At 41.3% G+C, this 218,058-nt stretch overlaps 16 protein-coding genes and 1 non-coding gene across 35 annotated transcripts; 9 read left to right on the top strand and 8 right to left on the bottom strand.

The window, feature by feature from the left end:
* Positions 1-13,652: 13,652 nt before the first annotated feature.
* On the top strand, positions 13,653-24,531 carry l3mbtl2 (L3MBTL histone methyl-lysine binding protein 2). Of its 3 annotated transcripts, XM_085283843.1 has the most exons (18): positions 13,653-13,776; positions 14,696-15,119; positions 15,202-15,307; positions 15,389-15,522; positions 17,544-17,619; positions 17,848-17,927; positions 18,240-18,357; positions 19,443-19,577; positions 20,673-20,761; positions 20,898-21,144; positions 21,542-21,609; positions 21,901-22,005; positions 22,558-22,705; positions 22,804-22,886; positions 23,011-23,245; positions 23,773-23,838; positions 23,931-24,065; positions 24,157-24,531. In XM_085283843.1, exons 2-18 carry the CDS (start codon positions 14,766-14,768, stop codon positions 24,450-24,452), a joined length of 2,475 nt encoding a protein of 824 aa, XP_085139969.1. In that variant the 5' UTR covers positions 13,653-13,776; positions 14,696-14,765; the 3' UTR covers positions 24,453-24,531. The 3 variants fall into 3 exon arrangements, with proteins under 3 accessions (XP_085139969.1, XP_085139971.1, XP_085139972.1); XM_085283845.1 differs by lacking the exon at positions 23,773-23,838; XM_085283846.1 differs by lacking the exons at positions 13,653-13,776; positions 14,696-15,119; positions 15,202-15,307; positions 15,389-15,522 and adding an exon at positions 16,394-16,837.
* Positions 24,498-35,289, bottom strand: LOC146568086 (chondroadherin-like protein). The gene is made up of 11 exons (XM_085283847.1): positions 34,614-35,289; positions 32,914-33,081; positions 32,314-32,508; positions 32,033-32,188; positions 31,771-31,916; positions 29,934-30,215; positions 29,621-29,831; positions 27,235-27,508; positions 26,747-27,159; positions 26,497-26,663; positions 24,498-26,264 (listed from the first exon to the last, which is right to left on the bottom strand). The coding sequence occupies exons 2-11, from the start codon at positions 33,079-33,081 to the stop codon at positions 25,955-25,957; spliced, it is 2,322 nt and encodes a 773-aa protein (XP_085139973.1). The 5' UTR covers positions 34,614-35,289; the 3' UTR covers positions 24,498-25,954.
* Positions 35,290-35,493: 204 nt separating this feature from the next.
* LOC146568085 (uncharacterized) lies at positions 35,494-43,705 on the bottom strand. Of its 3 annotated transcripts, XM_085283863.1 has the most exons (12): positions 43,569-43,683; positions 42,776-42,799; positions 41,786-41,885; positions 41,546-41,608; positions 39,998-40,159; positions 39,724-39,869; positions 39,429-39,624; positions 38,269-38,414; positions 37,974-38,169; positions 36,822-36,967; positions 36,533-36,728; positions 35,494-35,812 (listed from the first exon to the last, which is right to left on the bottom strand). In XM_085283863.1, exons 3-12 carry the CDS (start codon positions 41,846-41,848, stop codon positions 35,795-35,797), a joined length of 1,332 nt encoding a protein of 443 aa, XP_085139989.1. In that variant the 5' UTR covers positions 41,849-41,885; positions 42,776-42,799; positions 43,569-43,683; the 3' UTR covers positions 35,494-35,794. The 3 variants fall into 3 exon arrangements, with proteins under 3 accessions (XP_085139989.1, XP_085139987.1, XP_085139988.1); XM_085283861.1 differs by lacking the exon at positions 42,776-42,799 and having other exon boundaries at positions 43,565-43,705; XM_085283862.1 differs by lacking the exon at positions 42,776-42,799.
* Positions 43,706-51,418: 7,713 nt separating this feature from the next.
* rangap1b (Ran GTPase activating protein 1b) lies at positions 51,419-59,764 on the bottom strand. Its single transcript, XM_085283839.1, has 17 exons — positions 59,682-59,764; positions 59,211-59,329; positions 58,962-59,089; positions 58,627-58,686; positions 57,955-58,134; positions 57,569-57,703; positions 57,265-57,423; positions 57,051-57,164; positions 56,865-56,964; positions 56,647-56,731; positions 56,392-56,557; positions 56,189-56,272; positions 55,982-56,084; positions 55,251-55,339; positions 52,614-52,735; positions 52,339-52,491; positions 51,419-52,303 (listed from the first exon to the last, which is right to left on the bottom strand). The coding sequence occupies exons 2-16, from the start codon at positions 59,320-59,322 to the stop codon at positions 52,413-52,415; spliced, it is 1,716 nt and encodes a 571-aa protein (XP_085139965.1). The 5' UTR covers positions 59,323-59,329; positions 59,682-59,764; the 3' UTR covers positions 51,419-52,303; positions 52,339-52,412.
* Positions 59,765-62,817: 3,053 nt separating this feature from the next.
* zc3h7bb (zinc finger CCCH-type containing 7Bb) lies at positions 62,818-78,014 on the top strand. Of its 3 annotated transcripts, none has more exons than XM_085283837.1 (21): positions 62,818-62,919; positions 64,039-64,100; positions 64,199-64,235; positions 64,544-64,741; positions 64,963-65,121; positions 65,269-65,409; positions 65,492-65,534; positions 65,623-65,861; positions 65,978-66,263; positions 68,100-68,155; positions 68,263-68,362; positions 68,575-68,736; positions 68,848-69,053; positions 69,156-69,256; positions 69,434-69,615; positions 69,845-69,924; positions 71,335-71,588; positions 71,709-71,814; positions 71,978-72,086; positions 73,249-73,382; positions 73,858-78,014. In XM_085283837.1, exons 2-21 carry the CDS (start codon positions 64,042-64,044, stop codon positions 73,891-73,893), a joined length of 2,688 nt encoding a protein of 895 aa, XP_085139963.1. In that variant the 5' UTR covers positions 62,818-62,919; positions 64,039-64,041; the 3' UTR covers positions 73,894-78,014. The 3 variants fall into 3 exon arrangements, with proteins under 3 accessions (XP_085139963.1, XP_085139964.1, XP_085139962.1); XM_085283838.1 differs by lacking the exon at positions 62,818-62,919 and adding an exon at positions 63,013-63,237 and having other exon boundaries at positions 65,626-65,861; XM_085283836.1 differs by lacking the exon at positions 62,818-62,919 and adding an exon at positions 63,013-63,237.
* A 1,280-nt stretch (positions 78,015-79,294) lies between these two features.
* Positions 79,295-88,341, top strand: tefa (TEF transcription factor, PAR bZIP family member a). 3 transcript variants are annotated; one of them, XM_085283834.1, is made up of 5 exons: positions 79,295-79,498; positions 84,232-84,621; positions 85,056-85,276; positions 86,004-86,215; positions 86,754-88,341. In XM_085283834.1, the coding sequence occupies exons 1-5, from the start codon at positions 79,423-79,425 to the stop codon at positions 86,773-86,775; spliced, it is 921 nt and encodes a 306-aa protein (XP_085139960.1). In that variant the 5' UTR covers positions 79,295-79,422; the 3' UTR covers positions 86,776-88,341. The 3 variants fall into 3 exon arrangements, with proteins under 3 accessions (XP_085139960.1, XP_085139961.1, XP_085139959.1); XM_085283833.1 differs by lacking the exon at positions 79,295-79,498 and adding an exon at positions 82,989-83,432; XM_085283835.1 differs by having other exon boundaries at positions 79,296-79,498; positions 86,004-88,341.
* A 1,850-nt stretch (positions 88,342-90,191) lies between these two features.
* Positions 90,192-92,897, bottom strand: phf5a (PHD finger protein 5A). Its single transcript, XM_085283832.1, has 4 exons — positions 92,740-92,897; positions 92,448-92,471; positions 90,495-90,661; positions 90,192-90,387 (listed from the first exon to the last, which is right to left on the bottom strand). The coding sequence occupies exons 1-4, from the start codon at positions 92,789-92,791 to the stop codon at positions 90,298-90,300; spliced, it is 333 nt and encodes a 110-aa protein (XP_085139958.1). The 5' UTR covers positions 92,792-92,897; the 3' UTR covers positions 90,192-90,297.
* A 2,971-nt stretch (positions 92,898-95,868) lies between these two features.
* Positions 95,869-103,967, top strand: aco2 (aconitase 2, mitochondrial). The gene is made up of 17 exons (XM_085283830.1): positions 95,869-95,997; positions 97,022-97,164; positions 97,481-97,739; positions 97,828-97,920; positions 98,012-98,170; positions 98,253-98,403; positions 98,945-99,049; positions 99,189-99,280; positions 99,805-99,910; positions 100,143-100,300; positions 100,412-100,485; positions 100,954-101,065; positions 101,149-101,427; positions 101,525-101,716; positions 101,797-101,929; positions 102,018-102,139; positions 102,241-103,967. The coding sequence occupies exons 1-17, from the start codon at positions 95,962-95,964 to the stop codon at positions 102,373-102,375; spliced, it is 2,349 nt and encodes a 782-aa protein (XP_085139956.1). The 5' UTR covers positions 95,869-95,961; the 3' UTR covers positions 102,376-103,967.
* A 1,318-nt stretch (positions 103,968-105,285) lies between these two features.
* On the top strand, positions 105,286-113,601 carry csdc2a (cold shock domain containing C2, RNA binding a). Its single transcript, XM_085283829.1, has 4 exons — positions 105,286-105,448; positions 108,058-108,416; positions 108,558-108,680; positions 109,985-113,601. Exons 2-4 carry the CDS (start codon positions 108,229-108,231, stop codon positions 110,145-110,147), a joined length of 474 nt encoding a protein of 157 aa, XP_085139955.1. The 5' UTR covers positions 105,286-105,448; positions 108,058-108,228; the 3' UTR covers positions 110,148-113,601.
* A 5,143-nt stretch (positions 113,602-118,744) lies between these two features.
* gucy2cb (guanylate cyclase 2Cb) lies at positions 118,745-137,794 on the top strand. Of its 3 annotated transcripts, none has more exons than XM_085283842.1 (27): positions 118,745-119,182; positions 121,942-122,060; positions 124,412-124,479; positions 124,646-124,861; positions 125,013-125,128; positions 125,619-125,721; positions 126,611-126,725; positions 127,085-127,226; positions 127,635-127,717; positions 127,873-127,981; positions 128,574-128,655; positions 130,281-130,383; positions 130,468-130,524; positions 130,642-130,713; positions 130,813-130,917; positions 131,041-131,127; positions 132,663-132,795; positions 132,886-133,023; positions 133,171-133,247; positions 133,339-133,430; positions 133,580-133,738; positions 135,467-135,659; positions 135,740-135,914; positions 136,026-136,124; positions 136,314-136,408; positions 136,533-136,609; positions 136,693-137,794. In XM_085283842.1, the coding sequence occupies exons 1-27, from the start codon at positions 118,981-118,983 to the stop codon at positions 136,904-136,906; spliced, it is 3,231 nt and encodes a 1,076-aa protein (XP_085139968.1). In that variant the 5' UTR covers positions 118,745-118,980; the 3' UTR covers positions 136,907-137,794. The 3 variants fall into 3 exon arrangements, with proteins under 3 accessions (XP_085139968.1, XP_085139967.1, XP_085139966.1); XM_085283841.1 differs by having other exon boundaries at positions 136,314-136,414; XM_085283840.1 differs by having other exon boundaries at positions 132,663-133,023.
* A 1,597-nt stretch (positions 137,795-139,391) lies between these two features.
* Positions 139,392-159,930, bottom strand: kctd17 (potassium channel tetramerization domain containing 17). 5 transcript variants are annotated; one of them, XM_085283868.1, is made up of 7 exons: positions 159,101-159,930; positions 150,299-150,407; positions 149,697-149,788; positions 148,901-149,047; positions 147,200-147,325; positions 146,583-146,715; positions 139,392-143,405 (listed from the first exon to the last, which is right to left on the bottom strand). In XM_085283868.1, exons 1-6 carry the CDS (start codon positions 159,455-159,457, stop codon positions 146,623-146,625), a joined length of 924 nt encoding a protein of 307 aa, XP_085139994.1. In that variant the 5' UTR covers positions 159,458-159,930; the 3' UTR covers positions 139,392-143,405; positions 146,583-146,622. The 5 variants fall into 5 exon arrangements, with proteins under 5 accessions (XP_085139994.1, XP_085139996.1, XP_085139995.1 ...); XM_085283870.1 differs by having other exon boundaries at positions 148,949-149,044; positions 159,101-159,865; XM_085283869.1 differs by having other exon boundaries at positions 148,949-149,047; positions 159,101-159,856.
* A 151-nt stretch (positions 159,931-160,081) lies between these two features.
* plbd1b (phospholipase B domain containing 1b) lies at positions 160,082-182,589 on the bottom strand. Of its 4 annotated transcripts, none has more exons than XM_085283850.1 (12): positions 182,569-182,587; positions 168,963-169,105; positions 168,227-168,449; positions 167,897-167,980; positions 167,086-167,227; positions 166,852-166,998; positions 166,378-166,522; positions 163,292-163,492; positions 162,404-162,544; positions 162,135-162,320; positions 161,878-161,984; positions 160,082-160,828 (listed from the first exon to the last, which is right to left on the bottom strand). In XM_085283850.1, the coding sequence occupies exons 1-12, from the start codon at positions 182,577-182,579 to the stop codon at positions 160,652-160,654; spliced, it is 1,707 nt and encodes a 568-aa protein (XP_085139976.1). In that variant the 5' UTR covers positions 182,580-182,587; the 3' UTR covers positions 160,082-160,651. The 4 variants fall into 4 exon arrangements, with proteins under 4 accessions (XP_085139976.1, XP_085139978.1, XP_085139977.1 ...); XM_085283852.1 differs by having other exon boundaries at positions 168,227-168,329; XM_085283851.1 differs by lacking the exon at positions 182,569-182,587 and adding an exon at positions 169,490-169,599.
* trnar-ccu (transfer RNA arginine (anticodon CCU)) lies at positions 169,225-169,297 on the bottom strand. The gene has a single exon. It is a non-coding gene; the product is annotated as a tRNA-Arg (tRNA).
* On the top strand, positions 169,687-171,440 carry cby1 (chibby 1, beta catenin antagonist). Its single transcript, XM_085283828.1, has 5 exons — positions 169,687-169,835; positions 170,062-170,160; positions 170,314-170,419; positions 170,544-170,656; positions 171,034-171,440. The coding sequence occupies exons 1-5, from the start codon at positions 169,830-169,832 to the stop codon at positions 171,112-171,114; spliced, it is 405 nt and encodes a 134-aa protein (XP_085139954.1). The 5' UTR covers positions 169,687-169,829; the 3' UTR covers positions 171,115-171,440.
* pdap1a (pdgfa associated protein 1a) lies at positions 172,157-178,085 on the top strand. The gene is made up of 6 exons (XM_085283827.1): positions 172,157-172,331; positions 174,729-174,811; positions 174,944-175,018; positions 175,528-175,652; positions 175,740-175,891; positions 176,525-178,085. The coding sequence occupies exons 1-6, from the start codon at positions 172,319-172,321 to the stop codon at positions 176,557-176,559; spliced, it is 483 nt and encodes a 160-aa protein (XP_085139953.1). The 5' UTR covers positions 172,157-172,318; the 3' UTR covers positions 176,560-178,085.
* Positions 180,573-195,828, top strand: sh3bp1 (SH3-domain binding protein 1). 2 transcript variants are annotated; one of them, XM_085283848.1, is made up of 18 exons: positions 180,573-180,895; positions 186,410-186,452; positions 186,755-186,859; positions 186,944-187,020; positions 187,442-187,553; positions 188,041-188,117; positions 188,215-188,302; positions 188,376-188,444; positions 188,545-188,635; positions 188,729-188,865; positions 189,616-189,727; positions 190,037-190,118; positions 190,195-190,275; positions 191,614-191,727; positions 191,836-191,933; positions 192,542-192,698; positions 192,830-193,200; positions 194,512-195,828. In XM_085283848.1, exons 1-18 carry the CDS (start codon positions 180,846-180,848, stop codon positions 194,796-194,798), a joined length of 2,151 nt encoding a protein of 716 aa, XP_085139974.1. In that variant the 5' UTR covers positions 180,573-180,845; the 3' UTR covers positions 194,799-195,828. The 2 variants fall into 2 exon arrangements, with proteins under 2 accessions (XP_085139974.1, XP_085139975.1); XM_085283849.1 differs by lacking the exon at positions 180,573-180,895 and adding an exon at positions 185,095-185,634.
* On the bottom strand, positions 195,300-208,366 carry cdc42ep1a (CDC42 effector protein (Rho GTPase binding) 1a). The gene is made up of 4 exons (XM_085283865.1): positions 208,174-208,366; positions 203,299-203,402; positions 199,265-200,244; positions 195,300-197,035 (listed from the first exon to the last, which is right to left on the bottom strand). Exons 3-4 carry the CDS (start codon positions 199,734-199,736, stop codon positions 196,314-196,316), a joined length of 1,194 nt encoding a protein of 397 aa, XP_085139991.1. The 5' UTR covers positions 199,737-200,244; positions 203,299-203,402; positions 208,174-208,366; the 3' UTR covers positions 195,300-196,313.
* Positions 208,367-218,058: the final 9,692 nt, after the last annotated feature.

The following is a 218,058-nucleotide window of genomic DNA, read 5'->3' as shown; positions in this document are numbered from 1 at the left end:
TTTTGGTCTCATCTGACCAGAGCACCTTCTTCCACATGTTTGCTGTGTCCCCCACATGGCTTGTGGCAAACTGCAAACGGGACTTCTTATGTCTCCAAAAGTTGATTCTGTTCATCTGGACGTAGCGTTTTGTGGGAGAAACGTTTCGTCACTCATCCAAGTGACTTCTTCAGTCTCAGCTGACTGCAGGTTTCCCCAAACATCTCTCTTCACTTGCATCCCAGTCACGGAAGCGTTGGAGGTAGTCCGTAAGAGATTACAGGATGACACCAACCTCAGCAACAGGACCACTCTCAGCATCGACCAAGTGTGTTTGCTTTTGGAACTGTGTCTTCATTCCACCTACTTCACATACAAGGGTCAGTTCTACAGGCAGAAACATGGGTGTGCCACGGGCTTCCCAGTTTCACCCATCGTGGCAAATTTGTACATGGAAGAAGTGGAAAAGAGGGCTTTGCTATCCTACCCTGGAAGACCACCAAGCCATTGGTTCAGATTTGTTTACGACACCTGGGTGAAAATCAAATCTCAGGACGTACCACATTTCACGGATCAAATTAACTCAGTGGACCGACACATCAAATTCACCAGGGAGGATATGAAAAGTGGCAGGTTAGCCTTCTTAGACTGTGAGATTTCCATCAGTAATGGGGGACATCTAAAAGCTGACGTGTACCGTAAACCTACACATACGGATCAGTATCTAAGGTTTGACTCTCATCATCCACTGGAGCACAAACTGGGTGTCATCAGGACGCTACAACACCGAGCGAACACCATCCCCACTGACACAGCGGCCAGGGAGGCAGAAGAACAGCACATCAAGAAGATCAAGAACATATTTCGCCATCTTACAATGGTGTGATTGCAGCCATTCCCCAACTCTCTGTGAATGGGACTCATGACCATTGATCAGTGGTCTTTGATCAGTGGGTTTTGGTCAGTGGTTGTTGATCAATGGTCATGAGAATTTGCATAATTATGATGAAGGAACTGACCTCCTAGCCCATTGTTCCTTCAGTGAGCTGGTTTCAGTCATTATGCAAATGTACTGTTTATAAGATTTGGGGAAACCTGCAGTCAGCTAAGACTGAAGAAGTCACTTGGATGAGTGACGAAATGTTTCTCCCACAAAACGCTACATCCAGATGAACAGAATCGACTTTTGGAGATTTCCTTTCCTGGATGATTGAGAATGCATCAAGACAGGATTTCTTCTGGTTTTCTGTTAACAATGGCTTTCTTCTTGCCACTCTTCCATAAAGGCCTACTTTGTGCAATGCACGACTAATAGTTGTCCTATGGACAGATTCCCCCACCTGAGCTGTAGATCTCTGCAGCTCGTCCAGAGTCACCATGGGCCTCTTGGCTGCATTTCTGATCAGCACTCTCCTTGTTCGGCCTGTGAGTTTAGGTGGACGGCCTTGTCTTTGTAGGTTTACAGTTGTGCCATACTCCTTCCATTTCTGAATGATGGCTTGAACAGTGCTCCGTGGGATGTTCAAGGCTTGCGAAATCTTTTTGTAGCCTAAGCCTGCTTTAAATTTCTCAATAACTTTATCCCTGACCTGTCTGGTGTGTTCTTTGGACTTCATGGTGTTGTTGCTCCCAATATTCTCTTAAACAACCTCTGAAGCCGTCACAGAGCAGCTGTATTTGTACTGACATTAGATTACACACAGATGCACTCTATTTAGTCATTAGCACTCATCAGGCAATGTCTATGGGCAACTGACTGCACTCAGACCAAAGGGGGCTGAATAATTACGCACACCCCACTTTGCAGTTATTTATTTGTAAAAAATGTTTGGAATCATGTATGATTTTCGTTCCACTTCTCACGTGTACACCACTTTGTGTTGGTCTTTCACATGGAATTCCAATAAAACTGATTCGTGTTTGTGGCTGTAATGTGACAAAATGTGGGAAAGTTCAAGGGGGCCGAAAACTTTTGCAAGCCACTGTAAAATATCATAATGTAACTTTAGGGTACAACAACTTGTCTCTTGTGAGGAAGCCTCTAACGCAGTCGTGTCAAATTCATTTTAGCCCTCGTGCCACGTGCTGCCAAATTTGAGGTCAAGCTTGGCTGGGCAGTAGCAGTATTCTGTAATAAAATGTACTTTTCCACATTCACTTATCCAGGGATTCAGTGGGCAAGAAACCTAGCCAGGGATATCTATACCCCCCTCTGTAGTTGGCTAATAGGGAAAATAGGGATAACGAGGCAAAGTAATTAAAATTAAAGCTGCAAGCAGCGTTATGAGGGCCCTCGCACCCCGGCATGTCGAGCCACGCCCAACACATAAAACCAGCACGTCCGATCTGATGTCACATTGATGGAATTCATGCATTTAATCACCAGCTAACATTTCACCTTATTCAACCATGATTATAGTCGTCCCACTAGGTGGCGCTCTAAACATTACTGACAAATGGCATAACAAACATTTCCGAGCTCGAGTCTCATCAAGCCTGTGAAGTTTGGGAGAGATTGGACAAATTTTGTTTTCGAGTGACAGCAGATTACTGCTTTTTGGCAAGTGATTGAAACCAGGTGCCGCCATGACCACCCCGTTTCCCTGAACGTAAAAAGCTTCGCAATTTAACATCACAAAGGTCTTTAGATTCCACACAGAGGAAATCGCATCAATCTGATGAAATCCCTTGGAGGAGTTCGTCAAAGAACGGTGCCTGAAAAGAGGGGAAAATGTCGCCGAAATTACACATTCATTTTAAAATGGCTGACTTCCTGTTGGATTTGGGATATTGCTCTAAGAGACTTTTTTGTACAACTTGATCTCTCCTATAAGCTTCCCAGATTTCAGACTCATACACAAAACACAGAGCAGGGGCTGATGATTTGAAAGTTTGTAGGGGGCGCTGTGGAGCCATTTTGCGCTATTCAAGGAAGGTGATCACATAACAACAAAGCCTTCGTCCCATTGGAGGTGTGCACCAAATTTCAAGGCTTTTTAAACTTTCCAAGCCCCTCAAAAGCCACTTCATTGTTCATGGTGAACAGCGTTGCCACCAGGGTGCGCCGTTCAGTTTAAAGTCACAATTTTCGCACTGAAGCATCACGAGGGACTGATGGTGATATTCACCGCTTTTGAGGTGGCCACGATGAACCTGTGAAAATCAGTAAAACAAAGTGTAAGACATGACATTTCCTGTTCCCACTAGGTGGCGCTCTTTATATTCCTGACAATGGGCACATCAATTTGTTCAGGGTGGGTCTGACATCATGCCTGTAAAGTCTGGTACTGTTCAGACTGGATTTCATTGAGTTACACTAATTTGTTTCTTCATGGCGAGACATCAAAGTTCGCCATGCTGCTGGGGTCACACCCTTTTGCTAAAAGTCACAGTTTTCACTGTAACCCAAGACCAACTCCTTAAGGCTTTCCTGGAGAAATTTGAGGCTCTAAATGTCACCCATCACAATACTGTACCCCAAAGTGTAAAACATGACATTTCCTGTTCCCACTAGGTGGCGCTGTCCTTGATGTCAAATATGGCAGTAGAAATATGTTCAGGGGTGGAGCCTTATCATATGTGTTCACTTTGGTCAAGGTCAGGAAATGTATGACAAAATGAGAGGCAATAAGATTTTCATGGCGAGTCATCGAAATTCGCCATGGCGCCACGGCCTCACCGTATTGGGAAAACTCAAAAGCTCCGCAATTTAACATGGCACAAGGGTGTAGTTGACACTGTCCAAAGATGAAGCTTATACGACCAAATCCCAAGGAGGAGTTCGAAAAAGTTCGAGGCATGGAAACGGTAAAATTAGAGCCAAAATGTCACCTTCACTTCTAAATTGCGGACTTCCTGTTGGGTTTGCATCAATGGGCCCCCAGACTTTTTTGTTCGACTCGGCATGATACACATGTGTGCCAGATTTCATACATGTAGCTCAAACTATGTGGTCGTAGGGCTGCATTTAACAAGGCATAGGTGGCGCTGTAGAGCCATTTCCCAGTGCTCATATGTAAAACCATTAAAATACAAAATTTTTCACCAGACCTGGCATGTGTGCAAAATTTCATGAGTTTTTGAGCATGTTTAGGCCCTCAAAAAGGCCCTTGTTTTGCCTGAATAATAGTAATAAGAAACGGAGCAGATACAATAGGGCCTTCGCACTCTCGGTGCTCGGGCCCTAACTAAGGCTAAAGTACAATTATGTGGGGACACTGAAGCACTACCAAGCTAGCATCCCCAGGTTAGGATTCCCAAGCCGGTCAGTAGATGTAATGTCTCCACCGTGTCCTGAGTTCTCCTTGTGGGCCTCCTCTGAGGACTCCTCCCTGTTGGGCACCTCACCTGGGAGGTATCCAGACAGTATCTTAGTTTGATGCACAAACCACATCAACTTGCTCCTTTTGATTAGGAGGAGTATAGTGTTTATACGCTGAGTCCCTCTTGAATGACTCATCTACCCTATTTCTAAGAAAGAGCACAAACACCATTCAGAGAAAGTTTATTTCTATCTGCAATCTTATTCTTTTGGTCATTACCCAAAAGATAGAAATATAGATTTGCCAGTAAATAAACAGCTTCACTTTCACACTCAGCTCTCTCTTTACTACAACAGACACATGCAACATCTGCAACGCTGCAGATGCTGCACCAATCCATCTGTCAGTGTTCTGCCCCTTTCTTCACTCACTCATGAACAACACTAGTTGGGTCAGCAACTCATTCCCAATCCAAAGTGGGCTTTCCCCCGTTTTCTGGCTGAGAAACATAGCCTAATACTTGGAGGTGATGAGTCTTATCCCAGCCACTTCACACTCTGCTGCAAACTGCCCTTCAGTGTAAGCTGGAGATCATTATTTAATGAAGACAGCAAAACCATATCATCTGAAAAAACCAGAGACCAGATCCCGAGACCAGCAAAAGCAACACCCTCTGCCTATTGTCTACATCTAGAAATTCTGACCATAAAAGTTATGAACAGAATTGGGGACAAAAGGCAGACAAAGTGCAAAGCAAAGCAAACTTTCACAGCTATTGTGCAGGGACTGGAGCAATGGGACTAATATACCACACTCCTGAAGCACCCTTCATAGGAGCTTCCAAGGGACACAATGGAATTTTTTCTGTAAGTCCACAACAGAGATGTAGACTGGTTGGGCAAAATGTTATGCATCCGGTAATATCCTTTAGGGAATAAAGAGTTGGTCCATACTTACATGAACAGGACAAAAACCACATTGTCTCCTAAATCTAACATTTGACTAATGGGCAGACTCTCCTCTGCAGGGTAGTCTGTGGAGAACCTTCCTCCATGCGAAAGAATAGGCCTTCCCATGGAGGATGAGCTTCTGGCTCCATTTCTTGGAAAAAGGGACCACGACCCCAATTTGCCAATCCAAGGGAAATTTCTATAACTTCTGCATGATTTTCCCTCCGGAGCCCGTAGGGACTCAGGGTGAATTTCACCCACCCGAGTTAAAAAACTCTCTGTTGTGTGGTTAACTACCACAAAGATGGCCGAGTCATCCCCCTCATCCACAGACTCTGCTTCCTCTACAGTAGGTGTGTCAGTGGGATTGAAGAGATCCTCAAAGTTTTCCGTCCAGCACCTAACAAAATCCTTTGTCCTAATCTTTCAGATTGTCACGGCCTGGAGGTTCAGCTGGTCGCTGATCATCTCTCTCTCTCTCTCTCGCCAGGGCGGAACTCATTATGGGTTCACGCCCTTGGCCCACGCCCTCGGAGGAGGAAACACCTGTGCCTCATCAGTGTGGATGGCATTTAAGCCAGGAAGCAACGGCTGTTCTTTGCTGGATCGTTGTGAGAATCGCGTCAGTGAAAGTCGAGCGTCTAGCAAGTGTTTTTCCATGTAGTTGTGTGTTTGGAATCTAATGAGCGTTTCTTTGTGTGCAGACCCTCTGGACTCTTTTCCCTGGTGTTCCCTGAGTGTTTGAGTGGATTCGTGTTTGGATTGTTTGGAGAGAGACGAGAGTGTTCACCTGGATTTCCCCCGGAGCCCTGCCCCTCTCACCTTTTGTAGATAGCACTGCCCCGCACCTTTGTAGATAGCACCGCCCCGCACCTTTGTAGGTAGCACTGCCCCGCACCTTTTGTATATACACTCATTGGACATTGTTTATTAATAAATTCTCTTGTGTGCATCAATCCCCGGAGTCCAGCACGTGAGTCCACCTTGTACACCGCGACACAGATTGAGGACTCAAATGCATATTCCAATTGCAGACAGAAATATACAAAGCAAACATTCAATTGCAAGGCTGTTATAAAAGTCCAAAGAATCCAAAGTCCATTTGTGAAGGGAAACTAAACATAATGACAGTATATGAGCACACAGGGAAACATACAGGAACATATACATATGTCACAACAAAGAGTCAAATGAAGCTATACTGTATTACCAAAAGTATTCACTCACCCATGGAAATCATTGAAATAAGGTGTTCCAGTCAATTCCACGTGTAAAAAATGAATAAATAAATAAAATAAAATAAAATAAAATATCTAGCACCTAGGCACACAGACTGCTTCTATAAATACTTGTGAAAGAATGGGTTGCTCTCAGAAAAGCTCAGTGAATTCCAGTGTGGTACCATGATAGGATGAAACCTTTGCAACAAGTCCATTCATAAAATTTCCTCACTACTCACTATTCCACAGTTGACTGTTAGTGGTATTATAACAAAGAGTAAGTGATTGGGAATGACAGCAAGTCAGTGGCAAAGTAGCAGGGTTCGTAAAATCACAGAGTGATCACAGGTGGATGCTGAAAAGCCAAGAGCACAGAGGTCCCCAACTTTTTGCAGAGTCAGTCACTACACACCTCCAAATTTCATGTGGCCTTCAGATTAGCACAAGAACAGCCCTTAGAGAGCTTCATGGAATGGGTCTCCATTTCCAAGCAGCTGCATCCAAACCTTACATCACAAAGCACAATGCAAAGCGTTTAATCTGATGGTGTAAAGCATGCTGCCATAGAACTTTAGAGCAGTGGAGACGTGTTAAATGGAGCGACAAATCAAGCTTCTCTGTCTGGCAATCAGATGGACGAGTCTGGGTTTGGTGAATGTCAGGAGAAAGGTACTTGTGGGACTGTACAGTGCCACATCCAAAGCTTGGTGGAGGGGGATTATGGTGTGGGGTTGTTTTTCAGAAACCGGCCTCAGCCCCTTAGTCCCCCTGAAAATTATTGTTAATGCTTCAACACACCAAGTTATTTTGGACAACCATATGGGAGCATATTTGGGATGGCTCCTTCCTGTCCCAACATCACTGCACACCAGTGCACCAAGAAAGGCCAATAAAGACATGGATGAGCTAGTCTGGTGTGGAATCCTGACTACAACTCAATAGAACAACGTTGGGATGAATTAGAGCATAGACTGCGAGCCAGGCCTTTTGTCGAACATCAGTGTCTGACTTCACAAATGTATGTGCTTTCTGCAAGAATGTTCACAAATTCCCATAAACACACTCTTGTAGAATGTCTTCCCAGAAGAGTTGAAGTTATTATAGCTGCAAAGGTTGTGCCAATATCACATTAAATGCCACGGATTAGGAATGGGATGTCACTCAAGTTCATATGCATGTGAAGGCAGACAAGCAAATTCTTTTGGCAATGTAGTGTGTGTATTCAAGCTGGCCAGGCAGGATGACTCTGGTTGCACAGAGTGGTGGCGACTAGGTTGATAAGTGATAAGGAGAAAGGGAATTAGCAAGGACCATGCTTCCCTTTTGAAGAGCTAGAGGAAGTGGGCTCTGGAAAACATGTGGCAGCCATTGTAGCAAGTGGGTGATCACCTGGTTGCGCAGCAAGCCTACAACCAGCTAGCAGGAAGGACCAAAGTTAAGGAGGAACTAGGAAGGTGTGGTACAACTTTACTGGTGACACTTTTTGTTTTTATGGTTTACATGTGTAACGGAGCGGAAAGGCTGATTTTATTTCCAAGTTGTTTTGTGTTTTTAAAAGGAAGGAGACCTTCCTAAAAACGGGCAGAGCAGTGGAGCCGCCAAGGGAAACACAGGATTTAAACTGTAAGATTAAAAATATAATTTATTATATTTAAATAGTTAAAAATGTAAGATCAATTAAAACAACCTTGGCCAAGGGATAACACAATAAAAATCAATAAAACACAACATTAAAAGTCCAGTGGAATCCACCACAGCATAAAAGTCCCAGGGAGTTAAGAAATCCAGCGAAGTAAAAGGGAAACCCAGCGGAGTCCTCTCCTTCCTTTCCGCATTCGCGTCTTGATATGCCCGGGTGGGCAGAGCTCTCAACTCCGCCCGCCGCTTCTTAAAAACTGCAAAGCCACACAGCCGTCCCGTGCCTTCCGCTGGTACTGTCACTCTCTGCACTGGTGCCCTGTGCGCTGGTACTGTCCGTTCTTCACTGGTGCCCTCTGCGCTGGTGCCCTCTGCGCTGGTGCTGTCCGTTCTCCCAACGCCCAGCTCCACCAGCCCCTTCGGCTTGCAGGCGCCGCCGCCGCCTGGCACCACTTACTCCTGGCCGTCATTCTAGCCTCTCGGTCGAACTCACTTCCTTTGGTCTGCCAGGCCCTCTTATTGGCCTCTCCGGGATCTCTCGCAGGTGTGAACAGTTTATTATCAGGTAGGGGCGGAGTCTTTCCAGGACAGGTGTTCAATTTAAATAAGATAAAAACATGCAATAAAACTCATACAAACAAACCCAATATTAAAATATTAAAACAGATAAAACATTGCAAAACATGCACAATAAAACTCTAAATAACTTGTCCCGTTTCCACCCCGTGACACATGTCCAGAGGAGTTTCCCTAAAGACCAGCCCATACTCAGGAGTGAGCTATGGCTTAAGATCAATAGTCACCTTTAAGAAGGAAAGAGCCACTTGCTGCTGTCCAAAGGCTTCATTTTGTTGGTTGTGGTATTCAATTATAATCTAAATTGAAGACTCAAATGCAGGCAGAAATAATTACAAAAATTAAAAGTAACAACAACCAACTATGGCAACCAAACAGAACATCAAATAACAAGATTAAAGACTAACAGATAAGTGTTAACAAGGTCCCCTGCCTATCCAGGCCTGCTTAGAATGGTTTGTCAATGAGCTAAGGATGAACAATACACATGAACCAGTCTTTAATATCAGTTGATGAGATTTTTTTTTGTTTATAATATGTTTAGAAACAGTAGTTAACATAGGATGGATCTTTAAATCTCTTTGATGAAAACAAAACAAAAAAACAGCAGCCTCAGGGAGCAGAAAACTCCAGGAAGGTTTGGCTTTGAAACCAAAACCTTCTTCCTGTGAGGCAACTCCTCTAACCACTGCACCATCATGCTGATGCAATAGACTGTCCAATGAAACTTATCATAATGCATTGAAGGCTTTCCAAACAGCTTAAGATAGGCCAGTCCTTAAAATCTAAGAGTAAAATTACAACTTTTCCCAATTTCTTTTTCAATCGTACTAAGCATAGATAGTTTCATAATGTTATGCCTTGAAGAAATGGTGTAAAGATGTACTTTGTAAACCTGGAGACTTTATATGGTTTATGCTTTATATATTGCTCAGCTGGTCATCTACTAATTGGAAGGTTGGTGAGTCGATCCCTGGCTGCTCCAGTCTCCAGCCTGCATACTTAGGTACTCTCGGGCAAGATACTGAACCCAAAGGTGCTCTGTGATTCGTTCATCACAGCATGAATGTGTGTGAATGTTTGCTAGAAAGCACTTAGGTGCAAAAAAAGTGCTGCAGTGAATGAGGTATGTATAAAGCACTTGGAGTGCTATATAAGGACCAAGCCACTTACCATCTTTTTGTACCTCAAAAAGGTTCACGTAATTATGAAAAAGAATAATATGAAAAAGGGTAAAAATTAGTGCATTTATTCCATATTCAGGAAGTAGTTTTAACTTACCTTTAGGGTCCAGTAATGACTAGTGTTTGGTAATTGCACACACTAAGAAAGAAATGCACTTTTACTACACCTGCGATTTCTCAGAGTGTGGGTAACAGTAAGCCAGATGTTCTGATAGCTGAAATGTTCTTCTGCAATTCCAGAATGTGCCATTTTAAGTTTGTTCGATCAGAATCAGTCATCTTTGTTTCTTTGCTATGTGGCCATGCAAAGAAAAGAAAAGTTCTTTCAAAATATGCAGTATACATATATGATAGGTAAAAAGTAAGAAAAAGCAAGTTATAGAATGTAGTCAGTATGTTCAGCTATTAAAAAATAGTTTAGTTTGAGATCTGTGGTTTGCCTGTTTGCTAAAAAGCCCCCAAAGCAAAACGACAACAACAAAAATCTGATGAATATTCTCCAAGTGTGGTCATTCTATCATTTTTCATATAACTGCAAAACTAGTGGCATCACCATCTGTTAATGTTAGCTATCTTACACATTTAATTACCTAAATTTTGTTTGGGATTAAAAGATTATAATATTGCACATCAAAAATGAAGCAAAACAACAGGCACTACAGTACGGTAAAGTACCAAGTCTGAGCAGCAATTTGAGTACACTTACATTAGTGCACCAAAACGTGATTAGATCTTGTTTAATATTCTGTGGAAAAGTCAATAAAGTCCAAAATTTTCCTCCAATTACATTCAGTTGGTATCAAGTATAAACAAATTGTTCATTAGCCCGATCAGGTCACAGGGTCACCAAATTCACTGGTCTTTTTTTAGATGTAGCTTCCAAACCATCCTGTTCCAAAATAAAACTGTCAACACACTGCACGACTTGCATTGTGTCCTTTAAGAAGAATTCCCCAGTGACATGCCGCTCAGCAGATGATACCAACTATAGAAAATATAGTAGCTGTTAAGAAAATTACAGAATGTTGCACTTTTTAATGATTTCGTCGTTCTTTAACAATAATTAGACAACAAATTTGATTTCCTTACATACCGATCACAAAGCTCAAGAAAGCTCTCTCAACCTTTTCAGATATTGCTCATACCTCCTTGTGTTTGTTCTTTCTACTAGAAGGTGTGGCATCATTTGTCTAATCCAGAGTGTAACATTTGGTCTTTGTGCATTTAGTCATTTTATTGTGGTTAGACTCTGCAAGACTTACATAGATGTTTGCATTTACCAGTTACAGTGTGTTAATCTGAGGTGTGAATTCACTGTTTGAGTTGCAACACAATTTTCAGTCCTCTGCTGCAATATCCGTTTCTAAATCTTTGCTCCAAATATTTAATTTTATTCTTTTCTCAAACAGTCCTTTGTGAAATAGAACATTTTCCCAGCACTCTGTGAAAAATTAAGTGCATCTCATGATTCAGCAGTTTGTAAAGCCACCTTTAGCAGCAATAACATGAAATGCTCGCTTTCTGTATGACTTTGTCAGTTTCTCACATCGTTACAGAATCATTTTTGGCTCACTCTTCTCTCACTTGCTCTGCAACAGTCAGGCTGAAGTCTGGCCTTTGACTCGGTCACTCCAATACTTTGATTCTTGTTGTAGATTTGCTGGAGTGCTTGGGATCGTTGTGATGTTACATGACCCGATTTGAGCCAAGCCAAGCTGGCCGTCGCACAGATGGCCTCACGTTTGACTCTAGAATACTTTGGTACACTGAGGAGTTCATGGTTGACTCAGTGATTGTGAGGTGCCCAGGTCCTGGTGGCTGCAAAATAAGCCTAAATCATCACCCCATGTTTGACAGCTGGTGTGAGGTGTTTGTGCTGATATGCTGAGATTAGTTTTGGTCAAACATGGTTCTGTGCATTATGACCAAATATCTCTATTTTGGTCTTGTCTGTTCCAAAGACATTGTCCCAGGAGTTGTGTGGTTTGGTCAGATGCAACTTTGCAAACCTAACCCTTGCTGCCATGTGTTTTTAGAGAGCAGGCAATCCTTCCAAATAAGGGTTTTTCTAATTGTACTGTAACAAACTTTATAATTTAGCATGCTATAGAGGCCTGTTGAGGCTCTTGGGATTTTTTGCTGTTTCTCTGTTTTTTTGCTGCAACATCCACTTCTGAGAAGTTGATTAGCAAAACCTAACTGCTACTTATCCTGTTAATTTCTGTATTAGCAGTATCGGTATACTTAGTTTTTCACAGGACTGCATACAATCCTAAGCAAACTTTATTTTTTAACACGACTTTGCTTTAATGTGGTTTAACAAAACTTCTCAGCTGTCAAAATTATAAGTAAATACAAGGAAATTAATTTAAATAATTTTAATTTGAAATTTGAAATATTTCCAAGCCTCACAAAACTTAAATCTAGCATCAGTGTCAGAGCAGCTGTACCTGTAACTGCTGTCAAGACATCCCTAACTGAATACATTTGATGAAGACAGTTTCAAGATTAGGAAACAAAACATTATATATTTGATTTTGTTTGTGTGTTTATTATGATTGAAGTAAATGTGTGTCACTCTTTAATAGTAATATTTGTATTTTAATATATATAAATACAAATATTATTATATAATATATTTTAATATATATTCAAACTGACTTTAATAGAAACTACACATTCTTGGCATTGTCTCAGTTTGCTTCACACTAGTTTCCCTTAATTAAAAGGTGTCACCAGTAAAGGTGCACCGCACGATCCCGCTTCTTCCTCCGTACTTCTTTTTGGGAACCACACATGTGAATACCATCACTTCATCTACTCTTCTTCTCATGAAGACACAGCAGCTACTGCCAAATCACATTCAAATGGTCTAACATCCATTCCTCTGAGTTTTATTTTTCTTATTGATTTAGTTTAGCAGTGGTTGCTTTTGGAGCAGTCACCGCGGGGAATGATTCTGAGGGTGCTTCTCCAAAAAGCTGATGATGAGATGTTTCAGCTCTGAGAAACACAGATGGATCTTCCATTCTAAGGTGCTGACCAGCATTTCTCTTTAGTTAGTTAAGCAGTTCTTGCAAAAATATGGCTAAGTACAGTAGACAAAAAATACTTTTTGCTGTCTATCAGCACTACTTAGGAGCAACACAACTCGAAGTCAAGGAATTTCACCAATCAACTTTTAAGCTGTTATGTCCCAGCAATACTAACTCAACACAAAATCAAGACTGACACCAGAGTTTTTTGTTTGTTTGTTTTTCAGAAACACAGGGATATTTTTTAATCATTACACATTCAAAGCTGAAACTTGCAAGCAGGAGAGCATTACAGCATCCTTCGTGAAGTCTGCCTTTATCCACACCTTGTCAGTAACTTTTTTCATAACTAGCAATTAAGCCCGGGCAACGCCCAAAGTCTACACTGCCACTGCAAAGCCATTAGGAGTTGCAGGGGAGCATAACAAATCTCGCATGTTAAGAGACAACAAAAATGACTGCCTCATAGAGATACTGCCATTTGTTGTCAGTGCTGACCCCAGCAGCGGTTGCTTTAAGTAATCTAAATTACAAAACATATTTTACTTAATATTTGTTTGTATATTTTGCCTCATTATTGGTTATGTTTATTTATTTTTCTACACTGTGCAAAGGCCTAAGATTAATAATAATTGAATAGCAAGGTGTCCGCAAACTTCTTTTTCATAGACCGACAGAAGGCTATTTTTTTCCAGCAAACACCTGAATGCCTGTAAAATGACTTATTTGTGACTAGGAGAGCGACTTTTTTCCAATTGTCGTAAAAACATCAACTCCCAGAATTCCTTGCACACGCGTAAGTAGATGACGCTAAATGTGAGCGACCACATTACAGTACTGGGCAGCTATGAAGATACATTAACATTTGATACCAAAATCAGTTTGTACACCTAAGAGACATTTTACTGAGTGCCAGCAGTCACTAACCTCCTGTAAGTACACGTTTGAAGTCATGACGAGCAAAGTGCAGCTTCATAACTGCACACAAGTACTTTTAGCATTGTTATCACTTAGCTTTGGTGTACAGTAGTTACATTGTTTACGTTTTGACTGAACTTATGAAGCAGTCAGCTGTAACTGTGCTTTAACGGCGATATTAGAAATAATAATAACGATGACGAAAGGGCCGCCTTTTCAAGACAAACTTCTGTTTGTCATGTTTCACTGTCTTGTGTTTGTTAAACATTATGTCGACATTACAGATAAAATAAAGTGCGAAGCTTCCTGTCATTTTAATGTAGGTTTTTCAATGTAGAGAATATTATAATGAGGCAAATAGAGCCAATACACACTCTCCGGCCACTTTGTTAGGTACACCTTGCTAGTAGTGGGTTGGACCCTTTTTTGCCTTCAGAAGTGCCTTTATTCTTCATAATGCTGGAAACATTTATCAGAGATTTTGGTCCATATTGACATGATGGCGCCACAGTTACTGCAGGTTTGTGATTACGGAGGCCATTTGAGTACAGTGAACCCATTGTCATGTTCAAGAAACCAGTTTAAGGTGATTTGAGTTTTGTGACATGGTTTGTAATCCTGCTGGAAGCAGTGACCAAAGGATGTGTAAACTTTGTTCAGTGGGGTGGAAATGGTCAGCAGCAATATTTAGGTAGGTTGTGCCATCTTAGCGATGATCAGCATACCTTGGTTGCAAAATTTCCAGGTTATAGCACTCTGGGAATTTTTCTTTGACCCCTGGGGTCAGAGAAGAATTTTTACCTAGAGAACTGCTGCTCACTGGATATTTCGTCTTGTTTGGACCATTCTCGTAAACCCTAGAGATGGTTGTGTGTGAAAATTAGAAAGCCAACTGCCGGTTGGAAGATACAATTATTTCTTTTCTTTGCACAGCTCAGAGAACAAAACAGCACAACTGAGAAGAAGAAAGGATCCATGAAAGGCGCTCATGGTGTAAGCTCCGATGATGCCTTACCACTGCGTGGCTTATGGATGTGGAAAAACTACCGAAGATGGCGTAACCCTGTTTAAATTCCCCAAGGACCCTGAAGAGTTTCGGAAATGGGAGAAGCAGGTCCAGCGCACCCGCATGCAGTGGGTTGCCACACCCAATTCTTACCTTTGCAATGAGCATTTTGGCAAGGAGTACTTTGAACCCAGACTGGCAGCGGGGCCTCTGAAGCTGAGGCCGGGAGCTGCTCCTACAGTGTTTGTCCGTCCGCACTGTCCTTCCTGCAATGGCGCAGGCTGCGGTAGCTGCCTGCCTTCTATCCAACACAGGACCATTTCAGCTGAACCAAGAGAGCAAACCATTAGTGTGAGTAGCAATTATTTTGGACTGTTGGGGGGGCTTACACCTACTGTTTACAGGTGGGATGTTTGTTTTTTTTCCTTCATAGGCTGGATACAATGAAATGGCACCCAAAGAGCGTGAGGATGCTAATGAAAGAGGTAAAGAACGACATCTGACAGGAGGAGGGTTAAAGGTGCTAAACGAGCGACCAGGTGAGGTGCACCTGCACTATTAACAATGTTCATAATGTTTTACATTAAACAAAAACTTTTTTGATTGCTTTTTTTTCACAGTGGTTTGTGAGATGTGTGGAACAACCGGGAATATCAACAACTTCTATTCAAAGACTAAGCGCTTCTGCAGTACATCCTGCTCTCGTTCTTATTCATCAAACTCTAAGAAGTCATCCATTCTAGCACGTCTGCAGGTCAGAAAGAGTTTGACTTTTTCTAATGTATTTATTTATGTATTTTTGAACACTGGGGACCACCAGAAGGGCAGTTTGAATTAGCTGCCTTGCCTTATTCAATAATCCATTTTGGGAGTTTGACACAGTCAGTGTCACCGGATTGGGCAAAGAGATGTACTAGTTTTTCCATTCGTGAGTGTGTTGCTCAGCAGCTCAGACAGGTGTGGGATTATCTGAAATCCTGTAGTGAATCCATGAACGGCTTCAGCACGCTACTTTCAATGTCACAAATCTATGAATTATTGAAAATTACTGAAATCAATTGCAAAAAATTCACTCATTTTAAAAGCTGAAAGTATGAAATGTTTATTTTTTTATTTGGGATTTTGGCGCTATAGTTATCTAGATAGATTATCTGATCCCCTGCTGCATTTCCAAAGAAATGAATGGTCACACCATCCCCGCAGTCAAGCACTGAAGTGGATTTGTTGTGCTTTGGGCCTGGTTTTCTGCAAGGAATACAGGGCGACTTCACTGCATTGAGTCAGCAATGGATGGGGGCATGTACCGTAAGGTCTTGGATGTGAACCTCCTTCTCTCAGACAGAACACTGAAGATGGGTTTGCCAGCATGACAGTGACCCAAAAGACCCAGTGCTGACCGCGGTAGCACTCTGGAAGCTAATTGAAACTAAAGTGAAAAACAAAAACTCAAAGCGAAATAAAAACCATTCAGAAATATCTTGTACATCTTTACAGACCTGAGTAGATGCCTGCAAAGTATTAAATGTAATTTTAAGGCATTTTTCAGCAAATTTATTTCACCATAGTTAGTAATATTGAACACAAGGTGGCAGTATTTGCAAAAAAGGCTGTTTACCTGTGAGCGCTGCAGAAAAATAACAAGTAGAAGAAGAAGAAGACCGCGCTGGACTTAAATACCTCTGCGGGGACGTGTGAGCCTGTGTCCGTCTTTCCTAACTCGGTACAGACCTCTCTGTTTCCTAAAAACTGAAATGGTTCACAAGTGTTGCGTCGAGACCTGCTTATCCATAAAAAGGCCAAACATCGTCTTTCATCGGTTTCCACTTAGCGACCAGGAGAAGCTGAGACAATGGCTCTTTACCCTGAACATGGACCCAAGGACCCCCCGTTACGTCCTCGGCAAACTCTTCGTGTGCCAGAAGCATTTTCAGCCGGACGACTACTACGACGTGCAGAACCTACCGAGCCGCCGGGGCCGGCTTCTCAAGCCCACCGCCGTCCCCGCGCAGTTCACACATGCCCACTATTCAGAGGAAGACCACCCTACGAATATATGGCTGCAGAGACAGGTGAGGCAGGACATTTGTACTGAAACCCCACATGCCAGGGCTCTCAGCCCAGGCTTAAGGCCCTCGTTTCCGGACGTTGTTTTTCTTCTCTTGGCTCTGCAGAAGAAGATGCCACACCCACATATCGTTCAAACCTTCTGTTTGTAAAGGGCAACCAATCAGAGAAAAGTGGCTTTAAAGCAGTTGTTGTTAAGAAGAGAGGTTGTTTTGTTTTTTTTAGACAATGAATGTGCAAAGGCCCTAGAATAAGATAAATAAGGAATTCTTTAATTACCACTCTAGTGATGCCAAAGAATAAAAAATACAGAACTGGAAATGACCATTATGTCCCATTCAATGTGGTTTGACCTACCAAAAGCTGCTACATAGCCTTGTCTTCACTTTCATACTGACGAAGAGAAGGGTACCTGGAGAGCAGATCCTCTGTAAAGGCCTGTACGAAGTTTTGAGTTACAAAGGGTGATCTCAATATTCATTGGAATTCATGATCCATCCTTGTCCAAACCTCATGAAATTAATCTTTGCATAGTTTTGCTGACAGACAGCACCTCTGCGTGCCATTAGAGGCATAGTGTAGGCAGAGTGGTTTTTTTGGGTTTTTTTTATCTGATTGTGACTTATACCATGCTCTCTCACGGTTTATGCCAACTTTATGGATATAAGAGGCTCTGAGAAATATTTCTTTTCCCCCTCTTTGCTTCTTTAGGGAAAGCCCCCAACGAAAAAAGCTACTGTGCTGAATAAAGTGAACAAAGCTCCTCCAGCAGCCACCGGAGTTGATGGTAAAGTCACCGAGCACGCTTGTTTGCATGAAATAATTTTTTATTTTATTTTTTTTAACACAACCTGTTTAACCTGCTGCAATCGGCACATTTCATGTGATTTCCAATTTGGTGCCAATGAACCGACACAAGATGCAATATTGGCGACCACCTTCTGTTTACGAGGGGCAGCCAGTCAGAAAAAGGTGGCTTAAAGAGAATTATTTTCTGTCTCCTTCCATTGCGTAGCTGCTGTTGCTTCTTTCGACTGGACCGCATACTTGGAGAGAGAAACGTCTCTGGCTGCATCTGTCTCCTGCTTCAGACACGTGAGTCTGTTCTGCAGTTCTTACAAAGACTTACAGCTAAGAAATTATCGTCATAGCGACATATTGTTCTTAACCTTTGTGGAAACCTCGTTCTACCATCGATGTTAACAGTTAAGGGAACTGACTTAATAATCAAATAAAGGGAAACTCAAATGGCTTATTAGGATTATATTGCTGTTTTCATGCCGTCATCAGCAGAAGAAAACAATAGAAAATTGAGTTTCTCTTGAAAATGCTGGAAAATAAGATGGTAGTATATAAAAGCTTCACACAGATGATCCATAAGGAATTTTCTGGCTTCACCCCCTACAGGCTCCCCTTTGTGCCCAGTGGGATGACATCACCATGGGGATGAAAGTGGAGGTGCTGAACACGAATGCCATCCTCCCCAGTAAAGTCTACTGGATTGCTACAGTTATCCAGATTGCAGGTGTGTGCATCTTTCTGCCAACAGTTAACAGCCCAATGAACCACAAATCATTTTTATATATTAATGTTACATTTAGTTTCTTATTTTTCATTAGTGAATTTTATTTGTCTCTTGGCTAGACCCAAATCTTAATGCCTCTTGCAAAGCTTAAAACTTGGTTTGCTGTACTTCTCATGGTGCTGAATATAAAGTGCAGCATATTCATAACCAGAAGAAATTGTGCTATGAGACTGGAGACGATATCTGGAGCACTTAAAAATCTTAAAAAGAAATCTTTTGGTAGATTTTTGTAATACCAAATGTTGCACTGACCCGAGAGATCATCATCTTCTTTACAGCAGTAAATGTGTGAACCGCTTATGTTGTTGCACTCATATAGCGCACATTTCAGGTTTAACGCTGTGATAGCAGCTTACCTTTTTGCTCAGATGACTGAATCTATAATTTAAATCACTGTAGCATTTGTTCGGAGCTCTGCTCCAATGAGAATTGATCGTAAATGAACCCTTAATGTTATGAAATTTTGTGCAAGCTAAGAGAACACGTGATGAACCAGGCTTTGTTGAGGCATGTTGGGGTAAAGCTGCCAAACAGATCAGACTAGTGAATCTATTCATGCAGATTTTAAGTCTCAGTGACCATTGAAGTTTAGTTTTGTCTACAGATTTGTACCAAAGACCGGGAATAAATTGGTATCAATATGGTTTGTACCAGAGTGAAAAGTGCCTCAACAAATGGTGTTTGTATCTGTATTTGTCTAACATAGCTGTTCTCCTCTGATGAAACAGCCGGTGTCTGCAGAAAACATCTGACACTGGTGCGTCAGATGCATCCAAATGTGATATGCTATTTGTAAAAGTTGCATTAACGGGCTAAGTTGGGTCAGTTATTACTGCCAATTAGTTTGATCTTGGCGTGAGCTCGATTCTGTTTGGTTGTTCACTCATCTGTCTCATGAACTCATCCAGGTTAGCAGTTAGAATTTTTTGCCTGGAACAGTTCAGGATGTTAACTTCCACACAGTGAAATATATTTTGGTAAAGTAGCAACATTGGCAGGTAACTCTCGTCCTTTCTTGTCTGCAGGATACAAAGCCCTGTTGAGATACGAGGGCTTTGAGCATGACAGCAGCCATGATTTCTGGTGCAGCCTCGTTTCAGGAGAGCTAAACCCAATCGGATGGTGCGCAATGACCAGCAAGCTGCTGGTACCCCCACAAGGTTAGGATTCACATTCAGTTTGCTTTTAAAAATGGCGCCTATGCTCTGTTTGGTCCTAAATCAACTGCTTCATCCAGTATTGGTTGACCTTGGTGAAGGTGTTTTTGTTTATTCTTTAAATCCTCAAAAGAATAAGAGCAGGTGAGCGAGTTATCTGAAGTGATAATGTGAACTAGTGGTCGTTGACCAGACAAATGAATGCTGATCATCAGCTCTGTGATTAGAGAATATATGAATGACTCTAACAGACAAGAGCTTCTGTCTGAGTATTTTCACTGGTTCGATTTGCAGTTAAGGTGATATCGCAAAATCAAGACAACAAATAACTGATGCAGCAAATGGGCAGGAAATTAAATACAAAGGCAATTTTCTCAGTAAGAAGAAGAGAAGTCTTTGTAATGCACTTTTCTACTAGCAGATCAAAAGATAAATAAAATATAAAGTACAGATAAAATGGAAGAAAGACATGTTGCCTGTAGCTTAACAGATGTTAAAAGACAGAGAAATGTAAATGGAGGATGATATAAAACTTAGTAGAGGTAAAAGAGCAGCAGAAAACATCCTAAAAATCTAAAGTAATAAAAAGTGACAAATGTGTCATTTTCTGTTGTTAACAACTAGAAATTGATCTTATCTTTTATACGGTTTCAGGTTAAATGTGTTGTTTGTATGTCATACTTTTATATTTTTTATTTATACAGGTAGTCCCAATGTCACATTTACAAAAAGGACCTGTTTCTAACAAACATATTAAAATTACAACAATAAAAAACAGTAAAATAGCAATAAAATAACAAAAATAAAGATTCTTTAATGTGTACACAGTCATAGGAAAAAGTTCCCAGTGATGACTTCACAAGGTCATTTGTACTCTTTTAAAGTCTGCAAGTGAAATTAATTGAGAGAGCTATAAGTCCTGTGAGATGGAGCAGAAAAGGAGAATGCCTCTCCAAGTTTCATCACTGAAACTTTGTGTAATGAAGCCCTGAGACCACACACTATGACTAAAATGTTTATGTAACATGTAATATGAAAAATAAGAGGGGAATAAACCACAAAGAGACTTTTCTTGTTTGATGATTTGCGTGTCTGTAGATCTGAAGCAGGACATCCCAGACTGGAAGGAGTATCTGATGAAGAGGTTGGTGGGGGCCCAAACTCTGCCTGTTGATTTCTACCTGAAGGTACTGCCTGATGTTATGAATTGCCCTGTATGTCATAAAGAGTGTAATGGATTAAATGAAATAGAAGTCACTGAATTAAGCACATAATCAGCAACTTTCTGTCACTCTGCCGCCCTCCCGCTTTTCTTTGTTCCAGCTTGCAGAAAGCATGAAGAACTCTTTCAGGACGGGCATGCGCGTGGAGGTGGTGGACTCCAAATACGTGAGCCGGACACGCGTGGCCATCGTGGACTCCAACATCGGTGGCCGTGTACGCCTGGTGTACGCGGACCAAAGTGACACCCCTGAGAACATCATCTCAGACTTCTGGTGTCACATATGGAGTCCCCTCCTGCATCCGATAGGCTGGTCCAAAAAAGTGGGTCATGACATCAAAGCGCCTGGTAAGTATGAAAACGGGTTCTCCACTGGAGCTGAAGATGTGTGGTACAGAACAAAAACTTGCAAAAGGAAATTAACTTTGATGTAGGAAACCAAGCAGTCAGCAGTAAAAACAGGATTAATCAACTTTAAGGGGAAAGAAATATTTGGAGACACACTCGGACTTTAGAAAAGGATACTGGACCTCAGCGTAACACTAGCAGTGTGGATCATTTTATTTGTAATCACAGTGAAAGTTTTTATGACATGAAACTGCACAGATGTTGAACTAAATACATGATTTTAAAGATTTCTGTTTTCTGAAATGTAACATGTACTGTGCTGGTGATAGAAGATTACTTTGCTTTTTCCTCTTAGATTTGTTGTAGATTAAAATATGAAACCTTCTTATTTTTATAGCAAACAATCTGGAGTCTTCCAGTGGTCTGAGGGGCAATTCTGACAGTACGTTCATGCTCTTTAAAAAGGTAAGGAAGTATATGAACACTGACGTAAGTCATAGTCGAGTGTACTATAAGGTTAGCAGTAAATCTGCACTTGATTGTGGTGTAGTTTAGAAAATCATAGGATTCATTAAATGTATTTATTTTTTATTTCTCCATGTTTTACCCCCAAAGTCCAAAAGCTGCGGATTGTTTGAGTCAGAACTCAAAAATAGCTGAAGTAATCATCGTCGTTACTAAGCTTATGCTCATTTCAGTTCAAGTTTAAGCTTTACCTCTTCACTGTTTCACATGAATGTAATGTATTGTCCTCAGCTGAGGTTCACCTACATGGAGGGAACTTTCTTTGAAGAAGGAATGAAGCTGGAGGCCATTGACCCGCTCAACTTGGGAAGTATCTGTGTGGCCACAGTACACAAGGTGAGGTAGCTGTTGTTGACTTTGTTTATGTGTGTTTGTGATTCATCATCTGTCACCTAGGTTTGGTGTTTCCCAGAGATTTAGATGCCCTTGTAACTGTAACAGCTCATAAATGAGCTGATGGCAGGGGTATCTTCTGTAAACTCAGCAGTATAATCAGCTGCTTCTTTAGTGGGTCTCTCATCATGTGGATTAACTCCTTCATACGTGCACTGTGTTTATACAGCGCTTTGCATTTAATTATTAATCTTGCTTTCTTCCACAGCGTGTCTTCTTTCCTGATAGTTGGGGTTTTCTCTGTATTATTTTAGGGTCTTTACCATAAAATAGAAAGCGCCTTGATAGAGGACTGTTTGAATTGATTTCATCTTGGTCTGCAGCTGGTACTTCTTGCTGAAGCCTTGTTGTGCTCAGCATAGCATTACAAAAGCCAGTTCTCCACCCGCTGCAGGTTCTTGTTGGTGTGTTCCTCCACCTAACAGCTGGATTGTAGAGATCGTATCTCTACTGCTGGTTTTCCTCTCTCTGACTCTACTCCTCTTTTTTTCCCAGGTGCTGTTTGATGGGTACCTGATGGTGGGCATTGATGGCACCATATCAAACAATGGCTCAGACTGGTTTTGTTACCATGCTTCCTCTCACGCCATTCTTCCAATTAACTTCTGTAAAAAGAACAATATCCCTCTCACTGTACCCCCAGGTATGTTTTTTCTGTTTCTTAGTTTGCAGGTTAACTTGTCTGCTGGTGCTGAAATGCTTCACCATATATTTCCTGTCGCTTTATGCATTTCCTGGCAGGTTACGATGCTCAGACCTTCACCTGGGAAAAGTACCTAGAGGAGACCAAAGCAAAAGCTGCGCCCGTGAGACTGTTCAATGCTGTAAGATGTTGTAGGATGACCTTGCCATCACATGTTTTATAAGTTGAATTAATAGGACAGGATGGCTTCTTTTCAAATGTATCTATTGATGTAAAAACACTAATAAATATGACACTTCTTTCAGGACTACCCAGGTCACGGCTTCTCCCCCAACATGAAGCTGGAGGCCGTGGACCTGATGGAGCCACGGCTCCTGTGCGTCGCCACCGTGAAGCGCTGTGTCGGCCGCCTTCTCCTCATCCACTTTGACGGCTGGGAGGATGAGTTTGACCAGTGGGTTGACCACCAGTCTCCAGACATCTACCCAGTTGGCTGGTGTGAGCTCATGGGCTACCAGCTCCAGTCACCTCCTGGAGTCGGTAAATACAGCGGACTGTAACACTGTGTTTTGAATCAACATGTAGAGCACTGAAGTGATGTGGGTTAATGCAGGAGTACCGAGGCGTTCTGATTAAAGGGGATTAATGGCCAAGGTTTCAATAGATAAGGTCAGAGTATGATGAGGTAATCCCCATGAGCCAAAAGCTTGGCTTGAGACGCCTCTAAATGCTGCATTTCAGTTTTTTTCTCATCTTGGATCTGTGTGATGTCACACAGAAAGCACATATCCTCGACACATCTGCGCCAAAGCTATTTTGGGCTATGAATAACGCTAACTCCTCTAGTGGTGTACCACAACAATAGTCTGAAAATCTGGAAATTAGCGTAAAAGGCGCTCTTTAAGCGCATTTACACTTCAATTTTGATTATAAATACAGCAACAGTTCACTACACTCACTAAGCTCCAGCCTTAAACTGTCACAGACAGAAGTGACTGGTTGATGAGTGATGCATAGATGTTTCTGAGTGTGAAACAAAGTGACTGGTGTTTCATTCTGTTTTCTAGCTGACTTAATTGAAAAGCAGCTGGTGCGGAACAAGAAATGCCGGCGCTTTTCTTTCGGGAGAAAGAGTAGGTTTTATTCAGAAAAGTATATGTAGTCTTGTATCGGTAATGTCTTACTTGACACATGAGAATGATCTCCTTTTCTTTGCTTTTTGTAGAAAAGAAGCACACAAAAAAGAGGCTTTCACAGGACCAAGCTCAAGACGGTGCTGATCAACACACCGAAAGTCCTCAAAGCACTCCTCCAAAAGTGCCACTCATCCAGCCCAAGACTGAGCCAGAGGAGCAGGAGAGTAAGAGACAATTCTCAAATGAGTCACTTTTTCCTCATTTGCATGCTAGTTGCCCATTTTGGTAAATTTGCTGACTTACTTGTCTTAATAGTCGTTGCAGTGAAGGTGAAAGTGGAGGAAATGGAAACGGAGACCCCCATTAGGCCACCGGACAACTTTCAGCAAGACTCTGTGTGCATAATCAAACAAGAAGAGGGAGGGCAAAGCAGCTTGGATAATGTAGAACAGGAGAAGACGGAGCAAAGTAAAACTAAAGACGTGGCCGAAGACGATGCATCACTTGAAGACCGGTGTACCGGTGATAGCAACACTGATCAGAGTGAAAATGAAAGAATGGACAAAGAGGAGTTGAGCCAAGAAGACGACAGTACCATGGATGAATCATAGAGAATAAAAGAACCAATATAGCTGAATCACTCCAATGAAAAAAGAATTAAACAAATAAATAAAAAGACTTTATCAAAAAGATTTTGACTCTGAAAGTTTTCCTGGGTTGTAATGAAGTTTTTTTTTTAATGTTTTATATCCAGATAGATCCTTTTGTAAATATACAGTCAATTGCAGTATTTTTAAATATATATTATCTAAATGTGATTTGATTTTCAACTTTGAGTATGTTGTGAGCCTACAGTGGAGGTTAACTACCCTCAACTGCAGGCTCGGTAAAGCAATGCTTTATTCTTTTTTTTTTTCTTATTTTCCATCATACATGTACTATTAAATATAAAAGGCCAAAACAACAATCGGGTACATTCCTAAAAACAATGTCTTTACTGGCCACCTCAGCAACACCGAAAGATACCTGAAGGAGAATTGGAGAATTCTTTCACTGGTTAGGAAAAACTACTTCATAACATCTAACCTAGCCAAGAATCCTTCTACCATCAACAGATATCCTCACGAATAAAAATACAAAATGCTGTCCAAATAATTTGTCAAAAGCAAGAACAGATTAGACCAGGGGTGGGGAACTCGAGGGCCGATGTCCTGCAGGTTTTAGACCTCACCCTGGGTCAACACACCTGAATCAAATAATTAGTTCATGACCAGGCCTCTGGAGAACTTCAAGACACATTGAGGAGGTAATTTAGCCATTTGAATCAGCTGTCTTGGATCAAGGATACATCTAAAACCTGCAGGACACCGGCTTTCAAGGCCTGGAGTTTGACACCCCTGGATTAGACTGCTGGAGAAGAGTGCATATGCATAATATGACAGATTAACTTGTACCAGAATGATAGGAAGGGAAGAGTATGGAGAATTAGAGAAATAGCTCATGATCTGAAGAATACATCCTGTGTCAAACATGATGGAGGCAGTGTGATGGTATGGGCATGAACGTGGCTGCCAGTGGAAACCAGGCAGCGGTCGCTTGTGTTTATTGATGACGTGACCACTGACAGAAGTAGGAGAATGATATGTGGAGTATACAGGCCCATACTCTGTTCAGAATCAGCCAAATGCTACATATATTCATCCAAGTACTAAAAACAATCCTTATATTAAAAATGATGTTAGTTTGTCCAGTTAATTTTTACAATTTTAACATAAACTCCTTAAATCAAAGTTTAAATCTTAATTGCTTGATTGAAAATGTACTGTGGCAAAACTACTAGTACTGTGCAAATACCTGACTGTAGCACTTTTAAGGTGATAAAAGTTAAAGCCCAACATGATATAGCTTACTAATCCAACCGTACAAAGAATTTATACTGTTGTTCAACATTGTGCTAAGACAGCAAGAATGATTAGTGCAGCTGGGACCGTTCAGTTCAGTGTTTAACCTCAAAACTTTGGTTCTGCGCTGTGCTGATGTTTGCATTGAAGCCCTGACTTTAAAACATCAGCACAGAACGCCAGAATGGATGCAACGCCGAAAGGCGGGAGTTTCAGGGCATGCTGCGTCTCTTTGTGCTTTCAGCAGCTTTCTTTGCTGCACCCTGTTTTGTGTTTGGACTCCCTCGAATTTTGGATTTGACCTTGAGCATCTTGACCTGCCGATGGCCGCTGAGGTGCATCGGTTTGGGTTTGGTTGCCTTGGGGGCCTTTGCTGGCTTTGAGGTGACAGCAGGGGCAGAGGGAAGACTCTCTCCACCAGGACAGGCTTTGAACCCGTGGACATCCTTGACCCTCCGACCCCGCAATTCAGGTGGATTGGCACAGGTGGCTCGCACCTTCAGGTTAACTTTCTCAATCCACCTAGATAAAAAGAAAAGATCCAAATTAGTTACTATTGTTAGTTATTTAATGTTATTGAGCCAAACGGTATAATATGTGAACCTTAAAGCTAATCTTAACAGACAAAGATGCGTCTTTGGAAATGGTTTTGTTCCCATAATGACCAACATTCACACATTTTCGCATACTAGAATCTCTCACCGTCCAAACCCCAGTCCTATTTAACTACATTATTGACTTGCAGCTGTCTTACATGCGCAGTGGCAGTAGGGGGCAGTCACACATTAGAGGATTGTCAGCGAGATTGATGACCTCCAAAGCGGTGAGTGGGTGGAAGTCAGGGACCTCCTCCAGCTGGTTGCCCTCCAAGAAAAGACTCCTCAACCCAGGACCCAGTCCTGCCAGGGCGCTCTGCGACATCTGCAGCAAAAGCAATCACATCGGTTTGAAAAAAATCTACATTACATATGAAAACGTTTGTAGAGTGCACAAAGCCCGCTCACCTTCTCCAGTCCCATGTTATTGAGGTACAGCTCTTTAAGTGACCTCCCCAGAGGTTTGAAAGCATTCGATCCGATCCAACGAATTGAATTTCTGGACAGCCTGAGGTCTCGGAGATTCCCAGCCTTGCTCAGTGCCTCAGTGGGCACCTCCTTGAGCTTATTCCCTCCCAGGTGAAGCATGTCCAAGTCATTTGCCTGGTAAAGAGCCCTGGGCGACACATGCACAATGGCATTCCCGGTGAGATAGAGAGCTCTCAAACCCTCAGCCCCCGTCATGATACCTGGCTCCAGCTTAGTGATGGAGTTGTTCTCCAGATGAAGTGCAAGCAGACTGGGCACCAGTTTGAAGACACCTTTGGGGAAACTGGTAAAGCGGTTCTTTTCCAAATGGAGGTAAGTCAGCTTAGGGAGACCTTAAAGAAAAAAAGCAAGTGAGTTTGGATCTTGTCTGACCATCTACTCTAAATGTAGCGTTGCCAGTGAAAGACCTTTGAAGGCATCTGGGCTCAGGGAGGTAAGCTCATTCTCAGACAGGTACAGGTATATCAGTCCCTTCATCCCATTGAAAGCCCCTCCCTCTACATCCACAATTTTGCAGCGCTGCAGGTGCAAGGACACAACCTGGGTGACACCGGGGAAGCTGTTGCTGGGAATGTAGTGGAAGTTGTTGCCACGCAGGTCCAGGAGACGTGTGCTGGCAGAGAAACCGCGAGGCACTTTAGTGTGACCACGGTTCTCACATGAAGAGTGGTGTGTCTCTGCCTGTAGACAGGTAGGTAAAGGAAATTTAGAGCTCACCAGCACTTCAACCTTGCACGTCCCTCTCCTGACGCTATGAAAGTGTGTTTGTATGAAACTGTCCAGCTTCTTAAATTAATATAAAAAGATTAACTACAATCAGAACAGTAACTTGGATTTTAAAAGTGTTGTTTCTTTACTCCTGATCAAATACGAAACTCTTAAGAGTTAGAAGGACCGATTCATTCTGATGTGTGTTAAATTTGAAGCTTCAGCCAGCAAAGAACCATCTTAGCTTAAATTAATAGCCAAAGTAAAATTTTATTTTATTTTCACTTGCTACACACGAAGCAAACATGATTGGGGGAAAGAAAAGGGAGAAAGAAAGAGAGGTAGGGGAAGAGGAACGGTGATAAAGGGCAAAAAACAAAAACCAACAAAACAAACAGACAAAAAAATACATATTTCAATCACCTGGATCACCTGTTGAGAAAGAAAAAAGAGAAAACAAGCAAAAAAAAAAAGAGAGCAATATAATAAACAACATCATCGCGATAAACTAACAGTAAATAACAGTAAATACTAAATATTGAATATTATTGTGCAGCACATAAGATCGACCGTGCACAGTGTGATTTGAGGTAGGAGCCAAAAAGGGTGTAGTTTGTGTGTGTGAGCACCCGTGAAGGACAAAGAACACACCAGACAGGTCAGGGATAAAGTTAGTGAGAAATTTAAAGCAGGCTTAGGCTACAAAAAGATTTCCCAAGCCTTGAACATCCCACGGAGCACTGTTCAAGCGATCATTCAGAAATGGAAGGAGTATGGCACAACTGTAAACCTACAAGGCCGTCCACCTAAACTCACAGGCCGAACAAGGAGAGCGCTGATCAGAAATGCAGCCAAGAGGCCCATGGTGACTCTGGACGAGCTGCAGAGATCTACAGCTCAGGTGGGGGAATCTGTCCATAGGACAACTATTAGTGGTGCACTGCACAAAGTTGGTCTTTATGGAAGAGTGGCAAGAAGAAAGGCATTGTTAACAGAAAACCAGAAGAAGTCCCGTTTGCAGTTTGCCACAAGCCATGTGGGGGACACAGCAAACATGTGGAAGAAGGTGCTCTGGTCAGATGAGACCAAAATGAAACTTTTTGGCCAAAATGCAAAACACTATGTGTGGCAGAAAACTAACACTGCACATCACTCTGAACACACCATCCGCCCTGTCAAATATGGTGGTGGCAGCATCATGCTCTGGGGCTGCTTCTCTTCAGCAGGGACAGGGAAGCTGGTCAGAGTTGATGGGAAGATGGATGGAGCCAAATACAGGGCGATCTTGGAAGAAAACCTCTTGGATTCTGCAAAAGACTTGAGACTGGGGCGGAGGTTCACCTTCCAGCAGGACAACAACCCTAAACATAAAAAGATCTGAAAACTGCTGTTCACAAACGCTGTCCATCTAATCTGACTGAGCTGGAGCTGTTTTGCAAAGAATGGGCAAGAATTTCAGTCTCTAGATGTGCAAAGCTGGTAGAGACAGACCCTAAAAGACTGGCAGCTGTAATTGCAGCAAAAGGTGGTTCTACAAAGTATTGACTCAGGGGGCTGAATAATTATGCACACCCCACTTTTCAGTTATTTATTTGTAAAAAATGTTTGGAATCATGTATGATTTTCGTTCCACTTCTCACGTGTGCACCACTTTGTGTTGGTCTTTCACGTGGAATTCCAATAAAACTGATTCATGTTTGTGGCTGTAATGTGACAAAATGTGGAAAAGTTCGAGGAGGCCGAATACTTTTGCAAGCCACTGTATATCTCCCCCACCTGCAGAGTGAGTTCATGGAGAGAGGAGACCTCCTTCAAAAAGCCCTTTTTCAATCAATGAACTTGAGGGCTGTTAACTGGTAGACTAAAAACACAAACATGGGGGAAAAAGGCAAATCAAACGCTAGTTTTACAGACTTAAAGGTGGCATTGATTTTCTAACCTAAGCAAGAATCCAGCATATTTCTCAATGTGTTCAACTACATCCTACTATCATTGGCAAATGCAGGTAAAGAGGTTAAAGTCAGCTTGGAAAATATGGTAGGCATTAAATGAAATATAAATATACAAAAAAGTAGTGACACTCACCTCACAGACACAGTTGGCAGGACACTTGACCTTGTTCGGTTCTTCAGTGGGTCGTGGCATGATCCTGGCTGCTTCTTCCTCTTTTATGATGTCTTCCTGACTCTGGCATCTCAGCTCAGAAGGGTGGACAGCATCCAGGCTGTCACCTGAAAGATGGGATGGCCCTCCACAAGTTCCCATCAGCTTCACTTTGTTATAGATAGCCCACTCTCTGCAGAATAGGGGGGAAAAAAGAAAAGAAGAACAAAGTGCTGATCACTTCCCTGAGGTTTCCTGAAGCTGTCAGGACAAGAGCAACAAAAACCCGCCGTACCTGAGTGGACGCAGGTAACAGTTGCAGAGGATTGGATTTCCGGCCAGGTTTAGACGGGACAGCTTTGGCGAGCCTTCGGCGAAGGGCTGGATGACACGCAGCTGGTTATTGCTGATGTCCAGGTGGATGAGGTTGGGGGATTTTGAAACAGCTGTGTTCACCAGGTCCTGCAGGGACATGTGGTCCAGGAAGAGGTGGGTCAGCTTGGGCATGGACACAGCCTCCTCCCCCAGGTACGTCATGGGGTTGTAGCTGAGATCGAGACGAGTCACCTCAGGCAGCCTGGATGCAGAAAAGAACAAGGCAGGAATAAGAACAATGATTATTACTCTTATTACTCTTTGTCAACACAGACATCAGGTGTCTGAGTTTAACAAATTACTTTCTGTCCATTGTGTTGAAGTTTGGTCAGACAAGGGACTATACTGTCTGTGAGAGAGGGATTTGACAAAACATGGAATCCCTTTTGTTCTTTCTACTGATTAATATCACACAACTCATCACTTTATTTAAAACCTAGGGATTTTCTATTTTCTTCTCTATCTAGAAATAGGAGAGCCTAATTAAAAAAAAACTTAAATTGCAATATCAACCAGCTTAACTTATAAATGTTAATAGATAGCACATAAATGATGGATAGACGCTGTTATACTGAAGAGTGAACCCACTAGGCTTCACCTTTGAGGCCTAACAACCTTAAATCTGCATCCTTTGTAATGGCCAGCAGGGGGAGACTCTACATATCTCTCCCTAAAAACGCTTTCCTAATGAGTCAACGGTCTGCACTGCAGAAGATAATATTAATTTATACATAATGGTCAAACAGTTAAAGAAACAAAACAAAACAAACAAATTAAAATAACTTAGTAAAAGTAACTGATAAATTAATGGCTACTGGTATGGATAAGCAGCTTAACGTTCTGTAAACATGATGTCATTAACAGAACAGCAAAAACATAACAGGTAATCAGTTGAACTTGTTATCTAAAGCAAAGGAATTGACTACTTTATTGATCCAAAGCTTAAACCTAACAAACAGTAACCTTCAGGGAACGTTTCCCAAAAAGGCCCTAAAAGTTACAATTTGGAGGCGGGTCCAAGAATGTCTGCTCAAGGCGGTGCATAACTATTAGCTTACCATTTTAAAAGAAGTAAGTTAATTGTTATGTACAACTGAAACAGTTAGCTAACACAAATCAAGGAATGGGAGTTCATTAGAACTCACGAACACAGAATCTGTTGAAGAGTGAAGGAAAGCGCTTTTTTGACTCTGACAAGACTATCGGGGAACATTGGATAAAGAATGGGATCCATTGCTTTAGGGTGTGGCCACCTTGTGACTGACAACTCATGCGGTGTCCTAAGTTTTTCAGTCAGTTCAACCTATTGATCATCACATCCAGTAGAAACAAACCTACGTTGCAATGCCTAAAATATCAAATGTTGAAGCCCACTGTGATTCACAGTGGCTATGTCCATCTTTAATGTACAGTCTTTGACAGTGGTTTTCAAAGTGTGGGGTGGAGTCTTTGGAGACCTTGCCAATTCTATTCTCTATTTTTTTAAGTGATACAAATTGGACTCTTTTAATTATTCGTAATCAATGATTAAAAAAGAAAGAGATGTGACATTTTTTCAGCTTCAGAAGTCGAGAATGCCAGAAGAAGCTTTCTTAAGCTTTTTCTCTAGTACGTGTAAAGCAACCAGCGGGCCTGTACTTTGCTGTTAATTATGATGTCATAATTGTCACATTGGATTTTAGTTTTTCTCTAGATTTACACCCAGTGTGAGATTCCTGTTTAGCTCCAATGCTGAGCGATGGTGCCTCTCACTTCACCTGGTCATGGTCTCAGTGGGGAAAAACTGTAACTCGTTGTGATCCAGGCTGAGACGAGTTAGTGTGAACAGTCCGGCAAAGGCTTCAGTATCCAGGTAGTTTAGAAAGTTGTAACTAAGACGAAGCCACTTGATATTCTGCAGGCCCTGAAAGCAAAGGAAGCTGGCATTTTATTTAAGGCTCCAACAAGACGTGCATCTCTGTAAAATATTTGAAATTTTCCATTTCGAAGTATTTTGTACACACGGTTTAGTGTGAGTACCTGGAATGCCATATTAGGGATGTAAACCAGCTGATTGTGTGAGAGGGAGAGCAGGTTGAGGGAGCCCAGCTGAGAGAACGCTCCAGGCTGGATCTCTTCCACACGATTACGGTCAATAATAAGCTGCTTTAGTGAGGACAGACCGTCAAATGACTCCTAGAATCATAAAAAAACAAAGGACTGCACTGAGAATGGTTGGGTAGACTTCTTGAAGTTAATTTTAGTTTTTAAAAACCACTGAAAATGATCATGGGATATATGTGGTTTAAGTCTAAGAATACCTGGTAGAGGATGTCAATGTTGTTGTTGGCAAGGTTGAGGAAGACCAGGCGACCGAGGCCACGGAACGCCCCCTCCTTCACCTTGTGGATGTTACAGCGCTGCAGCGACAGGTGAGTCAGGTAGGGGGTGTGCCTGAAAGCCCCAGTGGGGAGTTCCTGTATGTCATTACCTCGAAGGTCCAGTTTCACTGTTATCTATGAGGAAAACAGATTATATATTAGAGGATAATAATAAGTATTTAAAAGGTACCACAGCTTTGGAAGTTTAGCCGAAGCCTTATCATTCTTTAACAGGGGTATTAAAATTTGTATTTCCCTGGAAATAAACACCTCTTCAACAGAGAATTGTTTAAACAGCCCCATTTTTGTGGATTGTTTAAACACCACAGCTTACCTGAGTATTGTTGCTAATCATTTCCATCTAGACTTCTTAGATGTGCAGCAGACAAATGTGCAGCAGCTGTGTGATGCTATCATCCTAATATGAACCAAAATCTGTGAGGAATGTTTTAGGACCTTGTTGAATCTGAGCGGATACGACCTGGTGCTAGCAAGGTGTACCTAACAAACTGACCAGTAAGTGTATATGTTTATAGATACCTCATCAACAGCAGGAGGAACCTGGGTCAGGTTCTTGTTGACACAGGTCACAGTGAGTTGGATTTGGTCGCAGAAACACTCCTGTGGGCATTTTGCTGCTTGGACTGCAGGGACGCAGAGGACCAGCGAGCTGATCAGCAGAATCCAAAAGGTAACGGGAAGGTCCATCTGTAGGGAAAACCCTGATTCACTCTTTTAGTTTGGCCACATAACATGTCAAACTGCAATGCTAAATGTTTAAGGTGCACGTACGCCAACAAATTACCGCTGATTCGTTTTTTTTATTTTTAGCGGCGATGTACCGTAATAGAAAATTTATTCATGCATACAGCTTTCCAGTTTTCTGTTCATGTTGGCAGCTTCAACATTAATTTATATGCATTTGGATAAAAAAATGTATTAATGTAGTAATATATCAGTTACAGGGGCAACTTCTTTTAGAGGTATTTTGTTTTGTTTTTTACACTTGCTACTTTAAACACATTTTTATTGACAGATTTGCATCAACGTGTTATTGATGCAAGAGATGTCATTGTAATAGATTCTCATTAAACCAAGAATAAGTCTTTTAACCTGCAAAAAGGTTGGAAACTGTCCTTGGTTAGAATCATAAGGAATGTCGTTCTCAGAGGAAGTTTTAAAAAAATGTTATTATCACTGAATTCGGACACCGTAAGAAAAAGCTGTGTGTCATTCAGTTATTTTTCCCTTTCCAAAGCTGAAGGTAGTTTAAAAAAATCCTTCTGCACTTTTGGGGATTAATGCCATTTGGTCAGATTGGTCTGCCGTAGTCTTCACTGGAATGCCTTAAAACCACATTCCCATGTTGGATCAACAGTGCTGATCCACAGGAACGGACATGAAAAGCTTCAGAGCTCCACACTCTACAGTTTGGACTCTGGAAATGTGGACACGTGCAGTATGCTATGGCTAATTTTTTCTGTTAAAACTGTGACCTCAAAGAAACCATTGACCGCACAACACAAACGGCAAATACATGAACTTATTTGCTATGTGCACTTGAAGTCAATGATAAGATTGGTATAAAAGGTTGAAAATACTTGGTGTCATCTCAAGCAGCAGGGAAACGAAGCTGTACCACACGTTTAAAAAGAATTAAACTGCTAGTTTCATAGTTATTCACGCCATATTATTTTCGAGTGCCCACCTGAACAGAAAGAGGCCCAGAAACTAGAGAGGAAGGAATTTCCTCAGTTCAGGCTGTTTGTCTTCGTTCCCCCGGGATCAACAGGTCCAAACCGCGGAGGAGCAGCCGCACCGGCCGTGCACAAAGGCGCAGTGTCTTTCTCTGCCGCGGCTGTGCCAAAATGCGTTTCCCCTGAAAATACACGCCTGTCCACCGGGCAGTGCGACATAGCAGGCACTGTACAGCCCCGAGACACTGATTTAGCCTAAACTACGATCATTACAAAAAATCTGAATATGATTTGTGTAGATATCAGGTTACATTTGTTCAAGTTAAGTGCTTATTACAAAAAAATACTAAAGTTCGTTATTAAAAGACGATGCTTTCCTTTTTGACGCAAAACAAAATGCAGGACTAAATACCTGAGCATCGGGTATCAACCGTTCCGGCCTGTTTAAGTGTTGCCCGGACACCATTACAATCGTTTGAATGTGTGTAATACTTTTAAATCCGGACATTCAATGATAAGAAACCCCTTTACGCACAAACTCACCGTGGCGGTTCCGTCCAGCTGCAGAGCGCTACTGGTCCCTCAGTCACGAACTCCGCCGCTCTTCCCCTGCTTGTCGCCCCATCCAAAACAAACTCCGTCTATCCCCTTCTTTCACGTCTGCTCCTTGGCTACCTCCACCTCCAACCCCACTGCTGCAGTCTGCTCACTGCGCCTCAGAGTTTATTAAAGGACTAGTTCAACATAAAGTCATATAAGAAACTGCAAATAAAAGTGATTCTGGTCCCTGATCATGATGATCCTGCAGTATGGGTTGGTCCCTATGAGCAGCACAATCACAGCTGTGAGTAAACAAACTCTCCCTAACGTTGCTCTTATTTCCCTTTAAAGAATTTATTCAAATACATTTAAAAAAACACAACACCATTTTATTTATTTTACTTATAGATTATAATAATGTTTGCATCACAACTTCTGTCTCAGCACTCCTGAACCAGGTTTTCACAAAAAATCAGTAGTTGTATCAACGTCTGCCACACCGGTGGGATCTCTTCTACAAATTTCCCAGTTTATTTCAGAAACACTAATGATAATTAAACCGAGATTAAAAGCATGTTTCTGAAATAAATTCAGTTTTTTGTCTTTTTTTTTTTTTAGTAAATTTAAACTCAATTACTTACTAAATGTAGGATGTTCACTTCACTTCAAGTTACAGTCATTAATCATTTTAAACACATTTGTGCTTTTTAGCAGCTTTCTTTGCTGCACCCTGCTTTGTGTTTGGACTCCCACAAATTTTGGATTTGGCCTTGATGACCGTTGAGGTCAATCGGTTTGGGTTTGGTTGCTTTGGGGGCCTTTGCTGGCTGTGAGGTAGTGTAAAGGGAGTGGTAAGGAAGGTGATATGTAGACAGCATCAGCAGACTGGTCAAATTTCTTACAAATGTACTTTATTTTCTGGCACCATCTGGTAATATTTTAAAACAGCCTCGGTTGTCAAAATCTTACTTGTTTTGTCTCTACCATTAAGAAATAGGTTAACGATACAATCTAAACAAAGAAACAGGAATAACATTATTTACAAACTCATTTACACAAATAAATGGTTTGAAAAGTAAAATGCTGCATACAATACAAGTCAAAAGATTACTTAAAAATAAAATAAACGACACTATATAGAAGGAAATACCCTTCATTTGGCACAGGTGGCTCGCACCTTCAGATTAACTTTCTCCATCCATCTAGATAAAGAGAAAAGATCCAAATTAGTTACTAGTGTTAGTTATGGTATAATATGATGACCTTAAAGCTAATCTTAACAGATAAAGATGCATCTTTAGAAAATGGTTTTGTTCCTGTAATAAACATTCACACATGCAAAACATTTTTTCCACATATTAGAATCTCTCAGCGTCCAAACTTCAGTCCTATTTAACTACATTATTGACTTGCAGCTGTCTTACATGCATAGTGGCAGTAGGGGGCAGTCACACATTAGAGGAGCTAAAGTCAGACCACTAACTTGGATTTTAAAAGTGTTGTTTCTTTACTTCTGATCAAATATGAACCTCTTAAGAGTTAGTTAGGACAACTGATTCATTCTGATGTGTGTTAAATTTGAAACCATCGTAGCTTACATTAATATCCAAAGTAGAGGAAAACATCAAACCTGGCTCAATTTAAAACCTTTTTCAATCAATGAACTTGAGGGCTGTTAACTGGTAGATTAAAAACACAAGTCATGGAAAAACGGCAAATCAGCCGTAGTTTTTACAGACTTAAACTTGGCATTGATTTTCTAACCTAATCAAGAATCCAGCGTATTCCTCAATGTGTTCAACTATATCCTATATATATATGTAACTATATTGGCAAACGCAGGTAAAGAGGTTAAAGTCAGTTTGGAATATATGGTAGGCATTAAACAAAATATAAATATACAAAAAACTAGTGGCACTCACCTCACAGACACAGTTGGCAGGACACTTGACCTTGTTCAGTTCTTCAGTGGGTCGTGGTATGATCCCTGCTGCTTCCTCTTCCTCACTCTGGCATCTCAGCTTAGGAGGGTGGACAGCGTTCAGTCTCTCACCTGAAAGATGGGATGGCCCTCCACAAGTCCCCACCAGCTTCACTTTGTTAAAGAAAGCCCACTCTCTGCAGAATGGGGGGGGGGGAGAAAATCGTGCTGATCACTTTCCTGAGGTTTCCTGAAGCTGTCAGTACATGACCAACAACAGCCCATCGTACCTTAGTGGACGCAGGCAACGGTTGCAGAGGATTGGATTCCTGGACAGGTTCAGACGTCTTAGGTTAACCAGTTCGACAAAGGCTTCAGTGTCCAGGTAGATTAGACAGTTGTTACTAAGACGAAGCTTCTTGATATTCTGCAGGCCCTGAAAGCAAAGGAAGCTGGCATTTTATTTAAGGCTCCAGCAACAGGTGCATCTCTGTAAAAGTATTTTGTACACACGGTTTAGTGTGAGTACCTGGAATGCCATATTAGGGATGTAAACAAGCTGATTGTGTGAGAGGGAGAGCAGGTTGAGGGAGCCCAGCTGAGAGAACGCTCCAGGCTGGATCTCTTTCACATGATTGTGGTCAATAATAAGCGCCTGCCACACTGGTTGGATCTATTCTACAAATTTCCCAATTTATTTCAGAAACACTGATGACATGTAAACCGAGATTTCCACAGATATAAAAGCATGTTTCTGAAATAAATTCCTGTTTTGTGTCTTCTTTTTTTTTTTAATTTGTAAATTTTAACTCAGTTAATTACTAAATGTAGGATGTTCGCTTCACCTCAGGTTACAGTCATTAATCATTTTAAACACATTAAACTCAAGTCTGATTGATGTGAAGTTTTTTTTTCTTTTTTAAAGCATCTGTATCTATTTTCTATAAAATATAAGTCACAAGCACAAGTAGAAAATAAAAATTGAGACATTCTTGGACAGTCTCTGTGAAGCCTTCATAGAAAATGAAAGTCAGGAGCAGAAATCAGTGGTTGGACTTGGCCTTTGACTAGAAACACCCCCCCCCCCCCCCCCCCCAAAAAAAAAAACAAAAACATCCCTGCTAGTTTTTCAAAGTTGAAAAATTGAATGTGAGTGCAGAGTGTGCCCCTGTGTCAGCTGAGTCAGTGTTAATCCTGGCACCTCCTCTCCAAAGCAGAGCTCAGCCTCTCTCTGGCACTGCCGCACAGATGTAACCTTAGGCCGCCTAAGGTTACATCTTTTGGCATCTTACAATGCTGTGATTGCAGCCATTACCCAACTCTCTGTGAATGGTACTCATGGCCATTGATCAGTGGTTATGAGAATTTGCATAATTATGATGAAGGAACTGACTGAAGGCATTAAATGAAATATAAATATACAAAAAACTAGTGACACTCACCTCACAGACACAGTTGGCAGGACACTTGACCTTGTTCAGTTCTTCAGTGGGTCGTGGTATGATCCCTGCTGCTTCCTCTTCCTCACTCTGGCATCTCAGCTTAGGAGGGTGGACAGCGTTCAGTCTCTCACCTGAAAGATGGGATGGCCCTCCACAAGTCCCCACCAGCTTCACTTTGTTATAGAAAGCCCACTCTCTGCAGAATAGGGGGGGGGGGGGGGGAGAAAATCATGCTGATCGCTTTCCTGAGGTTTCCTGAAGCTGTCAGTACATGACCAACAACAGCCCATCGTACCTTAGTGGACGCAGGCAACGGTTGCAGAGGATTGGATTCCTGGACAGGTTCAGACGTCTTAGGTTAACCAGTTCGACAAAGGCTTCAGTGTCCAGGTAGTTTAGACAGTTGTTACTAAGACGAAGCTTCTTGATATTCTGCAGGCCCTGAAAGCAAAGGAAGCTGGCATTTTATTTAAGGCTCCAGCAACAGGTGCATATCTGTAAAATCTTTGAAATTTCCATTTTGAAGTATTTTGTACACACGGTTTAGTGTGAGTACCTGGAATGCCATATTAGGGATGTAAACCAGCTGATTGTGTGAGAGGGAGAGCAGGTTGAGGGAGCCCAGCTGAGAGAACGCTCCAGGCTGGATCTCTTTCACATGATTGTGGTCAATAATAAGCGCCTGCCACACTGGTTGGATCTATTCTACAAATTTCCCAATTTATTTCAGAAACACTGATGACATGTAAACCGAGATTTCCACAGATATAAAAGCATGTTTCTGAAATAAATTCCTGTTTTGTGTCTTCTTTTTTTTTTAATTTGTAAATTTTAACTCAGTTAATTACTAAATGTAGGATGTTCGCTTCACCTCAGGTTACAGTCATTAATCATTTTAAACACATTAAACTCAAGTCTGATTGATGTGAAGTTCTTTTTTCTTTTTTAAAGTATCTGTATCTATTTTCTATAAAATATAAGTCACAAGCACAAGTAGAAAATAAAAATTGAGACATTCTTGGACAGTCTCTGTGAAGCCTTCATAGAAAATGAAAGTCAGGAGCAGAAATCAGTGGTTGGACTTGGCCTTTGACTAGAAACACCCCCCCCCCCCAAAAAACAAAAACATCCCTGCTAGTTTTTCAAAGTTGAAAAATTGAATGTGAGTGCAGAGTGTGCCCCTGTGTCAGCTGAGTCAGTGTTAATCCTGGCACCTCCTCTCCAAAGCAGAGCTCAGCCTCTCTCTGGCACTGCCGCACAGATGTAACCTTAGGCCGCCTAAGGTTACATCTTTTGGCATCTTACAATGCTGTGATTGCAGCCATTACCCAACTCTCTGTGAATGGTACTCATGGCCATTGATCAGTGGTTATGAGAATTTGCATAATTATGATGAAGGAACTGACTGAAGGCATTAAATGAAATATAAATATACAAAAAACTAGTGGCACTCACCTCACAGACACAGTTGGCAGGACACTTGACCTTGTTCAGTTCTTCAGTGGGTCGTGGTATGATCCCTGCTGCTTCCTCTTCCTCACTCTGGCATCTCAGCTTAGGAGGGTCGACAGCGTTCAGTCTCTCACCTGAAAGATGGGATGGCCCTCCACAAGTCCCCACCAGCTTCACTTTGTTATAGAAAGCCCACTCTCTGCAGAATGGGGGGGGGGGGGGGGGGGGGAATCGTGCTGATCACTTTCCTGAGGTTTCCTGAAGCTGTCAGTACATGACCAACAACAGCCCATCGTACCTTAGTGGACGCAGGCAACGGTTGCAGAGGATTGGATTCCTGGACAGGTTCAGACGTCTTAGGTTAACCAGTTCGACAAAGGCTTCAGTATCCAGGTAGTTTAGACAGTTGTTACTAAGACGAAGCTTCTTGATATTCTGCAGGCCCTGAAAGCAAAGGAAGCTGGCATTTTATTTAAGGCTCCAGCAACAGGTGCATATCTGTAAAATCTTATCCGGTTGCTAGCAAGGTGTATGTAACAAACTGATGAGTAAGTGTATATGTTTATAGATACCTCATCAACATTAGGAGGAACCTGGGTCAGGTTCTTGTTGACACAGGTCACATTGAGCTGGACACAGCAACACTCCTGTGGGCATTTTGCTGCTTGGACTGCAGAGACCCAGAAGACCAGCAGGTTGATCAGCAGAATCCTACGAGTAAGGCGAAGGTGCTTCTGCATGGAAAACACTCATTCAGTCTTTTAGTTTTGCTACATACTTCAAACAGTAACATTAATTGTTTAAAGTGCAAACACACCAACAAATTACTGCTGATTAGAGTTTAGTAATTCTTTAGGTTGGACACTGTGCTTGGTTACTGTCACACAGTGGAAATTTGTATTTGTTTTATAGTCTGTTTTATGCTGATTTTAATGTTTATTTGTATGTGTGGTTCTGATTTTATTTGCATGATTTTACTTTGATATTTGTGATGCATGTTTTTAGTGTTTATGTATGACATTGTTTTAATCCACTATGGACTGACTGGACAGTGGACAAATTAGTCAATAGCAGGCACCTGTTGAGGTGTTGGGTGTGCCCTGATGTGGCCTATCAGCTGCTGAAAGGATCTGTTAGAAAAGCTGGGTCAGCACCTCAATGAGGGAGAGGCCCAGATTCCAGGAGCATGTAGACGCTAGATGAAACGGCTTGCGTGAAGACGGGCTGATCGGTGCGACTTGGTGTCCAATTCCGGCCACAGAAAAGGCGACCGGTGGGAACCAACGTGTGTCATCAACAGACACACGTTGTCTGTGAACCTCTGCCTGCATTTGTGAGTACTGTTGTTCACTGGTTGCAGCTTCACAAACAATGTTTCTGGTTAGTATCTGTTTGTTTATGTAGTAGGTTGGAAGACGCTACATGTTTAATTTTGTATGAAAATCACCCCCCCCCCCCCCCCCCCCCGCTTTTTTTTGGTTTTATTGTGACTTATTCTAACACTGTTATGCGTTGCCATCCCGAGGTTATACCTCATTATGTCAGTAGATGGTGTTCTTGCACTGCTGTGGAACTACCAGAGGGACTCTGCACAGCTCAGAAATAAATGAGCTCCGGCCTGAGCAAGACTCTAATTTACGAGAGCTACGCAGGGCTCTCTAGCCTGTGTGCTGCTGGTCCAGAGTCTCCTGGGTCCTGCGCTGGTAACATTTTCAAGGCGAGGAGGAGGCCGCTGTTGCAGCGAGATAAGTTTCCATGTTGTCACTGGGTTTATGTTGGTGTGGGGCCAGCTTCAAAAGAGGAATTTTTTTTTTTTTTCTTTGATCCTTATGTGTAACATTTAGGCTCATAGTTCAAGTGTCTACATTCTCTCAGTGGAATCATAAGGAATGTCATTCTCAAAGGTTTAAAAAAAAAAAAAAAAAAATCTAATTTAGACACTGTGGGGCAAACAACTGTCATTTAGTTATATGGGTGAGGGTGATTTTAAAAATAATTTTTGAATCAACACAAAGGGCATTTTTAAATTTCAACACAGGTGGCTGATTTGTTGCACTCTGAAAATGGGGACATTGAATGGAGTGTTTTTAACCGTCTGGTGTCCACGGCTGGTGACTCACTCTTTGCCTCTCTTCCTTCTTCCATCTCCACATCTGAGCTTTCACACTCCACTTGCTGTCCATCTGAGAACGAGGCAAAATTTGGTATAGCATTAATCTATTGCTTAATTATCCACACCTAATCCATAACGAAGTAATGACAGAAAAATGTTATAAAACCAAAACATTGCAGGTATGTTTATTATTGTTTTTATACTTGAATACTTTTGCAATGCAAAAACTAGTATGTGTTATTGTTACCTGTGCCGTTTTTAATCCAGCTGGTGAGGGATCTACTGCCTTTAGCAGCCTCACAGAGCTCATTTTGTAACGGTTTCCTCCTCTTCTCCTGAGGTATGTTCTGTACAGTGTTATATCATGAGTAATAATTTCCAAAAAGATTATACCCAAGTCACACACATGCACATACAGTGACATTTTATACCTTCTCCAGAATACTGTATATACTATAGCCACAAGTTTGCATCATGGTGCTGAGCCAGACTACTTCCTTTGTTATTCCTAGTTCTATAATAATAACGTAATAGGAATAAAAATAAATATAAAATGGATTTATGATGATTCAATTTGACTATCCACACTGTGCAAGTAGAAAGTTTATTAAATGTTTAAACTGTGGAGATACAATAATTTTGCTGCTGTAAAATCTGGATTTTGAAATATAAATCTAATATCTGTTTCTTAATGTATTTTTATTTAAAACAGTTAGGTTTTAAAATAAATATCGTAATTATAATCTGTAGCGGTTTTTCACACGGGGGGTTGCGCGGGGCGGCATCGTCTTGGGGGGGCGGCATCACGGGCACCGAAAAAAAAAAAAAAAAAAAATTGCTCGTACTCGTGCTGCCCCGACGTTATGCCAGTCTGTGGCGGTCCTAGCCTGTTTGGCGCCCTGGGCGAACACTCCCTCTTCACAACAGGACAAATTGACACTGATTAATTAATATTAAAATCTGTAACATAATGTACAATTTCTTCTTGGAGCCCAACCAAACACCTCAAAATGTTCAAAACTTTTTTTACACTTATCCACCAATTCCTGAACGTGTGCACCCCAAGTTAACCTCTCATCAAACCACAACCCCAGAAACTTAAATTTTCTCACTCTTTCTAATCCTGTGCCATATAGCTTCAGCTTAATGTCCTCATTAACCCTCTTCCTTGTTTAAAAAAAAAAAAACAAAAAAAAAAACTGTCTTAGTTTTATCAACTGAAAACTTGAATCCCCACCTACGACCAGTCTTCCACTTTTTTCTTCGATGCCCGTAGATTCATTGAGAGAGAGAGAGAGAACGCACGCACGCAGAGACAAAGTAGATTAGTTGAGAGATCAAGTAGAAACCATGAACTAAAAGTAAGAAAACTAAACAGTGGATTAGTGTTAAGGTAATGATAAATAAATTGATAAAATTAACAGTGACATTTAAAGCTGATCAAGTATTCAAGGATGAATGGAGGATTCGATGGCAGACTGCATGAGAGCTGTTGGGGAGAAAGGAAAATGAGGCTGGAAGTGAGTTAACAGGTTGACAATGGGGGGGAAAAAAGACCCATGACAGTGCAGGAAACAGTGCAGTGGTATGCATTTTAATTGTGCAAAATCATGCTGTTTTGTTTTTCTTCATTTCTAAGTAAAGTTTTTAACCCTTACTGGTTAAAACCAGTAAGGGTCCTTTTATTAACTACTTGTGTAGTTAATAAAAGGACTGGTAACATTTTGTCACGCTGTTGCGCACACATTTGCTTCAACTGGTCAGTTGCCTGTGTGCTATAGACTATATTGTACGCTTTATACCCTATACTTACTAGTTTTTGTTGCATCACTCGAGTGATGCAACAAAAACTGCGTCTGCTCGTTATTAAAAATATAATTTCCTTTGATGCAAAACCAAAATAAAGCACTGAACACCTGGGCATCGGTTATTAACCGTGCATTTCCCCGGACACATTAGTCGTTTAAATATGTGTATTACTTTTATATCCCAACATTAAATGATAGAATCCTTTTTACAAACTTACTCACGAAATATGGCACTTCTTCCACTGAAGAAGCTTCTTGGATGAGATGTAAAACGTCTTCAAGCAACTTAAAGAAGTCCAGACGCTTTTCTTTGCAAGCTCCTTTCACTACGATGACCTGGATGACTGAGAACCTTCACAGACGTCTTCAAACTGGGGGATTGTTGCTTGTCCCATATTCTTGGCAGGGGTGGCACCCTAAAATGATCGCTTGCTACCCCTTGTGCCACCTTGGTTGTACATATGAGAGTATTGTTTATTTATATTAGATGGTAACTTTGAACCTATAGCTACAGTTAACACTGAATATAAATTCTAAAACCGAATATATTACATAGTGTTACCCCCCCCCCCCTTCCTCAAACAACAAATGGTTCAGCCCAAAACTTTCCAGCCAAAAACTGGACCGTCTGACACTGCTGTCCTCAGGTCCTCGCAGCATTCCTCGAGGAACTGAGGACTCTCAACATTCCTGCCATTCCTGCTGTCACAGGGTAATTCCAGCACAAAGCTAAGTAGGTATAATGGTTTGCCACTGAACTTTGCCCATCAGAGTATGCTTGTAGCTCATATACATAAAGCCTGGACGGTTTGCCACTTCAGTTCATGAAGTCCGAGGAGTTTTTCCGCCCCAGAGATTTGTGTCCATATTCTTGGCTTGACTCATGTGAGTACAAGATAACAATTATTACAATGTGATGTGTGCTTGTACCTTTAATAAACGCTCATCGTTATAACTTAGAAGTAGGTTTGCAGGAGACTCTACATGCTTATCTGTAAATATAAGACAACAAGAGGCCAATGGCCCAGTGGATGCAGAGTGGGTGTCTCAGTGCTTGTAATTTGTTAACTCTGTTTTGTATGTTTTCTAAAAGAATTTGGTGTAGTTTGGGTGAGATCTTATGACCGACAGGAAGTCACAGACACACACAGTGCTTTAACTGTTACACTCACAAACCCACACGCACTCACTCACGTGCACTCACACATGTACCCAGTCACTCACGTGCACTCACATAGACACACGGGTACACGCACACACAGGCACTCGCGTGCTTGCGCATACATACACAAACACAGTTTGCAAAATACCATGGGGGTTTTATGATGGGGTCGCTTCTATAAAACTGGTTGTAACAAACAAAGAAGTGAAGATCTTGTCACACAGTGGAAAATTGTGAGACATTCGGCGATCGGCCAGCATAACCCGACGTCTGTTGTTTCAGGGCGGAGCTACGAGGGAGGGCGTGCGCGGAGGTGGAGAGTGGCTGGACTGCATGATTGCGCACAGTCAGGTGGAGATAGGAGCCTCCTCCCTGGTCTTCTGCTGGCGCGAGAGTCCCCATCCCGGAAGAGGAGTTCCTCTCCTGTCTCTTTCAGCTCAGGAGAATTTGCCCGTGTGTTGCTGGACTGGGAGAATTAGGACCCTGGGGGGGAGTTTTTAGTATCGGGAAAAACATTCATTTAGCTTTGTGTTTTTAGCATTTAATCATTCCTGCCGGCAGGGTTTTTAGCGGGTTGTAAACACTATTTTTATTGTATACGGGGATTTTAGCTTGTATTTGGGGTTCTGACTGTGTTTTATCCTGAAAATAAATGGTGTGTTTGAAGCCAGCTAAATTTCTGTGCTCTGAGCGCTGACCCACTCACTCCCCTTTCTGCTTGTATAGACGTGGTGGTGAAGATTTAGTTCCACCAGTTTGGCGGCTACAATCTGCAGAGGAACACCGGCCTTGCACATCCCCCTTCTAGAAGATACATGCCTAACTGAAGATGAATAAAGGTTTTTTGTGAAAATGACTGAGTCCATTGCCGTCTCTGGATGCCCGAGGAATAAAAAAGAACCGGGGTGAAACTGCTTTACGCAACACTCATAAAGAAACACTACTTCAAGGAGAGGGCGTCGACGTGCCTGCCCGTCCGCAGTCAACCTGGGTTGTTGTGTGAGAAGCCCGGGATTTTTTAGACTGTAATTCAGGGGTGTCAAACTCCAGGCCTCGAGGGCCGGTGTCCTGCAGGTTTTAGATATCACCCTGGGTCAACACACCTGAATCAAGTGATCAGTTCATTACCAGGCCTCTGGAGAACTTCAAGACATGTTGAGGAGGTAATTTAGCCATTTAAATCACCTGTGTTGGATCAAGGACACATCTAAAACCTGCAGGACACCGGCCCTCGAGGCCTGGAGTTCGACACCTGTGCTGTAATTTGTTTCATAGTTAGATGCCTGGCTGACAACTCTATAAAAACGAAAACTACACACAATATTCGAAGCACATAGCACACAGAAGTGCAGACATAGGAAAGCTTAAGTATGACTGGGTACCAAAAGCAATCATTCGTGCTCGTAAACTTTTTTTTTTTTTTAAGTGTGTAACATTCACAATGAAATTGTTGATGGTAACGTGTATGATTCCAGGATACTTGGCAGTGTTGAGCTCGAAGAGTTTTCTTCTTCTTCGGCCATGTTCTCTTAATAATGCACACACTTGGTTGGTTGGTTACTTTTCCGTTTCTTTTATTGTTAGCAACACAGGAGGGAAAAGCATACATTACTTCAGCAGTTCGCGCTTCGGAACATAAGGAACAGGAAGTGAAGTAATCATAATCACCAAAATAAAATCCTTTCCAAAATAAAATGACAATCACAAAACGTCTTTCACAACATAAGATAAATTAATATATTTACTCATGAGAACACAAATCTAACTGGCAGGCTTTTGACTTTTTGCACACAATTGGTTCCACTGATCGAGTATCCTGCAGTGCTGTGTTCGTGTATACCCGTTTCATCCACTTTATTAAAGTGTACAGTATTACAGTAACAGTTAGTTGTGGAATCACTTAATGAATGCCTACGTGGAGCTTTAATCTGCCTTAGACTTACTGACCTTTGAATCAGCATCCCAATAGTCCTAAGGGCACTGACAAAACATACAAGTATAAATAAATAAAAATTAATAGAAAGAGAAACATGTTTGTTAACGTTTTTTATCAAATTATGCACAAATTACATTCTCTGCCAACAGGCCCACAAGACATGACTATGTAGAGGGGAAAAAACTGGCCAGAAGCCATGTGTACCATATCAAGCGCATTTTACATTCTGTTCAGTGAACTTTACTTGTGGCTTATCAAAAGCTTATCTATTATGTACCACCTGTAGAGTTTTGATACCTGTACATGAATTGTTAATCACACAAATCATAAAAAAAATATTGAAAAATCGCCAAATAGTTTTAGAGTAAACCTGGAATCCCTCCTTAAGAGGTATGGTCCTTCCCATGTGTCAATTCACCATAATTAGGAGAATGAGGAAAAGAGAAAGGTTAGGTACATGACTTCTTAGTCAATATCAGTGCTTCTCCACTGGAGGAGCTTTGCTCTGGGCCTGTAAACCTTTGTAAGGAAATCAAATTAGTGTAGTTTTCATGTTAAGTCTGTTTAACTTCCGGTTCCTTTTCCTAAATTGTTTTTTCTTTCCCCTCCCAGACTTGTTTTCGACACTCGACATGACCCCAACGCTCACCTACAACAGGGACTCCCTCATCCAGCTGTGGCCGCAGCTGCAGCCCAGGCCTCCGGCTTTTCCGCTTCCACAGACTACTTTCCCGAGGAAATACTCCGTGGACACGGAAATCGAAAAACTCACAATAACAAGGTAACCAGGAGGAGATTAAAGAAGAGTGGGGTGAGAGCCAGACTCAAGAGGGAGACACACAAACAACGAGCGCTCCCGTCCATTATCCTGGCTAATGTGCGGTCTGGACGCTGGACGAGCTGCAAGCCTGTGTCAACCACCTGCATGAGTACAGAACTGCCTCTGTTCTGGCATTCACGGAATCGTGGTTAAACAACAGCGACGACGACAGCACGCTGCACATGAATGGCTTTTCACCACCTCTTCATATGGACAGAGACCGTGAACGCACTGGGAAGCAACATGGCAGCAGCGTGTGTCTGTATGTAAACAGCAGCAGTTGCTCTACAGTCCCGGTAAGGGAGAAGCTGTGCACTACAGACATCGAGCTCCTAGGCTGTTTCCCTGCGTCCCTACTACCTCCCCAGAGAATTCCCACAGCTTTTCATCAACTTGGTTTACGTCCACCCCAGAGCTGATGCAACTAAAGCCACAGAGTACATCACCAAAACTCTGTTCAACCTGGAGCAATTATCACCAGACTCTGCCAAATTCATCCTGGGTGATTTCAACCTCTGTTCCCCTGACAAGTTGCTTAAAGGATACCAACAGTATGTTTCATGCAGCACACGTCAGGGGAAGACTCTGGATAAATGCTATGGCTCTGTACCAGATGCATTTAAAGCCCTACCCCTCTCCTCTCTCGGCTCAGCAGACCACCACACCATCCTGCTGGCCCCTGTCATCAAGAGGACTAACAAGGTCACCAAAAACATCAAGCATCATCCTGCCTGATCGGATGAATGGCACTGTGTTTCCAACAAGCTGCAAATTCACTGTGCATGTGAAAAGAACGTTTGAGGAGAACTGAGGAGACTGTTGGAGTTTGACATTTGCCACCTTTGGAGAAAATGGCAAGAAGAGACAGTGGAACACAGGACAAAGCTCAAGGAGAACTGCCTGCTATAGAGATTGACAGACCACGTGACTTTTGCGCATTGCATGCCGGGAACTCGTGGCAAAACAATCCAAGTACCTGCATCAAATGCAAGCATTTGCAGCACCGCAAAACGTTCATTCTTCGGTTCCAATAAATTCTTGCTTTTTCTTTGCCCCCCAAAAAGGTATGTACAAAACGAAGGAGAACAATGCCGGTCCGTACAAAGACAGACTTGATGAAAAATCAAAGAAAAGATACGAGGAAAAAAATCAAACCAGTGAAAGGGTCAGACCCTTACGAGCACACAGAGGGACAAAATCCTTTAGCGTGCTGTCCAACTTTCACCACGCTCATATTTATAATTATACGGTTCTTGGAGTGAGTGCATACACTCCTGAAGTCTAGTAACTTCAGGTCACTGCAACAAGCCCAGGTACAGTTTACCGACGGATGGGTACAGGACCTTGAAATGCACCGTGTAGAAAGTAAAGACCATCGTACGTATCATAAGTTTACCAGTCTCACAAATCGTCGTCATAAATACACATTCGTTAACCGTTTATTAATAGGACCTTTGAGCTCAACGGTAATTAATTAGTAGTGGAAATAATTTCTGGTACAGAAATGTAGCAGTGACAATAATATTATATGCTGTAATCGCATTGGGCAATTAGTGATACAAAACAACTGTTTTATCCTGTGAATAAAAGTATGTTTTTGTCAATGTACCATAATAACAGAAGCGAAACACAATATTGTGTCAGGACAATTCACTATTTATGCACAATAAATAAAGGAGCATAGCGTGACAGTTTCTGTTCAGCGCCACACTTGCTTGTAACCTATATCACCAATTATGTTAAGAAAAATGACGCATTAACTACTACAAAACTCTGACCTTTGTGGAAATGCTTGGAGCAGACTAACCTGTGAGCTGGAGTGTTCTGGGACGTTATATTTGGTCTTTGAATGGCTGCAATCCAGTCGCCTCTTTGTTACTTCGGAAACATGGCTGAACAATTTCTCTTCAACGACGTAATCCGATAACAACCGATCTCTTTACCTGTCGGCTTTCCGTGGCTGTCATGTGACCGGCTATTGCAGTTAATAATACAACAGCTTCTTGCCATTTTTTGTGTTTCTTTTTATCGCTGTGTGACTGATTTTAATTGAAAGCCTGCGTGTGCTAGTACCTCTTGCCACGAGTTCCCAGAATTCTTTGCGGTTTTACCCATTTTACTGTTGAAGTGAGAGAGGACAACAGAGTGAGAGTAAGTAGAACACAGAGGAGTGCTGTTATTTAATGTGGGAAATCAAAATTTGGGTTAGCAAATCAGGGGAAAAGAAAACTGACTGCTTAAGTTGGAAAATTAAGGAGTCTGAAACACTGCAAAAAAGAAACTTATACAAAATCACACACACAAGCAGAACATGCATTAACCCTACTAACACAAACACAAGAGAGCTCATGAAGATTAGACAACATCTTAAGCATGTGAGTCTGTTTATCATCTTGTCCAAGTCACCTCGTGTGATGCAAAGACCAGTGGACTCATAGCACATTAGTTAAGAAATGATCAAATAATAGCAGAGAAGTGTGTAGGAAAGGCAACTTTAAGAACATGCCCTGCTGGAGATGCAGCTCCACAGACATGCATTAAACCTGCCTAATAACACAAACACTCATGCAATGAAGATCAGCTTGTTATCTCTCATTAGTGTTAAAATAGTGTGAATTTAACAGACACTTGTTATCAAATACTGAATTTATCCAATGCTGACAATTGACTCTCTAGGTTGCAGGACAACAGTTTAATTTTTGTGGAAAAAAAAAAAAAGATTCTGGTTTGACCAACCAGTGATCAGACAATAAATTTAGTCGTTGATATAGTAAATTAGGAGATGGCGTTTGTCGTCGTTGTTTGTTGTTGAATAAATTCTTTACAAATCCTACCATGTGAATTCATGGATTTTTTTTCACATTCTGTCTCTCACAGTTGAAGTGTACCTCTGGTGCAAATTACTGACCTCTGTCATCATTTTAGGTGGGGGAACTTGCACAATTGGTGGCTGACTAAATACTTTTTTGCCCCACTGTAGGACGTGTGTTCTGGACTCTATTTCAACACTCAATTGACAGTCACGCTGTCCCCCCCAGCTGTGGAAACACTCCAGTCACTGCATCAGTGTGCTCTAAAGTCACTGGACTGCCCGTCAGATCTCTTGCACAGGTTTTCAGCCAAAGACAGGCAGCCAAAGACTGCCTTAGATAGGCAGCCAAAATCATCAACGACTCCGCTCACATTCTTCACTCCACATTTCAAAGGCTCCCCTCTGGGCCACGCCTCCACTGCATTTCCTGCAGGACTGACTCTTTTTATACTGCCGACTCTTTACTCAGTTATTTATTCACCTTTCAGTCACTTTAATTTCAAAACTGTGTAATTTGTGTATATACTGTATATTCTGTGTATTTATTATCTCTTATTGCCTGTTTATGTCCTTCTCTTCAACGTCATGCTGCTCTGTTGTATGTTAACTGCCCCTTGGGGATAAAGTCATTCTGATTCAGGTTTCGCCACTGCATCTGCTCTGTAATTGCCTAGAAAAACAGAATCTTTGAGTTAATATAGACTTCACATTTACAAACAACAAGGTCAGAGGAGTAATAAGGCATCCAGCACTGCAGCCACCATTTTGTCATCTGCAGCCACCATTTTGTCACTCCTCATACACTTGAGCAGCCACTGGTCCTGCTGCTAGGTTGATGCTATTCTACAGCCCTATCCACGGCTCCTCACATCTCCTCCACACTTTAGTCTGTGCCTTCTTGTGATAGCACCTATGGATATGTCATCCTGGAGTTGGACTTTCTGTGAAGCCTCAGTGCGATGCAGGGACAGTCTCATGCAGTAGTGGCAAGAATCAGTCAGGAGGGATAAGATCAATGATCTGTGAGAGGGGGGTTTATTCTGTTGCCTCTCATGCACCTGTTGTCACTTTTATTTACACCAAAGCAGGTGAACTACACTCATCACAGTTTCTGCTTCCTAACTGGACAGATTATATTCCTTAAGTTTAACTCATCGTGTTTTGATGTGATGCTCCATTATTCATCTCACCTGTTTTATTCAACATGGATGCTTTCTGAGGACCGATACTAATAAACGTCACCACTCAAAAAAACCCCAAAACATTAACTTTTCTTAGAATGAGTTCAAAGGCGGCTGTTGCAGACACGACTGTGAAAACACTCAGACAAACACAGAGGGTGTCAGGTTTGTTAGATGAACTATATTTAAGACAGAACATATGGTACAAATTACTAATCAGGTAAACCAAAGTAATCCTCAAGGAATAGATGCACAATCAAACAGGTGATCTAAATGCTACGTTCCATTCTCATACCACCAACACACAGAGCTATATGAGGTAATACACAGGACGTTGTGCAACATAAAGTCATATAAGAAACTGCAAATAAAAGTGATTCTGGTCCCTGATCATGATGATCCTGCAGTATGGGTTGGTCCCTATGAGCAGCACAATCACAGCTGTGAGTAAACAAACTCTCCCTAACGTTGCTCTTATTTCCCTTTAAAGAATTTATTCAAATACATTAAAAAACACAACACCTTTTTATTTATTTTACTTATGGATCATAATAATGTTGGCATCACAATTTCTGTCTTAGTACTCCTGAACCAGGTTTTCACAAAAATCAGTAGTTGTATCAGCGTCTGCCACACCGGTGGGATCTCTTCTACAAATTTCTCAATTGATTTCGGAAACACTAATGATATGTTAACCCAGAGATTTCCACAGATATAAAAGCATGTTTCTGAAATAAATTCCTTTTTGTGTCTTTTTTTTTTTAATTTGTAAATTTTAACTCGATTAATTACTAAATGTAGGATGTTCGCTTCACTTCAGGTTACAGTCATTAATCATTTTAAACACATTAAGCTCAAGTCTGATTGATGTGAACTTTTTTTTTAAAGCATTTGTATCTATTTTCTATAAAAATATAAGTCACAAGCACAAGTAGAAAAATAAAAATTAAGACATTCTTGGACAGTCTCTGTGAAGCCTTCATAAAATATGAATGTCAGGAGCAGAAATCAGTGGTTGGACTTGGCCTTTGACTAGAAACCCCCCCCCCCCCAAAAAAAAAAACAAAAAAAAAACCACCCCATCCCTGCTTGTTTTTCAAAGGTGAAAAACTGAATGTGAGTGCAGAGTGTGCCCCTGTGTTGGTTAGCTCAGTGTTAATCCTGGCACCTCCTCTCCAAAGCAGAGCTCAGCCTCTCTCTGGCACTGCCACATGACTTGAGAACCCCACCGTTCCTAAAGAGTCAAACAAAAAAGTGAACGTGTGAGGCTGCGGTCTCACTCGTGCAACAGGCTAACACACATTTAAATAGATATACGAAGTTCAACTAAGTCGAGGTGATGAAAGACTGTTCTACCTGGACAGGAAGATGTGAAGCAGTGAGGCATCGTGCTTAGGGAAGTATTCCTGCTGAACAGCATGTTCCAAACATAGCAGCTGACCCGGGACCAGCAAAGCCTTTTTTGTCTTCCCCTCTCCCTGGAAGTAAAAACAATAAAGAAAGGGCTCACCACATTTAAAAACAACTTACAACCTGGCCATTACAGATTTGCCTGAAAATTTTCCAGGGCAAAGATCAGCTTTTTAATAGGAATTATGTGAATATGTTAAAATAATAAATACAAATCTTTTGGGAATGAACGGTGGATGGACTGACCCATAGGGCTGCTCAATTAATCGAATTTTAATCACGATTACGATCTGGGCTTTCAACGATCATGAAAAATGACTGAGCCGATTATTAGCCCCTCCCTCGTGCTTTACTCTCGCGCTGCTCCGTGTGGCAAATTGAGCGCACCTCTCTGCATTTCGAACACGTGTCACAACAATTAAGAGCAGCGGTCCCCAACCTTTTTTGCGCCACGGACCGGTTTATGCCCGACAATATTTTCGTGGACCGGCCTTTAAGGTGTCGCGGATAAATACAACAAAATAAAACTAGTACCGGTACTGAAAAAAAGAAGATTTATTCATAACACACGTGAAAAGACCCAGGAAAACTGAGTAAACGATAAAAATGATGACAAAATAACGCTGAAAACTGATAAAAACCCTGAAAACTATACATTTCACACCTGAGCCTCAACTCTCGCGGCCCGGGACCGCTGATTAAGAGGACCCGAGGGAAGCTCGGAAAGCTAAGCAGTAGTGATGTTAAATTTGATTCTTTTTACTGAATCGAGTTTTAATGAGTCACTCACCAAAGTGAATCGGATTTTTTGAGTCATTTGATTCACTGAGTCAGTTGATCAGAGAGTGCAAAAAATTTACATTTTCACTCAAACTTAATTTGTTTCTCTTTTCATGTAAAGCCCACTGCTAAGATGAATGATTCTAAAAAAACAAACAAAAAAAACCCCAACTATTTTATAGAGCAAAAAACAGCAAAAACATTTCTAAAATGAAGCAATTTCCAATCAAAATTGCTTAATAAACATTTATTTTGTTTATTTTTATTTTATTAGCATTTTCCTTAAATGTGTTAAATATATATTTTCTCATCTAAATGTCCACTGAGCTGTGAGCCAGGGGGCGGTAATGCGCCTTAAAGAACAAGAAGAAGCTGTGAGCCAGGAGGGAGGGGGTGATTTGTTTGCTCGCTCTATGATTCAGCACAGGAGGGGGTTCAGAGCAGAAATGCTTTTGTTAGGAAACTGGCTGTTTCCCCCCCCCAATTTTAATTATAAGCTAGATATATTTCTACTAAGCGAATTAGTTTGCTAACAGAAACAGGGATGAGTCAGTTGGGCTTGTGAATCATGATTCACGAGTCAGTAAAGTGATTCTCGAGTATTGAACGATTCGTTCACGAATCCAACATCACTACTAAGCAGAAGTTATTTGGAGAGGAGAGTGACTGCCGTTGGTTGAAAAGAGAGGTAAAAAAAAACCTTCAGTGGTGTGGAAACATTAGGGGTTCGCGGAGTCAGACGTGGATCAAGTAGACATAGTGTGTAAACTTTGCTACAGTGCCGTAGCTGCACCACAGAGCAACACTGCAAAGTTCACTATACATAGATGTTTACATTTTTCATTTATTTTTTATATTGCAAACATTTGCACTGTTATCAGTATTTGCACACTATTTTATACTATTTTTTGACAATCTTTAAAGTCATTATTCAATACATTGTTATTGTTAAATAAATATCGTCAAATAATCGAGATCTCAATTTCAGTGAAAATAATCGTGATTATCGTTTTTGCCATAATCGAGCAGCCCTACTGACCCATATATAGATAGTAGCAATACCAATGCTGGTATTGGATCAATACTAGCATGACAGGATCAATACTTTGTTTTTAACCACCAGGTTCAGTATAAAACCCTCTTCATGTTATTATTACTTTTTTCGAGTAATAATAAAATATAAAAAAATATTCCTCAAACATGCACAATGAAAAATGTCTGAACCTTTTTGTGTTGACTGTCACATCTGTTTGATTTATAACCTATATAACATTTAAACAACACAAGACGACCAAAAACTGCTTTAGAGACAGACACATTTAAAGTCCAGGTCTCCAAAAATCCCAGTTTTAAAATACATAAACAGCTGAAAGGTGTGTTTTGTTGTATTAACTAATTATTTTGAAAAGTAAAACTCACAGTGATTTAGTGGTCATTAAATGTGTTCAGAATTTGCAAATTGATGATTATTGATCTCAGAACTCATGAGACACTGCTCTCCCCACACAAGCTGCCTTTACAAGTTAAAAGTATCAGCATCATCAATACTTACCTTGTATTTACTCGGTATTGGATCAATCACACAGTACTAGTAAATATCAAGTATTATGGCTCTCTTAAGATAAATTCTGAGATATAACAGAATTATGGATCGCTGAAGTTCCTTAAATATTTGGATGTCTAATCTCTGCCAGCAGATTTGGAGCCCTGCTGAACCTATTCTGTGCATATAAATGACTGATATTGTGTTTATAGTTTCTCGTGAAGTGTTACATAATAGGAAGCACTGCAGCGAAGCTTTACCTTGAGTAGTCCCATCATGACCAGCAGTGTGGAGAGGAAGCAGTATGACTGGAGGGTGGAGCCAGAGAGGAGCTTCTTCAACATTGCATCTGTGGAGCGCAGTGACACACTGCATGTCAGAATCTCAGAGAATAGAAGCTATCCACATGAAAAAGAGGACAGCACAAGAGAGAAACTGCACCTTGACGTCCTCACTAATAAGCAGCCCACTCAGTGCAATTATATTTGAGTAATCTCTGCATGCCAAAGCTTTGAAAAGGGTGTGCTGTGTTGCATTTCAATGTTTGACTATAAAGTGACAGAGGACCTAATTTGGTTGTTCTCATTAATTAGTCATATATAAACTGTTCCAATGATGCCTGCTCATATTAAAAGTTTCAAACAATGACAGCAGTGTCTGTGCTGATGATCCTTGTATGTTAAAAGCTCAGACTTCAGTTTTCCTACTTTTGGCTCTTTATGCAGTCATCTCAATCAATCATGGTCATCTCAGACACACAGCTGTAGCTGTGAGCAGAAAAGCTCCACCTGCTGTTTAATCCTTTTGTTTGTGAGGGGCAGCCAATCAGAAGAAAGTTGGCTTAAATTAAGAGGAGCTTGTTTTTGATGAACTGAGAGGTGGCACCAAGGTCCAATATAAGACAAATAAGGATTATTTTGAACTTTGAATCCTGCAAATGTGGGACTAATGAGGAGCAGAATCAGTCTAATGTAAGTGTGACTTTATTCACCGATAGTATCCAGAACAGCGGCCTTGGTCTCCGGATCTTCACTATATAGGGAACCGATTTTCAGAATGACATCAGCAGCTTTCTGTGGCTCAGATGCATCGACCTGGTGAGAAGACAGCAACAGGTTAAACCCATTCCAGCAAAGTAAAACACGCCAACACCAACATGCTACAAACACTTACTACTGACTACTTAAAAACATGTAACCTCTTGCTGAAGGTGTGTCCTCAACTGTCCCAGCTGGAGAAGCTGTTCTGCAGAGGGGCAGCTGAGGAACGACGTGATCTCCGCCTGTGGACGAACATCGAGACATCACTGAGAACTCTTTTCATTTCCCAGTTTATGTGAAGTAACTAACTGATCAACAATCACATGAAAGCAACTGTTCGTCTAATAAAGCTTCAACTTACAGGACTGTTAGGCGAAACAGGACTATTTCCATTTGTTGTTATGCCGTTTTCACTGCCCTCTTCATTCTCTTCATTGCAGTCATCACTGACATCATCATCATCATTGTCGTCATCATCATCATCGTTTCCACTGTCATCTTCATCACCCTCATCTCCCTCATCATCACTGTAGCAGTGAAAGTTTTAAATCTATTGTTTGCATGTTTGTGCAGTTAAACACTAAAAATGATTATGGATTTTTAAAGCCTGCGTTACCTGAGTGACTCGAGCACGTCTCCTTTGTTCATGTTCTCCATAGCCTCTCTCAAAGCCTCACAGCCCTCCTCTCCAAGACAGTTACCTATCAGCCACAAACAAAACCAGTTTCAAACTAAAAATGTCTTTTTATTTTACATTTCTGCAGCATTGTTCAATCAACCTGGACCTTCTTTCTCCAAACACATAAAGACCCATTTCATGGTCAATGTGCATACCGTTCAGATCCAATTTCTCCATATCAGCTTTGTCTGCAACAGCCTGAGCCACCACTAGTGCTGCTGCTTCAGTGATCTCACCAAATGACAGATTAAGCTCCTGGAAAAAAAGTTGCATGAGAGAGCACTGTGAGATGGAAGAGACACAAAGGGAAACCAAGTCCTGAGCTGCGATCGTACACTGACCTTGAGGATTGGCAGTCCTTCTCTCAGGACTGCAGCGAGGGCGACAGCTCCCTCAGAACGGACCAGACAGTCACCAAAATTGATCACTTGGATGTTCCTGAGATGCCTCAGAGCCTATAAGGCCAAGTGAATTCGGGGACACAGTCAAACACCGGATAAAGGTCCTCTCTGCTTACAGAAAGTTGCTGAAAAAAAAAAAAAAAAAGGATCTCACCTGTGCCATGGGCAGCGAGCCCTTCTTGGTGAAAGTGTTGTCATTGAGGTTGAGGACTCGAAGCTCTGGGTTATGTCGAATGGCTGAAGCTAACGCCATCACACCTGAGTAGTTTATTCCATTCTGGGGCATGTGAATCTCTTCAAGGCTGCCCATCAGCTGTTGTGAAAGCGAGGAAGAAACTGCATCATAAAACAGAAATGGTCTTTGTTCCTCCCAAATCAAAAGTCCATAATATCATTACATTTACTACACGTCACATTTACGGTAATGTAAAACTGAACAAGGTGGGAGTATTTTGTACCTGAAAGGCCTTAGCCAAGGCGCTAGCTCCTTCATTTTCCAGGCGGTTCCTCCCTGCTATAAACACTCTTAGTCTAAGTGGAGCTCCAAGAGACGATGACTGTCTGTGGCACTCAATCAGGGCTTCAGCCAAGATCTATATTAAACATACAAACATGGATGCTGTTAGAACTATAATGCAAATACACAATAAAGTGTTACATTTTTAAAAATCTGTTAACTACATTAAAAAGCCAACATTTACGTACATAATTTGAGCCTGTGCCTCTGTACACAACCATAGCAAATTTAAAACAAGACAATCAGGGTGTGATTGATGGGCAACTAACATAAATAAATGTGTGTCTTTGTCTATATATTATTTGACAAAGCTGTTTGAGAGCTCACCTTTCCTCCACCAATCCCCATACCACAATTGTTGAGCTTTAGCTCCCTCATGGTGTGGCAGGAGGGGCTCTTAAGCAGCTGCTCGATTCCTTTGACACCATCTGGCCCAAAAGCATTATCACTCAGGTCCAGCTCAGTCAGCCTGGCCCCTGCACTCAATATTGCACTCCCCATGGACCTCTGAAGCACAAGAATAGACAAAAATACAGAACAGTATAAAGCACATTAGATTGTGCATGTATGAACACAAGAAAATTTCAGGAAGCGTAAAAGAACATCAACATTCATACACAGAAAACTGATGTGATATCCCTTTCACGCATAGTGGTCACTACAGTGGACAGCTATTCAAAGGCTGTTTTCTTGTATTTGTGTCAGTGCTGATTGCACATAAACCACCACTACGTTGGACACTGATGTGTCACTTCATACCCTTCCACCAGTGACACATTGCAGTGACATGCAAAAAAAAAAAAAACTCTTTGAAAAGTACATGTTTAAAAAAATTAAGTTCAAAAACCTTTTTTTCATGCCTAAAGATGAATAAAAATACTAAAAAACCCTGATTGAGGTTTTCATAATTCATGCATGAAAGGAATATTTAACAGTTCAAGAGTATGAAAGAGGATGGATTCTTCCTTTTATTGGGGGTGTAACTCAGTGGCTTCTCACCAGGGCTGGTGGGATTTCAGAGCGTAGTCTTCCAGTGAACATGTCACTCCAGTAGCATCTCTGAAAGACACCAAAAATGGGAACAGTTAACAGAATGTATCACACTGCAGGAGAGTGTAAAGTATAAATGCTGTTGGAATGTAACAGTATTGTATATTCAAGATGGAAGAATTTTGATGAAATATTTCAACTAAACAAAACTGGTTGTAGTTTGAAACGCACTTGAAATATTAGATTACTAAGACAAATAATCTGAAAAGGTTTTTTACTAACAATCAAATCCTAATGATAAATGATCCTTTACTATGATGGGAAATGGTGAACTATGAAAGCACCTGAAGCATGTCTTTGTTCTCCAGCGCCTTTGCAATGGCTTGGGCAGCTTCAACTCCCAGAGTGTTTCCTTCTAGGCGTAGAGCTCTCAAACCCTGGTACTGCTTGATGTCTCGGGCCAGCTGCTCCGCTGAAAGCACAGGGATCAATTTGTCAGATTTAAGCAGTCAACAAGGATCACCTTCATGTCTACAGCACACACAAGGGAATAACAGCAAAAAAAATAAAAAAATAGAGCTACATATTCTCACCTGATTCTGCATTGTCAAGCTTCAGTCCAAGGCCTTTGTAGCTCAACTCTCCATCACCAACATGGGTCTTAGAGAGAGCATCAGCCAGCTGAGCAATGTCATCTGAAGCCATAGTGACTCTAGAAACATCCACAAATTACGGAGAAGGGGAAAGCGACACATTTTATAAGCTTATCCAGCAACATAAATAAGAATAAATGCAAGCGCAGACACAAAAAAGCCAAATGCTGTTCAGTAAGAGTTAAGAACATTCAGCGTTACAGAAACGTCAAAAAAGTACTGTCAACAACCAAGTTAGCTATTTAGCTGTTCTGTGCTAACTAGTAGTAGTGCGCAACAAGATAAACGCTGACTAAACTAAACTACACTAAACTGAGTGTTTTTTCTGTCTGTTTGAGGAAAATCATCTTGTCTATGAGACACACGACTGTCTTCAAAACGCAGACGACTTTTCAAACTAGAGAAGCTTACCAAATGGTAAATAAAGCGACAACACGCCGCTTCTTCCGCGCGCCGGTTGCTAAATGCCGTGACGTCACGCTGCCTGGATTTTTTTTTCTTCGTGGATTTTGTCAGCGTCTGAGTATTATCGCCATCTGCTGTTTTCCTCTTGTCTCTGCCGTTTGAGGCCTCGGTTTGAGTTTGAGCGTTGTCTTTTCTTCTCTATGCTTAAACCAGTAAATGAAGATTGTTTTTACCAATGAAAAAAAGCCTTCCACGAGTCAAACGTTCAGGTTATTATATCAAAATTCCAATATTGGCACAAAAATTGAGTTGGTGAGGCAATTTTTATTTTCCAAGTGGTGGAAACACGCTTGTTAAAGATTAAATGTAATTCAATATTTGAAAGAGTAAACAATAGCTGAAAATGTTCTTTGTTTCTACAAAGAAGTTCAAAAACTCACAGGACAGGCTTTGGAATTGGCTGGTGTCCTGACTCATTCACGTTATAACTAATAGGGTTGCTTTGTGAGTCAATGTGGAGAAGCTTTCGGTAGGCCCGGGAGCTCCTCACAGGATAAAGAAGGTGACCCACGTAGGCAGACCTCTGTCCCCTTCATGCCAAAATGTAAAGGCCCGCACAGACAGAGACAGCTAAGAACAAAAATAATGACTCCAAATGTCTAGGTGAACCCTTTAATGAGCTGTGATGACATCACGAGCATGACCTCATGCTGGACAAAATAGTCCATGAGACCAAAATGTATTGAAATTAAAAAAATATATATATATATGTATTTTATGTATGACGATATGTGTTTATTAATTTGACGCATATAGTTCTTTATATTTGGTCCAACCCAATCAGGTCACCCATATCAGAGGAAAACCCGTGTATTCCTTCTGTGTTTCTTGATTTGTAGCATTTTACTTAATTTGTAAGATGCACAACTTATTATTATTTTTTTGTTTTTCTGTTTTTCAATAGATTCGACACCACAGTGTCTGCTCCCACCCCCACAACCTCACCTGTAGTCAGCCTGGAATCCAGAGCCACACCACTGTGCCAGCCTCTCTCTTCACATGGCGCTGTTGCCTCCTGTGAGATTCCTGACACCCCTCCCCCACCCATCACCTTCACTCAATACCAGGTTGAGATGCAAATGAGGAGACTTCACTCAGGCAAGTCTGCTGGACCAGACGGAGTGAGTCCCCTTGTCCTCAAGACCTGTGCCCCCCAGCTGTGTGGAGTCTTTCATAAACTGTTTATGCTGAGTCTGAGTCTGCAGAGGGTCCCGGTGATGTGGAAGACATCATGCCTCGTCCCTGTACCAAAGACGCCACGTCCCAGTGGCCCCCAGGATTACAGGCCCGTGGCATTGACCTCCCACATCATGAAGACCCTGGAAAGGCTCATCCTGGACCAGCTGCGACCCATAGTAAGACCACACCTGGATCCCCTTCAGTTCGCTTATCAGCCTCGTCTCGGAACAGAGGACGCCATCATCTACCTGCTCAATCGTGTCTACACCCATCTGGACCAGCCGGCGAGCACTGTGAGGGTCATGTTTTTTGACTTTTCCAGTGCTTTCAACACCATCAGGCCGACCCTCCTGGGTGATAAGTTAGCAGCGATGCAGGTGGATGCTTCTCTGGTGTCCTGGATTGTTGATTACCTGACAGGAAGACCACAATATGTACGTCTCCCACAGTGTGTGTCTGACAAGGTGATTAGCAACACAGGGGCACCACAGGGGACTGTCCTCTCCCCCTTCCTCTTCACCCTCTACACCACAGACTTCAGCCACTGCACAGAGACCTGCCATCTTCAGAAGTTTTCTGATGACTCTGCGGTGGTTGGATGCATCAGCAGGGATGATGAGACAGAGTACCGGGCTGTGGTCGACTCCTTTGTCACGTGGTGTGAGCAGAATCATCTGCAGCTCAACGTGGCAAAGACCAAGGAACTGATCGTGGACTTCAGGAAGACCAGGAAACACTTGACCCCTGTTTCAATCCAGGGGGTCAGTGTTGACATTGTGGAGGACTATAAATACCTTGGAGTACACATTGACAATAAACTGGACTGGGCTAAAAACACCACAGCACTTTACAGGAAGGGCCAGAGTCGTCTCTATTTTTTGAGGCGACTGAGGTCCTTCAACATCTGCCAGAAAATGCTGAGGATTTTCTATGAGTCTGTTGTGGCCAGTGCGATCCTCTATGCTGTTGCATGCTGGGGGAGCAGGCTGAGGGTCGCAGATGCCAACAGACTTAATAAACTGATCCGTAAGGCCAGCAATGTTGTGGGGATGGAGCTGGACTCCCTCAAGGTGGTGTCGGAGAGGCGGATGCTGTCCAAGATAAAGACAATGTTGGATAACACCTCCCACCCACTCCATGACATGCTGGTCAGTCACAGGAGCACGTTCAGTGAGAGACTGAGATTACCGAAAAGCACCACTGAACGACACAGGAAATCATTCCTGCCTGTGGCCATCTCCCTGTACAACGCATCCACTTAACACACTGTTTGCTGCTACAGCTACACATGTTTCTTTTCCAACTATTTATTTATGAGTGACTTATGTATGTATGTATGTATATATATGTATATATTGTACTATTCTTAGTTAGTGTATTGTCTGTCTTGTCTTAATGTTGGTTTAAAATGGAGCACTGTAACAAAAAATAATTTCCCCCAGGGATCAATAAAGTATTCTGATTCTGATTCTGATTCTGATTATTAATGAATTGTGCATAAAGACTAAAGTTTTTTTCTTCTTCACGTAATTAATAAATTAAAATATTAATGATGAAGAAGTCCGGGTACATGAACTATATACGGTAGTATGCAAAAGTCCTGACCTACTCTTATCTCTTTAAAGAGTAAATAAGAAGAAATTCTCTAAAGAAATGAGAACAAGTTATATGTCGTATTCAGCTAGCAACAAAGTAACTAAAGGTACAATTTAAAATAGGTTCTTTGCTACATTGTCTGTTATGTGTTGACAAATCTAACTCTTCTCTTGAGTTTGTTGCCTTTAGTACGCTTGAATGATTCACAGGTCAGTGTTAAATGGGTTAACAAACAAATATAGTGTTCCTCTGAAAATGGTCAGCTGCAAGTACTGAACTGGAAATGAGTGATAAAGCAGTGAATGAAGGATCACTGATTACTCGTTACAAGAAGATCTAGTTCCTGGAAGGAAATGCAAAGATATAAGGGGTGGCTCAAGACTTCTGCACATAACATCGTAGGGGAACGGTAGTAATTTACCAACACACACAGTTTGACACAGTTTTTGCTGCCCTCCTGCGGTCATAGGTCTCTTGTGTCTGGATACTTGTTGCCATACTGCACTGGCCATAACAGCTAGCAGCGGTAGCCAGTAGTTGAGTTGTATCTACCAGCAGCCGTAGCAATAGCTGGAAAAGTCGCTCCGTCCACACACCAATGACAGGAACACTAAACGTAAAAATATGCGCAAGGTTATGTATTGATAATTGGCTGGTTTTTCTCATCGTTATCGCCAACGCTGCATGAAGGTATCTGTGATTTTGAAAAGCGCAGCAACTGAACTCGGTGAGTTGCCGTGCTCTGTCTGGACAGGGTTTAGCTGTTAGCTTTAGCTCCACTAGTAAATGAAGTCAGCTTACTTACCCGGTAGCTAGGTAACTCTGCTTTCGTCCAATGCCCCTTTATGTGTGTCACCTTAACTAGCTAAACGAGACTGTACGATGCGAGTGACTTCTATAGGAATTAAACAGTTTTCAAAGCTCCCTTTGCTTTTCTCCTCTTTACTACGGCTAAGTTACAGTGATTAGCATGTAGCCGAATTAGCTAGTTTCGTCCACTGGCTAATCCCAAATATCGGTAGAAACACTCATGTAGTGGTTTTCAGCGTTAACTGCATTAGTAGCTGACCCGACTAAAGCTGCATGTCTTATATATATTCTTATCTGATGGTGCAACATTCAGTACGAGCTGAGAAACACGTTCACATGACACGCTAACGTTAGCTATCCTCATCATAGTCCCAACATTGTTTTGGTTGTCGTTGAAAACATCTACGGGGCGTTTAAATGCCCCCCTTTAAAGAATGTCCGCAGTTTTTACGTCGATTAATGTTATTTCTTGCGTAGAGTCTCATTCCCCGGTTACGCTAAATGTTCACCCCACTAACATCAATTATGGCAGGCTTCACCGTGAGCTGACCCCGCTGTTTGTCTAGCATGTTGTAGTGCCAGGCCTTGGCGTAGGACGGGACACAGATGTGTAGCAAAGAGCGATGCTTAGGCTGCCGCTGTCAAAGCTGTAAACATTGTTGTTCAGAAAAAAAACAAAACAAAAATAGGTGCAAGTCAATCTTGTCTTCACATTTAGGATATGGATCCTGAACGGCAGAAACGAAGAGAGGAGATTCAGAAGGCCATGAGCTTTATCCAGTAAGAGAGAAATATCTGGAGACCACCAGTGATTTCATACCAAAGTATATAAATTTTGCACGTGTAGATGTTTGACACCCCTCCTTTCCTATCCATAGGTCTTCATTGCCTTTCCCAGAGCCAGAGAGTTATGAGGTATGTGTTGATCTGGTTTATGCTTTTTTTGGAGCTTCATTATCACCATTTTGTTTATGTAATATTTACACGCAGACTGCCACATGACAGTACCCACATTTTGTTCTAATTTTACCCAGGCCAAGGTGTAAACTTGAGTTCAGACATTTTTTAATTTTGTCCTCAGTCTGTTACGCATTCCTCTTCTTATTCCACATTCGTTTACTTTTCTTTCTGTCTAATATTGCCTGTCTTTTTTGTTTTGTTTATGTCTCCTCATTTCAATGCTCATTCAATCATTTTACCCACTTCTTACACATCCCTTTCAGGCATTTCTCACTCAGTTGGTGTGTAACTTGCTGGATGAAGGGAATTCTTGTTTTCGGGATGGAGACTGGCATCAAGCGACCCAGCAGTATGGAGAGGGGATCAGTGTTGCTCGCTACGCCCAGGCTGAGGCTCTCGTCATCCCCCATGAGCTGCTCGAGAGCCTGTACGTCAACAGGGCTGCTGCCTACTACCAGATGGTGAGAAAGAATGGGAGTGGGATGGATGTGTTACCTCCCAAAGTACTTAAAGATGTGTTCATGTGGAAGACTCGAAATCTGTAGAGAGTGAAGTCTCAAGTAAACCTGTAGATACAAGTTTCAAGATTGGTGTAGAATTATCATTACATGTAATTGTACCTTATTAAATCACCTTTGGTGGAGGTATAGGTTATAACTTTTCCTGTGTTTTTCTGACTCAGAGGGAGTACGATCGCGGCGTTCAGGACTGTGACAGCGCACTGTGTGTGTCAGAAGGAAGTCGCAGGGCTCTGTACCGCAAAGCGCTCTGTCTGAGGGAGATGGGACAACTCAGAGAGGCTTACACATGTGGAACCAAATGTCTCCTCACAGCACCAAATGTATGCCACCACTTAAAACAAAGACTTATCATTTAATTTTGAAGCGGAATGGAATACTGTGTGAATATTGTGCTACTGATATGATAACTTCATGGCTTTTACCTATTCTGAGCATCTTTTTTTTTTTTTTAATAATTAATCTTCCAGGACAGACAGGTGAGTGATCTGGCTCAGGATCTAGCCAACAAACTGGGACTAAAGGGTCGTAAGGCCTACGTCAGCCCACAAACGGAGTCTACGGCCACTGAAGGTGACAGTCATGGAGAGACTTCCACACCCACTGGAGAGGTACGTGCTGCTGTCACTGTGTAAAGTTTGTAATATAATGAAGTGGCTGAGTGAGAGCCTGATGGGTTCCTCTTTTCTTTAGATGTCCTCCAATGGAATTGAATCTCTGGGTGACATTGCACCAGGTATGTCAGGCTGCCACATGTTGAACTTACCTGCTCATCCCCAGCCCCACTTGTTTCTGACAGTTATGTTCTTATTTCTCCTCCCCAGCAGACATCTCCAGCGCACAGTGCATCCCCGCTCCTTTGGCTACTCCTATTCCAGTCAGCGATGACCCAACGACCACTGTGGTAACCTCGTGCACTGACCTCTCAGAGAGCCCCAGCAGCCAGGTGCCTCCCATGCAGTACTCGGTCCCGGTGTCAGAGCACATGGATGAATGCAGCAGTAGTGTTATTAAGGATGAGCTAGACAGCTTGTTAGAATCCATCCCCAAGAAAGTCAGTGAGGTGAGTGCAGGAAAAAACGATATGACTTGGCACTGTCACTAAACTGGACAGTATTTCTAACCCTTTTATTTCACCAGGAATGATCTAAACTCAGCATATTCCTGTGTCTCCTCCAGACTCCAGTGGGTGCTATTCCCACAAACCTGCCCAACACAGCAGTTGGTCTCCGGCCTCCTTACTCACCTAGCCTTCCAGCCCCTTCATCCCAGCTTTCCCAAGCCTTTTTTAGCTCTTCAATCAGCGACATTCCTCCTCTGGAAGCTTACTCGTCGCTGCGGGACCAGGGCTCCACCCAGGCGCAGGACGCACTGGGAGGCTTTTCCACGACGTCTATGGAAGGAGAAGGGAAGGCAGGAGTCGCCGCTGGGGGACTCGACTCATTGTCAGAGTACACTCTCCCTGGTGAGCGGAAAGGGAAAGGTTTCATGAATGGTTTGCTGCTTGACAACACATGTTGATCTAAGTAAAAAACTTTTGTGAAGAAAAAGCATTTAAGGGTTTAAAATAAATTGCACATGGAATGCTTATGTGCATAAGGATGCTTATGCAGTTTAGGATCTGATGGTTTGCACTTAAAATGACTTAGTGCAGCTGCAGGAATGAAAGTGTGTCGATAAGCATGCCAACTGTGATTTAAGTACAGTATAGACGATATTACCCCATACCAATAGGATGCACATTAATTAAATTTGACCCAGTACAATGATTTTAAGTAGAGATGGACCGATCCGATATTACGTATCGGTATCGGTCCGATACTGACCTAAATTACTGGATCGGATATCGGAGAAAAATAAAAAATGTAATCCAATCCATTAAATGTCACGAAAGCACCTCACAAAACTTGCAACACGCCGTAACCCACCTCAGAACGTTAGCACGTCGGAGCAGTATGCATCACGTGATAGAGCGGCTGTGGCATGCGGGACCTGTCGGTGGTCTGGATAGCATTTGGAGCTTCGCTAGCAACCTGGCATTTCATCTCCGACAAAGTTATCCCCGAGAGAAGTAAAGCAAGTGTGTAAGTCCATCTCTGAATGTTTGTAAAGCATTCCTGTGTTAATCTTAACGAGCGACTGCCTCTCGCTCTCCGGCTGCTACTTCAATCGTGAAACTGCTTAAATGATCAGCTGATCGGCTTTTCTGTCGTGAGTCCGTCTCTCTTGTTTGTTTTTGGCCCACTTTGCACCAGAAAGAGGAAACCAGCGGCTGAACAACAGCAGCACGTTTAAGCTTGATCAGCTGTTGTTAGAATGTATTTAATATTACTTTCTACTCGAGGATCTTTTTCTACGTAGCTGACGCTGGTAACTGTGCAGGGGCGGATCTAGCAAAGTTTAGCCAGGGGGGCCGATAGGGCATTAACTGGGAAAAGGGGGCACAAAGACATACTTTTCTTTCTTATTCTCATTTAAAATGTCTAGCTTTTAATAAATAATTATCTGACACCCAAAGTTTTAATTTGATGTAAAATGAATAGAAGTCAATTACTGTATATAGTGACTATTAAGTCTAATATATATACCCTAGTAAGCTATAGTACTTTTTCCTTTGGGAAGGTACCATCTGTGCAGTCTGCAATTTTGTTGAAGAAAGATGTTGAATCTATTTAATATTTCTTGAAAAATAATTGATTTCTGTGCATTTTCTTTCACACTGCATCAAATTAAGGTTGATTACGTCGATTAAGCATCATGAGGTGGCGCGTGAGGGGTGGTTCCTTATTTTTTATTTATTTATTTTTGTTGTTGCTGGGAGTTGGAACCCTATTAGTTAGGTTGCTTAATATTTACGCTAAGTACTCTTTAAAATACCAGAATAGGGAGGATGGTGTAGGTCTAAGTTTATTAGATTGATCAGTATTGCTGAACTATGAAATATTTTTTTTGTATACAGGTATAACAGAATAGCTTTAGTGTAGTTGTTGTTTTAAACTTGAGTATGAACTTGCAGACTTGCAAAATGCAGCAAGATATTTAAAAAACAGTTTTGTTGATTAAAAAACACTATATCGGATTCATATCGGTATCGGCAGATATCCAAATTTATGATATCGGTATCGGTATCGGACATAAAAAAGTGGTATCGTGCCATCTCTAATTTTAAGTTGCTTATCTGCCAGAGCACAGTTTCTAGGGAGCTGGCTTTAACCTGAGATATGCATCATCAGCAGACGGTGTGAGTCAGCAACAATACAATGTGAAGTCTGACATCAGTGTCCTTGTCTGTGTTCTTCAGGGGGACGAGTGTGTCACAGCTTCATTCCTGGAATGCGCAACCACAGTGCACATGCAGTAAGCAAAACACACATATCTGTTACAAGAAATCCATTTTATTTTTTAGTTGTTTATTTACATTGTCTTTCTTTTATATCACATCTCTTTCTACTCTTCTTTTTCAGAATGGTCCAGCAGGGACCAACCTGTCTCTGCTCTCCAGGAATCCTCTGGCTGCCACACACGAGTTTCGGCAGGCCTGTCATGCCTGTTACAGCAGAATAGGTTTGTATTACCAGCCTTTGACATGCTGTCCTTTGTCCTGAATTTTCTGAATGTTCACAGTAGGGTGTTGCAGCATCACTGTGTCTAATGTATGAATTGCCGTACATTTCTTGGGGAATTTTTAACTTAGTTGCTGACAAGATGTTAACAGAAGACCACTTATTGCTCTTTTTGAAATAATCAGTATCTAACTATTTCTTCCTCCTACTCAGGTCCACGAGTGATGGACTATAAGTATCAGCCAGAGGCAGCACATCGCTGTAAAAGAGATGTGCTGCTGTGTCGTCTCAAAAATTCAGACGACCCCACCTGGAAGAGGATTCGGCCCCGGCCTGCACGGAACAATTTCCTGGGGGCTTTTGTACTCTGTAAGGGTATGTTTCCCGTGGGGAGTTAACGCTGGAATATGTAATCTATCAGATACACATTTGATCACCATTACATTTATATTCTGTTGAGTATTCTCTCTCTGCCTGGTCCCACAGAGGTACAGGAGCGTCAGGAGTGCCAGTATGGGGAGAACTGCACGTTTGCGTACTGCCAGGAGGAGATCGATGTGTGGACTCAGGAGAGGAAAGGCGCTCTGAGTCGAGAGCTGCTGTTTGATCCTCTGGGCAGCACAGAGAGGCGGGCACTGAGTGTCACCAGACTTCTGCAGCTCCACATGGGCATGTTCATGTTCCTCTGTGAGGTCAGACCACAGTCTGCTATACATTTCCTCTTTAGATTCTTTGGCGTTTGTAAAAGTGGAAATGGATCTTCACTCGTCTGCCTTAACTTTCTTTCTTAACAGGAATGCTTTGACAGTAAACCTCGCATCATCAGCAAACGCAGCAAAGAAAACTTGGCGGTCTGTTCAAATCTCACAGCTCGACACCCGTTTGACGATAACAAGTGAGTGTAACAGGTTTACCGTGTCTTCACTTTGCTGAAGTAACTGGTTTTCTAATCAGTTTAGCTTTTTCTAATAAAATTCTGATTGATTTTTTTCTTTAAGTGGTAAAAGCTGGTCACTGTACAGAAAAGAGACAAGTGTGTCATCGTGTGCTTTAATCTTACTTTCTCCTGCAGGTGCCTGGTGCATGTGGTAAGGTCAGCCAATGTGCGATACAGTAAGGTGCGTCCTCTTCACCCTCTCTGCCAGTTTGATATTTGTCGGCATGAGGTTCGCTATGGGTGCCAGCGTGAGGACAGTTGCTCCTTTGCGCACTCTGTCATAGAGCTCAAATGCTGGGTTCTGCAGCAGGACACAGGTAGGTAGAAACCAGACTCAGCTGCAATTTTAATTTGTTCAAGATATTAAATGTAATCCAGTAAACAGTCATTAATAATAGCGCCCACTCTTGACAAATGTCTGACATATTTGAATGTTATGGAAAAGCAGCTGTTGTAAACACAATGACAATCAGCACTAACCAGCAGTTATTAACTGAGCATCAAATAAAGATGCTTTCACTGAGCTGTGACAAACATTTCCTGTAGGTATCACCCATGAAGAGATGGTGCAAGAGTCCAAGAGGCACTGGCAACGACTGGAGCAGAATGCACAGAAGCAGCAGAAGGTGAGGCTGTAAAAGCCCCTGAGACATTTGGATACATTTTGGGTGATCACAGTCCTTAAAAAGTTTTAAATGTCTTTAAATACATGGTAAAAAAAATTAGAGGAACACTTTGAAACCATGTTAGATCTTAATGGGGGAAAAAAATCCTGTTGGATATCTACGCTGATATGCACTGGGTAATGTGTTAGGAATTAAACAATGCCACATCATTTGATACATGCAGCCCGACACTGTAGGGGCATGCTCCTAATGAGAAGATGGATGATGGGCGAGGGCATCTGTGAGCTCCTCTGCAGAGTCTAAAGTTCAGGCTGGCAGTGTGAGATGGACCGAAACATAATATCCCAGACGTGTCTGCTTGGATTTAGTTCAGACGAAGAAACTGCACCAGGGTAGGGTCTGAAAGTGAATCCAAGGAATTCATCCTCATACCTGAATTCTGTTGAGTTCTGTGTGTTTCTTCATGGATATGTCTCCTTAGACCATCACTAACCCACCAACAGACCTTTAATTCTAAACGATGATACAGGGAGGATAATCTTCTCCACTGCTTCTCCAGACCCTTTCATGTTTGGGACATGTGCTGATTGTTTGGTGAAAGATATTTACACCAGAGTCCTCCTGTAGGTCATTTTGTAGCTCTGGCAGTTTTCGTCCTGTTCCTTCTTGCACAAAAGAGCAGATGCCGGTCCTAGTGATGGGTCAAGGAGCTTCTATGGCCCTGTCCAGCTCTCCCACTGTAACTGCCTGCTTCTTGGAAACTCCTCTATGCTCTCGAGACTGTGCTGGGAGAAACGGCAAACTTTCTGGCAATGATGATGTGCTATCCTGAAGGAGTTGGACCACCTGTGCAATTTCTGTAGGATCCAGATATCGCCTCATGCTACCAGTAGTGATTTTATTTAATATTTATTTAATTTAATTTATCTAAAACTGGGCACAAGAAACTGTTGTATTTGGTGGTTAGAACTGGTGCTTTAATTCGTCGCTCATACGCTCTAGAAGTGATTTTTCCGTTGCACATTGCTTTGAAGTTGACAGCTGGTCTATTGCAGATACTCCAGGGTCTGGTTGCCTAGGTGACCCTGTAATGTATTTACTACTACGTTATGCAATGGTATTCTTCCCTCTCATTGGTAATCACTTCAGTTGCTTGCCTGGAAGTTGAGAAAAGTTTTTCTTGGGTTTCGCCCAGTTTTTGTCACCAATGGTTATTTTGTCCGAAGTCACTTAACGACGTTGAATATCATTCACTTTCTCTTCCAATGTGTACAATGTCTAAGACTCCTGGTTAGACCCAAAATTGGATAAATGTCTTTAAGTTTGTGCATTTTGTAGCTTTCTAGGGGTAATGCAGGAATTCATTCCTCTGTTTTCTCATATTTAATGAATGAATTTGTTTTGTTTCAGCCCATCCATATACCCCATCCAAGCAGCAGTGTTCCTGTAGGAGGGCTTGGGGGAATGGGTGGCGGTGGTGGAGTAGGAGTAGGAGGAGATTGCATAGGTGGCAGTGGTGTGAGCCCAGTGGGTGGGTTAGGAGCAGGAAGAGGTCGCCCCCTCAACCTGAAAATGAAGTTTGTGTGTGGTCAGTGCTGGAGAGAAGGTCAGGTCAACGAGCCGGACAAGAACCTCAAGTACTGTACTGCCAAGGCACGGCACAGGTGAGGCCCCATTCACACATGCACACGTGCTGACTGTGTTTTCTCAGGTGGTCTAGCAAGTTTGATGACTTTATGTCACGGTATCTTTAAGGCTCCCATGTTTGCTCTCTGTTTCTTCAGCTGGACGAAAGAACGCCGGGTGTTGCTGGTAAAGTCATTTGAGAAGAAGAAGTGGGTTGTTGTTCGGCCTCTTCCCTTCTCCCGCACCTATCCACAGCAATATGACGTGAGTTCCTCTGTTTTTCTTTCCTCTTCAGTTCATGTTTACTCCACCCTCTTTCTGCCCCTCCACCTCTCACATGTAGAATCCAGCTGACTGGTTTTGCCTCGGGGCACAGCCGTTTTTGTAACTCACAAACTTGAATCTTTGCTTTACATATTTCACCCAGATGTGCGTGCACGTGATGAAGCAGAAGAAGTGCCACTATATTGGGAACTGCTCTTTTGCCCACAGTCTTGAGGAGAGGGACGTCTGGACGTACATGAAAAACAACAGCTGTAAGCTTCTGGTTCAGCCTAGGACAACTGTACTGAGATCAGGCCATTAAGAGCTTGTAAATATACAAAGGCAGCAGTGTGCGAGCTCCACCTTACACTTTCATATGTGGATTAAGTGATTCAGGTTGGAGTTTGTCATGTGAAAAAGTCAAATGGAGACGGGGACAAATAAACATTTAATCCCTTTAAGGATTAGGTTCTTTATCCAATAAAAACACTATTGTTGTGTTGGGAAAAGTGCACCCTTCACTCTAAAAAGAAGTATTGCAGCCTTTAGCTGCACATAACAATGACAATACTACTAAGACTATATTATGCAAAATGACTTCATTTGCATGGGATTTGAATTTGGGCTTATTCCCTTATCCACCAGCGTCCCTTATTGAGCCATGGTGGGTTAGTTAGTGTAGTAATGAGAGATCCAACATTCAGACCTCACATTAACTTCAAGAGCTCTTTGATGTGATGTAGAATTTGTTGTTTATTCAATAACTGCAGCCCTGCGGCTGCTGACAAACCTCAAACCATAACATTTCCACCCCCATGCTGCTTCTGAGAACTAGACTTCTGCAGGTCCTTGAATTTTGTTTTATTAGATCGTCTGAATGTAAGACCCTAAATGTGCAGTACAATGCAGTTAGGTTTCCAAAATTGTTTGGATTATGGAATTAGGTTACTTATCTAAAGGAGGTATAACTCCATTAACTTCTATTTGTTTGTTGTTTTGAGTTCATCCCACTGTAACAAAACTGAGCCGGGGCAGACTGTCCAGACCCTAAATGGCTGGATCTTCTCATTCTTTTCCTTTTTTAAATAAATTTAATGGATATTTATATGCAAGATGCACTTTTCATGAAAACAAAACAAAGAGGTTTATCTGTAGTCACTATTATAAAGATAATGCTAAAAAAAACAGACACTATTTTCCACTTAGTTTGGGAAAAATACTACATTAGTGAAAACGGGCTTTGTTTAGCTGGATCTGTTTTTAATTTTCTTATCATGCTCTCATATCCACCGTCCCTTTGTCCTCAACTGCAGCCACTATAAAAGCCTCTAATTCTTTTCTTTTTTGTATTCCATTTGCACTGACTGTTTCTGATTATCATCTTCAAGGTTACTGATATTATCATAATTTTCCGTCTTCCCTCGATCCTTTTAGTGAGAGACATGCAGCAGATGTATGAACTGTGGCTGCAGCTCACCAATCAGAGCAGACGCTCAGATAACTCTGCTGTGACCCCGCCCCCAGAAGACAAGCAGGTCACCATAACAGCAGATTACACAGAAGCCATGGTGAGTGTTTAAAAAGACGTCAATATCCGAGGTCAAACCTTGCTTATTTTCCTATTCTTAATCTCCACTGAGCAAAATATGATGATGAGCAGATTGCAACAACAGACTGTATATGAAAGGCAAAAACATTTGGCTTCTGGTCTCCACATTTTGACGGTATAGTTTTAGATTTTAGGATTTTCCATTAGGTGGCAGTGCCTGGTACCGTGTACTTTTCCATGTACTTTGTTTAGTACCTATTCAGCTGGCCCTGTTGCTATAACAAGCCACACACATTATGTCGTACTTGTAGTGAAAAAGGGCTATTATATTATTATTAGTCATCAGCTAATGCTCATGGCACATTTCTACAACTTAGTGCTTACTGTTGGTTTTTAATGTTAAAGTCTGTCGGGACTGTTTGGAGCCAGCATCAAGCGCCACATCTGTGCAGCTTGTTGGCATGTGACACAACAGATGGTTTGCGTCATTTCAGGGAGGCCGGCAGTTATCGGACGGGGACGACCTTTAGGCAAAGCTGTGTTGAATAGAAGCAGCCAATCGCCGCCGAACTGCATCAGAGAGATGGGCATGCCACACCAGCTACAACCGAACAGTCTGTCATCTTACCAGTCTGACCTTCTCTAACATCTCAACAGCAGCGAGAAAGCAAATTGACATGAAAAACAATTGAACCCACCCTCACACAAACATTTTACACACAAATCACAGGAGCCAATTCAAGCTTTGTAAATACAGTGCGGGACATGAGCCTTTTGTTTTCCCATCGTGCTGCAGTCAGAATATGACTCCTTTAGGTTCCCAGAAATTCCAGAGACAGCTTTTTTTGTTTTGACTAAAGTAAGTGTTCCCAAGTGTTTTCATACAGCAGCTCTGTCCACCAGAATCCATTGTTTTGGTTGTTTCTTTGTTTTTCCAAATCCTTGTTGCACTGGAGCAGTTCTTGGGTGAGCGCGCTGGTCGCAGCTCTAACATTTTTCTCGCTGATAGTTCAGAAACCCAGTAAATGCTCGCCATTCCAGCGGGCAAATGCTCTCAGTGCTGTAATGGCTATCAAAAGTGAAGAAACTGTAACGCATTGGAGAAAGAGGCTCCTGGTGGACATGCCTCGCTAAGCTCTGCAACAACCAAATCCTGCTCTTCTTCCTTTGTGGGAATATAGTGAGAGGATCAGAATAAATTCAATTGATTTCTGAGCAACATTTTTGTTTTCCAAGGAGAGTTACACGGTTCCTTGTTCTATTGTCTGCCATATTGGTAGAAGCTATGAATGTAATGCCTGCATGGGCCTTCATAAAGAGAAGATTAGTCATGTAACATGTTGCTGTGCCGGAATGTATGCAAGTTTATTTCCCAAAAACGGTTTAATTGCAGTTCTCGCCCCTCTTTTATAGAAAAAAAGGCCCCTTAGTAGCTGGTTGTGTTATCATACCAACGCTTCCTGAGTGGGATGAGCACAGACACATTCTTACTTGGTAACCTTATACCTGCTGCCCACAGAGAGTCAACTTGAATGTCATTTTCTCTCAGGCTGACAAAAGAGGGAGGTAAAATTATGCTTTCACAACATAGTTGATCAAACCCCTTGATTAAAGTACACAAGGCTGATGGCTAAGTTTCCTCGAGGCTATATTCTTCATAAAATACTGTACTGGCATGCAGCTGACAGACGGGTGAAGCTGGTGTTGGAGAGCTACCGAAAAGTGACTGCAGCATTTCACAATCCCATCTGGAGTTGCCCTTCTGTAATGGATCAGACTGAGGGTGGCTGTTTAAAAGTAATGATCTCACTTGGACTGAAGCAAAGTGAAAATGTTGCCTGTGCAGAATATTTGAGTTGTAAGAGGGGAAAAAATAGCTTTGTAGTTGTTCAAGATGAAAGAATGACATCCAGATGAATAATAACTTAAACATAAAGATATAATAAGGATGATTGAAACTATATTTTTCTAGTTTAAAGTTGTATTGTTTGAGAAGATTTGAATGCAAAGGCAAGTGGGCATTCCTTCAGTCCAGCTGAGTTCATCACAAACCAGTTGCACTCCCACATCCTTCAGATGGAGACCGGTGTTCCTCATATGAGCCCAAATGTATCTGTTCCCGATAGCTAACGATAGCCCGCCTGGGGGAAACGTGCTAGCTTGAGATGGGGAAAGAATTCACACCACATATTGTGCCTATAAACAGCACCACATGTGACTGACACACACACACACACACACACACACACACACACACACACACACACACACACACACACACAGGATATCTGTTGCCATCTTATTCTAGCCTTTAATGTGGATAGACACGATGAAGGTATGTCTATATTCAGATACATACATATTATACATATTTACAAATAATGCTATACTACTAATAATAATTGATAACTTAGCAGTTAAGCTTAATAAATATATAACCTGAAAACCTGTATTGATTACATAGAACTTCTTGTTATTGAGGTATTGCTATATGACATGTATCGCTGAACTAGATGACTATAGTGAATTTTTTTTTTTTTAAAGATTCTTTTTATTTTGAAAAGTTTTCCTTCAGTGTGGGTTGTTCCAGACAGGGTTAGATACAAGTGGCTGAATGTGGAGAGATGGATCACCGAGAGGGTCAAATATTTGCACTTGGAGCAGAGGGCTAGAAGTCAAACAAGTCAGTCAAGTTGAAGTTGTTTTTTTTTTTTTCCGCAATCAGAACAGCGTAAACTGGATTTGCAGGATGCTGTAATTTTCCAGTTGTACACTCTGCTAGTACAGGAGAACGCTGTGGTTAAGAGGAGCAAAGGAGAGACCTAAAGAAACAAGAGCATCAAACCACAGGATACTTACTTTACATGAGTTTTCTGATGTTGCTGACCACTGAACGAGCTGACCAAAAACGCAGCTCGCACGTCAGTCTGGCAGGTCGCGTGGCAGCAGATCAGGCCTTGTCTGGAACAGCCCTCTTATTAGCTTCTTCGAGGGATCGTATTTCTACTGCTCCTAGTATTATGATGAATATGATGACTATAATGATTGCTATTTCGATTTCTCTTCTATATGCTATTGATATATGTATGTTAATTGCAATGTATAACTCTCTCTTTATATATGTATCCATGTATGAATATAATATGCATCTGTGTATGCTGCTAGTGCACAGCTCTGTTTGGGGGTGAAGGCAGTGAGCAGAAAACACAGATTCTGGTAGATTTCATTTATCAGCTGCCAACAGCTGTAGACTTGTAAATGAGCGCTATATCTGAGATCTTCTGGTAGGACCAAAGGGTAAAACTAGATAGTTGATGATTAAAGTATATATACTGTAACGTCTTTCCTTCTTGCAGTGTCTCAGTTTGATCCTACCAGCAGAACTCACTGCTCACTGCCTTTGCTTTGCCTCTTTGGTTGAGCTGATTCACCGGGCAAGGACAGATCTGGAAACGACCGCATACACAGAGGCTTATATACTCCCGTATAGCGCCTTATTCAATATACTTCACCTATAAGATGATAACATACCCCTATTGTATAACCCTCCTTACTATATACAGTATATGATACTTGATACCTATTATAATACTTAGACACCCTTATAAGGTAATCTGAATAAGAGATGATGGGCTGTCTTTTTTTCCGTGGCTGTTGAAAAGTGTGCTGTGGTCAGAAATGTGTTCTCATCTTGCTTTTGAGAGTTAAATGGGACAGGCTATAAAGGAGAGTGGCGCTCACCCAAAGAAAATATAATTTGAGTTTTTTTAAAAATCCCATTTGGCCAACATAGACTAAAATTTGTCGATCTGGATTTAGGTTTTTGCTGTTTAAATAAGAGAGCAAATCATTTGAGGTGAGGCTCCTCTCCCTAGTGTTTGTGAGAGAGGTTGGGGAAACAAAGAAGCAAATGTCTGGGCTGCTTGTTGTGTGCGTGCCGTTTAAAAGCCGACGAATCATGACACAACCTTATCGAGCGTGTGACGGATTCTGGTGCCAAAGCATCTGATAAAACAGCCAGATTTGCTCGCGTATATGTGGAAGAAATTACTTTTCTCTACCCCCCCTCTTAAAATAAAGGGGGTCAAATAATGAATTTTGTTGCTCACACAGGCATGCTTCTTCTGAATGTCACCTGACTTCAAAGTTGTGTGTTCTGATAAAGTGTCCTGATCCAGTCACTTCACTTTAATGCATCTTGCCGCAGTGAAATGACGTTACACGCTGCCCAGTTGCTGCTCCAAAAAGAAATATTCAAGTGACCTACCATCCCGTTGCCTCTTTGCCACTCCGGCTCCCCCACCCTCCGATGAAGTTTGTGTCATGTGTTTGGCAGCACCAACACACACCTACACAGCTACAAAAGACTGAACGAATCAGTTTTCAAAAGGTTCGAATTTTTTTTTATTTTTTGGGTTATTGTTTTCGGCAACTTCGAATGAGGAAACCAGGGATGCAAGAAGTGGAAAAAACAAGGCCTCTGTTTATTTGTTTGTTTTGTATGTTTTTCTTTTTTAAAAACAACATTTTGTTGTTATTTTTTTCCCCTTCTTGACTTTTTCTCTTTTCTCCTCCCTGGTTGGAAGTTGATGATCACACATGTGGACCAAATCTCTTGAAAGCATTTAATAAACTTTTAGAAAAAACAAAACCCAGTGGATTCTATTCCTTAAAATTAAGCACCCTGACATTAATCCATGAGTATGATTGGTGGCAGTCAAAATATGAAACGCTGAAACTTAATGGTGACAGGATTTATTACAAACCGGTCTGACTGCCACGCTCAGAGTTTAACGAGTCCTACACGTGACTTACAGAGATCTTACAAAACACCCTTTGCAGAGCCTGCTCTTCAGTCTGAGGAAAGTTAAATGGAGACTCTCCTCTGCCCTTTAATTTAGACATTTCTCTCAGCAAACATAAACTGCATGAATAGACTCCATAAAAGTTCATAATTAGTATAATACAGGGGTGTCAAACTCATTTTACACTGAGCCGCATGCAGCTCATTTTGATCTTAAGTGGGTCGGACCAGTGAAAGTAAAGAAGATAGAAAACTACACAATTAATTCCTGAGATTACGTTTCAACAGCATCTCTCTTTTTCTGCATAATAAAGAGATCCCGCTCTAGTAAATGAAAGATATGTCCACAGCACTCTTTAGACTTGATCTAAGTAATAGATGTGTAAATTATAGAAAAAGTAACAATAATAAAGTTAGAGTAGATGCTGGAAAAAAACGGGAAAAGACTTTTCTGTCATTTTTAAAAAAATCTATTACTCGTTTTCTCTGGTGTATTATAAACCATGGGACCGTGGGAAGCTACAGCTTTCGCAGAATACAGTTAAAAATCCAATACTTAACCCCTCCACTCACATTTACCAAAGCTGCAGCGGGCCACACTGGGGTCTGAGGCGTGCCCCTGGAGCTTTATTTGACACCCATTGGACTGTTTCTGTCTTAGTTGGTGTAAAACGTGTGTATAGACGAGCATTACAAGGCCTATACTTTACATAATTGCTATTCCAGACATATAACTGGAACGTAAATGCGGGCTAGCTTAAATTTAGCCTCATGCTTGCTCCTAAGTCCCCCACACGGTGACCCTAAGCGAGTTACTCTATGATAATATACGCCATGTTTAAAAAAAACAAAAAAAAACACCGAACTCAAATCGTACTAAAGTCTCTTCACTCGTGGGGAGCATGTAGGGGTTAAAACCAGTTGTACCCGACTTATAACGTAACGGGTCGCTATGGATCACGTTTTTTTTTTTTTAAACTTTCGCTAACACAGGTGCGGCCCAGGATTGGCTGGCAGCGCTGTGATTAGCATAAGGTATGGCCAATGGGCGTTCTTTCCGTCGATTGCGTGGGAATGCTCGCTGCCGATTGGCTGCGCGGAGCTGGAGTGGGCGGGCCGCGTTAAGTAATTTCGGCCGAGTTCAGAGTGTGAGACCTGCCTAAGTTCTAATATTTCCCGACGTTTTTCGGGAGCGCTCACACCCGTTCAAGCACTGCCCGGGCCTCCAGGATTGTGCACTTTCACAGGAGAAAACATGACCACTGAAATCCCAGAGATTTTCAGGGCTCTTCTTGAGCATCCGTTCGCTCTTCCAAACTTTGACGACAATGGTAAGTGACAGCCAAACGTAGCTCTGGTTAAGTTAAAATTCCGAAAATTAAGAGACAGATTTACCACGTAGATCGTTTATCTGAAGCGACAAACTGATTTTGAGGAAATTCGGGAACTTTTGCGCAAACTGTGTGTTTGTTGCGTAATCCTCGTCAGCTGAGCCGCATGAGACAGCAAGGAGCTTCTCCTTGGCTGGATTTAGAAGCTAAAAGTTGGAGGAATTTAACAGAAAACGTGGACTAAATTACTAAATAGACACTTATAATTTAAAAAACGATACTCTAACACATACAAAGCAGGTACTGATCCTTTCATTGCGGTGGTAAAGACCGCTTAGTGTGAAAGAGGAGATATGTTGATAAAGCTAAACACCCTAAAATAAGATCACCTGCTGTTTTTAATGATCATCGCGTTGCAGGCTAATAAAAATGCTGTCATTCGTGGTTGTAACGGATTAGTAACACCGCCTCTTTTGGCTGAAAGCTCCAGTAAGCAGACTCAGATCGACCTGCAAATCAGATCAGTATCTAACACCCACTGATCCTCTGTGACCTGTGGTGGTTTTGTTGCTGCACAATTGCACTTTGACAACGTCTCAGTCAGGAAAGCATGTTTGGTATGTGACTGCTGAAACATGCAGGTGTGTGAGACCACTGTGGCCCCTTTAAGTGAGCCTGCTTGGGAGATGATGCCTCATATAATTTAGGCTGACCGTTTTGGTTTTGTGTTTAACACAAACACAACAATCTCAGCGTGGGTGGCGTTTGAGGTCGACGCAATGACTCTGTTTTCATTCCGTGTAAGTGATCACAGAGATATAATATCTTCAAATTGAGACTAAATCTGCCCCATTTAACAGGACTGCACAGTAGTCACTCAGGCTGAGTTTTTAAATGGGGCCATCACAGTACTAACATGACTCGTGAAGCAAAAGCAGTCCTTTTGTTGTTGTTGTTGTTGCTTTGCTGCACAGTATGTTTGACTTGTTGTTGTAGGAGAGAAGTTAGATTAGGTTCAGGCTCCAAGTGCTTTAAAATGTAATTTTTGGGTGAACTGCCCCTTTATGCAGCATGATGAATCAATAGTTAGTTGACAGTTGACTCTAACTTGTCCATAGGTAATGAATGTGGCGTGAATGGTTGTCAAGGAGTCTGCCTGTTGTCCTGTGACAACTGAGATGGTCTGCAGCCCCACCTCAAGCTCCCTGAACTGTATAAGTAGAAGAAAATGGTGTTCGGTCTTTGCAGACCATGAGAGAGCAAGTGGTAAATTTACAGCAGGCGAGAGTACTCTGCTGCTCTGTGTCCAATTAAGTAGTTTAATGCAGCTCAAGTCAGAGCACCTTTCATTAGAGAGATTCAGGAGCTCCATATTTTCCACCTTTAGTTTTGATCAGAGACTAAATCCTCCCCACCATCGAGGTCAGGGAATGAGCCACTCACCAGCTGTTCCTTGCTAGAGGGGCTGTGTTCCTTCTTTAAAATACCTTTGATGGTGATTTACTGCTTTCATGTCAGGCAGCATGCTCGGTCAGCTCACGTTTTTTCTTTTTCTTCTTTGTAAACTCACGTGTGACTTACCAGTAAAATTTTGATGTCTTTCATGCTCGAAAATTCTTCCGCCAAGTGTTGAAAGACCGAAAGAGAGCGTTTTGGTTTATGCACAGGCATTATTGATGCTGTGTGTAAATTAATTGAGCCTTGGTTTATTGCTATATTTTTGAAATCCTCAAACTTTTAGCTGGGCCTTTTATTCTTGTCAAACTTTCTGTCCTATATACACTGTTACAATAGTGTATTCTAATATTTAACATGACCAGAGGGGCAGAGCGAGGATGATGAAGGACTGCACTAAGGGTCAGTATAAAACAGATCCTTATATGGACGTAGAAATTTTATGATGACATATATAATAACGTTCAGGCGTGCACTGCCTGTCGTACATACTGATCATAAATAGAACCCGTGTGTACCATGAGACAGACGCAAATGACCAGGATGGATCAGATGTCACATTCGTCTTGGTGTGTGTTGCTCCAAAGCCAAAGATTTTGACACGAGGACTGTAAAGATGCTTTTATTCTCTCCCACTCTTAGCTGGGGTATGTTTTAGATTAGGAAGTTGTAGGAGTTGTCTACATGTGAGGACATGACATGAAGGTCAAATAAACTAGTTTCTTATAGGGTCTTGTCCAGCACCTCCAATGCAAACTCTCTACACACACTTATTATTTTGGACCGTAGTCTAAAATCACATGGAGCTGTACAGACCACAAACAGATACTTTCTTAATTTGTTTCCCTAATTTTGCACAGACAAGATTTTAGTTCTACTTGTTAATGCAGCTAATAGTTTATCATTGTGGTTAAGTGGCATATATAATAAGTGGGACAAAGTTCAGTGTGACCACCTATAGCAGATGACCTTGGGGGATTGTATTTGTTTTTATCGCTGTGACACAAACACGGAGAAAAACTCCCTCCCCCACTAAAGACAATAAAACTGTGCCTTGTGTGAGGAAAGCATGCATGTAGCTGCCTTTCATAGGTTGCCTTACTGAATGCTTCATGTTAGTGCACACTTTGGAGGGCAATAACATGTGTCTATTTAAATGCCTTTTTGCATAAGAAAACAGGATGTAGATTTTAAAAATCCTCTTTCTTTCTCCGCAGGATATGATTTGCTTCAATTTCCACATCATTCAGATTATTGTTTATTTATTTATTTTTTACCACCACTTTTTTCACCAGGAGTAAAAAAAAAAGTTTACTGTATGCTTAAAGGCGATGTGGGACAATTATCAGCGACCACGATCGTGATTAAGCTTTCTGCGGTACAGCACAGACATGCACATCTTTGCCCCTTGGTCTTCTGCTTAGCTGCAGCAGCATAGCCCACACCAACTAAACCTCAAGGTGCTGCTCCTCAGCCCAATAATACTTTGGCACTGCAGCGCCGCCCTTCTTGCTCACGCCTGCGTGTGAGCCACAGAGACACATCGCGGCGTCATTGGACAAAACCGGGCGATATGTAAGAGCGGCACCTGCACGTGTGTTTGCATGTGAGCTGGGCAGGCTTTGCTAGTCAGGACATGATCCGAGCTTTTTGTCCCACTTTTTGTGCAGTTTTTTCTTCTTTTTGGTTTTTCTGTCAGAGTATATCAATTAATATAATCTTCAAGTATTTCTGATTAATATCTTATTTGGGTTAGATGGTTATAGTTATTGCCTGTTCGTAAATTTAGAAAAGGTGCTATAAACCCTCGCTGTCTGTGTTTATGTGATCGTATAACATTAAAAGAACTGGAAAGAAAGCTAAATAACCGAATAAGGGTGGGAAAAAACTCGGTTAAAATACGTGTTGCAATAGTTTTTTTTATATCTTATTTAGGTGAACATGTATATAACTCGGTCAACCAATGAGAGCGCAGATAGTTTTCAGGAACACGCCCCCTCGCGCTGTAATATTAATATTCATGAGGTCAGACTCAGCCGGCCAATCAACACAAAGCCAACAGGAGGTTTTTTTCACAAGGAGGCGCGGTTTGTTCTAAAAAACTAAAAAACAAACCTTTCGACTGTCACGGTTACCGAGGAAGTGGGTTAGAGAAGCTCTAGTGGATGCTATCGCGGATAAAATTCGTTTGAGTGGATTCAGTGGATTTTGAAGCAGTCTGTGACGGCGGTTCAGCGGGCTGAGGAGCTGGCGTTATCAAGCTAACGAGCTAACCCGCCGTGTTTGCATCTTTTTTTTTGCACTTGCTCCGCGGTGAACTTTGAATAATAAAGAGACAATAAAAAAAGAATTATAAAAATGTCTGGAGAGCCACTTCTCGTCACGGTGGAGACTGCCGCTGGGGCCCCGAGTTCATTCCCGCTGGTTTTGAAGAAAATAATGGAAATGCCTCCGCCGAATATACTGGACGGAGACGACGGTAAGCGCAGAGCTGACGAAGAGGAAGAGGCGGATGTCGGCTCTAAAACGAGTTCACCCGAATAAAGAGGCTGGCGAATAATAAAAATAATAATTAAAACAGTCTTCTTATCATAACAGTGTAGCAGCCTGTATACGGTTGGCGCTGCGTGTGCTAACACCTCTGAGGGCATATTAATTTTGCAGCGCTAGCTGCAGTCGCTATGTACCCTAGAAAGGCCTCCTCTTTTCTCCTGGGTCCGATTCTGCTCAGCATCCAGACTTTTCTAGACACGCCCCTGAGTTTAAATGCAATTATTTTGCTGTTGTTGACAGGAGGCACTCTTTCTCCGGTTAAAACAAAGTAATATTTTGATGATAAAACCTGGTTTTAAGTGAATAAGAACTTAAATAAGCGTGATAACATTCTCGGCCTGGTTGTTTTTCCCCCTCACTGTGTGTTTACTGTGGATATGAGTCCTTCAGTTTAAAAACCGCATAACTGAATCATAGTCATCTTAAATGGCGTTCACTGTTGCTGCTGTTGTACTGTATACTGGATGTAGTGGTGTCAGGGTACTTAAAATAGTTTTCTACAGAACAGTGACAGATGATAGTGGGAGGGGGAGGAGATTTCACTGTAACACACTGGATAGTTTGGGGTAGAAACAGAGAGAAGAAAAAAATCTTCTTTCTCAGCACTGAATACATTATAAAGCCATGTTTTCTATGTCAAAGCAAAATATATATAATATAATATTTGTGAAAACTCCATATGTGTGTGTCTCTGTGTATATTCATGTGTATCTTTCCTGTTTCAGACACCGACAAGGAAAAGCTGTGTCTTGGAGACACCGGTGACCTGGGTGGAGGAGGGAGTGACATGGGTCCTTCGGCCGCTCTGACCCCAGCTATCTGGGAGAAAACCATCCCCTATGATGGTGAGAGCTTCCACCTGGAGTACATGGACCTGGAGGAGTTCCTCATGGAGAATGGCATTCCCACGTCACCAGAGGAGAACTTAAAGGGCACGCCAGAAGGAGACGCCATGAAGACGGAGAACCAAAAGGCTACGTCCTCTGCACAGACAAAGATCACCAAGCTAGTGTCTCCATTGACTCTGCTGCCCATTCAGGAGCTGGACAAGAGTCAGGAGGAAGTGGTGATCATCACAAAGAGTGATTCTGACATCACCTGTGATGTTGTTACAGGTGAGGCTCCTCTTGGCCCTGTATGATGTCAGAGAGAGCAGAGTGTTTATGGGGGCCAGAAGGAAGTTGCTTACAGAAGATAAGGCTTAGTTTGAACTGTGATTCATGCAAAGCTACTCTGACAAAATCTAAGGATAAAAATACAGAGTTTGTAGATAAGTATAATTGTATAAGAAGTATAAAATCCCTGCTGGAATTGTCCTAAATAGAGGTAATAATGCATGCTTATATTTCATATTTGGTTGTGTCACTATGTTAGCGAAACAGGATATGGTGTGATCTAACAATGTCACCTAATCCTGAAACAAGCTGTGGGTGGTAACTATTCTGGCGGGACAGCAGAAATAGAAGCTGGTGCAGCCGCATACTGGAGATGGCAGACTTTACAGTTGGTGTCTCATATTTCTGTTTTTGTTTCTTATCTGTGTGCTCAGAGGTGACCACTGACGAGGACAGGGTGACTCCTGAGCCCATCATCCCTGAAGAAATTGAGGTTGAGGTCAACTACGAGCCAGATCCTACAGATTTGGTCCTGTCGAGCGTGCCCGGGGGCGAACTGTTTGACCCGCGCAAACACAAGTTCTCTGAAGATGATCTCAAGCCACAGCCTATGATTAAGAAGGCCAAGAAGGTGTTTGTACCCGACGAACAGAAGGTATGCTGGCAACTGGATGAGGAGGACCACAAAAAAATGCGCTTTCAGTCTAGCAGGCTGCTTCATTGTGTTTATGTGCCTCGTGGCAAATCGGTAAAACAGGAAGACAGTTGGAGCTCAAACATGTAGGGTTGTATAATCACACTAGAAACATTGCTGATGCCAATAGACTGGCAATTATATGTCAACTTTCTAATCATTCACTCATCGCTTTATTCAATGCTGTGTCTAATATACACGCTCTAAACTTGCATGTATCGGGGTAATTTGGGATTACTGTTAATAACTGATAAAAATGAAAGTGGGAGGCATGTGAGCTTGTTTTTAAAAATGTCATTTATTTTTGAAGGCGGGAACGCTAGAAAACATTTACAGTCACTGCCTGAAATAAACAGGAAATGTTTTTAAAAAAAACAAACAAACAAACTTTCTATTTATCTTTGTGCGGTTTGGAATTTCATCAGTGTTGGAGGTTTGAAAAAGGATCTGCTGTTGAGTTCTGCGACTCACCATGACTCAGCGATGTTATAATCTTGAAATCAGTTTTTTTCCCTGCTTCCTGCTCCTTGAGAAGAACGCTGGTTTTGTTTACAGGGACAAAGGAGCTTGGCTGTCAGCCATATTTGCAGGATTAGGCAAACATGGGTGAGATTCAGGCTGAAGTGCGTTGATTAGAATAAAGAACACACAGTAAGCAAGCGGTTTCTTTTCTGTTTTGCTCCCCCAGGATGAGAAATACTGGCAGAGGAGGAAGAAGAACAATGTGGCGGCTAAACGTTCCCGCGACGCCCGCAGGCTGAAGGAGAACCAGATCACTGTCCGAGCTGCGTTCCTGGAGCGTGAGAACACGGCGCTGCGGACGGAGGTGGCCGAGCTGCGGAAGGAATGCGGCCGCTACAAGAACGTTGTGGGGCGATATGAAAACAAATACGGACCACTGTAAGGGACGAGGAAAACACACATGCGAAATACACAAAAGGACATGCAAACCGAACAGTGTCAATATTTAGAAAGATAGATATTTTTAAGACCTGATCTTTTGCCATGTGACCGGATACAAACCTACCGTACCGCTGAAGAGAGGGATGGCCTTAGCTGTAAGAGAGGGGGAGGAAGAGGGGAGAATGAGACCCCTGTATAGCCTACACTGTGATGAAAGTCCATCAGGGGGTTTGATTTGAATAATTGTGAGTGTATTTGGTGAACAAACCTGCTTTCATTTGAGTCACAATAACGTGAGAATGAGTAAAACAGCAGAGGCTTTCCTTCCATGTGGTACCTAAGAAGGTAAAGGGAGAGGAGCCTAAAGCCTCACTCAGCCTTCATGTTGGATATTCTACTTTACAATAACTTCTTGGTAGTCCCACACACCAGCCTTCAGAGCTGCTAGTTGCTGATGGAAACATTGCTTAATACTGGCCTCTCTTCTCCCCCCTTCCTTCCATTGTCATTCATCCTTGTTCTCTTCTCTTTTAAGAGCGGTGCCAGATGACGAATAGACAACAGTTGATTTATTCATTTATTTTTCCTAATGAATAAATAAATCCTTTGGTTGTTACATGGAAGAAGAGGATGAAGAACAGACGAGCATGTGTGAGGGCCGATGCTGCCAGCGAGATGTTATAGCATGTTAAGATATCAAATTTTTTAAAATCATTATTATTATATTTAGCATCTGTGCAAGTGAGAGGGGTGTGTGAGGATATTCAAGTGCTTCTTTGGTGCACCTCGCTTCTGAGGTGTCATTTTTTTATCATGTTTTGTACGACTGATGCTGAGATGAGATTGTTTGTGATGTTCGGGCTTTGATTTCTACATACAGTAGGTTTGGTTTTGTTTTTTAGGTGGCACATGTAATGGTTTAGGCTACATGGCTTCCCTATTGGGGTTTGCAGGTTGCTTCCAGCAGTTTTCATAGTAGTTTTATATCATAATATAAGAGATTGTGCAAAGAGTTGGGCTTTTCTTTACCCACAAAGACTTCTTTTTTTGACTGTGACATGTCCAATAACCTAAAAGCTTCTTCAGGGGATTTCTGTGACTTGGCAGGAAAAAACAAACAAAAAAAAAAGCACCCATGTTCACTTTTCTTCATGTATGAGCTTTCTACTAGCGGCGGCTCAGAGCTGTACATAAACGCTTAGTCCTCCCTGTTTCTGTGCTTGTCGCCCTCGTGCTGTGTCCCTCACAGAGTTGTTGCCTCTCTGCGGGTTGTCGATGTGGACTCGTCCATTTTCTGTCAGCAACACTTCAGAAGTGTCTGTGTAGAGTCTACTGATGCATGCACTGTAAATAACTCAGGCTAATGTAATACATTAAAATGTATTTAGCATCATAGACCATACATACAGTGCTATTTGAGTTTTTTGAAGAATCTTTATTTACCATTTACACCTGCTTCCGTATTACAGGTTTTCTGTCGAAACGCACAGTGTCTCTTCAGTCTCGGTAACACAGACTGTTGTGGGACGCCTCTTTAAACCCTTTGAGTGTTTTCTACGTCTAAAGCCATTTCAATGCAGCGAGCAGTCTGCCAGTGTACAGTTAACTTTGCATCCAAACTACAGCTGTGACTTACCCGCCGGTTACTTTGCTGTCCACTTTTGACAAAAAAGGGAAAGCGGTTTATTTCTCTTTCGCTGCAGGGCTTCCACATCTATAACTGTTCTCACTTTGTAACCTAAATAAAAGTGAACATTGTGTTCTTTACAATTTTTTTTTTTTTTTCCATTTTTTAAAAAACAGCTTCCTCTTAATGAGTGGGCGTGTGCATTTTTGTGAAGTACAACTACAAGTAGGATTTTTGTGTAAATATTCCAGACCTCTTTAACAGAAAATTGTTTCACTCCAAGCTTTTTTTTTTTTTTTTTTTTTTTTTTTGTTGCAATGGTTGTTGCAGCTTCTCAGGAACAGGTCATTTAGCTAACTTTGTTGTGTGGGTTTTTTTTTTTTTTTTTGGTTTTTTTAAACCTTTCTGGTTACATCTTTGTAAAGAAACATCTTTGAGTGTGGCAAGCTTTTGTCTTGTATTTACATTATGTAAGATTAAAGCCTTGTAGACCGAACTCCTTGAGTCTCTTGTTTCTTTTTATGCCATCTTATTGTCATGACTGCAGGATCTGAGGAAAACCTGGAAGGACAACTTTCAACTTTGGTACAAACGTTTGCTTGAACCCGAGAATCATCTGGACCTCATAAACCACAACTTTGTATAAATTATAAGGGTTCACACAATTTTCTTAAGATCAAATAATTAAAATCAAGTTTTCTTGATGTTATTTAAGGCCATACCTCAGGAACAGGGGGCACATTAGTTCACTGGACTTTTTTGGTCATCAATGGATTTGAGTGAATGAAAATGACTATTCTGATTCTTGACAGATTTAAAGCTATTGTTGAAATTGTGACGCACTGAGCCTCTAACTAATCTGCTTATCTCAGAGTAGTTTGAGGAGGTGGATGTTCTAAAACAGGGGTCGGGAACTCCAGGCCTCAAGGGTTGGTGTCCTGCAGGTTTTAGATATTACCCTGGGTTAACACATTTAAATCCAATGATTAGTTCATTACCAGGCCTCTGGAGAACTTCGAGGACATGCTGAGGAGGTAGTTTAGCCATTAAAATCAGCTGTGTTGGATCAAGGACACATCTAAAACCTGCAGGACACCGGCCCTCGAGGCCTGGATTTCCCACCCCGTCCTAAAGCAACCCAGGTGGTGCTGCTGAGAGAAACTACAGGAAATGTCAGTAAACATGTTCAGTATCTCACATATTACTGCAATATGTCAGATTGATTCCTTTGTCTTTTTTCCTTCCCTCACCCACAGCTGAAACTGGAGGTTTTCTGTTAAAAGGGAGTTTTTTCTTCCCACTGTTGCTAAGTGCTAGCTCATATGGGGTCATCTGATGGCTGGGGCTATTGTACAGAGTTTACCTTACACTATAGGGCAACTGTTGTTGTGATTTGGCGCTGTATGAATAAAATTTAATTCTACCGAAGAGCTGATCACCATTGTTAAAAAATAGATATATGTTCTTATTTGGTTTTTAACAGGCTTGACATCTTGTATTAGTTTCAGCGACTCTTTATGGGGCGATCGTGGCTCAAGAGTTGGGAGTTCGCCTTGTAATCGGAAGGTTGCTGGTTCGAGCCCCGGCTCGGACAGTCTCAGTCGTTGTGTCCTTGGGCAGGACACTTCACCCGTTGCCTACTGGTGGTGGTTAGAGGGCTCGGTGGCGCCAGTGTCCGGCAGCCTCGCCTCTGTCAGTGCGCCCCAGGGTGGCTGTGGCTACAATGTAGCTTGCCATCACCAGTGTGTGAATGGGTGGATGACTGGATATGTAAAGCGCTTTGGGGTCCTTAGGGACTAGAAAAGCGCTATATAAATACAGGCCATTTACCATTTATTTACCATTTAAATTTTGTGGCGTTTCCTATAAAGTTTTTTTTTTTTTTAACCAGATGTGTTTAGTGGAGTTTCATGTATGCACGCATAATCAGAGTATAAGAAACAGGAAATCATCGCAATCATTGCTTTCGTGTAAGGTAACTAATACTCCTCAGCTGTACATGGACCCAAACCACAATATAAGAGAGACTGAAGCCCCTCACTGAAAGGGGTCAAGGGTCAAAGGGGGTTTCTTTTATTCGCCACCCATCTGTACCTTTTTAAATGATTACTAAAAACAGATTTACGTTTAAAAAAAAAACAAAAAAGAAAAACGATATTTTTTTACAATGAAAATGTTATTTCATTTTGGCTCTTGCCCCCTGTGTTCAGCGGTCCACAGAAAGTGGGAGTATTTATACCATTAATGGTAACAGCTCAGGTCTTTCCAGCTCTTTAATTGCCCATCTTTGTGACGTGTTCACTGATTATTTAAAAACCTTGAACGCTAACAAAGCAGTCATAGAAAAAAAGTACAAAATTGAGTTTTATTGACAAATCAAACAAAAGTTTTTTTGTGAGTTTTAAAGAAAATCTGAAAGACTAAACGTTGCACTGGGTCGTCGTGGTCGCGTTCACCTCTTCTTGAAGCCGTACTTCTTTCGTTCATAGAACAGATCTGTTTTGGAGCTGCCCAGGTTTACAATCTTAGGACATCCATCTCGCTGGAGAGAGAAGAGAAAGACATTTTTTATCTTAAAGAACAAGTCTCTTGGATATTTTGCTGCTTCAGTATCCGGTGTCAAAGTGAAGAGAGGAGCGGGAAACTCACATCTTTCTCCTGGATGGTGCATTCTTTGCAGTAGTAGGCGTCGGACACACCAGGCCCCCCACATATGACGCAGCGCCCCTGATAGGAGCCGTAGTTACACTCATCGCAAATACGCACCAGTGTGCAGGGTCTGACGTAGGAATCACAGATGACACACTTTCCATCACCTGGACAGAGAAGAGAGGAAGAAGAAAGGTTTAAACTTACACCGGAGGAATTTGAGTTTAGACTTGTTTGTGCATTTTGGGGTTTTTTGGACTAAATAGCTGAGACAATAGGAATTTACAGATATAGTGACTATGTTGACTGTAGAGTTTACAAATAAAACAACAGCAATAAAATCAATGATTAAAACTAGAGATTAACATCTATACTCTGACTTATTTTCAAAAGCAAAAAGGTCATGTCTGCCGATACACCCCCTGGGTGGTCATAGAGAGTGGTGGGGTTGAGAATAGTTCCCTCCCTGCTCTTCTTTCTTCGTCCTCTAATCAGCGAACCAAGGTCAATCATTTTATAGTTTCGAGCTGCGTTAAAATCTTTAGTCAGATCAAAAAAGGTTGTGCTCTACCAGACACTTCGATCCATACACCGATATATTGTAATCATGCATTTCCACCCTCATGTTTAGTCGCCTCTTTTGAGGTCTGGACACAGAAAGGTATTATTACTCTCAAAGACTTATATATTGACAGGCAATTTGCATCATTTACTCAGTTGCAGAACAAGTTCTCTCGCCCTGCGTCACATTTTTTTCATTATTTACAGATAAGAATACTCTGACGAACATAGTTTCTTAATTTTCCATCTCTTCCGGGAGAGGGGTCAATTTTTACACTCCTTCTGAGCTCCCCGGATTCTAAAAAGTTGGTTTCTGGTTTTGTGAAAGCTTTTTCAGAGTATTTAAATTTTAAATATGACTTTTTGAAGATGGCATGGGAGGAGGAGCTTGGTTTGCAAATTGGAGATGAGGTGTGGGAGAGGAGTCTGAGTAAGATTCATTCTTGCTCTATAAATGCAAGGCATCAGTTAATTCAATTCAAAGTAATTCTCAGACTTCATTACTCAAAAACTAAACTGCATAGGATTTTTCCTTCTATCAGTCCGATATGTGATCGTTGTAAACTTGGAGAAGGCTCTCACTCATTTATTTTGGACTTGCCCCAAACTGCATAACTATTGGTTGGACATTTTTAAATGTTTTTCTGATATCTACAATTGCACATTAGATCCGGACTCAATAACGGCATTGTTTGGATCTTCCTCTTCCCTTTTACACCTCAGCTCTGCTGCACAAACTACAGTTTTGTTCGGAATAGTAATTGCTAAGAAAATTATCTTGACTCTCTGGAAGTCGGATATTGTACCTCAATTCAAAATGTGGCTAATAGAACTGACTGCTCTACTGCACATGGAGAGGATTAGGAACACATTAGCGGACAATCTTAGTAATTTCTTTGTTGTGTGGCAGCCATTTTTAGATCATGTATTAAAACAAAGCTCTCTTTGATCAATCGCAAATAATTCAGTCTACCACCATAGCGTTTTATTTCTGTTTATTGTCAGTGTTGAAGTAGTATTTTTGTTGTTGCAGTGTAATCTTTTGCATTATATGTGTGTTTTTGCCCTTGTTGTTGTGTTGTCTGTTTTGTTTTATTGGTTTTTTTGTTTTGGGGGGGGGATTGTTTTTGTGTCTGTTTTGTCTTTTCTTTTATATCAAAAAAAATAATTAACATACATTAAAAAAGTAAATATTACTGGTGTAATAAATAAAAAAAAACCCCACACAGATTAAATACTGATTGTTATGAACGTGGTTATAAAAATACAATTAGGTGATTAAACTTGAAGTTAAATAAATTAAACAAAAATATGACATAAACAGACTTTAACACTAGTTTAAAATACATGCCGTTAGTTGTTCCCGATATTCCTCACAGATAAAACACTTACATTTCTCGCAGAGTCTCCCGATTGCTGCGGGATAGAAACGAAACAAAGTCAGTCAATGTGACAGGAATTCACACAAAAAACAAACCCCACTTTCTTCTAGTTACGATACCCTTCTAGCCACCAGAGCCCACAGACCTGCAGACACTTCCAGGCTAACACATTTTCAATGAAATCCACGCCATGTTAGCATGGATGCTAACGCTACGACCTACAAAACAACAACAAGGGACTTCCAGACTGCAGCAAAATCCACTGTGCCGAATACTGAAACGTAAAATGAGTCCAAACTTACCAACACCAGCTTGTTTTCGACAGAAGATCAAATCTGGATGATGTTTAGCCATCTTCGATTTACGTAGGTAAAACGCTTCTCTTTCTTTTTCTTCTTCTTCTTCTGCTGCTGCAGCTGGTTCTTCTTCTTCTTTGTCGTTTTTTGGCAGTTGGCAAACAACGATGTGGTGCATTACCGCCACCAACTGGCTTGGAGTGTGGGCCGGAATTCGCTCATATCAAATAATCGGAAAATAAATAAAATAAATAAATACTACAGGATATATATATCCATTCATACAAATGAGTTTCTTTTAGAAACTGAAACAAAGCCATAAAACGTTCATATCTAGAATTCCTTTGCAATAAATCCTTTATATCTAGCTTAATCCCCACCAGATTTTGAATCAGTTGTGCTCTTTCTTCCTGATAATTTTGATTTTGGTTTAATTTATTCCACTGCGATTACATTTCCCTGTTTGACGTTGCCCTATAATGAACAGTGTACTGTTTAATCCAGTGTGGCCAAATCTGAATCAAGATATTATTGTCTCCTCTCTCCTGGTCCTCCCTGTGCTTCTCATGTTTCTTGTTTTCCTTTGAATGGAATAAAACCATCTCCCTGTCCTCTCCTCCTCCCACAGCTTTTTGCCCTATTTCCCACATTATCTCTTTTATCGTACTCTTCATTTCAGCTTTGCTAATACTGACAGTTAAACTTGATCTCCTTTAGCAGCCTAATATTAATTTGATCTATTTGGATTTCTATTGTTTTCCGGGTTGCTGTCCATCCAAAACTCTTTGACTCCTTCACCTCCTTCTGCCAACAAGGTTTAATTGTTTCCATTGTGGGGTGATCTTTTCATGGGAAAATATGTTAAATGGTAAATGGCCTGTATTTGTATAGTACTTTACTTGGTCCCTAAGGACCCCAAAGCGCTTTACACTACATTCAGTCATCCACCCATTCACACACACACACATCCACACACTGGTGATGGCAAGCTACATTGTAGCAACAGGTGCCCTGGGGCGCACTGACAGAGGCGAGGCTGCCAGACACTGGCGTCACCGGACCCTCTGACCACCACCAGTAGGCAACAGGTGAAGTAGGACACAACAACCGAGACTGTCCAAGCCAGGGCTCAAACCAGCAACCTTCCGATTACAAGACGAACTGCCAACTCTTGAGCCACGATCGAAAAAATTTAAGATATGACACATTGATGCCATGTAAAGTAGTCAGTGGACAGCTCTAATAACAGTGTAAATTTGCTGTCGCCTCAAAATAACTCAACATACAACATACTCAACATCTAGACCGCTGGCAACAAAAGTGAGTACACACCTAGGTGAAAATGTCCAAACTGTCCCCCAAAATAGCAATATTTCGTGTGGCAACCATTATTTTCCAACACTGCCTTAAAGCGTTATGGCTTGCTAATCACCTGCATGTGCTCCAGAGCAGCGCATCTTGAGATGCTTGACGATTGCTCTCCAGATTCCTTCATCAACTCCTTACGTGCATTCATAGCCATCAGAGGTACAGTTCTCCAGATAAGATGCAATCGAGGCACAAACTATGTCAGCACGAGCAATGATTTACTGAAGAATTTAAAGAAAGACATCAAGCAGAACTTTGAAAACTGGACAGCGAGTTTCTCATCAACACCCCAGCACCTAGTCATATGAGTTGTGTCTGGGAAAGACAAATTATCATTCGCAAAGTGTACTCACATCAGCCCTTGAACAATGAGCCAAACAACTTGACAGCTCCTCTCTAAAGACATTCCAGTATGAAGTCATGGCAGTGATTAATAGCATTATTATTTTTTCCCTCCTCCCTCTTACCTGCTATTAACAAGTTCCTGTCTCTTAGGATTCTTGCTTGTTGGACATCCCCTTGGACATCTTCTTTTTCAGTTCCCTCGATACTGCACTTGGACTTAACTGCATGTTCTCATCCTCCTTCCTAAACTTCAGTATTATTTTGAATTCCTCTCTTACTATCTTCTTCCAAACTACAGCACTCCCTTCATCTGAACTTCTGCTATCGCCCGTTTCTAATTTGGCATTCCAACCAAATTTTCATCCTCTCCCCACTTACTACCTCGTCCTCGTCCTTTCCTAACTCCGTTCAGTCCTCTATACCCATATCATCCTCATCCTCTACCTGAGTCGACATTTCAGTCCAGTCACGACCCAGCTTATGCCATCCGCCGTTCACCTTCTTGCCCAGCTGCTGAGATCGGCAGCACCACCCGAGTCCATAACATAGAAAATTGGGGGCAATTTGACCAGTTCAATTCAGTTATTCAAATAATCTCCAGCTGCAACAGTGAAGTGGTTTACATGTGAATGAAAACCACCACAGCTATGAGTCCATGATCTAATACGAAGTCAGGTGAAAAAAAAGTTCACCCTTACTGAAGCAGTCATGTGAATTCAGAAGGATGCTCTCTGTTTCGTTATCATCAAGTTGTTTCTTAGTCGTTGTGTTTTTCCTGCTTCGTGCTTTTGTTTCAGTTACTGTTACTTCAGTTTACCACGGGCCCCGCTGTTCCCTGTGTGTTGTCAAGCCTCTGTCGGTGATGTTACCCGATTTTAGTTATTTCCTGTTTCATTTTGGCAACCTTTGTCCAGTGCATTTGGTATTTTGTTTTACCTTCCCTGTCTTCTTTTCCTCATTAGATGCACTTGTGTTTCCCGTTACCTGATGTGTTTTTATTGTGTCAGTCTCCCGTTTGTCCTTTGTCATGCCCTCCCTGGATGGTTGTGTGTTTCCTTATTTCACGGTTCCTTGAGATTTCTATTTTTTTAATTTATTTTTTGCTTCTGATCAGCCACTCCTTGTATTTTTGTCTTTCTGAAAGTTGAGCGTTAAAGCTGTCCTTTGAGCTGATGTTCTGTCTCAAGTCGTGCATTTGTGTCCACATCCTGCCTGGCACACACGAATTTTGACACTCAGACTAGCTTCAGCTAGTGTTAAAGTTCACGACAGTACAAGTAGACTTAACAAAGATGGCTTGTTTGTAAGCGTTACCAGGAAAAAGCCTCTTCTCTCTATAAAGCAGCACAGCTTAGCCCTCTACTGCATGACTTGTTTAATTTTTTTCTCCACTAAGCGGCAGCACGCTTCGTGTCACAGCTGGACGTTAAACTCCAAAGAAGAAGAAGAAGAAGAAGGCCGCCTTACAATTGTGTTACGTCATCACCGACCCTCACATCTTTGTCAGTGAACAAAATGGCAACTTACTGTCTCACGGTCGCTCGGCTCCAGGTAAGAGACAAATTGACTAATTTCATCGCATTTGTCCAGCCGAGGCGGATGCCACCTTCTTTATGAGATTTAATAAATCTGACTGAATGCTGTGCTGACCCAGTTCAAGCACCGAGAGGCTGAAGTGGAGAGATAATCTGAGACACTAGCACTGCTTAGTTGTCCAGGTCATCGTGTCCCGGCTGCTCTGAACGCATCTAGCTAGTTTGACTCAGGCTTAATAAATCACGACTATAGTGACTCCGTTTACCGGGCGTTACAGTGGCTGTTCGGAGCTGTCTAATGACCGTGGATGGCTCGGCTGTAATTGACAAGTTTTGGTTTTAACAGCAAGGTTAACCGCAAGGTTAGAGCTCCCCGCATACGCACAGAGAAGCAGCCTGCAAGACAGGGAAGTAGATATGAAATAACAGAACATATTCTAGGCCCAAAGCAAACATATTTATTCAGCTAGCTTTAAAGCCGAGTGATGTGTGTAATACATGCAGTAACCGCAGGTTTTCTTGTTGGCCAAAGAGACCAACAGGTGTCAAAACTCCCATTATATGAACCCGCATTGAACTGTCACTGACGTTTATTAGAAGTCACATGCGGCTTAAAGCGAGAGAGAAGCAATAATAAACACTCAACCTTGTAAATCAAGTCTCTCACACACATTTTATGGTTTTATTGAATTACTGTACTCACATTAAAGAGCTTCAAATTTTTGAGGGGACGTTTGACACTCTTTCCAAAGGTTGACAAAGTATTTTTGGCAAGTCTTCTGGGGAGGGGCGGTGACTCTCACATGTGACGCTTGAGAACTGGGAGCAAAATAGCATTCCTAAGTTAACTTCCCATTCTGGATGGTTTTGAGCTTAGCTGTTACTAATCCTGCTCTTCCAGCTGTGCCTCACAATGATTTTCAAAAGACGACCAAAGTGCTAAAAATATTTACACTCAAGTAAATCCAGATTTGTGTCGAGGAATGGTCATTCTCTGCTTTGTTGTTCTGCTAACACTGTGTTTGTTTTTATGTCTCCAGCTGGCTCTGGGCCATGGTGCACGGCGCCTGCACATCTCCACAGCGTACAGAGCGAAGGCCAAAGTGTCCATGAGCCGCTTTGAGCCCACTTCCTTCATCAGCTACGAGAAGCTCCAGTCCAACATTGACATTGTGCGAAAAAGGTCAGCACTACCCTGATCTGCTCTATATTTGCTCTGGCACACATCAATGTTTCCTGCAACACTCGGCTTATCTGTTTGAATGCTTGGACTGTAGTGTTTGTTTTCCCTTTAACAGTTTCTCGTCATAGTTGTAGTGCCATTTGTTATCATCAACTACACAATCCTCCCTCCAGGTCCCTTTTTTTAATGTGTTATCTGTGATTTGGGAGATTGTAGTTCTGTCACGCATCTACTCATTACATTTTCCTCACTGAATCTTCTTCTGTTGGATCTTACAATCTCCCGAATATTTTTATTTATTTATTTTTTCCTCCAGGCTCAACCGTCCCCTCACCCTGTCAGAGAAGATTGTGTACGGTCACCTCGATGACCCCCACAACCAGGAGATCGATCGCGGCCGCACCTACCTGCGCCTGCGTCCTGACCGCGTGGCCATGCAGGATGCTACTGCTCAGATGGCGATGCTCCAGTTCATCAGCAGCGGGCTGCCAAAAGTGGCTGTGCCTTCCACCATCCACTGCGATCACTTGATTGAGGCTCAGGTTGGAGGACCCGAGGATTTAGCCAGAGCAAAGGTAAGCCATGTCCATTTCCACACTGTGGCGACTTCTTCTCATTAAAATATAACCTGAAACTGAGCTGTAGACGCGACTCTCTTCATAGGACGTGAATCACGAGGTTTACAACTTCCTGTCCAGTGCTGGGGCAAAATATGGCGTTGGCTTCTGGAAACCTGGCTCTGGAATTATCCATCAGGTATTTTTTACTAAACGTGCAAACAGAGCTTCAGTCAGACTATGACAGCTGTGATTATTGGGCTATAACAATGCTTTTTGTGTATTAACAGATCATCCTAGAGAACTATGCCTATCCAGGAGTAATGCTTATTGGCACAGATTCCCACACGCCAAACGGTGGTGGGCTTGGTAGCATCTGCATTGGAGTGGGTGGAGCTGACGCCGTAGATGTCATGGCGGGAATCCCCTGGGAGCTCAAGTGTCCCAAGGTTAGCGGATTGCAAAGTTCATCTTGCTCTTTTTTTTTTCCTCTTTTTTTGTCATTTCATTAACGTTCTGTCTTCCTCTAAGGTGATTGGCGTGAAGCTGACAGGCACCCTGTCCGGCTGGACGTCTCCTAAGGATGTCATCTTGAAGGTGGCCGGCATCCTGACTGTAAAGGGAGGCACTGGAGCCATCATAGAGTACCATGGACCAGGAGTCGACTCCATTTCCTGCACGGGTTAGTAATCAAAAGCTTATGAGCTTGAAAGTGTTCATACAGTACAACTTCCTGTACCGAACACCAAGAAACAGCAGGATCGGAATGACTTGCTTAACCCTTGTGAGCACTTCAAAAATCCATCCTTTCATGATCCGCCCCAAAAAGTGCTCTAAAATATTATATATCAATATTTTTTTCCACTTTAAATGAGTCAGTCTTTTAAAACTACTTCTTCTTAAAATATCCATATCAAGTTTTAATTATATTTTCATTGTTTTAACCCTTTAAATCCCAGTTTGGGTACATGAGCGCCCTGTTTTTTAACAGAAAAAAACTAAAAACTTAAATATTTTCCATAAAAAACATTTGAAGTAATATTTGATAGTTATTATAATTAGGCCTTTAGATGGTCCAAAGATTGGCACCAACATTCATTTTGATCCATTATTATTTTTTGTGCAGGAGCACATTTTTAAAAATCCATCCTTTCGTGACCCTCGGGACCAAAAATGGTCCCAAGTGACCCCAAGGGTTAACTACAGCCTGTCTGTGTGTGCAGGAATGGCCACTATTTGCAACATGGGAGCAGAAATCGGGGCAACAACCTCCGTGTTTCCTTACAATCACCGCATGAGGACCTACCTGAAGAAGACTGGACGTGCAGGTGTGTGCTGAGGTCACAGCTGATGTGTTGGCGTCCTTTTTAAATACATTCATAATCACCTAGAGTGTGATGGAGACCTGCAGAGTTGTGTCATTTTAAACTCTACTCATTGATTCCATCTCCACGTGTCTGTTCTCAGAGATCGCCGCTGTGGCTGATGAATACTCGGATTTGTTGGTACCGGATCAAGGCTGCGAGTATGACCAGATCATCGAGCTCAATCTGGACGAGGTGCGTCCCGTTTTAAGTTGAAACAGAATGCATGTAAAAGATGGCTATAGCCACTGTGACTTCACCAAGTAAATTGTATGTATTTAAAGAAGTTTGACCATCATGATGTTGGACACTAAACACACTGTTGACTTGTATTAGCTGATTTGAGGCCTAGTAGACAACTGCTCACCTAGTTGGTGCCTACCCATCACTCGAAGAGGCCACAGGCTTAATAATTGACCCTCTTAGGCTTAATACAGTTTTCAGACATGTTTTTTGTTGTTGTTTTTCTGTATTACTGTCAAGTTACATTATCACAGAATGGTCTGCTTTGTTGTCATTTTTCTGCCCCAGAGGTACTATCAGACTGTAATATCCCAGAGTGCTGTCACAGCTTTTCAGTATATCTCTAATTACCTTCTGCACCAACACAACTGATCATGACTGTAACAAATCAGAAGAGTGCAAGTGAGAGATGCATACACGCCCGTAATGATGAAGTTTGTGTGGTCCATTCAGCATTGTGCTGTTTGTTCGTGTAGCTGAAGCCCCACATTAATGGACCTTTCACTCCTGACCTGGCTCACCCAGTGTCTGAAGTCGGTGCTGCGGCTCAAAAGAACGGCTGGCCGCTTGAGGTGAAAGTTGGTACGTAACTCTCCACTGATGAATAAGCTTCAGGGCTTTGTTTGTACTTCATGTGATTATGGACTTCTAATTACAGAGCTCAGATTACAATTACAGAGCTCCTTTAGCAGTTACATAAAGCTACATTTAGGTGCCTGCTTATTTAGAAGGAGATGCGCATGTTTTGAATTGGGGGATTTTTACAGTAGATGAAGTTATAAAGTTGCTTTTTTTTTTTTTTTTTGTTTAAAAGGTCTGATCGGCAGCTGCACTAACTCCAGCTACGAGGACATGGGTCGTGCCGCCTCTGTGGCCAAACAGGCTTTGGATAAAGGCCTGAAGTGTAAAGCACAGTTCACAGTCACCCCCGGCTCAGAGCAGATTCGTGCCACCATTGAGAGAGATGGATATGTGAGTGTCTGCACACGGAAGCAGCGGAGAGTTGCACTTTCATTACAGTAACAACAGTCTAAAGCAGTCTAAATTTAACCCTTTTTTTTGTTTGTTTTTGTTTTCCTGCAGTCAAAGATCCTTGGAGATGTTGGAGGTGTGGTCCTTGCAAATGCATGCGGACCCTGCATTGGACAGTGGGACAGGTAGATGGTGTCTCAAAGTGTTTGACTGCTTTGACTGCATACCGAAAAAAATGTGTCTTAACTAGTGCCGTCAGCGTTAATCTCGTTAAAAGGACGTTAATGCCATAACCGCATTAACGCAGCAAATCTCAGTTAGCGAGTTAGCGTGGATTGCCCCGTGTGTGGGGCTGCACGGCGTCAACGCGTTAGCGCGGTTAGCTCGTTAATGTGTTAGTGCCGTCCAGCTCCACGCACGGGGCGATCCACGCTAACTTGCTAAATGAGATTTGCTGTGTTAATGCAGTTATGGCATTAACGTCATTTTAACGAGATTAACGCTGACAGCACTAATCTTAACATATTAAAACACTGCTTCTATTAGCTAGCTAAAGACATTCTGTCTTCCCGTTCGGTGGGCTTTGGTTTTAGAGTGGCTGTTGCTCTGTGGAGCCTTGACTTGGAAAAGTGCAATCTTTTTGTTTGTTTCAGGCGCGATGTGAAAAAGGGAGAGAAGAACACCATCGTCACCTCCTACAACAGAAACTTCACTGCCAGGAACGACGCTAACCCCGCAACGCACGCGTTTGTTACCTCCCCCGAGGTAAACCCACAGCAAATCAGCCCACACTACACACAAGCCTCCTTTTCACAGCTTAAAGCTTCCCCTCTCCTCTCGTCCATCAGATCGTTACTGCTCTTGCAATCGCTGGCACATTAAACTTCAACCCTGAGACAGATTACCTTACAACCCCAAGCGGGGAGAAGTTCAAACTGGAGCCCCCAAATGGAGATGAACTCCCATCCAGGGACTTTGACCCTGGCCAGGACACCTACCAGCACCCTCCTGCTGATGGCAGCAGCCTCAAGGTGGACGTCAACCCTCAGAGCAACCGCCTGCAGCTGTTGGAGCCCTTTGACAAGTGGCACAGAAACGATCTGGAGAACATGCAGGTCCTCATCAAGGTGAGGGTCCTGAAAGGGCATTGGTCTGTCAGATTTGGCCCTCAAATTCTGATCAGAGTCAAAATGTTTATACACTGGGGTCTGTCTATCTGTGCAGGTGAAGGGAAAATGCACCACAGACCACATCAGCGCCGCAGGACCTTGGCTGAAGTTCCGCGGTCACCTCGATAACATTTCCAACAACATGCTGATCGGTGCGGTCAACAGCGAGAACGATGCTGTCAACAAGATCAAGAATCACCTGACAGGAGAGTATGGAGGAGTCCCTGACGTGGCTCGTCACTACAAGGTAAAGACCAGAAGGAATCACTGAGTCTCATTTAAAACCAGAAATCTCTTCTGACATGCTTTCTGTCATGTTGCGTGAAGGCCAACGGCATTTCCTGGGTTGTGGTTGGTGACGACAACTACGGTGAGGGCTCGAGCCGAGAGCATGCTGCACTGGAGCCCAGGCATCTGGGAGGGAGAGCTATAATTGTCAAGAGCTTCGCTAGAATCCACGGTACTGCACAAACACGAGATGAGCAGAGGAATCGTAGATAGTAGCGTCACTTAATTCGCACCTCAACCTGATTTTGTCATATCCTCAGAAACAAATCTCAAGAAGCAGGGCCTGCTCCCCCTGACCTTCAGCAACCCATCAGACTATGACAAGATCCGCCCCGACGACAAGATCTCCATCAGAGGACTTAAAAGCTTCGCTCCAGGAAAGGTGAGCGGGTGAAGAAATACTGGAAAAGCAGTCATAAACGCGACTGATATTCTTGCTAACAATCATGTCTTCTCCTTTTTTCTTTTTCCCATCCTTGGCAGCCTCTGACCGCAGTCTTAAAACACAGCGACGGCACTGAGGAGACCTTGCAGCTCAACCACAGCTTCAACGAGACACAGATCCAATGGTTCCAGGCGGGCTCCGCCCTCAACAGGATGAAGGAGATGCAGCACTGAGAATGAGGAAGATGATTGTCAGAGGGGGGGAACCGTGGTGAAGATTGTGAAGAATAAGGAGGATAAAGTATAATGATTATTTCATCGTCAGCATTATCTTACAGTTCTGGCTGATTTAATGTGTCTGTATGCCTGTAAGAGTTAAACGTAGAGCCAAGTGTGACGCTAATGTTCACCGTGGAACAGTTTGCTCCAATGTTAAAATTTAATTCATCAGTACAGAGTTATTATAAGCAGCCATGTTTCAGTGAATCATTGATAACCGGTTAGAGATTCTGTTATAACAAAAAAACGAGGGACACACTCGCACACTTTGACACACTAATCGGTGACATAATACGCTGCAAGCTGATGCTCTGCTAGTGCGTTTGCAGTGTAGAGGGCAATCACCTTATTGCTTTAGGATTGTGTTGACCTCTGCATGGCAATGTTTGGCTTCATCCAAATTGTCCCAGTGTTATTCCAAAGTTCACCCTAAACAGCTAAAAGCTGCCGTGCATTGCATGTCTAAGCCCATTTAGTCCATTTAGTGACGGTCAAAATCCAAATGTTGTTAAGCCATATGCACGTATTTATTCCCCCTGAAGTTTAGCTCGTCTGCCCCCTGGTGGCCACGAGGATGTGGTTTGCTGCGTAGCAGGTCTAGCATCTTCATATAAATGCCCACTTTAACACCAAGTTTGACATCTTTTCCTTTATCTAGGAATTTGATCTAGGGCATTCTGGGAAACTTAGCTTAGCTGCAACATGTGGGACGCACTGAACATCAGATTACTGTGTATCTAACTGTGAGAGGGGGTCCTCTGTCTGGTTGTACTTCATTACAGTACATATTCATTTTAAGACCCAAAAGACGGTGTTACATTTCATGCTGTATTTAAAAAAAACAAAACAAACAAAAACAACAAACCACATGCTTTAATGCTGCTCGTGGATACAGTGACTGGCACTCTTTTTTTTTTCTTTCCTTGCTAATATCACAACCACTATCCCTAAACTGTTCCCAGTCAGTCCTTGTGTCTTTACAAGATCAAGCACTTCAGCCGACCCACTCCCAGTTATTTATGTGTTACTTATTTATTTTTTTTCTGCAGACTTACCTGCACCTCCATAAAAGCACAGGGTTAACTTGGACCTCTTCAAACCTATATCGTCAGGTTTTTGGTTTAATTTTTTGTTTTTTTGGAGGGCTTTGGTTTGCTGCTTCTTTTGTTTATTTTTTACTCCACCAATAAATACGATGGCATTGTTGGGGAAATGCTTAAAATAATTGTGACCAATCAGAGTTTTAAAAAACATGTTAATGAGGACACTCATAAGAAACCCAGACCAGTGATCTGTGAGGGTGTCAGTTTAATTAAAGGTCCCTCTGAAACCTTCACATGACAGAGTCTAATGCTTTTCCAAACTTCCTGGTACCCGATGAAGCTCACATCAGGTGAAGGATTTAACCCCCTCCCGATTCTAAACCAGTGTATGTCAAATGTCCGCTTTAGTGTGCTTTCTGTGTTCTCTTCCTCACAAATGATCTTTTCTGTATAATAGAAATGCAGTGGGTTGTACAAACAATAAAAATTCACAGATCTCACTTATTTGCCTGTGTTCTAGTGATGTGACTTCATATGAGCTGATTTCTTCTTTTCTCCCTCTTAATAAATGTTTTAAAAAAAACATCCTCACAATATATTTCACACATTTGGAAATAAACAGTAGACTACAGAAAGCGAGGTTGGTCTTTGATTTCTGATATTCTGGATTGATTGAAGACCTTTAGATTCCTAAAGTTAAAAAATCTGTAAATAGTGGTGTAGTCAGATGGGTGTGGATCTGGGGGAATGTGACATATTTTTACACACGACTAACACTATGGTAACCTCATTTTTTTATTTTCTTTTTTTTTAAATAAATCCTCTGGTCCTTTTCCTCTAAGCCAATCAGTTGAAAAACATGTTTGCAGCTATTTTAAACAAAGTGTCAGTTCTGAAATGTCACAGAAACACGGGATGGCTATAAAGGCCCGGAAACGATTTTCAGGGAGGAAATTTTTAGTTACAAGACAGTGAAGATGTGTAACTGCAAAAATACAAGCTGCAGCTGTAAAGAAATTTAAATACATATTTAATTCCTGAGATACTGTAATATAAGAAAAAGAAGTGAACACTGTCAATTTGTCTCTATGTAATAAAGAACAGCTGCTGTAGTAAATGATTTGGAGTGAAGGGAGCTTTAATAATGACCAAATTTCATCCATAATTTAATATTAAAGTGCAAACTCCAATGCTTTAATGAATTTGGGTTGTACAGTTAACAAAAAGAATCGTTTGCAGGTGCAGCTGCGCAATATAAGAGAGAACCCCAGCAAGCCTTTTTTTAAAGCAAGTGACTGGCGACCGTGGGGAAGAAGAACCCCCTTTTCTTAAGAGGAAGAGACCTCTGGAAGGTTGAGGAGTGAGAGGGGAAAAGAAGAGCACAGGAGAGTAAACAGGACACAAATTATTGCAAAGAATGAATGAGAGGAAGGTCTAAACTCATGTCTTGTTATCAGACACAGGATAGCTTTCAGTCATCTGAGACATGCGAGCCAAGCGGTCCAGTTAAATTAGCTTTTGATGGAAAGCTGTCAAAGAGGTGCCCATGACCACTAATGAAATTGTGTCTTATTATTAAATCAAAGCTGACATGACTTTTAATTTTCAAGGACACTCAAGCACAGGCCTGTGACTCATATAAAACCATCTGTCTCACACTATTAAAGCACCAGAGACTGCTAAAACATTAAAAAACACGCTTCCCTCCGCGCAGAGAACAAAGAGTGGGGTGTAGGATAGGGAAGCCGTTGTTTTCACCACCAACCCCCCCACCTCCTGCACCCCCGCCCCATCTCTGCTGCCTCCTTTTCATTTGCTGCTGCTTTTTTTCTCTCCTCCTCCCATCCCACCCGTGTGCGCCGCGTCCATACCAAGATCCACTGACTTATCCGCCACATGTCCCCGCAGATTCAACTTCATAATTGTCTTACGCCACATTAAAGGACGGGGACGTGTTGACCTGACAGCTGATCGGCGCTTTTACAGTAAGTAATCGTTGGATCGATCTGGCTGATGGAGGGATTTACGCATCCAGCGCTCCTCTTCTCTGCGTCCGGCCGACGGCGGCGGTTTCTGGCAGTGTTGTGTTTAAATCTCTGCTTTCTAACCCAGAGCTAACATTTACTATAGTCTTCTTCTTCTTCTTTTTTCTTCCTCTGCGTGTTAGTGTATGTTAGGTGTGGGGGTTTTCTCGCCGTTAGTGGAGCATCCTCTCGCCTTCTTGTCTCAGGCTGCCACTGTGTGAGAATGTTCTGGAAACAAGCCGCCTGAAGGGCGCTTATTTGCTGCTGAATTATTCAGACTCCTCAGACACACAAATGATACTATAAAATCATTTGGGCGGTTTGTCTGTTTGAAAGGATGATGTAAAGTTTAAAGACAGGCTCTGTGTATGTGTGTGTGTGTGTGTGTGGGGGGGGGGGGGGGGGGGGGGGAGCTGACGTGTGTCCCATACTGATGCAGAGGACCACAGACGGCCACAGTTTCACAGGCAGGGAGGTGCTTTCTTTTTGGCCTTTTGTCTGTCTCCTCGGAGCTTTTGTAGCCCCCTTCCTTCCTCTAGATCAGCCTTCACCCCTCCTGGTTAAAATGTTTGCTCTGACGGTGCAGACTCATTAGACAAATCCATTTTAGTGGCCTACTCTCAGCCTAATATATGGGCCAATGACAGAGGAAGCTGTGCCTGTCAAGTTTCTGAATTATTCAGGCTACATTTTTGTGCTTTGTCATCCATCAGTCATGCCATCAGTCCTGTCCTCTGTGCCGCCGTGATGATAGATGCGTGTGTTCGTCACCATCACTGCATCAGCTCTGTCTATCCAACAGGATCCCCAGCAGAGCCCTCGCTCAGCAGCCATTTGCAGTGTTTTTCTTTAGAAAGTCAGAGATCAGAAGCACTGCTTTGAGGATGCTGTGGACTTGAAATCCTTTAATATTCACAGAAACCAGCACGAACCTTTAGAGCTACTCTGAGGCACAATTTGGCTTTTTCAAATCATCTTTAAAGCTCGTTTGGTGATTAAATTTCTAATATAACCATTTCATATTTCACTACATATATTGTCTATTTCACAATTACTTGGTCGGGGCTTACCAACCAGTGACACGGTGTCATGTCATCAGCATCTAAGAGGATGGAAGCCTTGCTGAGGTTTCAGCGAACCATATATTAAACAGAGGTAATTAGTTGCCTCAGGTGTGGGAGTACTGTCACTCTTCTTTTGTCCTCCACTTGTTCAATTTTCTCCCTTTTTACATAGATGTTGATATATGCCAAGACTTTCACCTCAGTACTGCAAAAGTACTATTTTATGCTTGTGAGCAATAGTTCTCGAGGATTTCTGAAGGTCTTTCAAAAGTTTTCTTTGGACTTTGAACCAGTGTCGTATCTACATATAACAGGCAACTTAGGAAATACCATTTTAAATGAAATAAGAGCTTTGACTGTCTTTCAGGAAACCTGTAGAACTATTCCTGAAGCTGCCTAGGAGAGTTCAGAGTGTGAAGAATAAAGATGGTCTCAAAAATCCCAGCAACATAAGCTCCTCCTGTAGCTTCTATTGATATTTCTGAAACTTGTATTCATTGTAATACAGCAGCCCAGACCACAGGATCCTGCCTCAGGATCCTGTGGTCTAGTTCAAAGATGGCGTCAATCCCACTACACATGACTATATTTAGACTGAGAGTAAGAAACAGAAAGGGTGATATTGGATGGAGCCTGTGATATTCAGTCTGGCACACATGCGTCTCATCAGTCTTTGTCAAACATTCAGCCTGCAAGCCTCAGTGATTCACTGGGAGGTGCTTGCTGATGGTCCCAGTAACACACCCGCCCGCATCTGCGTTTGTTTGATAAACCAGGTTTTAGCGTTAGCCGTTTAACCTCTGTTGAGCGATGCCCCAAAGCCGTTTGTTTCATGAGCTTGCTAATATGGCATTCATCATCTAGTGGCTCTGAAACGAAGCAGCTCGTTGTTTGAATGCAGACCAATCCTGTAATGGATGTCAGTCCGGTAGAGTGCGGCACTTTAATCTAATAATATGTGATGAGGTGGCCTTCCAGGAGAGCTTTGATATTTACATCATAATGGGACCTTTAGGCTTTATTGGTTTAAGAGGTGATGTTTGTTTTCCATAGCCTGAAGGAATACTAAGCCTTTTCAGTTTATCAAACAATTTTAGAGTCACTGAGTTTGGAGATGCTATACAACAATACATGTATGCTAATGTTTATGCATTTTCTAAATTCTTATTGGGGTCATGATGTTTATAGTGCAACAATGTGAGTAAAGGAAAGCTTTAAAGAACACATTGCAGTTTCATTAAAGTTAAGAAAAACAAACTCCAGGCACATAATGACACTATATAAATTAAACTGAGCTGTATTTGTAGCAACACTAGCCAAAACAACTGAAAATGTGTCCATTTATCAGTATTTTTTACAAAATTTTTATTACAAAGAAAGCATTGTGCGTATTTGGACATACTGGGTTTCTCTGTTGGTTGTGACTTTTATTCCTCACCTTTGTGCCGATGACAAAGCCGTATTCTCTTTCTGGCATTAACCCTTTGTCTTGTTCCTTCACTTTAGGGTTTGCTCAACTCCTTCACCTGTAAGAGCTCTCCTCTGAAAAGCCTCCTCTCCCTCACCAACGCTTGTGCCATGCAGGAGGTGTGAACCCTCCTCCTTCTCTTTCTTTGCAAACCGCTGGAGGAAACCCAAAAAGAGAGCAAAAGAAAACCCAGACTCTAACAAGTCACGATGTCAGACCCTGACCCCTCTTTGCCGACAGTCCCCCCACTGCCCCTCACTTCTCCGCGCACTCCCTTGCAGCTCTCCTTTCCCTTCCTGAGGGAGGGCAGCCGGGTTTGGGAGAAGGAGAGGAAACCACCACAGCCCGGAGAGCTGCCTAGCCCACTGCCTACTAAACGTACTCGCACATACTCAGCGTGAGTACAAATAGCGCTATTGGTGCTCTCTCTCTGTTTTTTTTGTTTTTTTTGACTAATGCTTTTGTAAAATAATTATGCTGTTTATTTAAAATGCACTGTCTCTTTTTCCTCTTTGCTTCTATCTCTCTTCCTCTACAGGACAGTGCGAGCTAAATCAGGTCCTGTATTTAAAGGGGTGTGTAAAAACTTCTCCAGGTCTCAGGGTCATGGATTCATACGGCCTTCCCACGGAGGAGAGGACATCTTTGTCCACATCTCTGAGTGAGTGGCCGCACTGAAATGTCCTGGTATCAAAGTTGTCTTTGGACTCACAGTGCAGTCTATTTAACATGCACAGATCAGCAGCAAGTAAATGTGGGTTACACAGAAACTACTAAGACTTTACAGTATTTATTTTTTGACTGTGTAATTTCTCTCTTTTTTTATTTATGTTTTTTTTAAATGATTGGAGTCAGCTGTGAAGTAGATGGCAATTGTACACTGTATATAAAAGATAGCCTCTGGGATTGAAAATGGTTTAAGCCTGCATTCTTTCTAACGGCCAGCAGAGGGAGACTTCTCCGGCTGTAAAAGCACATCTGACTGTAAATAAGATGTTAACCTAACTCATTTAATTTATGACCTAATAAACACTTTTCTCATAAGTTTATGTTCATAATTGCCACCTTCAGGACTTATTTGGTAAAGCCATACATTCCTTTTTTAAATAAATTATGTTCCCTATTAGCGTAAACAAGATAATAAAGTAGACGTAGCTATGTGCACCAGAAGTAGAGCCCCAGAAATGTACGATTTTTAAGACAGACATTTGGTGAATTAAATAATCTGATATTCCGATATAGTTTTTTTTTCCGTTCAGACTCACAAAACAGAAACAGAATTCGCTAACATTTGTTATATGTTGTTATTTACTTATTTACACTCTGCCCATCTCTACTCAGATCAGGAAATTGTAGAGTGGCCTCTAGTGGACAAACTATACAACATCACATTAGCACTCACTTAAGGGTTTATCTTTTGTCTCTTTTTCACTTTTTATTCTTCATAACAAAAGGTGTAATAAATTATTTTTCTTCATAATAAATTAATTTTTCTTTGTAAACACTGATACAAGTAGATCAAGACTGGCCAGCATCAACTTATAATATCTAACTGCCATTAAATCAATCAGGCTCTAACCTTAAATACTTGGTTCAAGGGTCAATAATGACAAGTAAGTTAGTCTGAATTTGAACATTTAACATCTCAAATTCACGTTTATATTAACAGCAGTTGGAATCCCATGATCATCTTTTATATACAGTCTATATAGCACAGGTAGAGTCCTCCAGGTTTGGTGGAGATCAGTGGTGGAGAAATTTGAATGAAATCTTAATCTACCAGAAGTATTTCTAAAACTCAATTCTCATTGGCTGTTGTGCATGAACGTAGCAGCTTGGTCGGCGTGAAAACAAGTCCACAGACCTTGATTTTAGTTGCTTGATTTAAAGAAAGCACTCTGCAAGAATGTGAAAAAATGCTTTGTTTTTACTTTTTCTTTTATATTGTCTCTGTTTCCTGAACAGCATTGAGGGAGAGTACGTGCCTATGGAAGGAGACGAGGTTACGTACAAAGTGTGCCCCATCCCTCCCAAGAACCAGAAGATTCAGGCTGTCGACGTGGTGATCACCCACCTGAATCCAGGCACAAAGCATGAGACCTGGTCAGGTCAGATCATCAGCTCCTAGACCAGGGATTTAAGTCTCAGATCTGCAAAGGCGAAGAGGGGTTTAGACTTAATTTCAGATTTTATGTTTTGGTTAGGGAAACGGTAGGATCAGGTCTGGGGCAGAGGGATCCGAGCTCGGTGTGCGGTGGGCAAACGCTGGCCTGAGGTGATAGTGGTACAGAAAGTAAACTTCTAGATATAAAAGTTAGGGTTGGGAGTTAAGCTTTGAATGTATGTGTTTGAATGTTTTTATTTGGAGGCCATGATTTGATCATTTGTGTTTGAATATTTCTGTTGGGGGGGGGGTTAAAGGGGTTCAGGGTTTGGTGCTAGCAATTTTACTTTGGGGTAGGGAACATATTTAAGTTGGGAAATAAGTGGTTGTAAAGGAAGTGTCTTTAAAGATAAAGATGTACTAGGGGCCGAAATGCATTTTGAGCTAATGAAACAGTTCAACCATACAGACTCGCACTCTGAGTTTTTGGGAGCAGCTCAGAGGACGTATGTGTGTACTTCCAATTTTACATATTCACACTGTGTGCCACCACTGCCAAGGTTCATTAAAAAAGTCACACTGAAACATTCATTTTAGCCATAATGTCTATGTTTACAACCGCAGAGGAGGACGAAGAAGAAAGATTCAAAGGAAAAAACACTTAAAAAATGCCAAGATTTTCCAGGTTGTTTACTTTTCCCAAATGGGAGCTATGAGTATACTTTCACTAGTAACTTTTCCATATTTGCAATTCACTCTTAATGCATTTCGGCCTCAAGTGCTGTGAGAAGTTTCACGTGTTAGGAAGATGTTTCCTTCTAAACATTGTAGCGCTACAGTATTTTTTCTATTTGCAAGTGTAGAAATCCAGTATTATTGTAGCCAGCTCCTATGACGGTCTAAAGTTTTTGTGGTAGACAGTGGGCATGTGGGCCTGCTGCTGAAAAAACAGGCCAGAGGGTTTGGGGTTGGTGGAGGAAATGGTCAGAGGGTGAAGGAACGGGCAGAGGATGGAGTGATCATCTGTAGTTGTGCTCGAGCACAGATGCAGCTAGCTTCGATGTGGGTGTTATAAAGCACGTGTAAGGAGGATGATTGAGATTAATGTCAGCAGTTCTCACTTTGTGGGTCATCAGGTGACGTCAATGATCTTAAAGAAATAGTTTAACACTTTGGGAAACAGTTATTTGCCTTACAGATTATAGGACTGATTTCTCCTTCAGGTCAGGGTTTCCTACTCTCACGTTTCTGGCGTGTGACAAATGCTTTAACCTTCAGTCTCATGCTGCTGGAATGAGTCTTATTTGAAATATAGAAAACACAAAAAAGCAAGCTTCTGAGTTTCTCTTTTATAGAAAAAAAAGTTTAAACTAAGCTTTCCGCACACAATACAAACTCTAAACATCAGGCTTTTTCCACTGTTTAGAACCAACACTGATCCAGAAACAGTGGAGAGTGCAAAAGATTGTTAATGTGCTTATGTTTACAAAGGCTTGCCAGCAAATGTAGCCTAATCTGTGCACAGGAATCTTTTTAGGACTCTTTGTCGAACTATATCAAATACTTGCATCCTTATCGGGCACAGGATCACCTGCAGCTGTGTTCCACAAAGTGAGAGAGTGGTTTCAGCTTCATTACAGCTAATAATAGCTTCAGACACTGCGGTACTGAAAATGGACCATTAGAGCCTAACAGTGAATCACCAGTTAAACCATTTGTTACATAGCTATTCTCAGACTGAGTCCTATGCTTTATTAAAAGTCTGGATTTCTGCTCAAATTCAGTGACCATTGTTAGCAGTAATAAGTGAAGTGATGTTTACTTTACCATGACCTCTAATCATTAAACTAAAAGAACGTGATAGCAGTTAGCCTAGCAGCAATGAAAATATATTTTCCACATTATATTTTCTACTTTAGCTGATAATTTATGTGTGATAAATATGAAAATATAGCAAGCAGCCACAGCATAGCCTAGCATAGCATTAAGACCAGAAAAAGGGACAAGTAGTAGCCTGGCATTTATTTCAATTATCCTAAAACTTTAGGCTAAGCTAACCAGCTGCTACCTGATTATATAAACTTAGCACAAAACGTAAAAACATTTCTGTTTGATTATTGTTTCTTTATTGTAACAATGCTTCTTGACAATAAATCTCATACCAGCGGAAAGTCTGCTTATTTCCCCTTATATGGTACCACATTTATAAGGACAATGCTTTTGTGGGTTGAGCAGCAGAGTGAGTATGTGGCTTGCGCCCATGTAACATTTGCCAAATCTTCTCTGCCAATACCAAACAGTTTATTCTGCTATTGACTTTTGCTTGGTGTTGTATGTTGGATTGGATGATTGAAGTCTGAAGAAAAAAGACATATTAACAATTTAGTAGCATGTGGATGAACCGAACACAGGAAACTCAACTCTGCTGCTCAACCCATAAATGTACAAATGTAGTGTCATTAAAAGGGAAATAAATAAGGACTTCTAAGTGTTTAAGATTTTTTGCATTGTTACAACAAAGAAATAATCAACCAAACACAAATTTCCTTACATTTTGTGCTGAGTTTATGTATATGTATGTATGTACGGAGCCGTGCTGATCTTTTTATGGAGCTCTCAGCATGTGAGTAGAAAAGCAAATTTCAGTAAATGTTGAACTATTTCTTGAAATCATTCTCTCAAGGCCTCCTGGAGGGTCAAGCTGAGGAGAATGTGTTGATTTTTTTGTTAAATTTAGATGGCAGGTTGAGCATTTGAGAATTTACTGTAGAAAATCTCATATGTCATATGTCATATGGCAAATGACTGTAGAAAAAAACAAAACAAAACAAAAGAGCAGCAAATTTATTTATTGACCTATTTATTTTCATTTGTAACTAGGAGAACATCAGGCATTTGGTAATTAAAAGCTGCATTTTCAAGTACTTGTGCAAAACTAAGCTTGTTTGAAAAACACTGCACACCTCACTCTTATGATACTACCCTGTCAAGATCCCTTTGCTACGGTCTATGTCGTTAACGAGAGGGGAAAAAACCCCTTTTCTTAACACAAGTTTCTAATTTCTATGTAATCTTTGTCTAATTTTTAATATAACTGTGTGGCGTTCGAAATGACAAGCAAGTTTTGTTTGTTTTGGAAGTCAGCATGTTCTCTACGGTTTGTCGTAATCTTCATGTAGAATGTGTTAATTCATCATGCAGTAACACAGTCGGAGCCTTCACAGAGGTATCGTCAGATATCCTATGCATCTTTGATTCTTCTTTGTTTAATTATTATTTATTTATTGGGGGGGGGGGGGGGTTTGGGCCGCAAGTGTGACTTAACATCATTGTAGCACACTATATCTGTGTAGTTTCTTTCCTGTGGGAGAAAAGAGTTTGTGTTGGCGAGCACTTTTATTTTTGTCAAATCACTGTGACACCTGTCTTTTGTTGTTAAGAAAAAATTTCAATAAAACTTACAATGGTATTCACAAAAGTTGTTGTTATTGTGAGTTCCTCCATCCCTTACTGGTGCTGCTTCATAGAGAAGTAAGTTGGTAGGTATTCTGAGAGCCGTCTTACTTTGACAGGGTTTTTGTTTTTTTTTCTTTTGCTGTGAATCTTGGGAAATATTTTAATGCATTTGTGTTGTGCTTGTTTTATGTCCATATCCTGCCCATTAGAGGGCGTCCCAGCAGAAATAATCTTCTGGTTCATTACATAGCTGTGTGTGGTAGATGTAAGTAAGTAAGTAAGTAAGTATAAATTATTTATACATCACATTTCACAGATAAAAATCACAAAGTGCTTCACAATAAAACCAGAAATACAAATAAAATAACATAAAACAGTGGAAAAAAAAGTTAAAAGCTTGTTTGTATAAAAATGTCTTCAGCTGCTTTTTAAAGGAGTCAATGGAGTCTAGACAGTGTAAAGACAACGGCAGAGAGTTCCACAGCCTAGGTGCCAGTGCCTGAAAAGCCCGATCCCCACGTGTTTTGAACCTAGTACGTGGGACCAACAGTAGCCTCTGACCTGACGACCTAAGTGCTTAGGATGAAGCATGAGGTTTCAACAGGTCAGAGATATACTGGGGAGCTTCACCGTGCAGAGCTCTAAAAGTTACAACTAAAATTTTAAAATGAACCCTAAAATTTACTGGCAACCAATGAAGAGAAGCCAAAACTCTTGTTTGTTCCGGTTATAAGTCTTGCCGCGGCATTCTGTACAGTCTGAAGGCGATTCAGAGCTGATTTGTTGAGACAAGTAAAACGACCATTACAATAATCCAAACGAGAAGAGATAAAAGCATGAATAATCATCTCAAGTTCTGCCTTTGACACCAGTAGTCTGAGTTTAGAAATGTTTCTTAGATGATAAAAACAGTTCCGGAAAAGTTGTTTAGACTGTTTCTCAAGAGACAGTGGACTGTCAAATATAACACCTAAGTTTCTGAGGCTCGACTGAAGCTCGCACACAAGAATTTCACTCACATGTGCTGTACCAATGTACCTGCACATGTGATGTGACAATAAAAGTGATTTGATTTGATTTGATTTGAAATGAAGGGTCTAAAGGACTGAGAGCAGGAGCTATAATCAAAGTTTCTGTTTTTATCTGCATTTAACTGGAGAAAATTATCATTTAGATCATGGGGGCGATCGTGGCTTACGAGTTGGCAGTTCGTCTTGTAATCGGAAGGTTGCCGGTTCGAGCCCCAGCTCGTTCGTTGTGTCCTTGGGCAAGACACTTCACCTACTGCCTACTGGTGATGGCCAAAGGGGCCTATGGTGCGATATGGCAGCTTCGCTCCTGTCAGTCTGCCCCAGGGCAGCTGTGGCTACACCTGTAGCCTCCACCAGTGTGTGAATGTGAGCGTGAATGAATAGTGGAATTGTAAAGCGCTTTGAGGTTCTCGAAAAGCACTATATAAATGCAATCCAAACTGGTTTGATTTCTGACACAATTATTTATAAAACTGAGATGTTTTGAAAGAACAGTATAACTGAATGTCATCAGCATAGAGATGATAAGAAATATTATTGTAACGTCTGATAATTTGGCCTAGAGGGAGTATATGCAGCAAAAAGAGAATCAGACCTAAAACAGATCCTTGAGGTACCCCAGAAGGCAGAACTGATGTTTCAGACAACACATGATTCATACAGACAGTAAAAGATCTCTCAGATAGATACGACATAAACCATTTTAAAACAACACCAGTAATCCTGAACAAATCCTTCAGCCTATTTATCATGATGCTGTGATCAACAGTATCAAAAGCAGAGGTGAGATCCAAAATAACCAGAACGGTGTCTGCTGCCATCAGAATGTCACTAGACACTTTAAGTAAAGCGGTTTCAGTGGAGTGCAATTTGCAGAAACCAGACTGGAAAATGTCCAGAACGTGAAAGTCACGGAGCAAAAAAGAAAGTAAGTGGGTTGAAACGTCACACAAACCCCAAAAATGGGAAAAACAGGAGATATTGGATCTCAAACAGACAGCAGACTTCTATTTACCACGATCGGTCACTTTCAACTGCTCGTTACTGCAAATATGTAATTGGGCAATCACGTGGGAGCAGTGATTAGTGCCTTTGAGCATGTAGATATGGTCAATATAAGCTGCTGACCCAGCAAAATGAGGAAGAAGGTGATTTCAGTGACTCTGAATGTGGCTTGTTCTTTGTCCCAGACGTGCTGGACAGACGACCAGCATTTGCAGCATTTATAGAGTAGAGTCTGAAAAAGAGAAAACATGAGCAGCAGTTCTCTGGCTGAAAATACCTTGTTGATGTGGCTAGAGGAGAATAGCCAGAGTGCTACAGATGGGCTACAGCTGCTGAAGAACGCTCCTGTCACCTAAGGATAGGAAACTGAGTCTACAATTTCACTGACACTGGACAACAGAAGAGAGACAAAATCTTCTCTGGACATTTTCAAAATTTAGTATAAACAACATGACAACATAGATCCACCCTGTCTTGTATCAGTGGTTCATGCTGGTGGTATTTTCTTGGCAAAGCTTGGGGCCCTTAGTACCAGCTGAACATCATTTTACTGTTATATCATTGCATTAAAAGCTAATCTGAAGTTTTCATAGTTCCACATTACTGAGGTGGCTGTTATTTAATTAGTGGGTTTCATCAGTATCACAAATGCTTCCATAAAATATAATAAAATCATAAAATAGAAATGCGCAAGGACAAGAACACAACACAAGTGCAATACTTGACTACATGCACCAAGTCAGAGTTGATTACTGATCAAGCAACACCACAGAGATAACCTGTAATTAGTTATCGATGCTTTTGGGCTTCCATCTTAATCAACAATGACAAGAAAGTTCATCTGTTAGACAACAACAGGGAGGGAGAAACGATGAGAAACAAAGTTGTGAGACATCTAAAACACATACTACACTGGGTAAGTTAGCAGCTCTTTCATATTCAGCATTAGCGCAGTGTAGAACATGTGAAAAGCATCTGTGAATACGCCCAGTAAATATACAGTAGTACTTTGGGATGAAGCTGAAAGTGAGTGAAGCAGAAGATGCTCCAGTTATGAAGAAAAATCAGTAAAATTGATTTTTAAAAAATGTAGGCAGGAAATGAGCAGCAGAAAGAAGAGGACTGATTCATAAGTACTATGTTTGTTTAGTTCAAATGTGATGTTTACACTGAACTGTCTTTAAATCCTGAACACTGCAGCCACATGTCATCCAGCAGAGAGCGGTTTTATGGGAATTCAGCAGCGCCACATGTGATTACTGTGATTAGGGCCAAACAGCAGATCAGAACATGAATCATGAGCTGTGAAATCAACAACCAAACAAAATCAGTGAAGATGCCTGGATATAAAACAGGAACAGGAACTCAATGAAATTAAAAATAAAATTAACTTTGTCAATGATCCCAGAATTTTCCTCTGCTGCTTACAGCTTGTAGTTGTGGAGAAAACCTAAGTGTAAAAGAATAACATAGTTATTGCATAGCTAATAATTAGTTTATTAGTATATTATTACCATTATCAAACGTTACTGCCAAGGTCAGGTTGGCACTAATCTTTGTGTTTATGTTGAAAGGAAGTAAAAAGGTGGGTTTTTTGTTCACATGCTGATCGTTTTGACTGTGCGTGTTACTGTGGAGCTGCTCAGACCATTAAACATGAGAGTTAACTGACTGTGTGTGCATTCATGTTAATTAAGGTGAAGAGGTAGTGCTAACTACAAATTTCCCAGAGGAACCCACCCGAGGGATTAATAAAGTTCTATCTTATCTTATCTTAACTGAGAAAGGGGACTCTCAGTTTAAAGTTGTCACCGGTGAACTGAATCATCAGCGTATGTGTGGTTTCACAGCCAAGCCATCTTATCTGGTATTGGTTTTATGGCCTGAACAACCTTTGATCTTCTCTTTTTTTCCCCCTTTCTTTGCCGTCCTTTCCAGACAGGAGTGAATCAGACGTCTATAAGCTGTGCGTTTGGCTCTGTCTGTGGCACGTAGACACGGATGCCTGTTGTTGTGTAAGAACTAAATGAGGTTTTTTTCTCAGCTGTGACTTTGATTTTTCCATCATTATATCCTCTTTATTTCTTACTGACATTTTTGGCAATTTGTCTTTATTTGTCTATCTCCATGCTGGTGGTTTCTCTTAATTTAAATGATGAATTTTGCCAGTCAACATATGAGTTTTCATGTACAGGTAAACCCAAATCTGCATCATGATATTCCAGAGAACAGGATTTGCTTTCTGCCACTTTATTTTACCCAAAAGGAGGATTTTAAATAGTCAAGCTGTGAGTGAAGTACAGACCTCCAGCTGTAATTCAAGGGGTTTTTAAAAAATTAAAAAATTTGACATTAACTGAAGGGATATAGATTGTCCTAAATTTTCAGAGGCTAAAAATTCATCGGACAATTCATTGACCTGGAGTTACAAAGCCAGGCGAGGTCGGTTCTCTTATTATTTCATGACAAGTTAATAAGATAAAAGGGGCATCATTATTCTGGAAAACCTCAACAAACCTGTCAGCGAAATAGCAAAAACTGTAGTAGAGGACAAATCAACACAAAAGAAGGAATGCACTGGCCAGTACAGCTATGCCAAAAGAGTTAAAAGACCACAGAAGACTGCTAAAGTGGACGATTACAGAAATATTACCTCGATTAAGAAAAAACCCTTCAAAACAAGTCTGTCAAATATAAAGCCAAGGGCAGAACTGGGCTGGCAAAGACTCCAATCTGGCTCAACTGGAGAGCTTTAGAAGATGAAGGAAGAATAAATATTGGACTACATTTTTATAAGTTTTATAGCTTTAACTTTACTGATAAAAGTGTCCCATGTGGCCATTGACGCCTTATTCTTTGCTTAAATTAAGATATCTCAAGGATTAATCTTTTTTTTTCTGGGCCGTTTTCCTTTTTGCCAATTGAACTGTATTTCTGCACAAAACAATTTCATGGTACGATTCTCCATTAAATTAAATTTGTGAGTGTAAGACTATCAACAAACTTACAACCAAGCCATGCTCTGCGTGTTTGCTTTAAGCTTTAATTTATGCAGGCCATGACACAGCGCTGACAAGGTTATATGGCCTGCGTCTGTGTCTTTAAAGGTTGTATATTAACATAGTGACATAGAAAGAACAGGTGAGTAGCGCTTAGAGGAAAGTTGAAAGAGGAGCAGACTTTCGCACAGGATTTATTTTTTCTTCAAAGCCTTGGTGGATCAGGCAAAGCTTTAATCAAGGCGATCATAAGTTAAGAGTTTTCCGAGTGTTTTGGTGACTTTACTGAACTGGATTCAGGATCGGTGGATACCATGGACTCTCTTTAACGGCTAAAAAACAGAAGCACTCACCTCGGAGCTGAGAATGGGCTCGGGAAGCTGGTTACTGTGTTTGTTCATCTTTGGAATTCTTGTGGCATCGTGTCCTGGTGTTGGACAATGTGGGAGTGGGATTACAATCAACGTTATACTGTTGGATGATGAGGACTCTCCCTGGAGCCTCCAGTATGTGGAAGGAGAAATACTGAAGGCCATAGAGAAAGATTCAGCCATTAATGCTGCCCAGGGTAATGAAATTAAAAACTAAAACAGAAAACAAACAAACAAACCACATGACAAATCCGCACAAAATCAGACCTTTTGATCTCTCACAACAGCACTCTCTATATACAGTATGTATATTGGTACACTCATGTTTATAGATATTGATAATTTAACACATATGTCACTGACTATTATTGTTCATTTATATTTACTGCTTTGCATACTGTTCCTATTTTCAGATTTTCATGTTGCTTTTCCCAAAAGTAACACTTTTAAAGCTGTTTTAGGAATTATTCAGGGATTTCACTATTAAAGACTAAAAAAGTATACAAGAAAAGTAAAGCTGCTACTGTTAACAGATATTCTGTAGTTAGTTTCATAAACTAGCAGATTAAAGATCGTTATCCTATTAATTACTAGTGATGTGCGGATCGATCCTGAAATATCGATTCCTCCGATACCAGTCATTTATGTTCTAGAATCGATTCTCACATTAAAATATCGATATTTTAATAATTTTGGGTAAAATTGTAGTTTATCATTAACAGGAACACAGTGGAAAGAAACTATAACATTCGGATTGTCTACATTGGTAGGAACTACTTCCTCTTCCGCCTTCCATAGTCATGTGCGAAATACAGCTGTATAACTGTGTCGCAGCCCCTTTGCGTGTGCACTCACAACAATAGCTGAGCGTAATTGGAGTCATGTGCTGACGTATTTTGCATCCACAAACAGCCGAGACGTGGTTTGCGATACATGTGGCAAGAAAGTGAGGTGTTGTGGCAACACCACTGACCTTGTCAAACACCTCAGAGTAAATCATATCACAGAATATAACGAGCGTATGTAGAGGCGAACTGAAGAGGAGTAGTGGACAGGGACAGGTGCTGCTAGGGCGAGACAGACGTCTTCCACGGAGTCCTTTAGTGCTGCAGGCAGGCAACATGCTCAAATAGCGCACAACTTCAGTTTTTTTTATTTCTATATGATGAACTCTGCATTATTAAGTGATAAGAACAAGTAATCTGATGTCCCGTAATCATTATGATGCTATAATTTGAGATTAGGGATGGGTATCGTTTAGGTTTTATCTGATACCGGTGCCAAATCGGTACTTTTGAAACGGTGCCGGTGCTCAAACGGTGCCCAAACCGGTGCTTAAAGAATGGAGAACACAAAATTGGTCCAAAAACCTCTCATATTCAGCTGGTTTTTTGTAAAAAGATAACAATGTTAGCCTTTTCTGCAGCTATGGGGCATATATGGTATCACTCTTGGCTGGAAGCAGTGCTTAAACAATGGAAAAAACACAAACTTTGTCCAAAAACCTCTCATGTTTAGCTGTTTCCCTCTTTTTCTTTGGTCATTTTAGCCTTTTTGTCCAGGGTGAAGGGAGTATCTGCCATCAAACAAGAAGACAGCCGCATGTAGCTATGATGATGTTTGCTAGTTCACCTTACATGCATTAATGTAATAACGTGGTTAGCCTACTCAATGTAAATTACACACGAACAACATTAAGCTACTCACGCAGAGAAGAACGGCTGCTGCTGCCATCAAATACGGCGCATTTCTCGGCTTTTAAAAAAAAAAACGCTATGCGTCGCCAGGTGTTTCATCGGATTCGAGGTGTTACCTCCTTTGACAGTATCACAGTATCAGCTTAAAGCACTTGTTGCTGCTGAGTTTGCATATTTTGCTGTGAAGTACAGCCAGACTTTTGACCGCTTTGCCTTGGGCATTTTTAATCTGTAGCTCTGCATAAAAGAACGTACGTACCTGGCCCCGCCTACTATCCTCGGAAACGTAAAATGATTGGCTAGAAGTGTATCACAGCTCAGGAAAAAAAAGCACCGAAATGTGCACTGCTTTTCGGTCTGGTTACTACCGTTTGTGTCAGAACCGGTGCCATCATGGCACTGGACACCGGTACCCATCCCTATTTGAGATACAATAAAAGATTAGAGTTTTTGTACAAAGTATCGGTATCGGATCAGTATCGTCGATACCACCCTGAATTTTACTTGGTATTGGATCGGAAAGGAAATCAGTGGTATCGCACATCATTATTAATTACAAGGAAGCTACCTGCAATGCTTATTAGCTTACTAGCATAAAACGCTTGTTCTACTAAGCTAGGAGCTATCTTATACTAGTTTAGCCTGACTTTTGGTCAACATGACAACATACAGTTTGGTGTTATTTTTGACTCACCCACAGTCTGCAATGATGCCATTATGCAAAAAGTATTGACACCTATTATTTAAGATAATTAAACATAAAAGGTTTTTTTTGGCTAGCAGGAATTTTTTATCTAGCCAAGTTTTTATTAAGTGGCTGTTAGGAAAGCCCTGTAGGGTTTATTTCTAAGCATTATCAATAAAACTTAAACAGAATGTCCCAGTTTATGACACAGGTAATCAAAAGTAGTTGTCTTGTTTGCCAGCTGAAATTTGTTGGTGTTTTATTTTTATTAGCAACTATGATTTTTCAGCTGTAGCTAGCTATTTAAGCTTATATGGTTCTGTGTCTTTTACTGTTGTGGAGTGTAAACTTCCCCAAATTAATAGATTTTACATATATGGTAGAATTCAGGGCCTACTTCCTCCACACACACACACACACACACACACACACACACACACACACACACACACACACACACACACATTTTATTTCTCTTTAAAACAAATCTAATATCCACATACACACTGCAGTTCAAAATGGAGAGAAAGTCAAAACTAACATCTGGAACTTTCTTTCTTTCCACACACCCAAGATCCAGCTGTGACTTTTAACCTAACTGCGAATTTCAGTGGGTTTGACACAACCTTATACTGGTACCGAGGCTGCCGGAGCAGTTCATGTGAAGCAGTTGCAGAGCTAAACAACCTGACGGTAAGTAGCTACAGTTTTATATTAAAAAATAGAAAGAATATTAGCATGTTGGATGCACATATACATGAGCTTGTGTAACCCTGAGATCTTGCTTCCACAGGACATTCATTTATGGGTTTATGCACCTTTTAGTTCGCAGACCTGCTCTCCTCATTAATGCCATAGACACCTTTTTTGTGCAAGACCACAAATCAAAATAAGACTATGCCAGTCTCAGTAAATCTCTGTAAAAACTTAACAGAATCACTGCTAAGCCAACGAAAACTATTATTTCACTTCCTTTCTGAACACCCCAGTTTTCCTTCAACTACTGTCAAAGACATGCCTTGCTTGGCCTGCTGGTATTTGCTGTCTACTGCCGAAGTCCCACACGACAGCCAAGCTTGAGTCGACTCCTGCTCCAGTTTGCCCCCATGGCAGGCACGGGACACCTTAAGGCCACAGCCCCTTGCAACTGCCTCAGCTAAGGAGGTTCAGAATATGTGTCACCCCTCACCCTAAAAATCTTTTCTAAGCTTTTCCAGAGGTTGAGCTGAAGATCTCCTGGACTAGGGGCCTCTGCCCGATGCTCCCAGCGTACCTTTACTGTACCACTTGGTAGTTACTTGACAGCTCAACTCTCTACCTAGCCAAGACATCTGGTCCAGATGTGATGATGGGATTACAAAATCAAATATCAGTACCGAGTGCACTTATGAATACCCTTTGCAGGCCATTTCCCAGCCTTCAGCCCTCCAAGTTTAATTGTTATTAGCATGCAACATAAGAATGTGAACAATGAAAACTCCCAGCTGGAGTCCGCAGCTGGGCCATCTTCTTCCCCCCGCTTATGCGTTCGGTGCATAAGCGCAAATGACGGTCAGGACCCATCCCCCGACTTGAGAGCAATCCTCTTGTCCACTGGGTGAAACCCAAACATACAGGCACATTGAGAGCATCTGACATGGACCCCTCTTGAATGCCTCCTAGGTGAGGTTTTTAATGTCCAACTAGGAGGAGATTTGACATATGGAAGAAATTCTCTCAACTGGCTTTGAGAAGAGCAGGTTGCAGAGTAGCAGTTGGATAGCTAATAGAAGAAGGTCTGGGTGTTTCCACCTCGTGCTTAGGAAAAAAGCATGTATTTTACTTTAGAAATATTTGCAAATTATAGAATTTAATGAGATAAATCTCTGAAAAACACTCCACAGCCATGAACAAGACACAAGTAGAAAAGAGGATGATGTTTGATTCAAATTCACTTGATTAACTTATCATCAGTAAGTGCGAACACCTCTATAAAAGCAGAGGTTTTAACAGTTTGCTGGTCTGGAGCATTCAGGTAATGCCAGGATTAAGACAATGCCAGGAGTAGATGTTCCAGCAAATTCACCCAAAGCCCAGACCGTGCAATGCTCAGAGAAACTGCAAAAAACCCAAGAGCTACAACCAAACACACCTTATTAGCACAATGCCCTCATACTAACTGTCAAACACCGTGGTGGAGGGGTTCTGTTTGGGGCTTGTTTTGCATCCACAGGATCTGGGATCGTTGCAGTCACTGAGTTGACCATGAATTCCTTTTAAGATGTGAGGCCATCTATCCAACAGGTTAAAAATGGTTCATGCAACAATAATCAAAGCACAGCGGCAAATCTACAACATAATTGCTGTGAAATGAAAGGATCAAAGTGCTGCAAAGGCCCAAAGTTCAGCCTGCCTGAAATTCTGTGTGAGCAACGTTCTAAAGAAGATGGGGGCAAAATTGCATAAGAATGATTTTAGAGATAAAATGATGACAAAATCATACAGAAAACTTCAAGGTATTCCTGCTGAAGGCACTTGTACAAGCAGGGCTGGGGTCTCAGTTTAACACAAAGTCTTTCACATGATTCTATAAGGTCCTATATAAATTCCAAGTAATGTCTTATTATGCACCACACCTGAGATTTTGCACAGTTCTATGGCGTATTGAGTTTGTCTGAGTAGTGTAGTAAACAGATGTTTGCTTGTTTGGTTGTTTTTTGCCTTGGTGCATGCTTCAAGTTTGGAGTATGGAGCATGTAAAATGTTCAAGTTACAAGGCTTTTGGATATGTTGCATCATTTGCGATTTTATCTGAGCAGGTGTTGTAATAAAAATATTTTAGACTTTGTTACACCCTAATGACTTTATTATGTTATATAGTAAAATAAACCTGCTGTCCCACAGTGAGAACATTTTTCCACAAACCACTTCTAGTGCAAGGAAAACAGGTCGATTTCCAAGAACCTGGAAGAAAACAAGAGTTTGGGTCTCAGGAGTTTAAAGATCAGGCAAAATTTACATAAAAATCTGTGAATTATTCGCTGTATATGTTTTTATTTTTGCAGGAATCAGGAAATCTGGGATGTGCTGTGCTTGGACCCACGTGCACCTATGCTACTTTCCCAATAGTTGAGTAAGTTCTGAATTTTTCAAGGACATGATTCTGCCAATAAGCTTGAAAAGGACACTTCAGATTTTCAAACAGGTTTTGCCTGTGTTGCACTATGCTTATCGTTCACCCGTTTATCATAATTAGTCGATACCATTGTCTCCCACTCTTTTTTATTCTCTTCTTCCAGTAAGGAAGCCGGCATGAGTCTCAGTAGACCCATTCTCTCAGCGGGAAGCTTTGGTCGCTCATGCGACTACACCTTCAACTTGCAGCGACTCCTGCCACCTGCACGCAAGATCGTTGACTTTGTCAACCAGTTCTGGAAAGAAAACAATGAGCTCAAACCTTCATGGAAGGCAGCGTATACTTATAAAACAACGAACCCCACAGAGGAATGCGTTTGGTGAGTAACCCATCTTTAAGGAGAGACTCATCTGTTGTGAGCTATTACAAAATCTAATAAATTATATTTTTAATTATATTCTAGTTACATTTTTAAATGTAATAAAATGTTTTTAATTTAAATTATGCATTATATTCATTTTCATCTTCAGGTATGTAAGTGCAATTGAAGCGACGGGCGATCTTGCCTTAAATATTTCAATAACGTCTCTACGCAGTCCCACAGAACTGCACAGCGTGCTTACATTACGCAACAGGACATCCAACTGTAAGAATTTGATGTATTTTTCTCAAACAAGATTGAAAACCTCTCTGTTTTCACAGCGAGACATAACAATGGCTTCAGTTTGCTGGGACAACACACACAGACAGTTTGGATTCTATTTTCCTAAGAGAGCCCAGGGCCTACAAAGCACATTTAATTCAACTATTGAGTTTGTTAACGCTGTCATCACGAGGGAGACTCGGAATTTTCTGTTTCAGAAGGAGAGCTAGCTCGAGGGCCATAATAGCTTTTCTTTGAACTTCCTGCTGCATATTTTTACTCCACATTATGAAGGGTGAATTAAAAAAACATCAACAGTATCAGGCTATGCTTGATGGCTTTAGGTTTTGGTATTAACTTTGGTTTCAAGGTTGAAGAAGTAATTTAAATGGAAATCAAGTTTGTATTTGAGTCCCAAGGCCAACTAGGCAAAAAAACAGAAGAAAAAAAATAACTGAAAGACTGTTCTGTTACAAATACTTCTCCGCTGCAGTGTTCATCATGTGTGGATCACCAATGGACCTAGTGGAAATTAAAAACGGCTTTAAGGCTGCGGACAGCAGTGATATCGCCTTCATCCTCATTGATCTTTACAGGTTAGTGCTGTTGAATCATTTCACTTCTGTTCCTATTTATTCCACTTGTTTTCTTTTTCTCTAACCCCACAGCAGTGATTCACAATCAGTACTTTCCTAACTGGTGAATGGGTACCTGGAGATTGTAAAGTAGTGACTGACTGATTGAGTGATTTCATGGAGTCAGTTACTGTGTGTCATCATAAGATGAGACTAAGTGTGGGAAGAAGTGAAGAAGCAGACATAGATGAAATAAAAAATTCAATCAGGTCAGCTCGAGCCAACGTAATATTATTTCCATCATCTATGACTGCTCAACCATCCAATGGACACAGTTAAAAAGCCTCAGGAGGGGAGAGGAGCAGCAAAGCAGGGAGGGCATCAGTGGCAGCGGCAACAAACATGACATTAAGTCACCATGAAAACTGAAAGTTGGGATGGAGCTGGGTTGCAAAATGGCTTGCAGAGGTAGCGGTTATGGTCAGGCTAAAGCTCCTTTGGGATCCAATGTACTATTACTTGATGCCCTGACTAAACACTTGATGTTTTTTGTCAAAAGCCGCACACAGCAGAAGTAGTAAGCCTAATTCAATTTCTGGAAGAAAGATTTTGGACAAAACTTGCTAAGCTAAGTGGCTAACTTAGCACAAACTAGGCTAAATCTATTGAGTTTTCAACAGTATTATTATTGAATGATAATATCCATCTTTATACCAATTAAAGTCGGTAAAGCATGGTAAGCAAAGATCTAAGTAAACTGTGTGTATAGAGTAGAAATGAGTAACTAAGCAATCAAATGCAGCTAAATTACTGAATATAATAGAATAATATATAATAACTGAATGAAACTGAAGGAAATTTTTGCACATGTAGAATTTTTCATCAGACCTCTGCTGATTCCTCTACACAGTGATGTATACTACACCAACACATCGTCGCTGCCAGAAATGAAGAACGTGTTGGTGCTCACCATGCCGAACACCCGAAGCTACAGAATCAACCCAGACCTTAAAGACAACAACACGGTGAGCAAACCAGAAATACACAACTTCTCTCTTTGCAGTGCTTCTGTAGCAATACAAAAAAGGTTAGCTCTGATTGGCTGTTTTTGTTCCGCTCACTCTGAATAATCAACTTGTAGGGTTTTAAGGGAAAATAAGGGATTAACAACACAGGACCATGCCAACCAGAAATGGACCTCGGAAGAGTTAATAATAAATGTTCAATGAAATATCATTAAATAACGTCTTCACTGAGTAAAAAATATATAAAATAATTCATCACCTGTGTAGTGAAGGATGCATCTTAGAGCTCCTTCACTCAAATCTAAGGGCTGTACTGAGAAAGTAGTTCCAACCATCTGTCTCTGTCTGTTCCTCTGCAGATGAACGACTACATGGCCGCGTACCATGACGCAGTGCTCTTTATTGGCCAAGTGATGAGAACAATTTCTAAACAAAATCAGTCTCAGCTTCACAGGACGGAATATGTGAATGTAAATTACTTCAGAAACACCAAATTTACTGGTAAGGCAGGTGGAAGATAACAGCGAGGAGGGGGAAGTGCTTGCATACAAGCTGCAAGTATGTGTATTAGCAAATACACAAGAATTTACACAAGTTAGCATTTAATACTTTTTTGGCAGCTGCAGATAGTTGCAGTTAAGCATACTGAAACACCATCCACCAAAACACTAATGAGCTGATCTCAGAGCAGACATGGCTACTGTGAGGTCGAACAGATGGAGGCTGTCAACTGCTATCACTTCTTTGTGTTTTCATTGACACAAAGAGTGTTGGTATAACAGCCCGCAGCTGTAAGCAGCCGGTTGTGAGTGCAAGTTTGACTGAGAGACGCATTAAAGGTTTACAGCTGACACACACGGTGAAATGAAGCGAACAGAAGTTTAAAAACGTTTGTGTGATTCTGCTCAGGGATTGCTGGGAATTATACGCTGGACGAGTACGGGGACAGAGACGTGGCTTTCTCAATCATCTACACCACTACTGACAACAAGGTATCTTTTTCTCCTGTTTTCTTTTTTGGCATTTAGCAGTGAATACACGAAGAAAAGATTCAAAATAAAACCTTACTGTGCTGCATCTCTTGCTTCTGGTTTGATGCTAAAATGTGTCTTTTTGTTTTTTTCCTCCCCTCTTGTGTCACACCCAGTACGATATTTTATTCACATTTGACACGGAGTGCAATAAAACCACAGTGGTGGAGGAGGCTCCTAAGTTCATCTGGGGGAAAAGACTTCCCAACAACATGCCAGACAGCGGTACATCGAAAGACACACACACACACACACACATACACATGTTTAGCTATATCATTGAGTTCAGTGGGCACAACCTCAAAATATGTCTTAACCTTAATATTTTAAAGATTTATGTTAAGAGAACTTCCTTTTTTGTCCTCTAGAAAGAAGGCATGTCCACCATAATGATTTAGATCTCCACAACAAGGCCTGATCAGTTTGCATCCACTCAGTCAGGTCGTTTTCAAAGACTTGCACTAATCCAGGTTCCGGTGAATTATATGTAAGGCTTCAGCTGTGGTTTAAGCACCTCTCTGTTTGTGTCCCTGTTTTCATTTAATAAGCATTAATGGTGGGTATGAACAGGAGGAAAAGTTATAGCAACCACAAACTGCTCCACGTACATCAACTTTTGCATGTTTTATATGAAGTGGTTTTATGGCTCAGTTCTTCTTTTGTTTCCTGTAGATGACCTCCTCACAGCCCTATCTGAGATAAGCTTAAATATTATGGCACTTGAACGCTCGGCCCATGTTTATCTTTTGTCCTCTGTGTGTCAGAAGCATCGGCTTGGAACTGAAATGGTGCCTCTTTTTTGTCTTTATTACTGCAGGCCCTGCGATTCACAACATCATTGTGATTGTGTTGGCTGTTACTGTGGTCGTAGTGGCCACGATCGCCTTTATTTTCTACAGGTATGCCGTAGCACATGGAACATGAGAATAACGGAGTTATTAAGTGTGTGGCAGATTTTAATTAAATGTTTGGATTCTCTGCAAAAGGTCATGAATTTACATAAATGATTTTGGCCCCATCATATAATGGCATATATAGTAGTACGGTAGATACACTGCTCCAAAAATTGCAGGAAAACTTTGAAAACACGACAGCTTTTAATGAGAAAAAAAACACAGTGGATATTCACATTGATGGGGACTTGGTAATGTGTTAGGAGTGATAAAGTGCCCCAAAATGTAATGGAAATGTAATGATCAACCTACAAAGGGCTGAATTCAAAGACACCCCCAAAAATCAAATTGAAGAAAAGAAGCAGCAGGCTAGGCCACTTTACAACATGCTCCTGATGAGATAATGGATGGTGTCCTGGGGGATCTACTCCCAGATCTGGACCTGGGTGTCACTGAGCTCCTGGACAGTCTGAGGTGCAACCTGACAGCTTCAGATGGGCTGAAACTGAAACCAAAGGTGTCAGGCAAGTGTGGAGGCCAGACATCGGTATCATCGTCCAGAAACTTCCTGCATACTCTCAGCATATAAGGATGGGCATTGCTGTGTATTCAGAGGAAGATTTCATCCTGATACCCGATGCCAGTCAGGGTCTGTAGACATCTCTGCGTCCCTCTATGTATATGCCTCCCCAGTGCATCACTGACCCACCACCAAACCAGTCATGCTGAAGGATGTTACAGACAGCATTGCATTCTCCACGGGTTCTCCAAACCCTTTCACTTCTGTCACATGTGCTCAAATGAACCTGCTCTCATCTGTGCAATGCACAGGGCTCCAGTGGTGGACCTGCCTGTTTTGGTATTCTGTGGAAATGTGAATTAGGCTCCACAGTGCTGGGCAGTGAGCACAGGGCCCACTGGAACACGCTGGGCCCTCAAACCAGCTTCATGAAGTCTGTTCTGATTGTCTGGTCAGAGACATTAACACTAGTGTCCTGCTGGAGCTTTGACAGTTCTCATCTTGCACAAAAAAGTGGGTTAAAGATCTTCTCCAGGCCTGTCCAGAGTAACTGTCTGTGTCCTGAAATCTCCTCTGTGCTCTTGAGACTGTCTCGGGAGACACAGCAAACCTTTTGTAAATGGCACGTATTAATGTGCCAACATGGAGGAGTTGGACTACCTGTGGAGCCTCTGTAGGGTCAAGGTATCACCTCATGCCACCAGGAGTGACACTGACCCCAGAAAAATGCAAAAGTAGTGAAAAAACCATCAGAAAAGATGAAGAGGGAAGAAAATGTCAGCGACCTCCACCTGAAACTGAACTAACCTCCTCTAAACTGACCAGATTAGTGTCCCAGACGTGTAACTGGCTTGATGCTACACTCTGATTAAAAGGTGCTACAATTATCTTTTAGAGCTGTGTATATACGGACTTTCAGGTTACATGAAAAATAATCTGAAAGTCTGTATGTACTATACAGGTTATAGCTCTATTACACTCTCTAAAACATGGACTCATGACATGAAATTTAAATTGAAAGCTGCCTTTTATAAACATAGGAGTCAGATGCTTTTCGTGCAACCAACCTTTACCAATAATCTCCTGATGCAGTTTTTTCTTTCCCGCATAGACAGAACAGAAGAGATCGACTGCTCAGGAAGCGCTGGTCCCACGTGAACTCTGATCTCATCACGCTGATGGAAAATGATGACATCAACGTCATCTCCCTTAATGTAAGTGAAAACACCTCAGTAAACACCTCAGTCAAGTCAGCTTTAAGAATGCTGTGACAGCGACCTTCCTCTAACCCCCGTTAGATTGAAAGTAAGAAGAAAAAGAAGTTCAAGATCCGCTGTGCGCTCTACGATAAGAAGGTAGATGGACAGCATCCTGCAGTGTTTTCCAAATCAGTCAGCATCTAGTGCTTTTGCACTGATGAAAGTGAGTTAGCAGATGTAATCTGGTTGGTGCTTCTGCAATATTTCTTTCAGATTGTGATCTTGAAGGAGCTGAAGAACTTGGATGGGAACTTTGATAAAACCCAGAAAAGGGAGCTCAATGCGGTAAGACGTCTTATCACACTGAAATCCTTTTACTGCCAGCCCTCTTTGTTAATGTTTATCCAAACTCACTAGCACTCCACATGTTTGCCCCCCCTGCAGCTATTGCACATCGACTACTACAACCTCACAAAGTTTTACGGCACAGTCAAGTTAGATCACGGTGTCTTTGGCGTGTTTGAGTATGGCGAGCGAGGCTCGCTCAGGGTACGTGTAGCAAAACTTTCAATTTAAATCCATCTTCAGGTCTCAGTTTAAACACAGCCGTCAAGAAGTGTGAAGAATAAAAGCGTATTAATGCAGAACTGGGGTGTCTTTTTCTTTTTCAAGTATGTGCTGAATGACAAGATTTCATACCCAGAGGAGACCTTCATGGACTGGGAGTTCAAGATCTCTGTCATGTACGACATCGCCAAGGTGAGAGAGAAGTGCTCGACTTTGCCCGTGCCATAAAGCAGCAGCATTCACTAAACACCATAAATCATTACAGAGGACAATGCAATGAATGACAGGATCGGTTTTTGTACTGAGAGCTTGACATAGTTAGTAGCAATCTGTCTTAATACATAACTGAAAAAGGGTTATGAAACTTAGCGTTAGTCAATATTACTCACCATTCATGCAGCGTGACATAAAAGATCCCTGAATAACTGGTAATAAACTTTTGTACCTGATGTAAACTGCAATGGGATCACTTCACCTGTTACCGTATAATAAACTGAACCCAGAACATCATCATCAAAAAGAAAGGAAGGTTCGCTCAATCCTGACACTTATTTCACGTGAGTAATAATCGTTTACTAAAACTTTAGAAGTTCTATCAAAAGCCAAACGGACAAACTGAGTGTAATGTGACTGCCAGGATTACACAGCGCTGTGCAAAAGTCCCCTCATGTCTTCATAGTTTGCTTCCAAGGAGCCAGATTTTGTTGCTTTGTTCAAACGACTCTTAAGCAATAGTTTTGCAGGCTTTCTGAAAATCTTTTAAAGTTTTTATTTAGACATTGGCTGCTTTTTCACTCATTTTTTGTCCAGTAGACTATGCAAGCATAAAAAAAAGGGATGAACCAGTGTTGTATCTACACATAACAAACAACTTTGCAAAGAACCCATTTTTAAACTATCTTTAGTCATGTTGTCACTGTGAGCTGAAGGATGGACAAGCATAAAGAAAATGGATTTATAGTTTCAATAAGAAGTACATATAGTGAAGAGGCCTCCTTATCTGTAACAACTGTGATCAAAACAAAGCCATTAAAAGACTGTGCCTCTAAAGTTTGATCAGTTTGATTGATGTCACAGTGCGATAAACAACTTGGCAACTTACCAGAAAGACTCAATATTATCCCACTAGTTAATAATTAAATGATTAAACATTTAAAATGTAACATTTAAGTGTTGGTGGGGTTTTTTGTTCTAAGCTTGTTGTTTGATAAGTCAGACCCTGTGAAGGCACAGTAAGCTTTTATATAAGTATTTTTTTCTGGCTCAAAATTATTAAAAAGGTTTGGTTTAAATGAAGAGCAGGATTACACAGGTCTGCAACCAAAAGGTGCATAGGATCTTTTGACTGCTTCTCATAGATTTTTACTCACTGAAACGAGGAAAAATATTTTAAAAATTCAATTTTGTCAGGTTTTCTTAATTCATGTTTTTAGTTTAATGTAAACTCTTCATGTTTTGCAAAAGCAAACTGTATGTAATGGAGGGAAATGGAGGTCATTTTTGGATTCAGCACCCTAAAAAACATAACATTTACCAAAAATATCCCATGCGACTGAAAAAATAAATTGTTTTTGCAGACCTGTGTTATGGGAGCTGCTGTTGCACTTGCCTCTGCCTGCCAGCAGAGGTCATTAAACACCAGATTACTCACCGCCTCTTTGATTTTCCATAAATCTCATTACTTCCACCAGTGGAAGGTGTAATGTTGCTCTGAATCCTCTGTGCAGGGCATGTCTTACCTCCATGCCAGTGACATTCAGGTTCACGGTCGCCTCAAATCCACCAACTGTGTGGTGGACAACCGCATGGTGGTGAAGATCACAGACTTTGGCTGCAATGCTTTTCTTAGCCCCTTCCAAGGTGACGCCGCAAACAAAAATCCTCCTGAAATATCTTTTTGTTCTCTTCTTTACCTGCTAACGTTTGTCTGTCTCCACATCATCCTGTCAGACTTGTGGACAGCTCCGGAGCATCTGAGGAACGAGGGCACGTCTCAGAAAGGAGACGTCTACAGTTTTGCCATCATTGCGCAAGAGATTGTTCTCAGGAAGAACACCTTCTACACTGAATCCTGCTCCGACCGATCAGGTTTCCAACACTCAAATACAACACGTGACAGTTACAGTCATTCTGTTTGCAAATGATCATCTCTGCACCACCAAATTCAGAGTGAAAGAAAGAAGACCTGTTTGATCCGGAGCTACACTACAATGCCATCTGTGTGTTTCTCAACAGAAAAACTGTCCAGGCTCAAGTCATCCTACTTCAGACCTGATCTTAACTTTGAGACGGCTTCAGAGAAAGAATTAGAGGTTTTTTTTTTCCATTCATGTGCCAGCTTTATTTTATTTTCAGCATCTGTTTTGTCTGTATTGTATTCAAATTGTTCTTTCCTCCTGTAAGGTGTACACGTTGATAAAAAGCTGCTGGGACGAGGACCCAGAAAAAAGACCTGACTTTAAGAAAGTGGAAATTTATCTGGGGAAAATCATCAGGTAATAATGCTCTCTTTATGTTATTGCTGTTTTCAGCTATCAGTGTGCATGTCCTGGTGTAGCCTTTATAGTTTCTGGGAAACGGATTACAGATTTCTAAATATATCTCCCTCCTCATATCCCTTTTCTTCTCCTCTTCATCACTCCAGTAAAATCCATAATCAGGAAAATGAGAGCTACTTGGATAACATGATCAGACGGCTGCAGATGTATTCCAGAAACCTGGAGTACCTGGTGGAAGAGAGAACGGCTCTCTACAAAGCTGAGAGGGATCGAGCTGACAATCTTAACTTTATGCTGCTGCCTGGGTTTGTTTACACTTAAAGAACAAATGCACATCATTAGACGCTTAGAACAATCAGGACATAGATGCTAAATCATTCATGCACTGTTAGAGAATTCGTTTTATTTCTACATTAACAGTGACCAGCACTGAGTTTCAGTGGTTAGCACTGTCACCTTAAAGCAAGAAGGTCACCCCTTGCCTACGTTGGTTTTCTCTACGTTGGCTTGGTTTCTTCTCAGAGTTCAAAGACATCCATGTTAAGTTTATTGGTGATTCTAAATTAGGTGTAAATGTGATTGGCCGTGTATGTACTATGCCTCCAAAAACAAGTCAAAATTTGAAGAAGAAATATGCTAAAAATGCTAAGTGGCTGTAAAAGTTCAGCTAAGCATAAATTGTTGGATTGAATATTTTTAATGGGTAGTATACATTTATAGCTATATAATTTTTAAAAGTGAATATAAATTTGAGTTTAAACAGCATAAACTATTGGATTAAATAGTTGAAATAGATAAGTTAGTAGTTACAGTATATAGTTTAAAAAGCTAGCATAAATTAATGACAATAAATGATTAGAAAGGTTACTTTAAATTGTTTGACTGAATTGTTAAAATAAGTTTTGTAAACTGACGGTTAAAGCGTTTTAAAAGTTAGCATAAACTACTGGATTAAATATTTTAAATAGGTAAATTAGTGGTTAAATAATGTTTTCAGAGTCTCCTGCATGGGGTGGGAGATGACAGCTTAGCCACCATTGTCCTGTCACTCACCACCTCCACTGGGTCCATCCTAACACAGAGCTGGCCCTGCGGATCAGCCTGTTCAGTCTCTTCCTGTCCCCGGCAGAGATGCTGCCACCCCAGCAGACCACACTGTAAAAGATGGCTGAAGCCACCACAGAGTCATAGAAGGTCTTCTGGAGTGGGCCCTCCACTCCAGAAGACCTGAGACTCCGCAGCAGGTACAGCCTGCTCTGCCCTTTCCTGTAGAGGGCGTCTGAATTATGAGTCCAGTCCAGTTTATTGTTCAGATAAACACCAAGGTACCTGAAGCTGTCAACATTGCATTTTATTCTGTTGTATATAGTATTTTATTCTATTCTATTGTGTACAGTATCTTATTCTTATTATCTTATCCTATTCCAGTGTTTTTTCTTAATTTTTGCTTCTGTAACTTTGCACTGTCCACTTTCTGCTGTAAAAAACAAACAAACAGTGGGACTAATGGAGGTTATCTTATCTGATCTTATGTTAAAAAATTAGCATTAATGAATGGCTATAAATGGTTAAAAAGTTACCATACATTGTTGAATAAAATTGTTAAATGAATAGTTAATACAAACTGACTAATAAAAGGCCTAGTCTAATAGTAACCCTATTAATTAAAAGCTATATAGTTTTTAAAAAGCTAACACAAATTAATGGTTAAATAGTTACTAAATTAGCATACATTTGTTTCTTTAAATGGTTAGAAATGTTACCTTAATTATGAGTAAATAATTGAAATAATTAGTGTTAATTAATGATCAAAACGTTAGTGTAAATTAACAGTTAAATGGTTGTAACAAGTAGCATTATTGAACTGTTTAAAAAGGATAGTTATTTAAAAATAAACGATACATGGATGAAATGGATGAATGAACTGTTGGGGAAACTTGGGGGGGCCTTTGGTTTAACCAACTCAAAATCAGAATGAAATCTCAATGGAAAAAATGTCTTTTCTTTATTATGTTTCTCTCTGTGGTTAAAAGCCCGGTGGTTAAAAGCCTGAAGGAGACCGGGGCTGTGGAGCCAGAGCTGTACGATGAAGTTACAATATATTTCAGTGACATAGTTGGCTTCACCACTCTGTGCCAGTACAGCACGCCGATGGAAGTTGTGGACATGCTAAACGACATCTACAAGGGGTTTGACAGCATCGTCGACCACCACGATGTGTACAAGGTATTGGCAGGGATGAAACCGAAGACATTCAGGCACCCGGCAATGAGCACGAACATCATGGTTTCCTTTACTATCCTCAGGTGGAGACAATAGGGGATGCCTACATGGTTGCTTCTGGTCTTCCAAAGAGAAACGGGAACAGGCATGCAGTGGATATTTGCCGCATGGCGCTGGACATCTTGGCATTCATGGGCACCTTCCAGCTCCGGCATCTTCCCGGTATTCCTGTGTGGATACGAATCGGTGTACACTCAGGTCTCTTCTTCTTTGTTTTTCATTTTTTAAACTAGTCATTTTGGCAAATCAATTCACCTCCTGCTGATCTTTACACTAATTCTTCTGTCTCCTGGTTGTTTGTGGGTTCAGGTCCCTGTGCGGCGGGCATCGTGGGAATAAAGATGCCCAGATATTGTTTATTCGGAGACACGGTCAACACAGCATCTCGTATGGAATCTACAGGACACCGTGAGTGGACACATGTAATGAACAAACTGATTTACACTGACATTTTCTCCAGCCGCTTCCTTTGTTCTCGTTATTTTACATGAATGACTTCCCGTACATTAGTCTAGCGCAATTATAGAAGCCAGCAGTCAGCCTAATTAAATAAAGTGACCACAGCCAAGCTCTGTTGTCTTTCTTTTTATCTCACAGCCCTGCGGATCCATGTCAGTCAGCCTACCATAGATATCCTGGAGAGAACAAACTGCAAGTTTGAGTATGAGATGAGAGGGGAAACATACCTGAAGGTAAAGGTTGGTCTCTACATTCAATGTAGCAGCATGTCAGCCAAATTAAATTGAGATACAGTGACAAAAACCTTCACTGCGACACTGATGCCAGTGACTGTGATGAATATGTGGGGTTTTTTAGGGTAAAGGCACAGAAACAACTTACTGGTTGACAGGTGAAACTGGTGAAGACTACGATCTTCCTACTCCACCCACAACGTGAGCAAAAAGGAGATAAAATCCTTTCACATGCAGCTCCGCATCTGAGATTCACTCTTTCAACACGGTGCTTTCTCTTCCAGTGAAAACGTCCAGCGGCTCCAGCAGGACCTCGCCCACATGACCTTGACGTGTTTGGAGCGTCGCTCGCGAGGTTCCGTGCGAAGGAAGAAGCTGCTACCAAGTCAGAGCAAGGAGGACACCAGCGACCAGGGGTCAGAGGTCGAGTCTGAGAGCAGCCTTCCCGAGTACCTGCATCTAGCCACTGTGGATAACACACTCAGTACCTTCCTGTAGAGCATGCTGTAACTATTTGCCTGTTATTGCATATAGAGCAGGAAATCAAGCATAGAAAAATGAGGAATTAAAAGTCCTCAAATATTCACGCATTATTTCCTGCCATCATTTTGGGTGGTTGGAAACGGCGGGTGGAAACTTTGTACTATGTAATTGATGTAATGCTTTACCCACTCAAGTGTCATAGCTGAAAGCCAAAACCTTAGATTTGTTCAGTGCAGATTTTTTTCTATAACCAGTTGGGGGATTTTGTTATCCTCCGTCAAAAGAAAAACTGTCAAAAAGGGCATTTTAGGCCAACTTTGAAGGTCTGGTACTCTGCTAAAACAAGATTTAGCATATTTAAGGATTCATTTTTATCCAAATTTTGATTCCAGGCTCAGCTTCTAGCTCTTTTTCCTTTTATGCCAAAATTATTTTTTGCTACATCTGTATTTTTACACCTGTGAATGTGTAATAATACGGTTCGGAAATTGATCTACATACATCTATAAAATAGTGTGGAAACCCAAACTGAAGTTATGAGGGGTCAAAGACACTTGGAAAAATAAAGAATAAATAAATAAATGCACAAAATTTCAGCACCAGTTATATCGCAAAAAACAAACAAACCCAAACACAGCTGATGCTCATGTGGTCAGGTGGCAGCGCTTTTGGATTTGATTCACTTACTATGGGATGAGCCAGCCGCAGCACCCTCGCATGCCAGTGCAGATGCTGCTAATGGCCTGACAGAAATGCAGGTTCGCCCTTTTTGTGCATTGTACAGTTTGGAAAAGGTTTTAGAACTACAGTAATACATTTGTATTTGTAATATATCCTGTTGTTTTTGTCATTAATGTTCATTGATTGTTTCTGCTGCTTAGCTTAAAACTGGGTTATTCTATTTATGTACAGCGCTTAATGTGTATTTATTTCCACATTTGTCAGCCAGTAAGTAAATTATAGGTCTCATAAATATCTATAGACAATGCTTATAAAAGTCACAACTCAGCACCATCTGCATTTATTACTTTAACCAAATGACGGCCAGTTTTTGACTCCGTATACATCTCATGTCATGCAGAGGAGGCTGTATTGAGGAAGCTCAGGGAGGAAGATGCTGCACTGCAGGCCCTTGAAAAAGTGCCTTTGTTATTGTATAGAGCAGCGGTCCCCAACCTTTTTTGCGCCACGGACCGGTTTAATGTCTGACAGTATTTTCTCGGACCGGCCTTTAAGGTGTTGCAGATAAATACAACAAAATAAAATGATACGACCAAGACAAAAACTGGTATTTTGTAAACACAATAATGAAAGCAAAGTCACTGTGTAATTGTGTAACTTTATTAGCAGCGTCCTCCTGAAATGCGCCGCAACAGAGTAACATCAGTCGTGTCCAAATTCATGGGCTGCATCCTCCTGAGGACCCGGCCTTCGCGGTCTACGTAGGCCGGGTCCTCAGGAGGTCGGGTAGGCCGGAAGTAAACTGCTGTGAAATTGGACGGTCTAGCCTTCTGATTAGCGTCACTGCTGTGTCGGTGGAGTTTAATAAACTCGGCTGTCTGCTCCTTGCTATCTAAAATATAACAGGACACTGGCGTAAATTCTCGACCATTTCGCACTTCTGTTTAATCAGTTTTCTGTTTGACGTTTATTAATCGCCCGGGTGGGTTCCTCCTTGGTGTTCACACAGCTGAATAAAGTTTTATTTTATCTAATCTAATAACTTTAATCTCAGCCAAACCGATTTACTCGCGAACAAATAAAACACTGAAAAAAGCCAAACAATAACATTTTTAGGTTGTCTAAGTGACTTATTTATTACGTTTAACCTGAGTAGCGAAAGCCCGCGGTGATCTGAAACTAATGTGCCGGGAGTTGTGCCATTCTCGGCGGCTCTAGTGATCCTCGAGCTCTCGGCTAGCTATCGAGCTGGTGGGTAACAGACGTCTCCGAAAACATCGAAGCACTTTTGCAAATATGCGATATCTTGATAAACCGAGCAGATATTTGAAGTTCCCACCTGAAAATATGTTAAAAGTTTATTTTGTGACCCAGAAAGATTAATAAGAGTAATTTTAAAACTTAGTAGCGGCTGCGAACTGCAGTTTGGCCCACCATGAATTCTGGGATATGGTGGGCCACGAAGGACACATCCGTGAAGAGGACGCATTTGTCGGCTGCATTCGGAGAGTCAACGAATTTGGACAGCCTTCGGCGACCATCCTCCTCTCTGGTCGCTATGGTAACGCACAAAAACATGTCTTTCAAAATAAGACAACTACAAAACAAATATAGAGTGCATGAAAATATATAGAAAATGTATTCATAACACAAGGGAAAAGACCCAGGGAAACAGAGTTAACGATAAAAACCCTGAAAACCATCAATTTCACTCCTGAGCCTCAACTCTCGCTCGTGGACCGGGGGCTAGGGACCGCTGGTATAGAAAGCAGTGCACAGTGGGCTCATTGTGATCAGGGCAAAAAAACAAAACAAAGACTTTGTACCTTAAACCAAATGTTTATTTTTGTTGACAATGCTGACATTCATTTACATTAAATTTAAAAAAAAAGAAAAAAAAAAAAGAAGTACATTTTCCTTTCACTCTGTTGAAGATGTCATATGTTCAGGACCGCATGAAGTCCAGTTTTGAAACTATCCAAACACTGATTCCTGAAGCCCGTACGATTCATGGGTCACACATGGATCCGTTTCATGCTCACAGACAGTAAAGTGGCTCTACAGACAGCAGATGAAAGAATCTCCAGCATCAGAGAGAAATGTTTTTCTATCCCGATTTGACGATGACAGATGTTTGGTTTTTTTGCACAGGCTAATGAAAGAGCTCTGCTGTGTTTACACATTAAGTACTAATTGTACAGCAAAAATGAAGTGAGGGATCAAGCAAAAAACAAACAGGGTACTGTAACAGGACATGCAAATGGAGGTTTATACATTTAAGTGAGCCAAGACGAAAAACTTGGAATCAGTAAACCTGCTGATTATACAGTATGTGCTGTTTGAGATCGTCAGGACAGTGAAACAGAAACACTATTCTTCAAGTAGAAACGAGCAAAAGTACCCCCCCACACGCATCTAAAAACAAACGGCCAAATTCTTACAATGTAATATTCAAAAAGAAAGTCTAAGAATAAATTAGACATCAAAACTTACAAAACAATTAAAAAAAGGTGGTGCTTTTTATACAAAACATCTTAAACCAGCTTCACCTCATGCATGCAGCTGTTTGGTGTGCACACTTACTCTTTATCTCTACAGGAACACCTCAGTAAATGCACGAGAAGACAAAGTAAAAACAAAAAGTGAGATTGTAAACCATCTACTGTAAAATATTAAAAGCAGCCACTTAAAAACGCATGGAATAACAGCTACGATCATGCTGACATGTCTGTTTTGCTGCTTGAACTCAAGGCACTGAATGAATTAAAAGCCACAAAGAGAAGAGGAAAAAAAAAAAAAAGCCGAAGAAATGAAATCTTTTGGTCTTCTCTGTTCTGTCAATATCACTGTTATGAGTATCGTACGCAGTAACTGCAGGCTAACTACATATTTAACATTTACCGTGTTCTGCTAATCCTCCTAATTAGGGATCGGGAGGATCCCACAGGTTGAGGATATGTTTTCTGATCAGTGCTATAAATGGAAAACAAACATGGAATATTGTATTTACATCCCATTTATTTTTTTTATGTTAAATTGATTTTATTATCAAAATGTTAGGAGATAGAGGGGAAGGGGAAAAAAAAAAAAAAAAAAAAAAAAAAGGTTGCCGACCACGATCTTATTTCTCGATTGTCTCAAATTTGTGACCCCTGCACACTTGTTGGCTGTGTGTTGCTGGTCAGTAGGTGTGCTGTAGGAGCTAAACAGCAGGAGGTGAGACTAAAGCTGCAGGCAGACGATGCTTAACACGGCTGCTGTAGTCTCAGAGGCAGAAATAATCCCTCTGGGCTTGCGTTCAATCTGAGAAGCGCACCAAATCTTAATTTGAGGCTGAAAACAGACCAATAACTTACATCACTTACTCCACAAATGTACTTATTTATGCATCCAAGAAGTGCTGAGTTGCATTTTAATGTTAGCATCTGTTCAAGTAAGTGTTTTCTTATAAGCTACAGCGTGATGTTGGACTATCCGGTTGTTCAGTGATGACGCGATGAATCCTACTTCCGGGTCTAAAGTAGTCTGTGTTTAATATGGCTTTTGTGTTGTTAACATGTTTAATGTTATGTATTTTCTTCTATTTGATCTCAAAAAGCTCCTAAAACAGTCAGTGATCCCTGTTGTCCTCCCTCGGCTTTTATTACCACTAATCATTTATTTAAGCTCAGTTTTTAAAACCTTAGGATGTAACTACAGCCCAGCCTATGCAGCAGTATATGAATGACTAACCTCGTATTGTAGATGGATTATCTCAGTTGTTCTCCTGGCTGAAGTTTGGTCCTTTTACAGCATCCTGCCATGCGATTACATTTGTACCTGACCACCGAGAACACTCACGTTAACTTTTATCGAGTGGGAAAAAAGTTAGCTTGTTTATATTATGCTAATATAGCTGTGTCGCTAGCGGTCACCTAGCACATCATTATATACCAGCTAGCCCAACTTCAGTAACCCGACAAACGTCACTGCTGTTTAGTTTTCTGTCTTCATTTATGCTGGAAGTGATAGCAGAGCTGTACATTTTAATTTGTTTCCAAAACCCCGCAGTCAGGACATGCTATATTGTATTTAGATAGAAGCTAGCGAGCTAACTCCCTGCTAACTTCTAACTCCGTTAAATGTCATAAATTCATTTTCATGGATGCCTGGATGTTAAACTCAATTGTTACACCTGGTAGAGCAGAACGCTGATCATTTTATTAAAGATGAAAGACTTTAGACAGTTTTTCAACTCTCAGTAATGCCATAGTGATCGTTTGATATATGGACCTGCAGCGGAGTTTAGACCCAGACACGGCTAGTGATGTCAGACTGAACAACCGGATAGCAGACCTACTCTAAATTCTTATCTACATGCTTTAAAAACCTGCTGTTTTATAACTAATGTATAACCCTTTTGGTTTCACCCTAACATTCACTAAGTGCACCTCCTGAAATTTAATAAACACCAAATGTGAGTGGTGTATTTGCAGAGTGATGCCTAGAGCTATAAGGAAATTGGCCACAGTCTCGTGCATGAGTCCAAATGTGATCTGTGGTGTGGTTCTTGCATGTTCACAGCAGAGGTTGTTAAAAGTCACGTGGCTTTCTTTGACATTTTATTTTCAGTCATACACCTGCACTGCAGCAGATCTGCTTGCTGTGGGGCCTTTATTGGAACTAAAAACAGGATATGATCACTAATATTACAAAGCTGTGGTACACCAGACTCCTCCTTGCCCCCTTCCTCCTCCATGCCTGCTTTTTAAGCCTTTCCTGACTACACCAACGTCTCCAAGTCTGTTGAGGCCAAAGCAGGAACTGGATCCCAGCCATGGCAACAGACCGAAGCAACACTGCTGTTGTGCAAGGTGATGCAGGTATGCATCAGCACAAACAAGGGATATATGTATATACGCGCGCATGTGTGTGTGTCTGTGGGCAACAATGTAGAGCAGTTTGTGTTTTCACCAGTGCAGCGTGTGCACCTTTGTAATGTCCAGAAAGTGTAAAATTGTCCCCACAAGCACATTTTTGACCTACTTCAGTTACACAGTCCAAACCAAGAAGTGGCTATGCTAACACACAAACACACACCCTCCTGAATGACTGAGAGCAACAAATTAGTGGACTTTGAGTTGAGCTCGTGAAGATTTAATTACTTGAGTACGCTTGAAGTCATCTTTAAATAAGGCTGATATGGGTGATTTAACACACTTTTGCTCTGTGTGGTCCAGCAGCTGCTGGCAGGTTTTCTTCACAACCAAGGTGATTTTTTTTGTCATGAGAAAACCTCGTACCAAACTATGAAATACTGTCAGGACTTCAGCAGAGTCGATGGTCAAAGACTGGGCAACAATTGCATAAATCACCGGGATAGCTGCTTCATTGGGAAATAAAATGATGCAAATCCTGTGCAGCACAGATGGGACAGCTCCTCCCAGGTTAACCAAGACGAGGCCAATTCTCTCCTGTCATATTAAGAATCAGCACCTTGGTTCAGCCAGATCTAATATGGCTCTTTGGTCATGATTTACTAAGCTGCACTACTGCCTTTGGCAATATAACATCTGCACAGACACAACACATGAGCATGTCTGTAAATTAAGGTGATTTCACTTTTTTCTTTTTTTTAAGATGGTATTGCTCCATTGCGTTAACAGTGATATTAGACATTTTTGGATGTTTGCTAAAACTAACCAGCATTTTGTCAATGAAGTGGCAACAATGCTACGTATTGCGATGACTGTCCACGGACAAAAACACACAAATGCCATGTACAGAACATGACAAGCATAGGAAAAATAAATTCTCGTGATTTCTACATCCGGGACCCGTGGATTTGAAAAAGCTGCAAAATGAAAGACAAAACGACAAAACAAAAACAGACATTAGAGATTGGAAAAGTGCAGACATAAAATCTACAGTCACTGCAAACAATCTAAGCTATGGTTTTGGCTGCAATGATGGCAATGATGATGAATATGTTGAGCAACTGAGAATAAGTGACTTAACTATCACGCATAATGACTGGAAACAACAAAACAAACACAGCCATCTTCGCTACTTACTACATACGAGTGTGTGTTTTCTGCTTTGATATTTACTGAATTTTAAATTGTGCATTGTGCAAATGTTAATTACACATGTGTGTGACTTTACACTGACACTGTATATGTATGTGAACAGACTGGGAAGGACATCTGAAGACTATTGCTGCACTGAAAGGTCAGAGATATTCCATGTCACAGCATTGACAATGAGAGCCCATAGAGACGCAGCTCTCAATCGATACATGTGAGGCTGTGTGGGGAAAGTGACATTTCCAACCAAGCGCCAATTAGCAAAATTCATCACATTCTCTCACACACATGCATTTTATCGAAATCTGTTTTCCATTTAATCACAGTGACAAATAACTACATATAAAAGATGGTCTTGGTATCTTGATCACAGCTGTTTTTTTTCTCTGAACAAGAACTGGTCATATTTGTGTCAAATTACCAGCTAACCACTGTGATTGGTGATCGAGTGCTAACACAAACTAATAAATAACAATAACAATAACTATTATTATTATTATAATAATACTGGTTACTTTAAATGTTATACACAAAACATCAGTGCATGAATTAAAAAAAATACTGACACAGTGCTACACCAAATCCCAGGGGACTACCTTCGCGAGTTATCGTGTTCACAAGATTTTCAAAAAACTTGACCTCTGACCCTGACCTCACTGAGATTTGAACTCCTCTGACATATTTACTAGTATTCATTCGAAAAGTCTAAGTTATCGTGTTCACCCCATCAGCCTTTTTACAGTTAAGGGGTAAACTTGCAGATAAAGAGGAAATCGCTTCGTTCTTGTCGTTAGCTGCAGGGACACTACTGGCATGTTACTTTAAGAGCACATTTTGCATGCTGGTATAACAAGCATATCTGTAAATATAGGACCAATAGCAATTGTGCAATGGTGTAAATAACTTATAATTATCCTAAAAATATAATACAAGTTAACTGGTCCTGTGCTCATGTTGGTTATGAGCACAAGGCCTCCATCCTAGTCAAAGTAAGAGTTTATTTTTGTTGTTTATGGTCCAAATCATGATTAGCGATTATGCATGTGTTATATTTTGCCCATGTTTTTTAATGTGTTATAATCATTGCAACCTTACAGTTTTCAACCAGTAATCTAAATGCAACATTCACTTTGACCTAGAGCTGGGCGATATAAGATTTTTTCATATCACGATATGTTTTTTTCATTTCAGGCGATAACGATATCTATCACGATATAAGCCAAATAACTATATTTGTAAGATTTAAATGTGCCGTTGCTCACAAGTAAAATGTGAAATAATCAGCAGCTTGTTTTTATTTAAATATTTATTTCCCATAATAAGTTCAACAGGGTAGATGTACTTAAGGAACATGAGACTTTTTCAGATAAATAAAGGCAAATATTGCAAACTACAAAAGAAAGGCAGCCGCTAAAGCGTTTAAGTTTCAAAATAGAACAAACGAAACAGACTAAATTGTCAATTCCACTTAGAAACAAAATATTAATTCTAAAAATAAATCTTAGTTTGTTTTACAGAAGAACAGACAAAACTGACTAACTTTTGTCAATATCAAATAAACTGAGAACTAAAAGGAAATTCTCAATCTCTCCTTGTTGTATAGCTTAGCTTTTCAAACAGTTTTAACAGTTACTTTAGTCTGACAAAAGCCGAATGACGAATTAGCGCTTCCAGTCAGAGACTGAGGCTACGTCCACACGTACACGGGTATTTTTGAAAACGGAGATTTTCCGTTTTCGTTTTAAAAAATAATCCCGTCCACACATAAAGGCAGAAATGAAGGAAAACGCTGCTATGAACATGCCAAAGCAGCAGGTGGCGCTAGATTCCTAACCGTGCAGAAATGTTGGCCAATCAGAAGTCTAGAAGCCTCGGTGGGAAAAAGTAAACAAAGCTGGGGCATAGAAGCAGAACCGAGTCGTATGTGTGGAGGGACAGTAACTGTGTATATGTAAGCATTTAAACACTGCAGAGAGTAGAATTAACAGTAACAGTATTGTAGAAATTCATTTCACCGAAACAATAACGTGGCGCACAGTGTGACGTCAAAAAATGCGCACACCTTTGACGCTGCGTTTTCTCCGTTTTTCTAGTCCACACGTAAATACAAAAACGGAGTTTTCAAAAATCTTCGTTTTTAGTGACCAAAAACGCCGTTTACGTGTGGACGAAAGGTGCAAACGCATAGAAAAATCTGCGTTTTCAAAAATACCCGGGTACGTGTGGACGTAGCGCATGCACCAGTTTATTGTATTTCCAGACTTGCTTTCGGCACAATTTACAGTGCACGCTACTCTGTTTTTTGTCAGACTTGAAATAGCCGAAATACCTTCACACTACGGAACTTCTGTTGCTCTTCCGTTCGACAATCTCTCCGGCATTGGAACCATCATCTGTTTTCTCTTCGGTCATGCTCGGTTGATTTTTCTAGTCGGCACACTCATTTCCTCCATTACCCGGGCGGTACGGTGGCTGGCTGCTTCCCAAACAAATACACATGTGCGGCTTGGCACTTGTGCTGTACGTAACAAGTCACGTGACGTGACGCTGCGGCTGTGATTGGTTCGGCTCTGCGCTACGTAATTTGGATTGGCTGGTTTTTTTTTTTTGTTTTGTTTTTTTAAGAGGACAAGAGCGGCGAGGTCTATCGCGATAGTTTAATTTTTCTATCGAGAAAAGGTTATATCGCGATACATATCGTTATCGTTCTATCGCCCAGCTCTACTTTAACCAAATGCACAACTACATTTGGTCATTTTAACATGGGACTGACTCAATGAAGAAAGAGCTTCAGACTGAAACAGAAAGGCAACTGTAAGGCCATACTCAATGCTGTGCCATGAAACCTCTTCTATATTTCTCACAGACATCACAGACATATAGACACACACACACTAAAATCCACTACATCTACCCACTAGCACATCTTTTGCACAGTTCCTCACCCAGTCAGGCATCTCTTTGGAACAAAGAAACATGACTCCCTCATTCTCTAAGCCACTCATTTGGTGTGGTATCTCTCCCCCCCTCTTCCTCCTCCTCCTCCTTCGCCGCTTCCTCCTCCTGCATCTCTGTGGGCTTCATTCAGCATGAAGGAAGGAGGAGAAAATACAAAAGGGGAAAAGAAAAAAAAAAAAAAACGCGACAGAAAAATGACAAAAATGAGCACACGGATGAGTGTCAGTGAGTGGACAGTGAGAGGCTGAGAGGTAAAAAACAGACACAGATATATATTAATATATCCACATGAAGGAGGAAGAACCAATACAGTAATGATTGAGAACGGCAGGAATGAAAGGCAGAGCTGTGTGAATGATGGAGTGAATGTGTTTGTGAATGACATTTTGAGGGGAGTGACATTTGGAGCTTTGAGTGGAGAGGCGCAGGATCAAAGCACACTCATATCACCTTTAATGAGCTGAGAGACCTCTACTCTTTCACACATCGCGCAGCAAAGCAGAAATACACACATACGAACACAGCTAACACACAGCTTAGCAGCTTCTCCCCATAGTGTATTTTGAAATATACTTGTGTGTTCATGCAAAATATCGAGACTCACCTTGGTTTTGTGACTCTGCTCTGTTCCCAGCCCAGATCCGGCCGTGTGGAGCTCCTTTGATACGACGCACAGGAATTCAGCCTGATCCTCTGTTCCATAGCTGTACGACGAGCCGATGTTCACCATCTAGAAAGAAAGAGACGCAGATGCAGAGAGAAATACAGAGCAGAGAGGGACAGAGACAAAGACACACAGTGAGTATCATGGGGACTTCCAGCACAGGAGACAGAAAGTGGAGATCCCATACTACAGCTAAGGAAGGTTGCTTTTGCTCATGCATGGCTGGGGGACGGGGGAGGACGCAGCAGTAGATTCAAGCGCTGTGTACTTGTGGAAACAGCAAAACAACTGCGGGTCAGCTCTGCTGAAAAATATATGAAAATCATAGCTGTGCAGCATGCAGGGGAGCCAAGTGCTAAAGCAGAGGAGTGGGGGAGGGACACAGGGTCTGTGTGCGATTTTTAGCCTACAGTGTTGTAAAGGCTGGCCAGTTTAACGCCATGAAGTCTAGAAGTATTAAACATATTAACAGGTCGTCTTTGGAGATGTGGCCAATAACAGACTGACATTACAACAGACAAGAAGGCGTGTTTATTTGACAGAACTGGTTCTCCAAAATCAGTATCATAATTTTAAAACTATAAAAGTTTACGATTTCTTTAAGATTACAGGTTCTGGGACTAACTCACACGGACTCACTAGATTAAAGGGGCTGTTTAATGGCTCAGTCACGCTAGAGTACAAATTAAATGGCAACCTCCTTTCAAATAGGCGACAAAAAAGGTTGCCCAGTGACTGCATCAAATTCAGCGACCAAATGTAAGTAGGTGTGGGGACTAAGCGTTGTCTGGTCCCCATAGGCGTCTTTAAATAGTCGTGGTCCGACACGGACCGACTGCAATCGCGCTCAGATGTCTGCAAATAACTGCTGTGTAATTTATAAAAGGCAGACAGATTGCCAAAACATCGCAATCAGTCTGTCGGTCTGAACTGATGAGTGCAACTTAGTTCTGATGAGTCTATTTGCCAGACGGGGACTTAACTAAACTTGATGTAATTTGGTTATTCCTACATTAATGCGATGTTGCTGAGTGCCTGTCATCCTGCAGTTAAACTCTCGTCCTGGAGCAACTACGCTTCCATTTATGGAGGAACTTCTGAATTTCTTTTCTAATCTGTGTGGTTCTGGTTAGACTCTGAATGCAAGTAGTTACTATGAATTTCTATTTATTGTGGATTTCTGTATGCACAGCAATAGCTTTGCAGGAGTTGGACACAAATTTATGATTTCCACTGATTTGTCACAGTTATTTGCCATATTATCACAAACGGATGATACATAATTGCCAACTTCACCCTATTCAATCACAAATTCACAGCAGACTGATAGAAGGTTGACTTCGAAGGAAGTATTTGGAGACCTGGTCCCCAGCTTCCAAGCAACCATTTCAAACTCCACAAGATTGCCAGTTGATGGCACATGGATGTAATTATTTTGCATGTGCTGTTGTCTCCAACCACCGTTTTCTCTAGTGTCACTGTAACATTAGGCCAGCAAATCAAGAACTAGACTAAGGGCATAATCTAGGATTTAATGGAAAGTTCAGATTGGGAATGCAAACAGCAAGGCTCGGGTCAGGACCGAGGGGTTAGACCAAGGGTCACGGTTAAAGGGTCAGCAGCAGCGTGAGTCCAACCCACAGTCCAGAGCAGTCCGGTGCGGGGCTTTCTGCAGGTGCGCACGCTGACCTGCTCAAACTTCCAGCCGTCCGACATCGTGGAGACCATCTGAGTCAGCTCCTCCTCCTGGCACTGCAAAACTCGGTAGACATGCTTGGGGGGCACCTGCTAGTATAAAAGGATGAGAGAGGAAAGAGTTGACGATGCAGGAAATGAATGAAAAGGAAGGTACAACCATTTCCAGAGATACAAAAAGGGAAGTAAATACTGACACTGCTAGACTGAATTCTATGAATTTTCCAATAAGGTGCAGTCATTTCATATTGCATAACATTCAACGCTCTGGATTACCAAATCCTATTTGGGCAGTTTAAAAGCCAGCATCACTATTTTCATATTTCTGCACAATATTTAACCCTGCTAGGCAAACACGAGCAGTGAGTCCAGTAAAGAACAGTAGGATAAGGGGAGAGTGGGAGTATGTTCGAGAGGGCAGAAGGATTATATAAGAGTGAGTCCAACCATCCCGAGAAAAGCAAAGAAAGAAGAGAGAAGGCTGATGTACAGCAGCGGCCTCTTTATAGAAGCACCCGGGGGAACAAAATCATTAATAAAGGCTGAAGCACTGAAACGCTCAAACGTCTATATCCTATGACTCTAAACAATACTGCAATATTTAGCACAGGACATGTCAGAACAGCTAAATACAGTAAATATTATATGTTTCAAGAGTAATAATACAATCAACATAAATGTGATATACTGCGTTTTATAGTTGGAAGCTCAGTGATTCACTGTTGACAGGTTGTGCGTTTACCTGTGTGGCTTTGGAGTCTCTCTCTACGATCCTCTCTTTAATCAGTTTGATGAGCGGGGTGATGTTGTAAAATTCGGCCTCCTCCAGGACACCTGGTCACAGAAGAAACACTCAACTCAGCTGCTGTGTGACACTGTAGTGCAACATTTCCACGCCAGATGACCTCAGCTGCACCCTAATCATGTTGCAAACCAGTCCAAGTAAACAGAATATTCTTTAAATATTATTGTTTAATATTCAGCTAAACATCATTCATATTTCAACCACTGTATACTCCTTTAAGCTAACAATTTTTAATTCTACTTTTGTCCTTTATAGAACATATATTTAACCACATCACTCTACTATTGATTATTAGTCCTGGCCATCTGTTAACCATTACTGTCAACCGTTTCTTAATTATTCATTAACTGATTTTAGCTACCTCAGTAGAAGACTTATACATTCTTCAGACATACCAAATCTTCATATAAAGTGCACAAATTCAATTAAAAACACAAAAGCAAAAGAAAGGCATCAGGGAAAGATTGCATCATACTGCAACAAACGTGCTAGTATTATTCTCATTTCTACTGGCAAGCAAATAAGACAATCATGCAGACCTTCTTCAGCGAGCTCCTTGTTGTAGACCAGTTTGCCATGCCGCAAGTAGTTGAGGATGGGGCCAAAGTAGGTAGGATCCCTATCAATTACATAAGCTCCAGTCTCATCCTGTTACAGAAAAGAGTCAGAGACAGACAGAGGACAGTCCATTATATCATTACTGCATTTTTACAGCCTTCATAACACATTTCCTCATGTTATGAAGTGTGGAGTTTTTATTTTGCATTTGTGCATGTGATTCTATCTGAAGCAATGTAGATGGTGACATGTTGCTCAAGAACTGTCTGCAGTCACTCTTGTTTGTTGCTTGTGTTTTACTACTGTTCACGCTTGTGCTACTTTCTTTATTCACCTCTTCTCTTGGTTTCACTTCGTGTGTGCGTGTCTGTTCCACTGTGCGCTCCACACTGTGTGGACTGAACTCAGATTTACTCTGGTAACAACAGCTGTTTTTACATGGGAACAAAACAAAACAAAAAAAAAAAACCTACTGGTTACTGAAAGTCAGCGTAAACTGTGTGCTCATGTGTGTCAACAGCCTACTTCACTTGCATCTCCAGGCTACATGTGACAAGCTTGCCTGGTTGTTATGTCATGACTCCTATCCCTACACATATACGCTCATCCTGCCTGTGCTCTTCTCCATAATGAATGCTTGAAGCACATCGCCCTTTAGAGTCGAGTTCATAAAAGAGCCACTGCTGGAGGAGTTCAAAAACATGCCAATAGGAGATACAGGCAAAGGCATATAAATTAAGGGGAAAAGGGGCGGGACTTGTTGGAAATTATATGATTTTCAAATGCCGAATTCCTCAGCCCAAAAAACAAACCATTATCTCTTGATAAGAGAGAGTACATCAGAGTTAGCTTTTCTACAGATTTAACCATATACCAGCATTTGGCTGGTGCTATATACAGAGCTATTCTGCGTCTCCATATATAGACTGAAAGGACAGTTAATGCAGTAAGTCAATGAGCAGGAAGATATCCAGCTAGATAATGAGAACATGCTCCAGTCACATGACTGATTCTTTTTCTGACTGCCTGCTCAAGCAGTAACAATCTTGGCCTGTAGCAGCATCTTGTGCAGATGGATGTTAGCACTTTTATTTGCGTGTTCTGCATGCACATGCACAACACAGCCCACTATAAGAGTAAGTTATATGGTCAGCAATATTGTTGCTTCTGCTACTACTACAAACAAAAAACCCTCAGAAACAGCAGCACTGCTGGTTAAGCTCTAGCTCTGTTATAGTAGCATTTGCTGAAAACGGAGAGTGAGGAGTGTAAACACCAGTGTACTCCTCAGAGCACTCTGTAGGATGGAAGGAGGTGGGGATGGATTAGATGAAAAACAGGGGGGGGGTAGGAGGACAACAAAAGATCAGTAGAGGACAAAAGATTTAAAAAAAAAAAATGCTATGAGAAAAACAAACAAACAAGAAAAATACCCTGGTTTGGAAATAGGAGGTAAAGGAAATTTCTTTGTATTAAAGAAGGTTCAAAGAAACAGGTGGACACTGTCACAGACATGGATGAATAAGACATATGGGTTTTACACATTTGTGTATGTGAGCAAGAAAGCAGAGATCAGAGTTGAAGACCAAGAGGCACCGTGTATAAACTGAGTGCATGTTAGGAGAGTATGCGTTTGTACTGAAAAACAGTGATTAGAGCGTGAAAAAGCTGAGACTGCAGCTCCGGGCATAAACATAGGTACATACAGACACACTCGACATCCTAAATGAGCAGAGCTGCAGTGGAGGACAAACTGACGCCTCATCGACGTGACTTGACTTGACAGTGTGGCCATAACAACACGAGGGGAAAGCTTTCTGAATTGTGTCACAGCCATCACTTGAGTCTTGCTGTCTTTCTCCATCTGCTATTGGTTGATTTTTAGTATTATTACTCTTACTATACAGGTGATCTCTCTCTATCTACTGACTGGATGCCAAACTAAAGCACCAGCACCTCAGAGAAAACCAAATTAGCACATTTCCCTTTGCACTTCATTTACAACCAAAAACGTTGTGTACATAAGAACCAAACAAGCAAAATAAATCCAGTCATGACTATCAGTCCATGCTAATGTAAATTACACTGAATTGCCTGGGTGCGCTATTTTTCATTGGCGGAGCAAAACAGGCATTTTAGTTTAGCTTTCAGACATTTGATCCTTATGTCTTAAGCGTTTATAGCAATTGTTTATTACAGTTGCATAACGCATTATGAAAAACTAGAATGAGTTTCTCTTTACTTCACCTCATGTTCTGCTCCACTCTGTGTGTATTAGTTTCACCATGTTACACACAATGAAACAGTAAGCAGAGGATCACAGCAGAAACAATAGCAGGGACTCTCACACTGAGCTAAAATGAGTATGAATAAAGTACAGAAATAACAAAATTTTAAAAATGGCCTTTTTTATGAGAGGTCACTTTCTCAGTTTCATTATTGTGGGAAGTCCAACAGACTCAAAGGGAGGGAATCAACAGTTATGACATTTAGGTACTCATTAGTTGATGAGTTAATGGTTTACACAACATTTGTTCAGGGAAATAGGATGCGACTCTATAACACTTCCCTGTAGTGGTAAGGACGTCCAGTAGCCCATCGCCTATAATCTAACAAAACCCCATTCACCTTTTAAAACATGCGCACAACAATTACCTCCTAACTAGGGATGGGTACCGGTATTGGTTCTGACATAAACGGTAGGTACGTACATTCTTTTAGAGTTACAGATTAAAAACGCCCAAATGCGAAGCGGTCAAAAGTCTGGCTGTACTTCACATCAAAAGATGCAAACTCAGCAGCCTGCAACAAGTGCTTTAAGGTGATACTGTGCAAAGGAGGTAACACCTCGAATCTGATGAAACACCTGGCGACGCATAGTGTTTTTTTAAAGCCAAGAAATACACCGTATTTGACAGCTTGCTGCAAGACCGAGCACATACTGCGGGTGTGGTGCCTGTTATCGGACCCGGAGTTAGCAACATCCCCCAAGAGCCCGAAGAGGAGAGTCCTGGCCCCTAGCCCTGCCAGTGTAGCAGAAATGATGACGGATGATGATGGCAGCAGCCGTTCTTCTCTGCGTGAGTAGCTTAATGTTGTTCGTGTGTAATTTACGTTGAGTAAATGGTAAATGGCCTGTATTTGTATAGCGCTTTTCTAGTCCCTAAGGACCTCAAAGCGCTTTACATATCCAGTCATCCACCCATTCACACACTGGTGACGGCAAGCTACATTGTAGCCACAGCCACCCTGGGGCGCACTGACAGAGGCGAGGCTGCCGGACACTGGCGCCACCGGGCCCTCTGACCACCACCAGTAGGCAACGGGTGAAGTGTCTTGCCCAAGGACACAACGACCGAGACTGTCCAAGCCGGGGCTTGAACCGGCAACCTTCCGATTGCAAGGCGAACTCCCAACTCTTGAGCCACGATCGCCACAGGCTAAACACGTTATTAAAATAATGCACGTAAGGTGAACTAGCAAACACGGTCGTAGTTACATGCGGCTGTCTTCTTGTTTGATAGAGTGATACCATATAAGCTCTATAGCTGCAGAAAAGGCTAGCATTGTTATCTTTTTACAAAAAACCCCAGCTAAACATGAGAGGTTTTTGGACAAAGTTTGTGTTCTCCATTCTTTAAGCATTGGTTCAGCACCATTTAAGCACCGGCACCATTTCAAAAGTACCGGGTTGGCACCGGTATCGGATAAAATCTAAACGATACCCATCCCTACTCCTACCTGTATCTCAGTGTTAAAAATACTGAAAGGTTTATTTTTCCAAAAAGTTGTGACCTAATGCATTTTTCAGGTATGCCAGGCTATCAGTGCATCTCAGTATATGCTAGCATACAGAGTCTCACAGCAAGTCCAGTTTCTTTTTCTACACTGTACTCCTTGTATTGCTGCTATAATATCTGTGCAGTTGAAACTATTAAGTATTACTAAGTATTATTAATACTATTAGTAATCCTCAGTCTTGGTGAAAATAAGAGATAACACATTCATTTTTAGCCTGTCTATGAAATTCTGATATGAATGGGGGCAGGAGTTGTGATAAAACTCTAGAAATAAGGGTGATTTCTAATTACGGATCAGCCTAATATATGGTCTGTGGGATCAAAGATGGCCTAGCTAAACTACTGACTTCTCAAGTGCCAGTGACACTTTTCGTGTGGGAGGCATAAAATAAGCTTGGTCGCATGTGCCTTTTTTTTGCAAACTTTCCCAAACACCAACTACACATTTGTAAGCATGTAAAACACTGCCCCATCCTATAGCTCTGACTTATTTTACCTGTATATGTATCAATCTAATTATACAAATAAGTTTAAGGAAACAGGAATAGCAAAGAAAGTTGTGAAATCCTGCCATGGGATATGGTTAAAACACCCACCAACCTCTTACTGTGTTCTCAGCCTTCAATTTGTGCATTTTCAAATTTACAAGTTTAAACAACTCTGAAGCAAAAACCTTGCCTCTAGCATTTTTGGAGGCTGTGTTGACACTGTGGGATGAGATGGGTTTTGTGGACAATTAATAAAGTTAAAAACTTAATTAACAAAAAATTTCATGCGTACGTGCAAATAATCCCTAAACCACAGAACCTGGCTGTGTTGTTATGGCCCACAACCAGTCATCCATGGTGTAATTGGCTTGGGATGGTGCGAGATCATCCACACGGATAAAGGAGGGGAGCCCTGGGTTTGGTTGGGTGAGGAGGTAGAGCATTTTAAGTGCCAGTAATCTCATTAAAACAGTCGCACGGAGACAGATTGTAAGCGTCTATGTGGAGGTTTAAAAAAAAAAAAAAAAAAGACAGACAGGAGCTCCTAAGTGCAGACATGCAAACGTCTGAGAGGGAGGGGTGGGAGGATTGTCCAGCACCTAAAAATCAGCTCCTCTCTTGAGCAAAAGAAACACAGGCTGAAGTGCTTTTAACTGATTTGGATTTACAATGTTCTGTGTGGTAACTAACTCGAGGGGTGGCTCGTTTCAGCTTGATGTTGGCCAGTTAACAAAGTATGCTGACACACACACAAAAAATGGTGAGGCAGCGCTTGAAGGATAGCCTGTGTTGCTCCAAACTGTAGAAGTGTGATATTTGCAGTCAGCTGATGAGATGATGTGACCTAGTTTTAGCAGGCAGTGTCTGTTTGTTTGGTCTCCAATATCAACTTTCACGTCTTAAGAAGTTTGACAAGCTGAGAGGAACAAAGCGCACTCACTGTTAAACACTTCCTTTAAAAAGAAAGACGCAGATTTTGTTTTAGAGGAGGCTAAATTGAGCCAGATATTTTCAGACCAACTGTGCATCAAATCTGCTCCCTCTTTCATGTAGTTAGCTGTTAAGATCAGTGCATTACTGATTCACAAGGTCCGTCAATTTGTCCCGCATTTATTTCTGGGAATAATAGCACAAATAATTACTGGTTACTCAAACTCTTTTTTTATTTTTAGGCTACTAGAGTTGAGCCCTTAATCTTCCAGGAATTACAGTTTCTTTCCGGACTTTGAAAATGAAGAGTTCCTGGGTATAAAACAAAAACATTTCTTGTTATCACTGCAGTATTAACTTACATAATGGATTAAGTAAACAAGGACTCAGGACAGACAACAGATGATACGTTTCTCGGATCTGGCAAAGCCTTTATAATACCCCGAAACACATCTCTCTGTGAAGTCCATCTATAGAGCAGTATGTTTTGCTGTATAAACATTAAACAATGACTCAGATCGTTACGCCACCGCGCTCCTCTTGCTCCCAACTCCCAGTTGAGGATTCAGAGTCTCACTGACAGCTCAGTTCCTGTTTTTGAGCTGCTAGCAAATGGGTAGTAATCAGAAGAAAAAGAAGTTTACTTAAGTATTCTTCTCCGTGGTTTGAGATTCAAGAGTTTGTGATACAATGCATAAATTAAAGGGCACGAGCAAAAAAAAAAAAAAAAAAAAAAAAAAAAAAAAAAAAAGCATGAATGTAAAACAAAGTGAGTCAACTACCAAGAGCGAGAATGCAGAGAGGACAAGAAAATAATACAGGGAGGTAGAAAATAATGAGGAGGAAGGAGAGTGTTGGTGTGCGTCTGAATATTTGTGAGACACAGAAAGAGAGATTACATGTGTGTCATCAGGCAGCGCAGAGAAACCTCCTGTCAGGTCACAGCTGAAGGTCACACAGGAATATTCTTTCCATAGCACCCAGAGGTGCAGCAGGGGAACAGTCATCACTGCTGCGCACCACAATCCCACTCAATCCTCTGCGATTGTTATTTCTGGATCTGTCGCATATTCAGTTTGTAACCTGCTTCAGTGACTGCACATGTAATAATAATAACAGCATAAGCGATGTGGCAAATCATCAAGCCACATCTTGATCTTAAAGGGAGGCTCGATTCTAATCCTAAGCATGACTTGATGCAGTTTTCCCCGCTGGTTTAGTATTTGTGTCACAGTTTGGGACTGGGGTGAATACCACATGTAGTCGTACACTATGAGCAGCCACTAAAGATTCAAACACCAGCCTAAAATTCCCCTGCTCTCCCGCATTTCCCGTTTTTCCTGTAACAGTCACAAAAAAAGAAAAGAGGAAAAAAAAATCTTAAAATAAACCTTTCTAAAGGTCAGGAATTGACTGGCAGGTGCACAATGTTCTCAACTGAAACATGACATGTACTTTTAGAAGGGTGAATTTCTTTCTATTTTGGTCCACTGCTGTTCCTGACTAAAAAGTCAATTCAGTCGGGACCACTATAATCAAAAGGAGATCGCCACTTCCAGCTGCAGTAATTTGTATTTGATAGCATGGCTCTGCCCTTCCGCCATGTGCATACATGGAAAGCTGGAGGCAAGAAGAGCAGCAAGACCTCAGCACAGAGCTGGCAAAACCCCGCTAAATACACATTTAGTCTGATAGGGCATGAAAGGAGAAGCTGGGCAGAAGGCAGATTGCATAATGGCTTGCAGGTGCCCCACAGCTGCAAGGGGGGTTAAAACCAGTTAGGCCCCATTCACATAGGCTTAGATACCAGTTGGCGATCCCCGGTTACGGTCTGGTATACTAGGTTACTGAGCGAAAATTCCCCAGCTGGTTGATGAATGGTTGCTCACAGCAGCTACTCAGTGGTTAATTAGCGAGGGTCTGCAGACAAATCAGCAACTTCCATAAAAACTATCAGCAATTGTAGCAATCTGCTATCACCCAAAAGAGCCGCAAGGAGGGTTTTTTTGATGAATCAAAACTAAGCACAAAGTCAGCAATGACCCTTAATGACTAATCTAAGAATATATTAAAATATATATTTTTAGCCCCAGGATTGTTGTAATTTGTCTGAAATTGTATGTATTGGTTCACAAAATAAATAAAATTTCAAGGAGTGCTACAACAAATTATTGATTTACAGATTGACCTACACAATTAAACATCAAATCATTTAAAAAGTGAGAAAGAACCTATGCAGTTTCCTATAGTCTATGGCGATGTGGTGACAAGAAAAACCAAACAAACGCTTATCCATCTGTCAGCCGATTAACTGAATATTTGCAACCCTACTTTTAAATTGCTAATTTGAATAACTAATTAATATCTCTGGAGTGCTCTGCTGGCCCATGAGTTTAACACATTCACCATGTAATTGTATCATCACAGGTTTGTGTTCAGTCAAGGTCTTTTATTAATCGTTACCACCTGCTTCATTTCCTGCCAGCTCTCTGCTGTGCTACCTAATGTACTGTAGTATAAAATTACACACCACTGATCAGACAACTCCTCACCCCCTCCTATTTTCTCCAGAAAAGCTGAAATTTTGGCAACATGGAGGTATTCACCTGCCTGCAGCATTGTATCAGTTTACAGTGGGCTGTGGTTCACGAGGAGGACCTCCTCCCCCCCACCCTTTGTCATACTCATGCATATCAAAGTCCATGCAGCATAATAGAAATCTGCATCATTCATGAGTCTTTCAAGTCCTTTCAGTCTACATGTGACAGCCAGACTCTCCCTCTCTCTTACCCTCCCCATAAGATGCCAGCTGTACAGCTACCAACTGTGTGGCTCCCTGCAGAAGAGGAGGCACGTGTTCATCCATCTGACCCAAGCAACATTCACATGAAGAAAAGCAGGAGAGTGGAAGTGCTTCAGACTGCACGTATATCTCCTGGTTAGTGGGCTGCTCCATGCCTATTTGGAGCTGCAGGAGTGGATTTCCGGGAGAGGACAGATGCAAGTTTTAGGGAAATCAGTACTCATGTTGGAGTGATATCATGGGATACAATTCCGTACTTTATGGAAACAGATGCACACGCATTTTATAGAAAATAATCGCCATTTTAGACCAAAGCAGTAAGCCTGTTAAGATAAATCGAACCAATCGTGTGTTAACAGATGCCTCAACGATCTAAGCTGTTGTTAACTTCAAGCCGCTGCAGATAGCAGGAGTGTTATCAAGAGATCAAAAACCGCACCAGTGTCTCTGTTCTTAACAAATACAATTGCGTGCCACAACACGAATGGTGTGCAACGTCTATTGTAATGTACTGTCACCACATTCGTTTTCATAGAAATCTGATATATGGCACAATGTCACTTGCCAGTACCCAGAATAATAGCGTCTGAGACAAAGTAACTATCAAACTTAAATGCTCACAGGACGTTGAAACCATCACAAAGAAAATAAGCGGAGGAGGTGCAGTCCCAGCTCACCCGCTGCTGTGACAAAATAATAGTTGTGTTTCGCCCGGAGCGAAGCACCGTTCAGCGGGGGTTAAAGCGTCCTGGCGGGGCTTACCGTGTCCGAATGCAGGTCCTGCTGCTGGCAGAGCCGGTACAGGAACGAAGTTTGCTCCTTGAGGAGCGTCTGCCGCGTCGTGAGGAACACCGTGCCGCCAACGTTGAGGCGAACCCACTTCCCGTTGTTCCCCCCGTTAGGGTTGATAACCGAGCCGTTACTGATGCTCTGCGACGCCGTCCCGCCGGATTCTGTCGAGCTGGCGGTGGCAGAGGTCGCGCTCTCTCCCGCCTCGCTGTCTTTGTTGTTATTGTTGTTGTTGTTATTGTTGTTGCTGTTGTGGTGGTGGCAGCCGTGGTGTGTCGACAGTGCAGCGGCGTCCGCCGGTTCCCGCTGGTCCTCTGCCGTCGTTGCCATTTAGGAAAAAAAGCAGTTGGACACAGACCAGATACGAGCGCGGTGGACCCCGGACTGTTGCCTCGGCTTTTTCTCTCAGCTATCCAACCGAGCATGCTCCGCCCCCAGAGTGCCCACTCAAAGCAAGCTGGTTAAGTTACAGGAAGTTAACCACACTATGTCCCAGAGACACTTTCAAAGTAAAAGCTGTAATGGCCGCTACAGAAGAAAATATTTTCTAATCAAGTTTTAAAAATGTTACATTTTATCGAGGCAAAAAACAAAACAAAAAAAAAAACTGTCTACGCTGTCTAGGTTTATACTTCGCTTTTGTCATCTTACAATAATGAGTGATGAATTTAACCTTCCCTTAGTCTGGTGGTAAAAACACATTAGGAACTGACAAGTAGGTAAGAGTAGTTGAGAAATCCTATTTGTTATGCAGTCAAATGTTACTTAAAATTGTTACTTGAGTTTATTCATTTTCCCATAGGTACTATACATGGCAGTCAAATGCAATTATCATAACTTCTCTTTTTTGTCAACCAGATCAGAAACGTGAACCTTTTGTGAATATTTTATTTTGAAAATAACATCTTTTCCTTTCATATTTTGCACAAAAACAGTTGTTGTAGTTTTTGCGAATTTTATTTCTGTTTATATAGACAAAATGCACCACAGGTTATAATTTAATTTAGTATAGTTAATATTAATGCAAACTTAGATAATTTTCTTCCACAATGTGCAAACCTGAGTAGATACTGCATAGAATTGAACTCAAAAACAAAAATACTGTAATTATAATAAATATAAAACGAACAGGATTTTCCTGATGGTTTAAATCCAAACGTTTGTGGAAACTTTACACAGAGTGTTAAAATAGCGCAAACAAGCCGACAATCCTTATGCCAGTTCAGAGTACTCTGTCACTAATAGATAGATGCTGTGAAATAAGACCAACACAACACTACATCACAAACACCTCACTGCATCTAGTGGCATCTATTTCAGTATACTTCACTTTGATCATTTGTTGTCTGTTTTTAAAATGGATTATTAAATTATTAATTTAAAAAAACACCAATGTTGGCAAAATAATCAAGTTTTTTACTCTCTGTTTAGCTGCACCAACAGGATTTTCAGTGTTGTGGCGCAGGCTTTGTGAATTTGAACACAGCTACACATGGACGCATGGCATCTTCCAGCTCTGTGCTCTTATGGCTTGTCCAGCATGGGCCTCATGGTGATAAAGGGAAAGTTGTACGTGTGGGGGAGTCCCTGATGAATCGTGAAGTTAAAGGACTGCCATGAAAATGGGCGCAGACCCCCCTGGGTCGTGGGGCCATTTATTGCCTCGGCGACCAGCTGGAGCGCCATCTGGTAGTCCGTCACCTATACCGTGACACAGAAATGAGGAGGGAACAGGAACATGTGAAAGAAAGGTAATTTAATGCTTCTAATCAAATCTTGTTGCTTCATTTGAAATACTGGCTTCAACCACTGCACAATTTAACTTAAACTGAACTGAACAGAAATCTACACATAATTAATGTGAATGAATCTTATTAACTTTGGAGAGTGTTTTCATATTTTGCCAGCAGCAAATATATTTTTTCACTTAATCTAGGAAATATCTAACAGACAGATTAGCAACAGTGTTTGCACACACATTCACAAATGCTAGAGGTGATAACCTGGCCTTTATTCTAATACCACCAGGTGATATGACTAATATCACCTGGTGGTATATCTTGTTTGGGGCATCTATATTTGGACACTAGATTTACATATCGGTTTTATTGTCGCCATATTAGCACTGTGGATCACAGACAGCAGTCTAACAAAAAGATATACTCACTGATTTGTGCAAGGCATCTCGGTTGTTTGTGAGCATATTTGTCCCAGACTGATTAACAAGGTGCAAGGTTTGTAATTCACTGTGATATAAAAATGAATGCTAGCTTTAGCAAGTAAAAAATTATAGGTTTAAAAAAAAAAAAAAGGTTCTTACTGGATGAGCTCACTCTGCAGTTTTTTATTACAAACAAATACAGAACAGCTGATGGGCAGATCAAACTGAGAATTTGAGCGCAATGCTCAATTCTGTGGTATCAACTTGTCAATCACAGGTTAGACACGCCCTGAAACACACCCTGATATACTCCCTGTTTTACTCTAACGTAGAGAATCAACATCTTGCTCTATTAAAAACAACACACACCTAGAAATAGTTAAACAAATAACAAAAGGAGTAAAGAGAAAAACTGCAGCTTTAAAAAAAACAGGGAATTTAAAGGGCATGTGACAGCGGTGACTCTTTAACCAAAGGTTATATCGGCAGACAAAAACACAAGCAAAACACATGCTGTACTTTGTATTTTGTTTTTATCCTCACACTGTAACAGAGCTGATTCTGGCCTAATGTGCTGGTGTCCTCTGACCTTAGTGTCGTAGCAGCCCCCTGGCCGTGGCCTCCTTGGTCTCAGGTCGTTGCGGCAGCAGATGGTTTTGCAGGGATGGCCCTTTGAGTAGGGATCTTTCTTGTAGTCTGAAACAGAAGCAGTCTGACGTTTAGTCATGCTGCTTTCACTTTGACGGGAACAAAAATATCCTGGGCTATTTGTGTTTTCTGTGAAGTGCTTTGAGCTCCAGAGCGGACATACAGCGCGAGGAACAATAACTCTGTTGTTTCACCTACTGTTGTATCTCATCATGCGTTTGAGGGAGCTGAGGTCGGACACCTTGGCCTGGTCCCTGCGGAGGATTTTAGCTCGGGGACAGAGATCATAGGAAAAGTCTTCCCCGTATCTTTTCCACATCACACTGTACCCACTCAGGTTGTAGATTTCAGCATGAAATGGTATATTGTATGACGGCCAATAACCTGTTAAATGGAGCACACTGGAGGGGGAGGTCACTCAGAAATCAACAACAGCAGTAATCACACAGATACAGGTGGTTTCTTACCTCTGCGTAACGCCCGAGTCTGATCGGAGTGCTTGACTTTGCCGGGAATCTGCTCTACAACAGTCAGAGCTCCATCCCTGATGCTTTTACTCAGAGAAATCCTGCTCAGGTCCACCACCATGTACTGGCTGTTATATGTGCCTGAAATACAAAGGAAATACAGATCCACTCCTTCCTGTCCCATGGACACTTGGATTTTGTGTGTCAACAAATATTGGAGGGATTTTGTGAGATGTGGTACAACTTTATTTACCTTTACTCACTAAAAGACCAATACTGAAGTAATGTAATCGGTCTAGCTCATGTTGCTGCATGTTAGCTATCCTACTGTAAAATGAAAGCTTACATGTACAGTCTCGCATGCACCTGAGGGATTTGGATCTAGAGAGGGAAGCACATAAACTTTTGGCTTATTAGATACATATTTGCACATGCCATAAAAACCGAAAACATAACCCGATCTGAATGAAATGACATCACGGTCTGCAGGTCACTGCAATAGCTTGGCAGGATGGTGAATCTGAGCGCCAATTCTGCTGTTTGTTAAAGAGCTGTCAGTCTCAAGAACACCCTGTCCTGTTTTCTCCTCTGCCCTCCATAGCAACGTGATGTGAAAGATCAAAGCATCCTTCCCAATTAACACACACAAGCATTGTGTAATTGAGAAGAACGATGTGTTTGAGAGACTGCTAAATCTCTATGGACATGTGTCCTGTGAATTTTTGCATTGCCAGCATTACGTCTAAAAGCCAGAAGGCAGGGCAATAACAGCATGCATTAGTGTGAATTAGTGGCTCCATATTACTTACTTAGTTACTTTGGCTTACTTTGGTTTTGAATAAAGCCTCAAAACTCAACTTGCCTTAATTGACATCACTGAAATCTCACCTGAGTTGTATCTGGAGAAAACCTGCGCCCACTCCTCTCCGCTGTGCGCCAGACCGTTAGCCAGTCGGACCCTCTGCCAGGCCAGCAGGCTGTGAGGGCTGAGCTGAGAGAACAGAGAGGCATTGAAGACGCCGATGGAGGTCTGAGTCATCAGCAGGCCGCTCCCAAGGAGGTAGAAGTCATCCAGAGACATCAGGAAGCCTGGAGGAGGAGAACACGCAGCAGGTTTCTTTTTGACAGTCAACAAAGGAGTGGGGGAGGGTTGGGGGTCATTTGATAAAGTTGGAGCAAACCAACGGTGTCGTGATTAGATCATCTGCAACTCACAACATGCTTAACTTGTATTTATTAGCAAATGGAATAAGTATCTTTAACTCAACCAGTGATTTCTGATTTTTTAAAGGCATTTTAAGGTTTTTTAAGGTACTACAGTAATATTAATTTGTTATTAAAATATATAAAGTCAAGTGAAACAATCCTGCTTTTTATGATTACTTGTCTTGTTACTTTCATTTATATAGCACATATAAAAAGGGAACAGAGCTTTTAGTTGCTTCTTCACATGTGTGGACCTCTGATTATGTGCTAATGGACTCTGGAAGGAGATGCAGGCTCCTGTTGTGCAATAATAAATATTAATTTGCCAGTTAAGCTGATAAATGAACAGCTCATGTGGGACAGACAGATAAGCAGAGAGGTTTTGCTGTAAATGCATTTTAAAAATCATTTATCTGTTAATTTATTCTGAGGTCTGTTTATTAAAGTGTGGCTTAATCCAAGGTGATTTTCTCCTATCATGACAATAAAGTAATCTTGCCTTGTCTCAAATGACTGCATGCTTCCTGAAATGATTTGCACACAGCAATAAAAATGATGTCCCAGTTTCTTTTAGCAAGTCTTTAGCATCTTTTAGCTCAGACGTTTTCAGTTTTCTGGTCTGCAACTTTATTATTTTGATTCACTCAGGAAGCTGTTTTTAGCATATAAAATCTGAAAACCCAGTATACAGTATAATATCTGGACTCAACAACAGCCATACAGTGTTTGTGACCAGCTGCTGAAAATGGGTCATCAGTCAGCCCATAAAGTACTACATTTTGTATTTCCCTCAGCATTTAGCTCTGATGAACTGGTGGTGTATTAAAGTATTTATATTTAATGCACCATGTGCATTCTAATATTACTCTCTATCCACTTGATACGTAACTGTATGCTAACATGTTTCCCATTGTGGTCACGTGTTAGTGCTGTGCTCATCACCAACAAATGTGAGCACTTCAATAAAAGCATTATTTTATAGAGTTTGTGTGTGCTCCTATAATGCCACAATTTCTCCCAGTAGTGGATGTCACAGCAAATGTGCAAAGAAACTGCAAAACATCCAAGTGATACATCACAAACTCTACAGGCCTCAGTTACCATGTTAAATATTGACATTAAGCACAGTGCAATTAGCAAAAGACTGAACAAGCAGTCTTTTTTTTGGAAGGATTTCCAAGAAAGAGCCTCTTCTCTCCAAAAAGAACACTGGAGCATGCCTCAATCTGCAAAATTGTAGCTAAATAAGTCACAAAACCTCTGGACCAAGAAGACCACAAGACCGTAGTGTGCAGCGCTACATTTGCTGAAAACCAAACACAGCATATCAGCACAAACACCTCATACCAACTGTCAACACTGCGGTGGAGGGGTGATGACCTGAGACCTTTATGGTCACCGAGTCAAGCAAGAACTCCTCTGTGTGCCAAAGTGTTCTAGAGTCAAACGTGACGACATCTGTCCGATAGCTAAAGTTTGGCTCAAATGGGTTCATGCAACATGTCAACAATCCCATGCACAACAACAAATCTACAACAGAATGGCTAAAAAAAGAAAAGAATGAAAGTTCATAGACCCAGTCAAAGTTCAGACCTCATCCTGACTGAAAGCTGTGGCTGTACCTCAGGAGAACACCCCCAAACCTCAATACACTGAAGAACCTTGTAAAGAACAGTAGATTGAAGTTCCTTCACAGCGACGTGAGAGTCTTTTAAAGTCATAAAGAAAACAATTATTTCAAGTTATTGCTGTTAAAGGTGCTTTTCATGCTGTGAAAACTTTATTTTCATGTGACTTCATAACTTTTGTTAAAGATATGACTATCACGCTCATGAATCGCAAGTACCAGATGTGTTATCAGCATTCCTTTTCCGATTGCGTGTATTATAATTATTTCAAGTTTCATCTTGCCATACTACTTTTATGTAGAGTTACACCAGGTAGAATTACTCTATACTACTTTGTATTCTATACATGAAAAGGAAAAATAATAAGCTCCTCTGAAAAAACACATCCAACTCCTGCACTAGAAGTACAATATTAATATTATTAACAATAGAAGCCAGATGTCTTTGAATATTTCCACCACTGAGACTGCCCAGCACCTCTTCTTGTTCTCATGGTGCCGACCTGCAGTGCATGATAAATCCTCAGTACTGTTAGAGGGGAAGCAGCTTAGGAAGGCCGCAGAGGGCACACATCACCTCTGCTGACCCCATTGTATTTCATCTCTTTGTTTCAATATAGTGAGGTGATATCCTCGGCCTGCTGCTCTCTAAATATAGTGCTTTAAAACCACTTGTGTCCTGATAGGACTGTAGTCCACCAGAGGATTTTTTTATGGCCTGGTCCACTTGACAAATCTTTGGCCACAAAATTTCTCAGTCTCCTCTAACTCTACAGCGAGGGGAGTATAGCTCCGTTCGAGCATGTGCATAAACACACGCGGGATTCAGTGTTTTCTCATTACTGCCTAAGCTGCATGCTTTGCAGGAGAATTGTGTCGAGTAGGAAATGTTCATTGGGGATTTGGGTTAATTCCTAGATGTCAGTGTTCATATTTTCCCTTGTGGATTAAGGATAAGAAGTTCACCTCCCCTCGGAGCTTTTGCAAGAAAGAAGTGAGGTCTGTTCTTTGAAAAACCCTCTTCTTCTGCAAATTGATCTTTTTTTCTCGAGACACATTGATTATTTGAGTATATTTATGCATATAAGTGTGCGGTTGTGCGGCTCTTATACTGTATGTGATATAGTAGGAGTGTGTGTACCAGGGTAGCTGCTGAACGACATCTTTCCAGTGGCTACGCGTGTGTCAGACACCTTGAAGTCCCAGTGTTTATAGATACGCATGGTGGCTGCATAAGTATACCAGCTAGAGTGGCCAACTAGCAGGTTCTCAAAGCCTGGAAGAACCTGAGATACAGAGAAGAGAGAGAGAGAGAAACATCTATATTTTTAAAAGAAACAAGACACAATCAGTGAATCATAAAAGAAAGTTTAACGTGGATGCAACTTTATTAAGATACATTAAAGGGGTCTTAAAAAATCCAGTAGCACACATCCATTTGAACTTTGTTCCATAGATTGTTGTACGTGAAAGAGGAAATAAGCCCCTTGCAATGGCCTTTTACACTCATCTAAAAGAAGAAAATCCTGCTCACAGAGGCCAATAAAAGCAGTTAGGTTTGTGTTGAGGTTTTCCCAAGGGCTCCCTCACATGAGCCAAATGAGCTTGGCCTAACCTTTATGAGAGCTGTGCAGTGGCCCATTCCAGGCATCCTGAAAGCGCCGGACCCTGCGGAGGAGTTGGAGCGAGGTGTCAAAGCTGGGACAAGATCCAAGAGGTCACCGACACCATTTAGAAACTGGACCGTGAACGCTGATAGAGGCTGCGCAGGAGGGAAAGAGCAAGTGGCAAGAGATCCATGAAATGACTGTGACAACTCTCTCACAACCACAAACACACACATACACACCTCCCTGTGTTTGCTTTTGGCCCACAGTGCAGCTCCTGCGTGGAGTCCATCCAGCTGAGCCAGGATCAGTCCCATATGCCTCCACAAGGGGTCACTGTTTCTCCTGAGCTTCACCTGCTCTCTGGCCCACTGGTCTTGTTTGCTGGGGTTTATTCAAATTTTAGAATCAACGTTTATCTCTTGATGGTGCAGTTTTACATCACTCTAACAATCAATAGGTGCATAAATATAATTTGTAAATTCTGTATAGACAGTTGACAGTTATGAGGCACTATCATAGAATGTATATAAAAGATGGATGTAGACGTCCGCTGCCTAAAAGAGTCTTGTAAAGTTTTCAGCTAAGCTTTGCTGTCTTGAACCCAGGTGTGGCGGTTAAGGTGTGAATATGACAGAGAACTGACGCATACCACTGCATGCTTTATATTTACACAGCTGTGAATGAGAAAGTATTTGACTTTCATAACAACAACCACATCACCAGAATTTATCAAGTAAGACTTAAGACTGAGCCCATAAACTTAGTGTTTCCTGAGGTCACAGATTAAGTGAGCATTAAGATAATTTCCCTAGACTTCTACACAGTCTTTGTGCCAACAGGAGAGTCACCTCCTGCAGGCTATTAAAAGCAGAGAAGGGCTACACCCATCTTTTATATACACTCTGTGCACAATACTGGTTAATCAAGCCTCTGAAAAAGCATCTTGAAGGCAATGGAAAACAAAGAGAAACGCTTATAAATCTAGTATTAGACATGGGATTACTCTTAGCTTAATCCATGGCTTTGATTTGATATAATTTAACACTGTACCTCAAAAAGTTTTTCAAGGGCTCCAGAACCTTTTCATCCTTGATCAGCTGAGGGTACATGTTGGAGTAATGACTGAACATCTGTCTGCAATGGAAGGAGAATAAGCAGTGAGGGATTAGCCCACATAAAAGCAGTCCACATGTTACAACCAGAGCTAGCAGCTACACCTAATAAGAAATGTAATCAAAGTGTAACGATATATTAACTGAAGTTGACCTGTATCTGCATTGGGTGTCGGACTGCATTGCTGCCACATGATTGGCTCACTTGAAAATTGCATTTATGGTGCTTAGTGTATTTTCATGCTTGCACTTAGCCTGTGCTGCTCACCCAGCAGTGAGGTAACCTTCCAGGTAGCCAGCCAAGAAGAAAGTGGTCTCATCTTCCTGAGTGATTCCTCCATAGCCTGCATTGATCTCCAGGATGCCCCATCCTGAGAGGAGCAGAGTGTCATTGAAGTACCCATAGGCTTCCCCCTCCGTCTCCATCAACCCCTCCTTCAGGATCACACTTTTCTGGGCAGCATCCCAGTGCACAGTGGCCTCTTGGAGCTCTACCATTGTAGAAGGATGGGTTACATGCTTGAGGTTAGATAACACACATTATGTAAGATAATGTCATGACACCGATAGAATAATTACAACAGCTTTCTCATGTGTTGCTATTTTCTGTCAAATTAATATTAATTGCATATTAATATTATAAGAACACTAACACAATGTTGTGTTCGTGTCCTTGCTTGAATATACAAGCATTTTTTTCAACTTACATTTGTTAACATAAGTGTTACAAAAACATTTTAAAAAAGAAAACGTGTTTAAATGCATTTAAATGGCTATGGTATTTCGAGTTACATGTTCAAATAGTGTTACATTTTAAAACTGTTAAATTTAGCCGGGAGAGAACAAAGTAACTTTCCATTAAAGAAAAGCTATGTAAGATATAACCATACGCCTTCTTTTATAGCGGTAAATATATTTATTTTGTGTTTAGCGTTCAGCTAGAGTTATAGGGATATAAAATTGGTTCCCGCCGTGTACAGACACGCCACAGTAAGGTTACTCACGGTAAGTTTGGAGCTTGACGTTCACTCTTCTGAATACATCCGTGGATTTTGTGGATACAGCTAAAGTGCTCAGCAGTACGCAGAGTGCCATTCTGCGTTTTTCCATGTTAGCCGTGGAGGTCGGTGTTCTGCCTGCCTCTCGCCTAGTTAGACACACATATTCTTCAAACGTATTAGGATTTATATGTGAAGATTTTCTTCTACAGACAACGAAGCACTTAAACTGTGTCTAAGGTGCTTGTTACGATAGCGAAAAGTAGAACACCCCAGATGGGACTCGAACCCACAATCCCTGGCTTAGGAGGCCAGTGCCTTATCCATTAGGCCACTGGGGCCGTGTACAAAGTAAGGCGGGGCCAGTGTATTTTAAGTACAGCCGTAACCTACTGAAATAGTGTTCGTATTATCTTTATTTTTTGTACATTATCATTATCTGCATTGTGCTGTTCATAATAGTCAATTTAATGTATGGAGTTATTTTTCTTAATTATATGAGCTCATCCGAATAAAATATTAAAGCGTCGTACCCCAAAGACGGTAAAAGATCACCATGGTGACGTTCCGTTACACGGGTTGTTCCATTATCATTCAGAAACAGGAAGATCTTATGAAATTCTAACTAGTAGGTATTAAAATGTGAACACGATACCCCCCCCCCCCCCCCCCAAAAAAAAAATGTAAGACGATGGATTAAATTTTAGTTTCTTTAAGGGTATTATGGTGGACATTTTTTCCCGAATAGTTTGTGCGAAAGTCGTGGAATGTTTCAGGATTGCCCACTTTGGACAAATGGAAAATTCGCACTTGCGCAGTGGCAAGCATGTTCTGCGAGAAACGGATTCAGGCGAACTTAAATAAATACCCTGTATGGAGGTAAATATGTTAGCTGTATATTTAAATTGAAACAGCATTACCTAAATACTCTGAGAGGCAGGGGATAATTTCATTAAATTGTGAGATATAAGTAATTCACGCAGCTAGCCACCTAGCATTAATTTGGTCGTGCACCGCTAACGACGGTAAACACAGTGAGAAGCTAGGTGAAGCTAGCGTTATCTTAAAAATAGTAATTCTCTTTCGGGTGCTGTCTCTGATCTAGGACCTTAAAAAATCTCTGAGGATGCCTCTGTTTGGAAACCCATTTAGTCCTAAAAAGGTTCCTCCACGTAAATCCGCCTCCTTGTCCAGCCTCCACACGGTGAGCTAATGAATTTTAGCATCATTCACACACTGGAAACACTAGTTGTACAGCACGTTCGGGGGGGGGGGGGGGGGGGGGGGGGGGTTAATCTGCATAACACCCTGAGAGATAGCATTAACCGTTATTTATACCTTTTTATCTTTTTTTTAGTTGGATCGTTCAACTCGAGAAATAGAGCTGGGCCTTGAGTATGGCCCTCCTGTGATGAACATTGGAGGTCAGGTCTTGAAATTTGAAGAGGGACAGTGGATTACAGGTAATGGGTTTTCTGAATAATTACCTTTTAGTTCTCTCTCTCTATGTGTGTCTGTGTGTGTTATTATCTGGTTCCTTGTGGCCAACACAGCATAAACGTTTTTTTTTCTCCTTTGTGAAACCAGAATCTGGTGGAAATGTGTCTAGTAGGGAAGTTCAGCGGCTTAAGAAAAAAAATATCCAGCTGGAGGAAGAGAATAACGTATTAAAACTAAAGATTGAACTTCTCCTGGATATGGTAAGATCAATTGTCATTACATTGTGAGTAATATTATGGATGCAATATTAGGCTCTGAGGTAGGAAAGGGTTTTTTTTGCCTCCTCTGCAAAGCTGTTATAACTGCATAATACTTCTTTTTTTACAGGCTGCATATTATATTTAAGTTATAAATGTAATTACCAGTTCATTCAATTATATAACGCTTACTTTTTCTTTTATTTGGCTTTTATTTATATCTTATGAACTTTTATTATATAGTTCCTATGTAGAACACTTTGTTTCAGCTGTGGTTTTTTTAAAGTGCTTTATAAATAAAGGTGATGATGATAATGATGATGATAACCCGGTTTGTCGCAGAAGGAGTAAAATAGTGATCTTTAATCTTTTCCTTCAAGTTAACAGAGACTACCGTAGAGTATCACCTGATGGAGAAAGAAGTGGAAGAAGTCAAGACTCAACATCGAAGAAAAAAATGACAGATCTGATCTAGTGCCTCCATTGAATAAAGCGTTTTCTTCCAAGTAAATATTTTTGTATCGATAGATAACAGGACAAAAGTAATAATATCATCCATTTTCCTCAAAATGAGGATTCTTGTGTGTTACATTTTACTCTTTATTTTCCGCTTACTGTATGTTTTCTGTTTTTAATTTGTTGAATTATTTCACCTTAAAAACCTTCTTTGTTCAATACACAGCCAATTTTCTACACTTTGTACATTTGTATGTGATGTAAAACCTGCTTTTTAATATAATTTTTTTCTATTTTCTCTTTGGATTAAAAGTAAACTCCATTGACAAAAGGCATTTCTTTTTGTTTGACTTTCGGTTTTTAGAAAATAACATTTGTGAATTGTTGGATTCATAGCAGCTCTAAAAATATACAGTAACACAATAGAAAGAATAAAATAAGAAAAGTAAGGCTTCATTCACTATTACAGCTTTTCATTCAGCTCCACTTCCAAATAGAGCAAAACCCTCATATACAGTATGCCTTCCATATACTTACTGAGCAACTTTTGGGTGGTCAGAATTATTTATAAGTATTTTTAATACATAGCATACAGAGCTTCATTTTTTGTACATTGTTTTTTATTTTATTTTAACAAACAGAATAAAAACATGCTTTTGAAACAGGCTCAAACCCGTGAAAGGAAAAGGGAAACCGGAGGTGTTAGATTTAATTCTTTTATTAGTTTTAATAGTGCATAAACCTGCACAAACTCTGAGGCTGGATCTGTATCTTGAATGTCAGCATCTCCTTCCCAACCGACCAATAAAGCCTGATTTATGCGTGAATTATGTTATGTTGTTCAGTCAGTCATAGGTGTTTATTGAGCACTGTATAAAATTCAAATAATCAAATATACGATTATGATTTTATTTATTTATGCATTATTATATTATTAAACAGATAAGCGTTACATGCCACTTTTATGAATGATTTAAGTCTCTTTATCCAATTGGTCAATGCACCTTTCAATCAAATGCGCAGTGCAGCTTATAGTCCCAAGTGCGCATGCGTACGTCTCCGCGAGCGAAAGAGGCGTCTGCCAATAGCGGGAGAGACGAAGTACTTTTTAGTCTTTTCATCTAGCACTTTAAATCACCGGCGTTTCGAGTGAACTGTTGTATTATTCTTTGACGTTGTGGTGGACTTTTATAGAACTCACCTATAACAATGCCTCGTGGTGGTAAGTATTAAAACGAAAATTCACATAATGTGCCTGTTTTTGCGAGTACATTTTAGCTAGCGGATCATTAGCCCTTTGAATTTACACATGCTTAGCATGTTTAGCATGCTACATAGTTAGCATAATGTAATTTGCCGGTAAGAACGGTTTATTAAAGGCACCAGAGACGTACCGATATCCAATTATTTATTTGTTCTCACGTGAGCTCAGATGACTTGGTGTTAACTTAAACCTCAATAGTCTTTTTTTGTTTTGTTTTTTGGTTGCTTGCTTTTAACCGCTAATACCGTGCGCAGAGAAGAAAGCATCCGGGTCAGTTTACATACATAATCAGTTATTGAAATTTCTATTTGGAGGTTGTCTTTGTACCAGTTTACATCACAAATATATGGTCAAACTATTCGGGTTTTTTTTCTTTGTCTTTGTCGGTACGTCCTTCTAAGTCGTCGGCTGTTAGATTTTCCGGTGAGGGGAGCTGGCCCTCTATAAACGTCAGTGTGACTCATCGGCGCTCACGGTATCTTCTCTTCACGCAGCAGGCTGTGTGGATTTCTGAAGTCACGTTGTGAATTGTGTCATCAGCCAAAGATGGCTCTGGGCACTTGTTCTCAAATATAGGGCTACATGGTGAGAGAGCACCAGTATTTTTTTCATAGTTGTGTCTACCCAGTGATTAACTTTGCAGGTTGCTTATAAGTTATCACCCCCGCCCCAAATAGCTGATTGTATTCTCAGAATGGTAATTCTGTTCCTTTGGATGCAGCATTTTCAGTGGGAGCACGCTTTTGTCGCTTATTCAAACGACTTGTTTAATGTTTTATGTTGCTAATTAGGGCTGCACGATTTTGCATAAAATGAGAATCACGATTTTTTTTTTTTTTTTTTTTTTTTTTTTTTTTGGGCTTAGAATTGAGATCACGATTCTCTCACTATTTTCTTTTCCAATAGGCTATAAATATTTATTGCACTTATTAACTGCACATCAACTTCGTAACAATTGAAACTGAACATAAAAACGATAAATAAATGAAGGAAAAAAATGTCCATCCCGGTTTTCCCTCCAAGGCACGAGCGATAAGCAGAGTTCTGTCCTTTCCTTCTAAGATTCCTAATTATTTAAAGTAACACTCAGGTATGCCATTCAGCGTGTTAGTACGAGCTCGGGAGCAGCTTGGGAGAACAAGAAAACAGAGACTGCTTTAGGTTGCCTTCCCAATCGACTCAAAGGTTTATTAAGTATACAACAGCTTATATAGAGAAAAAAAGGTTCGTGTGTCAGCTTTCCCAGTTCAAACCGGTACAGACCAAATAAGGAAACGTCTTCCTGCCTTGTGAGCAGAGAAGTATCCTTTGTGTAGTTTATCAGTTCAGCTACAATTTATGATCATCCCAGCAAAATACACTCCTAGACATAGAATACAGAGTTCTTTCATTAGTGAATTCTGAAACAAACCACCTGGCCTTTAACGAGCCTTTTTCTAAGAGATAAAGAAAAAGGGAGGATGGGAGTAAGGAAGTGGTCTCGTCTCTGTGGTGTTTTCGACCTTGGGGTACCAGCCTGTGAGTCTTACACATTAATTCTTGGGTCAGAGAGAAAGAGAAAAACAACTAGTAAATGGGCCTTATTGAGTAACAGTTTCATGTATGATATCACTATAAAACAATATCCTGTAAATGCTATCATGGTATCAAAATATCACAACAATAAACATAAAAACAACAAATGTCTCACGTTTTGTTGTTGCCGCAAAATGTTGTACTGCTTGAAATTCCGTCTCCACCTTTGCTCGACACTGCGTGTATAGAGCAGGTAGTGCAACAATAGAAACGCACTGTGTAGCGTTTGTCTAGACCTAGGGTGTTGATCATTTTCCTAAATCCCTCGTTTTGCACAGTGTTGATGGGAGCCATATCTTTGGTCAGGTGATAAGTGATAGCCTCCGTAATGTCTTTGTGCCTGCGGAAGTTCGACGGGTATAGGGAAGCGCTGTATAAGGTTCCCGTTATTGATGTTTGGGTGGTTGACCGGGACGGATTTTCTCCTGTCACTTTCTCGTCATCCCTGACGTGCTCTCCGTTGTTTTTTCCCTGCTAATTTTAGCATCACACGGCACAGCTTCTGTATCACGTGGTATAAGGCTCCGCCCTTGTCATTTGTTGAGCAGGAAGAGAGAGCGCTTGTTTTCATGCAGATTACGTCCCGCATCAAAATGCAGTACAATAGTCGTCGTCGTCGTATTTTTTTTTTTTTTTTTTTTTTTTTTAAATCGTTGTCATTTGGAAATGAGATCGCACATAAGTATGAATCGAGATCGCGATTTTCTAACGATTAATCGTGCAGCCCTATTGCTAATAGATGGTCTTTTTGCTGCTGACAGCTTAAAAATTGTCTTGCAGGGAAAAAGGGCCACAAGGGCCGCGGGAAGCAGTTCAGCAACCCTGAAGAGATTGATCGTCAGATGAGAGCCCAGCGAGAGATGGTGAGTGAAACTTGTTGGGGTTTTTTTTTTGTTTGTGTGTGTGTGTTTTTTTTTTTTTTGTTTTTGTTTTTTATAACAAATATTTGATTACCCTAAAAGACATTAAGTATGACTGTATGTGTATTTTAACAGGAAGAAAATGGTGGTGTAGAGAAAGAGGGCTCTTCAGAGTCTGAGGAGGAAAGCAGCAGCGACGACGAGTCTGAGGTGAATGTGTTATTAATTTGTCAATGGGTGAATATGTGTGTGTTTGTGTGAGAACCTGAAAATGCATCTTTTTTGTTTTTCACTGAATGCTTACTGTCAAAAGCACCGTTTAGACCAGGGGTGGCCAAACTCAGTCCACGAGGGCCGGTGTCCCTGCAGGGTTTAGATCTCACCTTGGGTCAACACACCTGAATCACATGATTAGTTCGTTACCAGGTCTCTGGAGAACTTCACATGTGGAGGAGCTAATTTAGCCATTTAAATCAGCTGTGTTGGTTCGAGGACACATCTAAAACCAACAGTCACACACAGATATGTTGTATACATTTGGCACCACACCATAAATAACATGATGGATGAAGAAATGTCTTTATAGGAAAACAACTACACCCAAATGATTCATTACAACTACAGCAGTACACGGTTCTTAAAGGTAGTTTGTGTAGAGAATTTGATGCAAGCCCTGTCATAGTGATTGGTGTTACAAAGGTTTTTCTTTCTTTATGTAGGTTAGAAAGAGGAGTGGAGTGGAGGGGCTTATTGAGATTGAGAATCCCAATCGTGTCGCTCAGAAGAGCAAAAAGGTAGCTGAAGTAGACGTCAGCGCTCCCAGAGAGCTTTCTCGCAGGGAGAGGTGGGTGTCAAACAAAAGATGTTTTGGTTTGTGTTTCATACCTTTTCAAGGGGACTAAATATTACTATCTTAATGTATCTTTTTCAGGGAAGAGATAGAAAAGCAGAAATCAAAAGAGCGCTACATGAAACTTCATCTTGAGGGTAAGACTGAGCAGGCCAGGGCTGATCTCGCCAGACTGGCTATCATCAAGAAACAGAGGGAGGAGGCTGCCAAGAAGCGAGACGAACTCAGGAAAGGTGAGAATAGTGAAAATTGTGCAGTGTGGAGAAAGTATACACCTTGCTGCTCATTTAAATAGCTGCTTTAAAAAAATATATCGTTTCTGAAAATGTGCATGAGTGCACAGAACCACAGATTTATCCAAGATTTATTTCAAACTACATCTCTGTAACATCTCTAAAAGTTTGTAGATAACAATCTATCTGTCTGGAGCAGAGTGACTGCATCATGCTTGTTTCTGTGGCTTTTATATTGTGAGTAATGGAGCACTTTGCATCCTCAGTGAGTTGAGTTGCAACACAAAAGCTCCAGAACATAATTCAACATACCCTCTCTGGCTTGGGGCTGTAAGAGGATATGAGATTTGTTTGTACAGGGGGGGAAAAAAAACTTTCTGTGTAGACAAAGTGTTGTACTGCCAGAGAATACAAATGCATTTTTCTGAAATGAGGCAGGGCAGGAACTTCTAAGAAAGCGCCAGGATGTCAGATGTTTGCAAGGCTTGCTGCTTTAGTGTGCCGTTCTCATAATTACAATAACCAACAGGAGACTTTATGACTCAGATTGTTTGGATGGGTTTTATGGAAATGTTTAGCACTTTGAAATTCAAAGCTTTGCACTGTTTTCTTTTTTTTGTCATTTTTCATCAGAGAAAGAAGCGGAAGAAGCCAAAGCAAAGCGCTAGTCCTCCACCTGAAAGCTTCGCCATGTACTTCACTCTCAGAGGGATGGAGGGAGAAGCAGAGGAGAACGGGGAGGGGACTATTATGGGTAGTGTCAGATCAGGACTGCTCTTAAACTCCTGTACCTCATTTTAAATCAAAGTTCGTGGGGCTTCCACGGCAAGAGAAAACAGGTGGAACAAAACAAGATGAAGAGAAATGGAACATTTGGAATGCCTCCAGGTTTCTTTAAAACTCCTTCAAGGTTCCAGAGGAGACAATCGCAGGTTTTCCAAGTGCTTCACAGCCTCTTCATTGCTCCACACCTACCAGGTTTTTAATTCAAAAGCTGCTGAAGTTATTTGCATTCCTTTTGATTTGTGCATTTTTTTTTTTTTAAAACAAGATTACCTAATAGAAGTTTACTGTCATGTAAAATTGCATGAGGATTTCTTTGGTGCTTTACTTTTTCTCCAGTTTTAACTGTTTTGTAAGAACTCAAATCAGCGACAGGAGAAGGAAAGAACATTATTAAACACATGAACTGATATAGGAAGTACACTCTGGATTTTACTACTTTGTTCTAGGTTTAAAATGGTATGCTGCAGCTCAGTTATCAGAAATCAGTTGAGTTGATATTTTGCATAAACGTTTCCTCATTCTTCTCACTCCATTAGAGTAAAGTCAAAATTTCCAGAAACTGCTGTCCCCTTTTTCTTTTTCCTTTTTTTTTTTTTTTTTTTTTTCCGTTTGCCATTGATATGAAAACAGATTTTTAATTGGAAATTTACAGAGTGGAAATAATTGGCTGTTGTCTCCACCACAGCGAGACATATTGTTATTTGGTTTGTCTTATGTCCCGTGATTGTTTTCAGTACTTTCTTACCTTCAGTCAACTTACTGTTCATGTTTCTTGGCCTTAGACCACCAGGAACAGCCCATGAAATTCCTTTAAAAGAATTTTTTAATTTTTTTTTTTTAATTTTAATTTTTTTTTTTTGGGAGGGAGGTGATGTATCTGTATTTAAAAGTTTAATCTGAAACATCCTCAGTATTTTTGGCCTTATGCTGTTTCTAGTGACAGCTTCTGTATTTCTGTAGCAGAGTGTCTTTTGTCGCCTTGTTAAAGTTTACATGACACCAGCTCACTGTTTTTTCTGTAAGTAAAGTGCTACAGTTAACATACACATACTTTCTTAGGTACATTACCACTCAGCAGTAATGCACTTATATACATAAGCACCTCTAAAAACAGCTTCCAGATGATGGCCCGGCTCCTCTCACGGAGCAAAAAACCCCCGAATGTTATTAACTTCACAAAGAGGATTTTCTGCAGGGCAGCTGAATTGTCTAGACTGAACAGGTGAACATAATAAATTGGTCATTATGTGGTGCGTTGGAAATTATCTTGAACAAAATTATGGTGTTTTCCACGATGTTCACTGGACAAAATGTTGAAACCATGAGGTGTAAGAGGTGTTTTCCCTCATGTATTTGAAGTGATTTGAAACAATAAACTGATCAGCTGCGTTGCTGCATCTAATTTAAACTGCAAGCATTGGACTGTTTCATCTGCTCACCTAACACGGTAAAACATGTTGTTCTGATAAACGGATTAATTTGGATGGGCCTGAAAGTAATGGCGCACTTGTGCCAGATGCCAAACTATGTCCAGTTCTGTACAAACGTCTCAAGCCACTCCTAATTCAAAACGTATATATGATAATAGGTAAATGGGTGCAGTGATTAAATATAATATGCAAAAATAAATGCAGTAAATGAGGCAAAAACAGTTTATGCGATTCTAATGAGCTTGAAAATCAGTATTTGGGATGAGTGCCTTTATTCTTCAACACATCCTGAACTCTCAGGCACCTTTCTTGTCATTTCTTTAAGTAGTCTTCAGGAATAGTTCTCCAGGTTTCTTGAAGGACATTCAAAGGTCTTTGTTCTGCTGTTTGTCAAGATGATCCCACACTACATCAATAATGTTGAGGTCTGGACTCTGGGGTGACCAATCCATGACTTAAAGTGCTCCATTGTCTGTGTTTGGGATCATTGTCATACTGAAAAATGAAGCTGTTACCAATCAGACACTTTCTGTATGGTATTACATCAAATGGTGCTTTTTTTTGCATCAAGAATTCCATCAATTTTGACAGGATCCTCAAAATCAGCTTAAATGCAACCCCGAACCACAACAGAGCATCCATGTTTTTCAGATGGTTCAGGACACTGACTATACTTCTGAGTTATATTTTACTGTATTATACCTGTTAAACTGTGTTATCTTTGGTATTTTTCATGGCTTCAGCTAAAGAATTGGAAAAAAATGTTTCTTTAATTTTTTTTCTTGATAGGTTGTTAGTAACAAAATACCTAAAGATACAACTTAAATATCATACTTCATATGCAGACACAACACTAGTTTATTCTTTGAGCTGAGTTACTCAAGGTTGCCTTAAAGCATGACCAAAAAACCAAAAAAGTCTGGGGTGGGGCGAGGGGTTGCTCAAAATGTTTGCACAGTGTTGCATGAAACCCACAGTGTTGCAGAAATGTAATTTGACTCGAAGCCAAAAGAAATGGTCAGGAAACTGCTAAAAATAAAGACTCAGTTTGTCATGTGCATTTTGACAATGCTGCCACCAGGCTGTAGCATGTGGCAGTTGAGGGCTGGTTCAATCTCACTTGCACCCTCTGATCGATTTAGTGTCAATGCTGAAAGAAAAAAGAAGAATAAAATCTGGAAATGAAGCTCAGGTGCCATTTCACCGTGATCCAAAGGGAGAACTGTCATAGCTCCCTCCTGGAAGGTATTTTGGAGCAAATACAGCAATATTTTTAAGCGTATTGCATTTCACTGCAAATCCTACACGTGCAGTTTTTAACCCTCAGCGAATGAGCAGTGAAAATAAAGATCATTTATCTACTGTTTGCAAAACACTACACAAGTAACAGAATAATATCACAAAATAACATCAGAAAAACATAATGGCTGTGATAAGCTGATTTCATGTGCCTCCTAGTTGAGTTATGAAGGGCATTTTGTTAAAATCGCAATGTTGATCTACAAACACTCTACAAACTTTAATGTAAAACTTTAACAAGTACAGTAATGTTTAATTTTTTTTAAGGCATCATTATTCATTTCTAGTTAATTCATGGGATTAACGTGTCCTTACTGTAGTTTTTGTTTTTGGTAACAGATTTCGTACTAAGAGTGTCTGAGCCCAAACAGGAAGGGGAGAGCCCTCTGTGACTGCTTGCCTAAATCTAAAGTCAAAGTGAAACAAGAAGAATAAAAACATCTGTGTGCCATGAATGGAGACATGATTTGCAATCACCATAAATTTAAGAACAATAAATCCCAAATTATAAGAATGGTTCTCGAATCCAGAAACGGAGCTAAAAGAACGAGTAAAGTAACTTCAGACACGATTAAAGGCGAGTTACGCTTATTTGACGCTAAACTTAAAGAGACTGCAGAAAGTCAGTGCTGTGTTTACAAAACAACAACCAAAAAAAATCCAAAAGATCTAAAAATGTTAACCGAAAAGGAAGCAGACTACCTGAAGCAAAAATTAAAATGCCCAGATTTTTAAAGAGGAATAGAGTGGACTCGTTAAAATGGAAATAACTTTTAAGCTGACAGGAAAAAAATGTTACAAACAGCAGCTCAGTTTCCTCTTTCGGCCATTTCACATCCTTTTTACCTTAGTTTACAGAACTACACATTAACCACAGCCGTGCCTGAAGGATATTTTAAGTGGGCGAGCATCATTCTAATTACAAGATGCAACAAACAAACGCAGCGCTGCGCAAATTATTCCTCATGAGATATCCGTCTGCAAAGGCGGCTCAACCTTTCATGTAGTTAAAAGTCAAATGATACCTACACAGTCCCACTCATTCTTCTCTGTCACATCATGCGTCATTTTAGACTGTCAAATCATAGTGTGACAATGCAACAACAAAAAAAAAAAATCTCTCTTCCCTCTCACAGCCTGCATATCATCTGTGCAACTTCCTCATTCGCTGACTTGTGCTCGACGTGACTTGAGAGCGTGCTCCTGAAACGAGAACGAAAACTGAAGGCCAAAACACGCATGCATAAACACACAAAAACCAGACAAAGCAGAGGCAGAGCCACCGGTCTGTGCTTTCTCTTCCTGATGCAGTAACGCAGCCTGGAGCCTGTGTGGACTTTTCCTCCACTTTTTTTCTTTTTTAATTAACAGGATACCTTGCTGAGTCGATCAAGAGTGGGTAGGTCAGGTAGAAAGGCTGGTTGGACTCTGCTGCCAGCATGCTCCGGCAGTCTCTGAGCATCCTGAAGCAGTTGGGCACTGCGACAAGGTAAGCCTGAACTTGTATTCTGAATGTTGCATTTAAACGACATTATGATCACATTTAAAGTAAATTTAAGGTCTTCTGTGGCGCCAAACGTTGCGTCGTGTAAGACAGATGTCCCTTGAGTTACATATTGCCGCATTAGATAAAGAAATCAGTAACCACAGCCGTGACCATAGTGTAATGAATATACATCAGCTTGAACAGTAGTATTCGGTGGCTGTCTGTAGGGAAATATCACTGAGACTTCTCTGCTTTATTTTTGTCATTTATGCTCATCATATACTACCAGCCACCTTAATGCCACTCCTGCTATCAGACTACATGAAAAATTATCCACCGCTGCGTTACTAATACGATGGATCGCTTTACTTTGAGACTTTATTTTCTTTAACGCTAAGAGGGAGGGGAATTCTCAGTGCAGTTTTCGTATCAGTTTGATAATCTGATTTGGTTTTTTGTATGTTCTCACTTTCAGTGTGATGGAAGTGTGTAAAGTAGCTGGTTCCTCTTTAAAGTGACTCATACTGTTTGGATTTTGAGGGAAACCTCGGACTCAGAGCGGCTGAGCACTTCTGAACAGAGAAACTGACTCAAGGTTGTGGTGAATGTTAGAAACACACTCTGGAAAGATGGTGGCTCTTTGTCAGGAGGTTGCTTTTAAATTGCTAAACTGATATTTCAACAGTGCAAACATTAACTGGAAAATAAAAGCCTTTGTCACAACAGTTCTCTGGGCTTTTTGAAGGCTCTTCAGCTGATTCACATACTGCTCGCTAAAGCCTCGTTAGAAATTCAGTGGAAGGGTGTCTGGCAGGTAGCTTATTGAAAGGAAACGGGGAGAAAAGGCTGAGGTATGCCTAATTACACAAGAAGTGGACTGAGAATTGTTGGGTCTGATGGAGTGTTAAATCCAAATTTGAAATTCAGGTCAGGAGAGTTTATCTGTAACACACGGTGGAGGCTCTGTCATGGTTTGGGTCTGCATTTCAGCGAGTGGTGTTGGAGAGCTTGTCAAAATTGATAGAACTCATAGATTTACTGGACTTTAGCCATGTTGCACGGGGAAAGTGTTTGATTGACTTCATTTGTCTTCAAGACCCAAACACGTTGTCAGAGCAGTATCAGAACACAGTGGAATAGTAATGCACTGGGCTCTATAGATCCCGGACCTCATCACTGAAGCAGTCTGGGAACATCTGGACAGAGAACAGAACAAAAGACCAAAATCCAAAGTACAGCTTTGAATATCTTCCAAGAAGCCCAGAGAACTATTCCCGAAGACTACACAAAACCTGCATACTAGAGTTCAAACTGCCCTGAAGAATAAATATGTCATATGAAAAATAGACTTGGTAGTTATTCAAAACTCTGTTTTTGCCTTATATACTGTATTTCCATGCAGGTTTGCACATGTTTCAGTAAACACCCATTTCCTGTTTTCCTTGCAAAAAAATGAAGTAATATGGGATGGCTTAAGACTTTTGCACAACACCTTAAAGTTGAAAGTAGGTGCCAGATTATGTTAGGCATTCCTGTGGTTGACTACCACTGAGTGACTGGCGTTAGCAAAGAAGTGGGTGACTAAATCATGCACCTTTGCGCTATTTGGTTTTCTTGGTACAAGCTTGCATGCAGCAGGGCTAGAGGAGTGTGGTTTCAGGCTGTGCTCCCTTTACCTTTGACGCATTCTGGTTTAATAATAAACTCGGCAGCGTGCATCTGCAGCAGGGCAACGTGGGCTCCAACTAACACGAACAGCACTTTTCACTTTGTACTGGAGCGTTGAGCTCTGATGAAATAAACACACATATAAATAGACATATTGCACACTGATCTAAACACATACACCTCTAAGGTCTCACATACAATTCCTAATAAAGTATATGTGCTCTAAAACAAGCACCTACTGAGGATTTCTTCTCCTTGTGTTGCGAAAGGCCAGATTTTAGATTCACGAGAGGAATTAAAACTATACCTTAGAAGTACTGAAGCATAACTGAACTCTTTGTGAACTGGGCTTGGTTTCCTTTCAGCTTAGCACAAACATAATGGCTGCAGTGACTTTTATCGGCTCTCTGTAGATTGCTTTGCCTCCTCTTGTGACAGCAGAGAAACTTGTGGTGTTGCAGTCCTCCCCACCTGGTGCTAAATAAACCACAGCACTACCCTACACGCCCATGCTTAGGCTCTTGTCATGGTGTCGCATGTTATTCAGGCCTAAAATGTCCTTTATCATTTACCACCCCCACATTTAGATATATTTATGTCCCCCATGCAGAAGAGGCGCAAACTGCGAGGCCACTGCACTGAAACAGTAGGAAAGTCAGTTACCCGGTACAGAAATAACTTTATCACGTGGTGTGCTCAAATACACCAAAAAATTGCGATGACTTCTTGGTGAAAGTTTCATTTGATTTGTTACTGAAAGCAAGTCTAGTCAACTGGGGCTGTACTTTATGTTTGTGACTAATCAGCACATATTAATTAGCACAGCAACATGCTAAACTGAGATAGTCAACATGGTAAACATCACTTACCTGCTAAATGACTGTATATAAAAGACTGATGCCAGTGCAGAAGTGCCTTAAAGTGGCATTCTTTCTGATGGTCAGCAGGGTGTGATGCATCGTCCAAGTCCACATATATACGAGAAAGATTCATGACTATATTCATGATATTTCGGTTATGTTAGGTTATATTGGTGTTTCATGTGTATTACTTGATGTTTGGGTCTCTATTTATAACTGGACAACTTTTGGATAGTCCCACTATCTAGTCTCACAAATGAGTAATAATGGCTGAAACTGTATTTTACCCGATTAATGAACTAGAAAACTAGATTTAACTGTACATCCCATGATTCAACAGTTTGTAGAAGTAGTAGTGTGAAGTACTCATTTTCTGTATGACTTTATCAGTTTCTCGTATCGTTACGGAATTATTTTGACCCACTCTTCTCTCACATGTCGTGCATTTCATTCAAGTTGATGTCTGGGCTTTGACGTGGTCACTACAACACCTTGATTCTTTTCCAGTCATTCTCTTGTAGGTTTGCTGCAGCGTTTAGGATCATGTTCTGTTGCATGTCCTTTCTGACCTAAGCTTTAGCTGACGGACAGATTGCCTCACGTTTGACACTAGAGCACTTTGGTGCACAGAGGAGTTCATGGTTGACGCAGTGGTTGCATGGTTCACAGATCCTGTGGCTGCAAAACAAGCCCAAATCATCACCCCTCCACCACCGTGCTTAATACATGAGACATTTGTGTTGATACTCTGGGTATAGCTCTGGGTTTGATTCTCTGGGGCTTTTGGTCAAACATGGAGCTGTCACATTGCTCCAGAAGATTTGTACTTTTTTCAGGCACGGCCACCGTGCTGAGCTGAATTGTTCTTTTTGTAGAGCCTTTCTGCTAAGAACCTTTCCAAACAAGCCACACTTGTTCGATCTTTTTATAGCTGTACTGCCATGAAGATGAAAAGATTACACAGTTTGTGTAATCTGTAGATACTAATTTAAATGTAGCTCTTGCGGTTTTTAACAGTTTCTCTGCTACTTATCCTCTGAATTCCTATGGAAGCAGTAATGGTGTATTTACATTTTTACCAGCCTTAAAGTCCAGGGCCCGTATCCCTAAAGAATCTTTGTGCAAAAAGTGGCTCCTAGCGGCCAAATTCTAAGAAAATTCTCAGAGTCATGACGTTTTCTTAGAATTTCCCCTAAAAGTGACACGACAATCCCAGTTAATATAAAAGCTATTCCTCAAGATTCCTAACGCTTAAAAGGGCTCCTAAGGCAAGATCTGCTAAGAGCAGGGAAGAGGACTTTTAGTGGCTTAGGAGTTCCCCTAAGCAGCTGCACAAAATGGCCAACAGAAGAGGCAGGAGAGATGTCCTGCAAACATTGGATGACAGGGAATTATTGAGACGCTACAGATTGGATCGTGCAGGAATCATGTTTGTGGTGGATCTCCTTAGAGATGCAATTACTTCACCAACTCGACGCCACAACGCTATTACACCAGAGACGAAAGTAATCACAACCCTGAGGTATTTGGCAACCGGGAAAATGCAACAATGCAGCAGTGATGACTTGGGTCTGCAATCACAGACATTGCTAAAAGCTGAGCGGTGTTACCCTCGTTAAGACCACACTGGACTTGTAACGTTGTGATTTCTACTTCATTAATGACAGCCCCTTGAGATAGGCCATCTTGTTTTCAACAGGGTCCATATGGGAGTGAAAGTACAAAATATGTCAGCTAGGATATTAATATGAGCAAATAAGACACAAATCATTATTTGAACAGGGTGTAATGAGTTTAAGTTTTCACATATTTTAGATTCTAATGTTAGGCTATAACCCCTACAGCTTACTATTCATTTTCCAGATATTTTCTTGAATGTGAAATATTATTTACAATTACAGTCAGCATAAGATTAGAGTGTATAATTATGTTTATTGATTTGAGGGTACATCCTTTGCTCATTATCACCAAAAGCTCATTTCCATCAAACTTGTAGGATCAACCAATCACGGCTTTTGAAATGATGACTCATACCTAGCAACGGGGTCAACCACACCTCCTCACTAAGATAGGATTTTCCATCCATTCCTTGCTCAGAGTTCACTGAAAATGTTCTGGAATCACTTCTAAGCTAAAACTCCTGGCAAGGAATTTTTAGGTTAAGTTAGGAGCTCTCTGAGAGGATTCTCAGAATCTTTAGGGATACGGGCCCAGGTCTGGTTTGTTATGTCTAGTTTAAAATAATAATATATATGTAAAAAAAGATAGCAATGACTGAAATAGTAAACTTTAAACTTCAAAACCAGTGTGTGATGTCATGTTGGCTATGTTCATTGTGAGCACGTTAGCATGCTAATGCTAGCATTTTTCAAGTTTCCGTTTTAAGCACAGGTTACAGGTTGGTTTCAAACATTGAGACCGATACGATTTTTAAGTCAAAATGTACATTTCAAGCCCCTTTATTTTTTTGACATTTATTTCTTTTTAGCTACAGCTAACAGAATTCTTTCACATTTTGATTAGCCGAGTAACAATTTTTAGACCACAGAATATAAAAACAGCAGCACAATATCACAGTCCAAGGTTGCATGTTTGAATTCAGTTGATTTAAATAAATTTAGAAAACCCTGAATATCAACAGACACGTGTTATCCTTAGCTTAATTATATGTATTAAATCAGCGGTCCCCAACCTTTTTTGCGCCACGGACCGGTTTATGTCCGACAATATTTTCACAGACTGCCCTTTAAGGTGTCACGGTAAGTAACACCAGTGCCAGTACCAAAAAAAATAACACACGGGAAAGACCCAAGGAAACCGAGTTATCGATGAAAATGATTAACCCCGAGCCTCAACTCTTGCAGCCTGGTACCAAACGACTCATGGACTGGTCCGTGGCCCGGCGGTTGGGGACCGCTGCATTAAATATCATGCTAAAACAATACATTAAACAGCAGATCTTTTCTAAATTAATATCATTTTTTTGCAGGTCACAAGATGCTACCGACCTTCTACATGAAGACCTGGTTATGGTGAGAAAAATAATCTGCTTTACCCTTACAGATTTCTTTTATTCTTATACTGTTATGAATAACGTATTATTCAAGATACAGTGTGGTTTATAGCCATAGCTGTATATTGTCAATGGTTACCACAGCGATGCTCTACTAGCTCTACTAGAGGACACATTCACTTACCACCCACTTTCTATTTCATGTAAATTTATGCAACAATAGCATTTTTCGTTTGCACACATCATTTATAGCAGTAAAATAATAAATTAAATACCATCATTCGACGCTCTAAGGTTCACCGTATGTGTGTTTGACCAAAGGTGGAGCAGAGGATTGAACCAGCCAGGAAGGCAGCTCAGGTCCTCCATAAAAAGCTGCAGAGCTGCATGCAGAGTCAACCGGGGCTGGAGGCCGAAAAACGAATGGTAGCAGTGTTAATGCATCTGCGTGGTTTATGGAAATGCTCTGTTAGTTACTGAAAAATGTCACATGTCCTCCTCTCTCTACAGAAAAAACTTCCTCTGATGCTTCTGTCTGTCAGCATGGCAGAAAGTCTGAAAGACTTCGATGCAGAGTCCTCAATCAGGTGACAGGTTTGATCTTCTGCAGTTACCCTTCCACCCCTCCATTGATCCATCTGTGTTCTGTACTTGAACTCCAATGCTCTTACTGACACTAGAGTCATGCAAAAACCTCATGACTGTAGTGTGGAGGTTTTCGAGTTTTCACTTCTGGGTGAAAAAAGAAAGAGGATGCTGTCTATGACTTGCTACCAGAGCTCTGTGCATCTGCTTTATTTAGAGTTTAGCGCTATAATAGGTTAGCCTGATGGGTTGCATGCATGCCATTTGCTTTGTATATTGATTTATCTAGTTTAAATCTGAAGGAACATGCTTTTTTGCACTTTTAAATGAAATTTATAGCATGTCTTCTGATATATTTCCAAAACAGTATATCAGATTTGAGGTGGATATTTATCATGATTTGGTCGTGTGTGTGTGTGACAGGAGGGTGCTGGAAATGTGCTGTTTCATGGAGAAGATGCTGGCCAACATGCTGGCAGACTTTGAGATGAAAGTGGAGAAGGAGGTCCTGGAGCCACTAAACAAGCTTAGCGAGGTGACAACAGCTTAATGTTCATGTTGCTGAACAGAAGATCAGTGATGAGCAAAACCAAGAATATGTTCTGATATAATTTAGGCTAAAAGTGCTTTTTTAATTTTTAACCCGTGAAGCTCCTTCATGAACAGAAGGGTTTTTCTCATAGTTTAGGCTTTCCTGTTGAACAAAATGACTCAGTTTGCATCAAACATTAACTGGAACCCCCCCCCAAACTGTTCAAATGGTCATCAAACCACAACTTAACTGATGTACACTGAGGTGTCAAAACGTGTCATTATAGGTACAGAGGAGGTCGTTAAATGCTAGATGAGTTAACTACTTGTGCTTTTGTAGCCACTTGAACGTCATTGTTAAGTCTTTGCTATATTCTGCCCATCCCCTGTATGTGATTATTTAGAAATATAGACTACACTCATGCACAATCCTCTAGATGTAACTAAATGATCACATAAAATCTTTTTTTTCCCTTTTTGTGTCCATTTAGGATGATTTACCTGAAATTCTAAGGAACAAAAAGCAGTTTGCAAAGCTCACAACAGATTGGAACAATGCAAGAATGAGGTGAGGTTTTTAAACATCCTGCACTTTAACCACACACCCCACCCCACAATTTTTCAAATTTTTATATGTGTCGGCGTGTGTGTGTATGTGTGGTCAGGAGTCAGGCTAGCACTGGACCTCAGGCAAAGCAGGATGGGCTTAGGGAAGAAATGGAAGAAGCTTGGAGGAAGCTGGAGAGCATCAAGGTACAAGTGTTTAAGTCTGTTTGGAATCAATGGCGTCGTCTTGATCTCTGACCTTTTGCTGTTGTCTCTGTAGGACCAGTACTCTGCAGACCTGTATCACTTTGCAACTAAGGAGGATGACTACGCAAATTACTTTATTCGTGTGAGTCACCGTTACGGTAATGATGTGACCTTTTTCTTAACTTTGACTTTTGTTTCTTTTTATATCCACCGCCTCTGCTTCTCTCTTGGTCAAAAAATAGCTTCTCGAGCTGCAGGCAGAATACCACAAGAATTCTCACATGTTCCTGGATAAAAACATCAGCGAACTCAAAGAGGATCACAGTCAAAAAGGTAACCCGAGTTTTCTCAGGTCCGTGCGTTTCATCCGCTGCACTGATGTAATATTGCGATACGTGTCATCATGCCCTGCTGTGTGTTTTGCAGAGTCGTCACAAAGCCTCTCCAACCAGAAGGTCTACGGGGAGCCTCTGCTCTCACATTTGTCTCAAAGCAACAGAGAAATCGCGGCGCCCATCCAGGAGTGTATTCACATGCTGCTGAGAACAGGCATGAGAGAGGAGGTACTGCACAGTGTTCGCAGTCATAACACACAGACCCAGAAATATGCAAATTAAAAGTGCTTTCATTGCCCACTTAAATTGCTGTGCACCGTCCAAGCCTGAGTGCACATCATATTGCTTTCTGAGGTTATTACTGTTATGTAACTCTCAGGATTTATGCTGCTCTAAGCACTAATTTAGACACTTTGTATACTCTTGGATCACTATAATGCATCACATGGTCTTCTCAGGCTCACGGCTCAGCTATCGGCTGAATTGAGGAGCTGCACAAAGGCCCAGTGTTATATGAATAGTGATTCTTTTGAACCAAAGCTAGTGTAGCATCACAGGAACAAAGAAAAGAGCTCCAAATTAACATCACAGGTCCTATTTAAATCAACGTGTACGGGCCAGCAGCTCTGCAAAACTGGAGTCAGATTTACTCACTAAAATTAAAAAGAAGTTTAGAGCATTGGTGTGTTAATGTTTGTTCATTTGCAGTAACTACAAAGTACAGTTAAGATTGATGGGAAAGTAATCAGTTTTGCATGTTAAGCACAAACTGTATGGGCAAACTGAAAGGGTGGAAAAAAATCAGTGTCTAAACGTATATAATCAGTAAAGAGGGTGTTAACACTTTCTTTCTGAGCCGTGGGGGCTTTCCCTGGTTATGTTGATTTGAACTGACTGACTGCTGGCTGGTTGCGACTTCTACCGCTCGAACGCTCTTTTTTTTTCTCCCGTTTTTCATGAACCGTCGTCTTTCCTCAGGGTCTGTTTCGCTTGGCCGCCGCAGCCTCGGTGATGAAGAGGCTGAAGACGTGTCTGAATCAAGGGACGGTGGACCACAGCGAGTTCAGCATGGACCCTCACGCCGTGGCAGGTGAGGCTGTGCCCTCTTCCATTTCCCGTCATGAGGGCTCTTCCTCATCTGGCCAGCCAATGTGACTTTCACAGCTCATTTTAACAACCCAGTTCCTCTTCTGTTTGCTCCAAGTACAGCTTCCTGTGAACATCAAAAACACCACTTCAGTGCGCTAGAATTATTTATAGCAGTGCAATATAAAAGCGTTTATTAATGGATTATGTTGAGAAAACAGCAAGAAGGTTAAATTCAAAATGGAATATTTTGGGTTAATAAATATATGTGTTTTTATCTAACGGTGGGATTTACTTCTGAATGTGTCGACAGGAGCTTTGAAGTGTTACCTCCGAGAACTTCCCGAACCTCTAATGACGTTTGACCTCTACAACGACTGGTTTAAAGCAGCAGGGTCTGTACAAAATCGATTTCTACATTTCTCATTTTGACTGTGGTGTGTTCCTTAACTCTGACCTCTGACCCCATAGGGAGAAAGAGCTGTCAGAGAAGCTGGAACAATTCAAGATACTTCTAAAGAAACTGCCACCTGAAAACTACAACAACCTCAGGTGTGTAGTCTGTGAATAGCTTTTTTCTTTTTTTGCACTCACACGATCAAATGTTCTGACGAAGAAGTTGTTGTTTTTTTAAATTTACCTAACTGAAATATTTCAGCAGTATTGTTGGCTCATGAGTCATGATGGCTCTTTGTTTTGTATATATATAGTATGTGTGGTTAAGACAATATAAAAAAGATGTATTGGGTTCAGTTTTGGCCCTTGTGTTTCTGCTCAGATGTCTAGTTAGTTTTTAATGTGTCTTGAATTAGCTTCTGTTGGTCCTGTGTATGGTGGACCTGAGAGGTCAAATGCACTGCAACCTAAGAAAACACCAGCAAATAGAAAAAACACTGCAAAAACACACAAAAACACAAGACACACCCAATAAACAACAAAGGAATTTTAGTAAAACACAATAGAAGTGAAAAAAAAAACCCTGATGTTTTGTGTAATGTGTGTTTTAATCACATGATTCATGTAACTGTGGACACATGCCTGCTGTTAGCCCTTTACTGTTAGCGTCTCACTTCTGCAGCGTGCTGTCACGTTGGAGCTTTTGCTGCCATTTTTCCTCTTTCCTTTGTGTTTTATTTTACTTCCTTTGTGTTTTATTTTACTTCCTTTGTGTTTTATTTTACTTCCTTTGTGTTTTATTTTACTTCCTTTGTGTTTTGCATGCTTTTGCAGAATTTCTCTATTTGCTGCTGTTTTCTTGTTTTTGACCTTTAAGGACCACCATACCTCATCAACTAAGTCAGCGAACTATGCATCAACATGTTATCATTATGTGTGGCTTAATAGTGCTGTGCAATACTGCAAATTTAGGTATTAATCTGATACCGAGTCAATACAGGGCCAGTATTGCTAATACCGATACAAATAGTGATACTTTTAAGGCATTTTATGTTTAGGGAGAGCAGTGTGACTTATGGGATGACTCATCAGCACATTGCAAATTCTGAACACATTTTAGTGATCATGAAATCACTGTGTGTACTTTTTAGACCTGAAATATAAACGTACCTGTCCCTCAGTTACTTAGAGTCAGCTTCTATTATTTCATTGTGCATGTTGGAGGTATAAAAGTAACACCACTGAGTGGGCTACGCAGTGAACTTAAAGCAGAGAAACAAAGTTTTGATCTGATACCACTCAGATATATCTGCCCACCTTAAAAGGCTTAACATTTGGCTCATACTACCCTTATTTCAAAGCACAGCCTCAGTGTTGCTAACATGGCAGAGGAAATCAACAAGTCTTATATTTATTTCAATTTTCATATATCTTGTGTTAATATGTCTATAAGTCTTCATTTTTTTCTTTCCATCTTCTTTTCTTGCTTATCAGGTACCTGGTCCAGTTCCTGTCTCTGTTGTCTGAGCAGCAGGCTATAAACAAAATGACACCAAGTAACATCGCCATCGTCCTGGGACCAAACCTGCTCTGGCCGCGAGCTGAGGGGTACGTGTGTTTAATCATATTCCAAGTTATTCCTGTTCTTACACTGTTAACAATATTTGTGCTTTATGTGAGTCCTTCTCTGCTCTCTCAATCACTTTGCCTCGTTAGGGAAGCTGCTCTCTTTGACATGGCTTCAGCTTCTTCAGTCCAGGTGGTGACAGTCATTGAGCCTCTTATTCAGTACAGCTCTGATCTCTTCCCCGAAGGTAAATGCACTCTTAATGTAAACTGAAAGCTGTTCTTTGAAGACTTGTTGTTCAGCATGGCTAAAAGATACATACACTGATGCGGGGATATGATATGATACAGAAAAATGAAGAACTGGGCCCTTAGACATGTATGTGACTTAATTATCTGGTAAGAAAGCCAGATCGCAAACAATACAGATCTTCACAGAATCACTTTTACACAATATCAGTTGCTCTGACTGAGTCTGCTGTTAACCACAGTTCATGTGTGGGTGGGTTTTAATGTAACATATTTTTTTCTTTTCGTATTTGCAATAACCACAATTATTTTATTGTATTTTATATCTTGCTAAAAACACGAGTTGCAGTTAATATGAATGTTGCTTTGTTCTGTCAAGAATACGGGAGAAAAACATGGAAATGAATAAAGCCTGTGTTATTTTTCACCTCTCTGCAACACCCGCTCAGAAACTTAGTACACCCTTAGATGCACCCTTGCACAGGAAACTGTGCATGTGGCAAGTGGAGCAGGTCAAAGATGAATGTAGATGATGTGAACGGGGATGAACGTGTACATCAGCTGAGTGCAATGAGTAAGACTCTTTTTATTTATTTGTTTTGATCAGCTCTCTCGTTCGAGATCCCAGAACTTCCCGAGGTCCTGGATGCGTCTCTGCCCTCTCCCGTTGTCCCAGAAAAGGGGAAACTGAGCAGAACTGTTTCCTCCTCTTCCTCCACAGCCTCCTCGTCTGCATATCACTTCCCTCTTTCCAAGACAAACAGGTACTGCGTAATAAGTGCAGTAATCATATCAAAGATATTTATATTTTAAGATATGTTATGATATGATGTTAAATATTCAGTGGCTACAAATGCTAAAAAGTGGAAACTCTTTAAAATACTTGAACCTGCAGCACAGCCTCTCAGGACAGCGGCGTCTCCTTCCTGGTGAAATCTGGCTCTGTGAGCGGCCGCAGTGGCACCTCCACGTGGGGCAGCCCTGAAGCGGAGACGGCAGCACCTGCTCAACCAAACAGGACGCCCAGCAGCTCATCCTTGACCGATCCCGGCCCGTCTCCGGCCTCTGACTCTACAGCCGCGTCCAGCTCAACAGCAAACCAGAACCCGACTCCGCTTCCCAGAGCAGCGGGATCTGCGACAAACTCAGGCCAGGCCCGGAGTCCCACCCAGAGGCAGATCTCAGAACAGAACCCGCTCGAGCCAATTTTGGAAGCACCGCCAGATTCTCCCAGGGCATTAGTGAAGATCGCGTCACCGTTTAAACGTAAGTCAAAGGTTCAGTCAAACAGGTCGAGCTGGGACTGCCTCTCCAGAAGCACTTTCAGCACTTTAGTTTTTCATACGTACACACGAGACATTACATTACTCTAATATAAGCTGACGCAGGTGAAGCTGGGATATCCTATTACGCATTATCTTTCAAATTTTAAAGATCATGATCTCAGTACATAAAGATGAGATCATCAGGGTAATTTTTACCATATTATAAATATCCCTACCAAAGGAGCTATTTTTGGACTGAGCGTATCTCTATCAGCACTTACTGTTTCTTTTCCATTGTAGAAAGCTCAGTACAGACTCGTTAGTCAAAATAGTGGCTTGGTAATTCGATGTATTTTAATATGAGGAAAAATACATCTACCGCTGTTATTTTAACAATCAGGATGTACACAGGAAACAGGAAGTCTCACACCGCTGACCAGAGTATCAATCTTTAGGTTCATGCGTCATCTCTTACACTTTTTTAACTGCCTCGCTGGCTGAAAGATGTTGCCTTATAAGTATCGTGCTGTTCATCTATCTACCAAACCATTTTTCCTTAAATGCAGTGCATTTCTATAATAGCTTATACAATGTAAAGCAACTGGGTAGTCACATACTTCCACCAGATGTCGAAATTTGATACTAGAATTTAAGTGAAACTCTGTCAATGAAGTAAACTAAACACATAAATCAAATATAGTTGAATGAGAAATTACATATCTGTACATATCAGCTAAACATAGACTGTACGAGCACTGAAACCGTAGCTAAACCTGACACATGTATATAGTGATAGGTTTATAGTCTATGTAACATGTAGAGTGTGTTAACCTCTAGAGCAGATTGTAACAGACATGTGATTTATTTGGTGTTAACTGCTGTATTAGGAAAAACAGATTGCATATAATTGCCATTTTAATGCCTTTCAGTTGCAGACAGATATAAGACTGACTCAACATGTCAACATTTGGGGCAGTGTTGCTCAAAAATCTCATTTTACAGCAGAAAAACCGAGAAGTGAGATAACTTTATCTTACTGGATAACACAGATAATGATGTCTTTTAAATATGAGGACATAAATTGCAAAAGAGGTGATAAATTGCAGTATGTGAATTATTGTTATATCACATCGTGTCTGGTGTTTCAGCTCAGGCATTAAAAATGCGGCTAAATCTGTCTTTTATTTACAGTGTATACCACAGATATAATTCAGTTGTTTAAAGTTTGTGATTTTCGCTTTCAGAAGTGCATGACTTCTTGTACTCGTGCGCTCAGTGCTGTCATCCCCCCCCCCCGCTATCTTTCTTACAGCAAGGAGAACTTTCCCCCTGAGCAAGTCTAACCAGCCAAACGAGCAGGTCACGGTTCAGTTCTCCAAACCAAAACTGCCGCCACCTCTCAAGTCACATGCCCCTCCACCCCCGATTGCACCTGCGACGGTTCCAGACACTAGGCCCCATCCGACGCCTGCACCCCGAGGACAGCAGGCCAGCATGAAAAAGCCTCCTCCGAAAAAGCCTGGACTCAAAGCTCCAAACTGCCCTCCACCTCTTCCCCCACCATCACAGGCAAAAGAGGTTCCTTCTATGGCACAGTGAGAAACAAACGTCCCTCAAAGTTCTGTTATTGAGTCGAGCAGAACAGCCGCTGAAACACTTTCATATTTTGTCATTAAAAAAAAAAGACAAAGAGTGCTGGGTACGCTTAGATTGTTCGGTTAGTTGATTTTAAGTGTTGCAGATTTTTTCCCCCGTAACCAGCCTAGTAATTTTATTTATTCTGATGGTTTTACGGTCAGAGAAAAAAAATAGACCCATGATAAATGAATTCACAGCAAAAATATTTTCCTGTTTTCCTGTGGAATTGTCCATAAATGTACAAAACAATTGTATTTGTGTAAGCTATTTTAGTGTGGGAAAACTTTTTTTTTCTCTGTTTTTGGCATTTCACTTATTAAACGATACCCCACCCATAAACCGATAGTGGCTGTGCTCACTTTGAACAGTCCTCGAAAATTCAAACTTTTTACAGCAGTGTTTTGGGGTTTATAGAGTGTGTCTGGAATATTCCTTTAAACCAACTTGAAATGAATGCACAACTCATTAAAAACACCTTTATTGTCATTTTATATTTTTGTAGTATAATTGCTGGTACTGGCTGCAGCATATGGATGTGAATTGCACTATGTACTTACTGCAGGTGCTCATACTGTATGTACATATTCATAGGAAGTCAGCAGATATCTTCATGTGCAGCTGTATAAAGTAACATATGCATGATGTTTCCTCTATTAAAAAAAAGCAATACACGGGTCGGACTTCATAATCATAAAAAAGGTGCACAGATTATCTATATAGGTCTGCAGCATACAATGCACAATATATAATTCAGGCTTTAGTTGCATCTAGCAAATACCAGTATTACGCATAGTATTACATTGGTCCACGTACTGTAATAAATGAGATCTCTGATTATCTGATGAGACTTTATACTGTAAGTTCTGGGATTTCCCCTTTTCTTCTGTTCTTCCCTTTTTTCTCCCCTGCTAGTATATTCCTGAGTAAAAAGAGATTGTAGTGATAGCAAAAGTTTGTGTTAAGACCAAATATATTTTTCCAACCCCTCCGACTTCCTTTCTGTGTTCTCATTAGTAATCTGGTCTTGCACCGGAAGCCTTTCCCCCTCGTATATGAGGAAGTGTAAAAAAGGATAAAGTGAACGTCAGGCGTTGCAACTTCCGCGTTGAGTAACGCTGGGCTTTCCTTTGATTGTAACTACATTCGCTAGTACATCCGCACTTTCCATACCCTCCATTGCTTCAGTTATTTTCCTGTGCAGAGCAGGAAACGTGCAGCAGCCAAGTCTTTCACTCCTTTTAGGTACATTCAGCAGCAGGTTTGAATCAAAATTTTATATCCTCGGAGCACGATTGCATAGAAGGAATTCTGTATTAAGGGCGAAGGGTGTTAAGTTTCCATGCTCGTTCTGTCAGCAGAACCAGCCTTTTGTCAACCACATGATGATTTTACATGATTGGTTTGATTGGACTTTCAGAGGAATTACACATCACATTTTTTTAAACAATTTTTTCCAACACGTTTGATTTTCTGAGCTCAGACTTTAATTTCGTCCTCGTCATCCATATAACTGTAGGATATTTTCTTCCTTGGCTGGCTCATGAACTCTGAATCTCCGGTCTCAGCCCTGTTCTGTCCCTTTAAGAGGCCGGCACCATAGTGACGAGCGAGCACGTCTGTAGCACTCTGAAATCGTTTGCTCTCCATCCTTACTCCCATCATTCCCCTCTCAGAAGACCCCATCACTACATCAGGAACTTTAACAGAAAGCCCGACTCCATTCGACTCCATTGCGCTCCCCTCCTCCTCTTCCCACTGGGCCCCATGTGGGATCTTTCCACTCCCACAGTCTTCCTTCAGCAATGAATCCACGTATGAGATTGTGGCCAAGGAGTCCATTTCTGAACCTTCAGCGGTCAGCCCGCATGCTGACCCTATCTCCTCTCCCTCCCAGGTGTGGCTGCGCTCCTCTGGGTGGCCATCGATGAGGCTAAATACCTCGCTCATGAGGGAGGGGCCAAGGTCAAAAGTGAAGGTATCCAGGGAGGTGAGGGAAGGAAGGGAGTCGGAGAAGGCAGTGGTGCGACAGGGGTCGGAAGTTTCAACAGAGGCGGAGCAGGTGGACAAGATGATGTCAGAGGGGTCGGTCAGAGAGCCGCGGTGAATGTTGGTGGAGCAGGAGGTGGGGATGGAGATGGACGGCTGCTGACGCTCGGAGCGCGAAAGGCGAGGCAAGGTGACAAAACCAGACTCCAGACCTGAGCAGGAGACACATGAAATCCATATATCAATAAAAATCTGCTCAATCCAGAGGTTACAAAGAAACCTCTAAAGCAGTAACAAGCTCAACCACACAATACCAAAAAAACAAGATGAATACAAACAAGTTAACTCTGCATTGAAGAGTTTGCATATGCAGCTCTTTAAAGTAGATTGATGCAGTTGCATGACTTTACATTCCATTCCAGCAGGGGGCAGTGTTTATTCATATTGCTTCACGATTAAAACCTGGCAAAAAACCACTTCAGCATCCAAAGTGCTGACTTGTCCCGTTCTTGTGAACAGTGAATCATCGGCCCGATGCTGCCGGATCACAGAATAAGTCACGCACTCACAAAATGCTGCCTGCAGGACGAAATGGGTAAATTACAGCACTTCTCAGTGCCAGCTGTATCGAGCCAAGAGTCGGGAGGTTTTCATTTCAACCAACGAAAACAGTTACGGATTTTACAGTTTGCACATTTTAACCAAAGAGAGAGAAAGAATTAAACCAGTTTATGGAGGATTTGTTTCAAGAAAACGTGCAATCTGTCATAACGCAACATAACTGGAAACTTAAGTAGCTTCAGTTTCGTTATTATTTTAAAGGCTTTAGATAAATAAAAATGTTTGCAGACATCAACTCATATCCAGATAAAAACATCACACATACCTATATATAGTTATTTAAAACCTGTTTTCTTTCACTTTCACTGGTGATCTGATCACATTTCAGGGATTAAAGAGGTCAGGAACTCAAATACAATCTGATCACTCACTCATCATTTAAAGGAACAGATATGAAAGAAACTGGATTCCTTTCACTTAACTATAAGATTTGATGTCAATATGCTAAATATGAAGCTGCAAACAGGTGATGGTTAGCTTAGCTTAGCAAAAAGACTGTAAACATGGGCAAACTGCCCCCTTGACTCTGTTTAAAGTTAGGCTTAAGCTTCAAATCTCATTTATTAAGAACAATGAGGCGTCCTTTAAGCTTTTTTCTGGTCCTTATTGTTTCTAACAATATCTAAAAATGTAAATCTGTTTCTTTAAATTTGAAGATCATGAAGTCACTGAATCATTAGACAAATAAGTTAATGATAAAGTGAAAATTTAGAAAGGTTTAAAAAAAAAGATTTTCCTGTGGGCTGTTTTTATATTCACCAAACCCTTCACACACACACACACGCACACACACACACACACACACACACACACACACACACACACACACACACACACACACACACACACACACACAAAGCAGGCCAGACTGCATCAGCCATGAGTGTGGTGTTAACAGGGGTCATTCAAACATTCAAACAGCCTCCCAGACAGCTCGCTGCCAGCTCTGTCTGGATCTAGGTGTGTTATCAATGTAAACGCTGCTGATTAGAGCCAAGGTGATTCATAAGGACATCTGGGGCAGTCTGCCTCTAGATCTCTGGGTACATGATGGATTCATTTCACTGCACTTCAACAGATGATCCCCACATTCCTACAGTTCCTAGTTAACGCTGGAACACTGTGCTGGAACTTAACCTATTTGACTTTCGCCCACATGAGACATTGTTTACCAGTGATGTCATTTAATAGAAAGGAAGGCACTTAGGGACAGCTTAGTGATTTGGTCGTTAAAGGATTCCTGAAGGACTGGGCAAAGGTGAGCCTAAGAGCGTAGGGACTAGGGCCTGAGCCTGAGAAGTCCACGAATTACCCAATTAGTTTCCCACAGTAAACCGGGCTCAACTAGTGTAACATTAGCTTATATAGCAAACCTGATTTGTGGCATTTATGGTCCCATGTTGGGAGAGTAATTATGTGAAATCAACCCATGCAGAGGCTACAGAAACAGACTTGTGTGCACGACTATAAAGCACCAACAGCGCACTGCTCGTGGTGACAATATCCATAAATTTATCTTGAATACGACTCTGCTAGCCGGTATACTCCAGGGTACTAATGACCATTTTGTTCAGTGTATTTACAATATTCATTACAAGCAAAGTACCATGGCAGTACCTTGGAGAAAATCAGCATTCATTTAGTGTTTCTGTCCTTCCGATCACTTACTGAATGGAAAATCCGTCTCTTTACCCGCTAATTTCTAGTTTTCCTTCCTGATGTTTGGTGTAGGCTGGTAAGGGCTAATAAGAGTGATAAAAGTGAATCAAATTATGCCACGCATAATCATTTGATCCATAAAAACCATATCTCCCACTCACCATAAGAGCTTTTCTTCTCCTCAGGCGTGTTTTGAGAACTGGGGAAGAGCACTTTGGTGGTGGGGCTTCCATTAGGCATATCCACATCCAGCCTGGGCAGGGAGATGGCATTTTTGATGATGGGAGAAATGGCAGGAGGCGGTGGAGAGAAATCCTTGGATGCCTCTCTGGGTCGACTATCAGAGCCCCTCCTAATTTGACGGAGGGTCCTGGAGAAGAAAGCTCCGATCTTGTTGTCGGGACTGGAAACAGAATCAGTTTCCCCATTGTTCCCGTTGGCAGTCCCGCCGTGATTGCTGAGGAAGGATGTGTCCCCAAATACATCGCCACCGCGGCCCACGTGCATGGTGTGACGGAAGTCTCCCAGAGGAGGGCTAATCATGTCCACTGTTAGGTCTCCTTTATGGCGACGCTTGCTGTGGGAATGTGAGACCAGACCCTTCAGACCTGACAGCTTTTCCTGAAGATTCATGATCAGAAATCAAGAATGGCTCGGATCTTCTTGAGAATCAACTCGAAACAATTTCTGGAATTGCCTTTAGTCCCACAGAAAGGTCAAACTTAACAATAAATTTCAACTTCTCTCCTTTTAGAGTTTTACCAAAGTCACTGACAGTTCGTCAGTCCAAAGTATGGACCTGGAAAATAGCTCTCAATGGTTATTCCGAGATCTGAAGCTGTGTCGTTTTTGAGGCTGAAACGTACAGTGCCAAATAGTTCACTAGAATAACATGTCTGTTTATTATGTACAGGCCAAGTTCTGTCCCAGTCTTTGTAGCTTGTTGACATGCATAGCTGGCTGAATTAAACAGGCACAAATTGAGGAGAACACTATGCAGTTGTGTTCCTGGAGGCAGCCGATCCAGTTGGAGTGTGGTCAGGTGGAATGGCTCGCTTTGGGCTTTGGCTTTGTCAACATCAGCTCAGAAATAGGTCCAAATCCAGCTGCAAACGGTTCTGCGGTCACACCATGGAGCCATCTATTGAAAGTAAAAACAGGGAAAAAACATCTATCTTTAAAATGTAGACAGGGATGTGCTTGTTTTTAAGGTATATTGAAAGAAATGGATCACACTTGCAGTTTGTAATGTGTAAGCTGAGATTCAGAGAGACCCTGGTGCTTTCTGTTTCTGGATGCTACACGGCGTTGTAAAGTACAGTAACTTTTCTTTCTTTCCGCAGGTTTTTTAAGATTCTGCGTTCCAAGTGTCCGCTGGTCTGGAACCATCTAAATTTAGACCACAGTTACTGCTCCGTGAAGCAAACCAAAGTCTGCTTCTTATCCATGAGATGGGTGTACTTTCAGGGAATTCCTGCTTCCATTTTGTCCTGCTTTGTCTGGAGAGCAGGTTACACAAATTTCATTTTACACTTCCCTGGAAAAATGACTCTCAAAAAAGCTTTCAAAGCAGGAGCAGCAGGCCTCATTCAGCAAGCTCACATTTGTTTATAAACAAGCAAAATATTCTCAGGGAGATAGGAAGAGATAATGAAAATATCCTGATAAGAAAATTACTGTTGCTATCTGGCTCTAACACCAGATTACTGCTGTATAGAGCTCCCAGCAATTCTAAGTACAGGCGATGTGCTTTGTACAGTAGGGGGAAAAAGTAATATGTTAAAATGTTAGTTATTATACTCTTTTTTTTTTTTTAAATACATCTTTCACTATCCTACCTTTTCCCCTTAGCTCTTTAGTTGTACCTTCTCTGAATTTTGGTATTAGTCCAAGTTTAATCCTTTATCTCTTTCCTTCTTTTATATTTTTTCCAGTGGCTCCACAGTGTAGTGGTTAACACATTTGCTTGAGATTCCAGGAGAAGACGCAAATCCCTGGGAAGGTTGTGTGAGGAAGGCAACCCCTTGTGGCTGAGGGAAAAGAAGCTTATAATTATATTTCTTTTCCATGTTTTCAATGTCTGCTTCGTTTCAACATCAGGAAATTAACAAGATTTGTCAAATTTATCTGAAGAGTTAGGGTTTAAGCTTTTAATTTTTATTCAGGTAATATTAATCAGATGTTTTATTTTTCTTTAGAATGTAGCAGGATGGCATTATGTAACCTTTTGTAGGAGAAGCTGAAATATTTTAACATAAATGAGCCTTTTCTCAAGCACCACATTTCTATCTCTATAGCAGCATGCTGCACCTCTGCTCTACAGGTCCCTGCTTCTGCTACATTATCAACAACAGATGAATGAATTATCTACATTGCAAGAAACTGACTTTCACTTTCAGCCCCTGGTATCTGTGGCCGTAGATGACACGGCATTGAAGACATGATCTGGATGCTGATCTGTTCCAACTTTTCATGACGCTGGAAAAAGACACTTTTTGACAGTGAAAACTACTGTTAACTACATAAAAGAGAAACGCGCGGATGACATGTGTCTCTAAATAAATGTTACGCTCATGGTTTGTAGGCTTTGCAAGTCATGGCACTGCTGCTGTGATGGGCTGACAGAGAGGATCAACTCTAACCTATTCACAAGTTAGAGCCTGCACTCCATGATGCTGTAAAACACATCACGGGGACTCTTAAACTACTCACTAAATGAGACACTAGCAGACTTTGCCTCCTTCGTAGTATGGAGAATTGAAGATGAGGGTAAAAGAGCAGCAGGCTGCAGATGAAATGCAGCAGGAAAGCAGAAAAACCCATCATCAAAGCAGAATGTCTTCTTGTAAATATTCTGCAGTGGAATATTTATTTATTCTTTTTTTCAGCTTTGTGTTGCTGAAATTTGAGATGATTTCCTGTTAAATATTGGCACAGCTAGACAAATAGCATTAAGCAGAAGGGAGATTTAATTCTGGCTGTTTTTGTCATCTGCTCTGACAAGCTTCAGCATATATAGGACTCTTTATGAATAAAAAATAAAAACAAAACATAGCCCAATCTGATGCCAGATCATCAGTAATTAACAACAGCTAGCAACTAACTTTTTGTACTCCATTTTAATTATGTAACATAACTGATAATCCTTTGCTGCCTTTTTTCAGTCCTGCAGTTCCCCACTTCTCTAAGTCTGTCTTGGCCCTTTGTCATGTGTTCGTTGCCAGCAGAGTAATTGATATTCAATTTTAAAATATTTTAATAGCATGAGCCAACCCTGACATGGACTTCTCGTTCTCTCCACTTTCCAGATGCAGCGTCTAAATATCAGTGGGCCTCCCACGCGTGCACAGGCCCCGTCTGGCTTCATTAATGACTGGCTATGGTTCATGAAATGGAGATTGCGTCAGGTCCAAGGCAGCCTTTCTAATTTGCTCCTGACCGCAGTCCCAGGCCCTCCGCTCCACTTCCCCTGGCTGCCGTTTTAAGAGGGGCATCTGGGTGTGGAGGGGGAGGAAATATACCACATACCAGCGCCGAGTAAAGCCATATCAAGGCTTGCAAAGGGACACAGAAGGACCGCTATACCGAGGTGCGATCTTAAATCTGAGACAGCGTGCAGGCCTGCAAGAACCTGGTAGATGCTCCCATGAGCGGAGCTAAAGCAACAGGCTACCTCCTTGATTAAAATAAAGTGCGTGTCGTTAGAGACAATAAGGGAGTAATTCCAAATAAGGGGGAAATATTCATCTTAAGTTAGAGAGAAAAACCCCATCCTAATTGATAACCTGCAGCATTACCGGAATACCGCACACATGGAGGCATTAATTACTCTGGCTGTGTACTTACGGAAAGCTCTGCTCTTTTGTTTCTGCCTGTAATCCTGTTAAAAAAAACCTTTGACCACAGCTCAGAGGGGGTCGGTCCCTCTGACTCATGTCATGTACTTGAAGCCTCCGGGCAAAGCTCAACAACCCATCCACTGTCCTTCTTTCCTCACTGAGAAACTAATTCGTGTGCGCTTGCTGTTTTCTGCACACTCCAGTGAATTATATAAACAGCATGAATTTAAAACAAGCATCAAAAACACATTAAATGGTAATAAGTCTAATGCTATAATCCAGGGAGCAGTCTTTGTGCATTCGTCTTAGATATCAGAAAAATAGGGGAGCACTTGACAGCAGGGACTTGGACATACCCTGGATTATCCCCTAATCCTTCATCTCCTCCATTATCCTCGGTATGGCACCTCTGTCTGGGCAGAGCCTGGCTGCTTCAGCTTGGAACCACTGGTTCTGATTTCTGCAAGAGTTGAAATACAATACAAATGAGTCGGAGGGAAGGAAAGAGTGAGTTTAAAGTGAAGTAGGGTAAGAAGGAGGAGTGAAGGGAGAGGATGGCAAATGCAGGCAGAAAAGAGGATGAAAGGGATAGGTGGTAGGAGGAATGAAAGAAAGCGAAAAGGTCAGCTGAGGAGAAAGCAAAGGGAACAAGATGTGAGAGGATGATGGCACGCTGATGGATGTTTATGAGGAGAAAAGAAGGAACGCAGGCTGTGACATAAGGGAAAAACAGTGGGATTGGTCCACAACCTTATTAATATAATCACTCTTTCAACAGCTGTTTTATGGATAGACTCGTCTCACAGCAGAAACTCTGACTTGTCAGAGCAGTTGAAAGCACAGGTTTATTAAAGATGGCTGGATTCCACTTGTGGGAGAGATCCCTTTATTGTGGACAGGGTTAGCATAGGACATTCGCTGTTCCCAGACAGCGAATCTCAGCGACTTTGGTGATCCAGTGTCTGAGACCTATTAATGTGAGTATCATTTTATGTGGCCCAATGATGAAAATTGAGCATCAAAGCACTAAAAGTTGTACCTAATCACACTTTTATATTCAGTTTTAAGCTGCTTTTCTGGCGAAGTTACTGTTCAGGGGATTCTCAGAACAACATTTCCATGTCACTGTGTACAGTATTTTCCTGAGGTGGCTTTGCTGGATATAAACCAGAGTAACCACAGTCTAATAGGAGCCGTGTGTGTTGGTTGTTGTGTGTGCACGAACACATTCCTGAACATAGCATCAGTCGGTGGAGTCTTTACTACTATCAAACATCCGTCTCTTCAACCTCTCCTCTGATTCAAACCATGTTTACGTCCTAATCTCCATTTTTTTCTTTTCATTTCTTTCCTTTAATTTGTCTTTCCTTTTTAAACTTTGTTTCTTTCTTCATTCTGCCTCGTTCCTTTGTTAGTTTTGTTTCCATTTTAGCTTTCTTTACCTCTAATTGCTCCTTCTTTGTTTTCCTACTCCTTGAACGTCTTGACTGACTTATGAAGGATGTAAAAGCTTAAATATAACAGCCGTCAGGCCACACACACACTTCTTTTCATGGCTGTAACTCAAAATGTTTACTCTGCTACAGTTTGTCTTGAGTAAAATCAGCGGCAGACTTTGCGTTTTATCGTGGCTTTTCCCCTCCCTGCTCTCTCTCTCCCTTCTCATGTCCTCCACTCACTAACCCCGCTAACCAGGTGAACAAACATACAAGATAAGGCCACATTTTTCAGGGTCAGTCTTTGGCTTTCAATTACCGTCCTATTTTCACCAACCATACTCAATTTGAATCCAAGAAAAACACTGCTACACTTCCTCCTCAGTCAAGAAAACATTTTCATGCTTCAATAAATATCCATACTGTCCGAGCCTCTCTGGTTCCTCCATCTGCTGGATCTGGCAGACCTAATTTGCCTACTTTGTTGGATATTTTCTGTTTTTATCTCTTTCATACTCATAGATGCAGTTTTTTCTTTACTGCTCCTGCACTATTTTTGGAATATTTCAAGTTTTGAAATAGTCAATTTACTTTCTTTATGAGCATAAAAGAATACACAAACACTACAAACCACACATAACTAATATTCACTGTACAGTATATATGAATTAACAAGAACAAGACATTGCAGTATTGAAATTAGCTAGTGTCACCTTTTAGCGGGTGGCTTTTTCCTTTTGGTTTGTTTGCTAAGCCTAACCCTGTTTCTTACTCCCGCTGACATTGCCAAGTTTTTTGTTCTTCACAACACGTACATCATTAACAGTGTTAACGGTGGCAGTTATACTCCAAAAAGTCTCAGTTTTAGTTTGCTGCAGGCAGTTTTCCTATTCTAAAGCTACAGCTAGCTCAATAATTAAGCTAACATTAGCTGCACAAGCTGGTTCGCTAATCAAAATATATCTGCACATATATAATGTAGCCTATAGCAAAATTAAATCAGCTGAAAAAAGTTTTTTACTTAACAAAATGTATTAAGTAATCTTGTTAAAAAAATAACCTCCTTAAATTAAATGTGTTTCAATTAAATTCTGAAGAGGAGAGAATCTGAAATTTCTGTAATATTTTACTCCCAATACGAGTGATCATTAAAGTCTTCTGGATAAATACACACAACAAACATCTATTTTCAGGCCATCTGTTATGGTGTACAGACACCCAGTATCACATTGGGGAAGTTCTTTAGCAATCTTCTTACATGTTATGTTAAATATCATTTGTGTTTCTAGTTCAGCAGTTCAGGTTGTGTTAGATTAGCTAAGCTGTGACACCACAGGTGCAGTGAGCTGCAGGTTTGCTCATGATTCCCACATTGAGTCAGATAGTTATAGTCAGAGTTTAATACTACAGTAAATAACTTAGTCACACAGGCACATAACCAGTTGGTCACCGAGTAGCAACCACTGGTTCCTGGGGAAAAATGAATATTTCCCAACGAGTTGTGAGTGGTTGGTGTGAAATTGACAGCTAAGTCACACAGGACAAAAGACCAGCCAGTGACCCCATGATAACTATCTATCGGGAACATAGACTCTGGCTTGTTTTCAAACAGTTGTTAACTACTTGCAAAGTGGTTGTAAAACCAAAGACAGCAATGCAAACTGTACAGTTAGTCCATTTACCTACAAAGTAAAAGTTGCTACTTTTAAAACTTGTTGGTTTCAGACACAACTTTTACTTTGAAAGTGCTCAGTGAGTGGCTAGTTAGAGAATTTTTGCAGACAAGGCAGCATCTTCCATGCAAAATACGGTTAACTGTGATAATTTGTGAGTGAGGAAAGGAACCACAAGGAGATTTTTGCGGTACAACAACCACAAAATCTGTCAGCAACTACTCGCTAAGTAGTCGGGAATACAAATGTTTCCCTACTGACCAGAGGCTACCAGAGGGTCACCAACCAGTCTCTAGGTCTGTTCACTAGGCCTAAAATACAAAGTTATGAATTAAGATGAATTAAGAAGTTGTCTCAAACAGGAAATTTTTTCATCATTGTTGGAAACACTTGATTTTTGATTTTTTATGTGTGGCGGTGACTCTTAAAAATCTTATTAAAAACTGTCTCAAATATAGGTTTGGTGGCTACACATACAATAACCACAACGTGCACAGATGGATCCTTCACTTCTATGTTTGATGCTTACATTATATTAATCGATGCTGGCTGAACCTCAGACCTTTTAGGCTGCAGATGGTTTATCTTTCCATGAGCCAACAGCAGCCAGCAGTGGCCAGGCAGCTGTTGATGAATAGGTTTGCCATTTTCAGCCTCTTAAAGATTTGGTGTAGACTTTAACCAGTGGGTTGAAACTTGTTGCGTGGTGTGAAAGAAAATACGGCAACTACATTCACACCTTAGTAACTGACCCTTTCCTGGTTAGTTGCGTCAATGACACCTAAAGGTCACAGAGTTTCCCTCAGAGGAATGTAGGACTCAGGTAAAAAAAAAGAAAGAAACATGAAGAGATGAAAGCAATGAGGAATGTATGTACATGTTTACTTAATCAAGTATGTTTTCAAGAACTATGTCATTAGTGCAAATCATGTGGGGGGGTGTACAGAAAACTCATTACACTGCATGTGTTAACCATCTGCTGCTGCGTACAGTACTACAGGATGACAATATCAAGGCAAGTACTCAAGGAAGATATACTGTATGGCTACCGTGGGGAGATTAATTGAGGGAATTACAGAGCCAGTTAAACATGAAAAGGTCAAACACGGTACAGACAGGTCCTCAGAAAGGAAGGCTGAATCCATAACAGCATGTGCTTTATTGGATTTTAAGTTATCATCGCCAGTGACACGGCTGGATGATTATCGACCACCTCAGAGCACGTTTGCCTACTGCAGTCTGTTTTATCACTGCATACGTGTTAGTGTGAGTCTGTTTGTGTTATTTAACAGGGTGGGCTCCCTCAGGGGCTCTCCTGCAGGACGTAGGGTCAGAAGGCCACTCGCCTTAACTTCACCAAGTCAAGTTCCACTGAATCAGTGCACATCCCTGACATGTACAAAAATTGATAGGTTACGTAGTGTGACTGCTGTAATTACAAAGTAGCGTGATCAAAATCAAAGCACATGCCAGATTTTATTTTGACCACGGCTGCAGTGGTGAAATGATATACAGCTGCTGCTGGATATAAATATGCTGCTGAAAAGACTGAGTTTCATGTCAGACGCACAACAAAAGCCCTTATCCTGTACAGTGTGACCACTAACAGCTGGGCTTCAGTCAACATTATTACACGTCTTAAATGAACTGCCTCAGCCGTAACTGAACCTGGATTTACTTCCCTTCTCTCACCACTGGAAGAATTTTTTGTTATAAAGTTAATTAAACAGTATATTTAGTTTTTTAAAGGTGCTGATAATTAATCACATCAAACCACAACAATAATGTCAGCAGGCGGTTAGTAAGTTCTTTTGATTCATGTCCTCACCGAGCAGGTAACGTATCCAGATAGAGGCGAATTCAAGTCCCTCATAAGATTGTAATGCATTTCTCACATTGAGTTTATATATTCATATGACATAACTGCTGTAATATACAACAGAAATCACTACAAAGTCAGTGCACTTACTCCACACGCACGCTTAAAGTCTCTGCGTGGTTATCTAAAATAAAGTCATATCGTGTTCCCAGTAACTTACCACTGCGGAGCTCTTACTTGGTCGTATTAATTTCTTCACAATAACATATAATGGCTAAACGTCCAAAGAGAATATAAACTCACCTCAGCAAACTTTAAAGCGCAGAAACAGTGACCGCTTCCCTCAGGTTTAATTATTTTTCAGTGGGCAGTGCTGTGTAGGTTGGGGTGGTGTGAGCGAGCCGCTGGTGCAGCCGGACTGTCCCGCTGGTGCGCCGGGTGTGAGGAGCGGGGCAGCGCGGAGGATGAGGAAAGGGGCGGGCTGAGGTTCAAATAGCAGCGAAACCATTAGAGAGCCGCGACGGGAGCTCCTACATTGCCTCATGCTCCGCTTCTCTGTCTCTCCCCAAAGTGGGTTTGTGTGCAGGTTTTGGCGCCGTGATTTTAGAGCCAGACTGAGGCTTTCTGACAAATGTGAAGCCTACTCTATCATGACATAAATATATATATGTAATATAATATATATATATTTTTAAAGAAACTACCCGCAAACTCTGGTCAACTGGGAATCATCAGACTTTATCAGCTGAGTATCTGCTGACTTTGCTAGGAGGAAGTAACCTCCTAATTATGAAATTGTTTAGCAATGACATTGTCTTAATAAGTGATTAATATACGTCAAACTAAGCCCAGTGAGCTTCATTGAATTTTAAACCAGGGGTTTTCACAGAGTTAGAACATTTTCCAGTAAACCCTTCATCATCCTGACACCACCCCTCACAGCACCAGTAATGACTGAGTAACATGACAGATGGACTTGATGTGTCACAGTATGTGTCACATATCAGAGCGTCTACAACGTGGGGATGGTACCACGGACACAGTGTTTATGTTTTAACCTGTCTATATGCACTTTAATGATGCAGCACAGTTTTATAATTTATAGCAAACTATTCCAGAGGAGCCCTTGGTTGCTATGGGTTGCAGACTCCTTAAAATTTACAACTTGAGTTGTGGCTGCTAATTTTGCTAACAATATCGTGTCAGCCATGAAGAAGATGTGGTCATAAAGGGACGGACATGGTCAGCAGCGACACTCCTGTAAGCTGTGGTATGCTCACTTGCTACCGGGGACCCCAAAGTACACCAAGAAAGTGTTCCTCACACCATTACCATCCTGAACAACTGATAGAAGGCAGTTGTTAGCCTGTGTGAGTCATTAGCCTGAGGAGCTGACAGGAACAACACCCAGTGTGGCCTTCTGCTGCTTTAGCTCATCTGCTTCAGAGTTGAGTGTTCAGAGATGCTCTTCTGCATGACTTAGTCATAACGAGTGGTTATCTGAGTTACTGTTGTCTTCTGAAGCAGTCTGACCATTCTCCTCTGACCTTTAATATGAGGCATTTTCACACAGAGGACTACTTCACTGGATATTTTCTCCTTTTTGGGCCATTTTCTGTGAGAAATACAGATGGTTGTGTGGGAAAATTCCAGCAGATCAGCAGTTTCTACTCAGACCAGGCCATCTGGCACCCACAACCATGTTCAAAGTCACTTAAATCATCTTTCCTCCCTATTCTGCTGCTCAGTTTGAACTTCAGCAGGTCGTCTCAGCCATGATCACATGCCTAAATGAGTTGCTGCCATGTGATTGGCTGGTTAGATGTTTGTGTTATAGATCAGTTGACATTTATATCTAATAAAGTGGGGAAAAAAGTGCATGCAATCAACCGGCGTTAGACTGGTGTTCTCCTTTAACTATTGGCAACATAACTGTGGGGTTATATAAAATTTTGAATAAAGTCATACAGGGCTATAAATGTTCTGTTGATACAGCTGCACACTGACAAAAGCACAGACGAGTGACAAATAGAAAGGAAAAAAGCAACATAAAATGTCTCACTAAGGTGGTGCCAGGACATTTTCTCTCAAAAATATTTCCGTATTTAGTGATTTTTTTGTTGGTTGCGAAGGATGATGCCTAACGTATTGGTCCAAATTCTGTCCTAGGCTTCCAACTGGAATCAGAACTGCTGAGTGTGAAGATCGCAGGATATGATTCATGCCATTTTCAGGTGATCAGTAACAAAAGCTAGTACTGATTTGCAGTGATCCTTTTCTGTAAGGGGATAAGTGAACCAAATTTATGCTAAGTTTCTCCACAGCATCATAGAGCCCCTAGATTGCCTCGCTATAGGGGTCTAGAGATAGTTTTATTCCTTTAACTCGCCTTCAGTTAAATTTCTTACACGTGAGACATTTAATCGCACTAAGGGTAGTTTTGTATTTCAGCGGTGTTTCCAGAAAACAGTTTGAACTGAAATCCTGAGACATGACACCCGTCATTCTCATTTCTGTGATTACTCAACAGTCAGAAAAGGGGAGTGGAGGTTTGTTGGTCGTAGGATAAGTGCCTGCTATTTATGACACAAATGTTTTTTACGTTTAAGTCTCTTAACTCTACAGCATAGCATTCCCATCATAGGGATAAGTTGGTTTTACTCTAATGCACTCTGAGGTGAGTCGAGTTCTCCATAAATGTCTCAGCATGTTCAGCTTTAAACTCCAATTAAATTAACTACGCCCCAAGTGCAGGGCTTAGGCAACAGCCTTTGGGAGTCCAGTCCCATTAAGCGCACATGACAATGGTCCCAGGCTGACCTGTCCAACAGGAAACAGGGCCTTATCAACAGGAACAGAGTCCCCATCCCGTCCTCAAAGGCCAGTAAAAGGCCCGTCTGTCGTTAAAGCTCAGGGGTGGCCTGCAGCTCTGCCAGCTCTGGCACTTCAGCTGACGACACCACAGCCACATTCCACTCGCGAGTGAGCTTAAACATTTCCAAACCCCAGGTACTATTCACACACAGGGGCACACACACACTTACACACACACGAGGAAGTATCGCAACTTGGAAAACTGCCATCATTCAAAGTTTCAGAAAACACTGTCCTCACATTCCCAAAGGCTTAAGTTGGCCTTACACATTCTGTTGAATATAAAGTTGCTTAATGCTGCAAATCTGCTCTCAAATATCCACGTTGGGGTTTTTGTTTTTGTTTTGTTTTTTACCAGATTTCAAGGGCTTGATGAGTTGCTGTTGTTCATTAGCACATAGTTGAACATGTCAATATGACAGACGTTGTTCATCTGTCGGCCATTCTGATCTGAATACCGTCTCACATTTGCAGTCTTGGTCCGTTTCAGGAGCTTCGAGATGAGCAGAGAAAACCAAATGGATGAAATTTGGTTACTTGTTGCTGATTGGTCTATGATTAGTACATTAGCTGATTTACAGTGTGTTTGGTGACAAAGGGCTGAGCTCTTTAAGCACAGACACTGTTTAATACACACCTCTAATCTGTCTAAACAGTACCCGGGGGTATTCAAGGATTTGTGTGTGTGTGTGTGAGAATGAGTGACTGCATGGCTGTGTTTGGTCTGTGTTGTCACCTGCTGCCTTTGCCAACACTTCCCAGGCATGAAGTGTTGTTTATGCTGCTGCTGCCTTCACGCCAGCCTCAACAGAGATTTGCTCAGATGAGCGAACAGGCATCAGATTCATTCGCAAATATTCACTTGAATGCTTTTGGTTTATGTGGTCAAACTGGCGTTTCTTACGGAGAATCGCATTTTACAAATGTGACAAATTTTGGAAAAATGACAGTTTATTATATTTAGTTAGCACGTAGGAATGCAAACCATCACTTAAAACACTGACAGATCACTGAATAATATTAAGTTTCTCCATTCAGCAGACCCAATGAAAAATAGCCTTAACAATGAATTGATGCTACTGAGAAATGTTACACTTTTCTTTTGTTATTACTGTGAACATGGATGTCTGTGATTTGTTGTCCCAGTGGTGTAAATAGAATTAAGTGTGTCTGAACATGGAAAATACAGAATGAATTTGTTTGGTGACATTTACTTTCAGTTACAGTTTAAAATGCATTGGAAGTGCCAAATACTTCCTCTTTTGGTCATTGGCTGTGTGATGGCCAAACCCATGGCCACACTCCAAAAGTCGGTAACTCCTATGTATTTTCATTTCTTCATTTGAACACAATAACACATGTAGTTTCCAATAAGTTTACTGATTGGTTTGGATACATTTGTTCTATTTGTAAGCGCACACATTTAGTTTACTTATGTATTCATACCAGTTCATTACTTTGTTGGATTTTTGACTAACCTTTGTTTCTTTTACTTCTCACCTGCCATGATCCCTGGGCATTGTCAGACAGAAGCTGGTGGCCAGGGTTTGAAGCTGTTAAATACAAAGAGGGATAATTGGACCGCACCACCACTTCCTGCTGAAGGGGAGAATGTATGTTTTCTTTAATTAAAAACAAAGTATTTGTACTTTAAATTAAATATATATTGAGTTTAGGGTTCAGTAGTTTTGATTTTCTTCTTTGGTCTTTAGTTTATTAACAAACCAGACTGTACTGCGTTGTTTGTTGTTTATGATGTGTTTTGTTTCAAAGTGTTGTTTTATTTATCTCACAAATAATAATATGCTATTTTAAAACTTTCCTTTTAGTTTGAGCAGTGTAGTGTAACTAACTTATATATAGTGCTTTTTTGATTTGGATGAATAAAAATAACACAAAATGTAATTGTCCCAATTGCCAGTCTTGGCAGCCGGGGATCAGTCCGCCAGGGCCTTCGCTCCTGGCCGCCGCCCGGCACACAATGCACCCGACCCCTATGGTGCCTCCTGCGGGTGATGGGCCTGCGGGAGGATGGGCCCATGTCCCCTTTTCGGGCTGTGCCCGGCCGGGCCCCATGGACTAAGGCCCGGCCACCAGACACTCGCCCTCGGGCACCCTCCCCGGGCCTGGCTCCAGGGCGGGGCCCCAGTAACCCTATCCCGGGCTGGGTAAACTGTTCCCTCGATGTTTTTCTCATAAGGGTCTTCTGAATCGCTCTTTGTCTGGTCCCTCACCCAGGACCAATTTGCCATGGGAGACCCTACCAGGGCGTGTTGACCAGGGGGCAAATGCCCCCAGACAACATAGCCCCTGGGATCCCTGGTACACATAAACCCCTCTACCACGATAAGGTAGCAATTCCCGGAGAGGGCAGTGGATGAGGCAAAGACTCGGGTGTAGGAAGAGTTCGGAGAGGCCATGGAAAAAGACTCGAAGAGATTCTGGCAAACCGTCAGGCGTCTCAGGAGGGGAAAGCGGTGCTCTACCTGCACTGTGTATAGTGCTGGCGGAGCGCTGCTGACTTTGACTGAGAAAATTGTCAGGCGGTGGAAGGAATACTTCGAGGACCTCCTTAATCCCACTGACACGTCTTCCGAGGAGGAAGCAGAGTCTGGGAATGAGGGGAATGACCCGCCAATTTCCGGAGGAGAGATTCCAACTACAGGGGGATCACACTCCTCAGCCTCCCTGGGAAAGTCTATGCCAGGGTGCTGGAAAGGAGAATTTGTCCGCTAGTCGAACCTCGGATACAGGAGGAACAATGCGGTTTTCGTCCTGGTCGCGGAACACTGGACCAGCTCTTTATCCTCTCAAAGATACTTGAGGGTGCATGGGAGTTTGCCCAACCAGTCTACATGTGATTTGTGGACTTGGAGAAGGCATTCGACCGTGTCGCTCGGGGTGTCCTGTGGGAGGTGCTGTGGGAGTATGGGGTGTCTGGCCCATTGCTACGGGCCATTCGATCCCTATACAACTGTTGCAAGAGCTTGGTCCGCATTGTCAGCAATAAGTCGGACTCGTTCCCGGTGGGTGATGGGCTCCGCCAGGGCTGCCCTTTGTCACCGGTTCTGTTCATAATTTTTATGGACAGGATTTCTAGGCGCAGCCAAGTGGCGTAGGGCTTTCACTTCGGTGGCCTCAGAATCTCATCTCTGCTTTTCGCGGATGATGTGGTTCTGTTGGCTTCATCGGGTGATGGCCTCCAGCTCGCACTGGAGTGGTTTGCAGCCGAGTGTGAAGCAGCAGGAATGAGGATCAGCACCTCCAAATCTGAGGCCATGGTTCTCAGCCGGAAAAGGGTGGAGTGCCCACTCCAGGTCGTGGATGAGTTCCTGCCCCAAGTGGAGGAGTTCAAGTATCTCGGGGTCTTGTTCGCGAGTGATGGGAGAAGGGAGCCGGAGATCGACAGACGGATTGGTGCTGCGGCTGCAGCGATGCGGACGCTGCACCGGTCCGTCGTGGTGAAGAGGGAGCTGAGTGTAAAAGCGAAGCTCTCAATTTACCGGTCGATCTACGTCCCTACCCTCACCTATGGCCACGAGCTGTGGGTAGTGACCGAACGAGATCGCGGATACAAGCAGCGGAAATGAGCTTCCTCCAAAAGGTGGCTGGCCTCTCCCTTAGATATAGGGTGAGAATTTCAGCCATCCGGGAGGGGCTCAGAGTAGAGCCGCTGCTCCTCCACATCGAAAGGAGCCAGCTGAGGTGGTTCGGGCATCTGACAAAGATGCCTCCTAGGCGCCTCCTGGGTGAGGTTTTCCGGGCATGTCCCACTGGGAGGAGGCCCCGGGGCAGACCCAGGACACGCTGGAGAGATTATATCTCTCGGCTGGCCTGGGAACGCCTTGGTATTCCCCCGGATAAGCTGGCGGAGGTGGCTGGGGAGAGGGAGGTCTGGGCATCTCTGCTTAGGCTGCTGCCCCTGTGACCCGGCCCCGGATAAAGCGGATGAGGATGGATGGATGGACAAAATGTAATTAATTTTAATTTGCAATACATTTTTATAGTTTGAGACACTCAGACCTGCATTAAAATATTTTAAGTTTTCATTATAAGTTGTAACTAGTTGTTCACTAGTATGATTTATGTTCTTATATGTTTACATAGGGGAGGCTTTAGCTCAGGAGGTAGTGCAGATCACCTACCTAATCAGAAGTCTGTGGTTTGAGCCTGGGCCACTCCATTCTGTATGCCAACGCAAGATACTAAACTCCAAGTTGCTCTCCGATGGATTCAGAGTGTAAATGTGTATGAATGTTACATTTACATCAAGTAGTTGATTGCAGGAAAACAGGTGCTTGTGTGAATGGCTGAACGAGGCATGTTCTATTAAACACTTGAGGTAGACTAGATAAGGGCTACACAAGAACCAGTCAACCATTTACATATATTTTGATCCTAAAACTTGTTCTTTTTATTAAGTAAAAAGTTCATATTCTAAACGAAGCTTTTTCCATTCATAATACACCTGTGCAAACTGGTTTTTAGCACCCCGACACTGCTGATCTATTAGGGTTTTCCCTCACAACAATGAATGGGCTACACCAGATGGACTACAGCCCAGGAGCAGAAGACCACACTGTCTGTGAAAACTGGGGCTACAGTTCACACAGGCTCACAACATCCATCCTGCCTTGTATGAACAGTTCATGCTGCAGGTGGTGATGGAGATATTTTCTTGGCATATTTTGGGTCCCTCATAACAAACTGAGCACAGTTTAAACACCACAGCCATGTCCTTTGTGTATCGTAATGTAATTAATCAGTATCTTGCTGCTATCACCCTGCACTGGCCTGATGAAATCATGTTAGAAAGCATTAATAGATTTGGACTTTTAACTGCAGTTATCTCGGTTGATACACTATCAGCATTAAGTCAGCACTTCAGTTTGCAAAGCTTGTTGAGATGTTACAAGTAAAAATTGTATTTTGTTCATCTGCAGACTCATGTGGAGGCTGTTTTCTAGATTTGTTTTTCCAATAAATTTTTGTTTGGGCTTGCTGGTTGTCTATATTTAAAGACTGCTCTCTTCATTGTTGCTGGAGGTTGAGATACCAAATATTATTCCTGTAGATTTGCCCGAGTATTATTATTATTATTTTGTAAAGACCACTTTCCCAAGCATCTCATCTCTCTTCTGCATCAATTTTTAATCTTTTTTTCTTACACAGTCTCAGATCCTCCTGTTCATCCCTATGTTTTTGCCACCCTCCCTCTCTTCTAGGCTTCCCTTACATCTCTCTTCTGTCTCCTTCCTTCACCCCATCCCAAGATAAACAACCCCTGTTCTGAGGCATCTCAGCTATTTGCTCAAAAAAGCTCACAAGTTTTTGGATGCCGTTCAGGACCATGTCCCCGAAAGGAGGCAAGATTACAAATTTAGTGCTTTTTCACAATCTCTCCCTCTGGTTTTCATTTTTCTTGGTCTAAGCTGCACTGCCCCCCCTTCCAACTCTCTCACGGCTTGTACGCCTCTCAAAACTCGCGATCCCTGGATTTAAGAGTTTTGATGCCTTACCGCTTTTATTTTTAACCTCCCGCTCCTCCTGTCCCGCTCAGTCTGGCAGTACAGTCTTTAAACCTTCTGGTTTATCAAATGGTGATTTATGTGATGTCTCCTCTGATTAACACATGGGGCGAGAAACTGACATGAGAACACGACTTATCACGGCTCTGGGCAGCTTGTGTCGATTCCTTTGAGAGTCACACGCAAACACACACTTCAGTGACTCTGTGGCCAAACATTCCCAATTTGGCACTTGCTTATCGCTGCCTTGTTTGGAAAAGCTTTTTTGGGGTAATGACCTGAAGTGTACATTTCCCCAATGAATGCATGCAAACGTGTGAGTTTAGGTCTTTTGAGGATTTAGGGGATTCCAGAATGTGACAAACACACACTTTATTCTGTGAAAATACATGCAAGTACACATTATGTAACCTGCTGCACTCACATGCTGAGATCCTCTTTTTGTACATGACACACACACAAATATGTACAGCATGAAGGGCCCTGTATTTAAACTATGGCCACCAGTCCTTGATGTAGATACAGATCACTGTTTTGCTTTTTCCTCAGCATGACAACGGGGTAATTATAACCATCCAAAGAGGAAACAGAAGAGAGCAAGATCGGGGAAAGTTGGGTATCGCCGCACAAGCAGTCCAGAAGACAGAGGGAGGGACGGCAGCCTTTCCCCTCGTGAACCAGAGTGAACCTCTCATTGTTTTTATAGCTAAATATTTCCCCTGCGAGCACCAGTGGCAGCAGTGAGGGTGAAAAAATATATTTATGTCTGTGTCTTACTCGAAAATGCACAACCAAACCACCCTCCTGCCTCATAAGTAGGTGTGTGACGGCAAACATCAGCACATGACGCGCTTGTTAACTGCCTACTACGATTTACTTGGTGTCAGAGAGTGTCAGAGTCGCTTGTCTGGCTTCAATTAATTTACCTGTGGCTTGTTTCTTCAGTGAGTCCTTCCATGTGCTGACTGGAAAAGAAAATATTCGACTGCGATCTTTGTCAGTTGGAGTGTGCAAATGATGGCATTTGATGCATCTGGTGAAAGAATCAGCAATCACAGAAAAATAGTTTGTCGTGGGTTTGGATTAAATAACCATTCTGAAAAATATCACTACAGTATATATTATACTGTATATATTGCAGGCTTCCTTTTATGATACACTGTTAATGCACTAATAACACTTTAATGCACCTCTTCCCAAACTTGACTTATCAGAGTAAGTAAGATTTTCTTCTTTAGTTACACAGGTATCAAAATGTGTTTCAGATGAATGTAAAGTGTTCAAATGCTCGTTCTTATAATTATCTACTGAGCCAATCACATGTAGCAGTTCAAGCATGTAGACATGGTCAAACTGACCTGCTAAAGATCAAACTGAGCATTAGAATAGGGAAGAAAGATGATTTAAGAAATTTTAAATGTGGGATGTTGCTGGTGCCAGATGGACTGGTCTGAGTATTTCAGACACTGTTGATCTACACAGCTATCTTTAGGGTTTACAGAAAATGTTCAGAAAAAGAGAAAAAATGAATGCCTCAATGATGCCAGAGGTCAGAGGAGAATCTCTAGACTGGCTTGAGCTGATAGGAAGGTGACGGTAGCTCAAATAACCACTAATCACAGCCAAGCTACACAGAAGAGGATTTCTGAACGTACAACATGTTCAACACATTGAAGCAGATGGACTACAGCAGCAGAAGACCACACTGGATGCTGCTCCTGCCAGCTCAGAACAGGAAACTAAGGCTGTAAATTCATACGTGCTCAGTAAAAAACTCGGACAACAG

This window comes from Mchenga conophoros, linkage group LG8 (assembly GCF_057382185.1).
Source record: "Mchenga conophoros isolate Kocher_MC1m ecotype Shallow Benthic linkage group LG8, M_conophoros_male_GT1.1, whole genome shotgun sequence".
Classification (NCBI taxonomy): domain Eukaryota; kingdom Metazoa; phylum Chordata; class Actinopteri; order Cichliformes; family Cichlidae; genus Mchenga; species Mchenga conophoros.
The sequence above is the reverse complement of the archived record's forward strand: the minus strand, read 5'-3'. Positions and strand labels throughout refer to the sequence as shown.

What these genes read in the sequence shown, in the direction of transcription:
- l3mbtl2 (XM_085283843.1), top strand. Translation starts at nt 14,766, where the DNA reads ATGATGCCTTACCACTGCGTGGCTTATGGATGTGGAAAAACTACCGAA. An exon ending in CAAGAGAGCAAACCATTAGT is followed by an intron (nt 15,120 to 15,201) that starts GTGAGTAGCAAT and finishes TTTCCTTCATAG; the next exon opens with GCTGGATACAATGAAATGGC. An exon ending in CGTTCATGCTCTTTAAAAAG is followed by an intron (nt 21,610 to 21,900) that starts GTAAGGAAGTAT and finishes TATTGTCCTCAG; the next exon opens with CTGAGGTTCACCTACATGGA.
- LOC146568086 (XM_085283847.1), bottom strand. Translation starts at nt 33,081, where the DNA reads ATGGACCTTCCCGTTACCTTTTGGATTCTGCTGATCAGCTCGCTGGTC. An exon ending in CCCACTGAGACCATGACCAG is followed by an intron (nt 30,216 to 31,770) that starts GTGAAGTGAGAG and finishes TTCTGCATCCAG; the next exon opens with GCTGCCTGAGGTGACTCGTC. An exon ending in CTGCCAACTGTGTCTGTGAG is followed by an intron (nt 27,509 to 29,620) that starts GTGAGTGTCACT and finishes ACCTGTCTACAG; the next exon opens with GCAGAGACACACCACTCTTC.
- LOC146568085 (XM_085283861.1), bottom strand. Translation starts at nt 41,848, where the DNA reads ATGAGCTCTGTGAGGCTGCTAAAGGCAGTAGATCCCTCACCAGCTGGA. An exon ending in AGAAGGAAGAGAGGCAAAGA is followed by an intron (nt 40,160 to 41,545) that starts GTGAGTCACCAG and finishes TTTTCCATGCAG; the next exon opens with AAGCACCTTCGCCTTACTCG. An exon ending in CGTTGCCTGCGTCCACTAAG is followed by an intron (nt 36,729 to 36,821) that starts GTACGATGGGCT and finishes CCCATTCTGCAG; the next exon opens with AGAGTGGGCTTTCTTTAACA.
- rangap1b (XM_085283839.1), bottom strand. Translation starts at nt 59,322, where the DNA reads ATGGCTTCAGATGACATTGCTCAGCTGGCTGATGCTCTCTCTAAGACC. An exon ending in CCTTGGCTAAGGCCTTTCAG is followed by an intron (nt 57,424 to 57,568) that starts GTACAAAATACT and finishes CTTTCACAACAG; the next exon opens with CTGATGGGCAGCCTTGAAGA. An exon ending in CTGTTTCGCCTAACAGTCCT is followed by an intron (nt 56,273 to 56,391) that starts GTAAGTTGAAGC and finishes GTTCGTCCACAG; the next exon opens with GCGGAGATCACGTCGTTCCT.
- zc3h7bb (XM_085283837.1), top strand. Translation starts at nt 64,042, where the DNA reads ATGGATCCTGAACGGCAGAAACGAAGAGAGGAGATTCAGAAGGCCATG. An exon ending in TCTGGGTGACATTGCACCAG is followed by an intron (nt 65,535 to 65,622) that starts GTATGTCAGGCT and finishes TCTCCTCCCCAG; the next exon opens with CAGACATCTCCAGCGCACAG. An exon ending in GGTTCTGCAGCAGGACACAG is followed by an intron (nt 69,616 to 69,844) that starts GTAGGTAGAAAC and finishes CATTTCCTGTAG; the next exon opens with GTATCACCCATGAAGAGATG.
- tefa (XM_085283833.1), top strand. Translation starts at nt 83,312, where the DNA reads ATGTCTGGAGAGCCACTTCTCGTCACGGTGGAGACTGCCGCTGGGGCC. An exon ending in TATACTGGACGGAGACGACG is followed by an intron (nt 83,433 to 84,231) that starts GTAAGCGCAGAG and finishes TTCCTGTTTCAG; the next exon opens with ACACCGACAAGGAAAAGCTG. An exon ending in TTGTACCCGACGAACAGAAG is followed by an intron (nt 85,277 to 86,003) that starts GTATGCTGGCAA and finishes TTGCTCCCCCAG; the next exon opens with GATGAGAAATACTGGCAGAG.
- phf5a (XM_085283832.1), bottom strand. Translation starts at nt 92,791, where the DNA reads ATGGCTAAACATCATCCAGATTTGATCTTCTGTCGAAAACAAGCTGGT. An exon ending in CGGGAGACTCTGCGAGAAAT is followed by an intron (nt 90,662 to 92,447) that starts GTAAGTGTTTTA and finishes TTCTCTGTCCAG; the next exon opens with GTGATGGAAAGTGTGTCATC. An exon ending in GCACCATCCAGGAGAAAGAT is followed by an intron (nt 90,388 to 90,494) that starts GTGAGTTTCCCG and finishes TTCTCTCTCCAG; the next exon opens with CGAGATGGATGTCCTAAGAT.
- aco2 (XM_085283830.1), top strand. Translation starts at nt 95,962, where the DNA reads ATGGCAACTTACTGTCTCACGGTCGCTCGGCTCCAG. An exon ending in AGGATTTAGCCAGAGCAAAG is followed by an intron (nt 97,740 to 97,827) that starts GTAAGCCATGTC and finishes CTCTCTTCATAG; the next exon opens with GACGTGAATCACGAGGTTTA. An exon ending in GCTCTGGAATTATCCATCAG is followed by an intron (nt 97,921 to 98,011) that starts GTATTTTTTACT and finishes GTGTATTAACAG; the next exon opens with ATCATCCTAGAGAACTATGC.
- csdc2a (XM_085283829.1), top strand. Translation starts at nt 108,229, where the DNA reads ATGTCAGACCCTGACCCCTCTTTGCCGACAGTCCCCCCACTGCCCCTC. An exon ending in CGTACTCGCACATACTCAGC is followed by an intron (nt 108,417 to 108,557) that starts GTGAGTACAAAT and finishes CTTCCTCTACAG; the next exon opens with GACAGTGCGAGCTAAATCAG. An exon ending in ATCTTTGTCCACATCTCTGA is followed by an intron (nt 108,681 to 109,984) that starts GTGAGTGGCCGC and finishes TTTCCTGAACAG; the next exon opens with CATTGAGGGAGAGTACGTGC.
- gucy2cb (XM_085283840.1), top strand. Translation starts at nt 118,981, where the DNA reads ATGGGCTCGGGAAGCTGGTTACTGTGTTTGTTCATCTTTGGAATTCTT. An exon ending in ACCTTAAAGACAACAACACG is followed by an intron (nt 126,726 to 127,084) that starts GTGAGCAAACCA and finishes GTTCCTCTGCAG; the next exon opens with ATGAACGACTACATGGCCGC. An exon ending in GAGGGGAAACATACCTGAAG is followed by an intron (nt 136,409 to 136,532) that starts GTAAAGGTTGGT and finishes GGGGTTTTTTAG; the next exon opens with GGTAAAGGCACAGAAACAAC.
- kctd17 (XM_085283868.1), bottom strand. Translation starts at nt 159,457, where the DNA reads ATGGCAACGACGGCAGAGGACCAGCGGGAACCGGCGGACGCCGCTGCA. An exon ending in CAAGGAGCTCGCTGAAGAAG is followed by an intron (nt 149,789 to 150,298) that starts GTCTGCATGATT and finishes TTCTGTGACCAG; the next exon opens with GTGTCCTGGAGGAGGCCGAA. An exon ending in GAGACTCCAAAGCCACACAG is followed by an intron (nt 149,048 to 149,696) that starts GTAAACGCACAA and finishes CTTTTATACTAG; the next exon opens with CAGGTGCCCCCCAAGCATGT.
- cby1 (XM_085283828.1), top strand. An exon ending in AGAGGGACAGTGGATTACAG is followed by an intron (nt 170,420 to 170,543) that starts GTAATGGGTTTT and finishes TTGTGAAACCAG; the next exon opens with AATCTGGTGGAAATGTGTCT. An exon ending in TTGAACTTCTCCTGGATATG is followed by an intron (nt 170,657 to 171,033) that starts GTAAGATCAATT and finishes TTTTCCTTCAAG; the next exon opens with TTAACAGAGACTACCGTAGA.
- pdap1a (XM_085283827.1), top strand. An exon ending in TGAGAGCCCAGCGAGAGATG is followed by an intron (nt 174,812 to 174,943) that starts GTGAGTGAAACT and finishes GTATTTTAACAG; the next exon opens with GAAGAAAATGGTGGTGTAGA. An exon ending in GCGAGACGAACTCAGGAAAG is followed by an intron (nt 175,892 to 176,524) that starts GTGAGAATAGTG and finishes ATTTTTCATCAG; the next exon opens with AGAAAGAAGCGGAAGAAGCC.
- sh3bp1 (XM_085283848.1), top strand. Translation starts at nt 180,846, where the DNA reads ATGCTCCGGCAGTCTCTGAGCATCCTGAAGCAGTTGGGCACTGCGACA. An exon ending in GACTGGTTTAAAGCAGCAGG is followed by an intron (nt 190,119 to 190,194) that starts GTCTGTACAAAA and finishes CTGACCCCATAG; the next exon opens with GGAGAAAGAGCTGTCAGAGA. An exon ending in CCTCTTTCCAAGACAAACAG is followed by an intron (nt 192,699 to 192,829) that starts GTACTGCGTAAT and finishes TTGAACCTGCAG; the next exon opens with CACAGCCTCTCAGGACAGCG.
- plbd1b (XM_085283850.1), bottom strand. An exon ending in CCAAAAGCAAACACAGGGAG is followed by an intron (nt 166,999 to 167,085) that starts GTGTGTATGTGT and finishes CCTCCTGCGCAG; the next exon opens with CCTCTATCAGCGTTCACGGT. An exon ending in ACTGCACAGCTCTCATAAAG is followed by an intron (nt 166,523 to 166,851) that starts GTTAGGCCAAGC and finishes TCTGTATCTCAG; the next exon opens with GTTCTTCCAGGCTTTGAGAA.
- cdc42ep1a (XM_085283865.1), bottom strand. Translation starts at nt 199,736, where the DNA reads ATGAATCTTCAGGAAAAGCTGTCAGGTCTGAAGGGTCTGGTCTCACAT. An exon ending in GGAGAAGAAAAGCTCTTATG is followed by an intron (nt 197,036 to 199,264) that starts GTGAGTGGGAGA and finishes TCTCCTGCTCAG; the next exon opens with GTCTGGAGTCTGGTTTTGTC.